The 225,436-nt window shown below is 48.9% G+C and overlaps 8 protein-coding genes and 2 long non-coding RNA genes across 19 annotated transcripts; 6 read left to right on the top strand and 4 right to left on the bottom strand.

Moving 5' to 3' along the window:
* Positions 1-2,959: 2,959 nt before the first annotated feature.
* Positions 2,960-17,811, top strand: LOC137164934 (apoptosis-inducing factor 3-like). 4 transcript variants are annotated; one of them, XR_010923239.1, is made up of 20 exons: positions 2,960-3,049; positions 6,715-6,780; positions 7,433-7,510; positions 8,045-8,154; positions 9,939-10,048; positions 10,557-10,601; positions 10,689-10,770; positions 10,937-11,049; positions 11,483-11,569; positions 11,982-12,073; positions 12,246-12,376; positions 13,664-13,779; positions 14,361-14,432; positions 14,761-14,824; positions 15,368-15,444; positions 15,603-15,649; positions 16,053-16,151; positions 16,629-16,704; positions 17,403-17,507; positions 17,626-17,659. XR_010923239.1 is itself a non-coding variant. In XM_067565989.1 (20 exons), exons 3-20 carry the CDS (start codon positions 7,449-7,451, stop codon positions 17,657-17,659), a joined length of 1,614 nt encoding a protein of 537 aa, XP_067422090.1. In that variant the 5' UTR covers positions 2,960-3,049; positions 6,715-6,780; positions 7,433-7,448; the 3' UTR covers positions 17,660-17,811. The 4 variants fall into 4 exon arrangements, 3 of the variants coding, with proteins under 3 accessions (XP_067422090.1, XP_067422091.1, XP_067422092.1); XM_067565989.1 differs by having other exon boundaries at positions 15,532-15,670; positions 17,626-17,811; XM_067565990.1 differs by having other exon boundaries at positions 2,967-3,049; positions 15,532-15,649; positions 17,626-17,811.
* A 2,863-nt stretch (positions 17,812-20,674) lies between these two features.
* Positions 20,675-24,194, bottom strand: LOC137164936 (uncharacterized). 4 transcript variants are annotated; one of them, XR_010923243.1, is made up of 4 exons: positions 24,161-24,194; positions 22,812-22,873; positions 22,113-22,415; positions 20,675-20,716 (listed from the first exon to the last, which is right to left on the bottom strand). It is a non-coding gene; the product is annotated as an uncharacterized lncRNA (long non-coding RNA). The 4 variants fall into 4 exon arrangements; XR_010923242.1 differs by having other exon boundaries at positions 22,812-23,136; positions 24,104-24,175; XR_010923241.1 differs by having other exon boundaries at positions 22,113-22,407; positions 22,812-23,136; positions 24,104-24,175.
* A 4,228-nt stretch (positions 24,195-28,422) lies between these two features.
* On the top strand, positions 28,423-29,715 carry LOC137164971 (uncharacterized). Its single transcript, XR_010923252.1, has 2 exons — positions 28,423-28,558; positions 29,086-29,715. It is a non-coding gene; the product is annotated as an uncharacterized lncRNA (long non-coding RNA).
* A 5,682-nt stretch (positions 29,716-35,397) lies between these two features.
* On the bottom strand, positions 35,398-43,454 carry LOC137164933 (protein ABHD15-like). The gene is made up of 4 exons (XM_067565988.1): positions 42,664-43,454; positions 40,059-41,922; positions 38,087-38,439; positions 35,398-37,602 (listed from the first exon to the last, which is right to left on the bottom strand). Exons 2-4 carry the CDS (start codon positions 40,503-40,505, stop codon positions 37,083-37,085), a joined length of 1,320 nt encoding a protein of 439 aa, XP_067422089.1. The 5' UTR covers positions 40,506-41,922; positions 42,664-43,454; the 3' UTR covers positions 35,398-37,082.
* Positions 43,455-44,408: 954 nt separating this feature from the next.
* Positions 44,409-57,845, top strand: WDR81 (WD repeat domain 81). Its single transcript, XM_067565985.1, has 11 exons — positions 44,409-44,610; positions 45,342-48,931; positions 49,328-49,435; positions 49,642-49,832; positions 51,818-52,008; positions 52,324-52,489; positions 52,617-52,782; positions 53,135-53,833; positions 54,403-54,548; positions 54,783-54,962; positions 56,086-57,845. Exons 2-11 carry the CDS (start codon positions 45,358-45,360, stop codon positions 56,410-56,412), a joined length of 5,748 nt encoding a protein of 1,915 aa, XP_067422086.1. The 5' UTR covers positions 44,409-44,610; positions 45,342-45,357; the 3' UTR covers positions 56,413-57,845.
* SMYD4 (SET and MYND domain containing 4) lies at positions 55,386-96,862 on the bottom strand. 2 transcript variants are annotated; one of them, XR_010923238.1, is made up of 14 exons: positions 96,771-96,862; positions 93,954-94,103; positions 93,694-93,838; positions 92,220-92,309; positions 89,422-90,592; positions 87,116-87,298; positions 86,476-86,645; positions 85,474-85,606; positions 84,866-84,982; positions 84,342-84,465; positions 79,535-83,531; positions 59,569-59,648; positions 58,629-58,654; positions 55,386-55,890 (listed from the first exon to the last, which is right to left on the bottom strand). XR_010923238.1 is itself a non-coding variant. In XM_067565986.1 (11 exons), the coding sequence occupies exons 2-11, from the start codon at positions 94,085-94,087 to the stop codon at positions 83,378-83,380; spliced, it is 2,421 nt and encodes an 806-aa protein (XP_067422087.1). In that variant the 5' UTR covers positions 94,088-94,103; positions 96,771-96,862; the 3' UTR covers positions 77,999-83,377. The 2 variants fall into 2 exon arrangements, 1 of the variants encoding a protein (XP_067422087.1); XM_067565986.1 differs by lacking the exons at positions 55,386-55,890; positions 58,629-58,654; positions 59,569-59,648 and having other exon boundaries at positions 77,999-83,531.
* On the top strand, positions 61,955-71,787 carry SERPINF2 (serpin family F member 2). 3 transcript variants are annotated; one of them, XM_067565983.1, is made up of 10 exons: positions 61,955-62,021; positions 63,210-63,325; positions 64,136-64,207; positions 65,060-65,131; positions 66,049-66,511; positions 66,866-67,009; positions 67,250-67,453; positions 68,267-68,409; positions 69,025-69,229; positions 70,318-71,787. In XM_067565983.1, exons 1-10 carry the CDS (start codon positions 61,955-61,957, stop codon positions 70,641-70,643), a joined length of 1,812 nt encoding a protein of 603 aa, XP_067422084.1. In that variant the 3' UTR covers positions 70,644-71,787. The 3 variants fall into 3 exon arrangements, with proteins under 3 accessions (XP_067422084.1, XP_067422082.1, XP_067422083.1); XM_067565981.1 differs by having other exon boundaries at positions 61,979-62,044; positions 63,262-63,325; XM_067565982.1 differs by lacking the exon at positions 61,955-62,021 and adding an exon at positions 62,604-62,703 and having other exon boundaries at positions 63,262-63,325.
* SERPINF1 (serpin family F member 1) lies at positions 74,822-82,624 on the top strand. Its single transcript, XM_067565987.1, has 8 exons — positions 74,822-74,922; positions 77,722-77,807; positions 78,251-78,452; positions 78,536-78,691; positions 79,623-79,826; positions 80,796-80,938; positions 81,810-82,020; positions 82,351-82,624. The coding sequence occupies exons 2-8, from the start codon at positions 77,730-77,732 to the stop codon at positions 82,608-82,610; spliced, it is 1,254 nt and encodes a 417-aa protein (XP_067422088.1). The 5' UTR covers positions 74,822-74,922; positions 77,722-77,729; the 3' UTR covers positions 82,611-82,624.
* A 93-nt stretch (positions 96,863-96,955) lies between the features above and the next one.
* RPA1 (replication protein A1) lies at positions 96,956-130,189 on the top strand. The gene is made up of 17 exons (XM_067565980.1): positions 96,956-97,093; positions 98,647-98,694; positions 99,062-99,140; positions 100,128-100,236; positions 101,138-101,226; positions 105,018-105,098; positions 106,299-106,431; positions 107,312-107,414; positions 108,674-108,742; positions 108,890-109,082; positions 110,197-110,336; positions 118,387-118,535; positions 121,940-122,072; positions 123,138-123,314; positions 125,000-125,107; positions 128,671-128,757; positions 129,118-130,189. Exons 1-17 carry the CDS (start codon positions 97,061-97,063, stop codon positions 129,226-129,228), a joined length of 1,842 nt encoding a protein of 613 aa, XP_067422081.1. The 5' UTR covers positions 96,956-97,060; the 3' UTR covers positions 129,229-130,189.
* Positions 130,190-155,696: 25,507 nt separating this feature from the next.
* On the bottom strand, positions 155,697-158,787 carry RTN4RL1 (reticulon 4 receptor like 1). Its single transcript, XM_067566046.1, has one exon. It carries the CDS (start codon positions 158,770-158,772, stop codon positions 157,432-157,434), a length of 1,341 nt encoding a protein of 446 aa, XP_067422147.1. The 5' UTR covers positions 158,773-158,787; the 3' UTR covers positions 155,697-157,431.
* Between the last annotated feature and the right edge of the window lie 66,649 nt (positions 158,788-225,436).

Here is a 225,436-nt window from a genome sequence, read left to right as displayed (position 1 = left end):
GGATTAGCTAAGCTACAACATAGCAAACAGCTTGGGAATGTACTTCTTAAATCACACTTGTACTAAAATGCAGAGAGCGTCTTGGAGAATGATGCATTGCAAAGTGACTTATTTAAGTTACTAACCAGTTGATCTACATTGTTCTTCAGACATATCCACATCTTCATCCACATCATTTTCTCCCAATAAGCAGTTTTCATTATGATGTTTCATTCTTGCAACTAGGACCTGCATCTCCTTCTTCTACTGCTTACACTTGACACATTTTCCTTTCGTACCCAGGGAAGGAATTTATTCAAAATATTCCCAGATAGGGTCTCTTACGCCCAGAAGCCATGACAGTTTTTCTGTGGCAAAAGTATGCGGGAATATAGGAAGCTGTGTGTGTACTGAATAATGTCTTCCCTTTTTCTTTCCAGTCCACTCCACTGTTCCTTTCTACTCTGCCTCCGTCCTTTGTCTCTGTCTTTAAGACAGTGTCTTAACTAACTCCTCTGCCTTGCTTGGCTCAGCTCCACCACCACATAAGCACAGAACAACAACAACAATCCTATCCAGCCTGTGTCTGTCTTTGCACATGGGACTTTAGTCTGCTCAGAAACTGAAAGCCCAGAACTTTTGAGAGGCAAGAAGGTTAGGTTGGAAGAAAGGAAACTCATACTGTTTCTTTGCTAAAAATGTTGATTTTCGTCCCTGCCTGCCCCCTTCTTTGCCAAAGAATAGCCACTTAGCAGCTTTACGTTCATAACTTTACATATAATGTTGCTATGTACATTTTGCCATGATATTATCACTCAGCAAGCTGAGTTTTTACATGATACCTCACAAGGCATAGCTTGTACAAACATTACTACAATAGTGCATAGGGTGTGAACACATTGTCAGTGTTGTAAGTGTTAATGAGTATACAGGGAACTAACAAGTTAGCCTATGAAAAATGGGGGACCCCAAATGTTGTGGGGTGTGAAGGTTCACATAAGAAAAGGGGGTTAAACCTTCATAGATGTGTGACCCCCAGTGGGCATCAGCATTATAAAAGCTGTCCTCCAATGCATGCAGGCTGGGATACACCACAATGACACCCACTGGTCGTGGTGATGATGATGACGATAATGACTGACACTTCATGAGTTAAATACATAATTATGTAAGGTGAAAACCCATCTGACCCAGCAGAGCTAGGCTGAGAGTCAGGTCAATCAGAACCCCTACCACAGACCTCGAGGTCCCGTCCATATATGCACTGAGACCACTGCTGAGGGCCTTGGGAGCTGAGGACTAGTGTCTCCTAGATCTGATTCTGGCACAAAGTCTGGAGCAGAGTAACTGGAGAAAGGACCCCTCCTAGAGAAAACAGTGAGCCGGTCTCAGTCTCAGGACCTGAGAAGGTGCTGATGTCATTTATGTCAGAGTTCGAGGTGCCTATCCCTGGGAACCTGTCCTGATCAACCTGGATGGATCTAGGGACCTCTGCGCTGCATATGCCAAAGCGCACCAGCTCTCTGGCAAGAGGGTCTTCGGTTAATTGGACTGGACCTCTGGCACCAGACTCCATAGGGTGGCTCCAGGAACGCCGATGTCATTTATGCTATAAAGCCAGCCCTTCTGCATAAGGCTTGGTGGACCCGGACAGATTTGGGGATCTTCATGCTGCTCTTGGTGAACATCAGCTCAAATTGCAAGTGGTTCTCCAGAGTCACTGGTGCAGGATGCTCAGCAGGCTCCATTAACAGACCTTACACTGTCACTAGGTAAAGAACCATCCTGAGTAAGAGTGCACTGGTTCCTAGTTGACGGTGCAGTATCCCTGTCCCAGGACTCTTGCCAAGCGATGAGCACGGGGGCCTGGATGACCCTTACACTGTGGATAGAGCCACTTTGGCAAACAATCCTTGAAAGTCGTTGCTGGACTGACACAGTAAGACAGCTGACTGAGCCCGAAAAGCCTCCCCTCTCAACAGGGATTTGAGGCTCTTTTGAGAGTCCAGACGATGCCTGTGATCAGGAAGAATGCCTGCGTTTCTTTCTTGCCATTTTGTTTTTTAAAGCCAGCTAACTAACTATAAACAAAAAACCCAAAAGGGCAGGGATGAGGGATGCGTCAAGGCCACTGAGTGATCTATGAGTTCACTGCAGCTTCCGCAGTCAGATGGAAGGGAGGTGTGAAAAGAACAGCATGCTGGGTCAGACCAATGTCCGTCTAGCCCACTGTCCCATCCTCTGCCAGTGGCCAGTGCCAGATGCTCCAGTGGGAATGAGCAGAACAGGGCAATTATCAAGTGCTCCATGCCCTGGCATCCATTCCCAGCTTCTGACAGTCAGAGGTTTAGTGACACCCAGAGCATGGGGTTGCATCTCGGACCCTCTTAACTAATTGCCATTGATGGACCTATCCTCCATGAGTTTGTCATTCTTTTTTTAAACCCAGTTATGCTTTTGGCCCTCACAACATCCTGTAGCAATGAGTTCCACAGGCTGAGTGTGTTGTGTGAAGAAGAACGTCTTTATGTTCGTTTCAAGCCTGCTGCTTATTAATTTCAGTGGGTGAAACTGGTTGGTGTGTTATGTGAAGGGGTAAATAACTGAATTTGCACAGTCTTGTTTTCTGAACTATTTTGCATATGATGAAATACCAGGTTTATGTCCCACCCCGCCCCAGCTAGCTGATCATCTTTTGTCCTTCAGTAAGCACTTTTCATCCTCAAGCAAATTAATTTAATTAGCTACAGAAGCAGAGTAATTATAGAAATTGGGCAAGAAATGCAAGCTCAGTCATCCCCCTCACTCATGACCCATGAAAGCAATGACACACTGCAGCCTTCCCACAGGGGGGAGGAGTGCAACGCCTGGTTGCCAGGATACAGACCTCCTGTGACTTGTGACTGACAGAGACATTGTGTAACTTGTTGAGAGCAGCAACCCAGCTGTGGGCTGGCTGCAGGAGGCAGGGAGGGACTTGTGAGAAGGGAGTGCCTCACTTCCACACACTGGTGCAACCCAGGAGGCTGCAAGGTCTGGGCTCTGGTGAGAAGCCCACGGCTGGGATCAGGTGAGCATGTCGGGTGCCTTGCTGTAGGAGCAATGGACGTGATAATGACGCTGTGTTGGAGGGGGGGGGTCCATTGCCAGCGGTTCGAGGCAGAAGTCACAGGGATGCAAGTGTTGGTCCTGGAAGAGTTAGCAGCGCTGCTTTTGGGGAGGACTCTCTCGGCTTCTGCTTACAGGTCAGCTGCCTGGAGGCACCATCCACAGACCTCACTGCAAAGCAGCTTTAGCTGCCTGCTCCAGAGACGTCTCACCAGCGGAAACAAACTGATTTAATTCCACAGGCCTCTGCTCCCTGCCCTGTCCCTACTTTCCTGTAAGCCCTGTGGGCTGGTAGGGACGGTTTGTGTGCGTTGTGCACAGCTAAGGTCACTGATGTGTGTCCCAGCTGCAACACTTGTCATTCAGACCAACTACTGCCACAATCTTGTGATTGTGGTGATTGTGCTGTGATCACTGCCTGCTGTGCTCCCTGCTTCCTCTCCCCCATCTCAGGACAATTCCACCCGTCTTCTCTGGCCACACTCCAGAGCCAGGCGAGTTCTTCCCTCAGTTATGAGAAGGGGTTTCCCAGTCAACTGGGCTTTGGGGACCTGAGTGGGCAGCCCCCCACTGTTCTCCTCTCTTCAGTTTCTTAGACTGAGCCCATCACCCTAGTGTCTGAGTGCCCCTTCCAGTCATGCATTAAACAACAGGCCAGCCATCTGTCACAGCTGTTCGTGTCTCCTCTCCCCATGGGGGAGAAATGGATACAGGGGAGTGACTCAGTTTGGTAGGTTTTTTTTTTTTATATATATATAATATCCATGTTGCTAAACTCTGTTTCTCCAAGCTGAGTCCCAGGCTCACAGTCCCAGCTGCCTTTTCACCTCCTTTGACTCATTCCTCGAACCCTCCCCTTCTCCTGCCTCCAGACAGGATCTCACCCATTTCTTTCAAGAGACAAATGACATGATGCAGTATGATCTTCCAGCTCCCCTAGGGGCTCGCCTCCCATCCTACACCCTCTCCTCCTTCATCTCTTCCCTAGATCCAGAAGTTTCTTGTTTGCTCTCCTCTATTTACTCCCGTGAGCCCATCCCACTTAGGAAGGAAGAATCCCATGCACAGCTATAGACTGGGGACCGACGAGCTGGGCAGCAGCTCTGCAGAAAAGGACCTGGGGGTAACGGTGGATAAAAAGCTGGATATGAGTCAGCAGTGTGCCCTGGTTGTCAAGGCTAATGGCATATTGGGCTGCATTAGGAGGGGCATTGCCAGCAGGTCACGGGAAGTGATTATTCCCCTCTATTCGGCATTGGTGAGGCCGCATTTAGAATATTGTGTCCAGTTTTGGGCCCCCCACTACAAAAAGGATGTGGACAAGTTGGAGAGAGTGCAGTGGAGGGCAACCAAAATGATTAGGGGGCTGGAGCACAGGACTTATGAGGAGAGGCTGAGGGAACTGGGCTTGTTTAGTCTGCAAAAGAGAAGAGTGAGGGGGGATTTGATAGCGGCCTTTAACTACCTGAAAGGGGGTTCCAGGGAAGATGGGGCTAGGCTGTTCTTGGTGGTGGCAGATGACCGAACAAGGAGCAACGGTCTCAAGTTGCAGGGCGGGAGGTCTAAGTTGGACATTAGGAAAAAGTTTTTTACTAGGAGGGTGGTGAAGCACTGGAATGTGTTACCTAGGGAGGTGGTGGAATCTCCATCCTTAGAGGTTTTTAAGGTGAGGTTTGACAAAGCCCTGGTTGGGATGATATAGCTGAGGTTAGTCCTGCTTTGAGCAGGGGGTTGGACTAGATGACCTCCTGAGGTCCCTTCCAACTCTAATATTCTATGATTCTATGATCCCAAACCACCCTATCTCTTGATCCCCCGCTCATCCCCTGCCTTACTCTTCTCTTCAACCCTTCACACTCCTCTGGCTCCTTCCCCTCAGTCCTATTCTTTCATACAGCTAGAAACAGCAATGCCAGATGGCCAGGTGTAGGCTGGCACCCTAGTTAACTGATTCAGATGCCGCAGAGTGGATGGCAGACATGCCACCATGATATGATCGTTCGGGACATTGATTGACCAGGTGGGCCATCCTTTGAAGTCTGTTTCCACTGTCACAGACAGCATTGTGTCTGGTTCATGGTGGAGACAGGCACAGCGAATGACCTCTTCCCAAGCCAAAGCTCAGAACCAATACTTCGTCTTCACCCTCATCCTCCGTGACCTACCAGCCACCTTTGACACAGTCAGCCCTGCTCGTCTTGAAATTTTCTCCTCCTTTGGCTTCCATGGCTTTGCCCTCTCTTGGGTCTCCCTCTATCGCGCTAATCACTCTTCCAGTGTGTGTCCGTCACAGGATCCTCCAGCTTTCTGTGGGGGCTTCACAAGGCTCCGTCCCTGGACCCTTCTCTCCTTCTACCCTTATTTCCCACTACACCTTAAGCCCATCTGCAAGCACAAATTCAGCTACCACCGGTATGCTGACAACTCAGAGCTACCTCTCTGCTTCCAAGCGGCTTCCTTCTGTTCAAATTAAAATCTCAGCCTCTCTCTGACAGCTCCTCATGACTGTCTAGACATCAGCTGAAGCTCAACCAGAATTCCTAATCTCTTCCCCCACCTCAGCTCTTCAAGCAGTCACCGCTACCTCTTTTTTGGATCACTCTGGGCAGCCTGGAAGCTGAATTTTCTAAATCCAGATTCTGCTGCTGCTCCCAGATTTCTGGAATTTTCTTTGAATGTTCTGTAGTCCCCACCTGCTCCCACCGTCCATACACTCCACATCTTGTTGCCCCTTTCCTCCTTCCAGCAGCCAGAAGGCGAGGAGAAGGCATACTAACCCTATGTTCTGCAGTAAGGCATGCTGATTTTTGCAGCAAACTGGAAATGCAGCAAAAGTTTAAAATAGGTGGAAAATCTTCTACACAGAAGCATTTAATAACACAATCAATGGCCTTATACATCTCATCAGGCAATGAAAATTAATTTTCTAGATGTTATTCTACAAACTTTTCACCATCACAGAATTTCTAGTTTGCTAAAGGACTGAGGAGGCCTTCTCAAAAATTTTAGTTTCCATGGGCCACAGAATTCAGTGATGTAAACTACATGGAGGCCGCATAAAACCCCCTACAAGCAACTCGGTAAACAGAGAAATTACATTATTCATCTTCAATCCGTATCACTTGCTTAAGCCAGAAGGATGTGCAGGAGCAGGCTGGCTAGGGCTGGATTTGCTGTCCCACTGCCATCCAACAGCTAACATAAGGCCATTCAGCCTGCTGTGGTAATACAGGACACATTCCCCCTGCAGTGGTTTGCAGATCCAGCTCCAGCAGAGCTCCAAATGGCACTAGCTGGCCCCACCCCATTCAGTAAATCAGCTACGCCCAGATAGGCATCAGTAGCTTGGTTTGCTAGATGCCCTCGCAGGGGCAGGTGCAAATCGTAGGAAATGATTCAACAGAATGGACCAGACAGTCACGGGCGGGGCGGGCCTGGCCGGTGTCAGGGCAGACAAGACAAGGGGCCTCTAGACGTAAGAAGGGTGGGATCTGGGCCCAGAGAAGCATTTCTGAGGCATCCTAGAGGCCTGGTCAAGTGTGATTGACCAAAGCTGCGTGGAAGCAGAGCACATGCAGAGCAGCAGCTGCTGCAGGGAGTTTCTTACCTGGAGTGATTATTCTGCAGCAAAGGCAGCACCAGATGCTTTCCTGCTGGCTGAACCTTGCTCTCCGGATGACAGCGTGAGGAGGGGTGAGTCCCCCTGCCCTGTCTCCCCGAGGCCCTCATTCCTGTCACCCAGAGGCTGGGCCCCACCCTGGCCTGCTCACAGAGGCCCGGCTTTCTCACAGGTCTCAGGAACCCAGCCCTCTCTCCTGTGCCATTACCTCAGGCTGCGACTCAGAGGAAGGGAGGCCCCACCCAGCCGTGCCCCTCCCAGTTGCCCTGAAACTCTCTGGGCCCAGGACTGGGGGCCTGCCTGCCCCCAGGCTGTCTACTCAAGCCCTCACTTTTGCTCAGAATGTCTTTGCCTGGCGTTCCGGCCCCTGTTTCCAGCGGAGTCACCCTGGGGCGGGGGAGCAGCTGGCGCTAGTAGACACAGCTGAGGAGACCCTCTGCAGGACTCTGGTGGAAGGTAGGAGGGCCTGGCTGCCAGCTCGGGCCTGGGGCAGCACTCCCAGGGTGCCCATGGGGCTGAGAAGGTCTGCGATCAGCCATGCGGCCTAGCGAATCAGTCCCAAAGGCACGGTGAGGCCAGTGTCCTCATACCACACCGGCTGTCACCTCAGCACCTGTCTGAGAACAAGGCGAGCGAGCAGCAGCTCTGGCATGTGCCTTCCCAGAATGCTGTGCTGCAGCACCCATGCCCCATCCCGGACTGACTCTGCCTCCTGTCTGTCTCCAGCCAGCCTGCCGCCAGCATGGATGCCGAAGACAGCATCACGCAGCAGGTCTGCCAGGAGTCGGAGGTCCAGGACGGCGAGTGAGTAGCAGCTCGTGGCAGGCTGGAGTAATGTGAAAGCAGGGGCAGCTAAGCCGCTAGGCCAGTTCCCATCCCCTGCATGCGCTGACAGACCTGTCCCAGGCCCACCTCTGTGTGACACTCTGCGCCTGGGCAGTGCCTGCCCCAGCCCCTGCCAGAACCCTGCAGTAGCAAGAGGGTGTCATGCCGCAGCAGGACTGCCAACAGAGCTGGGTGTGCTGCGGGCTTCCCCTCAGCAAGGCGGCTTTGTTTATTCCTGAGGCAGCTCGGCCTGGCCTTCCGTCACCTGGGAGAGGGAGGTGGGTTAGGAAGATGCTCAGCCCCCAAACGCCCCCTGGGAGGCTATAGAAACACCAGCCCCATAGCCGCGGTTATTGGATGCTCTCATCCGCTACGGCAGCCTTCTCCTCCAGCTGCCCCATTGTGGCTGGGTTCTGATCCAGCTGCCCCTCCTGCTGGCCCCACAGCCTGGACATTAGCTCCCCCGCCAGGGGCTCAGGCTCTCTGGTGTTGGTTTGTGCTTGTCTCCTGCAGGCTGCGGGAAGTGGAGGTGGCAGGCCACAAGGTGCTGCTGGTGAGGAATCAGACGGAGTTCAGTGCGGTGGGGAGCACATGCACGCACGCTGGAGCCCCTCTCAGCAAAGGTAACCCAGCTGTCTCCCCGTCCCCCGGCTGACAAAGCCCAGCCCTCGGGTCATGGGCAAACAGCAGGTCGAGGTGACAGTGTCAGAGGCAACGCGGAATGCAAAAGGCCGCGCCTGCACACAACAGGGAGCTTCAAGTGCTAGTTCAAGGTCTCTCCAGCAGCTCCCCACGCTGTGCTAATGCCTCTGCTTAGCAGGCCCCCTTCTCTTTCCCGGCTTGCTCCGCGCTGAAGGAAAGGGCCGGGGACTCCTAAGCCGTCACCCCCACGGATAGGCGTGCGTACGGGATGTGCTGGGTGTGCCCAGGCAGACCCTAGTGCAGGGGTTTCAAACATACGACCCACGGGCCAGATCCGGCCCGCGGCGCCCTCGCACTGTGTTTCAAGCAGATGCTGGAGGGTAGAGCTGCTGCCGAACGAGTGCAGGGCACGCGATTGCTCGGCGGATGGCAGACACAGCGAGCTGCTGCCCAAAAAGAAGGAGCTGCGCGATTCTGCGGCGGATGGGAACATGCCTCGGTCTGCCGCCGAAATACTGCTCCTCGCGGCAGTTCTCGGCGGAGGCTAGGCCGCGGGCAGGATTCCGCCAGCGGGTAATTCAAGTGTGGGCCGCCGGTGGGATTGAGTGCGACACCCTGATAAAGATCAGGAAGATTCCCTGGGCGCACAGCCGAATGAAATGTACTGTGCACACCCAGGCCCCCACGCCAGGGAGAGCCCAGCGCCCAGCGGGCCAGGTTTGCAGGGTGCTGCTTTGCAAAGCCTCAGCTCAGCACGTGTGCGATGGCGTCACCGGCCTCGTGTCTGGCTCGCTGCGCTCACCGAGCATCCCCTGCTGGGCACTCACCAGACTGCGCGTGTGTCTGTCTCTCTCTCTCACACACACACACACACCCTTCTTCTGAGTCTACTGCAGCACTGGCTCTTTGATTGGTCTCTCTGGCACGTGGCTTGGACACAGCATCTCTCTGATACCTCTTCACGGACGTGGGACCTCATGTCCAGCTGCCCTCCCCCAGGAAACCCTAGTAGCATAAGCATACGCTTTCCAGGAGCCCCCACCACATACAGGTTACCCTTTGAGAGATGTGTGCAATGGAAGCAAATACACAACTTGCAAAAGGATTTTTGAAAACACTCACTCTTTACTAGGTGAAACACTAACACCAGTATGCCATTCCCTGCCTCAGTTTCCTCACCATGCTCAACTATTCTTTGGGAATTGGTCACTCTTACGGAGGCCAGGATCTTGCCTCTCTCCAGTCTCTCCTGCACATGGCTTCTCCTCTAGAACATAGCTCAGTTGCCCTGTTACCAGCCCACCACGCAAACTGGTTCTTGTGGACAGTAGCCCGCTCATTGACCTAGGGTGCCTCCACTTGAATAGCAGACCGAGAGGTTTAACAACCTGCCATTGGTAATCCTGCGTCAACGCCGCTTGAAATTTCAGACCAAGCTGCAGGTACAAAGCTAGCAGAGGAAGCAGACCAGCCTTACACGCCAAATGGGGTTTGTTGTTTGGTATAGATACATGTAGAGTCCAGCGTTCATGTCGTACGTAGGACATCCTACTCCACACAGCACAGCTCAAGGTTAGCAACGTGCTGCACAGTGCTGCTTCAGAGCACCCGCTGGAGTGGGCAAGACTCATTAACCCAGTGTTCAGAAGTGAACAGCTCACCCCTGCTCCCGCATGTCAGTCAGAGCTGAACAGACTCTGGGAGTCTTGACAGCCAGTTCTGTTCTACTCACTAGCCAGCACTTTCCTTGGCCTGTGCATTGCAGGAGTCTTGGTGGGTAACAGACTGCGCTGTCCCTGGCATGGGGCCTGCTTCAATATCAGAACTGGAGACATTGAGGAGTACCCGACTCTGGACTGTCTTCCCTGCTTTAAGGTGACTTTAGCCTTCTTACTTTCCACTCTGCATCCCAGCTCGTTCTGGCTACTCGGTATTTGTTCCCTTTTAGGCACACCCATTCCAGTACCTGCCACGTCATACCAGCCTGGGCCATGAACAGCCCAAATGAGACCTGCCCAAATCCACCTGCAGAGGACAGGCACTAGGTGTCTTCAGAAGCATGCACCCCGAGACCACCCAGCACGCTTCCCCTTTCCCTGGGGCTGCTGTAACTTTTTGCCTTAGTCTGAAGCCCTGGGTCGATTCTCTGGCATCAGGATGCCATGTTAATTCCACATCCTCAGCATGCCTTCACTGACCAACCTGCCGTCAGTGGCCATCCTCCTCACAGCCGCTTGGGCACAGAGCAACACAGGCTTTGGCAGCAGCCAAGTCCTGCAGGACATACACATTCCGAATCCAACCCAAAGTCTCCTCAGTAACTTCCCAGCAGTCACAGCTATCGGCACGGCACTGAAATCCCCTTCTCCCTTGGTCTTTGCAGGTCAGCGTGGAAGACGGGACGGTGTTTATTACTGCAGAAAAGAAGGTACTGACCTCACCGAACGACCAGAGCAAAGGTGCGCCAGGCGCCAATTGCCACTGCCTGAATCATTTCTTCTCTGCTTTCTGCCAGGATCTTGAAAGTGCCCGAAGGCTGAAGGACATGAGCAAGCGATGCAGGATCAACGAGACCACGATGCTGCTCCTGGGTGGAGGTTAGTGACTCAGTAGACAAGGCCCTGCACACAAGCCCCTGCGCTTTGGTCATGTAGCCTGGAAGGCAGTCCTTCCTGCCCACGTGGGGCTCTTCTCCATGGGCGAAGGTGTGGCTTTCCTCCTGCCCAGGTGGTGAGTCACGCCAGACTCCTGTATCTCCCACAGGCACAGCCGCACTGGTCTGTGCAGAAACACTTCGTCAGGAAGGCTTTACCGGCAGGATCATCATGGTAACCAAAGAAAAGCACGTCCCTTATGACAGGACCCAACTAAGCAAGGTTTGTGCTTGGCCAGAACTTTTCTTAAGACCCTGTGACTGAGGGGATGGGCTGTAGGGGGGGGGGGGGGGGGGAAGGGCGTTGTCAGAACAGGCATTATTCAATTCCAGAGCGCCAGCTGCACCACAGAGCCCAGAGTTCCCCATAGCTGTCAGCAGAGCCAGTGACTCCTAATGAAGAGGTGTGGCCGGAAGCCAGTGATCTCACCCCAGTCCCTACGGCTCTTCCTGCTGCAGAGATGGCTGGGTTGGGGTGGAGGTGGGCAATGTGATTGATGTGTAAGAAAACACAGATTACCCATTGTGAACGTCTCCCGTGCGGACACTCCACAAACCCCCATCCAGTCAGCAGCTCATGTGCTGTTAACCTCTTGCATGGCGGGATTTGTTGTGTGGAGATGCTCCTCACTCCTGTTGCTTTGCTCGACTTCCAGGCGATGGATAAGACACTAGAGAGCATTTACCTCAGGCAGTGGGACTTTTTTGAGGCTCATGGCATAGAAGTCTGGACTGAAAAAGAGGTAAAGAAGCTGCAGCATCTCACCCTTATCAGAAGCTGTCCTTGTCCGTAACACTGGCCTGGGAGCGGTGGGCCCATTCCCGCAGATCACTGTAGTCCTGCGCGAGAACAGCAGCACCGTTAGTCACTCTGCCTGGGCACACCCCAAAGTCAGTTAGCTGTGCTTGTTGGGATGGCTTGGCGTGTGGGTGTAAGCTCCCTGGTGCGTGGGGGGAGCTTGGTGAGGCTGGGCTCAAACGGGGAAGTGTTGTGCTCCCTGCACCTAGCGCTCCCCCACCTTGTGCTTGGGTGTGGGGGTTTACAGAGGGGAGTGGGCTGTGGGGACACAGACACCTACCTGGCTGCGCACTACGTGGGCCCAGCCAGGCTGCGGACCGGAGCAGTGAGCCACCTGGTGCCGTTTCTTGCTGCAGGTGGTGTCAGTGGACACGCAGGGCCAGAAGGCCCACTTCCAGGATGGGTCCTTCCAGAGGTACGATCAGCTCCTCGTCGCCACGGGCAGCAGGTGAGTCAGCCAGGCAGCCGTGTGTTGCCGGCCTCAAGGGCCTGAGCGGGGAAGAGTGCTCCAGGACTTTGCGCCCTCAGCCACAGGAGTGCCCCCGTGCCCACGCAGGAAGAGGGGCTGTGGAGGCCTTTTATAAGCATAGCAACTTTAACTGGAGTCTCCTGTCCTGCAGCCCCAGGCAGCTGCAGTGCCCTGGCTCAGAGCTGGAGAACGTGTGCTGCCTGCAAACCCCGGAGGATGCGAACAGGATTCTCCACCTAGCAACCGGCAAAAGGGTGGTGCTGCTAGGCGCTTCGTTCATTGGTAGGAGACGGGCAACGGCTGCCGGCACACAGCGAGTCGGAACAGGGATGGGGTCAGCTCGCGGATTTTAGGCAGAGCCTTGAAATTCACGTTCACTGCATGCGCTGGTTAACTAAAGGCCCTGTGCTCAGTGCTGCAGGGATGCTCACTGGTGGGTGGCCACTCCCTGCTAGCCTGGGCTGTGCACGGGCGGCTGGTGAACCCCTTGTTAGAGGAGGCTAGCCCATTGCCCCACCCTTTCCACCTGAGGCCTTGCCCCTCACATCCCCCCCAGAGCTGAGCCCCCTTCCAGCCAGGCAACCAGGGCCCTGGGTGGGCGTGGCCCCAGCCACCGAGTCCCAGCCAGTGGGTGGCCCCAGTGACCCTGAGTCCCGGCCGCACGTGGCCCCAGCACTGGGTGGCCCGTTGCCCTCAATCCCAGCCGGGTGGCCCATGGCCCCATGATCAGACGGCCCCGAAGCACTAGCCGAGCGTGGCCCCAGCCCCCCCACAGTGCCAGCCACCCCAAGTCCCAGCTGGGCAGCAGGCAGCCCCAGCACCAGGCTGCCCCATAGCGCAACCTGGGCATGGCCCCAGCCGCCCCAAGTTCTAGCCGGGCAACCCCAGCACCGCTTGGCCTCAGCTGCCCCGAGACCCAGCCAGGCCGCACATGGCCCCAGCTGCTCCGGTGTGCAGCCCCGCCGGCTGCCCCAAGTTCTGGGCAGGTGCCCCCCCCGCACCAAGTCCCATCCCCACCCACTTCGGGGAGGCTGAACAGCAGTCTGTACGGCAGCACCCCCCAGCCTGGCAGTTGCAGCAGGAAGGTAGAGCATGGGTGGGGCCATGCCTGGCTAAGCCTTCCCCTGCTCATTATACCCACCCTCCATGGCTGTGCATTGCTCCATGTGGGGTCCCACCCTCAGCCCTCCGCTGGAAGCACTAAAAACAGCACACGGCCCTTGGAGCTAGAGGAAGGGGATTTACTCCATAGGGGTGTCACTTTATCGGTCAGGGGTGCCTCACTCTACAGCAGCTAGGGTGGGAAACAGGCCCAAAAATGCAGCTGGGGGATGGGGAACCAATCTGCCTTCCTACTACTTGGCTCCCTGAGGAACAGGAGAAAGGTTTGGGCTACAGAGGCTGGAGGAGCCTGGCTGGCTGTGTAAAAGCAGGGGCCAGCGTCGCTGCAGCACCTCCCACCCCCCTGAATAAAAGGTTGCCAGCATCAACCCTATTTCAAGGGAGGAGGTTGGTGCAGGCTGGTGCTTGGGTCAGTTTCACTGGGGCCGGGGTGTCTATGACTTGCAGGGATGGAGGTAGCTGCCTTTCTGTCGGACAAAGCCAGTGCCATCTGCGTGGTGGAGAGAGCGGAGTTCCCCTTCCAGGCAGTGCTGGGGCCTCAGGTTGGCAGAGTGGTCATGCAGGTTAGGAAAATCCTCCTTCTAGTTAATAGGGCTGCGAATGCAGACAAATCCCAGGACTATGAAAGCCCTACCCTGGCCTCACGCTCTGCACACGCAGGCACCCAGCGAGTACAACCCTCCTGCACACTGTGCCCAAGCCACGACACCAACACCTCACACCTAGCCCGCAGCTTGAAGCGTTGTGCCTGGTGCATGCACACACCAGCTGTGCCCAGCCACCCCTCTCCTCGCCTTACCACTCACCTCAGGCCCTCTGGATTCTGGCACAGCTGCACGCCTGGTGCTCCCCTCTTCGCCCCACCCCCACTAATAGTCACCTCATGTGCTATTGCACTCCTGTCTGGGCAGAGTGGGATCCCAGCAGGGGCCATGACTGTTCCTCCATCTCTCTCATCCATGGGACCAGCTTGAGGGGGTGGGGGGTATTTGGAGAACCCTCAGTGAGCAGAGCTGGCCCAGTAGCCCAGCTATCTGCCTGGGCTTCGGGAAGGGGACAAACCTTTAATTGTTGAATTAAGTCAGGGCTAGAACGTGGCTGAGGAGCTGTTTTAGGGCAGGGTAATTCCCCTTCCTTGTTTCAGATGCTGCAGAGTAAAGGAGTGAAATTCTACATGAAGGCTGAAATCTCTGAGCTGCGAGGAGAGACTGGAAAGGTTAGCACGTCCCTAACACCAACGCCACACCTGACCTGCTCCCAAATCTGTGCCTCAGCTTCCTTCTCCAATCAGCGCACAGGCCTTTCGCTCCCCTTCCCTTGTGTTCCTTCCACAGCGCACGTAGTCTCCCCTCTCCCAGGGCACAAAATACACACTTGTGTCACAGGCAGAGGCACTCGATTGCTCTCCACCACCCCAACAGCGTTTCCTGTGCCCAGAACGGTGGATTGGGTGGTGCAGGGTCTGTCCACATGAACTGGTGAAGCACCATGGGCAAAGGGGGCTCTCCAGCAGCAGCTTGGTGAATGGTGTTGCTCCTTTCTAGGTTACAGAGGCTGTTCTGGCCAGTGGAGAGAAGCTGCCTGCAGATGTGGTGGTGGTAGGAATAGGTAAGAGATTAAACAGATCACCTTTGCTTCATGCCTGTCTGTACCTTCCAGCCTGTGTATGCAGCACTGTGCTAACCCCCCAGCAACACGGCCACCCATAAACAGAGCCTGGCTGGCTCAGATCCCCAGACTAACCCCCAGCAGAATTACACCCTCTACCCCAGCTCCCAACAGGCCCCATCCCCCCAGATGCCCTGACAGGCTCGGGGCTTAATTGCCACATTCTCCCTTCCCGTACTGCTGCTCCAGGAGTCCCTCTCCCGGGCTCCATCCTTACACTTACTGCACTCCTCCTCCTCCCTGTACTGCTCAGAGCGGGGTTGGGGCACTTACCCTCTTCTAGCTCAACCAGCCGGAGTTGTGTGGCCCTCCTGCCACTCACCCAGACCTCCATGGCGCTGTTCGTTGTCACTGTGCTGTGCCGCGGACGTGTGTACTGCCTTGACAGCACACCACCTGGTAACGGCCTACAGGGGCTGTCCTCATGCCTGCCGCAGCCTTTCGCATGAAGCCCAGCTCCGTTTTCCTTGTCTTTCCCCACAGGCGTCACCTCCAACTCGGCTTTCCTGAAGGGCACGCCCATTGCTATGGACCACACCGGTGCCATCCTGGTGGATGTGGTGCGTAAGTTCCTGCGAGGCCTGCGTGCGCCACGTCTAAGGGGCACTCGTGCTAGGTCACTCATCACCCACCTTCTCCCCTCTTAGTTCATGCAAACCAACGTCCCACGAGTTTTCGCTGCTGGGGATGTGACTTCATTTCCTCTCGCCCTGTGCAGTGGGACGACCACCACCATCCGTCACTGGCAGATAGCGCAGGCTCATGGTGAGAGACCGAGCAGCAGCAGTAAGAGCACTGGGTCTGCCTCCCCCCCAACTGCTAGAAAACCAGGCGTGAGAAACGGGCACAAGGCTGGAAGGCCTGGGCCTTGGGACGTGCAGTGCCACTACTGACGCATGTTTAGCCCTTGCGACAGAAGGGGCTGCAGCTCCACTGAACAGCCCAGAGCCATGCGGCGGGATGGAGTGGGAGGGGTCATGCACATAGAGGTGGGCAGCTGCTTCAGCCAGACCAGCTGCCAGCAGGAGTCACTAGTGGGGAACGCCTTGAGCCAGGGCGGGCGCCAGGCTTCAGAAGGAAGCTGGTGAACTTGAAGTTTAAGAAGTTTCCCATGAAAGTATCAGGAAAAGAACATCCTCCCCTCTTGGGGTTTCCTGGGTCATTTCAGGTCACATTGCTGCTTTAAACATGCTGAAGAAGGGGAAGGAATTGCACACTGTTCCTTTCTTTTGGACCTCGCTGCTTGGAAAAAGCATCCGCTACGCAGGTAGGGTGGGAGCAGAAAAGCTGGGCCATCCCCCACACCGCTGCAGCCCACAGGTGCCCAGCTACTCCAGTGAGGGGGACCTTATAAGCACCTATACAGATGGCTGAACCATTCTCCAAGTCACTCAGGAAGAGAAGTCCCCACCCATCCCCACGTCACTTCTTTCATGGGGGGAAGCCACCCGTGAGAGCAGAAAACCCAGTGTCAAGCATCACAGCCCCACACATTAAGGTCAGAGCTGTGGGACAGGGCCCTGGGGACAAGGTCACTCTTCGCCCTTGGCCACAGCCAAAGCACTAATTGCACATGACACGCAGCCCAGCTCCAGGACCAAGGTCCCTCCAATAGTCTATGGAGCAGCCCCCATCCCCCGCAGTTATTTGGTTATTGCACTTCAGGGACAGCGTGGCATCGGCCCAGGCCTCACTGCACACACCATCACTGCATACACCATCACTGCACCATCTTTGCTTGCAGGCTACGGGAAAGGATACACGGAGACGGTTGTGAAGGGAAACCTGGAGCAGCTGAAGTTCTTGGTCTTTTACATCAAGTGAGTCAATTTGTAACCCAGTTAGCTGAGAACTCCTGGCACCTCAGAGCCAGAGCCGACCAGTATGTCAGCCAGAACTTACTCTTCCTGGGAGGAATCCAGCACAGGTGGGCAGTGGTGCTCTGGGGACCAGCTTGGATGCACTGCTTGGGGGTGGCACTGGGGAGTCCTGCAGCAGGACACCTTTTAGTGGGGGGCCACATTCCACACCATCCTTCCAGGGCTGTACACAACGGGGCTGCCAGTGGCACATGCAGGAGGGAGGAAAAACAATGGACAGCCCAACGAAGATTGACAGATCCTACAACCACCTCTGTGGTTTACAGAGACGCTTCCTTTTGAGGCTCAGCATTAAACCTGCAGAGGCTCAGGATTCAGGGACTGCGGCATGTTGGCACTGGAGAGAGGAAGGGGGGAGCAGCACAGCATCTGTTCTCACCCTACCTGACGCTTCACACATATAGTACCGACGCCCAGGGGCGCTGGGCCTTTTAGAGATAGAACTTGTATTGCACTCCGTTGGCCAGGGACGAGCCGCCCCATCACTGCACTTGGTGGGATATCACCTCCGCTCCGATCAGACGCGCTGGCCACGGCCCAGCTGTCACGGGAGCTCGAGGAGTCTAGTGCCCAGTCACAGGGGTGCACCTGGGGGAAGAGAACCTCTCATTTCCTGAGGCTTTTTTCCTCTCCTTCAGGGATGATTATGTGATTGCAGCTGCCAGCCTGAACTTTGACCCCATGGTGTCCTGGGTAGCCGAGGCCATGTACTCAGGAAGACAAATCTCAAAAGCCGAGGCCCAGTAAGTGACTGCGCCGAACCACTACGTTTATGCCCCATGAGGTTCCTGGTGCCTCCCTAGCACCAGCCCTGCCTGGGCTAGAGCACGCAGTGACAGGCAGTCCTTTCTTCTCATGCAGGTCATCGGACATAACCTGGATGAAGAAAACCTAGCCCGAGAACTCGGCCACATGGTAACACCCCCCAGCCTTACTCCTGCTGCTCCTCATTTCCACTACCCCATCTCCTTCCGCCTAGGAGAAATAAAACCAGAGTGAAACTAACCAGGAGCCCTGCTTTTCACATCTGCAATCTCACCTGCGGCAGCCGGTCTATCCACTCGGGAGCAGCATGCTAGAGACTGGATTTTTTTGGGGGGGGGGAGTGGGGGGAGGGAGGAGAGGGAAACACTGAATCAACTGGACATAACTTTTCCTCTCTCTGGAGAGTAGAACCATTGGGCTGAAGAACAGCTGGATACCAGAGTCCTGGAACTCAGCTGACTGGTGGAGGGGGCCTGGGTCTGAGCAAACAGGGAAGCTGGTACCCCCTAGGCAAAGACTGCACATGCCAGCTTGTTACAGACAGTAGGTCTGACCGCTCGGTTTTAAAAGATGCCCATGAATATCAGGCAATAAGACGGAAGAGGTTTCATAGAGATTGGCATAGCGTGGAACAGCAAAGCAGGAAGAGGCGACTTTTCTCCAGCCAGGGGCGTTATAGCCTCAATAAAAGCCTGTCTCACAGGTAGAATCTAGCCCCACACTGTGTGGGGCTAAGAACTACTGATCAATACATCATCACCGATCCCACACCCCCACTATAGTTAACTTGGGTATGCAGCGAGCACCTCAGCAATTCAGGGGCCATTAAATGGAGCAGACGTCAGCCTAGGAAACAGTAGCACCCCATTAATGCAGTCGTAAAGGTTCCTAAGGAAACACTGAGAAAATTAGCATTGCCCATGCCAGTGATTCAAGCCAGCCTCTCCAGTGTAAGAATCCCAGCCCGCATCCTAGGGGACAGGCCACTCTACCCCAGCATGGAATGTGATCAGATCTCTGACTGCATCTCTGCTCAGAGAGGAGACTTCACAGGAACAGCCAGATGGCACGGGACATGCTCTGATTGAAGGAAGAGTTACTGACTCTCCCATGCCGTAACTGGCTGGTAGGTGCTGCTTCCCACAGGAAATGTAATGAACAGGCTCATTAGTAATCACATGGCAGTTTGCAGAGTAGAGTTTAGCCATGTGAGCTGGTCAAGGTCCCCTTTGGGCAACCTAAAATCCCCCGGCTTTAATTGGATATAGCACTCTGCACTTCCTGGGCTAAGCTGACTCAGTGCTGGCTGTAGCTGTTGTGTTCCACCCCAGCTGTAGCCACATTTTAGCAGTAGGAAAAGCAGTTGTGTCATTTGCAGAGCACAATGGAATCCTGCAGGATGAGAGGGGCACTGAAAATGGTCAGATTTACCGGTGCTAACTCATGAGGGGGTGAGAGGCTGACAGGGACAAGGGAAAGTGGATGGAGTTTTCCCATGCTTGAGAACTACAGGCTTCATGGCACCTTAGCATTGTCAGTGCCAGCCATTTAAAGAGATGCCTGAGGAGGCCCCTTCCAAAGGCAGCAACAGCTGAGATGGAGGAAGTGGAAGCAGAGCAGGAAGGGTGGCCCGAAGGGAGAAAGCTGCTCAGGTGGTCCCACAGAGCAATTGCTTCTGCCTCCTTCAAACACACCTAAACCCACTCCAGCACAAGCAGAAGCCAGATGCCACCTGAACTCAACACACAAAACCCAGCCAGTTGCAGTAAAAGGGACTAACTATGGATCAAAGGCACAGAGGTTTCCCCCACTACCATGACCATCAAACAAATTCAAATTCAGCTCTGGCCTGACAAGCTCCAGCCCAAAACCAGCTGAGTAGTGACTAGCCTGCAACATGGACCCAGAGTCCAAGTAGCTCTGTATAAATGTAAGTTACTACTGAAATGTCTGCGAAGCACCTGCTGCTGTCTGTGCTAGTCCCAGACCCAAATGAGTAGCCCAGGTCACTGGAGGGGAGCCTGGCTTCCTTCCATCCCCTACTATTGCTGCCAAAGTTGCACTGCAGGAATAACCCTGTTGCCATGGACCGTGCCCTGGGCAGCTATGGCCTGATAGACTGGAGCATCACGTCTGTACAACAGCTCATCAGCATCAAGGCAAGTCACAAAGTGACAGCCTCCAAGCGCTCTGAACCCCACCCGGCTCAGCCTCTATCTTGACCCTTCAGAGGGTCTAGCTGGATGCTCAGTCTCATTAGAAATCTTATGTGCCACTGAAGCGTCTGTTGACCCTGATCAACAGCCACATAGCAGATTCCTTGGTGTGCATGCCTCAGAATTCATTAGTCTTCCAACAAACCGCTCTGGCCAACCCAAGTCCAGGCAGGGAGCAGGGCTGGGAATGCTTTTCTAAAGCAAGGGCCAGTTTCTCCTCCCCAACCACACAAGGAAGAACTGCGCTGGGCCCTTCTGCTTCTCTGACAGTGGAAGGGAAGCTTGGACATGTTGGAAACTCTTCCTGCATGTTTTAACATCAGGCAGCAAGAGCTCATCTACAGCAGAGGCCTATGGTGTCTAACAGCTCTCCAGCCAACACCTCCCCTCTCTGCACCGCAGGCGAGAGCTCACAGTCCAGTCCAGTCGCCACGTCCTCCAGTCAAACCAGACCAGTCTGGAGCTTCAATGGTTAAAACAGTCAATGTAAAGAGGACCTCTGTGCACCAAGGACCGTTGTTTAAGATTCTTTTGCAGATCTTCACATTACCAGGGTACAAGTGCTGCACCACTAGCATGGAGACATACTTACTCCCCTTTACGTTCTACCTATGCCCCCTCCCCATCCCCCGAGTACCCACTGGCAAGAGACGTTCTGGGAGTCCCACACAACCCAGGGACTCTGCTTCCAGACCCACTTTGGGACGAGGATGCAAGGAGCGCTCTTCACAGGCTGGCAAGGAGGCCACCCCATAGCCCATGGAGTGGGTAATCACATTAGCTGAAGACTCACGCATCCTGTTCTCCCCCACGTGCATGCAGCGGACATCGGGCAGCCCAGGTAACGAGACGAGAGTGGCTGCATTCAACAGTTCTTCAACTGGCAGCTTTAGCGACGAGACGGGACATAAAGCTTGCCACTGAAGAACTGGTGCTAGGTAGCCAGGACTGCAGGTAGCTGGGGGCAGCAGCTGAGAAGGAAGCAAACAAGTCAGAGCCAGAACACCACTTAGAAGCTGAAATCAAATCATCCAGGAACTAGAACTCCATTTCTCACACCAATGGATGGCAGTGCTGGGTGCTTCCCTTCCTGCCACACCCTCTAACTACACAGGCGCTTTCTCTCCTGCCATCATGGCACCTAGTGCGCGCTGCATTCACTGCCATTGTGACTGTAGACAGCTGCTCCGGGCACAGGGGCTCCTTGCTGAGTAGCAGCTCTCATGAGACCAAAAATTGGAGTGGCTAAGACGGAGCCATTCCTAAGATTGCCACAGATGGTGGTTGGCACATACTTACGGGAGAGATCTGCCAGGCAGACTGACTGCTGGCCGGCACAGCTGCGCTTTACTGGTCTCTACAGCACTAGGGAGCTCCTGGCTACATTGGACAGCTGGACCCGCAGCCAGGTGTGACCTAAGCTCCTCCCCAGGATTTGGCGCCAGCTGTTCCTCTCTCTGCCAAATCAGGTGGCGCATTTGCTCTTCGGCACAGAGTAAATCCAACAAGGCCGGCTGTGTGCATGCTAGTGCTGTGCAAAGACCCAAGCAGTTCCATCTGCGTGGCAGAGGAGATTTGTAAAGCTCTCATAGTAACGAGCCATATAAAGTGGGACTCAAATGATGGTTTGGTGTATTGACGAAGGGGGCAGCCTGCATCCCCAGCCAGAGGCACTGCAGGTTCAGGGTTATGTTACACCTGCAGCAGGGTCAGGCATTCCCCAGCTGCCCACCTAGACTGACGCCAGCAACTCCATGCCAAGGAAGATACTTCAACGCCCAGCACTCCTGCTGCCAAGTTACCACCAGGGGAGTGTAAAGACCATTGAGCTTTTGAGAACCTGAGCAATGCAGCACATTATAACCCACCCCACTCCCAGCTTCTTGTTCAGACCAGTCCTATCAGTGCTTCCAGTCCGAAGATGGAACTTGGCTTGTGTTTGATTCCTGGAAATCAAGCAACTAGACCTCCTGATGCGCTGGCACAGCCAGAGGGAAGATTGTCCTATTTGGCCAAAAGGTCCCAGACAGCAGATTTATGGGACATGATATAAAGTCTCCTGGAGACTCTCCTTTTCACCAGGTGTTCCTGTGGTGAAGGCAGCAGTGCAAACAAGGACACAGAGCACCATGACAAGCCGCTCACTCCCCAGGTCCAATGGCACTGGGATTTCAAGCAGCTACAGAGGAAGGCCAAAGAGAGTCTATGCACTGGCCATGACAGAATCTATCTAGGTTGTAGACTTGGTGAGCACAAGCCACTTCACCACACAGCTGCCATTTGGGACTAGATGGAGTCATAGACTGAACTCATTCTGAGGGGGTGGGAGGCAGGTATCCCAAAAGGAAGGCTTCTGCCAGCACTTACCAGAGCACAAGGAGACTATCCTGCAAGCTGCAGTAATCACGGAGCAAGGACCAAATCTTCTGCACAGGCTGTGCTGGCCCAGCCGAGATGCCAAACATTCCACTCATGCCTGGTACATATGGTATAAATTCCAACCCGTCTGCCGGCCCCTTCATGTCTGAACTTTGTTCCAAGTGCGGAGCTCCACCCCCTCCTTTCTTCCAGCATGGGGCCTGAATGCATGAATCAGCATGAAAGGAAAAGGCTCTCCCCGTGCCCCTGGCTCCAGCCAAAAGCAGAGTCCTTGAGATGGAGGCTGCCAGGCTGCCAAGCAGGAGATAGAAAAGGGACATAAATAGTGCACAAAGGATAATGACTCTATGCAGAGCCTCTGTCCACCTCAGGCATTCACCCTCCCCTGAACTCCTGCACAGGGGATGAAAACCCAGTGTCAGCCTGACAGTTACAGCCACGTCCCTGGAACCACCAAGCGGAGGATAAACTTCACTAGGGGCAAAGCCTTCATATACTTGTTTGTGATGTAGTGACAGAAAGAACCATCTCCCCTAGCGTGACCAGGACTGTTGTAGGACATCCCTTCAGTGTGATTCTGCAGCAGGGGGCACCCTGACAGTCCCCCAGTGCACTCCCTCCAGCGGTTCCTGTGGGTTCCCATTACAGCTTTGCTAGAAGGGGGCGTGGGGAGCAGGTAATGCCTACCTTCACTTCTAGTCCCAGGGAACCGCACCCCTGACCTGGGATCTTCACCACCTTCCCCTTCTCTGGAAGAGATCCACTTTCTAAATTAGCAATCAGCCTGGAGGAGTCTCACTCTTCTCCCTAGGGCCACCCACACACCACAAGCCACTAGTGTAACCTGGATGGCAGCAGCCAGTGAGATTAGCCATCAGGAGAGCAGACATGCAGTGACCGAAACGCCAAGAACAGCAGGAGAGACTGAACGCAGCCTGTTATCCCCTGGAACCCAGACTGCGCTGGGGGCACCTCCTCCAGGGCGGTTCTCCGGCCAGAGGGGGTTTCCAGGCTGCATCAAGACAGGGAAAGGTTTTCACTCAGCGGAGCCTTGACCCACACCACATCTCTGGCTGGGGTCAAGGCTCGGAGAAGGCGGGACTGAAAGGTTCTGTCTCCACAGCCCCTCAGGGCCCATGTGGCCCATGCTCGGAGCAAAAGCGGCAGGGAATGAGAAGAGCTCAGAACAGACCTCGCCTGAACCAAGGCCGAGCTCCTCAGGCAGCCACAGCCAGGAGAAACGCGCTGGTGACTAAGGCAACGTCTGCCCCACCCAGCCGGCTGCAGGGAAGCGGAGCTGCTGGCAGCCTGACGGCCTGTGGGGAGCCGCGGGACGCGCCTAGACACCGGGGGAAGGGGGTCAGGGCAGCCGGGAGCGCAGAGGGCTCAAGGGGCCTGGGCCGGCCCCGCCGCACGCCCCTCCAGAGCAGCCGCTCTCCCCGCACCGTCTCCAGCGCCAAGCCCGACGGTTCGCGCCGGGCCTGCGCGAGGCAGGAAGGTGACCTTCCTCGGCGGGCGGCCCAGCGCCCCGGGCGGCGGGGCGGGGGGGGCCGGGGGCGCAGCTGGAAGTTTCCACTTCATCCTCCCCCTCCCCCAGCGCTGAAACCCTAAACTGCAGCTTGCATAAGCAGGGCCGGCGGCCGCCCCACCCGCCCCCTTACATAACCCGCCGGGGGCAGGGGCTCCCGAGGGGGGGTTCCCGGGGAGGGGCGGGGGTTCCCGGGGGGGGGGGCGCGCCAGCCCCGCACTCACGCCCCCGCGCGCCCCAGAAGGGGGACGAGGCAGAAAGGCCCCGGCGCCCGGAGACTGCCCCGGACCGGGACCGGGACCCCGGGCCGCGCTCTCCCCGCGGTGCCCGCGCCCAGCGGCGGGGTGACGGGCCCGGCGGGTCGCCCGTGAGCGGGTCGCCCGTGAGCGGGTCCCTGGGCCCGAGCCCCGGCCCCGAGCGGCCCCCTCTGGCCGAGCCTGCCGAGACTCACCTGCGCCGCGGCCGGCACCTCAGTCCCGTCCCGCCCAGCCCAGCCGCCCGCACTCACCGGGCCCGGCTCCTGGCTCGCTCTCTGATCAGCTGGCGGCGCCGTGACGCAGCCACCCACCGGCTCCTCCCGCGGCCAATCACTGCCCGCCAATGACAGGAGCAACCCCGCCCCTCTGGGGCCACCCATTGGGCCGCAGCCGCCCCTTCCCCGCCCGGCCTGGCTGGCATTTTGGAGAGCCAGTCAGAGGCCAGAAGACCTGCCCGGCCCCGCCCCTCACCCAGCAGCTTGACCAATGGAGTAAGAACATCCCCCACCCGGCCCGCCCCGCAACCGAGCAGACCCTGGCACCAATCAACAGTGCGGAGTTAACTTAGAAACTGTGCGGGCACCACCCTGCCGCAGAGCATGCCGGGAAATGTAGTTTGACGCGGCAGACGCTCTCCCAGCACGCACCGCGCGCTGTGAGTTGGCATTTTCAGCTGAAGGAAATTGGGGGGATGGGGCGGGGCAGCCTCTTAAAGGGCCAGAGACGCCCATGGCATTCGCCCCCCGCCCCCTTCTACCCCCCCTACACAGGCCAGCCACACCCCACAGCCCCCGCGCTCTGGCCACCAGCACCGTAGCCCCTTCAAACACCAACCCCCCAGCACTGCTCCCCCGCCCACAGGCACCCCCACCCCAGCCACACCCCCGCTGCTCCCCAGGCCTGCCCCACTTCAGGCAACCCCAGCAGGCCCCCACCTCCACCAGTGCCCCTCCCCGGACACCACCCCCCACTGGGCCCCAGCACTGCCCTGTCTCCGGCACCTCCAGCTGCACCCCGCCCCGACCCCAGGACAGCAGCATCCCCGGGGGCACAGCTGGAGGTGAAGGCGCTTCTGGCCAGTCCGTCACTGTCTAGGCTGGGCTGGCGCAGGGAGCAAGGACCGACCGTAGGGGCAGAAGGAGTCAAGCCAGGCTCCTCTGCAACCGGCCCAGGGCTGGTCAGTGTCCCGAGAGCTGCGCAGACAGGGCCCGGCCCCTTCCCCCTGCGAGAAAAGGCCGCCAGGCAGCCCGGCAAGTGAACTCGGTCTGGGGGGGCGCGGCGCGGGGCACTGAGCAGCTGTTTAGAACAGTCCGAGCGGCCCCAGCCCAGCCCAGCCCTGCGCTGCGCGTGCCAGACAAAATATTCGCATGTGACCCATGAGCCGGGCCTGTCCCTCGTGACACCTCGGGCAGCAGTTGCGGTGGGACCGGGTTAGGCAGCTGCGCGGGGCCCAACACACCCGTCGCTGCGCCAGCCGCCAGCCAGCCAAGCGCAGCCTGTAGCTTTAAGAGCTCGCGTTAATGACGGAATGATTCCCAGAAATTGTTACAAGCGGAGGGCCAATCAGAAGTAGGCGCCCTCTGCAACGCACCAATCACAGCCTGCGAATGGGCTGGCCTAAAGAAACTCATCTGAACCCAATGACTTGGCAATACCAGAGCCGGTGCATGATGACTGAACAAGTTTTTTAAAGGGCCAGGCGCCGAGCGCCTGCTCTGCTCTCTTGGCCACAGCTTCAGGGAGTGGCTCAGGCTTAGTAAACAAGAAGGGCAAGAGAAGAGACCCGAAGCAGCTCCCACCACATGTCCAGGGGGGCAGGAGAGCGTAAAGATGGATTTGTGAGGAACAAATCCAACTTCTGCTAATATAGGATGGGGAACCACGTGGGGCAGAGGGTCTGACCCACCATCACCTGGACTACGCCAGCCGCTTCTTTCATGCCATAGTTTTGGGGCAGTTCGCTTAGTCTGGCTCTTCTTTGTCTTGCTGCAGGGTCCAACTCTGCTTTTCCTCTTTGCCCTCTCCTCAGGCTGGCTCATAATAGTAAGGGCTGGCTCTCACCTAGTGTGTGTCATCTTTCCATCTGAAAGCCCTTTACAAGAATCCGTATTATCATAAGGCTGATGCTCCTGTCAGCCTTGGAGGTTGCAGATGGCAGCATACAGAGTCCCTCACCAGAGCTGTGACGCACCCATTCCTCTGGAGGGGCACCCCAGGGCAGAAGATAAACATGCTGCTTTTTGCCCTGCATCCCCGAGGCCTAGACCCTGCCCTCCACCTTACACGGGCCTGAGCATGAGAATTAGATTATTTCTGTACCTCTCTCTCTCTCTCAGACGGGAGGTGAACTTGCTAACTGGAGTCTCACTGGGGATGGGGAGGGATTCTGGACTGGTTTCCCTCCCATGCTGCGGGCTGGCACATTAGGAGCTCACAGACTGTCTCTCACTCACCGTTTCACTCGATCGGGCACAAATGAGGACTTGAGGCAGTCAGTGAGGTGCTGCCTGTGAGGCACGCTGCAGACAGGAGAGCAAAGCACACACAGGCTTGGGATGAAACAGGCTGCTGCACACGGAGCGGTGGAGCCCGACATAAGTGCTAGTGCAGGCCAGGCCTAAATTGGTGTCGCAGGCGAGCAAAATCGGTCAGAGCTACAATGGAGTGTAGACACTTACAGAGCCAGAGCAACATGAGCGGCCTTACATCACCCTGCCGGTGTGGTGCAGGCCAGGCCACGCTCCCCTGGCTTCATGGCATTAGGGGATGCAGCGACTGATCATCTTGCAGCCTCACACGAGCTACTCGGGAACACTGGCCCTGCACAGAACGAGGCCTCCTGCCCTACGGGGCCGCCCAGCTAAGCAAAGCCCCTGAAAGGGCCCAGAGTGCTTGTCCAGGAACGCGCCCCACCCCACCGCTGGCCGGCGGGAGGCCTGTGTTCTCCTCCAGCCAGCCCACGCTCCCCGCAGACCGTCCCCCGTGGCCAGTCGGGCTGTGGCACATGCCTGTTCTCTGCTGGGGCCAGGTGCACCTGCTCGCCCTGTGGCCTGCTGGCCGCTGCTCGGTCGCTGGCCTGTGGCCCTGGGCAGGCTGGCAGGGCGGGGGAGGGGATGATGGTGGGCACCAGCTGTGCTCAGCTGCATCCCGGAGGCTTTGGGCCGGCGCTGGCGGCTGTGACCGGGGTGACCCCACCCCGTGGCCCTGAGGGGCGCCGGGGCGCTGCGGCGCCTTTAAGAACGTTTCCTGCCGTAGCCCAGTAACAGCTGATGGATGTAAAGTGGGTGCCTCAGGGGACCAATCAGCTGTTGCCACATCCAGACCACGTGACTCACACAGGCGCAGGAGCCGAGGCCGAGCCATGTGCGCGTCTCTGCTGGCGCGAGCGCAGCGTTCCCTTAAAGGGGCCGCCGCCGGCAGACAGCCAGGCCGTGCACCCTGGGGCGCCGCTGCCCCGCCCCGCCCCGCCCCGCCGGGCGCGCAGCAACATTCAGCATCCTCCCCTCCTCTTCCCTCCCCTCCGCTGCCTGCTGGGGCGGGACCGGAGAGGGGCAGCTGGGGAATAACTGCCCCCCCCCCGGGAGAACTGCCCCCCCGAGCCCCGGGGAGATGCCCACGCGCGGGGTGCTCGGCTGGCCGCGCTCAGCTCAGCGCCGTGCTGGGCCCCTGTGGGGGAGCGGGGCCGTGCCGGGCCGGGGTGTGAACGCGGGGGGCCGGTCCAGCCGTTCCCCGCTGCGACCGAGCACCGATGGCAGCGGCCGTGCAGTGCGCAGCCTCCTCCGGCAGCCCGGGGCCACGCGGGGTGGGCGTCACGCAGCCGCCTGCCCGGAGAACTTGGTACCAAGCCCTGCAGCCAGAGGCGGCTCCTGGAGGTGGAGCTGGGCCCGCTCTGCCCGTGCTGCTGGAAGGGCCCAGCCCAGGGCTCCCGCTGCTAGTCCCCGGCCCGTGGCAGATGAACGGGCCCACAGCCTGTAGCCCCAGCTAATGTAAGGGCCCCCTGAAAAAATGGGTGCCCCCCCAGCTGGGCACCCGGAGCTGTGGGGGTGGAAGCTGCTGGCTGGAAGTCCTGAGCCGGGACAGAAGCTGTGGGGCAGAAGGTCCCAGCCAGACTCTCCTCCCGGACAGGACTTGCTCTTCCCCAGCGTGGCTGTTCCTGAGGGGATCAGACCCGCACCGGGCTGTGGGAAGCTCCCCGACTGCTTCAGTGTAGAAAAAGCGAGGCACCCTCACTTCTGTGCTGCCTCCCGAGGTGGGTCTGATCTCCCCACCCAGAGCAACCATGCAGGGGAAGAGCAAATCCTGACCCGTCCCTCCCTAGTCCAGCCAGGACTAGCAGCTAGGAGCCCCGGGGGGACGCTCCCAGCAGTATGGGGGAGATGGATTTCAGGGGGAAGAGCTTGTTTCAGGGTCTGAGACAAGTGTTTCATGGCCTGAAATCGCTGGGGCCGTAATTATTAACAACAACAACATTGTTAAAACTTCCCCATAGATCACACCAGGTTGAAGATCACCAGTTACTGAAGGACTTCCTGGACAGAAGGGCAAAACCTTCAATGTCAATATGGAACATGATTCTTGAGCCAAAGACAACCCTGCCGTGGTTACACTAAGTAACACTAGAACAAGAGTGCCAGACAGTTACCACCCGTGTAAGTAAGTGGTAGGTAACCACTCCCCCGCTCACACCAGCGCCAGGTAGAGTTCAGGATAATAGATCTTGCTCTGTGCTGCACTAACTACTACATTTTAACTAACCCAATTTAAATGCAACTTTGCACTTAGGGTAGCTAGGGCAACGTGTTACCCTTTACGGTCACTCCTGCTGGGGAGCCAGCTTGCTAAGGGGGGCACTGGCACTGAGCCAAGAACACCTCCAGCGTCACTGCAAAACACCAAACACCAGGAGCAGCAAGCGGGCCCAGGCTGGGGCACCCAGCTCAGCAGCTGAATGTGTTTTATCAGCATTTGATTTTCCGAAACAAAAAGGGAAGCTAAGAGCTGCCCTTGGTTTAGCGGATCCTGGCTCCTGCCCTGTGACAAGGGGTTGACCTTTTGTAACTCTGATCCATGTCATCTGACTGGATGTCATTGCCGGGTATCAGTCAAACCTTTACACACCAAGGGAACTTTAATGGGACCTGGACTCATTGTCTCCTGGCTTCACATTTATTGGCAGAGGCAGCTGAGCACCTGACACGGATTTTCCTTCTGAAGCAGCTAATATCACCTGTGCAGGCTGCAGAGCCAAAGAACTGCCTGGCAGCTGCCGGTGGGGGGCTCTGAATTCACTGGCAGCAGCACCCTGCTGCTGTCTGAGCTTATAAAGGGTACGATGATGAGGCAGAACCTAGTGTGTCTAGCAAGGGATAGAGCCGGAGATTTTAAATGACTCATCGCTGTGTAATGAAGGTTCTTCTGTCTGGGGAAAAGGGCTTCGTTTTGTGGCCGTGTGGGAAGCTCTGGGGAACGAGCTCTTCATCAGCGCCAACTTGGGAAGGTTGGGTCCCATGCAGGGGAACTTGAAAGTGGGGAGTGAATCCCCCCTCCCCCAGGAGCAGAGTGAAACAGTTTGTCCCCATTTCCTCCCAGCTCTGTTTGCTTGTTCCTTTCCACCAGCACTTCCTCCATTACACAGTATTTCTGAGGGAGACCATGGAGGCCCTTACAGCTCAGGCAGGACTGGATGGGAGCCATCCAGCTAACCCAGCCATATGAGCTGAGCCTGCAAGAATGTCAGCTATTCGGCTACGCCCTTCCTGCAAGCGTGGGCTGTGATAATGGCTAATGCCTCCAGAGAGGTGCCAGACAGCAAGTACGCTGGGCCTGTGGCCTTGCTCCCGGGAAATGGAGCGAGCAACGAGAAAGGGCCACACTGCACCAGGATGCTGGGGGCAGGCAGCAGCCAGCCAGGGCACTGGGACCTCAGCAGGGAGCCGCTTTCTGGCAGAGGGAGGGTGTCTAGGGAGCCCTTTTCCAAGAAGGAAACATCATGTACTTTCTCTAGTTTTATGCTAATTCTGTTGGCTCAGGCATGGTGCAATGACCTCGCATGGGCAGCACAAGGGCCTCTGGCTGCCAAAGCCCCCAGAGAGGGTGGAGGCCTCACCAGACCAAGTCGTCTTTGCACATATGACCATGTTTGTTCAGGCTCAGAGAGTCACTGTGACTAAAGACACCCCATGAGATAGGAACGTCTGCGAACCAGCAGCCCACGGGAACAGCCAGCAGGGTCAAAAAGGCACTAGAGAAACTGGAACAAAACCACTAGGGAGTGCCAAGGGGCAGCCAGTCACAGCGCTCTGGATGAGGCGGTCGTGCCTGACGTAGCTCCCAGCTGAAATCTCCCCCCATTATTGAGTCACTGTGACCCTCCACTCCACCCCCAACAGCAACCCTGTAAACCACGTACCTCTGCATAGGAGCCCAGCGCAGTCCGCAGCATGCGGAAATCATAACCGTACAGCCATCTGGCCAGCACCAAGCCATTCCCAGACCTCCAGTCCTAGCTCTAAGGCCCAGCATCGGCCACGGCGTCTGACATTTGTAAGGCATTACATTGATTCTGTTTTTCAGCTAGAGAATAGTCTGACCTGGAACAGTGGAGCCAACTTTGAGGACATTGAGAGACAGATTCTCGTCCAAGTCAAAGGTCTGTGACTTGGGCCTGCATGAACATTGATGAAACCTGCCAACTGGAGACTGAGGCAGTTCGCACTTTGCTCAGTCTGTAGCTCTTAGGAGGATTCTGGCTTCTAAAACTGGTGCTAGATCTCTCCAGCAGGTGAGCCAGTAGAGGGCTGTAAGAGACTCTAAGAAGACAGCTCTCTGCTCCTGGGGACAGAGCGATCCCTGCTATGACAGAGGGACCCTGGCTTATGTGCTCTGACTTTCCCAGTCCCCTCACTCAGACCTAGTCAGGCATTTCTCTCAGATTTGTTCCTTTGCAAGTGCTAATGGGGAAGGCTTGTTTACATGGGGTCTATCTGCCCCTGGCAGTGTGCTGCCCAGCTCCAGGAGACAACCTCATTGTCCCAGGGTGCTCTACTCACCATTGGGGTACCTCCTGGTGGCCACATCCTGGGATTAGCTGAGCCAATCTGACGCCCTTCCTGTGGGTGCTCACTACATCGCTCTCTGGCCCAGGACTTGATGGCTCCCTCTTTGTGGCTCAGTCCTCAGACCAGCTCACTGTAGTTTTCTCCTTCGGGGGTGGTAGGTAGAGGGCGAGCTGTGTACCAGACAGTCATCCAATTCACTGCCCCTCAATGGTGCCATTTCCCCAATGGCAGGTAGGGGAACCTAGGCCCACCCTCTTCTCCAGGCTCCAGCCCAGAGACCCTACAATCAGCAGCTACAGTCTGCACTGTCCCACACCTTGCTGCTGTTTGCCTGGACTGCTTCATATGCTGCCTGCTGCAGGCTCCTCCTCTCGCTTCCTCTTAGTACACCCTTCCCTCTGGGCTAAGCTCCCTTCTCTCCCTAGTCTTAGAGCAGCCCCTTTCTGCCCTCAGCTACCTGGCTTTACACTAGCCTCACCTATTCCTGTCCAGGTGAGCATCAGCCTTTAATTCGTCTCCTTGCTCCCTCACTCCTCCTCCAGGTGCCACCTAGGTGGTTAATTGGCTCACCTGCCACCCTTCAGGGCTCCTGTGGACCCACACCTTATCACACTCATGCCAGCTGTCATCCAGCTGCAACTAGAAGTAGAGTGTAGCCCTGGCACATAGAATGTATGTGCTGCAGCGCCAGCACAGGAGGGACTAACTGCCCGGAGTTGTGCCTGGGGTGTCAGACAAGTGCAACGCAGGGCAGCCCGTCCCTCCCTCCCTCCCTCCCGCCCGCCACTGGCACTGGCACTGTCCTGGCTACAGTTAGCTCCCTAGCTTGATGCGAACTGGGTCTCCTTGGGCTGGGAATCACTCAAGTGCAGCCATATCCACAGACTGAGAGGCTCCGAACTGAACTGCTGGGGTAGTTCTGCGTTTCCTGGGGGGGATTTCCACTGGTTGGTAGCTGCCCATCCAGCTTTCATTGGAGAGGCCCATGTGACTCTGACTGTAGCCCTGCTCATGGTCACCGATTCGCAGGCCAGAAGGGCCCATGTTGGGCAGTGTGGAAGCCACTGAGACAGGTGGGCAGCCCGATGAGTCAGCTACGTGGGCAGCACCTGCTGTGGCGCTCTGTCACGCTCCGCTCTGCGGGTGTGACACAGCATGAGGGCTTCCAGCCTGGCGTGGTGGTGCCAGTGCAGCTGGCAGGGGTCAGCACTTCAGGGCACTGCCGTGCGAGGGATTCTGGCTCCAGAGTTCTCAGTGTGGCCAGCTGGAAAAAAGGGCTGTGTCCGCGGGGGGTGACGGCTCCACTGACCTTCTGCTCTGGCTGTCCAGGCTAGAGTCATGCCTTGCCCAGCCAAGAGGCAACGTCTGCTCTGCGACCTGGGAGCTGGGTGCCGTGGGGAATCGCAGGCGTGACGCCTGCCCACAGACAGCACCTGGCTGGCGGGAGGTGACTCAGGACTTGCCTCCCAACCCCATTACAGTTTAAACTCCAGAAATCTGGCTGGGATTAGGGCCTGGCAGACAGACCAGGACGCTCGTTGGTTAAAAATAGTCACTCCTCAAACTACCCAGCGCCAGGCCATGCAGCCCTTCCCTGGCCTCTCTGCCCAGGTTTGCAGACGAGCAGCTCCCCTGAGCCCTGCCTGCAGAGTCTTCTCTGGAAGGGAACTCACCTGTCTCAGTCAGGACTGTGGGGCCCACCTGTCCCCTCTGTCTGCTGCTAGGGCCCCTTTAAGGCTGGGTGCCTCATCAGTTTGGATTGCCAGATTCCAGCTGACAGCCTGGGGCTGCTTTGACGTCATTCTGACCTCAGCGGAGCCTGCCAGCTGATTGCAGTTCCCTGCCTTCCAGCACCAGGGCTGGAAATAGCCGCGCCTTGCCATGTATAGACACCCTGCCCTGGGCCCGACGCAGCTCGCGTCTGCTGCTGCAGGCTGCCTCCTCCCCAGACTGGCTCCTGCCGGGCACGGTGCCCACACCTGCCCCCCAGGGCCACGTCCGCATCCTGCCTCTGCCCACAGCCATGTACCCAGCCTGTCCAGCAGACCACCCGCCAGCCATGCCCACACCGCTCGCACCATCCAACCTGCACACGCCAGGCCCTGCCATGCGCACTGCGCCCCACGGCGTCCAGACCACCCAGGCCGTCCCTACCCACGCCCCTGCCAGGGGACTGTCCAAACCAGGCATGCCGTCTAAACCCGCACTGCACACGCTGGCCATACCTGTGCCCACCACCACGTGCACCATCCACACCTCTGCCTCTCCACCACGCATGTGTCCACACCTGTGCTCTGCTGCTGCGTGTGCCACGTTGTCCATACACACCCTGCACTCCTGCCACGTGCGCTGTCCATATTGCCACTGCCTGTGCTCCTCATGCTACGGTGTCCCACAGCAAACCTTCCCTGTACCCGTAGCCACCCCCCAGGCCTGTACCCTCATGCAGTGCAGGCTGCCTGTAGCTGCACATGGGAAGCAGAGATACCCACCCACACCCTAGGAGCTGCCACCAGCACTAGTGAGATCCTCTTTCCCTTTCTGGGCAGCTACATGACCCAGCGCTGTCTCCTTCTGCAGCGGGGGCTCCCTTGTTCTCATGCCCCCTGGTGTGGGTGCTGAGCTCCCCATGGGCTGGGGGGGGGGGAGGCTTCCTGGGCCCTCTCCCCTGTGGCACAGACATTTGTGCTGGGTGCCAAACGCCCCAAGGCATCTGGCCCTCGTTGAGGCTTCTGATCCTGTGGGGAATTTAACCCTTTTGTTCAGAATTGCCGCTTCTGACCCTTGGGGAGCCCTCAGCCTAGGGTTGCTCCCCAGAAGGGGTGGGGGCTATCCCCCATCACTGCACTGCCTCGCAAGGAAACCAGGCCTGTTTTATCGCTTGGCTCCATGCAACGGGGAAGTTGCCATGGGGACAGCCCTGTCTAGCCTCCCCTCTGCTCAGAGCCAAAGGTTGGTTGTTACCGTGTCAAGGTCTGTTGCCCAATCTCCAGCCTGGAGTCAGCAGGAAAGTTGGTGCCGGGCGAGAGCAGGCTGGGGCATTGGCAATGCCCCTGGTCACTGGCGTCCTCCCAAGAGGAAGGGGTTGGAGCAGGGGGCTCAGAGTCAGGGTGCATGAGTTCTGTGTCTGACCTTGCCACAGATTCACTGTGTGACCTTGGGCATATTCCCTGATCTCTCTGTGCTGTTCCCCTCTGACAATGGGGCTGTGGCTAAGGGAGGGAAGAAGGCAAGGGCAGGCCTCCTCTAGGAGCGGGCGCAGAGCTGGGGCTCGGCACGATTCCTGGCCTGTGTGTGCATCAAAACCACAACCAGAGCGTTGCACTGAACCACCACTCCCGGCACAAATCCCTCGGCTGGGCAAAGCACAGCCAGCCCTCACAGCTCCAGCTCCGGGAGCCACCTGCTGGCCATGGCGAGCTCCCACCGCGGAGACAACGATCGATCGATCGATCGGGCAGTGAGGGGTAGCCTCGGTAGCTGCTGGCGGCCAAGCACCCATGCCAGGGCCCTGTGGCTGAGGGGAAGTTGGACTGGGATGTTCTCTTGGCGCAGCAATTCTGGCAGCAGGGTGCAGCTCCTGGGAAGAGGAGACTCCACTGCCTGAGTTCTTGGGGCTCTGGAGGGCACAGAGGCCCCCTGCCCATGGCCCAGCCCCTCCTGCCTAGCTGCTGTGATGTCTGACTCCCAACTCAGAGTCCCCTAAGTGGAAGGGGGCAGCTGGGCCAGGGGCAGCCACGAGGGCTGCCTGTTTTGGTTGGACATATTCCTGGAGCTTTAATCACACGACAATCTTTAATTAAAGATGAATCTTTAAGTCCTGGAGATTCAGGACCATGCTGGAGGGCTGCCAACGCTAGCAGCCAGTCAGGATCAGCGTTAGAGGGATGGGGTTACTGTGGGAGAGTCTGGAAGAGAGATTATGATGGGTGGAGGGGGTGAGCCCGTGAGGGGACTGCTGCGCGGGCAGTAGGGAGCCAGGGAGGTTCCTGGGAACAGTGGGGAGCTGGGGGGCAGGGTTACTGGGGGGCAGTGGGGAGCCAGGGGGAAAGGCTGCTGGGAGGCAGTAAGAATCAGGGACAGTGAGTTGAAGTCTCCAGTGCCCAACTGGAGAAGAATAAATGCGGGTATCTGCCCTAGGCCAGGCCCTGCACCCTCTGGACACTACTCCCAGCAGAGCAGGTGAGCAGCTGTTTGCAGGGGCTTGCCCTGTCCTTTCTGGCATGCTTTGATCAGCAGGGAAGCAATGAACAATGGCACATTTAAAGCAAGGTCATTAGTTAGGTTTCAGCCTTCACACACTCGCCACAAACGAGTAGCTGGCCCCTCTCAGAGCTGCTGGCAGGCTCAGGCAGGCGTTGCTACACCATGTACTTACAGCACACGTGGAGGGTTTCCCTCACAACAATAAAGGCTAGAGCCTGGTGGGAAGTAACATGAAAGAACAGATTCTGGGGCACCACAGGCAGCCAGTTGGGAAGCACCAGCTTGCTGATCCTTGAGCCCATCTCTCTTTCCCAGACACCTTTTTCCCATTCACTGTGTTGCTGGAATGCTGGAAGACGCCGTCACCAGGGGGCATTCAGCAAAGCAGGAATCTAGGTGACGATGAAACACAAGGCCTGAAAGTGCAGCAAAAGGAGGGTAATTCACGGCCCCAGGCACCCATCCCTCAGGAAGCCGAGATGCAGCACTGACAGTCTATGGGAGGGCTCTACATCTGATTCTCCAGGCTTTACTGCTCCCGAAGCCAGGCTTCAGCGCAGTTGGCCTGGGAGTGGGCCTCAGTGAGAGTTTCTTGAGGTCAGGCAGTCAGATTCTTGGTTAGTTTTCCTCCTGCCACTGAATCTGTGTTATTGGCCCAGGCGGTCTTGTACTGGACCGCAAGTCCCTTGCTTTCCATGGCCCTGCTTGCTGATCCAAAAGACATCCCTTGCAGCTCTTGCTTTCCACACGACACACCCAGACAACCTTACCTCTACCCCCATGGGGATCCTGCTACATGGAAACATGGCAGCTCCATTTGCAACGGGAAACACCGCACCTGCCAGGGGTCATGCTGGACTTACAACATGCCAGTCTTCGTTACAGAGGAGGAAAGTGTCCTTGTGGCGTCTTGTGGCGATAGAGCTATGTTGGCTGGCGGCGCTGCGTGGTGAGCGTCACATTAGCTGAGCATTTGTGTGCATCTCTGGGCACGTGTGAATGTCTGCGTGTGCACGTGTCTGTGAATAAGTGACTCTACCAGTCTTTCAGCTTAAACTACATTGCAAGCATCTTTTCCTCTGATCACGTTTCATTCATGAAGAATGCCAGTTAGTGCTCCTGTGCACAGCGCTGTGGTACGACGACACCCCAGGGTGCATTACAGCTGAGGACCCAGGAGCCTTTAGCACCACATCACCCAGCCCTGTACCAGTTCGGAAATCAATGCCAGTTACTGACCTAGAACTTTATCAGCCTTACTTTTTATAGAGACGTGGCAAAAAGTAACAGTAACAGTAAAATCTGCACAGGCAATGACCCTGAGTGACCCCGATCATTCTGCCACAACCCCGGCCTTCCTCCCTACTCTCAGCTACCTCCATTTGCATTTGGAGACATGAAAACCCTAGAGATATGCTCACTGCAGCAGGGACTGTGTCTTTGTAGGTCTTCCATGAAGCCCCCGCACAACTTTGGGTGCTAGAAAATAAGTAATAATCATTCACCCCCCTCTGCTCTGCTGCAGCACAGCACCTGAGCCTCATCTGTCTAGCGCTGGACATCACCACAGAGCCTGCCAGATCACTGCACCTGGAAACCACCTCACACATTACAACAGCCAGGACACAACCCCCACTTCTGACATGACACACCTGGACTTGGACACCTGACCAGCATGTACCACCTCTCTGTCCGCTGCAGTTATTCGCTAGCAGGATCAGTTCACTGAAATAATGTTTTCTTGTTACAGTCTCAGCATTAAGTGTGCAAATCCTGGAGCCCCGTGAGCGCACGGGGGGTGGGTCCGGTGTAGCCCAGCTGTCATTGTTACTCAGACACCATGCAGGTGCTGCTGCTGATCCTGAGCTCTCTGGGAAGGTCAGCAGAACTTCCTCCAGATGAACAGCTGTCAGTGGGTGTAGGAGCGCTGCCAGCTGTAAATGTCAGGGATGCTGTGGGGGCAGGAGGACTCCTGCCTGCAGCCAGTTATGCCCTGGGTGACCTTCAGCACTGGCCTGGTCCTGCTCTTCTTGGCCTGGCCCTGCAATCTGTCCTCTGTGAGGAGGAAATCCATAGTGGCGTGGAAGAATTCCAGCAGTACCTCATGGCTCCAGAAGGCACCACACAGGCCATCCTTGAGGAAGCCACAGTGTCCGCCTCCCTGGGTGAGCAGCAGGAAGAAGTAGGGGTTTGTCTCAAACAGCTCAAAGGGCAACGTGTTCCTGGGGTCCCCACACACGGGGTCATCTCGGCTGCAGATGCACAGCACTGGAACTGCCACCTCATCCACATCCCGGAGGGGGTCGTTCCTCTCCCAGTACGAGTCCCAGGTCTGGGCCTGGCAGAACAAGGCCTCCTCCAGCTCCCTCAGAGACTGGCCCCCAAAGAATTCATCCAGGGGCAGCACCTCCCCTAGCACCGTGGCAAACCTGGAGAGACAGACGCTGGTTAGAGCCCTAGCAGAAGAACAGGGAGGGGGCAGCTGTCTGCACTGGGAAGGGCCAGGGCAGGGGCAGGTTCATTGATGGAGCATGGGGCAGCTAAGAGCTGAATGGCCCATTTCATGCTGGCTCTATCTGGGACAGAAAAGACCTTCTCCCTTCATCCACCTCCCCCAGGGGTACATTCATGCTAACCATGACTGTGCCCACGGCACCAAGGGCCACTAGCTCTGTCCCCTGCCTGCTGATCCTACAGGGTCTCACATGGGTCCATGAGACAAAGGCAAAGCCACTGGGACCCCTCACTGCACTGCAAGGCTGCACTCAAGAGAGCAGCAGCATGGTGGAGCTGGGGCACAGATGGCTAGAGTCTGATCGGAAGGGCTGTGATCATTGCTTCAGATCCTGCTGCACTTCATCACTACATGCTCTCCGTCTCCACCCCAGACAGCTCCCCAGACTAGTCACTCACCGGCTGAGCCACGTCTTCTGGTACATGAGCAAGAGCTGCTGCCATAGCCAGGGGCACCGAGCTTCAAACCATTCCCGAGGGCCAAAGATGGGGGAGATGCAGCCAGCAGCTGTCACGTGGCTAGAGGAACCACATTCTCCCAGGTATGAGAACAGGAGCCCTGCCCCGGTGCTCTCCCCCACCGCAAAGAGCAGGGCCCCTGGGTACCGGGAGCAGATGTACCGGACGGCTTCTTGCAGGTCAGCAGGATCCCCATAGGGCTGAAGCAGGGTGGTGCTCAGGGGGCAGCCGTTCTGGCCGCGGCGGTTAAAGACAACAGGATGGTATCCGTGACGGAGCGCCAAGTGACACAGCTAGAGCCAGAGAAGAGTCACTGAGAGCACCCAGGACACAGCAGGGAAGGGAACCTGTCTGTCCTGGGGGCCCCACCCCGAAGCTGCTCTACCAGCTGGTGGCTCAGAGATTCGGACACAGACGAAACCCAAGCTAACCCCTGACCAGTCCTCATGATCAGTGTCTATTAACCACGGCTCTAGGAAGGGTTATTTGAAAGGACCCAGGCCACGAGTCTCCCCTCTTCTCTTAGGAAGCTGTTCCTCAGCTCAGGACTGACAGCACTGCCTGGAACATTTCCCTAGTTCTCCCTTTCCTCAGCGTCCTTATCCCCGGCCACACTGGCTCAGCGCCCCATATTCAGGCCTAGCTTTCTGGCCGTGCTCACTAATTTGGGTTCCAGCTTTTGGGTGCCCATCTCTGCCCATCCCCCCAGAGCCACCTAGGGCTGATTCCCAGGGTCCCGGGGCACACCATGCCCACAGAACCCAACGGGAGCTGCAGGCTCTTGCCGGCGTCTCGGGCGGGATGTTCAGAGCACTTGGGGCTATCAGTGCCTCTGATCTCCGCGCCAGCACCTCACAGTCACGTTGCCGTCTCTAGCCCCTCTGACTGGGATAAATCCTCTGTTATGGGGTGAAGCTAACAGCCCGTACTGCACTGGGTGTGGTGCCACCACGGGGGCAACCTGGACTCTGCTGCACTGGACAGTGAAGGGAGTCCAAGGCTTCCCATTTTCCGACCCTGAGACTGGAGTGGCTGGGAACGTCTCTGGACTGGGGTTGAATGTGCTGGTCGAACGGCACTCAAAGACTGAGGGCTGAGAGCTGGCATCAGCGAGCCCGCGGTAAGGCTCATTTCTGGTAAGGTCAAGAGAGGTTAAGGAAGCCCAGAAAGACTCATGTCTCTCTGCCCAAAGCTCAAGAGAATCCAGTCTTCTCTGCAGATTCAGCGTCGGCGGCTGCAGCAGAGCAGAAGGGCGACTGGGCTCAGTAGGCTTGTGGGAGGACGGGGGATAAACCTGGTAGAGGAAGACATTTCCGTAGCACTAAATCAGATGTTCCCAGGGATCCCCAGGGGCCTCCTTCGGGGCGGGGTAAGGAACACACGGCTGGAAAGGAAGGGGGCATTTTAGAGTTTGTACACAGCTCCCGTTACAGAGCCCCTGCCTCAGGGCAGCGGCAAGACAGTCCGGAGCTGTGCAGCTCCTGCTGGGAACAGCCTGCCCCACTGGTGTGTGTGCGGAGAGGGCTAGGCAGCAATTCCCTAAGCAGCTTCCGAGCTGCAAACCCCACGTGACCCACTGTTCTCCAGCCAGGCACAGCACTGACCCTCCCGCAGCCCCCCAAACGGGACACAACGCTTCCCAAACAGCCACTTCTGCCCCACTGCTCTGCCCTTTGGGCAGGGACTGACTCCATCTCTGCGCCAGTCTAAGGAAATTCTCGGCTGTAGCTGTGAATCCTCGCCCCAGCCAGGAGGGGGTCAGGGCCATGGTTCCTGTCTCTATAAAGGGGAAAACTGAGGTGCAGGGAGGGGAAGTGGCCCAAGGTCCCTCGGCAAGTCAGTGGCAGAGCCAGGATTGGAGCTTGGGGGTGGTTCCCGTTGCTTATCGCTGACACAGCCCACCCCTTGTTACCTTGCTGATGTTGCGGGTGACCTTCCCGAAGGAGCTGGGGACAAGCAGCAGGACCGGTGCACTGCAGGAGCTGGATGTTTGCCTCCTCTTCTGTTGTGCTGGCCCCACTGCCCAGTCCAGTGCCACCAACCCCTCATCGCTCAGCTGCAGATAGGTCCTTACAAAATGCACCCCACTATCCAGGGGTCCCATCCCGCTGACCAGTGTCTGCAGGGAGGGGAGAGCCCTCCAGGGCCAGCTGGCTTCGCAGAAGCCTTTCAGGCTCTGGCACTGGGTCTCCAGGTAGGCAGCCAGTGCAGAGGGCTTGCAGAACAGCTGGGACCCAGGGCTGCTGGGCATTTTTGCCTTCCGAACCCACACCCGAACCCAAAGCAGGATGAGCAGCAGAAGAGAGCCCAGCACCCCGGTCCATGGCAGCATGGCCAGGACAGAGTCTTCTTGGGTCATGGGTCCCCACTCCACACAGCCACAGGGAGAGGAAGGAGCTGAGCCAAAGGGGTCCTGCTGGCCACACTTCCCCAGCAGACTTCCTTCCAGGCAGGGCAGGTTTCTAGCATGGCAAACTTCAATCTTCTGCTTTGGTAGAAAGAGGGTGGGGGGGGCTGGGTGTGTGAAAAAGCAGCGGGGAGGGAGGAGCTGCTGCAGTTTCCGTCAGTCCCAGAAGCAGAGAGAGAACCACAGAGCCCAGAGATGATGCATTAAAGACTAACCTTCGGGTGCGGGGCGGGGAATGAGGAATGGGTGTGTGTGTGTGTGAGGGCTGCTGTGGGGAGAAGCACTCAGCTTCTGGGGCAGGCTGGAGCTCACTGCTCTGCACCTACCCCTCTGGGCACAGTGGTGAGAACAACCCCCGCCCTCTGCGAGCGGGCAAGCACAAGGGAACCTGGGGAAAGAGCCCAGGTCGTCCAAAGCAAAGGACAGTTGCTGCTCTCTGTGGCATTTTCAGAGGCCTGAAGCAGGGCAGTCCTGGGCACAGGGTGGGAGAGAGACGTTGCAGGTGGGCAGGCTGTGGGGCAGCCCTGGGCAGGGGACAGAGGATGAGGCTGTCCAAGGGGCTCTGCAGCTCAGAGCAGTCTGTGCCTCGGAGGGAGGAACCTGGTTTTCTGATGGGAGCCGAGACAGAGGCTCAGTGATGCTGAGAGGACCTGCCCCATGTCCCCCGCCGGCTCAGCCCTCACACCACCTCGCAGAAGCGTGACAGCAGACGACTGGCCCCTGCTAGCACAGGCCCCACTGCCACTCCTCTCAGCAGCAACACGAGCCCTCTCTGCAGAGATGGGCCACATGGATGCCAGGAGAATGGTCTGTTCCTCCAGAAATTCTCTGCCGGATCCTGGCCCGAGCTGTGCGCTGGCGGATGAACCCTGACTGTCTCAGGCCAGTCCTGCCCGCAGCTCCACCGAGACAAGACAAGACTGTCTAGTGCGGACACAGGGCACAGCAAGAAGCAGTGTCTGCCCCACCATCCGCCAGGACCGCTCCTTACATTCCCCAGGAGAGCCCATCTGGCCTCACCTCCCAAGCATGTGATAGTCCGGCCAACAAACAAACCTAGACTGCTCCCAGCAATTAAAGCCCTTCACCCACAAGGCAAAGGCCTGACTCCAAGAGTACCTAACAGTCACTCACAGCCTGGAGCCCTCCCCGTCAGAGTCCAGGCCAGCCCACAGCACACAGATGGCTTTTGTAGCACTCACCGGTTAGGCTCTATTGTTTGGCCTGGGAATGTGTGCGAGCGCCCTACGGCAGACACACTCCAAGACTGAGTGAAGGGCGCATGTGGTCACTGGCTTTCCCTGGTCTGCGAGTGCTGTGCTAGGCGAGCTGAACGCAGCTTTGTGTGGAACGTGAATGAGAACAGCATCTGCAGTGAGGCGACAGGAATACAACCACCAAGAGCTACTGATCTCTTGCTGCAGGCCATACACTGATCACAAGCGGAACTGTCCCCAAGGAATAACACTGCAGGTGCAGGATGAGCTAAAGGGCCTCTCCAGTGCCTCCTACCCTGGTCACCATATAAGGCAGTCAGATACCCAAGGGCAGGTCATCCCACACCACTTCCTGCAGATGCCAATTGCCCTGGGGGTCTATACTGGTACATGGGCTTCCCCAGCATGACACATCATGCTGATTTACAGCCTGTTTTGTCCCTTGTTTCTTCACTGACCTTCCTGCTGCTTTGAAGTTTGTTTCACCCCCACAAATAATGTATTCAGCAGAAGCTGCACAAATCCCTTTATCAATATCCATGAGAACAGGTGCAGCCAGAGGAAAAGCTTGGGCGCCTGGGGCCACAGTGCCAGACCCAGCCGAGCAGGGCCTCGTACACTGGGAGGCTGCGTGGCAAAGAAAGGAAAACTGCATCCCGACCCTTAAGAGGCCTGGGAGAGGGAGTGTGATGGGACTGACGGACACAGAGGGCTGCAGTCTCAGCACCAGGAACTCAGCCCACCACAAATGAAAAGCCATTCACATCATGCAGTGTCTGACCCTCCCCCGCAGAGGGACCCTGCAGACTGCCTCCTCTGGGAGCCATCTGGGTTAATGAATGCTGCCTGTTTACCCTGGAATCTTTTCTTGCACTAACAACCCCAACACTTACCCATTAAAGCTGACGTAACAAGTGAATGGGAAGCGGTGAAGGTTGCAAGGCCCTGAGCAGGGAGCTGACAGGATATGCTGTGGGTGCAGGCAGCGGATTCGTGACAGTCACTCCCAGCTTCCGCTTTCTCTCTTCTTCTACTTCTTTCTCTGGGTCTCTAGACAGACCCCAGCACAGCTGCCACGCCACTTGGTCTGCCTCTGTCCCAGGTCCCACAGGGTCAGCTCCCAGCACTCCAAAAGTCCCTAGTGAAGGTGAGAGAAAATAAGCCATTGCTTCTCTGTGGAAACGACTGTTTGTGAAAAGGGCTCTGTGCACACAGCATGGCACGTGACCGTGCCACGCACAAGCAGCCTAGCTGAAAGCATGGCACTGCAGCTGTAGGAGTGTGTCACAGCCCTATGCTGCTTGTGCAAATGCCTGTGCATCAGACTGTCTGCCATTCGTCAACGCTTCCAAAAGGGGAAGCTAATAAAAAAACCTTTCTTTCATCAGAAGGTCTCAAAGCGCTAAGAGACAGATAGGATTCCTTCCCTTCCCTGCTCAGTGTCCACCTCGTATTCATTTGCCCTAAATTAAAGGCTTAGAAAGGCCTGAGGTGGGGAAGGCCCAGAGAAGGGAGAACATGGAAGACACAGATGGTTCAGTAGTCTGTATTTGGGGGGAGCTCAGCACTGAAACTGCAGGGCCTGGCTGCAAGACAGCCCCAGGTGCACTGCAGCGCTGCGTGGGCGACCTCTGGCTGTTTACTCTGATCTCACCTCCCCACTTCCTTGTTGTGGATGGAAAGGCAAGCCACAGTGTCCCCTGTTGCTTGTTTCTGTAGTCACTTGACCACTTCCGGCCCTGTTTGGCTCACAGCTGCGTAGCCCCAAGTGCCTGCACTGAGGCAACAATTTGCACAGCAGCATTCCTCTGCACAGCATCATCCTAACAGCTGTCCTGGCTGCTGCATCTCTCCCCTCCCCTCCCTCCCCTCCCCAGAGCAGGCTGGGGAATGAAAAGATTCTGACCCCCTTGAGGAAGGCCAGACATGCAGTGAACCCCATGCCTTGGAGACCTGTGCAGCAGCCCTCTGGTGATGTCCACAGACGCGGACCAAAGGAGGATGCCATGCACCTGCTGGGAGAGTGGGGCCTAGGCAGGCCGTTCACCCCCCTTTAAGCTGGCCAGCCCTGTTTCTGTCCAGTGCCAGAAACGAGTTTGTCGGGTATGACTGCGGAGGACAGCACGCTGCCTCACCCCCCTCAGCGTGACCCTGCCTGCAGGGGCGGCTGCCGGGATCTGCGGGCAGGGCAGGGCACGCCCATGGTCTGGGAAATGCTGGCATGTCTGTGAGCGTCCCAGGCCGCTGGGAACGGCCCGTGTGCATCACACAGTCGGGACTGGAACCTCAGGCCTGGGATGCTCGGCTCGGCTCGGCTCGGCTGACTCGTGGGCCAGGCCCGGAGCTGGGGGGGATGGGGGGACACGTTCCCCAGCAGCAGCCTGGCCCCCGAGAGCTAAGGACGAGCACAAACCTCCCCCCCCCTTCCGGCTCCCAGCGCGGGTGCGTTGCTGGGCCCTTCTCCCCCAGAAACACCGCGACAGGCAGCGGCAGCCACGGGCCCGGCCCCGGCCTCGGAGCCCTGCGGGCAGGGCTGGGACGGGACTCGGAGAGCCGCGGCCGGGGGGCTCGGCTCCCTCTGGGCACGGTGCGGGGCGACCCCCGCTCGGCGGCGCGGCCCGGCCCGGCCCGCTGCGTGGCTGCCCGGCAGAGGCGGAGGCGGAGCCGGGCCCGGAGCGGGGCCGCCGCCACGTGGAGTTTGTTTCCCGCAGAAGCCGCCTCATGTGACCGGCATCAGCTGACTCAACATGGCCGGGCCCCGGGCCGCCCCCGCCCGCCGCAGGGGCTAAGGGCTCGGACCCGGCCCGGCCCAGCCCGGGGAGCCCCTTGCCGCGCCCCAGGTAAGGGCAGCACCGGACCGGACCCGTGAGCCAGGCTGGCGCTCGAGCGGGGACCGGACGGCGGGGGTCTGCGCCGGGCACCCCCGGGCCGGCGCGGGGCCACGTCCCCCGGCCGCTGTTCTCCGCCCGCCCCCGCCTAGGGGCACCCCGCGGCGCGCTGCTCTCTGCCCCCGCCCGGCCCGGCCCGGCCCGGGGAGGAGAGGGGAGCTCCGCTCCGCACCGCACCGCACCGGGCTGTCCGAGCCCCGGCCGCGCTCCGGGTGTGGGGCTGGGCGGTGCCAGGTGTGCGGCTCCCTCCCTGCAGGTTCGCCGGGCAGTGAGCAGCTGGCCCGCGGGCTGCTCCGCTCCGCTCGGGGCTAACGGCGCTCTCCACGGGGCAGGCTCGCTCGCCCTGGGGCGCACATAGCGGAGCGGGGAGGCACCGGGTCAGGGCTGCCCGCTGCGCTCGGCCTCGGCATATGTCTGCACTGCAGCTGGGAGTCCGCCTCCCTGCCGGGTCGGGCGGGCAGGACTCGAACTAGCGTGCTAGAAACAGCAGTGTGGAGGCTGTGGCACGGGCAAAGGCCGGGCCAGCCGCCTCCGGCCTAGTTCCTGCTGGCATGAGACTGTCTGCCCGGGCTGGGGCGCATGCAGCCCTGCCCTGTGACTGAGGGCAGTCCAGAGCTCCAGGGGAGGGGTGGATTGGCAGCCCCAGAGCTGCAGGTCTCATTTCCAGTGTCTGTTTCCCGCAGAGACCTGCGCTGTGGAATGGGGCGGAACGCTGCCGGGGGCCCTACCAGCATGGAGCACTTCCTTAGGAGCGTGGAAAAAGACCTGAATATTGACCACAGGCAGCTGGCTGCTGCCATGGAGGGGACCCATCTCATTGCCTTTGTCCCTGTCAAGTGGCTAGCGAGCCTGAAGGAGCGCAGGGTGCTGCCCAGCCTATGCCCCCGACCAGAGGGGCTGAGCGAGGTGGAAGTGAGGACTTTCCTTCAGCACTCTGTGCAGAAGCTGCCTGCTGGCTGGACCAGAGTAGAAATCCATGGTCTGAGGAAAGAGAAGCTGGCATATCCGCTGACTCTGCACTCCAGTGCGCAGGACGATCGGACCAGGGGGTTGGAAACCCTCCATGGGTTCATGCAGGATGTTGCCTCCCAGAATTATAGAAACTTGTGGCATAGAGCTCACCGCCTGTATGTGCAACCGTACTGTCATTCTCACACACCGCGCACGGTGCAGGCCCTGGACGTGCTCAAAGTGGCTCTTCAGAAGCTCTATGGCTGCCCTCTTCTCCAGGTGGGTAGGAGTGTCCAGTGTGCCTCTCCTGCCAGAGAAGCTGCTGCAGCCACAAAGGGGATGTCCTCCTGCCCAAACACCCTCCAAGCAGAAGCTCTTCTGGAGTCAGCCAACCTGCTGTACATCATCTACCCATACGTGCAGTATTGCTTGCACGACATTGTGACCTTCAGCCCTGCAAAGCTCACCAACAGCCATGCCAAGGTCCTCTTCATCCTCTTCCATATTCTGCAGGCCATGAGGGCCTGTCACCAGGCGGGGCTGGCGTGTGGCCCCTTCTCCCTTTGCGATGTGGCTGTCGATGAGAAGCTGTGCAGCCGGCTCAGAATTAACTTCAGTGAGTATGAGAGAGAGGAAGAGAGGGATCGGAGAGCTGATGAAGAACAAATGGCTGAGAAAAGCAGGGCTGTGGAGTGGACTGGGAAGGAGGCTAGGTGCACAGCTTGCCAGAAAGAGCTCAGGGGCCTCGTGCTGGATTGGGTGCATGGGCGAGTCAGCAACTTCTACTACCTTATGCAGCTGAACCGCCTGGCTGGACGGAGAATGGGAGACCCCAACTACCACCCGGTTCTCCCCTGGGTGGTGGATTTCACAACCAAAAATGGCAAGTTCAGAGACCTAAGGAAATCCAAGTTCCGTCTCAATAAAGGAGACAAGCAGCTGGACTTCACATACGAGATGACCAAGCAGGCATTTGCAGCTGGAGGATCAAGTGGAGAACAGCTCCACGTGCCCCACCACATCTCCGACGTCCTCTCGGACATCACCTACTACGTCTACACGGCCCGGAGGACGCCCAAGGCTGTGCTCTGCTGTCATGTGAGATCCCAGTGGGAGCCAAATGAATATCCAGCCAGCATGGAGCGCATGCAGAGCTGGACTCCAGATGAGTGTATCCCTGAGTTCTACACAGACCCCACCATCTTTAAATCCATTCATTCTGACATGCCTGACCTGGATGTGCCATCCTGGTGCCACTCCTATGAGGAGTTCATTGAAATCCATCGTATGCTGCTGGAGAGCAGGGAAGTCTCTCAGGATCTTCACTACTGGATTGACCTCACTTTTGGTTACAAGCTGCTGGGGAAGGATGCGGTCAAGGAGAAAAATGTATGCCTCCATCTGGTGGACAACCACACCCATCTGACCAGCTATGGAGTGGTGCAGCTCTTTGACCAGCCCCATCCCAGACGCATGGTGGGACTTGCATACGTTCCTGCTGACGCTCCCGTCATTGCTCAGCCTCTTCTCCAGAATGCCAGAGAGACAGCGGCCCTGGAGGATGTCCCGGGTCAGATGGGTGATGGGGTCAATGGGCTGGTCTTGGAGGCCACTCCCTCTGAAACCAGCTGGTCTGGTGACAAATCCATCAGTGGTGAGGATGATCTGGAGCAAGGCACGGAAGCTCTGGATTCCATTCCTGCAGCTGGCGGAGCCTCCGACCAGCCCTGTCCCTGCACACCTTCAGCTCAGCCCTCCAACCTCCCTGCCTACCCTACAGAAGGCAAAGCCTCAAGTGTCCGGCCTAGTCGAAGGAGTAAGCCTGGTGTTGTGGATCAAGCTGAAAGGGACAAGATGAAGATCCTGCTTCCTGAGGGTTTTAATCCTGTCCTGGCCCTGGAGGAGCTGGAGAAACTGGACAACTTCATGGTTAAAGGCTTAAACAGTGAGATGGAGCTGATGGAGCAGCCACAGGCGGAATCAGCAATGGGCCTCTCAGACCTTTTCCAGAGAGACATGCAGGCCCTGGGAGTTCTGATAGCGGAGATTGTGTTTGCACCAAGGGTTCGCACTCTGAAGCCGGATGCATCCCTGCTGGAGCGGTTTCTGGCCGTTCGTAATCTTTGCCGATATCACGCAAAGGAGATCCCAGCCCCGCTCCAGCATGTGCTGGACACTTTGCTGCAGCTGAACATGCCTGAGAGGGGTCGTTTAAAGAACAAGAACAGAGTCCAGCTCTTTGAGTATAAACCTGTTTCCCAGGGTCTCCCGCCACCCAGCCCCTCGCAGTTCCTTAGCCCTTTCAGCTCAATCGTTCCTTTCCCTCCCTATTTCTCGTCTCTGCACAAGTTCATTTTCACCTACCAGTCAAAGAAAGTGGAGGACGAGAGTCAGGGCCGGGAGCTCGTTTTCCAGCTGTGGCAGCAGCTGGAGGGGATCCTATGTGAAATCACTCCTGAAGGCTTGGAGATCCTGCTGCCCTTCATCTTATCTTTGATGTCAGAGGAGAACACTGCCGTGTATACTGCATGGTACCTGTTTGAACCCATAGCTAAAGCCTTGGGCCCCAAGAATGCGAACAAGTACCTGCTCAAGCCCCTGATTGGTGCATATGAGAATCCCTGCTGCCTCCATGGCCGGTTTTACCTGTACACGGACTGCTTTGTGGCCCAGTTAATGGTGCGTCTGGGGCTTCAGTCCTTCCTCTCTAATCTGCTGGCTCACATCCTGCAGATCCTTGTTGGCGTTGAGAGCTCCCAGGAAGAAAGCAAGTCCCTTCTGGGAACGGCAGAAGATGATGAGAGTGGAGGAGGCAGCCCAGATTCCTGTGCGTTTGGGGAAGAGATCAAAATGGATGTGGATCATGGCTCCACGGCACTCGACCTTTTGGATTACACATCTGGAGTCAGCTTCCATGACCAGGCCGATCTGCCAGAAAACGAGGACTTCCAGAGCGGCTTCTACGTCAGCGACTCCCTGCAGCCTCAGGAGCAGGAGTTGCTTAGCCTGGGGCGGCTGAGTGACAAAAGCAGTGCCAGTGAAGCGTCGCTGGGAGAGGACAGGCCTGCCGATGGGGATTCCCAGAAGGACAAGAGTAGCCTGAAGTCTGTGGACAGCAGCCAGGACCTGAAGCAGAGCGAAGACTCTGAGGAGGAGGAAGAGGAGGATGCGGAGGCCACAGTTGTTACAGAGCTCACCCTGTCAGCGGACGCTGGCGCGCCCATGGACACCGCCCTGGCTGATGAGCACAGTGACCCAGAGGAGGGGGACGAGCAGGACCTGCAGGACCATTCTGAAGATAAAGAGCAGACGATTCTCCTGGGTAAGGGCTGCACTTCGATACTGTCTGGCTGTCAGACTTGTTGAGCATCCAATGCAGCAATGGGAGGGGGAGATGGGAAGCCAGTCCCGTTTAGAATCAGCTCTGGAGATGCTCCTGAATTGTCTAGGAAGGTGAGCAGAGCAAATCTGAGCCTATCCAATGTACACTTTAAAAGGGCGGTAGGCGGAGTTCTGATGTCGCTGCTTGGCTGATGCAGTTGGCAGGGTGCTTGACGGAAGCCCAGGGCATGCTGCGGGTCGGGAGCCAGCTATGTGGGGAGCTCTGGGGGAGGCTCCTGGCACAACTGAGGCTCTCGCTGGCTCACAGGCAGGGTCTGGAAAGCTTATGAACGTGATCAATTATTGCTCCATCTTGTACTCTGTGCTTGTTTTGCAGACACAGCCTGTAAGATGGTGAGGTGGCTGTCGGCCAAACTGGGCCCTACTGTGACATCCCGTTACATTGCCAGGAACCTGCTCCGTCTCCTCACATCCTGCTATATCGGTAATGTCTGTGCTCCTCTGGCTGTGCCCCAAAGCAATCTGCTGCGAATGCTGCCATCTGCCAGCCGGGGTGCAGCTCTACCTGCATGGTGTGCCTGGTGGGGGGTGGGTAGGCCCCACATCTGAGTGTTGGGGGGAAGGGGGGGAAGTGACCTTGGGGATTCAGTGCAGTATGTGTCTGAGCACACTGAGCCGTCTCTCTGGCAGGTCCTACCAGACAGCACTTTGTACCAAGTACTGAAGAGAACAGTCCCCTGAATGCAGGAAACATCTACCAAAAGCGACCAGTCCTGGGGGACCAGGTGTCCAAACCAGTCCTGGCCTGTCTCATGTACATGGCACACCTGTATGGAGAGCCTGTCCTCACCTATCAGTACCTGCCCTACATCAGCTACCTGGTCAGTATCCCTGCTCTCTCCTTTACTTGTAGCTGTTCACATGCCTGATGGAATGAGAGCTGAGCTGCATCAAATGCTGAGCTGCGGGCACACAGGAGGGATGATATATAGCACAGGCACTTATCCTACTGCTGAGAGAGGTGCTAATCTCCAGAGCACACGCGACAGCTGTGTTTAATCCTGGGCGTGGCAAACTGAGCCATGCCCAACTGTGCTGCTGCTTGTCTGGGTATTGGCAGGGGAGCATTTTGTTGATGCAGCCAGAGCAGGAACTTCCTCTTCCAGGAGTGAGTTTCCACTTTCTGTCTGATGCCCATGGGTGCATTGGAGGGTTTATTTGTTGGGGAAACCCTAGTTTAAGAGTTCTGCACCATGTACATATGGGACAGGCCCAGGAGGGGTTGAAGGAGTCTGCCTTTCAATTGCGTACTGAAATATTGGCAAGATTTATGGGCTTCTTTGTTTGAAATCTTTAGTTGCTCCTGTTGCTTATTTGGCAAAGTGTGCAGTAGAGCGGATCAAAAAATGGAAACTTATTTTAGAAAACATCAAAACTGGTTTTGTTTTGAAGTGTTTGAAACAGACAGAGTGGTTGCTCTTTTAAACAGTTATTGTTGCTTTTCTACATACAGATTCTTGCTACATGAAGAATTTCAGTAACTATTTTCCTAACACTTTTGATAAAAATTGTGGGTGGGGAAGGCACAACAGTCCATGGAAAAACTTTGACAATGCTGATCGTATTTTTGTGGAAAATATTTGTTTTTGAAAAAAGGCCATTTTTCAATAAAAACTTAGTGGAAACTTTCAAGAAGCTTTTGCATGCAGGTGGTCAGCATAGGAGCCTGGGAATCTCAGAGTTTAATCCTCTTCCCCAACCAGATCTCTCTGATCCATCTGCCCTGGGGGGGATTCTGCATTTCTCCACTCAGCAGCTGGAGTTCTGATTGCAACTGACAGCTGATTTGTTTTGGCTTATTGTTTTGGGGGGGGGGGAGGGGAGGGGAGAGAGAGAGAGTGTGTGTGTGTGTGTGTGTGTGGGAGGTGGGGGGACCATTTGCTGCCTTATTGTTGCAGAACGGTGTTTGGCAACTAGATATCAGAGGGATGAAACTCTGGGGCACTCCCACCAGCTGCTTTTGAAGGGGCTTGATAGAGCCCAGGTTAGTCTGAGAGGGGGAATGTGCCCAGTACTGGGTTAAGACATGGGACGTGAGCACAGAAACAGCTCGTGTGATCAGAAGCTGCCACTGAGAATTGTTCACCACCTTCAGTGACTTCTCTGCCCTGCATCTCCGATAAGAGCCTGGGTTAGCAGGGAGGACGCTCTCGAAAGGATGCCTTTGGTGTTAGCATTATTAAAAAGCTTTTCAACATAATTGTGGCCGGAGCTCTGCTGTAGTCTGCCTCAAGCCAGGTCTTCACAAGTGAAATGTTGCAAGCCTGACCTTTGAGGTTCTGGGTGTAGGCTGCTCTTCCAGCTCCAGAGCATGCGGGGCTGACCTCTTGGAATGAGGCCAGGAGCTGGCATTGAATCCTACAGGGGAGTCTGGTTCCCATTATGTTCTGCTAGGTCCAGGCATGGTCTGGTGGTGCTGAGGTCTGTGCTGTGGGCAAACTGAAGGCTGGGGCAGGTCGGGGATCCTGGCCTCTCTGTTTCCCCCACTGAGACTCCAGACTCTAAGTGTGTCCTGCAGGCAGAGACTGTCTGAATCGTGCTGGTCACTGGCATTGAAATGCCTCGTTTTCACCACTCTCCCCTCCTGCTTGGTTCAGTGTCTCTGGCAGATGAGGGCTTTGGGCTCCGTGCTTGAGCAGGGCTGGGAACCTCCTTCTGCAGGCTGTGAGAGGCACAAGGATGAATTTCCTGGGAGCTGCTCCAGTATGCAGTTTGTCCAACCTGCACAGGGAGGCTGGTAACCATGGGATGGGAGGTGGTAGTGGAGAGAGCTTAAGGCTGCTCAACTCTTCTTTCTGCCTTACAGGTTGCCCCTAGCAGTGGGGTTGGCGTTGGCCGGTTAAACAGCCGGAAGGAGGCTGGGCTCCTGGCAGCGGTGACTCTGACCCAGAAGATAATCGTGTGCCTTTCAGATACCACCCTGATGGACATTCTCCCCAAGATCAGCCAGGAGGTCCTGCTCCCAGTACTGGGTTTCCTGACCTCGCCCACCATTGGGTGCGTATAGAGAGCCACCTCCCTCAGGGGCCATCCCCACCCACCATTTCCTCTGACTGGTGCATTCTGAAGCGTGGGGATTGGAAAGTGAAGCTCTCTTGGGTGGGAATGGGCTCAGAACTGGGGGGGGGCTAATGCTGCCGTTCCACCCCATCCTCCTACTTGGTGCCAATACTTAGCGCATATACAGAGCTCATGTCTCCAAAGCTCCTGACAATGCGCTCTCTCCCCCATCTTCCTGCAGGGCAAGAACCACTAAGTGGATGCATGCTGTTGGTCTGTGGGGCGGGATGGTGACTGATGTGTTCTCTTCAGTTTCCCTAGTGGTGCCCAGGCCCGCATTGTCCTGTGTGTTAAGACCATTAGTTTAATTGCCTTGATCTGCCTGCGGATTGGGCAGGAGATGGTGCAGCAGCACTTGAGTGACATCGTAGGAACCTTCTTTGGGGCTTTCTCACTGCTACAGGAACTGCAGGAGCAGGTTAGTCATGCTCGATGGCTTCACTGGGGCTGTGGGCACATGGACATTGCAGCTCTTGGTGCTCAGGCTTGCCTACCTGCCCCAGCCCAGGATGCACCCTGGAAATCCTCTGTCGTCTTTTGTTCAGGGTCTGACGTCAGAGTCGCTGAGCCCCGGTGAGATGTCTGAGCTGGAGGTGCCCTTCTCAGATGGCAGAATGCTGCCTCTCGACCCAGTCGTGCTGGCAGAGTTACAGAAGGTCTTTAGCCCAGAAATGGCCTACAGCACCTATATCCCCTTCTCCTGTCTGCTAGGTATGCTTCAGCTCCCTTATCTCTGCGGCTGGGGCCTTGTGCTAACAGTCCCTGTCCTGCACTCTGTGCACATGCCTGGCCTGGGGTTGAAGTGCAGCATCTGCATTGCGTGTGAGCCTCGAACCATAATGCAGCATTGACAGCCAGGAATAAGTCCTCAGGATGACATGGGCCTTTCCCTGCCTGCAGGGGGTGGAAGCTGTCCTGCCTCTCTGACTGGGATGGGCATGTGAGTGATGGTGTCTGGAGGGGGCCCTGGCCCACAAGAAGGCTGGCTGCTCTGCTGCTGTTAAGGGAGAAGGGGATGCTGGGGAGAGGTTTGTTCTCTCAGAGCTGTGCTCTGTACTTTCAGGTGATGTTATCCGGATGATTGTCCCTAACCACTCGCTGGTTGGGAGACTAGCCAACTTGTACCTGGAGAATGTGAACCCCAAGAGCCTGCCTCTGGTCAGTCAGGAGCCGGCACTGAGCGCAGCCTGCTTGGACCAGGGTGCTCGAGGCACTGACCCCTTTTCCAGTCACCGTGAGGACAGTCACTCAGGCACCTTTGGGAGCGTGCTGGTGGGAAACCGCATTCAGGTCCCTGTAGATACCCAGCAGGAGAGTTCTGGCTCACTCTGCTTCAGCCCCAGAGCTGATGGCTTTTGCCCCAGTTCTGCCAGCGAGGAGAATGCCCTGAAGCAGGATCTGCCCCGCAGTGCCCACATGCTGTGTGGGAACTGGCTGGCCTACTGGCAGTATGAGATCGGAGTCAGCCAGCACGACCCCCGCTTCCACTTCCACCAGATCAAACTGCAGAGTTTCCTGGGGCACACGGGTGCCATCAAGTGTGTGGCGCCACTCAGCTGTGAGGACTTCTTCCTGAGCGGCAGCAAAGATAAAACTGTCCGCCTCTGGCCCCTCTACAACTGTGGTGATGGCACCTGTGAGACAGAGCCGCGGCTCACGTACGCTCAGCACAAGAAATCTGTCTTCTACGTGAGCCAGCTGGAGGCACCACAGCAGGTGGTGAGCTGCGACGGTACTGTGCATGTCTGGGACCAGTTCACAGGTGAGCCGGCATCTGCTGATGCAGTGTTTGAAGAAGGGGGAAGCCAAGAGAATGGGGAAATGCTGAGCTGTACCGGGCAGACTGGCTGACTCTCTTATCGAGAAGGACCAGACCAAATCTGTACATCTGCTCTCATAGGAAGCCCTGCCCTCCCCTCTCCACTGCAGGAGGAACAGCTGGCTGGGGCCTCTCTGCAGTCAGACAGTGGTTCAGTTCTCCTTCTCCCCCGGCAAAGTCTAACGTGTAGGACAGAGCGGGTCCCTTGCGCTGAAGCAGCAGGATCTGGGGTAGAAGTGTCCTGTGTTCCTGGGTCCAGCTGATTCCCTACAGTCTGTGCTCTAAATGGGGGTATGCAGGATGTGTCTCTTCCCTCTTGCCGGCATAGGTGTCCTTGCAGCTGTGCAGGGATGAGTTGCACACAAGGACTGGGATTGCATTTGGTTCCGGGAGCAGTGGCCCATGGCGCTCTGAGCTGTGGCACTTGCCAGCCCTGCCCTGCTGCCGTGAGGCAGGCAGGCTGCTCGGTCAGCCGGCCCCTTCCCACCGAGAGCTTCTTGTTCTTTTCAAAGGTAAACTCCTCCGGACCTTTGAGGCATTGGACAGCAAAGTTCCCATCACTGCTGTGACCACCATGCCCTCTCCCCACAGCAGCATCTCTGTGGCCAGCGCAGACTCTGTGCTGCGCTTCATTGACCACAGGAAGCCAGGATTACAGGTACCGGGGTCTTTGCTATCTCCAGTCATTGTGGGTCACCCTCTCTTTGATCCGTTCCATAGCTGCGCCTACCGCCAAGGTGCTTGTGTGGCCAGTGTCATTGCTACTCCAGTCCATGCATGACTGGGGACCCACAAGGCGGGGGCTGATGAGCCTGGTGTGGCGTCCAGGCCCTCCCTGCATCCTCTCCTGTCACTCAGTAACTGGGACTGCCGGTGCCTCTGTCTCCTATAGCACGAGTTCCGCCTGGCCAGTGGCGTGAGTGCTGGCCTCATCCGCTGCTTGGCTGTCAGTCCCAATGGGCGCAGCGTAATGGCTGGCTTCTCCTCGGGATTCATCGTGCTGTTGGACACCAGGACTGGGCTCATCTTGAGGGGGTGGCCGGCCCACGAGGGAGACATCCTGCAGATAAAGGTAAGAGGCTGGAATAGGACTGGAGCTACGGCTGCCCCTGCACGCTGGGGACCACAGATGGCTCTAAAGACTGAGCTGGCTGTGTGAGGCCTGATGTGTGCATGTGGGATGCAGGGCTGTGGTGGTGTATCCTGGGGCCGGTGGCTCCTGCAGCACTCCGAGGGTGGTGAGTAGATATGCCCATCATCCTCTCTCCTCCATTCCTTAGAAGTCTCTTCAGCTCTTGGCTGTTTTTTTAAAAGTCACCCCTCCCTTGCCCGGCCTTTGCCTTGGGACTGGGGCTGTTGCTAGCTCATGCTGTGCGTAAGCCGGCAGATCCCGGTCTGTGTGTGTGCTGCATTGCCAGGGGCAGGGCAAAGACACGTGATCTGGGGAAAATGGGAGGCTGCTACTCTCTCTCCGCTGAAGTTAGCAGCCCCTCCCTGCTCAGGACTTCATTCTAATGAGTAACTCTTGTCCATATTTACCTGCCCTCAGGGAGCAGCACTGGGGTTTGTGTGTCCTTGACCCAGTTCAGGTTAAACAAAGTTCACCTGCGTGGGTTGTTTACTCTCTCACCAGCCCCGCTAACCAGAGTGCAGCGGCCCCAGCCCTTTGCTCTCCTCAGCGCAGTGTGTCCTGCAGTCAGAGCTGAGCCCTCAGTTCTCCATCCCTGAACGGGGGTGTGCTTTGGGGACATTGGGGCTGGGGAAGAGAGAGTCTGGCAGTGCTGCCCACGCTGTAACGGTGACAGGCTGATAGAGCAAGGGGCAAGCTCCCTGATGTGCATGGAGGAGGCTGGCAGGGGAGGCAGAGATGCACACCGTAGATGATCCCAGGGGAGAGCACCACTTGCCAGCCTGCAAGCTCAGACTTTGATCACGCAAGTGAGGAATGTCTCGGGCCAGGCTACTCAGCTGTGGGGTAATGGCTGCATTGTCACAAGGGCCTGGAATAGAAAGAGATGGGTGGGTGTCTAGGACTGACAAGTTCTTGCCAGCAAGAGACGCTGTAGGTGTCCTGGCGAGGGAACGCGCTGCTACTTCTCTTTGCAGAGTCAGTTTCTTCTTATTTTTTGGGGGCAGGAGGGTTGGGCTGTCAGGCCAGGGGGGCTCTTGATTCCCTGGCACTTTCTCTCCCGCAGGCTGCAGAGAGCAGTGTGCTAATCAGCTCATCTTCTGATCACTCCCTGACTGTCTGGAAGGAACTGGAGCAGAAGCCTTTGCACCAGTATAAATCTGCTTCTGACCCCATCCATGCCTTTGACCTCTATGGCAGTGAAGTGGTGACCGGCACCGTGGCCAACAAGATTGGTGTCTACTCCATGCTGGAGTCATCTGCCTTGCCTACCAGTACCACCAAGTTGAGCTCAGAGAACTTCCGGGGCACCCTGACCAGCCTGGCTCTGCTGCCCACTAAATGCCATCTTCTCCTGGGTTCTGACAATGGTGTGATACGTCTCCTGGCATAGTGACCTCCACGGCCTGTCTGTCACGTGGCCAGTAGCCCTTGGTCTGCTAGTAACCTAAGGCCAAGATCTTCCCTCCTGGGGAAAAAGAGGTGAGGTATTTCTCCTGGATTCAAGATAGCGGGGGACATACTTGTTAAGCAGTTCTCAATAAAGCATCCCCAATCCCAGCTTGCATTCAGAAAGCCATAATAGAGGAACCTCCACTGCTGCTGGGAGAAATCTGGGCATTGCAGAGCAGCTGCACCCCCTACAGCGGCTTGGAGCCTGCCACACCATGTGTGCCTGACTCCCCAGGGGAGTGTGAGCTGCTCTCTAAAGCAATGTGATGCTGGGCACTGTCCTGCCTCCCTCCAGCACAGGGTGAGAAGCAGCTCTGGGTAAGAGGACGCTGCACACTCCAGCCCAGAATCACAAGAAAGTCACAGAGGGTGGTGCTGGCTGAGCCTGGGAATGGCAGGGTGCTGGACCTTCTTCCTTTTGGGGCCTCTAGGGCACTGGGCACCAGTCTCCTGGAAGTTGAGGGCCGAAGGGCCCCACTTGGCTTCTTTTTCTGTTTGCTTTACAGTCTGCTGCAGTCCTATTGCCTCCCTCCCAGGGCTTCCATCTGGGAACCCTTCCCAGCACCCCGAGACTTCTCCCTGATTCTAGGGCCGTGGCGGGAGCAGAGCCAGCCATTTATGGCAGCCATAAACACCACCAGCTGCCACCCCAGCTGGCACATACGTACATATGAATGCACAGACAGAGGGCGGGGCAGCCCCAGTTGTCAGGGGAGACCAGGAACTAGAACTAGCTGGGGTGTCAGACTCCCAGCCAGCCTCTGTCCCATCTTGCTGCATTGCCTCCCTGGGCAGGCAAGAGCTGTGTGTCTTTCCCTGCCTCCTGTCCCAGTTACCCACTGGGGGTGAAGGATATTTCTTGTGTGCTCTGGAACGAGGCTGTGTTGGCTGCTCCACGTGAAGGAGAGGCCCCTTCTGAGCTGGGTGGATTGAGTCCCCCTTTGCTGTCATGCCTCACGCTCTGCCCTACGGCTTTAGGGCAGGATGCCTTGCATCTGCAAACTGCTTCCCTCTGCCTCAGGACTCCACCTCCTGGTCCCACCTTCTGCCAGAGACGGGCTAGAAGAGCCCTCTGCAGACACCAGTGCTGGTGCTATGCCCAAGAGGAAGAGGGAGATCCCTGGCCCATCAGTGAGGGTACTGTCTGTCTGTCCATGCCCCAGGGCTTTGTCCTGCTGCAGAGTCCCTCATCCCATGTGTGGAACGCTGCTGAGAGGCTGGGAGTGGGGTGAGAGGGGCCTGTCCTGAGATCAGGGCCAGGCCTGCTGGACAGGGACGGGAGGAGCCTGCAAGGGGTGGGCAATTCCTGCTTGCTCTGGATGGAGTTTGAGCACTGTGGGGAAGGGCTGTCATCCTGCCAGTCTGCGAGTCCCTGGGCTGCCCACTGCTGGGGGGGTCTACTTCCCACTGCCCCGTGCTTGCGGGGGGGGGGGAGGAGGTGAGGACTTAGTCCCTTGCTGTCCCTCCATTCTGGGGTGGGTGGGGGGGTTCTGTCCCTTGCTGCCTATTAACCATTTGCAATAGATGTAAATATCTATTCTAATAAACCCTTTTGAAAGAGACCACGAGAAGAGTCTTTCTGTGTGCGGGGTGGCTGCATGTGCATGTTGGGGGAAGATGGGCAGTAGTTTTACTGACAGGCCCAGGCTGACTGCCTCCTTACACACCCATCTATAATGTAGGAAAATCCTGGGAGACTTCTGACTGAGTGATACATGCTGTTGTCATGCTGCCCCTGCTAAAACATCCTTGGACTTTCTAAACGTTATATATGGCAAATTCCTAACTCAAAAACTATTATAATCAACATGGGGCAATTCATATTAGACCTTGTCCGAACAGATAAAGAGGAACTGATCACAAAACTAAAAGTTAATGGTAGCTTAGGTAGCCGTGATCATGACTTGGTCACATTTATAATGTGCAAGGAGAATAAATTCCAGACCAGTAATACGTATTCTTGGTACTCTAACAGAGCCAATTTCAAAAATCTTAAAATAATTATGAGCCAAATCACCCTTAAGGAAGAATTTACTTTAAAAAAAAAAAAAAAAAAAAAAAAAGTGAATGATAGTGGGGAATTATTTAAGACCACCTTACTAGCTGCCTACAAAAGCTGCAATTGAGGAAGAAGGCTGTGCTTATTAAAAAACTTACCTGCCTTAGAGAGGAAGTGAAGGCAGCTGTAAAAATAAAATAATATTAAAATATATATATATAAAACAAAATGGAAGAAAGGGGAAGCTGTTAGTAATTAATATAAATTAGAAGGTAGGAATTTTAGAAATTTGATAAGGGATGCAAGGGGAAATCTATGATCAGCAGAGTTATGGACAAGGCGTTTTTAAAATGTATTAGGAAAAAAACTAATCCTTACAATGGTTTTGGTTCATTACTAGATGGAAATGGTAGAATTACCAATAATGCAGAAGTCTTCAGTAAATATTTCTATTCTGTATTTGGGGGAAAATATGATGCAGTCTCATCACAGAGTGATGACAGAACATTCTGTTAGTATCTTTGAAGGATGTTAAACAGAAGCTTGTACAGATAGACGTTTTTAAATCAGCAGGTCCAAATAACTTGCATCTAAGAGCTTTAACAGAGCTGGCTGAGGTGCTTGCTGGGCCATTAATGTTGATTTGCAATATGTCCTGGAGCACAGGGGAAGTTCCAGAAGATTGGAAGAACTCTAATGTTGTGCCAGTTGTAAAAAAGGGTAAATGGGATGACATGGGTCATTATAGGCCTGTCAGCCTGACATCGATCACAGGTAAGATAATGGAGTGGCTGATATGGGATGCGATTAATAAAAAACAAAATGAGGGTAATGTAATCAATGCAAATCAAAATGGGGTTAATGGGAAAAATAAAACATGTCAAACTAACTTGATTTTTTTTTTTTTTGAGACTACACGTTTGGTTGATAAAAGTAATGTTGATGGAGTATACTTTAGACTTCTTAAGGTGTTTGACTTGGTACTGCATGACATTTTGATTTAAAAAAGAACAATATAAAATTAACATGGCACACATTAAATGGATTAAAAACTGGCTAATTGATAGGTCTCAAGTAAAACTGTAAACAGGGAATTACCATTGAGCGAGTTTGTTTCTTGACGGATCCTCCAGGGATTGTTTCGTGGCCCAATGCTATTTAACATCCTTATCAGTGACCTGGAAAAAAACATAAAATAGTCTCTGATCAAGTTGCCAGAAGACACAAAAATTGGTAAAACTGGAGTGGTAAATAATGAAGACAGGTCACTAATTCAGAGTGATCTAGATCGCTTGGTAAACTGGGTGCAAATGATATATGTTTTAATATGCCTAAATGTAAACATACGTAAATGGGAACAAAGAATGTAAGCCATGCTTACAGAATGGGAGGCTTTATCCTGGGAAGTAGTAACTGAAAAAGATTTGGAGGTTGTGGTGGATAATCAGCTGGACATGAGCTCCCACTGTGATGTGATGGCCAAAGGAGCTAATGTGATCATGGGATGCATAAGAGTAAGAGTAGAGAGGTTATTTTACTTCTGTATTTGGCACTGGGGTGACTGCCACTTGAATGTTGTGTCCAGTTTTGTTGCCCACAATTCAAGAAGGATGTTGATAAATTGGAGAAGGTTCAGAGAAGAGCCATGAGAATGATTAAAGGATTAGAAAACATGCCTGATAGTGATTGATTCAAAGAGCTCAACCAATCAGCCAATAGAAGGTTCAGAGGGTCACTTGATCACAGTCTATAAGTACCTACATGAGGAACAAATGTTCAGCAAGGGGCTCTTCAATCTAGCAACGAAAGGTCTAACAGGATCCAATGGCTGGAAGTTGAAGATAGACAAATTCAGGCTGGAAATAAGGTGTACACTTTTAACGAGACTAATTAAGTATTGGAAGAACTTACCAAGGGTCATGGTAGATCACTGATTATTTTTCAATACAGACTGGCTGGTTTTCTAACAGCTTTGCTCTAGGAATTATTTGGGGGCTGTTCTCTGGCCTGTGCTATACAGGGAGTCAGAGTGGATGGCCACAAGGGTTCCCGCTGGCCTTGGAATCTAGCCGTCTATGGGTAGAAATGGGCCCAGCGTGTTGTGTGTGTCTGAGGGGACAGGCATGCGGTGCAGCTGGATGGTGGAGGTGCAGTGTGGCTCTCTGTGTTTGGGGGAAACAAGTGTGCAGCATTAGCAGGGTGGGGGTGTGGAAGAGGGTTGCAAAGTGACTACTCTGCAGCCAATAGTTTCTCTGCTCTAAGCAGTGACTTGAAGAGAAGCAAGCCAGCTCGCCTCAGTGAGGCTCCCCTGCTCTCCTAGGCCTGATGGAAGGAGGCCAGGAGCACCCTGTGCTGTGCCAAGTCAGGGAGAAGGTTGGGCTGCTGCTTCAGGATGTTCTAGACCTCCTTTCCCCTCCCTGGCCTTTCAAAGCAGCTTCCCAACATAACACTGACCCCTCCCACTCGTTTGCTGCTGAAAAATCAGCCTCCTCTAAAGCAGCTTGTGGTTCTCAGGCCTGTCTTGTTTCTGCCTGTTCTCCCCTCCCCAACTTCTTCAGGCTTCTCCCTGTAGTCACTGTGGGAACCAGGCCCTACTCTAGGGGTGTATGTGTGGGGGAAGAGGGCTCAGGCCCTATGGTCCCATTAAAATTCTCCACTCCTCCCTCGCACTCTATGCCAACAGTGATATTAACGCGGGAGGCTTCATCACCCCAGGAGACAGGTGAGGCTCATTATTGCCAGTGTACAGAGGTGCAAGCTCAGGCCAAGCCTGCAGCGGGTCAGTGACAGAGCTATGCTAGAACCCAGGGGTCCTGACCGCAAGAATCATGCCTGACCCACAGGACCAGCCTGCCCCATGAAAGCGGGGGCTTTGCTGGTGTGTGTGTCCAGGATTCACAACACTGTCTCTAGTGGGGAAACCCAACTCTTCCTGGTGTGGCTCTGCTGCTGCTTTCATGCTGTGTGGGATGGCCCAGAGGGTGTCAGCTCAGCCCAACTGAGACCACTTCGCTTTCTGCTGGGACACACCGCAGCCGCGTTAAAGGGCTCCAGTCCCATGTTTGCTGCAGCAGGAGAGGCGGGGCCAGAAAGCCTAGAAAGCTGCTGTTCCTTGGACAGAAAAGTCTAAGAATAGTGGAGGGGGAGGGGAACCCAAAAGCCATTAAATCCCAAACCTGTGGCTCTCCCATTTAGGCCCGAGTAAGGGGTCTGCATGCCTACACAGGCACAAAGAGGCTCTGGAAAGGGGGAGAGAGTCAGTTAGACAAAAGACTGCACTTGTTACTTCTGCTCTTGGCATTTCACGAATAACATATGCTGGCAAAATCAGGGTCACTGCTGTCCTGGGGGGGTGCAGCAACTTAGAACCCCACAGAAAAACATCAATTCGCTTCATCCCAGAACAAATGTTTAACCGGATGTACAAGGTCAATATTTGCTGCAAGGGAAAAATCTTCAAATAAGGGGGGTGGTGCTGAAGGTCATGCCTGTCGCTGCCTGGCAGGCGTGGGCTGGACAAGGGGCTGTGTCCGCCCCATGCAGAGCCAGCGGCAGAAATGCTTAGCAGACGGAGGTAAGGGGCAGAGGAAGTCAGGGGGGTGGGGGGTTGCTCCAATGGGGGGTGCTGTGTATGAGTGTGAGCCTGCCCCAATGGGGGGTAGGGGACAGAGAATTCAACAATGAGCTGAAGGCCAGGGGGCTTCAGGAATTGGAGTGGAGTTTGGGGTTGCATGTGGAGCCAGCTGTAGGATTGGGGGGGGAGGGTGTTTGCCCTCAAGCTCTTCATCTGTGATTGGCAGATGTGGGGAGAAGAGCTGCAGTCCAGTTGTTCAAGGTTTAGCTGGTGACTGCCTGGCAAACTGAATCTGCCCCCTCAGGAATTCAGCTGTTTTGGGGGTGGCGCTGGGTGTTTACACAATCAAGAAGTAGGAAAACTACCCCCACTAGACCAGGGTGAGTGCCTAGGCGTGGGTCCAGGTACCAGCGAGGTGCAGGACAGGGTGAGTGGGCAGGGCCAGACCTGGAGCACTGGCAGGGAGCACGGCCCCTCAAAAGACAGGCACAAGAGTGCTTTCCTGTAATGGGACTATGTGAGTGGTGGGAAGGGGAGGGCTCTGTGCTACAGGCCAGCTCTTGAGGGGGCAGTACTAGTGATCAGCTCTGACATTGCACTTCCCAGCCACAAAGCCCTTTCCAGGCAGCAACTGCCGAATCCTTGCAGCTCCCTATGAGGTAGGTCAATATCGCTGTCCCCCCTGGAGGCACAGAGCGGGGAAGGCCACAGACTGACACAACAGCAGTGCTGGGATGTCCCCTACTACCGGCTCTGTGTGCACGGGAGGGAAAACGGAGCAGCTGGTCCTCTCCTGGGCTGTGTGGACCAGATTTTGTTTGGGGATCATTAGGAAACTGCCATTTGTTCTCCAGCCAAGTGAGGATGTGAGGGGTCAGAAATGCAGGGAATAAACCCCTGAGCACAGCAACAGCACAGCATCAATGCTGGGTCCTGGGCAGCTTTCTGGCTGGGCTGCCTTGCTGCTGGGCCCAGACCCCAGTGCTGCTTCGGGGACTGGACTCTTCATCATCATTCACCTTGCCTGCTGCGGTCTCCCTGCGTTGGTTTCCCAGCAATTTATGTTTGTCCCTCCTGGATCCGTCTTTCCTTTCCTCCAGGCTATTGCTTTGCTGCTCTTCTCATTGTAGTAATGGGCAGGCCTGGCTCAGGTTCCCTGGTGCAGATTGGACCCAGGGTGTAGCCTGTGAGCGTCACTACTGTCTCTTGTATTCCAGAAATATAGCGATGCTGCTCTGGGGTCTGCTGCTCTGCCTGTCCACGCTGCATGGCTGCCCAGCGGTAAGTCACTGGCACGAAGCAGTCCCTTCACCCTCCTGTCGGGCATCTCCTCTGCCAGCACACTCAGCACCCCAACCAGCAGGGGCAGTGCAGGGAACAGGGCAGGCAATGCCATGCTGGATCAGAATGGGGCCAAGCTACGAATTGCTGGCACCAGATGCTTCTGAAGAAATCCCAAACAGACTACAGTGGAATAACCTGCCCCCTGAGGACGTTACTTTGGCGCCCTGTCAGTCCTTGGCTCCTGCCTGACACATGAGGTCTTATAGACCTCATTCTCTTTCCTGTCTGATGTGACTGATGTGATGTGCTCATGATCCAGATAATACCTAATGGTTTTGGCATCCTTCTGGGAGCTTAGCTTCAATGCTATCTAGTGGCTGTGAGTTCCAGGGGCTCACCAGGCACTGTGATTTCAGAAAACCTTTTTATCCATTTTAAATTTGCGTGCTTTCTCTTGTAGTATTAGAGGGGTATAGGATTGCTCAATCCATCTTCTATCCCAGCCACTACTTTGTGTCCTTCTCTAAGCGAAACAGTCCTAATCTTTCCAGTCTCTCTGCTAAGCATTTCCATCCCCATCCCTGGACTCTTCTACTTCTGTTATATCCATTCTACAAAGGGGTCAGAACCAACTCTGCTTCAGCCAGCCAAGGGCACCCCAGGGACTGAGCCAATAGGGGACATGCTTGTCTCTGGCCCAGCCTGGTGGCATGTGGCAAGAAGTGAGCCGGAGGTGAGTGATTTCCTCATCCAAACCAGGAGGAAGCTATTCTGTATCCAACTCTGACTCAGTTCATTTCCTTCCAGTTTCTTTTGGCACATGCCCTTGGGGTGGACATTCCCCCCAGTGATGAAGCTGCCCATCAGGAGAGCCCTGAGGTAAGAGGTGACAGACTCCCCTGTCTTGAGGTTATTCCAGGGTATTGGTAAAGGAACCCATCTTGGTCTGGGCCTGCCAGTGCCACCTTCTGACACATGCCAAGAATATGGGGAAGTCCAACTCCATTGTGTGTAGCGTCTGCCATACACACTGCATCCCAAAGACGTGCAGGCAGCCCAGCTCTAACTGACTTTCAGTGGGACTTAGACACTTCACTGCCTTAGACTGCTTTGAAAACTCCAGCCTGAAGTGAATGGCCAGCATGTGGTATAAGTGACGGAAACTGATGTGTAAAGAGATGGGCTAGTGAATGAATTATTCATTCTTAAAACGCATAAAGGAAATTACCAGCTGTAGGCAAGGAAGAATAGAGGCTTGTATCTGAGGTTGTCTGTCTTGGCTCTTACACTGTGCCCACCTCTGTGACACCTGACTGCCACATAGATCTGTTCAAGTACACACAAGGAAACATCTGTATCTCTCTCTCTCTCCTGCTGTTCTGTAGGAAGGGTTTTTGTCATTTAGGTGGAGTTGAGGGCAGGCTAGGCCCAAGAAGTGACCAGCATTGTAGACATAGAGGCTGTGATGCCCACAGAGAATGCTGCAGAGACGAAGAGGCGCAGATCTGCAGTCCTAGATGTGTGGGGAGGAGGAGAGTTCTCTTGGCAAAAGAAGCTGAGATGAAACCACATGTTCACTTGGCCAGGGCAGATCAAGAGAGTGGGCAGGGAGGAGTCATTGACTGTGCTACAAGACCCTGGCTGAGCCCATTTTCTTTGGAATAAGGCACTTTCTATTTTCCAAGTTTGTGCTAATGTGAAATCTTGACTAACTGTTTTTATCCTTCACAGCCTGTAGTGGAAAATGCCCCCAGCATAGAGACCCTGGAGGGGGATCCCTCAGCACAACTGCTGACCAGTCAGGTAACAGAGGGGGGAGATGCTGGCCAGAGCTGGGGCTGATCTGCTTCAAGCAGAGCAGTACAGGTGCAAGTGGTGGTGCTGTCACTAGCTCAGCATGTCCTGTCCTGGGAGGTACTGTGCCAACTCACACGCCACCTCTGCACTAATACGCCATAGTCAGAGAATGCACATAAGGTTTGAGAAGGGACTGGACCCTTATCCTCCTCCCCTTTAGTGGGGTCATCATCTGCTTGCTGTTATTGTCAGGGGACTTGGTCCCTCTGCTCCAGTGCAGCCCTTATAGCAGCTGCTGAGATGCCAGGATGGTGCTGATCACTTCCCTCCTGGTAGCCCTCCCTCTTATCCGCCATCTGTAACGTTTCATCACAGAATGTGGAGCCTGTGTGAGCTAACTCGGCACTGCTGCCCCCCGACTAGCATGAATTCCAGGACCTGCTCGTCAGCCTCCTCCTCGCCTTGGCCAGGTGGCCATCTACAACACCAGGGAACGGATGCTGGCTGAGGAGCTGCTCTGCGACTGTGGGGCCTATTTCCGTTCCTCTGTCCGATTACACATCCAGGCAGAGTTCTTCTGGGCCGTGTCCGCTGACTCCTTACCCACTCTTGAGGAGCAGTGGGCGCTGTCTGGGGTTCTCTGCTCAGTTTCCCCTTCAGGTTCCCTTCGTTTAGTCCTTTGACCTTCACGTCTGTTCCTGTTTTTTCATTTGTTGTCCCCCATAATCAGTTGAGTCCCGGGCTCAGTAGCAACTCCCCTTAGGCTGGAGGAGGGGCTTTTAGTCATGGGCTGGTGTCCCAGAACCCAAACAGTAGCATGAACTGGGGCCATTTGTCCCCTGCTTGTGACAAGCCCCCTGCAGTCCCAGTAAAAGGGTGAGGAATGCTTTCTCTCAACGTAACTTCCTGCTGTTTTGTTACAGGACTCGGAAGGGGCTGGAGCCTTAGGAGGAGATCCACAGTTTATTCCCATCACCACTCTTCTGCCAGTAGCTGATCCAACCCTGCCAAATGCTAGGGTGGCTGATTCCACCTCGGACACCTGGGAGGACATCCATGGACTTACACTACCACTTACAACCACTACCACCACCACCACCACAAGCCCCACGGATGGCCTCACAAGCTCAGAGGGGCAGCTTGTCACTGGGACAGTAGGAGGTCAGAAGCAGATGTTGGAGGGGCAAGAAGTTGGTTCCTCTGAAGAGGAAGAAGAAAGTGAAGAGAGATGCTCCGACATGTCTCGGGAGCACACGCACAGGCTAGCAGAAGGTCTGATGAAATTCACTATTGATCTCCTGACAGAGGTCCAGCTGGAGACCAGAAGACCCAATGTGATCTTGTCTCCTCTCAGCATCACTCTGGCATTGTCGCAACTGGCACTAGGTAACTTACTAGGTTCAAACAGCATAAGCTTTCACACCCCAGGATATTCCCTCTAGGAGAAGCACCCGCAGGCAATGTCCAAAATGCAAATGCTAAGCAGGGCACCCTCCTCCAAATATTAATCCTGTGGCTTTATTTATTAAGGGGAATGACACTACCCCCACTTAAAGCTGGTCTCAGTTTCACTTGCTGAGACAGCATGGACCCAGTCAGGAGTTGCTGTGGTGTTGCCACTAATGCTTTACGCTCAGACCACTCTGCGGAGAGATGAGGTCTGTCCATTCAGAGAGAGGTGGTCAGAGGGCCTGCCGCATAGCTCCAGGATATTAACATGAATCTGATGTTGCTTTTAAGGAGCAGCAAACCAGACGGAGAAACGCCTGCTGGAGGCACTGCACTTGGAGTCGGTGCCCTGTATCCACCACATGCTGAGCAACATTCGCAGGCAGCTCACAGAGTCCATGCTCAGTGTGGCATCACGTGTCTATCTGCAGAAAGGTGAGAGCCAGGCATGGGGAATTCCTATTGGGGTGGTGCTGCTGGAATAAAACTCTCGGGGATAGACACACAGAGGTCTAAGCAGCTGTGCTGATATAACAGTGACACTTGTTAGTTTCCTGAAGTATGATCCCTGGGAATGCGCCTGCTGAGCACAACTGGCTACACACTGTACTGTCTGACAGGCTGAGCGAGTTTCATCAAGACCAGATGACCTCATGTAGAGTTCCTTTCTTATAGGGCTGGAGGTTAAAGAGAAATTCTTGGAGAACTCAGAGAGATTCTATGGGGCAAAGCCTGTGACCCTGTCTGGGAACAATGAGAATGACCTCATAGCCATAAACAAGTGGGTAAAGGAGGCAACTGATGGGCAGATATCCACCTTCCTGTCTCAGCTTCCTGAAAGCACTGTGATGCTCCTGCTCAATGCAGTCCACTACCAAGGTGAGCTTCAGTGCATTCTACAGTCCCTACTTTCCAGGCCTCTCCCTCTCGGGGAACAGCTGGGGTTCTGGATACTTCCTCCAGTGAAGTGGCTGCATATATCTCAGTGGAATCTCCTTTAATTTCTTCCCCATTTTGCTAGATCCCTCTTTTCTCCACCCTGCATGCATGCAGCTCCTCTTGCTTAGTCTCATCCTCCAATCTCATTACAGTGCAGACCCCTGACTTCCTCCCCTGTGCAAAACATGTTAACTGACCCAGGAGCCAGAACTAAGCATTGTGGAACCCACGGTGTCCCTGTTGCCTCGCTGGTCCTTGGGAGGCAGCACCTCATCTTGCTCTTCTGAGCCAGGGCGCACATACTTCACTAGGTGCCCAACAGACAGGGTGCTCTGAGGTGCTACTGCTGATTCCTGGCCAGGTTACAGCTCAACCCAACCGTAGCTTGGTCTTCCTCTGAGTACCTCTGTACTCTGCAAGGCCTGTACTCCTGCCAGACACTGGCCTCCTTCCTCAACCCCTGAATTACTGGTTGCTCCTACTGTAGTCTGTCTCCTCCATCACTGATTTCAGCTTGCACCTCAGTAAGGGCAGGTCAGCCTTCTCTGCCGCTGGAAGGGGATGCACCACACAGCCTTTCCTGAGGATAAAGACATCCTGCCATCACACTTCTTTCTACCATGGCACTTGTTTCTCCCTGCTCCAGTCCTTTCTCACCTGTTCGCTGATATGTTGCCAGGCAGTTTCCATTGTTTTCTTTGTTTTTCATTCAAGTTTGGGTTTGATGAATTATAAGTTTATGGTTTTGGACAGGATTTTGGAGGCATAAGTTTGACTCCAGCCAGACTGGGCAAGATATATTCCACCTTGATGATCAGTTCATGGTTCCAGTAGAGATGATGAAAGCTCAGAAATATTCCCTGAGCTGGTTTACTCTGGATCCCCTGGAGGTTCAGGTAAGTGTCTATCTGGGGTCCTACAGTACTGCTATGGGAATATCCCTTTGTTATTGCAGTGCCCCCACTGCATCCATTCTCTGAGAAGAGATGCATAACACCTGTACACAGATGCAGGATACATATGTTATTTTTAAACATCCTTTGCCTTTGTTCACTGCAAGGCTGTAAAATCTTTACCCTCAAATTCATGGGATGATAGACTAGATGGGACCTACTGGGCCTCTTGGATCTCTAAATCTGAGAGTACTGAAGGAACATGAAGATTGAATTCCCCTATGAGAAGTGGGAGGATCCCTTCAGAACAGGGCCGCTGCCATGTAAATTCAGTTCATTTTACACTGGGGGCCTTTGTGTTTCTCATATCTTTGGTCTCCACCTGCCTTGTGGATAAATACTGGGATCCAAGCATTGGTATGGCCTGTTCCCGAGAAACACTCTCCCCCTGGGATAAACAGCCACTCTGCTGCCACCATGCTGCCTTCCTCCCTCTGGCTAATTGTTTTATTGATAAATCAGCAGTGAGAATAAAAAGGAAGTATCACTTTCTGGGCTCTCACAGGCTTTGCTTGGCTGTTTCCTGTTCCATCCGTTCTTCTGATGTTTTCTTTCCAGGTAGCCAGGTTTCCCTTCAAGGGCAACATGAGTTTTGTGGCCATTGTCCCAAACCAGTTTAAGTGGAACGTGTCCCAGGTGCTGGCGAACCTCAGCCATGACAAGCTGCACAGCCGCTTCCCCAAGGAGAAGCCCACCATGGTAAAGATGCCCAAACTGCACGTAGATTACCAGCTGGAGCTCAACCACGCCCTCAGCCGCCTAGGTAAGACTTAGGAAGAGGTTTGCAGAGCACCTATGGATTGGGCTGATTCCTGTTCTCTGTGCACTGAAGCTCAGAACTGCTCTCCCTCTCTGGACTTGCTCCATGCAATTTCAAAGACCTTGTAACGCTTTTCTCTTCTCCCTGTTCCTGCCCTTTGCTTTTTTAGCACCATCCTTTTCTCTGCCCACCCCCACAAAATGTGGCACTGTTGGGGTGAGAGTCTTCCTCACTGTAGTTCCTGCAGTTGCCTCTCCTTATTTCCCCCCTAATTCAGCTCCCCATCTCACTTCCAAAATCAGCTGCAACCAACTTTCCCCTGCCTCGGACCTCAATTTATTTTCCCTTGATGTTTAACTCAGCAGTTGGGATGTACAAACTGCTAAGACAACTGTGCTTCTCTGTGACAATGTAGATCACAAAGCCCAGAACAAAGTGTGTGAGCACTAAGGACAAAACAGTCTCTCTGTCAAGAGGATCCATATGAAATGGACTTCCACATGAGATTAGGCAAAAACAGTCTGTTTAGGAAATGCAGCAGAAACTGCCTTTTTGAAAAAGCATTTCCAGCATAGCAAGAATGACATTCACCACATGGCTCTTGATCTATCTGAACACCTCCCCAAAAACATCTACAACCAACCAACCAACCCGAAGCAGCAAACACAATATACCCCAACCCGAGCTTTTCCTCCCGATGGGGAGAAGTGCCAGAGACTCTGTGAATTCCACTAGGAACCTCACTGTTTCTTCTGATTTTATGGGTAAGGTGCTCAGATAACATGGTGTGGGCAGCAGTATAAAACCCTAGGGTAGATTGTCAGTCCATGTGAAAGCTGTGTTTGTTTGGCACTTGCAGCTCACCCATTCAGGGACTGGTATGTGGCCAGAGTGCACTTTTCCTTCCTCTGTCTGCCCATTCCCTAGTCTGGCCAGTCCCTGGTGTTGTATATGACATACAGAGATACAGTCTGGTCAGGCTGTTGCTTCCTTTGCAAGGATCAAATGAATGTCTGAGCCCATGGCATGCCATGGCACTGAATTAGTGAGTAGATGAGCTTCTGTTTGACCCTAATTTGATTTCTCTTTAGGCCTTGGGGAGTTGTTTTCAGCCCCAGACCTGCAGAAGATCACAGATGGGCCTCTCTTTGTATCCAGCATCCAGCACCAGTCCACCCTGGAGCTCGCAGAAGATGGTGTGGAGGCATCAGCTGCCACCAGTGTCATGATGTCTCGCTCACTCTCTACCTTCAACCTCAACCAACCCTTTCTCTTCATCATCTTTGAGGAGATAACAGGCATCCCACTCTTTGTCGGAAGCATCCAGAACCCCAATCCCAACGCTCCCCAACAGAGAAAAGAGCCCCAGGACTCGCCTAACCTGAAAAACCTCAACAAAGATGGTATCCCCAAATAAAGAAGGAGCAGTGCCTAGGCACCCAGGGACTGCTGCCTGTGGGACCTCTGTACCAGCTCTGGGAGGCAGCTCCTAGTTGTCCTCTTTTAGAGACCACTCTACACTTGCCCTTAAATACCCTTTCCAGCCATAACAAGCTTCTTCCAGCTGGGTTCCCTCTATGGAGTCTTCTGTATTAGCCATGAGATGCTTGTTCTGCTTGGATTCCCTTTCCAGAGCCCCCAGCACTGGAAGGAAGCTTCCTCCTGGCTGGGCTGACTAGATACTCATTAGCATTAGCCTCAGGGGACCACTCAGCATCTGCCCTGGGAGGCCTCTTCTGGTTAGGCTCCTAAATATCCCTTGGTGTTGACCCTAGGGTCTCTCCCTCTCTTCCATTAGAGGCTCTTCTGCCCTATCCCATTTGGTCTCCTCTGGCAGGGCTTTCTGTAGAGGGTCCTCAGCACCACTCTTGAGTAGCAGTGCTGGGTACCTGCATGGTCTAGAATACTTGCTAATTTCTGACAATGGCTCTAGACAGACAACGGCAAGAGGTGTAAAAGCTGCCCTTCCCTCTGAGCCCCTTGGTCCATGTTTCCCAGTTCGGACATTCAACAAACATCAGGACTTGCTTGTCAATAGATAGACAAATGGCAGCTAACTCAAAGTGATTAGCAGCCAGTTGTATTCCCTGAGTTGTGAGTCTCAGCCACATTTTCTGATAAAGGTTCTGCCTAGAACATTCCTGTCTCTGCCCTCCTGGATACTGGGATTTGGTGGGTATGTATGCAAGGGAGGGGTTCATTTCCATCCCTATTACTAGCCCTTCACCTGGGATTTTTGAGGCATCTTTTGTAAAATGTTTTTTAGTAATTTTTATGTTGGCAGAATAATAAAAGAGTGAAACAGATGTATGGCTGAGTTGTCACCTTGAGAGAGAGCCTGCAGAGATTGGAAAGGGGCAGAGCAGGGCAGCAAACAAGCTGAGTAACTGCAAAGACTGGGGGAAAAAAGAGTTATTGGGGCTTGACTGAAGGATGGAACATCCTAAAGGGTCTCATGAGAAGTGAGCAACCCCTACTCCTTATTCACAACAGCAGAACGAGGAGCCACACGATGAGATTAACGGCTAGTAAATATGGAACCACTAAAAGGACATTGCCTAGTCACCTTTGGAAATATTAACTGAAGCATCAGAGAATTGATGCAAAGAGAGGGGAGATCCACTTTGATGCCACAGGGTATGAGCTGAAGGCTGTAGAGGTCAGGAAGAAATTTTCCCCATTAGCAGCACAGTACAACTGGCTGGGTGTGTTTGAGCCCTTTGCCTTCCTCTGAGGCAGGAATTGGTATTGGAGATTGCCGGGAGGCAGTACTGGATTCAATGGATCAGTAGTGAAATCTGATCTGGCACAGGCCCGTGTAGTTTGTTTTCCTATGTAGGGTGAGCCTGAGCCTGTAGAACACTGCTACAGAAGTTTTTACCATCTTCCAGGAAATGATTGTGTCTCCTTGGTGTCAGAGTCACTACCTTCTGTCAGTGCAGGGATGGTGTTTACCTCAAGTTTCACTTCTGAGCTAGGGACAGATTATTAGATCCCTGCTCTAAAATAACTCTGCATGTCTAACCCAAGCAGCAGACAAAGATTGATATTCTCGGAAAAGCAATTTAAGATGTGATACATCAGCCTTACTAATGTCAGTGTTTCTATAGCAATTAACAATGAATGTCTACATGCTGACAAAGGAAATTTAGAACCATGAATTGCTGTCCAAGTAGATTCTGCTTTTCATTGCTTCTAGGAAGCCCTTCTAGGGTATGTCTACACTGCATCGAGAGTGAGCCTCCTGCCCTGGGCCCACAGACCCGTGTTAGTGGGGCTCATGGCAGTGTGTAGCTGTGTAGACGTGATGACTTTGAAGCCCACCACTCCACCAAAGCCTGAGCTGCAATCTCTCCACAGCTACTTTTAGCACAGGACCATGAACCCAGCTAACACACGTCTCTGCACCTGGGCTGGGAGGTTTAGTGGTTTTGTCTGGTAGTAGCTAAAGCACCTGTGTCACCTTCCCAACATCTCCCCCTTCGTGGAGTAGATTTGCCCCAGCCAGCGCACAAGCTATCTGCTGGAATCTCCCTCACTGACTGGCCTGCACTTTCTGTGGGGACTGGAGGGAGGGAGGATCGACTCACTGGCCACAAACTTCAGGAACACAAACTTTTTCAAAGCAAGCAACTGGCTCAAATCTGCCATTACCAATAGATACCACACATGGTTTGTAGACTCAGGGAACAGCAGCTAAGAATAATTCCCAGCCCTGTGACCCATGCAATGACATTTACTGATGAAGAAGTGGGTATAATTACTGTACTGTGTAATTAACAAGTAAACCAGCAGGCATCCATCTCTATTACCAGGGCCCTCAGGGAACACTTCAGCTTGCATTGCTCTCATAATTATTGCCTTAATTTAGAGATGCTGATCCATGCCTTAGTTAGGTCCTGCCTCAGCTACTGCAACCTCCTCCTCTTTAACTCTCATCTTGCTGTACTCCATTCTATCCAAAATCCTGGAGCTAAAGTCCCTGCTAGATTGAAGAGCCCTCTATTATCAAATTTCTGTTCCCCCCTGTTCAGATACAAGGTGTCTACCCTGAAAAACAAGTGCTCCTAGGGTGAAGCCATCACTAAATTAATATTTCTTGATAACTTTCATATTTGAAATGTTATTGAATTTCTTCACTATACCAAATCCATGTGAATATCAAACATACAACAACATGCCCACAACATAAAGCCTAATGCTGCTCAGAAAGCATGTGCCCTATTTTAAATAAAATAAGCAATTCAAACCCAAATAAAATGTCCCAGTGGGTTTGCACTGGTTTAACGAAGTTTGTTTAAACTCACAACTTTAGTTAAACCGATGCAACTCTCCATGTAGACAAGGACTAACTGACTTACGCTAAACCAAAATAAGTGTGTTCACACAGCCTTTGTTTGGTTTAAAATCACACCTTTAGTTAAACTGGTGCAACTGCCTTGTGTAGACAAGGCCTTAGTAAGAATCAGCCTGAGGCCTTCCACGAAGGGCATTTTAGTAATAAACACATAAATTAAAAAGAAGGGAGAAAAACATGGGCAACATCAACTGTTAATCTCCAAAAACCAGCGTCACTCAGCCTTGGGTGAACACAGAAGAGGTAACAGGGACAAGCTTATTGCCACAGATCTCTGCTCACAAATACAAGTCCAAAAGCAGTTTCCACATAAGGCCATAACTGTCCCTCTTATTACGGCTAAGGGAAAGGGTCTTTTCATGAATCATAGTCAGTGAAGAAGCACTGTGCCACAAGACCAGATAGGGTGTTGATTTGCTTTTCCAGCTCACACGTTTGCTGCTCCTGTGGTTCTCCAAAGTCATCCCTTCTTCCCATTAGCTGAGGGCCTGTAGGAGACAAGTGCCTGTATGAATAAGTCAATTTATGCTTCTCCTTGCCTGGAAAGTAAGGCCTGCAACCCACCAGGAAGCAATTCCAAATCATGAGGTTTGGTTCAGCTGCCTCCAATACACTTTCAGCATGTCCCTCTAGACAAACAGCTTGCATCAATGTTCAGAGGGCCAGACAGTCCCATCCCATGTCTCAGTCACTGAGCCTATTAGGTCATTCTTGTTAATACTGTCCATGCACCTTGGCTAAAGCCACTCCTGGGTTCTTTCCCCTTAGCTGCTTTCAACCAGAATTTGGCTCCTACTGCTGGGTCAAGGTTCTTGCTAAATTAAACGTTAAAGTTGCTGCTATATTAATGATGCTACCGCAGCTTCCACACAGAGATCGACAAGCATTTTATAACCAGGCTCACAACCCCCTGAGGTAGGGAAGGAATAGTCCCATTTTATAGATGGGGAAACCAGGACACTTAGAGGGGAGCTGACTTGCCCAAAATCACACAGCAGCTTGTGGCAGAGCAGAGAATAGAAGCCAGATAACGTGGTTCTGTCTTGTGCTTTAACCACTGACTGTCCTTCTCAAATAATGGGCATTTGCTTTGAAACCTGCTTAAAGTGCAGGGTTAAAACCAGCACAATGCAGTGACAATCACAGAATCAAAAAATGAGAGCAGATCACTTTAAGAGAGCCCTTGGAGGCTGTAACCTGAAGCCTGCTGAAGGCTGGGCTCAGGGGTAGTCTGCTGGCAGGCAGCAAAGAAAGCAGATGTGGCTGTTATAAACTCCATGCTGTCCAGACTCTCATCAAGAGTGGTAACATAGGACAGCACGGCTGAGAGGAGTCCAAGGTAAGGAGCAACTCACACTGCTTCCAGCCCCTCTGGCCCACAGCTAGTGGCAATGGGAGTATCCAGAATGATGGGAAGGGCACAGGTATGAGCTGGGGGGCCTCTCTTACGGAGCCTGGGAGATAGGAGTGAAGGTCCTTGCTATGGTATGGACTGGGGAGTGAAGAATTCATGGGGAACAGTAGTAGGCCAGAAGTGGGGCTAGATGGTGTCATGGAGCTCCTCCTGGAGGGATTGGGGGACAAACATGTGCATGGGACCAAGAGTTCCTCCTAGAGGTTCAAGCATGGATGGGTAGGGGGTTGCAATTCTGCATCAGTTAGCACTTGTGTTACAGCTAGATCTTTTTCTTTGCAATAGAAACTGAGTCTAGCAGGACAATTGAGAGGTGAGGTGCTCTGAGACACCCCCCAACAGAGAGAATCAGACCTCAGGAGTGGGGTAGCTGCAAGATACTCCAGACTCAAATATGCTTAAGGGAGATTAGAGACTCTCATGACTCCGTGGACTGGGAGAATGGTGTTCTATTTCACAGCTGCAGATTCAGGATGGGGCAATTCATGGTCTGAAAGTATCTTCTCAGCTTGTTTCCTAGTCTGCTCTTTCTGAGTCTAACATCACAGACTGCATGCTCTTGATCTTTTCCATTTTTTAAAACATAGCTATAGATTTTACAGTCATGCTAGAAACCACCCCAGCTCTGCTCCAAAAAGGACTTTTTCCTCTCTGCAGTTTTGGCTGGGTGCTTCATAATCACACAGATAGAATCCAGATGTTCAGGCCCATTCAAGCTCAGCAGAGCTTTGTCATTGTAAAATGGAAATCACTTTTTGGCAAAGTCTGAGAAATATGAGGCTGGTGACAATCTTGGCACAGATGATAAAATCTGTAAATGCAGTCTCCATTCTCATGCTCCCAGGAACACAGAGCGGTTGGGAGCTGAGGATATGTAGAGCCTTTTTTCAGAGAAAAGACCACACTTCATGGAAAACTCACATCTCAGGACTAGCCCAGGCCAAACCTCTCACACTCACACTGAGTGGGAAAGCCAGATGAAGACACTGCTTGCAGCAGGCCTCCTCAGACAACATCCAGCCAGAATCTCTCTGCTACGTTCCATGTGAGGCAGGCCACCTCAGAAATCCTCACAATAAAGCTCACTTACCTGAGACATTTTCTCTGGGGTTCTCTCTGCTGTCTCTGTTCTGGCACGTCCTTATCCATTCATTTTAAAATCTCTCAGAAACGAAAAGTCCCTGCATCACATCCACCTTCACACCACCTAACATTGCTTTGGTCCAGTACAGCAGCTCCACTCAGTGATATTTTCTTCACTGGAAAGAAATCCAGAATACCACACTCCTGGGTGGATGATGTCTGAGTGAACGTACATAGATGTTGGGAGAAAAATCTATGGGTCTTGTGAAATTGGACTGCATAGCCAGTTTGATGTCTGCTCTAAACTAAGACAATGCTACAGAGGAATCTCTTTTGGCAGGGGTGTTGTTGGGGCACACAGTGTCTCCTAATGCAGAACTGCTACCATGGAGAGGGGCTGGGGGAACTGTTTCTTTTGTAAGGGAATCCGCTGCCTGAACAGGCTGGTCCCTGAATTGTGGTTGCTGTGGACACGTGGCTTTAAGAGTTTGTAGTTCTACCAACAGCCATGTTTGCTTTAGAGCTGCATTTAATCTGAAACACATGTGCAGGCTCCTACTCCTCTGGCTGCACTGAATCATAGGGTTTAGTTAAACACAAGCGCCTTTCCTTTAATTTCTGGAATTTATATAAACACTGCTTCCACCCAGCCCCTGTGGTGTCTGACCTCAGGGGCAAGGCATCTCTGCAACAGTTCTAATTTACCTAGGATGAAAGTTTGGGTAACATACTACCCTTTGGACCAGACCCTTCACCATACAGAAACCTCTCATGCAGCCAGTCACTGGAGAGATTAAAACTGGATTTCTGAAAAAGAACAGTATTGACTCTAGGGATAATGGTGTTTTTTCTGATCAGGAAGCCTGAGCGAGCCCAGTCCTGTTCTTTACCTCCTCTCTGCTTTATCCTCTGTCATGCTATGCATTCAGAGTGAAGAAGAGTTAGTGGGACTCTCTGTGGAGCTCACCAATGTTGCTATTTAATCAGCTACTGAGCTAGAGTGGGTAATAAGGTGCTCATGCAGATAGTAATCCTCTAAACATATGGTTACTCAGGGAGCAAGACTGGGGCTAGGAACTAAATTGTGTATGTGTGTGTGGGGAGGAAGAGCGTTCAGGACACCAGCAGTAGCTAGTTAACTAGCTTTTATTTCATCCAGTATTAGTTGCACTTGCTGCTTTTTTAAAAAAAAAATTGACATTTTGAATGTATGTGATATAAAACTTAGTAAGAAGAGTCTCTTGTGTATCAATCTGATCTAGTACCTTTCAGGGCCTTGGAGTTTGGTGTCTTACCTAAGAGCCAGTGTGATTTACATCACACAACTATAGTATTTGCTTTTGGGCACAAGCACACCCTTGCCCACGTGTCTAACGTGCCTGCCACAATCTGGAAGCGCTCAAAGCAGTTGAAACTGAATTGGCTGAAGAAGCCAAAGGCTGAGGATTTGCAACTGATGAATTGTATATACCAGGCCCAGCTGCAGACAGAGATTTAAAGTTTTTTATTGAGAAAATATTTCAATTAAAAAAAAAAACAGTTCCTGTTTGGGTGAGGTGTAGCACACAGAGCAGTGACGGAGCAAATAAGGAGTCAGACTGGCTAGGGCAAACATAGCTCTACTGTGTTCGTCCCTTCTAGGTTCCATCATGCAGCCTCTGATCCTTCTCCTGTGGCTAGGGCTCCTAGCCGCCCCTAGCAGATCTCAGGACTCGGCTACTGAGCAGGTATGTGTGATACAAAACATCATGAGGAGAGTGAGAAACTTGGTGCATAAAAATTCCAAAATTAAAATTCTTACTGGGCATATTAAGCACCATCCTCCGAGCTGTCGGACACCCTAGGACAATAACTGGCGCTGAAATGGGAAAGGTAAGGCCTGCTCTGCCTAGGTAAAAGCATGATGGAATTTCTAGTAGGTACAGCTGGGAGGGCTGGGAGTCAGGGCTACTGGATTCTTTTGCCAGCTCTGCCTATGACATACTCCATCACCCTCAAGGGAGATCAGCCCGGCTCAGTTTTCCCAAGTGTAAGGTAAGGCCAGTACTTCCCCAGCTCACTGAAGAACATCGGTAAAGCACTTTGAAGGTGAACAGTCCTCTGGGTATCAGTACTGCTCCTGCCCCCTGATAAGCAGCAATTCTAAGCACGTGTTTCTTGTGCCTGCAAGGACTCCGCTCTCCCTGAAGGAGGGAACACAGAGGCAGCTGAGGAGGAAGATCCCTTCTACAAAAGCCCTGTAAACAAACTGGCAGCTGCAGTCTCCAACTTTGGCTATGATCTGTATCGGCAGCAGTCGAGCAAGACTCCCACAGCCAATGTGTTATTGTCTACCTTCAGTGTAGCTACTGCACTTTCTGGCCTTTTATTAGGTGAGTTCCTGCTCCTCCTTCTCCTCACACATACTGTTGCGTGGCTGGAGGGGACCTCACACTCCTTTACATATGGTTGGCAGGTGCTGGACAGCGAACAGAAGACCTGATTTCTCGTGCTCTCTTCTATGATCTGCTTAACAAGGCTGAGGTCCACAATACCTACAAGGAGCTTCTGGCAAGCGTCACTGCACCTGAAAAGGGCCTAAGAAGTGTCTCCCGCATTGTTATGGAGAGAAGTAAAAACCTTTCTTCTCCTGCCTCAGTAAATCTTGTCTCGGTCCCTGAGCAGCAGTCAGTAGAGCAGAGTGGATGGGTAACAATAACAGGCCCCGATGGCTTCAGTTACAGGACACAGCTGTGTATGGAGCTGGAGCAGCTGCCGTACTGAACTGCACTATGCAGTAACAATGTTGGGGGTCCCCATATAAAGTCTGGAAAACGTTTATTCAAATCAGAGAATCCCCAATAGGGCAGTTGGCAAGAAAGCAGCTGGCACAGAAGGGACCCAAGATCTTTCTTTGATAATGTCCTCTCCTCTCTAAACCTCACACCAGCTGCTCCTACTTCCCAGGAGCCATGTGATGTATTTTCAATTCCAGATAGTTTGATTAGATCCTTTGATTTATAATAGTGACCAATCCCATTGTGGAAGACAGATCACATAGGATGATATGAACTCCTCAGAGCCAGTTAAAATGCCATGTTTCAGTCTGATCTAGACCATCTGGATAAGAATGCTAAAATCTCCCATTTCCCCCAGTCAGCCTGGTGGCTTGAGGAAGATCCAGGCTTCTCAATAAGCTGTAATCACATAAACAAGTGTAGAGACAGGGCTAGAGCCAGACACCAATGTGCTTTCTGTTCCTATCTTCCAACTTTACCCATTAGCTGAAGGTTTTGCCAGACTACAGCATAGGATATGGCTGTGAGACAGATACATCAGTTCCCCACACAGCTTTAGACATATTCTCTAGGTGTTTGCACATTCCCATTATCGTGATTCACAAGCATTTAGATAGACAAATGGACTAGGGCTTACATATCTGTAAGCATTTCAGGGAAGGGCATGGGTTACTCACTGCTAGGCCTTCAGCTTTACCACACCGCCTTGGGATTTCTCTTCTGGTAGAGGGAGTAGCCTGCAGTAATGGTCTTTCTGCCCCTCAGAACTGAGAATGAAAATGGGGTTTGTGAGCCAGCTGGAGAAATCCTATGGAGCACGGCCCAGGCTGCTGACTGGCAATGCCCAATCAGACCTTCAAGAGATCAACAACTGGGTGCAACAGCAGACCAAGGGGAAGATTGTAAAATTCCTGAAAGAGATACCTAGAGGCATCAGCATCTTCCTCCTTGGGGCAGCTTATTTCAAAGGTAGGAGCTGACTGTCACTTAGAGGAGGTGTGTCTCTCTCTTAACTGCATGCCAGAAAACAGGGGAGGGAAGGTCTCATTCTGGGAAGGGCACCGTGAAGAGGTAGGCAAAAAAAGAGAGAGTGACGAGAGGAAACTTTTTTGAACACATGGACAGATTCTCTACTGAGAGTTCAATAAAGGAGCTGGGACAGATGCCCAATGAACATGGAAAGAACTTCCCCAGGGGAGGAGGCACTACTCACAGGAAGCTGAGTCTTCACCTGCTAGAAAAAAAGGGGTCAGGGAAGGAGGAAAGTAAAAGCCTGTAAGGATGAAAGACAGAATGTCCTGCCCAATGGAAGGAGACTCATCAAGAGTTCTGCAGCTGTGAGGACTGTGCCTGCCACAGCACCCCTTTACATGGACAGAAGGGAGATACTGGGGAGCTGATTTAGTGAATCCAGACATCAAACATTTATATTGCAAGAGTAGCTGCAAGGTTAATCAGGCTCAGGGCCATGTTGTGCTGGGTACTACCCAAACGGGTACAGCCACTATCCCTGACCTGGAAAGCTTACAGTTCAAGACAATGAGCAAAAACATGAAGGGTAGGTGGAGAGAAGCAGTACCATTTGTATTTATACATATAAAGTATAAAAGAGGCTTATAATTACATAAATAAAATATCAGCTCTCTGCAGCTGCTCCTCCACCCCACCAGCATATACTGGCTGACTTCATGTCCAATCTGGCCAAACCTCAGATGGAATGGAAGGGACTAAAGGAAGCAACAGTAACAATAAGAAAGTGGCAAGGTATAGCTGATCTCAGTAATTGGCTTTCTGGCACCTATCATCCTCCACTTACCAAGACTAATTCCCTAAAACGGCTATTTCATGTATGAACCATAATACCGTTCCATTGACTGCATCCCCAGGTTTTAGGTTTCCCATCATTCCTGAACACCCCTGTCTTATTTTTTAAAATAGGACAGTGGGGGACCAAGTTTGACCCCACAAAGACGACGCTGCAGGACTTCCACCTGGATGAAGACAGATCCGTGAAGGTGCCCATGATGTCGGACCCCAAAGCCATACTGCGGTATGGCTTCGACTCAGAACTCAACTGCAAGGTCAGGTGAAGGACTTAGCAAGAAAGAGAAGGTAGCCCCTGTGCAAAATCACCTAGCCTTAGACTAGGCAAAGATCCATCTTCACTCACTAGCTACCCTGCACTAGAGGGGGAGTTCTCCTCCTCCCACCAAACTCCTGTACCTCTTATGCTTTACATCAGGGCACAGAACTTGGGGTTCGCTCAGAGAACTTCCCAGTCCCAGTGATCCTATGACAAGCAGCCAGGGCTCTAGGGAGCACAAAGGTCACTCCAGTCTGTACAGCTATCCCCAGTTGGGCAGGAGGAAAGTGATAGGATCTGAGGGAAGGACAGAATCTGGCAGAAGCTTTTCTCTGACTCATTAACTTTCAAAGAGTGGCAAGTTATTCACTTTACCATGTGGTTCCTCTCTGGAGCTCCACCCTCCGGTAAGCATCCTCCTCCTCACGGCACAGGGAAAGTGCTACTTCTGGGAATTCATCAAGACTGTTCCTGAAATAGCTGGAGAGGTTGCTACTGAGCTAGGCAGGGCTGGCTGCAGTCAGACTCCCAGAACCGGGGGCCGTGCATAGCAGAGCATCAGTCTGAGGATAGACGCTCCAGCTGAGCATTCCCCCCAGCAACACTGCAATTCAGTACAGGTTCTGACAGGAAAGATGTTGCATTTTGCTTTCCCTTTCACAGTAGGAGGGACGGGTTTAGGGCAGAAGCCTGTGCTGCAGAAGGGTAAGGGGGACTTGTGGTATAGCAGGTAAGAAGGGTGGGAAGGAAGAACCTGGTAGGTGGAGTGGCTGGCTAGCTGGCCAGGTTTCAGAGACCACAGCTGGCACTGGGAGATTCTGCTGGTGTGTGTAGAGATAACTCCTTGTCTTTTATTACTATCCTTCCAGATTGCCCAGCTACCACTCACAGGGGGTGTCAGTGCCATGTTCTTCCTGCCCCAGAAGGTGATTCAGAACATGACCCTGATTGAGGAGAGCCTCACTTCGGAGTTCGTCCATGACATAGACAAGGAGCTGAAGACTGTCCCAGCTGTGCTAAGCATGCCCAGGCTGAAGCTGAGCTCTGAGGAGGCACTTAGCAGCACCCTGCAGGAGATGAGTATGTTCACAGCATGGCCCTCTGCAGGTGCTGGGGCTCAGACAGAGCAGCCAGAACTGCTCCTTCAGCTCCCTGAGAAGGAGCAGCCAGGCGTCAGCAGTGCCAGTTAGGATATATGGACTTCACTGACACCTGGAGCTTGTGCTCCCACCTCTCAAACAGGCTCTGCCTGGGGCCCACTCCTGCCATCCCCAATGAGTTCAGTCAATGGGCCCTATGACTCCTCCCCTGTGCAGCACTGGTAGTACTGCCCCAATCTGCAGCACTGTCTACTTACCCTCCCAGAAGGGCCCTTCTTCCAGCTAATGGAATCTTCCTCCTTTCCCACAGGGCTCCAGTCGCTCTTCACATCACCTGACTTCAGCAAGATTTCTCCCAAATCCACCAAGCTCTCTCATGTGCAGCACAAGGCAGTCCTGGAACTAAGTGAAGATGGGGCAAGATCCACACCAAACCCTGTAGCGAATGCTGCTCGCCTGACCTTCCCCCTTGACTACCATCTGGACAGACCTTTCCTATTTGTGCTGCGGGATGACATCACGGGAACCCTCCTCTTTATTGGCAAAGTCCTGGACCCCAGAAGCACTTAGCCCCCTGGACAGCAGCCTGCAATGTTAGAGTCCTGCAGAGAGGCTGGGTTAAGGGGGACAGATGCTGGGTCCCTGCTCTGCTGCACAGTCAAACCTGCAAATCTTACGCCTACATGATGCAATAAAAGAGCTTTTGCCTTTAATTTCTCGAAGTGCCATGTTCTCCCTAGAAACACAGACCCTGGTCCTGTTTGCATTGGGTCCCTCCATGGCAGTTTCCCAGAGTTCCTCCAGCATCACCTGTGTCCCCTCTGGTTAGCTCCACTGTTCTGGCCAGGTTCTACTGCATCTCCATCTTGTGGCTCATAAGGCTGCATTTCCCAGTCTGCTGCCTGCCTCATTCCAGACCTTTGTGTCTCATGTTTGCAGGAATAAGTGCTGAATGGCAGGCAAGCACTTCACAGTTTTTGAAAGCAAACAACAGTGTGGGCTGGGGGGTTGTGTTTACAGGGACAACATTCAACCCTCCAGGGAAGAATCACAGTTTCAGAAAAACTCATAAGACTCTCAAATGCTTGCCTCAAAAGTATGTTAAGAAATTCTGCAGCAGCATTCATCTCTCTGAGACAGCCCTTCAGTCAGTACCACATTGGTGTCCTCTCCCATTTCAGCAGCGATCACCTTCATTCCCTGGCCCTCACCAGGGGCATTTCAGAGCTCACCCAGCTTGCAGCCAGGCCTTGTTTGCCAGGGGTGCTGCATGGCCGCACTATCACATAGAGCTTAGCTCCCTGATGAGAGTTCAGCACTGCAGCTTCCTTTGTTAGTCACTCAACCCTGTGAAGGAGGCTTCTGGGCAGCTCCAGCAGACAGGCTCTCATCTCCTGCAGTTCCTGGACCTTGGCATTCTGAGGGCCACAGTGCACAGACAAAATCTTCTCAGCTCTTTGAATTGTGCACAGCGCTTCAGACACTGAAAACCTGAAGTAAAGGGCAGGAGGGTGAGAAAGATTTAAGGGACAGAAACTTCCTTCAGCACATGTGATAAAGCCATTCATTCAGCACCCTTCATCCTTTCCCTCATTTTTTTCCTAGGCCAGGACAGCTTAGGCACCTCTTCCTTCATTCACTGAGAGAGAATTTCCCTGACCACAGGGGTAGGACTCAGCCCTCACCTCCCATCACTACCAGGTAAATAACCTCTATTTTAGCTAGAAGAAAAGCTTCACCTTTGGATAAACAGCCATATCACCTTATTGCCACTCTTGCCAAGGTGGGGAGACAGTTAAACCAGAAATACTGATAAGAAAGGGGTCTACAAAAAGAGTAGTGGGATCTGCTGGCCAGTGGTTAGAAGAGAAAGTGCCTGGAGTGCTGTCACTTTAAAAGGAGGTGTCAGCAGCGCTGGGGCCTGAACACTCCATGATAACTGGGATGCACAGAAGCAGTAACAGAAAAGGAGACAAAAGGGAAAGATAGGACAGGAGTGGGATAGAGGAATGGGTGGGAAGGATGCCCAAAGGAACCTGAGATGGTTGTGGAGCCCCTAGCTAAATGAAGGACACTAGCTATTTGATCTAAATACTTGGTAGCCTCCACCTCATCCTGGATAAAGGGCAGACGCTCCCCCATTGCCAGAATATCCAGGACTCCTGGAAGACATCTTGAAAAGGGAATAATGATGCCAAGGACTTGCTGCCACATCCCAATCTCAGAGACACAAGGCACATGGACTAAAACAGGGAAGAAATGTAGCATGAAGGGTGAGATTGTGGGAATGGGGCTCTTTACCCATTAAAGAGGATCTGTGCCAGTTTAAAGAGTTCATGACCCATTTCCACACTGGACGGCCCATGGTGAACTTCCACAATTTGAATGCTGCGTCGCAGGTGCCCAGCTGCTTCCTGCCACTTCCCTGGCATTAAAAAAAAACAAAAAACAAAACCAAAAAAAAAAAAAAAAAGGATTAGAGCAGCTCTCTTTCTATAGCCCTTGCCATCCAAAGAACTCAAAGGACTTTACAAACTTAGTGAGCTGACAGCCCTTCTGGAGGGTAATGAAGGGATATTATCCTCATTGTACAGAGTGGGAAACTGAGGCACCCAAGGTCACACAGCCAGTCCCTGTTAGTTGGGAATAGAGCTTGAAGCTAAAACTAGATTCCTAAGAAGATTCTGCTGTGTCACATTTATTGGGCTGCAGTAAGAAAGGTGAGAACAGGAACAGACCAGTCAGGGACTCTCCTTCTAACAACGTTAGAATTAATAGGCCAGCCATACAGAAACAATCCCAGAGGTGTCAGGAAGACGTCTTACCAAGTGTGGCATAACCCTGTGCAAGGCAATCCTCAATCTCGCCCACCAGCACATGCTCTGCAGACAGGAAGTTCTCAGCATCCATCTGGCACCTCATCAGCAGCTCAACAGCCTGACCTGCAAATCCAGGGAACAAAAGCACTTTACCGTGATAAACGAATCTGTTTCAGGTGCCAGTCACCAGCTATCTGTGAAGCGAGATTGGGTTCAACCCTACACACACACCCCCCCCCCCCACAGCCTTGAGAGGTTGCAGGATTAGCTAGGGTCACCATTTCTATTTCAGTCTGAAGCCTGCCTAACTTAATGCAGTGTCTCCAGGGGCAGGAGGCTCTTCTAGAACATGGGATCTGGGATCCTGAACCTTTAACATTTCCCCTAATTCCCTCATATTCCAGTGTAGCAAATGTGTGGTTTAGCCTCCCAGTTGGATCAGCAGCATAAGCAGCCTAGTACTTGTGCTTCAGAGATACCAGCTTCAAATCAGAAGTACCTAAATACTTGGGCAAAACTGCCATCTGGTGGTGGGGACCAGGATCTTGCCATGAAGATCACATGTACTTGTGTAATGAACTGAACAAGGTCCAAGACAGATGGCTGGCTCTTACTGGGCTTGTTGTCTTTGAGAAGTCTCCGTGCTGTTCTAACTTGCAGCTGAAGGTCCCATAATCGGCGTAGGAGGCAATCCCTGACAACCAATAGTGTACAAGCACCACTGGAACAACGGAGCACGTCTTCCCCCTGTGGAAGTCACCTTTACAGTCATTTCTGCATATACACAATTCTATGCTTTCTATTGCCACACCCGTGTATTGTATTACAGGGGTACTACACTGTTTCCCAACCACACATTAAATAAAGGAGCCTGTCTGTGTGCTGGTGTTATATCTTCAGAGCTCTGGAAGAAAGCTGAAGGAGCAGCCCTGGCAATGGTGCTGGCCTAAGCCCACTTATATCAGGCCAAAATAGGACATGAGCCACTTCAGTAATCTTCACAGAAAATATGCACTTTTTCTTTTCTCTTTCTTGAAGACTCATGGCTCAACAGTTCCATTATTTTTACTTCTAAAACAACATGGCTGCGCAGAGTACTTTACAGAAACAGATGAAACAGAGTCTCGACCCTGAAGTGCACACAATCTAAAGACAAAGGCCAGAACAAAAGAAAAAGGAGGAGGACTAGGGCAAAGATCATATGATTTTGTGGTTGCTTGGGAGAGTAATGCACACATCCTGTTAGGGCTCTAGTAGTGCTGTTTTTAGTTTATAACCCTTCCTTGAGAAGTGGGTTTTGTGAAGGGACTTAAGGAGAACAAGGGCACAAGGCAGAGACAATGCCATTAAGGGGTTTCCAAACATCTGACAGTTTGGTGAGGGGTGGGGGAGAAAACAGTACTTGACTGGGACCCCTGGACTGTGGCAACCTTTTCCTCTGGACAGGCTGGAGAAGTAAAAGTCACTCTTCCAAGAGAGTTGCAGAGAACAACAAGACCACCCCAAAAGCACAGACTTGGATCCCCACCTTGCACTCACAGTACAATGCCAGAATGCACAGAACATTTAGTTTTATTAACATTTAAAAGTTATAATTGTGATTATGAAACAGTTACCTGCATTGAAGCATGGCAGCTGGAACAGGAGAATACATCCCTTGTGGCTGCTATGCCTTTGACATCAGACCCCAACTCATCCAGGCAGGCCTGGCACTGACACGCAAAGAAATACTGACAAAGGAGGCGTTGCTGCCTCTCAGCGGATCCCATTCTGCATCGGTGAGGCCCTACAAAGGAATGATAAAGAAAGAATTGCATTAAGCAAGCAGGAAAGCTGGGTGCCTGACTAAAGGCTAAAATCCACCAAGCTAAGGGTTGAGAGGGAAAATATAATCTGTGGCTTCATTACATTCTGGGTTTCCCATCCACATCTGAGGCCTTGCAGTGAAATCAATGGGACTGAAGAAGGCCGTGGGGGTGGGCTCAGTGCCTCTGTCTCAGAAGATATAGGCTGTGGGTCCCACAGCTTGAAATGTAACTAGAGAGTAACTGTAAGAGACAAACAGCAGGAGTAGTCATGCTTATGTCATTGACACTAGGTTGTGTGCACACGTATGTGGGGAAAGGACAGAGCCAAACTCCAGACACGTTTGGAAATGTGACCTGGTGGCCATGATACTGCAGGGATTGCAGAGGTGAATGGTCACTCATGTACCCTATTTCTGGAAGGGAGTGCCAAGGTGAGACTGCAACTTACCGTAGCAATGGAAAATCTCTTGCCCTCTTAGGATTGGCCGTGATGCTCTGACTGTGGCAGCTGTCCCACTGAAAGTCACACTAGTATTAGGGTCGCAGGAATGGTTCAGGAGGCTGGTGACAGGGAAAAGGGCTGTGGCCAGGCATACCTGCTCACTGTCTGCAACAGTGCTGTCTCCAGGCTCTAAAGACCACACAACATAAAGGGGGTCAAATACATCACAAAATTAGACCCCGTGATCCACTTTGCTCATATTCTAGGCACTGAATCTGATCAAAACCAAAACGTAGTTTTTGGTGTCTTAATGCAACGAGAAAAGAATAATTACTAAACAAATTTGAAAGCAGCCATGCTCACAGTCTGATCATATGGCCATGACTTTGGGTAATCAGCTCCCCATTTGAATTCATAGGGAAAGCAAAGACTTCCTAGACTGCTGAAGGTAAGTTCTATTTGTCTAGATGCTACTAAGTTTAAATATTTGGTTTAGCTGCTGTTTAACCTAAATATTTTAAAAAACAGAACTTAAAATGATAATAATTTAGAAATCTCTGCTTTCTCCATGCATCCAAATGAGGAACAGATTCCATCAGCTCTACTCTAGATGGTCATTATACTTGGCAGAATTAGACTTTTATCTTTTTGTGTCAAGCATTTTTTCCACATCATCAATTTAAATTTTCACATGTGCAAAATTATGGGTAATAAGCAATTTTTTCCATTGATATTGATTTAAATTTTCAGTTGTGGGAAATTATGGGGGAATCAGACAATAATTATTTAATGGCAGTAAACATTGAGATTCAAAAAGTTAAAGCTTTAAAGCAGTTAAAACACAAATCATCAACATCTCATGTGAAGATATACAAAGTAAATATCCTTAAATCAAACTCTAACTAGTTCTCAAGCAGCATTTTTATAACTTTGCCTATTTTTAATTTGGATTGAAGTATTTTTTCTGTTTGTGTATGTATGATGAAATTGATTTTTACTGACATTTGCTGAAAAAGATATAATCCTTGCAAGCCTAATTATCTATCAAACTAGGGAAATGTGGTGTACATTAAATCATAGACTGGGTGCACAATTGGTGAAAGACTGTCCTCAGAGTAGTTATCAGTGGCACACTGTCAGACTGGGAGGGCATATCCAGTGGGGTCCTGCAGTGGTCAGCATTGAGTCTAGTACTATTCAATATTTTCACTAATTACTTAGATAATGGAGCGAAGAGTGTGCTTAAAACATTTGCAGATGACACCAACCTGGGAGGGGTTGCAAGTACTTTGGAAGACAGGATTACATTCAAAACAACTGTGACAAATTGGAGAACTGGTCTGAATTCAACAAGATGAAATTCAATAAAGATAAGTGCAAAGTTCTCCACTTAGGAAGGAAAAATCAAATGCACATCTAAAAAATGGGGAATAACTGGCTAGTTGGTAGTACTACTAAATAGGATCCAGGGGTTATAAGGGATGACAAATTGAATATGAGTCAACAGTGTGATGCAGCTGTGAAAAAGGCTAATATCTTTCTGGGGTGTAAAAACTGGAGTGGTATATGTAAGACACAGGAGGTAACTGTCCTACTCTACTTGGCACCGCAGGCCTCACCTGGAATAACGTGTCCGTTTCTGGGTGCCACAGTTTAGGAAAGACGTGGACAAATTGGAGAGAGTCCAGAGGAGAGCAATAAAATGAAAGGTCAACCTTTTATGAGGAAAGGTTAAAAAAATTGGTGATGTTTAGTCTTGAAGAAGATTGAGAGGGGGAACTGATACCAGTCTCACGTATGTTAAGGGCTGCTTTAAAGAGGACATGATCAATTGTTCTTCATGTCCACTGAAGGCAAGACAGGAAGTAATGGGCTTAATTTTCAGCCCTGGAGATTTAGATTAGATATTAGGAAAAACTTTCAAACTATGATAACAGTTAAGCTCTGGAATGGACTTCTAAGGGAGGTTGTGGAATCCCCATCATTGCAAGTTTTTAAAAACAGGTTGCACAAATATCTGGCAGGGATGATCTAGGTTTACTTGGTCCTGTCACAGCACAGGAGGCTAGACTTGATTTCTTGAGGTCTCTTCCAGCCCTACATTTCTATGATTCTGTGCTGGGCCTATTGCTGGGAAAGAATAAGGAAGTTTCCATTGTAAGAGAGATTATGTGGTTTTAGGGAAGATACTTACAAAGTTTATCTAAATGCAGTGGGAGCTCTTTAAGAGTGCTCATCCATTTGCTATATCCCTCCCCCGAGAAAATCCAGTGAGGACAAGATGGAAGAAGAGTGCAGTTTTTCTTACTGACCTGACTCCCGGATTACAGTCACCGCTTGCGCATTACATTGCAGCTGCAACATATGTCTCAGCATTGCTTCTCCCAGAATCTTCAGCTCAGGAGACAATTCAGCAGACATCTTCATGTGCACTTTCAGTTTGGACTGGCTCTCACATGATCTCTCACTCAAAATGGTCAGATCTGTTTCTTGCAGTTTCTTGCATATGGCTACTATACTCAGGCTGCAAAGGAATTTATGTTCAGGGCTGTGCTTTGCAGCATGGGTCAAAAGGTTGAAGACAGCTTGGTAAGAACCCTGGTACTGTCCATCATCATCACAACCAGGAATCAGAGGCTCTGCTTTCTCAGAGAGTCCCTGCATGCCAGCTTTGGAATTTGATGTCTCACCCAGACTCTTACCCCTGGCTTCAGTCTTGTGAAGTTCCTTGTCATCTCCTTGAGACTGCTTCACTGAGCTGCTAACCTCTGCAAATCCAGCCACTAGAACTGTCCTTAAGGCAACATGGGAGAAGACCCCCAGTGTGAGCAGCAATGCCCCTAATGAGCACTCTGTTCTGTGATAGTGCTCCCATGCCAGCTGTGCACACGTCTTGCTGCAGTACTTGGCATAGCTACACCCCCTGCAGGGCACTGACGCCAAGAGCTGCTTCAAGCAGCGGTGACAGTGGAAGTCCCCATTAGTAACCCTAGTATCCCATTTTGTTTCAACACCGTCCTGGAGCAACAGGCTCTTCCCTGGGCTGAGCACACTTACAAAGGCCTCCTCTTTCACCAAGGTCTCTCCTGGTATAATATCCTTGGTGGCAACCAGGTGACGTCCTCTGCAGCAGTCAAACTTCAAGCTCACAGATGAAGATGCACTTGAAATTTTACCATTCTCTTCCCAAAATTCCAAGTCCTTTTGAGTTTTGCTGAGTGCTCCTGGTGCCGATATTAGGCTACCCTCCTTCTCACGAGCTTTCATTTTAAGTTGGCTGACTTTTCTTAGCAGAGTCTGGCGCGCAGTACTGGTCAGATTCTGATCCATAGCTATTTTACTCTCCACCTCGGTGATGGTCCCTGCTGCCTCCTGCACTCTCCCTAGAAGAAGCAGACACTCAGTTTTCCTCAGCAGGATCTTAGGCTGCAGTCTGTCTGGATAGCCCTGGGCTTGAGCCCTTTCAATGTCTTCTAGACAATCCTGGAAGTGAACATAAGAGGCCTTTTAAATGGACTTTGAAAAATGCCTGAAAGTGATATTTATTCTTCTGTTCCATCTGAGGTTGGGCATATTTAATTTATTTAGAACTGCATTAATTGATTAAGCTTCTGGTCCATGACTGACCCAAGGGTCAGAGTAAAGGTTTATACAGAGCTGCCACTTTAAAAGCGAGACTATCCCACAAAGAGAAAAAGTGCAGACTCCTGGAATTCAGAAAGGTGTCTGCAGTTTGCAGCATACTTTTAAAACCATATTGGACCATAGCCTCTAGTGCTGGTATTTAAACTTTGTTCTTTATTAATATTAATTTGGATTTAAATAAACACAAGAACAACTATTCTAGGCCTAGTGTACGAGCATTGGATAGAAAAGCTTTAATTAGTTAGTGAGCCCTCTACTGGCCTTCCCTCTCTTTTGTTTAACAAAAAAAAACTAGAACCCAGAACAGAAGTGCATAAATGTAGTTAGGCATTGCATGTTGTATCCAGTTAGCAAAAACAGTTATTTGGACTGGATTGTGCCAGCGTGGTTTGTTCATATTATGTTTTTGTGTAAAGAATAGAAGATACAACACCAAGCCCTAGGCTCCCTTATCATCCGTTAAAATCATACCATGAAAACCATTACAAAAATAGAACACATCACAAACCAGATTAAATCCCTCACCCCTCAGATTCCCAAAAGAAAAATCCTGCTCCAGCCCTTCCCAATGTCATCTTAGGCTATTTTGGACCAAAAGCACACAATGTTGCTACAGGTAAGCAGCACATGAGGAGTGTGCTGCCTGTCTGGAGCTAGAATTCAGGATGTGGTGAAGAGTCTGCCAAGATTCATCAAGCCTTCAGACCACTACCGTTTCTACTTCTCCATATGGGCACTATTGATAACGACAAGAATAAACTTGAGTGGATCATTGCAGACTATGTGGCTCAGGGAAGAAGGATAAAGGAGCCTGAGGTGCAAGTGGTGTTCTCATCCATCCTCCCAGTTGAAGGAAAAGGTCCACATCCTAGGATGGAACTAGGCTGTTCTCAATGGTGGCAGATGACAGAACTAGGAGCAATGGTCTCAAGTTGCAGTGGGGGAGGTCTAGGTTGGATATGAGGAAAAACTTTTTCACTAAGAGGGTGGTGAAGCATTGGAATGGGTTACCTAGGGAGGTGGTGGAATCTCCATCCTTAGAGGTTTTTAAGGCCTGGCTTGGCAAAGCCCTGGCTGGGATGATTTAGTTGGGGTTGGTCCTGCTCTGAGCAGGAGGTTGGACTAGATGACCTCCTGAGGTCCCTTCCATCCCTAATTTCTATGATTCTATATTGAGCAGTGGTCTCCCACTGAGGTATAGTCTTTTCCAACTTAGTGGCACTTCATTTTAACCCCTTCAACAAGCCCAATAGCTGCCACCTCTGGGGAAACATATAGTGGGATTACGCAGTGCTGGCATCTTCAGAAAACAGACAGCATGCCACTTTCTTGAAGTCTTGGCACTGCATATAAGACACAGTTGAATAGCTGCAAAACTTCACTGCCATTACTAGACTCTCTACACCTAGTTTTCAAAAGGAATAGCTGCTGGTTTGTCCAGGAATGTGTCTGATCTAGTACTTACCTCAAATTGACCCAAGTGAAAGAGGGCTGCAGAGCGATTAGCATAACACAGTGACATTTCTGGGCTGTCGAGTCTTATGTGGGCCACCGCCTGCAAACACCAAAAAGAGTAGAGAAAGAGGGATTGGTATATGTTCTCTGGACAGCTACATTTCTGGGACATGAGATGTGTGTGATCAGGGTTGGGAAAGGGAGAGTAGTGAGGTGAAGAGAGTCAGTTCAACCTGTGATGTGCCAACCAATGGACAATTGTACTGAAGATAAGCAAGACAGTATAATCTCGACCTCTTCCATCTTCATTCTGTACCATAATGGCTAGGAGGGCTAGTGCGATTCTTGGATGTGTAAAGAGAGGAATATAAAGGAGCAGGGAGGTAGTATTGTCTGTATATGACAATAGTGAAACCATTGCTGGAATACTGTTCCCAGTTTTGAGGCCTACTCTTCAAAGAGCGATGTTGATAAATTGGAGAGTGTTCAGAAAAGAGCTAAAATATTACTCAAGCTCTGAAAAACCTGCCTTACAGTAAAAGACTTAAGAAGCTCAATCTATTTAGTTACTATCTTAAAGAAGGTTAAAAGATGATTCAATCACAGTCTATAAGTACCTACATGAGAACATTTCATTATACCTTTTTCTGTTAGACTAAATTCAGACTAGAAATAAATTGCAAAATGTTAACAGAGAGATTAATCAACCACTGAAACAATTTACCTAAGGACATGATGGATTCTTCATCACTTGAAATCTTAAAGCCAAGATTGGAGGTCTTTTTAAAGACACGCTATAGCCTAACCACAAGGTCTGAGCTTTACTGTATGAAGTTCTATGACCTGTGTTCTGTAGGAGGTCAGATTAGATTATTAGAAAGGCACTTTCTGGCTTTAAAAATATATTAATCATAATTAGTTTCTCTCAAGTATTCCATCCAATGATCACAAGGCACTTTACAAAAGCCCATAAATTAAGCCTCAACACCCTTGTGAGGAAGATGTTTTTATTTTACAAATATAGGAACTAGAGAGCACAGAGATCATAGGTCCAACCCTGAATGGTGCTGAGTATTCTCAACTCCTGTGAAAATCACTGGGAGTTGAGACTGCTTAGCACCTTTCCAGACTGGGCAATAAGTGACTTGCCCAAGCCTATAGCGGAAATGGGAATAGCATAGTCAGCCTGTAACAGAAAAATGGTTACTAGGGAAGACTGACTGGCTACAAGGATGTCTACAGGGTACGTGCAGAATAAAACTTCTCATGACTGTTCTACCCAAGGACTACCCAGAATGCTGTTGCCTTGCTAATTTGACAACTGTATTGAACATCTGCTATAAGATTCAGAAACACCCCAGGATTCCTGTGGAGTTTGAGTAAAAGTTCCCGCATCAAACCCTCCTACTGGAAGACGAAACTAAGGCTGGAGTGCCCACAAAGCAACCATTTTTCCATTTGTGTGAACAGCTCTGAATCTTTACCTTGGAATATAGGGTTATTGCTGCTGTGTATTCCTTTTTTTGAAACCTCTTGTTCCCCTCCTCCTTGTAGAAAAGTGCAGCTTTCTGATCCTTTCCCACCCAATTACTGGCAGTCAGTCTGTGCAAAAATTCTTCATCTTTGGGTCTGTGAGAAAAGTTAGAAATCTCAGAATTGCAGGCCTGGTCCACAACACACTTAACACAGAGTGCCTGGCAGCCACCCGCATGCCCAGGTGCGAGGGAGAGCATTCAGTACTCACTGGAGGAGAGTGAAGCAGAGGAGGAAGGTGTCCCTAAGTGACACTGTCTGAGAAAGTGCCTCCTTCAAAGAGGAGTCCAGTGAGGCCCATTTCCGACGAGTGTAGGACTCCCACGCCTCCACAGGCAGCTCCATGGGCCCTGAGCCAAACCTTGGGAGGGAAGAAACTCTTAGGACAAAGCAACACAGCAAAGTCAGCAACAGCAGGCATCAGGCCAACAGAGGTGGTGTGGCTGTGACAGACCACAGAATCCACATTCCGGTCAAATGTCCCTGCTGCAGGCATCATGGTCTCTGGATGGGTGAGGGGCAATTACCATGGGGCCCAGGCTAGCCAACAGCCTGGGCCATGACATTTGCTGCTCCAAGCAGCCTAGGAGACAGAGGCTGGCTTGCCCGCCCGCAGCACGCACCAGACGCAATACTAAGAACATAAGAACGGCCACACTGGGTCAGACCAATGGTCCATCTAGCTCACTATCCGGTCTTCCCACAGTGGCCAATACCAGGTGCTTCCAGGTAATCATCAAGTGATCCATTCCATCGGCCATTCCCAGCCCCTGGCAAACAGCAATCCCTGCCTATCCTAGCTAATAACCATTGATGGACCTATCCTCCATGAACTTATCTAGTTCTTTTTTGAACCCTGTTACAGTCTTGGCCTTCACACAACATTCTCCGGCAAGAAGTTCCACAGGTTGACTCTGCGTTGTGTGAAGAAATACTTCCTTTTGTTCGTTTTAAGTATTCAAGATGTGAGCATACCATGGATTTATAAAGAGACAACACAATATTTTTTCGTCTTATCTATTCCTTTCCTAATGATTCCCAACATTGTGTTAGCTTTTTTGACTGCCACTGCACATTATGTGGATGTTTTCAGACCACTATCTACGGTGACTCCAAGATTTCTTTCTTGAGCAGTAACAGCTAATTTACATTTTATATGTATAGTTGGGATTATGTTTTCCAATGTGAATTACTTTGCATTTGCATTTATCAACGCTGAATTTAATGCCATTTTGTTGCCCAGTCACCCAGTTTTGTGTGATCCTTTGTAACTCTTTGCAGTCTGCTTTAGACATCTTGAGTAGTTTTGTATCATCTGCAAATTTTGCCACCTGTTTACCCCTTTTTCCAGATCATTTATGAACATGTTGAACAGTACTGGTCCCAGTACAAACCTTTGGGGGACATCACTATTTACCACTCTCCATTCTGAAAACTGATCATTTATGCCTACCCTTTGTTTCCTATCTTTTAACCTTGTACTGATCCAGAAGAGGACCTTCCCTCTTATCCTACAACAGCTTACTTTGCTTAAGAGCCTTTGGTGAGGGACCTTGTTAAAGGCTTTCTGAAAATCTAAGTACACTCCATCCACTGGATCACCCTTGTCCACATGCTTGTTGGGCCCCTCAAAGAATTCTAGTAGATTGGTGAGGTATGATTTCCCTTTACAAAAACCACATTGACTCTTCCCCAACAAATCGTATTCATTTATGTGTCTGATAATTCTATTCTTTCCTTAGTTTCAACCAATTTGCCTGGTACTGAAGTTAGGCTTACCAGCCTGTAATTGGATCGCCTCAGGAGCCTTTTTTAAACATTGGTGTCACATTAGCTATCCTCCAGTCATCTGGTACAGAAGTTGATTTAAATGATAGGTTACATACCACAGTTAGTAGTTCTGCAACTTCACATTTGAGTTCCTTCAAAATTCTTGGGTGGATTACTGTTTAATTTATCAATTTGTTCCAAAACTTCCTCTAATGACACCTCAATCTGGGACACTTCCTCAGATTTCTCATCTAAAAAGAATGGCTCAGGTTTGAGAATCTCCCTCACACACTCAGCCATGAAGACCGGTGCAAAGAAATCATGTAGTTTCTCTGTAATACCCTTATCTTCCTTGAGTGTTCCTTTAGCATTTCAATCATCCAGTTGCTCCACTGGTTATTTAGGGTTATTCCTGCTTCTGATGTACTTAAATTTTTTGCTGTTACTTTTTGAGTCTTGAGCTAGTTGTTCTTCAAATTCTTTTTTGGCCTTCCTAATTATATTTTTACACTTCACTTGCCAGCGTTTTTGCTTCTTCCTATTTGCCTCGATAGGATTTAACTTCCACTTTTTAAAGGATACCTTTTCGCCTGTAACTGCCTCTTTTACTTTGCTGTTTAGCTAGGGTGGCACTTTTTTGGTCCTCTTACTATGTTTTTAATTTGAGGTATACATTTAAATTGAGCCTCTGGTATGGTGTATCTAAAAAGTTTCCATGCATTTTGCAGAGATTTCACTTTTGTGGGTATCCCTTTTAACTGCTGTTTAACGAACATCCTCATTTTTAGGTAGCTCCCCGTTCTGAAAGTAAATGCTCTAGTGGTGGCTGCTTTGGTGCCCTCTCCACAGGGGCGGGGAACGTTATTGGGTTAGGTCACTACTACCAAGCGGCTCAGCTGTGTTCAGCCCTTGGCCCAGACCCGTGCTCCACCTAGGACCAGCTCACGACTTGCCTCGCCACTTGTGGCTCCAGGCCCAGCGGGTAGTGTGTAGTCAGGTAAGGTGTCCAGAAACCTTCTCTCTGCAGCCCGACCCGAGGTGCCACGTACCAGTCAATACGGGCAGGCAAACCCGCCGCGGGCTCCCCTGGCCAGGCTCGCAGAGCAGGGAACCCTCATGCGCCCGGAGACCCGGCGCTGAGCCAACGATCCCCCGGCCCCGGTGCCCAGGGGCTGCCTCACCCCGCCGAGAAAGCTACACGGCCCGGCCCGGCCTTCTCATCCCCGCCCGGCAGGGCCCCGGACAGACAGACACTCACACTCGGCAGCCGCCGGACTCGGACTCGACGACGGGATTCCTGTCACACGCTGAGAACCAGTCGGCGCCTCCACCTCAAGCGCACGCACCCCCACTCACGCGAGGATCACTTCCGCCGTACAAGCACGCCAGCCAATGGCGGGGGACGCACGGCTTACGTTGTACGTGGGAAGCGCAGAGAGCGTGCGCGCCGCGGGGAGGATTTGGCGCCTTTGGCGGCCGGCGGGCAGCGCGAGGGGCGGCGGAGTTGGTGGATGCTAGAGCGCGCCGAGGCCGAGCAGGCTACGCAGCATGAGCGCGCGGCTGAGTGAGGGGGCCATCGCGGTGAGGGGCTCGGCGGGGCGGCGCTCGGCTTGCCCTGAGCTGGCTGGCGGCGCTGCGGACGGGAGGGAGCGGGGTCCCGGGCTGAGCTGGGCCGGGCCGGGCCGGTCCCGTCCCCCGCAAGAGAGGAGCGGGCGGCGCGGTTGGGTATTGAGGCGGGTTTCCTCGCCTGAGGCTCGGGGAGGGGTGAGGGGGTGTTTAATCCCCCCCCCCCGGCCCGGCCCCTCTCTCCGAGCATGTGGGGAGGGGGCCGGGGGCTGCGTGGGGGGGGGCAGTGCGTCATCCCGCAGTTCCTAGGGCTGGGTGGTGGCTGCCGGTGCCCGTCCTCTTGCCTCATAGGGTAACTAGGGCAGGTGCTACGGACGTCGTTGTAACAGGTCCCCTGAGCTCTCTGGGAGCGCCCTGTCTGTGTGTGTGGGTCGGTCGGTCTGTCTGTCTGTGTGTGGGTCGGTCGGTCGGTCGGTCTGTCTGTGTGTGTCACTCCGGTTATTTCTGAGGTTTGTAACACTCCAAGGGCGGCCTGTCCTGTTCCTACACCCTTGGCCGTTGGTTAAAAGTACAATTCACATGAGCAAAAGAGCATCAGCAGCAACCCCACAAAGTGTAACGAAGATAGATTGACCACATTGGGACTGAATCTTCCTCGTTACCGTAGCAGCACTCTGTGCCCCAAGCTCTTGGATACTGTTTACAGCAGAGGTCCCCAAATTGTGGTGCAGTTGGGGGTGGGTGCAGCAAAGGCAGGAAAAGAGTGCCCTCCCCCAGCCCCGCTTTGTCCTGAACCCCGGCCCCTGACACCCTGCTTTGGCCCTGGGTTGCGGTGCCTGGCCCCCACCTTGGCCCATGGTGCCCAGCTGTGGTCTCTGCCCAGGGCCGCCCTGGACACAGGGGCCCTACTCCTAGCCTTGACCCTAACCGTGCCCCAAACCCAGCTGGGGAGAGGTGGGGGGACACGGCCGAGATGAGAGGGTGTGCGGTAAAAAATTTTCGAGACCACTGGTTTATGGTCTGTTTCTGTCCCTGCCTGTGTTTACTACTACTCCAGTTCTGGTGGTTATTGATTTGATTACACTTGAATACAAGACCAGAGAAATACACAACAAAGAGAGAAACACTTAGAAGGAGCAGAGATGGGCTTAAAAAAATAAAAGTTGACATTTCTGGGAACTCTAGGTTCTTGATTAATTTACAATTTGTAGGAAGCATAACTACTTGCAACAGCTCCATAGGCTGCCAGGAAGTGCTCAACAGGCCACAGTGTGAGAATTGATGAACTAGTAAATCAGCCTATCACTTCCCATAAAGTGCAGGGATTTCTGAGGTGGAAATGTTTCTCTCAATAATTGATCTGCCCTTTTCCTTGTATCAGGATGAGCTTGGACTATGGACAGAAATTTTGAGGGTGTTCACATTGTTGGCGCACTATCCAAGTTTGATTCCTCATTTTGGTAGCAGTTTATTATAATTAGTCCAGTTATTTGTTGGTTAATCTCAGTCACAAAGCTTTAAAAATGTTTTCCAATCAAAAAGACTAAATCCTCTATCTTCCTTTATAGGCCATAATGCAGGGAGAGAACCATTTAAGGCCTGTTCTCCAAGTCATTGTGAGTATTCCCTCAAGTGTCATTTTACTCCTATTATCTGTAACTTAGTGTACTTATAAGCATACATGCTGCTCTCCAAGCCCATAAAGACAAGATATCTGACCCCCAAGGGGTGAGTTTACAATATAATTCAAACATGAAGGGGTGGAAGCCTTGTAGGTGAATTGAGCAGCACCAAAATGCTCATTGACATGAATCTGAGCGAGCATGTTTTAGTCAATCTGAGGTAGGCTTTAATTCCTAGTAGTTTGTCTTAATTCTCTGGTTTATGAGTAAGCTTTCCCCAATAGATGTGATCTTTGACTTTGTCTCTTATGTGTTCCTGTAAAATCATCTAAGGGCTAAGAATTCAAGTTTTTCCTTCTAGAACACCCGTGCAATCGCCACAGGAAGTGGGCCACCTCGTTATCGTGTGCTGATGAGCGATGGGGTGAACACACTCTCCTGTAAGTAATGCATAGTGATGAGAATTTACAAGTGCATGGCTAATAATTGCACCCAATTGTCAGAATTAGTGACTGTTTTTTTTGCTGTTGAACTGAGTTTTAAAGGAGTGTGTGAAGAGTATAGAATGCATTTATGTAGATTCCGGGATCTGTAATTTCATTTTAATCTTACAAACAAAATCCAGCTTTTCTGAATTGTTGCAGAGCGTCCAAGAATTCATGTTAACTATCAAGAACAGCTCAGTTATACAGAACTGTGATTAGCAGACTATCCTAATAGTGGGTGGTGGTGGTGGGGTTCGAAGAATCATTTAACAGCACACCTTAACTCAGGGCTTGACAAATTTGTTTTGGAGCTAGGAGCCAGCCCAAAAATTAAGGAGCCAGACAACGTGGGCTCAGCGGCGGGGCGCCCTGGCCGGAACACAGCAGCTGCTCTCCCCTCCCGGCCCTACCCCTTCCCACCGCCCCCTCTCCCACAACGTGGGCCCAGCGGCAGGGCGCTCTGGCTGGAGCATGGCAGCCGCAGCGTTCTCCCCTCCTGGTCCTGCCACATGGGCGCAGTGGTGCCCTGGCCGGAGCACGGCAACTGCTTCCTCCCCCCCCTCCCCCCCCGGGGTAGAAATACTAGGTGCCAGACTTAAATTTCTAGGCGCCATGGCGACCTGGCGCCTCGGGTTTGTTGAGCCCTGTCTTAACCTATCTTTTTCTAACTCACTGCATATGTTTTACTTCAGTGGGTTGAGCTGCTAGGCAAAATATCATTGCAAGAATGCTGTATTCTGTTCTCAAACTTTAGAGAGTTAATATGTGATTTATGTTCCAGAGAGATATTCATACTTTTTCACTTGTGTTTGTGCTGGTTTGTGTGTGATGATTAACTAGGCAGGGCTTAGCTCTATGTGGTACCAGTAGTTAGCTATGACAGTCATCTTTTCAGGGCTGCATATGATGGTTGTTTCAGGGTTTTTATTTTGTTTTTTGCAGCTTTCATGTTGGCTACACAACTTAACTCTCTAATTGAAGAGGAGCGCTTGTCTGCCCACTGTATCTGCCAGGTTAACAGATACATTGTTAACAACCTGAAAGATGGAAGGTATTCATGTATATTTAGATATTTGTACACACAGGCCATCTGTACTAGTGGATGCTGCTACATCTCACATAAATGATGAGAGGTCAAGTGCTGCTGTTCTGAGATTAATAGGTGTATCCATTGGTGTGTATCGTGCATGAGGGAGGAGGCACCTGTTTCTCCTGACACCTCAAGTAATCGTGATGGCTATACAAGGCTGGCAGAGATAAAAATTGCTGTACCTGGTTGCAATGTGCTTAGTTTCAGATATTAATATCTGTGTAGTAATTAAATGGAAATAACTGGATAAAATGCATCCAACTGTATAATCATTAAATTTTGGTCACTTAAAATTACATGCTATTGGTGAGGCTGTGAATGAGGACATGTCCTGGTGGTGATTAATTTTGTATGGAGATGGTAAAGTACTTGAACTTTCTATTGCAGTTAAGGTAAAGTAACAAAACCTTTAAGATTGCATACTTGCCTGAATGCGTAACTGTGAACTTTTGCTGTAACTGTCCTCTTCTCTCCAGTCCACCCTTTCTATTTGACACTCACTTGCATTTAGTTTTATGCCATTTTGGGCAGGGTTGTAAGGAATCTAGCACATTTTATGTGCTCCAACAATAATGTTGAATGTGTCATTACATCTCAATCTCATGTGATGATGATCTCTTCCTGATTAAGTGCTGTATTGTTTCAATCTACACCACTTCTACCTGTGTTTACTAAATGGTTAAAACTCCTCTTACTGTTAATGAAGCTGTTTCTTCTTGACAGTGTCTCCCCAAGGAATCTGTGCTCTGTAGTGATCACAGTGCCTGTGTGTATGCAAAAGACTCATTTACAATGTAGGGCCTCTCGCAGGCATGCTGGGAGATGTCAGGAGTCTTTATTGTTGCTTGCTTTTTGTTTGTAGGAGAGTGATTATATTGATGGATTTAGATGTTCTGAAAACTGCTGATGTGGTTGGTGCAAATATTGGCAATCCAGTACCCTACAACGAAGGTAAGGCACTTTCTACAGATGATAGAATTATTTAAGAGACTCACTGTCATGCTGGTTTTTCAGCTGGTTACTCTGTTTTTGGTGAAAAAATGAGTCAATCATTTAATTATCTTGTGCCTGGAGTAATGATTTTCAGTTCTCCAGTGTTGCCTGTAGCTGTGTAGTTTTGTACAGTGCCTATCACCACAATATGTAAGACAAGGTCAAATAGGTTAGTTTCTGCCTCCATGTGGTATGGGGAAGTATCAGACCAGCTGATTCTCATACCTTAGTGATTTTCTGTATAGCACTGTAATATAATGTTGTCTAAATTATTCCATTCTGATTCTTTTTTATCTGCTTATAACTATCAACTTTCAGGCAGACATTTTCCAAGCCACTCTCTCTAAGTTGTGTTTGGAAAATGGATCAAAAAAAGTTCAGCTTTCTTAAGGAAAGTTGGGTGGTGAGTGGAAAATATATTTATAATATGTAGGGGTTTAAGCTAGGTTAAAATGGGTGGGATCAAAGGAGGCATATGACAGAATCCCACAGGCAGGTGTGAAAAAAGTGACCTTAAGAGAAGGCTAGCTGTTTGTAGGGGGAGACATAGAAACTTTTTCCATAGGATCATAGGAGCAACAAGAGGGAAATCAGTGGGGAAATCTTCTTCACAATTTAGTTGACTATACAAAAATATAAGGAGTATGGGGAATAAACATGAATAACTGGAATTTTTAGGCTATAAGCTAAATTATGACTTAATTGGTGTCATAGAGATTTGGTGAAAAGTCTCACGACCCACTGGAGTAGAACCAGCAATGTGCCACAGTATATATAAGTAATATATCCCTTGAGGTAAGTTGTGAAGCACAATACTGGGCAGATAACTACTGAGCCATGCCTTGGAGGTTCTTAACGCTCTTATAAAAACGCTATAACTTCTTAAAAAGTGCTTAAATATTTTCCTGTTAAAATGCAAGAGAAAATGTGGAAGGGCAAAAATAGTTTACAAAAATCTTATTTCTTATCCTATTTCTGAAGCCTCTTATTTTAACTCCTCTTCCATGGGCATCTAGGATTCTAGCTTTTACATTTCTCTTATACAGAATAAATTTCGAGCACTGAATAGAGTATCCTGTTGGGCATCTTTTCTCTTTTGAAGTTTGAGTACTTAAATCAGCTGAGCTTTGGTGGCAAAGGTGATTTTAGCCTAGCTTTTCTGTCTGGTGGATACTGGAGAAAGCACACAGTACTGGGTTGGATGTTAGTCTGTTGCTAGGAAAACAGCTGTCACCAGTTCAGCATTGACTTTACTGCAGCAGCCAATTAGAAGAGTAGATTGGCTTTGTGCGGAAACCTTGTTCAGATTAAAAATAAGCTAGAGGGTCACACACTTCATAGCGTCTCTTGGCTGAGTTCATTGCACACACCAGGGCTCCTTGTATTCTTCCAATCCCCATCCTCCCCCAAGCTCACTGTGTGCTACCCATTCATTCCCCTCTTCCAGGGACTCCCTGCAACATCCCTCCCCTCTGTGCCAGGGGCTCTGTATGCCCCTTTCCCCCACCATTGTTTTTTTCTTTCTGTCAGGAAGATGTTATTCAGGTTGTTGATATTTTAAACTCTTGTGCGGCAATACACAGAGTTGAGATGGGGGATTGTTATGCTAGAAGGTGTTAATGGCTGTGATCAAACCGGCTGTTTTATATAAACTACTGTAGATCTGGACTTTTTTTAATTGATTGTATGCATTGTTGTAAAAATTATCATATTATGCCCAGCCATACAGAAATGCCATCAGGTTGAGTGCAGAGCCTCATTTTGCTCAGTCTGTAAAAATCCAACAAAACCTGTGACCAGTGAAATTAATGTGGGGGATCTTTTACACCTGTAAGAGGATCTGGGTGTTCAAGCTATGGGGTAAATCTTCACTGCAAAAAAAAAAAAAAAAAAAAAAAAGGTGGGGGTGTTGGGAGGTGTTTTTATCTTGGGTCAAAATAGCAGTGAAGACACCACAATTTAGCTTTTAATTTGGGTTATCAGCTCAAGGTAAAGCCTATTGGAGAGTCTGAAGTTGAAGGTAGCGGCTTACCTGAGTTAAATTTACTTAATTGCAGTGTTTTCACTGGGTTTTTAAACTAACTTTTTTATTCCAGTTAAGACATAAGTGTAGAGTAGTTTTCTGTGATGTGAAGTCAGTCCCTTTTTTAGGGTGCTCCCAAATGGCCATTGTCAATATACTGACAACTCTGTCTCTAAGGTGATTAGATGCTGTGGGGATCCACCTTACTTCCTGTGAATTCCAACACTGTGGCTCAGGTTGGTCTGCAGTTGATTTAGGCTTGACTGTATTGGTTGTTGGGATGTGGAGCCCATCATCCCTCATTTAATGTCTCCATATTTTCTAAACGAAAAATTAAGGTATGAAGACTTATAGGTTTCTTTATGGCTAGTGTTGAATCTAGATTTATCTTCATCCAACACTTTATTCATGGAATTAGAGTTTTATTAAGTTGTTATATTTTAGCTCTTATGTTGTGCAAACCCTGCAAGGGAGGCATATAGATATTGCTGAGAGCTGTCAAAAGTTTAACCGCTTTACTAGTGTCCCTTTAAATAATTGTCAACCCTGAATTCTTCCAAAGTAGTAATGGAAAGCAGTTGCTTGTGAAAAGAGATCTGGTAGAGATGGCTATATGCTATGGCTCTTGTAACATATTTGAATGTTAGTGGGTGTTCTGTGCCATGGGGCTCTTGTGAAAACAAGATTACATCCTGTTGTGGAACTGCGGTTACATCTCTTCCTCAGTTTCCTTTGGTGGGCGTTCAGTAAGTTCAGTGATGCTTGTATACAGTGAACAATGCTCCTCCAGCGATCTAGTTTATTTTAATGAACCACCAGACATGCTATGTAAACAAGCCACCTTTTGCTGTAAGACCCAGCGCTTCTCCTCTGCCTGGAGCTGTGCAGTCTCACCCTGAGTTAGCAAGGGAATCTCCCATGCCTTTCTGCCTCGAGTCTTTCTCTGGAATTTTCTCTTTGTCTTCTAGGGCTGGCTCCTCTCCCTGGGAGCTTGTGTTCTTCATGAACACACCATTGTGAGTAGCTTTCCTATCGAGCTACCCTGAGGAATGTCCTCTCTGTTCTGGGCTCCTGTTTGAGCCCTCAAAGCCAAAGCCCAGGTGTTCCTTAACTAATTAACTAATGCCCAGCTATTTATCCAATTAACCATCTATAGGTGGATCTGGGTTGGCTCATTCTCCTCAGTGGAGCCCGTCTCAGCAAGGCTGGGTGCCTGACCTCTCAGAAGGCCAGCCCCTGTGATGCATCCTAAAGGGAGTTTTAATTACTTGGATTTCCAGAAAGCAGGTGCTTGTGAAAGGTCTTGTTGAGATCTGTATATACTATGGCAGTTCTCAGACTTGGTCTACACTTAAAAGTTAGATCAGCTATGGTGATGTAACCCCCAACGTGGGTGCAGCTACATTGGTGCAAGAATGCTTGACCTAGCTACCATAGCTTGGTGTTTTGGAGTTCCTACAGTGGTGGGGGGAAAAAACCCTTCCATTGCTGTAAGAAGCATTTGCACTACAGCGCCATAGCTGTGCTGCTGTAGTGCCCATAGTGTAGACATAGCCTGAGGGTAGCTTGCTATAGTCTTGTAACATTTTTAAATGTTAGAGGGTGTTCTGTGCCATGGGTCTCTGGTGAAAACAAGATTATATTTCAAAAAGGCACCCTAAGCCATGTTTAATTACTTTGATCTCCAGTCCAGTGCACTAAGTCGTCTTTCCCCTCTGATTAACAGGACAAGCGCAACGTTCCTTAGCTCCAGCAGTCAGCCCAACACAGAGCAAACCACAGCAACAGAATGGGAATTCAGCAGTAGGTAAGACCCTTCTCATTCAGGATGTTTAAATATTAGTTGGCAATATTGAATTGAATCATGAGTCTGAATTTGTTTAGGGCTGGAAAGTAAACCAGCTAGAGAACCTTATAACAGCAGCGAATGGGGACAGCTTCCAGGCATCACTTCAAAGTGCCTAGAAAAGAGAGGGCAAGAAGTTGTTCTAATCCAGAAAATGAAAAGCATAGCAACAGACAAACAGTAAATGACTTTTCATTCACTTACTGTCACTGAGAGAATGCTCTCCTAGAATCTTTGGAATCTGTTTCTGCAGTGAAAAAGAACTACTGCCTTTAAAATATTCATACTCTTCTGTGAGAGAAGAATGAAGAGTCCATTTTAAAATACACTTAGTAAAAAGTCTGGACCTCATTTGGAAAGTGGCATATGTTTGACGGCTTTTGGTTTAGATGAAACTACATGGTGCCCTGTAGACAACTAATTATGATTCCAAACTGACTGAAAGGGAATGTCAGTGCTGAGCCATTGAAACAGAATGGTTAGATGTTAAAGGAATAAGGTTACATTGAAACTGCCTCTATAAATATTAGTTCTTGGCAAAGGCTTTAAATTGGCACATAAATTGTCCGTCGAGTAACCCAGGGAAGCTAGCAGCTTTTCTGAAGCCAGAGCACGAAGCTGCTACTCCTAGGGTCCCTGGGTTGGGGCCTGGTGTCGAGGGTGGGACTGGGCCCCCCACATCACCTACTGGCCATTCACTGGGCGGGGCAAGAGTCCCAGCGAAGAGGCAAGGGCCTATGAGAACCAGAGATGGGATCTGGAGGCAGCACGGAGCGGCCATCTTAGAGAGGCTGTATTATTCTCCCCCACCACTAGAGGGTGGAAGAACACTAAAGGGTGAAACAGTTCCCTGACCTACTGCTTGAAGGAAGTGCTGGACGCACTGACGTAGCGAAAGAGCTTTGTCGCACTATATACAATGGTGACTGGAGTCTTATAAATGTCTACATGCCCTTTCTTCTACTTGCTTATGTGCGTCGACTTTCTGTAGCCTAATGAGAGAACTTCTTTTGCAGATGAATAGAGTGGTGCCCATCTTGGCAACTGCAACTTGAATTTAACTAACTTTAATCTTTGTCTATAAATAGAAAACAAAAGTGCAAGATCATTCTCAGTATTTTGTCCGAGTTCTATATAGCTGAACTTGTGTGTTTTTTCTAGGTCTCGCTACTACTAAGTACCATGGCCCCTCAAAGCAGTTTGGTAAAACAAGTGGTGCCAGCCTCTTGAGCACACCTGGTGGATCACAGTCTAAAGTGGTACCAATTACCAGTCTGAACCCATACCAATCCAAGTGAGTTTACAGCATCTCTACCAGCCAGGTTCAAAAACTATTGCAGGCATGAAGGAACAATGCTCAGAGTAAATTTCTGCTGTCTCAGAAACATCAGTCTTTTAAGTCTCTTAAAACATTCTTTAATTTCTGTTTGGACACAGTGTCCGTTACCTTTAGTACCAGCTGTGTTGAGGTATTTTTTTCATTACCCCATATGTTTGCAACTCTGACAATCGGAGATTAGGCTCTGGACCACCTTGTAAAGTTGGTAACAGAGTCTGTGGGATCTGGTGACTGTGGCCTGTTACTATTGTACATTGCGTGAAAATCAATTGGTGTGTTCCACCATAGGTTTCCTTTTGGTAGCCTGTTGATCTGCTCCGCCATAAACTTGTTCACCCTGGCTGCAGGAGAAATGACATTCTGTTACATCCACATGCTCTTAAAAATATTTTGGGAACATCAATAGTTAAATTATACGAACTGGTGTGCTTTACTCCATATTTTATCAACTGTTTGAGCCCTAAAATTAGACTCCTGCAAGGTTCTAACATATGGCATTTCAGTAAAGGCATATTGCTGTACTGGGAGTGCTCCATAGAGAAGAGTGAAGGATTAGAGGGTTACTTCTAAAGTAGGAGAATTGTTTGGTGCTTTCATGCCATACACCTTGCAACTGACTTCGTTTTCTTAAATTTTGTTGCTTCTATATAGTTTCTCTTTTAATGGTGCAGACAGTATACCCTTTACACAGACATGGAGAATCATTGAGATACCATGGAGAATCCTAGGTTTTAAATTAATGTCTTAAGAACTGAAAGTCTGTAAAATTTATAAGACTCCAGTCCATTCTAAAAAAGGACATTGGAGTACTAATTCTTACTCTCTTTTTTTCCAGGTGGACCATTTGTGCTCGTGTTACCCAAAAAGGCCAGGTTCGCACATGGAGCAACTCCCGTGGTGAAGGAAAGCTGTTCTCTATAGAGCTGGTTGATGAAAGTGTAAGTGCTGTGCTTCGTTGTGGTTTTGATCCCAACACAAAGCACATACTACCATGATGGGAGCCATGGAAGTACATAGATAGGAGCAGATGAGTTCTTGAGAAACAAAGTTCCTCTCTTCATGTAAATGTGAGAAGGAAGAACAAAGGAAATGGTGGCAGATTTGTTACAGAGAATGGCATTCTTTGAGGTGTTAATGTATTTTATGGTCCCACATTCATTCATTCAGAGTCTTTACAGCTATCTAAAATGAGACCCTAAATAAAGTTATTTGCCTCTTTTGTTAACCCCATCTAAAATGCGGTATGTGGCCAAAAATGGTGGTGGCATCAGAATCTGGTCTCTACAAGGACATACAATACTTCTGGTTTGTGGCGCTCCCCTTGGCAGATGAATCCCATTGCTGTTGCTTGGACTTAACATTGGTAATATAAGGAATAAGACATGGAATTTAAATGAGCAGCATCTCCCAGTAGAAACTCTCATTTTAATTGGGAAATTAGAATGTATAAAATGTAAAACAGAAATTCCATTTCTGGTTTGTTTTGAGGAGTGGAGTCTGGTCAATCTAACTCTGCTCTTGAGGTTTATCACCCAAATCTCCTGATTAAATTATTCTGTTGCATAGCAACTTGTTTGTTTGTATGAGATTATTTTTAGTACCAAATGTGTGTTTCATAATTCAACACATCTTCATCAGCCATTTATTTCACTTCTGTGTGCTTTCAGCATTTTGATTGACAGTTTTTATTTTAATTTTTGATATTTCTATTGCATAAATATCTTAACTAGTGGAATTCTAGCTCTGCCATTAATTGTCACTTAAGGAAGGGCTTGTCACAACACACATTGCTGTACTGATCAGGTGTGATGTCATCCCCTAATTTGTGGAGCTAAATATTATATCTAAAACAAGGTATTGCCTATTGTGTAAAATGACACGATTAATGTAAGGTTCGGGCATATCTGTTCAGAGCTACATTTCTTTACTACAATATGATGGCATACTACACTCACCACTGCATCTCATTCTGGAGTTTCTTATATGGGTTAAGACATGGAGATAGGTCAGATGGTCAAGCAAAGGATTTATCGTCCTAGTTATAACTAAATATGTATGGAGAATGGTGTTTGTTTCTTGTGTGCCTGGATCTTGCCTGACAGAGCATTCCACATCTGTAGAAATGGTACCACTTTATTTTGGAAAGATTTTTGCATGCTGAATTTTAGTTCTAACTGGCTCTTGCATTTTCCTGCAGGGTGAGATTAGAGCTACTGCTTTCAATGATCAAGTGGACAAGTTCTTTCCACTCATTGAATTGAACAAGGTACAGTATCATTGTTTATCTTATAGCCAGATATGAGCTAAAGACAGGTGTTCACAGAGTACAGAGGGTTGTTTAATGGTGAATGTAAGCCATTTGCAGCATTTCATTGCATGCGTATCCTATGTTTCATCACTTCTTTTCTTGTAGGTGTATTACTTCAGTAAAGGCCATCTGAAGACAGCTAACAAGCAGTACACAGCTGTGAAAAATGACTACGAGATTACATTCAATAATGAGACTTCAGTTATACCCTGTGATGATGGTCAGCATCTTCCTTCGGTTCAGTTCGAGTTTGTGCCCATCTCTGACTTGGAGAACACATCCAAAGACTCAATTGTCGGTGAGCTGTAAGGCTTAAAATCAATCGTCTTATACCAAATACTGGGGGAGCAGATGAAGAAACCTGAAGTGATATGTGACTGATAAGTTCTCTGTTAGACATTGATACTCAGTTACTGCAATGGTGGGTGCCCCTAGAAATGCCACATGTAGTTACTTTTACTAGTATTGCTGTTAGGGAGTTTTAGTTCTTTGTACTAACTGTGCACACTGATTTATCTGTCAGCTTGCAATATAAACTAGAGGATGAGTGGGGCCACAGATCTGATGTCTTCCAGTAACCAGCTTCCCAGGGAAGATGCAAAGAACAGTTTCCCCTCATTCTGAATGTATGCAGCTCTTCCTTAATTTGGCTTCTCTTTTCTATCAGATCATCTCTGCAGTGAATTTGGCATGACTTCTTGCATCTGAATCCAAATCATAGGACTGTCTTGCTTTGTTTCACTAGGAACTCTGAAACTAACTCAGTGGGTAGAGCATGCTGGAAAGATCTGGGGCTTGGGTGGTAGTTCTCAGCTGTATTGGCTCATCAGAAATACGTTGATTCAGAGGTGTTCAGATTGGAGTTTTAGAGATGGATGTCAGAGTTCAAAGCAATATAGAGATTAGAGCACATATTGCATGAATTTATCACTTCTAAAGTATCCAAACATGCTTGGGGTGCCAAATGAAAATGGCTTTGGTGTCCTCATCATAGTTCCTAACAGATGCTTGTCTGCATAATAGCCACTTTATAATCCCTTGCTCAAGAGAGCCTCATACTGGTACAGCAAGTGGTGCTGCAAGGTGAGAATTAAGGCCCTTTGGTATGGGAGAATATTGTGCAGAATCTTAATCTACCTGGTGTGATGAGTCCATTACTTTCATGAATGCTAAATTCATCAACAAAATAGTATTGCAAAGATATAATGGATTTTTCTTTCACTAACAGCCTTTCTACTTTAATACACCAGGGTGCTCAGGTTTTAGTCTTTGTAAAATTTTAATGGAGTTTTAGAATCTCACAAGATGTAATCTGATGCTACCTATGTGTGAGTTCTTCCCTTGCAGTCTTTGCTCATCTTCCCCAGCCATGACCTTCAAATAATTCTAACTGAATTATGCCTACTTTTCAGACATAATTGGAGTCTGTAAAAACTACGAAGATATCACTAAAATTACAGTGAAATCTAGCAATAGGGAGGTGTCCAAAAGGAATGTGTATTTGATGGATACATCTGGGAAGATGGTGACAGCTACTCTGTGGGGAGATGAGGTAAGTGCCCTGTTACCCATTCCTCTTTCTGTATATCTGAAAGCTAAGAACGGGTATGGTACATCACTTGAGGCAGGGGAAGATCAGGGTGACTTGTGTGATCTGTCTGGATTCCTTGAGTATAAGCATAAGCAGTCAGTCTTTAATCCTGGTCTTGTACTACAGTTGGTTTGCACTGCTGAATATTGGGGTTGGCAGGGTGGATTGATTTTTTGTTTTTTTTAAATCATCAATTTTAATAATGATTTAAATCAGCAAGCAGGAAATCTTGATTTAAATTGCCAGTTTTAGTCATATTTTGCATTTGTACTTTTTAGTTATTTTCCTAAAGAAGGGTTGATTCTGATTGATTGGTTGGTAACAGTTATAACATGTTGATTTGTAACTAAATATAGCCTCTATACCAAATTTTGTGCTTCTTTTTGCTAACCAGGAAGATGCACTTTATCGATATGCAATTCTATAGCTTAATTTACGTTTATTCAGGTTCTTATTTTTATATTTTTTATTATATTAGAAATAGTGAACGATGTATTTTTTACTAGACAAGGAAGAATTATAGAATCCTATAAATGTAGAGCTAGAAGGGACATCAATTTTTATAAGCATATTTTAAATTTATAAGCATACTCTCCACTCTATTATCCAAGTCACTAATGAAAATATTCAATAGTACATACTCAGGACAGATTTCTACAGGCTCCCACTAAGTACGTCTTCTCAATTTGACAGCAAACCATTGATAACTACTCTTTGACTATGGTCTTCCAACCTATTAGGTGCCCACTTTTTATTGATTTCATATAGACCACATTTCCCTAGTTTGCTTATGAAAATGTCATGTGGGACTGTCAAAAACCTTACTAAAATCAAGATCACATCTACGCCTTCCTCCCTATCCACTAGGCTAGTAATTCTGTCAAAGATGGTAACTAGATTGAGTTGGCATGATTTGTGCCCCTTATTGCCAAGAAGGCTAAGGCCTTTTTGGCTGCATTAGTAGGAGCATTGCCAGCAGATTGAGGGAAGTGATTATTCCCCTCTACTTGGCATTGGTTGAGGCCACATTTAGAGTATTGTGTCCAGTTTTGGGCCCCTCCTACAGAAAGGATGTGGACAAATTGGAGAGAGTCCAGCGGAGGGCAACAAAAATGATTAGGTGACTGGGGCAGATGGTTTATGAGCAGAGGCTGAGGGAACTAGGCTTGTTTAGTCTGCAGAAGAGAAGTATAAGGGGGGATTTGATAATGCCCTTCAGCTACTTGAAGGGGAGTTTCAGGGAGGATGGAGCTAGGCTGTTCTCAGTGGTGGCAGATGACAGAACAAGGAGCAGCAGCCTCAAGTTGCAGTGGGGAAGGTCTAGGTTGGATGTTAAGAAAAACTTTTTCATTAGGAGAGTGGTGAAGCACTGAACTGGGTTACCTAGGGAGATGGTGGAATCTCCATCCTTAGAGATTTTTAAGGTCTGGCTTGACAAAGCCCTGGCTGGGATGATTTAGTTGGGGTTGGTCCTGCTTTGAGCCAGGGTTTGGACCAGATGGCCTCCTGAGACCCCCTCCAGCCGTAATATTCTATGAGAGGTACCATTGGGAAGGAAGGAGTGCATAAGACCAATTCTAATGGCATCTTACTAATCAGCAAATGTGCAGAGCACGGCCTTATGATTACAAATACAGTCTTCAGACAATGCAACAAGCAAAAACTTGGCAACATCCCCTCTCAAAACAGTGGCACCCTTTGGACTAGGTCATTGTAAGAACATAGGAGAAAAGGGCTTGTCTTCACTTACCTCGGAGATTTGGCGGCAGTTGATCAGAGTTACGCAAACTTTGCAAAAACTTGCGTAATTCCGGTCGACTTCTGTTCTGCACGCCATTTTCACTGCAAGGTGCCACTTGAGAAGGTGGTCTTAATACGTCAATTTCTGGATCGACTGAGCGGGTCTTCAGTGACCACTCAGTCGATCCAGATAAGTCAATCTGATGGCAGCGAATTTGCCGCCGTCAGTGAAGACATAGCCTAAGAGACATCCAAATTACCAGTGTCATGAGAAGACCCCATGATTGCTGGAATTACCATCATCTGGTTAAGGCAGCCATGTCCATCATGATTGCACTAAAACATAGAAAGCAATCCAAATCACTTAAACGGAAATACAACATCCAATGACTTAAATCCTCAGAGCACCAAAATAATTTCCAAGTACATCTCAGTGGAAAAATCTCTGGAAATGACAACACAAGTGTCGAAGAAGACTGGGAAGCCCTAAAACAGATTATCTATGCAGCTTGTGAGGAATCTATTGGCCTTGCTACTCACCACCATGAGGACTGGTTTGACAATAATATCGTCGAGATCACAGCCCTCTCGGACCAGAAAAGAAAAGCTTTCTGCGACTGGCAAAACAACCCATTGTTTAGCCAGAAGCAGAGCTTTTTCCATCAGATCAAAGATGAGGCTCAACGGAGGATCTGAGAAATTTAAAAACACATGGTGGGAGGACAAAGCAAAATAAATTCAAGTATTTGCTGACAGCTATGATATGCAGAGCTTTTTTCTGTGAGACAAAGACCTTGTTTGGACCAAACTCATGTAGCCTTACACTGCTGATATCTGAAGATGGTAGTACCCTTCTTAAAGACAATGAATCTATCAAAGAGTGCTGGAAGGAACACTACCAAAAGCTTCTAAATAATCAACTGTGATCAATGATACCATCGATTTCTCAGCACCCAGTCTGAGAAACTCTTGCCAGTCCACCAACAACTTGTGGAGGTGTGTAATGCAATTGAGCAAATGAAGAACAATAAAGCATCAGGTCCTGGTGGCATACCAGCTGAAGTACTGAAAGTGGGAGGAGAAACATTGACAAACAAGCTCCACTAGCTGTGTCTTAAAATCTGGCACGCTGAAGAAATCCCCACTGACTTACGCAATGCTAACATCACCATTTTAGAAAAGGTGATAGGGCCAACTGGGGTAACAGCCAAGACGTTGCCCTTCTCTCCGTCGCTGGGAAGATTCTTGCTAGAATATTACTGAATTGTCTGCTTCCTCTCTCAGAGGAAGAACTCCTAGAGTCTCAGTGTGGCTTCAGCCCATCACAAGGCACCACTGATATAATTTTCTCAGCTAGGCAGATCCAGGAAAAATGTTAAGAGCAACATCAGGAGCTGTATATGGCTCTGTGGAAAATCACATCAAAGTTTGGTTGCCCAAGTAAATTTATCACCACTGTAAGACTCCTCCAGGACCAGATGACTGCTCCATCCTGTGAAGTGGTGCTATCTCTATGCCCTTTGTCATCCAAACTGGCATAAAGCAAGATTGTGTACTCATACCCTCTTCTCCATTTTCCTAGCAGCTATGAAAACATTAATCCAAGATCATCTGCCGCTGGGCATTGGCATCCAATATAGGACCAATGGCGGCCTTTTCAACCTCTCTTGTCTTGGTGCCTGAACTAAAGTAACATTGTCAATAATAACCAAACTCCAGTACGCAGATGATACTCTTTGGAGGATTTACAAACCGCCCTTAATTACTTCTCTGAAACTTACAGAAGCCTTGGGCTAACTCTGAAGATCGACAAAACAAAAGTCCTCCACTAGCCTGCTCCTGATCAATCATCAGACCAAACAAGGAAGATCTACGTTGACAGAGGAACTGGAAACTGTAGAACATTTTGCCTACCTTGGTAGCCTTCTCTCACAGAGGGAAAATATAGATATCGAAGTTCAGCACAGAATCTGCTGTGCCAGCCTTGACTTTGGCAGACTGTCTCACCAGGTGTTCAAAAAGCATGATATTAGAACATACACTAGACCAGTAGTTCCCAACCCGTGGCCGCAGGCTCTTTCAAAGTGGCCTGCCACTCCCCTCACACTGACTACAGAAGGGGACCACTGTCTAAGGACCCAGACAGCGCGCGTTGCCGCGCGGCTACAAGACCGGTGCAGGCTCCTTGCTGCAGCCAAGGGGATGGGAGATCAGCGCTCCCCTCCACCTGACCGTAGCAGGGAGCATGGCAAAGCACTTCGCCTGTGTCTATAGGCGCTGGGGTCCCTGCTGGAGCCAGAGGGAGGGGAGCACTGATCTCCCGTCCCCCTGGCTGCAGAAGGGAGCCACTGCCTAGGGACCCAGATGGCGTGCACAGGGTTACAGGATGCGTGTGGTTTCCCTGCTGCAGCTAGGGAGACGAGAGGTCAGCGAGGAGGCAGCATCCTTACTGAACTCCTGTCCCCCTGGCTGAGAGGGGAGGAAGGGAGAGGCTGCTGGCAGAGCAGCAGGATCCACCATACTTGGAGGGGCAGAACTCTAAAAATCAGTACCTTCCAGTTTGGTCTGCACTTAGCGGGCCACCCACCATGACTTAGCTGTCTGGCCATGTTCAGGCCATGCTTCAGTGTGTTGTGACAGTCACTCATCTACGCTAGTGCTTTGTCTGTGAGTGTATAACATACTGTGAATAATTTGTAGGTGTAAAATAGTGAATGTAAAAATGAGCACAGTAGCATCAAAATGTTCATTATATATTTAAAGTAATCTGTAGTCTTTAATGGTGTATACATCAATACATTTTTTATGAGTTGATAGACTGGTGGCCCTTCAGAGTTGTAAAAAAGGTATTTGTGGCCCTTGAGCCAAAAAGATTGGGAACCACTGCAGTAGACTTAGCTTACAAAGCGCTGGTAATTCCAACTCTCCTCTATGGCTGAGAGACATGGGTGACCTACAGAAAACATTTGCAAAACTTGGAATGCTAGCACCAGCACTTTCTCCGGAAGATTTTCAACATAAAGTGGGAAGATTGCCACACTAACATTAGTGTGCTCACGGAGGCCAACATCTTTAATGTTTGAGGCCCTGATTATTCAGCGCCAGCTAAGGTGGAGTGGGCACTGTGTGCATATGTCTGATGCACGCCTATTAAAACAACTGTTGTATGCCCAACTCACCAAAGGAGAAGGGAAACGGGAAAGCTAAAAGAAACGCTTTAAAGATACTCTCAAGACAAACATGAAAAGATGTGACCTCAACATCACACACTGGGAGATAGTCACCCAAGACAGGGCAAACTTGTGAAGACTTGTCAGAGAAGGAATGACCACTTTTGAGGAAAATTTCCTCACCTTGGTTTAAAAAAAAATGCCAGAAAAGAAAGGACCAACAACTGTCATGTAGCAATCACAGTCCACTCCACCTTCCAACACCATCTGCCAACGAGTCTGCAGCTCAAGGATAGGACTTTTCAGTCAAATGACCCACATAAAACACAACCTGTGAAAGAGATCACCCTCAACCACAAGGCATCGACAATTATCTTCCAGGACAGTGGTTCTCGACCTATTTACCTTTGTCGGCCACATATGCAGCTCTCTGTGTTATGTGGACCACATCCACACAATATATATACTATCGGTATGGCCCTGAAGATGTCACATGGACCTCAGCTGTGTGCTGATTGGGCCACAAGCAGCCCACGGGTAGAGAATCACTGCTTCAGGGGCTTACAGATTGTTTAATTTTGTTTCAGTGTTTCCAAGTATTGAAGTTAGGCTGACTGGCCTATATTCCCTGGTCCTCTTTGTTCCCCTTTTTAAAGATAGGTATTATATTTGTTCTTGTCCAGTCCTCTAGGACCTCACCCATCCTCTGAGTTCTTTAAGATAATCATTAAAGGTTCTGAGATGGCTTCAGCTAGTTTAAGTACCCTCGAATGAGTTTTTTGTCAGGCCTTGTTGATTCTAAATTATTTAAAGTCTTTAACCTGTTCTTTTCCTATTCTAACTTGTGTTCCTTCCCCTGGCTGTTTATATTGATTGTGTTAAGCATTCACTGTAGCTAGTGAACTGAAGTGATTGTTTCTGGTCACCATGACCTTCAAGATTTTGGAATTAGTGGATTTCATCCTCTGGCGCTTAGTTTTTATTCACAGATTTGAAGAAAAAATATTATCCTGCTTTTTCAGCTCGCAACTGGTTTCTTAACTTTTAATGAACTAGTAATTGAACTAAACTAACTGAACAAACTGATATGAAGAACATATTCCCTCTGCTCCTGAAAAAGAGGTTGCTGCTGTCAAAAGCCTTGTTTGCCACCAAGTTTTAAAGAAAGTCAAACAATTGAACTGGGGGAAGTCACTGGCTAAACACCAGGAACCAGAGTTTGTTGAAGTGGTAATCATGACTGCTTATTTTTTATATTTAACTTACATGATTTTACTTGATTGTAACATAGGGTGTCTGTTTTAAATAGGTTTTATTTTTAAGAATAAACCTGTATTTGATTTAAATAAAAAAATCTGATTTTTTTTTTTACTATTATTGAGGGGGTGGTTATGTGTAAGAATATTTCATGATCTCTTTGAGTGTGGCGGGTGTGACCAACACCATTGCCAACTGTAGTCTTAATCTTTCAGTTTCTCCACCCCACCACAGCATGATGGCAACACAGCTTGCTATGAGTGGTCCCTTGCCTGAGGGCTATGGGTTCCAGAAACTTCTTACCCTTCAGCACCTCCCTTTAGAGGTTATGGGGTTCTCTTCTCTTTGGGGATGTCTCTCTGAAAGGGCCCAGATAACAGCAATCTTAATACATCTTGTTTCAGTTAAACAGAAAATGGAATTACATTAAGCAAAAGCCTTTTTCCTTTCTCTAGATTTATGATTCTCATAAGCTAAACTAGGTAAGGCATTCTCAGTTTAGTTAGAGCAGTGTTTCTCAACCTTTTAAGTAACAAGTTACCCCCAACGTCTGAAAATTTTAATAAGTACCCCAACACTCAATATTCCATGGGATTTTATATTTACAGACTAATGTGAGCCATATGTTGGAAGAAGGGCTGAATATAAAAGGCTGTGATATGACAGATGTCAGATCTAGTGTGGGCAGCGTTACCACCTTTACATCAAGGGTGCACAACTCAAGTATATACCTGGGCTAGAGGTGATGTTGGCCAAAGCTAGGAGGCTTTGAGTGGCATGCCAATGCTGGAAAATATAAAGCACCACACTGAATTTTTGCATAGATTTGAGAGGAGGAAAGGGTGAGAGAGAGACAGGAAAAGAGGGTAACTGGTAAAATCTGGGGCTGTCGTAGTTGTCAATTTCACTGCTCAGCTAGTGAAGTTTTCTGGGCACTGGGCTGTGAGACAGGGAGAGGGGCTGCCACCTGGCTGCCAGCCCAGGAGGCGGGCAACTGCCACCCAATCCAAGCTGGGGAAGAGGAGGCTTCCATGCCGGCTGGGACCCGGGGATGTGGGCAGGTGGCTGCTGCCCATCTTCAAGCTAGGGCCCTGGAGGCTGTCCTTTGGCTTGGAGCTGGGGCGCAGGTGGCTGCTACCCCTCTGCGAGCCCAGCTCACAAGATGCAGGAGGCTGCCACTGGGCTCCCACCTGGGAGCTGGGACCCAGCGGGAAGTGGGGAGCTGCTGCCCGCCTCCCCCAGAAGCTAGCAGCTACTGCTCACCTCCCAGCTGGGACTGGGCGGGAAGCGGGGAGCTGCCACCTGGCTTTTCCAGAAGTTGGCAACTGCCCCCCCACCTCTCCTTCACTTTGTTTTTCCCCGGATACCCCCTGCCTGTGTCTCGCGTACCCCTGGGGGAACGCGCACCACAGGTTGAAAAACTATGAGTTAGAGGACAAAAGAAAATCAAGTAGCTTGCACCTCCTGAAAGCACTGGACCACTCAAGTCCTCCTGTCAGCATGTCACTGTCTAGAGAGCGATCACTTTCAGGTTAAGTCCCTTCTGATCGAGGGCAGCTACACTCCCTTTCCAAATCAGTTTTCTCCAGTTAAATACACACAATTAAATAGGGTTTGGGGACTTCCTGCGTCCTCTGAGATTGGCCACTGAGGATACAAAAACCATTTAATCAATGATTAATAGCCTCTTTTCAAAGGCTTAACAATCTAGTTTTGATACTGTACCTCTTAGATTTAGCCAAACAACTTGGTCTAGCTTTGGCCTGTTTTTAGTCATGATCTATGAATTAAGAATCGAGGTAAGCTGCCACATTGGGCCATTACTATTTTATGTGTTTTCACAGGCTGAAAGATTTGATGGTTCTAGACAACCTGTGGTAGCAATCAAAGGAGCCAGAGTGTCCGATTTTGGTGGCCGGAGTCTCTCTGTCCTGGCCTCGAGCACAGTCGTGGTGAACCCAGATAGTCCAGAGGCGTTTAAGCTCCGAGGATGGTAAGACTGTGTATTTGTGTTGAATAGAAGGGACTGCATAGTACTTGACTTTAACTTGTTGTGGTTTCTAGTCATTGTTTTAGCCCTCTAATCTATCTGTGAGCAGTCTACAGAGCATTAAGAAGGGGAGCAGAGGGTTTGGGTTCTAGGTAGAACAGTTTCTATTTCTCTTGGAGGCGTTATGGCCTCTGAGAGGTTGGTTTAAAAATTCTTAAACTGACAAACCTATAATCCTGTGACAAACCATGAAGAATTGGAGTAGAAGCAATTAGAGTGGAAATGGTGCATGCTGACCCAGAACTTTGGAAGGCAGCATGAAATCAGACTTTTAACAATTCTGCTTTTGTTGGTTTTACCTGAGACAGTGTTTTTCTTCCACAAGCTTTATTTACTCTGCAGGATCTTATGTGGATTCAGCTAGCGTGGGTGGGAGGAATAGTTTTGATTCTTGAAAGATTTTATTGTTGTATTACAGTCTCCTTTTCCTTGAGATGCCTTTTATGGTATAATAAAAGAACATCACATCTTTGTCAGCAAAGTAATGTAATTCCAGAGGTGCCCACTAGTGCTGCTAGATTACAAGCCCTGTTAATAGGGAACTAGAAGTGTAGGAAGAATGGTCTAGTGGATAAGGCACAGGACAGGCACTGAGGTCCTAATTCAGTGCTTGCCTCAGTCATAGACTCACTGTATGACCTTAATCACAGATCACTTCATCTGACCTGTGCTTCCATTTCTCACCTGTAAAATGAGGATAGTATTTCCATACCTCACAGGGCTGTTGAGGTTAAAATTATTAATGGTTGTGGGGTTTAGATACTACTGTGATTTTCATTAGATGCTGTTTTTTACGAAGTGCTTGTCAGCGTGCTCAGTCCTTGCCAAATACAAAAGTAGCCCTTCCTTCAAGGAGCTTACACTTTCAGTAGACAATGAGCATCAAATGAATTGGGAAATGTGGAAGAGGTTTCTATCTTAAGATACATGTTTTGTTTGTTTTAATGTAAGTGTAGGCTAATGTTTTTGAGCTCTGCAAAATAAGTGAGGTTTGAGGAGACATTTGAAAGGGGAGGGAGCCTGATGGAGGGCATACCATGGAAAAAAGTGTGAAAACAAGCATGACTGAAGATAAGAGGGGAGAGGAGAGGATAAGAAGTGAGATCTAAGATACAAGACAGAGCAGAGGCATGCATCCTGAAAGGTGGTGATGAGAAGCTTTATCCCACCCAGGTATTTGGAATTAAGTTGCAGAGAAAACACTCCAAACTATAATTCAATGGAATTGCTACCTTTAAATAAACAACCAGTGTTGAGCATCATAGCTTTATGGAAGGGAATAGTGTATTTCACATTGTACTTCAACTGCTTAAAAAGAATGTGGAGCAAGTTAGCCCATGACATGATCTACTAGACCTTCCTGATAGTTGGGCTTTTTCTCAAACTTCACTGGAATTAATATTTCATTGGTGGTTGCCTATGCACAATAACTTAGATTTCTTAAAATTACTTGGCCATGTTAGTGTAAAACTACCTGTGATGATTTAGTGCGATGCCTGCATTGCATTGTACTGAGAATCATAAAACCTTACAGTGCAGATGAGAGCACATGGCCTCCCTCCCAGGTGAACTGGAGACCCTTTCCTCCCTACGGAAAGCTAAACAAACACTGCATTAAAATAACAATGCCTTTCAATTCTTCAGTGATGTGAGAGAGAGACACCAATAATTACTTCAACTGTTGGGTTTCTTGGTTCTGGCATGTCAGAATCCTAAATAGTATCATTCTCTCTTTTTGAGAGTTATAGATTTTTGTTTGTTCAAGATCATGATGTCCTTCCGTCCATCAGAGGATACCTGGGATAGCTACCTTTCAAGTCTATCAGTGTCACTTGTCACCTAACTGAAGTTGCTGGAGTGTGAAGTGATGAGCTTTCACCACCCTGCTCCAAGCCTCTTCTGACCTTGAGGGGAGGGACAGATGGTTATACTTCAACCTCTGATTCTCCCACTTTGCACCATCTGCCTGCTTTTAGGCTTACTTTAATATTTGAGGGAAGTTTGGAGAAGATGTGCCTTTGGAAAGGGTCTGGAGTAAGGACTTGGGAACCTTTTAAATTGATACCAGTTACCTTGGGGGAAAAAAACTTTGGTTCCATTTCAGTGGTTCCCAGGCTTTCAAGTCTCCTCTCCCCAAGACCTCTGTTTCCTCCTTATGGGGCTTCCCTTCAACCCCATTCAAAGTGTACATAGGTTGAGGCAATGCTTCCTAAGAAGCCATTACCTCAGCCTTGCATGATTTCTGTTCAGTTTTCAATACGCAACTAAGTTAGCCAGGCACATGTAGGTGCTGCATCCTCCATACTTCATATGCTCAGCAAGATAATTGTATGCCAAGTGCAGTTGTCAGCAATTATAATTTGGTCAAATGCAAACCAGTTTTCACCAAAACACTCAAAGGGACTTCTCAGTGAGGTCTGTCTTCTTGACAGGTTTCAACTTTCACTCCCTAATCATTTGGGCTGTAAAGCTGTGCCCAAAAATGTTGCAAGAATTTGTAGTACAGCGGGTAAAGTGGTGGTCGCGCTCCTGAAAAATAGTTGAACTGTTTATTGCTCAAAATTTCCAGAAAAAAATCCCTTTTGGGCAAAGACTGAGCATGAGAAACTTCTGCCTCAGAGTGACTGAAAATGTTATTAGAATCAAAATCTTGCACAGTTTTACTTATAGTGGGGACTTCTACTGTTTCTTTGTGATGGATATAAAACTAGTAGGGTTTTTGAGAGCTTCTGCTACCCAAATCAGATATGCTATAATTCAATTACTGGTCATGGTCATGTTGATGCAAGAGTCTACTCTTTTGTGGATAGTGGTCTCTAGGAGGTTGAAGCAATTGAAATGAGCTTTCTGCTGAAATAGGTTTGCCACTTTGCCTCGTTGAAATTGCAAAATCACTTGAAAAGGGATTGTAGCACCAGCTTCACTGACAGATGTATTTGCTTATTTTAAGTCAGGAAATATGATCTATTAAACTCTGTTTGCTTTTCTTTCAGAGCAGCAGGAAAGATAATGGCACTTCGTAATTTAATTCTAATTATGCAAATATTATCTGGCTGCTTCTAAAATGCATGCAGTTCCTAGTTTGGCCACTAGCTGGCATCAAAGCTATGGACATGTAAAGCAGAATTTGTCCATCTTTGAGATTATAAAATACTATGCTAATTAAAACAGTACTAACTTATCCTGAAATGCTATTTTAGTGTAATATACACATGCTACTGTAATTGTTTCCTGTGCAAATCACTGATAAAATCTCATCTAAATTAAGTATATGCAACTAAATAAAAGCTTTTGGATAAGTGGGGCTGGTTTGTGTTCCAAAACTGGAAGAATCTCTGTGCTTTCAGGTTTGACTCTGAAGGGCAGCATTTGGAATGTACCTCAATCTCTGATATGAGAGGTGGACCAACACCTGGGGGAAATACCAACTGGAAAACTTTGTATGAGGCCAAATCTGAAAATTTGGGGCAAGGAGATAAGGTAAAATAGGGCTATTAAATGCGAATTGGGTATGATGCATAGAAAATAAGCTAGGTTTTACCCAGGTGTAGTGTTCGAAGTTTCCAGTTATTGAGGGATACCTGTGGAGTCTGTTAGAACTTTTGCTCTGACTGAGTTTGTCCAAAGGTTAATCAAGGTTAATCCTGAAGTTCATGGGATCATTTTTATTTATTTTTCATACTATAATAGCACCTAGAATCCCCAGCAGAGTGGGTCCTGAACAGAAAAAGAGAGACACATTCCATGACCCAAAAAGCTTTCAACTAAATAAACAAGACTAAATGTGGAAGGAAAACAAGCATAGAGAGGTGAAGTGACTTCCCCAAGGTCACCCTGCAGATCAATAGAAGAGTTGGAAGAGTGGGGTTAGAACCCATGTTTGAGTCCTGGTCTAGTGCTCTGTCCACTTGTTTACACTACCTCTTTAAATTTAAATTTAAATGCTAAGCTTCATGGCATAACCAGCCAGTATCTAAGGGTTAGGAAGAGACTTTCTAGATAGGCTATTCCATAATTGTCTGTTATGAAGTTTTTTGTGCCTTCCTCTGAAGCTTCTGGTGTTGGCCACTGTCAAACAGACTGGACTTGATGAATCATTGGCATGGCAGTTCTTTTGTTCTGCAGGCTTTGGTTTTATCCAGGGTTAGTCTGCAGGGCACTCTATTGTATAGATTCTCTGCCTTTTGTAACTTCACTCTCAGAAGTGAAAGGGGGGAAGTTCAAAATTTTGTTGTTGCGAATGAACAACAGAACATGAATCTCCAGTCTTGACTAGAGATGATGGGACAGCAAAAGTGCTTATTCGAATTAACTAGTGATTGTGAACATGGTTCAGTGAAGATTATGGGGCTGCATTTAACTTAATGGAGCCAAAGAACAGTAGTGACCACAGATTTGAGTTGCAAGTTGCAGTGACCCATAAATGTGAGGTCTGTTAGTCATAAAAATCCACCTATGGCCTTTCATGTTTTCCAATTAGTTTAGAACTCAGATTCAGAAAACAATCCCAGTGTTTTATGGCTAATGTTGCTCTCATTCTCTCAGGCAGATTATTTTAGCTGTGTGGGCACAGTGGTATTCCTTCGCAAAGATAACTGCATGTATCAGGCATGTCCCTCTCAGGACTGCAATAAGAAAGTGATAGACCAACAAAATGGACTGTATCGCTGTGAGAAATGCGATCGTGAGTTCCCCAACTTCAAGTATCGCATGATCCTTGCGGTAAGTAAAAGGATTAGGTGAAATACTGTTGCTCTTTGACCATGTGCCTAGTACAAACATAATTATACTCCTTTGTCTAAAAAAATGGGGCAGCAGAGCAGTGTGGTTCAATGTACGGTTCCTGTGGATAAATGACATTAAACAGTTTGTATGCTGTAACCAAGCAGGTAAGGAATATTTAATTGAGCTGATTAGCAGTTTGTTTCCTTGTGCTTCAATGAAAAAATTTTCTTTATTCCAAAAAGTTTCTGGCTAACCCAGTTGATTGTGGTTTTCAAATGTGGCATGCAGTGCAAAACATAGATGGCTCACACCTCTTCACTTCTGAAGATAAACTAATGTCAAATGGCATTTATGGAGAGCAGCAATTGCACTTTTACAGCTGATACCTATACTTAGTTTATCCTTCTGTAGGTAATGTTCTGTGTCTCATGCATTAATGGAGCCTGTTTTAGGATAGTGTGTCTGAGAATTGTTACCGTGACACCTGCTTGCACCGCTCACATTGAGATTCTGTTCAGCCTTTACATTTATAAAATGCTTGAAAAATAGTGGGTTGTGCCTGCCTTTAGAAGTGCTGTGCTCAGGGGTCTGCTTGGGAGGAGATCTCTCGCTGCAGTTCCACTTTGAGTAACACAAAGACTAAATGAAACAGTGCTTCCAAATGGAAATTCTCATCTCATTAGAAAATCTAAAAATGTGTACACTACCCTATAGATTAGTATTTCTTCTGTGGAGTGTAGGGGGATGTGGGAGGTATGCTCATGAGTTTCACACCACTTTAGTCTCCTGTTTTTTACACTCAATCATCACAGAAGCCAGAGTATTCACTTAAGGATTTTGTTTGGTCTTTAATTTGTACGACATTGTTCCTGGGTATTGTGTGAGTCTCAAAGTAGTGTGATCTTGCAGCTGTTCTTTGCTGAAAGGCCTAGATGAAGACGTTCAAGTTAAATTAGGACACAAATTGATTTCTTAAACTGATTGATTGGGTGATAGAGATTGCAGGCTCAGGTAAAGCTCCAGCCATGTCCCTTCCTAAAAGTGTATTGGCATCTGAGTTAGTGAAGACACCTACTGTTCTGTTGAAAGCACTATGCATCTGACACAACAAACAAAATCTTTGAAGTTTGTCATAGTCTGTGCATCCAGTCCTGGTTTCCAAATGAGATATGTATACAAGGCTTCTGCACAGCAGACCTTCCTGCCTGAGTGTAGTGTGACTGTTATCAATCTGCATGCAGCTGCTGCTCCTGTTCACTGGCATGAAAAAACATGTACTGCTGCTTTCAGCTAACTTCACTCATTGCTGTGTTGCACTGAAGATAATGGTCTGTGTTCTGCTGTCACTTACACTAGTACTTCAGGGTGATGGCAGCATACAGCCATTGTGTACCTTATTTCCCCGTATGTTTAAATTGCCAGCTTGTTGGCCTCTCCCTGTGACTGTGTGCAATTTAACACAAGCTAAGATTGAAGCATGTTGCTAGAGAGTTTCTGCAGATATGAAAAAGATTATTCATTGGGTGATGAAATGCAACACACATAGTTACAAAAGCCATGGGATTTGGGGCTGCAGTAGTCACACTCAAAGTTTAAAACTCTCCAGCTGTAAAATAAAACTTTGTTCTTGAGTTTTTTTGATTGGGAGGCAGTTGGATTAAATGGCTGTGTACTCTTTTTAGGTGAACATTGCAGACTGTCAGGAGAATCAATGGGTGACTTGTTTTCAGGAATCAGCAGAGGTCATTCTTGGGCAAAATGCTGCTTTCCTTGGAGAACTGAAAGAAAAGGTGAGTCAACCAGCTAGTTCTGTGGGGTTTTTTTGTTTTTGTTTTTAAATAAAGTAACTATCTAGATTATACAAGATTCTTTTTCCATGTGTTTTGTAAATTGAGATATTGGAAACCACCAGTGGTAGCTGTAGCATAGTGGCTCTGCCCTCAGAAAGGTCTCTTGTCCCTTCTGATCCTAAAGTTAGAAAGACTTCTGTGGTAATTCACTAATTCTAAAGGGCACTTGATGGGTGTATAGTGAGTTCTGTGTGGACAGACCCCCCCCATGCGCACACAACACCTTTGAAGGTAGTGGGGATTTGCAGGGGCTTAGGGTTCCACTCATGTGGCTCTTATTGCAAGATCAACTTTGTCTATTGAGATGAGTATGTGAGAGATGGAATTTGATTTTAGCCACAGAAGTAAGCAGGTGGACTCGCTCACTGGCGTGTATGCCAAAAAACACTCTCCAGCCTCAAGATTTCAGTCCCTTTCTCTTCAGGACTATAGCTTTATTTCTTCAAAATAACCCAAGCTTAACACATCAGTCATGTCCATTGCCTCTGATCAAGGTCTTCTCAAGGAGTGTGTCTATTAATACAGGCATATGCTCCACAGACCCTGCTCCCTTCTTCTTAGTTGTCTCTCTGCAGGATTACATTCTTCAGGCCATCTGCCTGAGAACCATACATAAACCAGGTTCTTTCCCCTGACCCAAGAACTCTTGTAGGTGCCTACTACTCTCTGCAGCTCTCCCCAGCAGCTGACTTGCTGGTTTTTGTGAGAACCAGATAATCTTGAAGCTGTCACCTGATCCTGGCCTCATAGCCTCTGCTGGGAGGCAGTTGACTAGTCACAGGTGCGGTTGGGGCCCAACTTCCCCTTAAAATGCTAACCATCCAGTGACACACATGGAGTGCAATGAAAGGAATAGTCTGTTTTTATTTCACTGTATTGAATCAGGTATTCAGAATGGTTTGAAAAATCTTATCAGCATTTCTCAGTCTAGAATGTATATTTCTAACGTGTATATTTCAATGTATATTTCTAATGTGCTTGTTTAAAACAAAACAAAAAATCCAGAACACTTCACAAATAATTCTCTTGACAATAACTGAGACAGAAGCACGGCTTCCTGCTTTCTTGGTCACACTAGCATAATCTCTTATCAGCTCACTTCTGAGGCTAATTTTACTGGTTCTGCTTAGTGGAATTCAGTTTTGTAGGCCTGACAAAAATTATGGCTTTTTAAATAGTGTTTACAGAGATGTTTTAGACCTTTGTCTCACCAGATTAGAATAGTTTTAAAATTAATAATAAACCACTTAAACTTTAATAAAAATGACTCTTTTCTTCTCTTTATGTATATATGCCTCTCCTCTACCAGAATTTCATTCCCTTCTCAAAAACCAAAACCAAAAAAAACCCCAAAAAAACCTTTTTTCTAGCTTTTTCTCTTGAAAATGGTCATTTAGTGTCAAAGCTCATATCAGAGATGAAGCAGGTCATTCAGAAATACTTGGCTTATTAAACTGAAGTGTAATAGCTGTTACTGGATCCGAAGTCTTAGAGGAACGCTGCTGCACAGAAGGGCAACATATTTTTTCCCCCGTCAGCTATATAACGTAACCTGACTTTATTTTGGAAGGATAGTGGTATGTGGCTCAGCTGTCCACCATTGAGGTGTGAAGCTGGTCATGACCATAGTCACGTTTTGTATAAATTTTCATTTTGCATGCCTAACTTACTGAAACTTTTATCTTTCAGACATGGTTAGTGTCTGCCTGATTCTGAACAAAAATAGTTCAGTCAGTTCTGAGTCAGAGGAGGGTTGGGGGGAAAATACTTTCTGAATTACGAAAAACAGAACAAACAAACAAAAACTTCTTTTGTTTTTTAAGAGCTCTATAAGGGAAATGGCTCAGGATAGAAAGTTGAAATAGTATGGAGTGAGCCCTTGTGGAGAAGAGGTGCAGTTGAGTGTTTCAGACAAAATTGGTTTTGATTTGACAGTTTTATGAGCCTTTAAAAACAGTGTTCTGTGTATTCACAGTACACTTTTCCTGAATTTTTTCACTAAAGGCCTGATCCAGTGCTCTCTGAAGGGGAATTCTTTCGTTGACTTCAATGGGCATTGGATCAGAGATTGTGTGTGGCAAAGGCCATGATGCATGTGTAAGTGTAAGTAAACTCTTTCATCTCCCTTGCTCAGAGCTGCCCCGGGCCTATTGCCAAAGTTTTCAGGGAAATGTGGGGCACTGGTAAAAGGATGGTGCTTCTGTAAGAGCAACATTCCCCACCTGTCCAAGATAACAATAAGTTTGTGACAGAACTGGAAATAGACCCAAGTCCCTAGTGTAATGAGATCTGGGTATTGGCCGCTGTCAGAAGACAGAATACTGGGCTACACATTAGTCTGACCCAGCATAACTGTTCTTATGTTCTTATGGTGTCTTGGTCACTAATCCTGGTGACACTCTGAAAAAAATCACTTAAGAATGGATGTGTGTAGAACTGTGTTGCTCCTGCTCACCTACCTTTGTCATGCCTTTTGAGATTGACAGATGAAACCACTATGAAGGTACAAAATAGTATTTCTCACAGAAAAAGTAAGACACACAGTGAGTAACTTGCTAGAGCAGCACTTGGGGGCAACAGACTTGACTTTGGCTTGTGAATCATAAGAGCTGGGTTCAACTCTTGGGTCTGACAGTTATCTGCTCCTTGACTTTGGACTGTCCCACTATAGCCCAATTGTATAATAGAGACATAATTACAGATTTATTTGCCTGTATCACTCAGGGAATGTCTGAACAGTTTTTAAAATGTAAAACTTTGTTTAAAAAAAACCAAATCCTGCCCCCACAGCTTGTTTGATAGTGTACTGTACTTGAGAAATGGTATGTGATCATGTAAGCAAAGTCTGTGTTATAATAGACACATGGATAGTTACCATTGCATGTGTAAACTTAACTTTTTCTGCCCTTTGGTTGCTTTTCCGTGCAACTTGAACAGTCTTTGTATGGTTATGGGAAAAAAAAATCAGATCATTCATCCTTTTTCTTATATGGTATCCTTTCAAATGGAGTGTCAGGATGGCCGGGATACATGCAGCTTCACTAGATAAGCACGGAAGCTGAATAAGTCTGATAAGACGGTTGGCAGTGAAATGGCTAACCATCATGGCATGTAAGTGACTGTAATTAAGGATCAGCATTAATCCCAGTTAAGAAGCATGAGGAGACTTCACAGTTGATGGTAATATCTCAATTTAGTTCTCTGCGAACTCAAGACAACTGTGCATTGTTTCAGATGGCCAAGCGTCTTCAACATGGACTAGAAACTTCATCTTTTACAAAATTTAATTTAAACAATGACTGTGGAGACTAAACAATTGGTCGGAAGACCAGTCCTCCAAACGCCTAGATTTTACTATGCCCACACACATCCATTGACCCAGCTGGTCTATATTTTAACAAATCCCCTCAAACTTTACAATGACTGAGCTATTCTGAGACTTTAAGGTGCAGCTGGATGCTTGGAGTGTCATCGTCTCACGTCTGTCTTTGTCCTCCTCACAGAATGAGCAGGCATTTGAGGAAGTCTTCCAAAATGCCAACTTCAGCTCATATGAGTTCAGGATCAGAGTCAAGCTGGAGACTTACAATGTAAGTACCCCCACCAGAAGGATAGCAGGCATATAGCTTTGCTATATTTATCCTAGATTGACAGGAAGCTTCCTTCTTTCATGCTGTGTGTGTGGGGGGGAAGCAGCTTTGAAAGGTGAATGGTGTCCATCCTAACTAAAATAGCATGGAATGAGAGAAGGATCAGTGTCATTCTGTGATTATTGCTTCTCTTACTCAGCAAAATCTAGCTTTTCATTTTGTTTTCACTGGAACTATTAGCTCTGGAAGCCAGAACTTCACAATGCTGAGTAAACTTAGCAAAGGGAGATTAGAACTCATGTGTCTGGAGCACTGAGCCCCAGCTCTCCCTCTCTTATATACCACTTTTCTCTCTCAAAGGATGAATCTCGTATTAAGGCTACAGCGTTGGATGTGAAGCCTGTGAATCACAAAGAATACAGCAAGAGGCTGATCATGAACATCAGGAAAAATGCAGTACAACTAGGATGAGAAGGATGACGATGATTGAGCTGAAGCTAGAACTTCTGCAGAGAATAACTAAAGAGCTGAAGTTAAATTGATTTCTTCCCACTCCCGTGTGACAATTTGGCATTAGTTACACAGTGCATGGTAGCCCTTTATAGTGGGTACATGATTTCGTGGAATCCTGTGTACAGATACCCAGTGGTAGATAAAAGAGTGCACTCAGGTGGCCTTGGTATTGTAGACTATCTTGGTCAATTAAACTATAGCAGAGCTAAAAAGCAATCTCTAGACAAACTGATACTAGTCACTCATGCAGGCCTGCAACCTGTGTTAAGATTTCATTGCCTTTGCTAAAATAACTTTGCTCTTTTTAGAGATTTAAAGCTAAATTACCTAGAGTTTTTTTTATTTGAAGAGACTGGTGACACCTTGGCACTCTGACTTTTTCTGAAGAGGGTGGGAGGGAAGGAAGGAGAGACTGTCATGTGGCTTTCTGATGTGGACTAAGGAAAAAGGACTTATTAGCATGAGTCAGTCCTCCTTCCTCAGAATTCAAAGGTTTTCTCTTTCCACAGGTGCCAGGCAGTTGTTAATGCTTGGAATAGCAATATGGTAGAATTATTAATCAAAGACATATCTCATATCTGAAGAATATCATTCCTTCAGGGTTTATCAGACTGAGTCAAATGGGTCTGATATTAATCAAAATTGTCTCTTCTGAGAGAGACTGATAAGCATTGACTCTCTATCCCCCAGGGAAATCTAAGCAACTACAAAGCATTGCTTTAGTTTTCACTTCAATTAATATTGTGGGTTTTGGCTGATTGCACATATTTCCTACCTTATACATATTTCTTGTTGGTGTTGAATTTCTTTGGTTTTGTTAGTAACAATGTTAATCAGAAACAAGTTTTTCTATTGAGGGGCACTTTGTTAAAGCTGTGTTTCAGTAAACAAAACCAATAAACAACAGAGCTTTGTCCTGTGTTGTGAATTCTGCTTTCTTTGAACACTGAAGATCTCATTACTGGAAAACAATTAATTAGCTTTCATAAGTGTTCACTTGGGGAGACATTACCTTATTACAAACTCTAAGGTTAGACTGAGTAATGGAGATTTCTCTGCCTGATGTTGGCAACATGGAAATGCAATGATTTTTTTACCGTTTCTGCACCAGCAAATGCTGGTGATTTGGCACTTTTGGGAGTTATATTGATGTTTACACAGCAGTCTAAAGCTAACTAGGCTTTGAGATTTGTACAGACAGTGAGCTGGTGCAGAAAACAGGTAATTATGCTACTGGACTTTACAGTCAGCAGAGCATGCTTGCTGTGTGTGCTCCTAATCACATTAATTATGTGTTCCCTAGCTGCAGCTCACAGCTTGGCGTTTGCTGCATAGCTCCAAACATCCAGGCAGTATTGTGGTCAGTTTATGGTAGCAGAACTGAATTTTGTTATACAACTGTAGTTTGTGTGCTTGATTGGTGCACTCTTTACTTCTTGATGTCCTGTTTGTGTCCTTCAGTTGGTGGATCCTTTTGTGGTTAGGAGCGCTTAATGCCATTGCTGATAATGGGCATGAATTGCATTTTCCCAGGCCCATTAACCGCATGGACAACTTTTCCCCTTTTTGGACTCTGAAGGTAGTGAGTAGATTGTACTTGGTGCTTTTGCTGATGCCTCTGAATTTTTATGGAAGTACTTGTTCACTTTGACCTTGCTTGTAAAGCGTTGACTAGAAAAGTACAGTCTTCAACACTGTTCTGGATTGACAAATTGTGTTAGACGTGATGATCTCTTTCCACTCTGCTAACCAGTCTTTTAGTTCTGCTCCTCCCTTATGCTTCCCCTCCCTCCCAATTTGGGAGCACTGAAAACAAGATGTTCACATGAAATGTTCCTGTGTGGTGAGCCCGTTAGTCTATTTCTCTTGCTTTTAGGTTGGGGGAAGAGGAGACAAATAGCTATTCCACAACTGTTGTGTGGACATGTTTTTATTAGGATGTTCCTGTGAGGAAGCAATTCCAAAGCTGCACTTTAGATTTCTCTTTGGAGACGCACCATAAACAAATACCAGTGTTTGTTTTTAAGAGTTTGTTCCCAGAGGATCTACTAAATAGATTCTGGTTCTTGGACCTTTTTTTTTTTTTTTTTTTTTAAGCATAACAGCAATAAAGGCCAATTATGTTGTTCTACATAATATCTTTCACTTATGGATCAATGTTTGTCATATCCACTTTGATATCACTGATACACAATTAAGAAAAAAGTTAATATTCTTGACTTTATTTTAAATAGTCCTAGAACTCCCCTCGTGTCTTATTGTGCAAGAGGCTGAAAAAAAAGACTAATCTGATTTCTGTCTTGTTTCCATTGTTTTATGCTTTCCATTAAAACCCTACTAGTCTTTGGTGTGTTTCACTAACTTTTTGAACTACCTGGTCAAAAATCCTCCCCCCCACCTCTTTTTTAAAGGACTGTTTCTGAAAGGTAAAAATATTGATTGAGGTATTTAATACACTAATGAAAACCACAGTTATTGATTATATAATTAATATACTGTCTAAAAGCGAAGTTTGGCAGCACGTATGGAAAAGCAATATTGACTTTTGCTGCTTTGGCAATGTGCCTTGCAGGTTTTATTTATAGAAAATGATACAGGTTCCTCTTCAGGTAATGATTCGATCCTGCTTTTTACTTGCCACAAACTAGAAAGCTACTGTTCCCCTTATTGACTCTCTAAGGTTTTCATTTATCTTTGTGGGACTAAAATTTTCATCATTTAGCTTTTCCACCCCTTTGTACTAGCTCTTAATACCAAGCTATTCTGCTAGTATATAGGTCCATTTTTTCAATTTTTTTCAGATCTGAGCTCTCCAAACAGCTTTCCGTTTCCTATAAACTGGTATGTGCAGAAGGAACTTTGCATTATGTAAACTCTTAAGAGAAATTAGTACAGTATTACAGCAGTGAAACCACTCCTGTCCTTTTTAAAGCAGATCTGTTGTGAAAAAAACACACAACAAATATTCTGATTTAGGCTCAATCAGAGCAGTGGTCAGTGTTGCCTGGTTTTGGTTCAGGCCAAGGTGGCCTTAATATAATACAGAAATGTAGGCTTGGAGTCTTGCCACTAAGGAACAGAACCATCTTACCTACATGTGTATACCTGCCTTGTTTCATGGGCTCAGTGGCACTGCCCATGCAACTGAAGGGTGATGGGAGTGTCACTGCCTTGACTGACTTTTTAAACCAGACCCTGCTAATGCTTTGAGCCACTTTCAGCCTCGCTTCTCTCTTTGTGGCAATATTTCCCTCCAAGTTTAGGTTTACATGTCCTCCTTGGTGTTGTCATAAAGCCTGTGTAAAATTTTGCAGGAAATTGAAGCTAAATTTTAAAAATTGTTTTAACCTGTTCAAGTGTCATGTGAAATGGCTACATTTCTTAGGATCAGGTGAAGTTATTTACATCCAGTTCAGAAGCTGATAACAAAGTTTTTTTTAGATTTCAAGCAATTTAAAAAAAATTCTTCCAACTCCCAAGTGTATCAACTTCCTGGTAATTGGAGCTTGTGCTGTCATTAAAAATGACAGCTTTCTCCGGTAACATTCCTAGTGCTTATAAAATGCAGCTAACGTAACCTATATTTAACTTGTATTAGCTAGAATTTCCTTTCAGTTGTCGTTTATTCCAGAATCCTGGGGTGAATAGCTGGATACTTTTCTCTTTGTGAACCTAGCACCCTCTAAGCTAGTTAAGAGTTAAAGATTTTAACCAAGGACAGACACTCTTATATCTCCTTGTCATAGCTTTCCCTGTAAAGTGCATTTGTGTTTTCAGCAAGTCATGGAGCAAAGACCATCCTTTTTCGAGAGAGAGAATGCCCTGCATTAATGCCTGTTGTAAGAAGGGCCAGCTCTTGCTTGTTTCCTATTAAAAGCTTTTGACAAGACTTTATACTTCCATATTCCTCTAACCAAACAAAGCCCCTTTTCTCTTTGTGATTGGTTGAAAATGTTTGCACATTTGAAACATTAAGGTGCTGTCCCAATAATGGAGATGCTGTATCACAATCTGATCCTCTCCTTTGCCTGGAAGTGTTCCACACAGAGCTCGCTAATTAAACAGAAAATAGTTTGTCACGTGTAACTGCCTCTTCTGAATTTAACCAACTCATTTCAAAAGACGCCAACACTATCCTTAGCTGTTTTTAATAATTTTCTCTTGAATTGGAGAGTGTTCTAACCTCATATTTTGCTCCACAGCTGTTTGTTTTTGCTGGTTTTTTTATATTGGGAATGTTTGTATAGTTTTTGGTGTGGAAATACTCATTAGAGTAACTCTTAAGGGTATAACTTTGTGCAATATTCTGTTAGGGCTGCTCTGAAACATTGCTATTTACAGTAGGCACACTTGCAGGCTCTTAGCACAGAGCCCTGTCAATCACATGGCTGTCACATTGGGAGGGTGCTTGAAAAGTACCACTGCCATCCCCATTTGCTCAGGAATGAAGGTGTTTAGGCATCTTCCCAGCCTAACATCTATTTCACAGACAGATGTGCGTGCTGCAGCCACCCTCTGCACATGCCTATAATAGAAACCATTAGCTCTTGTGTGTTATCAAAGAGCTAGAGCGAATAGGAAGAATGTAGGGTACTCTTAATGCATGAGGCATGATCCAGATAGGACACAAATAGCATAGCAGATTACCAGGTAAAATTGGCTTTTACCTCTTCCTCATCCTTCTTGCAGTCTCCTGCCAAACTTTAGCTTTTAAATCTGTACTCAGAGAAATTCTCTCTCATTGTAAAGAGGCCTCTTGTTACCAGTTAAGTCAGTGACAGCTTGGCAGAAAATCTGAGTAGCTAGTATCATTATTTATTACCTACATTACCTACTGCCTTGAGTGTTTGTGTGATATTAGTGGCTTCTGTTAACCCAACTAAGCACTGCAAAGATATTCTGTATTCCAGTGGTTCTGTCTGCCTTCATCCAACTGGATGTAGAGATCCTGCAGGGGATAATACTGGAATGACCCACATTCAGTTCCTTACAAGGCTCTTAACTCTCCTCCTTTGGACAATGGGGAATGAAGAATGTTTTTCCAACTACTATTGCTATCAAACTTCGTCTGGGTTGTGGAAATCCTTCCTAGGTTTGTGTCTGTAAACGTTGCGAGCCTGATGCCACCATCTTCAAACAGTGAAGGGGTAGCAAACTGACAGTTTGTTGGAGCATATTTATAACTTAGATGCTAATTCCTCCTCTTGACTCATCATAGCTTCTGAATTCTGAATCTTTAAATTCTGGATCTCAAGTCTGAGCTTAATCCATCCAGATAGATTGGAAAATAGAATTTATAATTTGGAGAAGTAATGTCAGTCTTTTCTACCCAGTTGAGTTATAGGCATATTGGCTGAAGGTCCCACTAGGATCCCAGTGCACAACACTTGTTCTGTAAACTCTGGCCAGAGGCAGATTGTGTTTAACTTTCATGCGGATAGCAAGGAGTTTGCCTTTCTCCTATCCATGTCCTGACATCGGTTTAGGAGCCGTAGTAATTGGCAGCGTATATACCTGCCTGGTTCTCTTTACTCATTCAGGTCACTGTGGGTCACTGTTGTCTACTTTTTATTAATCCCATTAGGGAAGTTGTAAACTTGGAGAAAATAGACTGCAAAATAACCAGGCATTTCAAGTTTCTTCTTCCACAAATACTGAAAAATTAAGGGACTGAGGAGAGAGATGAGATCTCTCAGGATTAAAAGTCCAGAGGTAACGGTGGTGCAATATCGCAATCTAGATTTTAAACCATAGAAATGAGGAGTAAGAACGGTGAAGAAAACAATAATTCTGTGTAAGCAGAACTACATGAACACATTGTGGTTTTGTACAGAGCTGGATTGAAATCCAAGCAGGCTCTACTTCTGAAAGTAAGGGAAATGGGTTTCTGCATCAGTCCACGACAGGAGACAGAAACGACTTGAATTAGGCTGGATGTTAAATTTACTGAAGCAGTTTATAGACACACTAGAGTGCAGTAGCAGAGCACAATCAATAGACAGGATTCAGAGATGATGGCATAAATGTTTCAAATGTGCTCAGGGTAATTAGTTCTGAATTACCATGTGCATATTTTAAACATTTAAATTATCACCCTAAGATTTAGTAAACCGTTTCATGCAGCTTAGTTTGATTTTTTTCCGTGAAGCAGTTAGTGACCAGTCTGGATAAGCAGCTCCATCCTGCACTGTTGCTGAAGGTAATCAGCAGTGCAGCCACTGGAATAACTGCTGGAAAATGGGGTTTAGGTTATAAACCCTCCCTGTCTCAGCTGTCTCATACAAGCTGCCTCTCCTGGGAAGTAATATTCATTTTGTACCAATTTTCAGAAATGATTGGCTCAGCTCTTACACCTAAATAAAAAATCCTTTCAGTTTATGTTGCATTTTCTTATACCTCAAACAGCGATAGAACAAAAACCAAGTCAGTAAGTGGTTAATGTGCAAAATGTTATTTGTTATGCAGTAAATTGAGATTCCTCCTTCCGTCCTGATGCTCTGTCTGGGGTGCTGTGTTCACACGGTATCTTTCCCCCTGTTGTCTTAATTGGGCCCTCGAATCATGTGGACTTACAGGCATGTGTGGCAGCCCATAGAGCTTCCCTGCTTAAAAACTGTCATCACAATTCAGGGTCTAACTAAGCAGTTGAACAAGCCTAAATCAACTACAATATTGGTAGAAATCTGGGATAAAATTCATTTTCTTCCATTTGGTATTTTATTATTTTTTTTTTTAAATCTATGTCCAGTCTCAGGATTTTCTTTCTTCTGGCCTTTTTTGGTCACTGCCTTAACTTTTAGGATGAAAGTGTTTCAATTTAATATGTTTAGGATAACAACAACTGGTTAATGTGAGCTTTCTCTGAATTAATGGTGTATAACCTAGAGCCAGCAGGTGGCGCTTTAAGAATAGAAACCATTTCCAAACCCCCTTTCTGCTAGGGACCACTGAGTGGGAGCTATCTGTGCTGAAATCCTGATTGAATAAAAATTGTTCATTATGCAAACTGTCTGGTTCAGTACGCAGAGGCAGCCCCCAGGCACAAACCCCAAGTAGCTACTTTTTCTTTTCCCCAGATTAAAACATATGAACTGCTTTGATGTAATCTTATAACAAAGCCTAATGGAAATTTTATTTCCTCTGAAGTTGACTGTCATTTCTTATTGCCCCTCTTCCTCTGTCCTCTTAATACTCTCTGATTCTGAGATCTGCAGTTAAATTTGCACTGTTCTTGTTCCCAAATACCATATACTTCCCCTTCCATGTGCAGGTTTATTTAAATTTAAATACTGTTCTGTTGCATTACAATATATTTAATCTCTTGTTTTTCTGTGGCTATTTATCATTTTAATGGAATGCTGCAGAATATCACATTATGCAATGTGTTTAAATTGATAAATTACATTAAAAAATATTGGATGGGATTTTTTAATGGTAAGTGGTTTTAGTAGATAGTCTACTAATGAGAAAATATAACTGCACACAGATGGCGTGAGGCTGGAATGTTAAGGATTTTGGGATAAGCTATATTTATGACTTATTTGACTTTTAAGGCATAATTTTATTGTAAAGTTTTCAGGGACTTTGCTGTGCAGAATGGATGAAGAAAACTTGTCCCGATGTAGTTACTTTTACAACATCAGTTGCCATAACAACTTCATGCAATACTATATTTTTACTCGGAAATTCCTTTTAAGACTCAGTTGCTGTAATTTGTTTCAGCGCTTAAAAGGCATGTTTCTTTGTGTTTTCAAGGCTCTCATTACTGTAACGAAAAAGTAGCTGTGCTAATATACTCTTTTCATTGCAACATATGCAAAAGTTCCATACTTTCCAAAAATAGAATTGAAGGGTAGAGGTGATAAATCTGCTATAGGATCTCTTCAAGACTCCAGGAAAGAGGAATAGGCTTAGCTGGCAAAGGTTAACTTTATTAACTGCCTTAAGTGGAGAGATGCTGCTGTTCTGTATCAATGATTACTAGACCCAATGGGAGTCTAAAAAAGTGCAACTTCAGTTCAGTGTATCCTGCTGTTTTGCATCGGGGAAATGCCAGTTGGCCTTTCATGGTGGAAGGACGTATTTGTGTATTCTGAAGAACAGGATTCAGCCAGATGTCATTCCAATTGTACTAACAGTATTTGACTAATAAGACTTGTCCCTGAAGTATTTGCTTAAGAATAAGCAACAGAGTAAAGTTTGCTGCCCTTTCTTACATGGTTTAGCTGTTACTTTAATTCATTAGATGATGACTTCACAGGCCATATATGTATGTTTAGGTTTTGTCCACAATCAGAGGCACTCTTTAGGCCTCTTGGCTCTGCAAAGGGAGGCTAGACATCTCTTTAATAGGCTGCTGTGAGTTTTCTGGTACTTCTGGAGGCCTCAGAGTTCAGGCCTGGTTGGAGTTGAGTTTGTTTTTTCACCTGCATGGCTGTGTCCTTCCTCTCTTCCTTTTCTCAGGCTCTTAGTCTTAGCTTCTTCGAAGGTGCCTATAGCCCTGGTGTTCAAACCCCTTAGAAATGTTGAACAATCTTTATTGTGTCCTGTAAGCCTGTTTGAGGGGTGTGAAGCGTGCAATTCAGGGGCAAAGTTCATGTTGCAGTGTAAAATTAAATGTTGAATATACTATCTTCAGGGCAAATGATGCAATCAGTCTTAGAGCAGGCCCTTGCTCTCCAGTCCATTGTACCGGGATATGTCTGACTCCCAACCCCAAAGTACTGTGGGACGTGCTACGCTACTGAAAGGAAAAGATTCCAAACCCCTTCAGGTCTTTCAAATATCATGACGGCATGCCTTTCCTTGAGTCTCTGTGTTGGATTTTCATGCTGCCATTCTGCAATTTGAAGCTTGTGTAAAGTCTTTATTTAATAGTATGAAAATTCTGATTTCATTGTTCCCTGCAATGTGTATGTTCTCGGCTTTTTAAATCCTTGTGTGTGGAGTTGAAAGGGTTAAAATGGTTTTATTAGACACACCTGCTCCCTCAGGTCTGCTCCAGCCACAGCTCCTAGATTGTTTAATAAAAGCAAAGATGAGGGTCATCTAATTCAGGCCCCTTTGTAGAGCAGCATTTTTCTATTGCCCCCAGGCAGCTCATCTCAAGTACTTAATTTTCTTTATGCTTTTTTACAGCTTTCAACCTTAACTGTATTTCTCCGATAAACCATAACTGTATTTTGGTTGTGGCTGCCATGGAAATGACCATCTTACCACTTGGTTTCTGTCGGCCTCTGGCTGTGCGATTTAAACTGGGCAAATCATTTTGGGTGAGCAGTGATTATAGAAAAGGGCATGTCTCGATGATTCATCTTTCATTCTTCCTCCCTTTGCTCCTTATTGTAGTAAATTTATTCCTGAGGAATTTTGTTACTTATATGAATGTCAAATGTGATTCCATCAGAATTACAATGGAATTCAGCATACATTAGTGACCACTTAGTGTTACAGAAAGCTGCAGTGTATGTTCGCTCCGATCTCACCACAACTCATTCCTTAGCAGATACTTCAGGATGGATTTCCTCCTCTTCCCCCCTTCCCCCCCGAAAGTGGTCATAAATTGCAACGTCACTGGACTCCCTCCAGTCCTAGAGCAATTATTGGGCCAGTTCAACTGAAGAGTTTGATCATGTGTTTTACTTGCAGGATTTTATTTCACTAAATGAATTATTCTAAAGGACCGGGAATGTAATGTTTACATATTAAAGTGCTGCTATAATGGCTCTGCGTTTAAGTTCACTAGGAGACCAAGAATCCTGAGGTAAAATGTGTGATAACTCCTTCATTTACTAGGGAAATAAATTTATAGCAGTAGAATTCCTCCACCAGAACAAAGGCCCGTATTATAAAAGCATCTTTACTTTATGAAAAATGGTTTGAGCCATTCTCACTTCATGCCCTGGCCTAGATGGTTGCATAGAGTTCCTATGCACTGTGGCTATTGCATTCCACATTAGTTAAGGTGGTGTACCAGTGGGTGGGGGATGGTTCTGATCTTTCCATCTGTACAACATGACTGTGAGATAAGGTTTAACATAATTAATGCTTGGAAAGTCTTATGAGAACCTCATGAAAAGGGTTATAGAAGTGAAAATTGTTAATGTGCTATTTCAGAACTCTGAGCAGTAATGTACACAAAGCCAGATTCTCCTCACACCAGCCTGGGTGTGCCAGGGGGAAGAGTGCAGTGTCCTTCTCCCAGCCACTTGCTTATGTGTGCAGGAGTCAGCCTCCTTCATGGAATACAAGCAGCGGGAATGTAAGCTGTAAAACACTTTTAGTTGTGTATCATTCATGACAGACTGCTCAAGAGTGTTTGGGCATGGGGCTCTTTCCCCGCTATCCTTCTCCCCTTGTGGGCTTAGGATGATGTAAGGGGGAGAAAATGCTGCACCTCATGCACAATATAGTCTGTTGTGTTTACTGTGGACATTGGTACACTCCTGAGGAAGTTGGGTAGATAGCTGTCTGCACTCTTCACACCCCTCTGTCTCTTCATCGTTATTACTGCTCTCCTTAGCCACTGACTGCTTGTACTCTGCTAGGTCATGAGTTGTAAGCAGGCCTCATGCACTGTACATCTCCATGCTCACTGTGCACATGTGTTAATGTCTAGATGCTTCATCTTAACACACAGCTCAACTAATCAGGGACTAACACTCTATTACTTAACTTTCTTATTTATTGGGATAATCTCTTTCAAACTCGCAGAATTTTAATATATTTTGTACTACATGGTCTGTTTAATAATAATAATAAAAAAATTCTTCCTGTACCAACCCAGCCCCATAACAGAACAAATCTGGGCAATTACCTGTGAAAACCTGTGAAAAGCCCCTCCTTCCTGCTATTCCTCACCTGCAGCCCAGAGAATTAGGCGGGCCTGGCACTATTCACTGAAACTCCACATTCCGGCTTTTTTTGGGGTGGGGAGTAAATCTTGTAGAAGGTCCTCTTCGGGAAAACACCCAGCCAGTAGTCTCGTCTTGTTTAAACCAGATGCTAATTGTGAGTAACATAACTTGCTACTCCTCTACATAGAAGGCTGCATTGCTGACAGCCTGGCCTCTTTTTAAGTGGCATTAAATGGCATTTCCTATTGATGTATATAAACCATAATCTTCCTGATTTTCTTCTTTACTCTATCCTGCAGCAGCTGACTGTCAATTCTCCTTGACAATGTTTTTCCCAAATGAAAGAGTTTGATGGAGTTAGCTCCATGCTCAGTATCTTGAGGTGAATGAGTCCCTCAGCAACAAGTTTCAGGTCTTTGACCCTAAAAGCACTTGAGGTATACTGTGAGTGTAACGTCAAAGTAGTCTAGTGGGTTGTATGTGCCCTGGGGATTCCCAAACCACACAGTGACTGTGGAAGGCTCCCAGGTGTGATGCTAGAGCTGATCTCACCTTTCTTTCTCTATGCCTTCCAGCTGGGAGATGAGCCAGAGCACAAAGCCCACTTTGCCTTTTGCAAGGAGATCGTCTCCTTTATATCAATCCACTGACAGCTCCAAAAGAAATGTACACATTACTTTTTATGGGACTTCTAACTTCTTGCTTTCAGATCAATTTCGTGAAAACCAAGTGCTTTGTGGATAAATGTGTTCACTTCATCAGCACCTGCCTGACTACAGTATAACCAAGGTGTATTAGTTTAGCTGTATTACTGGAGTACAGCTAATACCATGATCTATACTTTTCCAGGCAGAACAGAACATATGTGAAGTTGCCTTTTAATTCTTCTGAGTAGCATTAGAACTGATAACCTTTCAGGGTTTTTGATGTGAAAGGAGTTAATGCTACATGCTTCAAAAATGAAGGGTGTTGTCAAAAAATAAAAAGGGAAGAGAAATTAAATGCCACCCCTAGCAGTAGGAGTGGTGAAAGAGAGCATGTGACCTTAGTCCACAGCAGGTGGCGCTGTGCTTTCCCTGGCTAATTACAGTGAGTCTGCATACCTGTATGCTAATAAAGGACTTAACATCAGGATACTCTTTAAATAACACAACATTTAAGCACCATTGCTTTCCCTTTCATGTATGTTTTGGTCTCATTATTTCTAATTATTGAAGGCATTTGACTTTAGAGAATAGGCCATTTATCCTTCTTCCTGCTGTGGTGCCATCACCCTTTGTTTATGCCGAGCCAGGCCAGTTTTTTTTTTTGTAACAGACTGTGATGTTAAACAGAAGGTTATGAACAGTGAAGCAAGAGTAACTCAGAGAGACAAGTTCTTTCAAAACAAACCTCTTGCCATTTAGGAAGGGCTGGGGCAAAAGGCAGAACAACATCCCAAGAAGGTTAACTAGAATTAGTGTGTATCTTTAGGGATGTGTGTAGCTATATTACAGAGCAATTAGTTTCCAAGCCCACCTACAAAATGATGCACTTTTGGCTCCAAGAATGTTCAAAATGACTCTCTCCTGCGAGCTCTGAGAGTCGGATCACTCCCTCCGTCAGAAAAGGCTACATGACTGACATAGTTAGATAGAAAACTCTATGGCATTGGGTGGATGAAAATTCTGTGTTTATGGAGCAAGGGCGATGGCCCCTCTAGCCCATGAATAGCCTGAAATGTGTGGGGAAATCCCACAGCATGCAGGAGATTCAGGAAGGGGCACACGTCCTTTGTGGTACAGTCTTAGTCTCAGCATCCATGTCAGAAGGGCTTCCGCAAGAGCAGTTGCCACTGGTGCCCAACTGTGCATGCTCCAGAAGAAGGGACTGTTGATTTAGTGGCTTGATATAGGGCTTGGAGGCAGCAGCCATGTATTCTGTTCACACTTCTGCTACTGACTTGGTGTGTGGCCTTGGGTAATTCGCTTTGTCTCTCTACCTCCCCATCTCTGAAAGGGGATAATACAGCTATCTTCATAAAACAGTTTATAAGTCTAAAGTATTCTTATGTAGGCACATTGCCGTGAGTTTGTAGGGAGGGTTGTTGCAGAGCATGATTTTCACAATTTCACCACTTCCCAGTTATATCCCTGCCCCAGTCAGGCAAAGAATCTTTGTAGCACAATGGGGAGGAATGAGACCGTCGTCTGCGCTCAAGTCAGGAAGATGCAGTAGGCTGCCTGCTGCTGTAAATGTCATCCTGAGGATGCAGTTTTCACATACACCAGCACAGATATTTAAAATAAAAGTGAGGCTCTCTAAAACTAAACCATCTGCTTTATTGTGTGAGAGGAAGGGCAGCTCACCTGGGCTACAGTGCCATGTAGCCTGTCCAAGGACATCCACATCTCTGGCTGTGACTTGGTGGTAGAAGTTGCTAAATTAACAAGCTGTAGTTCTGTTCGGGTTTTTTTCAGAATGCCACTGTTCACTTTTGTCAGTGTCTCTTTCCCTGTCCCATCCTCTGTTTCTTCATGCTTGGCAGCCACATGGAAGCAAAGCAAGGTTAAAGATACAAAGTAGGATAGAGAAAATGTTGCTGTCCCCAAAACAGACAAGCTTCTAGACCAGATCTGACTATGGGGCATCTGGTCCTGTTGCCAAAGGTGGCCAGTTCCTGCTGCCTCAATGGACCATGCGAGGTTGTGATCTTACTGATAGCCCTGCTTGTCCAGCTGCTACAGGCCATGCTGTGCTCTGTCGATCTCTCTGAAGCTGCCGTTCCATGCTCTAGTGTCAGTGTGGTGGTGGAAGCTTTTCCCCATCCTTCTGGAACATCTCATGAGACAGCAACGGTGTTGGTTATTTGTATTCGTCTTCAGCAAATGCCAGCAGCTGCTATTTGGTGTTGGACTGAATACTACACTGGAAAAATGCTAGAAAATATGCACTGACAAGGAGCTGGACTGGGGATTGAAGTGTGCTACCTCTGACTTCTGAATCTGATAGCCCTGTTTTAACGTAGATTGGGTTGTCTTATTGGACAATTAATTACTTAGATCCCTTTTTAATTTCATAGATATACAGTTTGAGATTGTTGGGGGTTTTTTCATCTTCAGAGGCATTTTATCCTTTCCCCAGTAGACTGATGTTGCTGCCAAATTGAAAGGATTATTTTCTTGGTGGCCAGACTTGTATGTGCTGTTAAGCCTGCTCTAGGAATTGGGGTGAAAATGAAGACTATCAAACTTTTCTTTGCCCCACTGGATTTAGTCCCCTGGCAGACTTCGGTTAAAGTCCTGGAAGGGGAAATTCATTAGATGTACCTTAGCAAGATTTCCCATGGCTTTGATTTTAATGAAAATGTGGATTTGAAATTGTTTTATCATTAGAATCTGTTGACTGAATGTCAATGAAAAGCAATTCCACCCACCAGCCATGTGCAGATACATCCCCACAGTGAGAGTGTGAAACAGCAAAAAGGGCAGAAATTAGCCTGCGAGGTTTACAAATGCACAGCAGGCTAATGTTTTTCTGCATTTCAAGGACCTAAATTCAGTTCCAACAATGTTGTTCCACGTATAATCCGCAATGGGAAAACTAATCAATTAAAATGGCCCATTCTTAAACCATTGCAAAAGGAAAGTGATGCTTAGAATAACTGCTTTATGTAGCATGAAGGATGTAAGCTACAGATAAAAGGAGATTATCCCCAAATCTGCAAATCCAGGCGATCTCTTTTACCATGGTACCCGAGAAGACAGGAGGAGAAATTCTGGTGAGGCTCTTTAGTGGGTTACCAAGGAGTGTTTATGCATAAGGCAACTGACTTCTTTTTCTCTGAAGACCAATTTATACCAGCCCAGTGACTGCCATGAGCCTTTAACTCCCAAGTCTCAGGGTTGCAGCTCAGCATTCTAACATAGTATACCACTGGGACTGGCAAAGATTGCTGTAGGGTTTTGGCTGCACACCATTGTACCTACTTTAGCTGTAAAAGGAGCAGGAGTGCTTCTGAAAGCTTGCCTGTGTTGTTTATACAATATGTGCATTTGAAATCCACCACAGAAGTATGCATTTTGAATCCATTAGACAGCCTTGCTTTTTTAGGTCAATGCAGTGACTAACCCAGACCTGTGTGATTGCCTTGTGAATGAAAACAAAAATGTAATGTAACGTCTTCTCAAGTGTTTTCCTTTGTCTTAAGCCACTAAGGCATGCTGACCACAGTATTTCCAGTGCATCCTCTGGATAAAAGATAGTATCTGAAGGGTTGCAGTGTGTGGCAAATCTCCTTTATGGCAGCACGGTGCTCTGTTACACCAGTGCAATCTCTTTGCCTCCCAGAAACACTGGGTCTGATTTTTCTTATTACTTAGATGGGTGTAAATCAGAAGTAACTGCTCACATCAGTAGTTACACTGATGTAAAAACTGGTGGAAGAGAGGAGAATCGGCCCCTTCTCGCTATCTCTGCCTTGTTCTCTGCTGAATTCTGCATAGAGAACAGCACTTCCAACAACAAAAGAAAGTAGGTCACTGGCAGGTCCCCCGAATTCGCCCTCTACTGCCTCACCAGAAGCACATGTGTTGAATTACGCGCCTGCATTTTGAAGGAAGAATATGCACAATATTTTTCCCATAGGAAGCTGTATGTAAAGAATGGTTTGATGTTTACATCTCACTAGGTAAAGGTGTGCCAGTGTTCACTTCTTCCCCACCCATCCTTACTGTAGCTGCCGGACACGTGATGCCTGGAAAGTCAGGAGACCTGTTCGAATGTAAATATTGCAGAGGAAAGCTGCCCTAGTTTTTGCTGTAGTGCAGCAGTGCTTCTGGGAGCCTGTGAAGCAGACACTGGCACCTGCATGTGTGCACGCTCCCTCTCTCCCTTCCCTGCTATTCTGTTGCTGTATATTTCCTTTGCTCACTATGACCATGAAACTCCAGTTCTACTTGAAAGATTACCCAACACGCTAATTGGGACTCCTGCTATGATTAAAAAAGAATTTCAGATTAAAACCGCCATGCTGTATAGCTCAGGAAGAAAACATCTCTATAAACACAGCATGAATTAAAAAAAAATTTGGTAACTTTGAAGAAATGGGCTCTTGCTGCTGTTTTTGCCCGTGAGGAGTCAAGTACGGACAATCAGTATGCAGTGGTAAGAATTACAACAGAAAGGATATTTGCAGGGAGGTAAAATTGCAGGGCTTTTTCTTTTTTTTTATGTGATAATCATAATAGTTTTATCTCTGTAGACCTCAGATCCTATCCACTTGGGTGGTGACAAGTTCCACTGCTCCGAGGTAGAGCATCCACATGCTTTTGTGACGTGTCTCATATGAATCCATGAACAGGCTAAGTGCTGTTGCAGCTTTGGCGGGTAGGATAAGGTGTTTAGCACATTTCATGTGTTACAGAGCCTCTGCAGCTGCATAATGGAGCTGCTTTCAGAGATGGCCTTAGCTTGCTGGAAGTCCCCCGAGAGAGCTGACTGGTGAGCTTTGCTTAGTTCTTGGTCACAACTTGCTATCTGAATAAGAGCAAACTCTTATCAATGAATAGAACATTTGAGATCATAATAGGGATGTTCTGGACTTTCCAAATTTTTGCCTTATTTTATTGATTTTTTTTTTTTTTTAAATTTAGGAGACTGTGTAACATAATTTGTCCAAAATGTGACCCACCTTTACAAATTCTTGCAGTTTTGTGGGGAATGTCCCCTGGATATAAACAATCAACTTCTCAATTGAGGTTTTTTTAAAAAAAGGTCTGCAGTTTATATAGGGTACTGTTTGGCTCAATTCCCTGTGCAGTGATAATCAGCAGTGATGCTGCCACACAGGCAAAGTTAACAGAATGGGTCAGGTTAATGTCAGGATTGTGAGCCTGCTCCTGTTTACGCTGAAGCCAATGGGAGTTTTGCCATTAACTTCATTGGGAGCAAATTTGGACTGTGTAACACACACGAAAATAAAACTGGACTCTGCCAACAGAAAAGATGTGAAAAGGCAGTCTTTCTAGCATTTCGTGTGTGTGTGTGTGTGTGTGTGTGTGTGTGTGTGTGTGTGTGTGTGTGTTTGTTTCATGGGGCTTGTTTGTTTTTTGCAAGAGCCAGAGGGTGCAACACAGGCCTGGGAGCACTATTTTTAAATAATCTGTCTCTGCTCTAGCTTGTGCGGGGGTGTGTTAGTAGCCCAGAGGAACTGGTTCTGAGCTGACTTAGCTGCCCTTTTTTCCCTGCTTTCTTTGGTGTCTAAAGCTGCCTTTGATGGTTTTCAGTTTGTGGTTAATTTGAACAAAGTTGCATAGCTGGAAAAACTCTGCTAAAGGAATCTGGTTTCTAGCACCTCAATTAAATGATGAAAACCAGCGCTGACAATGGAATTACCTTTATTTCCAAAGATTTAAAAAATGAGAGAAGGCAAATAAAAAATAAACTGATTGGTGTAGGTCACACACATTCACACAAGGGGATAGTGTATTGTATCTTGTTAGAAAACGTCGTTCCATTGGAACACTGAAAAGAGAATAACATTTCATGTTAGTAATAATTGTATTAATATTTGCACTGGAATTTGTGCAGACTCTTGGGGCAAATCTCTGTTCCAAACACTGTACAGTACATACATGTGCATGACATGCGAACATTGACCAGAGAATGTCACGTGCCACCAGTGGAGAGTGCTTTACATATTCAGTGGACATTCTATGGCCTTTGTCATACAGGAGCTGTCGGAATAGATCTGTGGATCGCAACTAGTGGCCCATGGGCCACTTGCGGCCCAATCAGCACACAGCTGTGGCCCACGTGACATCCTCAGGGCCATACCAATAGTATATATATTTTGTGGATGTGGCCCACATAACACAGAAAGCTGCATCTGTGGGCCAGGGCCCAAGCATAATTTTTCCGGGCCCAGTACAAATTTGTAACATGGGCCCCTCTCACACACAGCACAATCCCTCACCCCACACATACACTCTCATGAGCCATGGAAAAAGTCTGAGTTCTGAAATTACTGTTACATATTACATATCATTTCTGAAAAATGCACCACCCTCCCCCCTTTGCTATTTTTGTTTAACAGAACACCCAGCCTGAGAGTCCTACAAGTTTGCTGACTATTTTGTACTTTTTGGTCATTATAAAGATACTATATCCTGTCAATGATTTTGTTCATCTGCTTCCCTAGTTAGTCTATTGCCTGACTGCAGAAAGGCCTGTCTGATTTGAAAACTGGAGGATAGACTGGCGTCTTTTAGCTTCTTTTAGTGCCCTTTCTGTTACCTCTACATTTCTGCTGCTAACCACCAACAGACATGGCAGCATGGGGTGTGTGTGTGTGTGTGTGTGACTGTGAGTGAATTAGACACTTACTCACATATGTTTTGGGCCCGCAGATCCTACCAGAAGAAGCAGCAGCACTGGCTCCCAATGTCTTATGGTGCTTTGCTTTGCCCCTCCGCCAGCTGTCCCTCCCTCCTGCTTATGCACAAGAAACTCTGGGACTGGTAGTTCTTGATCTTGAGATGATAGACCAGAGAGGAGCACAGAGAGGAGCACAAATCTCTGTCTCTGTCTCAAACTACAAGACCTGGTTTAACTGCACAAGCACACACACTGTTCTACAGAAGGGCCTGGGCTGGGCCAGCAGGCCCAGCAACTCACTGTTCACAATGTTGCTTGAGACTGCTCGAACACTACTTCCAATTGGCTCCAGCAAATCTAACAAGATCCGGACGATAGATAGATACAGGGAAATAAGTTTTTATAAATATCCTCAGGCATGATGTACAGTTTAGCCTCAATTTTTTCCTCATGGTTATGGGGGTTGCAGCCTAGGCTGAGCCCTGGTAAAGTTTACCCTTTTTCCCCCCCAATGGTAAATGGGTTAAGAATCACTGGACTAGATGATGACAATGGTCCCTTCTGCCTTTGGAATCTCTGAATATTAGCTGCATGGAATGCTGTTCTATCTCTGCATCTGAGCAGAAAGAAATGGATCTCTAAACCAGGGAATTGTTACTTTTGCATCCTCCTCTCAGGCTTCCCTGAATCTCATCTTGGTCCCCTCTAATCCATTCAGAACACAGCAGCTGAGTTCATCTTCCAGACCCACAGCTCAGATCATAGTCTCCCCTATTGGAAACCCTTCTTGGGTTTTTTCCCCTCAACCTCTGAATCAGGTATCACCTTCTTTCTTTCAAGACTTTGCATGATTCCACCCCAGCCTATATGTCTGTCCTTGTTTCTGACCAGTCCCTTGTCTGCTATGCTCTTGCTTCACCTGTCCTGCCTCACTCTCTCATGATGGTCCTTGCATCTGGAAGGAACCCCTCTTCTCATGCTAGGCTCCCTTCTTAACTCACTTTAATGCCTACCCAATGCTCACTTCTGCCATGTAGCCCCTTAACGCTGCTATCCTCTATCATAGAAGTGCTGCCACCCACCTCTGGTGCTCAGACTCTACAGTGAGAGGAGCTATGTAAGTTCCTAGTGCTGTACCACTGGTTAGACCATCAGCGTCTCAGTGCGGGTGTAGGTCGGGTCTTCTCTGGGATTCACATAGCACTTAGCAAAATGACAGCACTGAACAATAGTGACAAAGAGGGGATTGCTGAATCTTCCTATGCTTGCTCTGCGGCGAACCTATGTCAGTTGTTCAGTAACCTTGAATGTCTCAGGCCCTGCTGAGCCAACCTGAAAACCCAGATAGTGGAGCCAAGATGCCAGCTCTTAACTTTCTGTTTATCATTTTTAGAGACAGGCCCAGCACATGGATGTTCTGATTTTCATTGCTTTATCCATGTGAGGCTGGTCCAATAATGAGCCTGGCAGCTGAGGAGTCTTCGTGCTGCTATTGGGGGCCTATGGCCACTGTTGCCTGGCTAAGCGTTGCTGTTTGGCCCCCACTGTAATGCATTCTCTGCTCTCTCATGGAGTCATTTTCCTGGGGTGTGTTTTGAAACAGCATTTTTGTAAAAGCTGGCAACTGGTGCGTGCCCAGGGTCTCTTCATAGCAGAAATCCGATGAAAACATGCTACCAGTGTCTCATCCAATAGGCATATTTCCAGTGGATGGAGAACACAGAGTTGATTGCTTTGAGTTGGGGCAGTCTGCAGGAAGCAAACTGAGGTTTTTGAAGGCTGCTTGGTCCTTCCCAGTTGTATTACACTATACACTGCATAACATACACATGACCTTACTCAAAAAGTGGGATTCTCAATGTCATAGTGCCACTCTGTTTTTCTCCATGTTTAGGATGATGGTTAAGAAGATAAGAACAATGGGGGTAATTAGGTAGTTCCTAAATGTTCTAGACTTCAGACCTGAAGGACAGTTGTGATAAAGTAGATCCAAAAATTCTTTCATAGATGAGACCTATAAAGAAGCCAAGGATTTTGATCATTGGATATTTTAATCACTGAGGTATTGATTGAGAGAACATCTGCACCAAACCGTTTGTGGAAAGAGTGTAGAATTGTCTCAGACAGTTCGTTGAAACAGTCAGGTTACTCTGTACCGAATCCTGTAAAAAATTATCCGTGTGTGTGATAAATGGGGTTACATTGTCAGGTTTGAAGTACAGGTGCTGGACTCCTCAGGATAAATATTAGGGGCAGCCATACAAGTTCTTTAAGAAAAGTGATTTTGTACGAATGCAAAATCCCCTCTGGAATTCTGCTTGGATTTCTGTATCAGGGAGACCTACTGTGGTAAAGTAAGAAATGTGTGATGTACAGCTGAAGTGCATGCTGCATCAATCTAAACAAAGTTACTCTGTGGAATGGAAAGAGCAACATTGACTGGCCAGAAGAGGCATCTACCTTTCTGGAAAGCAAAAGTATGAAGCTGAGGAAGAAATCACAATCTGTTCTCCAAGCAAGTCAGAGAATGACTGATAGATATTTTATTTTCTGTGGCAGCCTCAGAGATCTATAGTCTGTTTGAGAATGACAGTTTGCTCTTGAATGAAATTCTGATTCCTTTTTCTTTAACCCTTGACTGAAGGGTTTGGGATGTTCTAGTTAATGACTTTTTCTATCTGCAGCTCTTTCTCTTAATTTTCTCTTCTTTAATACCTCTCTCCAGGAAGATAGGTTTGTACTAGATAAAGTCAGGTCTATTGCTCTCTCTACAGAAGCATATAGAGTTGTAATCTGATAAGGTAGAGTGAGGCTCTGGTGTGTGTGGCTGTGTAGCTGTGTCTTCTGGAGGTTTGGCTTGCTGTGTTGACAGGCTGCTGACTCTGCAGAGCCAGAAGCCACACCCTGACTATATGCCAGTGGGTAGGGTATCATTTGCTGGGGAGGGACATGGCTTCATTATGGTTAATTGCTATTTCCTATTAATTAACCAGTGACAAATTTGCTTAGCTCAGTACAAGACAAACATAGAGAGACCATTCCTGTGACAAGGATCTTACAGTCCAGCAGGAGACTGCTTAGTTGATGATCCAGACTGAGGGCCAAACCGCAAAGCACTTATTCAGTCTTCACTTAGGCAAAACTCCCACTGACCTCAGGAAGAGCTTTGTCTTCAGAATCTGTGCATGACGTTTTTTTACTCTAAATAATATGCATAGTAATCTAAACTTCCTGTTTTGGGTTCATACTTCATAAGGGAAAACATACAATTCTGGATTTGTAAAAGTTACTGCAATACTTGGGTAGAACACTTTCTGAAGCAGGGAGGACGAGACCACAATAAACGAACTGGGTGAAGAAATGGGAGGGGGGGAGGAGGTTCTGAGTAATTCTAGCAAGTCCTTTAGAAAGCTGTGTGGTGAACAATGCAACTCATATGTTACCTTGCAGTTGACAATAGCACAAGGGCTCTGTGGGTGTGAAGAGCAAGGTAAGTTGTTCACAATTCTAAAAGTGTTAGGTCATGAGAGCTCCTGTTTGCTGTTGACTGTTATTCAGGTTAGGCCCCGTCTCTCTTTGGTATAGCTATATTGTTTTGTTTCCCCTGCTCATGGCCCAGAAAAAGCTAGACAGGAACATTACTGTACAATCCCCTTTATCCCGCTAATTTTTCAGAAGACGGATCTTTAGCAAAGCTGGAATTAGTCATGTTAATATTTCACAACCGAAAACACTCGTGAGTTGCAGTAAGAGCAAGTAGGCCATGTGCTAATCAAGAGGGCTAAAATGGGACTTGTTGGGTAAAGAGGGTAATCAGAGCTAACATGCAGCTGTTACATTCTGCCATGTGATTTAAACAACAATTGGTTAGTAAATACAAATTCTAAACTATATATTAACCATCTGCAGAGGACGAGGATTGGAAGATTTATACAAAAATTTAGAAGCAAGTTAAAAGAGCAATTAGAGGAGCAGAAAGAGATACTGAGCAGTGAATTGCAGAGGGTATTTTCATGCACAGCCAAAGCTTCTTGAGATATATTCAGAGCAGACAGAAGGTAAGAGAAAATTGGTCCATTACAAAATGATAGCAGGGAATTGGTGACATGGGAGAAGGTAATGGCTGATTCGTTAAACAGTTATTTTGATTCTGTTTTTACAGAGGAGGAAGAGGAAGGGGAGCTGCCTGAGACAGGGATCAAATTTCTTGATAAGGTAGGGGAAGAGCTCAAGATAATGTAGAGAAATATGCAGATTGTTATGGAATGACTGGACACACTCAAAATCTCAGCCACATTCGGGAAAATAGTCAAAATAGATTTTATCTAGTGACTCCAAAGTGCAGTGAGTGTGGTGCATCTCAATCTTGTTCCCAGGATCCAGGTGTTTAGGTTACAGTGAATGCAGCTTCAATGAGGACTAACTGGCCCCCTTTTGGCACTTTGGGTAAAGAGGCTAGGCATGGAACTGGCCTCCAAGATTGAAGGGCCTTTTTGCCCTTATGGATGGTCTCTCAGGACGGAGAAAGGTTGAACACATTGCAAGAGAGAGATGTGGGGGAATCTAGAACTACTGTTGCTCGTGCTGTGTCTCTTGTGTGTATAAAGAGATGGTGTCTCTCTCTATGGCTCTCAGTCTGACACCTGCATGAGAACTAAAGTCACGTACAAGGTGGTCTTTCATCAGAACCACATGAAAGATTCCTGAGTTGTCTCCACTCCTTTTCATGTTACTTATCACCCAGATATTTATGGGGGCAGAAGCTACCTTCTGTCTAACCTGCCAATTCCAATCAATATCTTCATAATCCAGTATTTAGGATATATTAGAATTCATCAACACGGAAGCGGTTGTATTGCCACAACCGGGATTATGGTGTCACTTGAATAAACTGAGCAGGAGAAGGAGGCTGAGAGAAGCAGGAAAATTCTACCAACATACAAAATCCTGGGGAGTTAGTAAACTATAGAAATAAGGAAATGTTGTTGGTAGTGCAATGGAAAATGTGATCTTGGAAACATTCCCATGTGCATGGCTGAGGTTCTTTAAAACAGATGAAACACCAGTGACAGAAAGCACACCACAGATTCAAAGACAGAGAGGTTAGGAATGACTGAATTCTGACAGCCACAGTTTCTTGCGTTGGCTTATGTGAGTCTTAAGTGGTGCATAGATAGGCCTTGAGTTGGCCCTCCGCAGGGGGTGGACATCACTGCCAAAGTAGATCTAATTTCTCAGGACCAGAAAATTGGACACAACAATTTTTATCTTAAACAAGGGGCCACAAAGTGCATGAAGCAGTTACTGGCCAAGAAGCCCCATGTTAGCCATGAGGGAAAAACTAGAAATAGTTTAATTTGATGAGGGGAAGGGTTTGTTTTAACTAACTTCTTTGAGTACTTTGAATTCCTGCCTGGGAAGATGAGAGATGCAGAAGGTGTCGTATGCTTGGGTTTTCAAAGCACATATGATAAGTCCTCATGAAAACAATTGACTAAAATGTGAAATCCTGGGAAGGAAGGAAGTAAAGTGATTAGAAAATTGGCTCAAACTCAGGAAACAGCAAGTGGCTGGAAATGGGACTCTGTACTTGTGAATGAATTTCCAGAGGCATAATCTAGGCTCTGTTTTGGGTTCTCTTGTTTCTATACTCTGTGCAAAGGTTTTGGATGAGAAAACCGGAAGCTAAGGTAGTAGTTTGCTGAAGCAACCAAGTAATGAGGAGCAAGGCAACCAGACTGGGAAGGATTTGGATCTTGTGTGTGAGTAACACAGTGAGTAGAAAACGCAGCTTAACCTAGAAAACTGTGAAGATGGTAAACCAAAGTAGAGAATAAATAAATATTAAATGGACATGCTGCCCAAGGAAGGGTTTTGGCTTCCCACAGTCTGACTGCAACCACTATTAGCCCAATGTTGGGCCACAGTAACAGTAGGCTAACTGCCTGCTGAGATCCATCACCAGGAGGATTGAATACTGATCCAGAGGTGAGCTTGATATTGTACCTTGTGTGGGTAGGTGCTCAGTTCTACTCATCACTCGAGTGGGGCGATATTCTTGCCCTGTTGAGGGAGCAGCAGCAGGGAGCAAGGTTATCTGTTATGCATGAGCAGCACAATCAACTGCTTGGAGCCCGGAGAAGGCTCTTATGTCAAGGACTGACCTGCTCCTCTCCCTCAACCATGGGAACCAAAAGGGTAGGGGACTTGAGTTATTCCCCTTGAGTTATTCCACCATCCCCCTGCACTTTTGGATCAGGTCCTGGTTGAATGAGTGAAGAGACTCGTCAAAGGAGCATTACAATAATCTAGTCTGACCTGCATAACACAGGTCGTAGCATTTCGCCCAATAAGTCTGTGTCAAGCCTGTAACTTCTGGTAGAGCCAAAGCAATCCTTTTAGAAAGAGACCTCCCATCTTTATTTAAAGTCTCCAAGTGATGGAGAACCCACCACATCCCTTGGTAAGTTGTTCCAATGCTTAGTTACCTTCACAGCAAAAAAATGTGTACCTTATTTCTAGCCTGAATTTGTCTGGCTTCAGCTTCCAGCTATTGGGTCTTGTTATGTCTTTATCTGCTAGATTGACAAGCCCTCTACTATGAGATGTGGTGGTGGTTCTTCAGGGGAAGAGATGGTGCTGAACTGGCCCCGAAACATTCAGAGAGTATGAAGATGTTTGACAATATGAAACCAGATACAAACTCTTAATATAGGAGAGGGGATAGAAGGTGTGTGGGGAACCGTCTCAAAAGAGCAAACAAGGGGCTGTGGCAGTACTGCCTCACTCAAAGAGCTGTGAATGTGGAATTGGTTACTGAGGGCAGACAGTGAACCAACCAGTATAAAAGAGATTATACTCAAGCAGATGTGGCCATAGAGGAAGAGTGGGTAAAGAGGCATACAGTAATAAAGGGAGGGTGAGAGAATCCTACAGGCCACAATGGACCAAGTGTTTTTTCCTGTCTAGCGATTTTTTTTATGTCTTACTTTTGGTTTTTAAAAAGCATCCTTGATTGCTAGGAGTCAGAGCACAAGGGATGTAACACACAACGGAGTTGTCTTTTAGAGGCAACATCTACATCTTGGAGGAAAAAGATACTAAAAATACAATTAGGGTTTTGGGCCCGGCATAGTCTGTTCTAATATAATTAATTTAAAGAGAATCCTAGGTGCCTGCTGCACCCAAATCATTGATAAATCATTAGCATCTCCTGCGCTGACATTTCTCTTCTATATTATAGAAGTTACATGGAGACTTTAAAAAAAAATTAATAAAGTGCTTCTCTTCTTCATTCTCCCATTGAGAGCTTTGATTTCCAGAGTATGAAACGAAACAGCCAACATAACAACATTCTGAGACTTCTAAGGGACAGTGCCAGACGCATTCAGCTACTATTGGTTATACTGTGTAGGACATGAGGGAGCTATTTCAGATCACAGATTATTTGTTCTGGCTGAATTAGACATCCCTTTAGTGGAGGTTTAGAGCCCTATAGACAGAAAAGTTTGTTTAGAAGCTGGAACAAAGAGGACTAGATGAGTAGCCTATTCCTCCTCCTTTCTAGGACTGTTCCTGTCGTTACCCAGGAACTCTGTTTTGAAAAATACATGATCAAGCCCCTGTCTCTCCCTCTTTGAAAGGCATCCCAGCTCCTGTGTCTCTTCAAGTTTGTGTGGCAAGCAGGAGACATTACATTTGTTTCTTATTACATCTCTAGATGCCTGACTCCAGGACTGAATGGTGTCCCCAGAATCCTCGAAACTACAGAGACAGTTTTTGTCCACAGAACAATATGATTAAGGGGTTTCTCTTTCCAGTTCCAGGGGCTTCTATGAACTTTTCTACCCAACAGGGGCCTATATTTACTAGGAAGTTCCCACAGCTGAAGTTTAAAGAGCTCCCTTTTCCTCCCTCCTGGACTGGCAAAAATACCTTAGGTGGAAGGCAGATTGATGATAACTTGGCACCTTGCAATAAAATGCTCCATGAAGGATAGATATAGAACATGAGCTGTCCCCTGTGAGAACAGAGATTTGAAGAACAGGAATTTTCCTGAGGTTTCAGTGAGTCAGCGCATCCTTATTAAGCTAGTTGGTTACATGCTAGAAAACAGAGCCATTTCCTTAGGACTGTTGTCTGGCTCCAAACATCAGCTACAGGCCAGAAATGTGTCACTGCAGTAGGAGTAAAGTTAGGAAATGAAAAACAGGCTTTGCTTGTCCAAGATAATTTTTATTTCCCTCTTTTCATTAACTTCAGTGTTTTGTTTCTTCTCACATATCCAGTCTGACAGGGAATTAACGTTTACTGTTTGTGTTAAATCTAGACATCATCTCTAATAGCCCTTGGGCTCTGGTCAATAACACTGCCATCTCCACCATACACCAGCCTGAACCAGATCAGAACACATGACCCCCTTCCCCAGCACTCCAGCTTCAGGGTTACTGCCAGTGGGTCAGGATAGAGATTAGATAGAGCAGGTCTGACTGTCTTTCTACCCCTCCCTTCCACAACTCCCTTTGTATTGCTGCCTTATGTCTTTTCTATCATGGTTGGAAGTCCTGGGCATTCTGTTCCTTACAGGCTCTTACAAGATTCCCAGTTAATCATTTACAGCCCCTTTCTGAATCTTCCATGCCACCTGTTCCTTTTTAAGGAGCACCACTTCCCATGCAGTCAGGACTATCTCTGGGGTCCCTGCACTACTTCCACCACTTGAGTGAAAACCTTAGACCAGCTATAAAGGTCCTCACATAGCTAACACTGTCAGGAACTGCTTCTCACTTTAGCTAGAAAGGTCTGCCCTGGCCTCATGGTGTTTTCTAGGAGATGGTGTTCTTTAGCTGTGTGTGTTTGGTCTGGACATTTCTAATTAATCCCTTTCTCCCTGGCATGTGACAGGTTAGCTATTAGGTTGTAAGAGTGAGTTTTGGCTCTTCAGATATGGACTTTGTTGCATTGCATACAAAAAAATCCCAAAAAATCTAGTGCTCTAAGTTGCTAAGAACATTGGTCCACTGTGGTTCCCCCTGGCGCACGCTGAGCCTGATGGATGGCTGCCCTGCATCTGTGGGCACTGCTGCCAATTGTTTTCTAGAGAAAATGATATCCTGTTCTTCTGCTATAAATTCAACAATACAATCCTTAAGTCTGAAGATATAGTTTCCATATAGTTTATAAACACTATAAGACATACATATGGATAGCTGAGGGGAAGGAACCTGTGCATTTGTTTATTTTATATGTGAACACAGTTACAAAAACGCACCTTCTGTAGGAATCTCATTCCTTTTAAGTTTTTAATTTCCACCTCTAATCAGTCTTTCCTTTGGTAGTTGGCTACTCCTAGCCTAGCAGGCAAGCCCTGTTCTGCTATGTGCCTGAGATATACATTTGAGATTGTCTTCCAAGAAATTCTGGCCAGCTTTGGCCTGTGGGTTGGGAGCCAAAAGGGCTACAATGTGGGACAACCAATGTCCTTATTATACATTTTGTAAGTGTCTTTGCACACAGTTTCAGATAAATGGTGTAGGCTTAATTGGTGATCATTTTTACAGCAATTATGTTCCCTTCAGTAATCACAGGGTCTTTCAGCGCTCTCTCAAATTAACAGGATTTCACATAGAGCACAACTACTGTCCGTGTTTGTCCAGTTGTTGTTAATGAAGGATTAGCTCCTTTTTCGTTACGTTGGCTTTTCTGTAGGTGCTCAGTTGGGGCTGTTTGTGACAAGCATGTGATAATGCCTTTAATCCACTCCTGCTGTGCTCGTTCTGTACAGTTCATGTTTATAATCCACTCGTCCATGTATGGAGACCATCAAAAGCCTAAACAACATTCTTTCCTTCACAAGGCCAAATCCTCCATGTACGAAAAAAGAAGAAGAAAAGAAACTCTGGTCCTTTGTAGATTGGTGGCAGTACAGACACTATCAGTCACAGCCAGCTCAGCGTATTATGACCACTAACACCATTATAAAAACTAGAAGAGAGGCCCTGATCGCCGAGCTCCCAGCTGCCTGCTGTACTCCGCTGGGAGATCTGATGGGTGTCCGCCGGGTGCACTTACCCTTCCGCTTGGGTGGTACTGTGGGCATCATGCCAAAGCTGAATTTGTGCTGGTAGTCAGGCACATAGTCCTGAGCCTCATGAATGCTCTTCCGTGGCCCCAGAGACACTGGTTTAGAGGTTCGGTTGCGGCTTTTGTGGCTGGTGCAGTTCTTGCTGGGCTTTCTGTATCCTGAACGTGAACCAGGAAGTGCTGCTGGTTGACTACTGTATAAACTGTGCTCAACCCCTCTCTCTCTACCCTTTTCCTTGGAGGAGTGGTGTGGATGGTGATCTTTGGAGGCTCCTTTGTCTACTGTGGGGAAAGTGTGTGTTTTAATCTGATGGAGGGACTCAGACCCAGAACAGTTCCTGTAGTCCTCTGCTTTTAGCACCTTTAAGTCCTTGCCATGCATCTGCTCAGGAGACTCACAGATCACGCTGGAACTTGAACCTTTGAATCTGCGCAACCAATCCCAGAGGGACCTGGATTTGCAGTCACAGCTCCAAGGATTGCCATTCAGCCTGAGAAACTCCAGGGCTCCCAGGTGGGCTAAGCATTCCCCCTGAAGTTCAGAGAGGCTGTTATTGAACAGGAAAAGGGTGGTCAATCTTCGGAGATCATGAAAAGCCCGTCTGTGGATCCACTGGAGTTGATTTTGATGGATGAGTAACCTATCCAAGTTTATTAGTCCCCTGAATGTGTTCTGATGAAGGCTCCACAGTTTGTTTCCATGGAGAAAAAGATGGCTGAGGTTGACCAGGTCAACAAAAATATCATCCTGAAGGAACTCTATGTGGTTATCTTGTAGATAAAGGTATTGTAGATTGTGGAGGCCACCAAATATCCCACTGGGTAAAGAGCTCAACCCACATTTGTACAAATACAAGGCATGGAGCTTCACCAGTCCTTGGAAGGTCTCAGCTGCTAACGCCCTTAAATAGCGATTATCCCCCAAATCTAGCTCTTCTAGATTGACAAACTCATCAAAGGTGTCTGGGTCTATGAAGGTAATGTTGTTGGAATAGATCCACAAGGTGACCAGGGATGGGCTAAAGTGACCTCGCAGAAGCAATGTGATCTGGTTGTTCTGAAGGAAAATCCTCTCACTGTTTTCTGGTATCCCCTCTGGAACTGATGCAAAGTTGTGGGCTTGGCAGCTGACTGTCATAGGTGATGGGTAACATACACAGTCAATGGGGCAGCATGCAGTGAAGTGAATCTCCAGTCCAAACAGCATCAGGAGCAGCTCCACATAGCCCCCTGTTCAAAGAAGGGAGAGATCAAGGTGAGTTGAATTACGATGTATTGTAAATCATTCAAAACCACCTGCCTAGTAATTATAGCTGTGAGGATTATGCCTAGTGAAAAATGTATCCCATTAACTCAGCCATTTTTTCTGTCCATAAATTATCCACAAACAGACTTAGATTGTGATGAGTAGGTTAGTTACTTGTACAAATGTATTTCAGCCTATAGGGTGTTTGCCAACTGTTTGTTTTGATTATTCTCTGGTTATCGTTTGTGGGATGTGACTGGTAACCTTAATCACATTGTGTGTGGCCGCCTTCTGATTGGTCAACTGAAACTGTGTAAATGGGATCCACACTTGCGGTACGAAGGGTGAGTGCCTTGCTTTGCGTCAAAATGCAGTGTTCACCTGCAGCACAATCATTCAAAACGTTCGTATGCTTGAAGCCCTCTCAGAAGTTTGTGGAAAAGCAAACAAAGGTTAGCAATTGTGACAAAAGTGCTCACAAATAACTGTTTGCACTATTCATTGAGCTCTGCTAGTCATAATAAGAGACAACACCAGTCCGAGCCCCCTTCAGTTATAACAAGGGGGATGAGGTATTTCCCCAATTCACGCCGCTTTGCACACACACGGCATCTGCTTTACAGAGGCACTGAGTGTTTGCATCTCCCACTGATTCAGCTGGAATTTGGGTGCTCAGCATCTTTGGAAACCAGGCCCTAAATCTCTTGAAAGGAAGGGACGCTCTAATTAGTATAATCCTTACTGAATTGTAACACTCAAGGTCTTTTAAACAGCAATTTACAGATTCAAAGAAGAGGCTGACAGGAAATATGATTTTGTCAGCAGTTGGTGGAGAAGGTGCTGAGTTGAAAACTAAATTTGGAAGTGGGAGCTCAAACACTTCTAAATGATTCTCCTGTGATAGAACACATTACTACTTCTAATGCCACACAAATGACTTCTGATCAGGGCTTTATTACAGCAGAGAATGAAGGATTAATAAAAAGGGGCAGTAACTATCATTCCCTGTGGTCTACCTTTGTATTGCCAGCCTCACCACCTTGTGCATGTTCTTCTCACACTCCTATATTGCTGCTTTCTTTCAGGCTGTCCCCTCTTCATGGAATGACCTCTCAAACTCATTACACCAGGCTCTCATTTCTTATTCAAATCCCTTTTGAAGACACATTTCTTCTGTTCCATACACAAATGCCCACCCACATCTAATGCATTCTGCACCTGGATGTAACAGGAAAAGAGCATCAGATCAGAGTAACACCTGTCAATTGCACCCTGGCACGCCAGCTAGATTACAATATTCCTAAAAAGATTGGAAGGAGAAGATCACTAGTGCCTGTGCCAGGCTGTCACAAGACATCCTGTGTCATTCTGGGCCCCTGGGCTTTTCCAGCACTGAGAGCTGAGTGGAGAGTTCAGTATTTAGACTACATGTCGAGAAAAGAATAGAAACTTTACTGTTTTGTATTTTAGTTCTTTAAAAGTACAATTCTGCAGTTGGATTCTTATGTAGTGTAGTGTGAGATCTCACTACATAGCTAACTGTCCATCTGGTTCCATTCTTTGAATTTAAAGTCGTCATATTTTTAAAATGATTGAAGACTCAGTAAATCACCATCAAAGGGCAGTTATCTCAGTAAGTGCTGTTCATAAAAATTAGTATGCCTTAGACAAAGTAGTTTGGCCAAATAGTCAGATGCCTGTATAATGGGGGTAGCAGAACTTCTGTCAAGTCATGCGCTTCAAAAGTTACAGGTTTGCATTTGCAGATATGGGTGGTTTCCCATTTTTGCACCTCTACCAGAAAAGGGCCTTCAATCAGGAATACCTAATACATAAAAATGTTATGATTATTGCTGTTTGTTAATAGAAGCATGTTCAAGTCACTAACATGCCATTGTATGTTTTTGAATTCATTGTAGACCTGCTCATTATAAGTGACATCATACTGGCCCTGACCTCTTCGTGTTCCTAGCCCATCAAGGAACCATTTCCACAATCAGCAGTGGCAGCTATGGCCTCAAAACCAATGATATCCAAAAGAGCCAGTTGCCAAGCGCTTCCTATTCCCAACTGTGAACATGTAAGAAAAGCAGCACTTTGCACATGGTTATAAAAATAGATTTTAGCACTTTTCATCCATGGATCTCAAAGCACTTACACAGGTGTGTCAGTATCAATAAACCCATTTTACAGACAGGGAAGCTAAAGTACAGAGATCGATGCTTTTTAGCACAATCTCCCCAGGCACAGATCACTGTGATGTTCTCTCTCTCATGAAGCCTATTATCACAAATGCCTAAACAGAAGGGTCTGAATCAATAACACATCTCCCACTTCTGGGCAGCACCGAGGAAAACAGTTTAACATATTGTTCCATGACACATTAGTCACCATGCTAACGTCATAGCTGGCAAGAATGTGTAGACTGGGAGAGGATTTCTGCTTTGAGTGATTGACATGTGATAATGGTGGCCTGTGTCATTATCAGCACACACTGACGATGGACACTGAACCTGCTTCTGCCCTGCCCTGCCCTGCACAGAGCAGGTGTGAAACACGACTAATACTGAATGACTGTGTTTCACACCCACACGGCACAGGGATGAATGACTACACAAGCTGCAGGGCATAGGAGAATCAGGCCCGTCCTTTTAATTAACAGATACATGTGCTCTAATGTTGTCTGACATTACTCTCTAAAGAGGAAACTTGGGTGTCAGTCTAAAATGGAAGGTGGTTATTATGATATTGAGTATTGCTGATGTGTTGCCAGTTCAGCTTCCCAGGAATACAATGGTGAAATTGCCACAGCAAGGACTCTCTCTCTTTTCTGATAGCCAGGCATGAATGGAGCTGTGTGAGGTCACAGCATAAATGCCTACATACATAGGCATACATTTTCTGGGCGCGGGGACTGGTAAAGCAAAGGAAAGCAGGCAGCTCGCCAGTGACAAAAATTAGACACCAGAAGATACTATAGTCAAGGATGTCAGTAACTTCTGCCCAGAACATTTGCTGAGTATCTACCACTTGGAGATGTTCTGTTGAGGGATAGTCTCAGTTTTGATCAGAGATGTGGATGGTCCAATACCAGTGAAGTTGAAATTTAGAACAGAAGCCACTGTTAGGTCCTGACCCTGATCAATGTTGCCAGACTGGTGGCCTGCAGTATGGCTCTCCTTGTATCATGTCATTCTGAGTATTTTAGTCTTCCTTGAGTTTGAAGGGGCATACACTAAAGCTGTGCCCACCAGCCTTCCAAGAGCTTCTAATTGGGCATTAATTAGGCATTTGTTAATGCCTGCTTGCAATAATTTATCTTTGGATGTGTTCAGCGTCCAGTGGTACTCATAACAGCATTATCCTCGTTATTAGACTAGCATCGTTATAAATGTTCTTCATTATCTGCTAGTTTCCAATGTATTAGCCTTATTAGTGGAAGTGAAAATCACTCTTCCTGCATGCATTATTAGTGAATAAGGACTGTCTGTATGCGGCATTGGATTGCTGTTATACACTGGTACATGTTTAGTGTTGGAGCTGAAGGGTTTGGGTTCCAGGGGACAGAGTCTGTGCACTTACCCAGACTAAATGGAACTTTTCCTTCCTGTCCATTTTTGGACCAATTCTCCCCGTGTTGGCAGAAGGGAGGGAGATTGGGCCTCTCCTATTCAGGGCTGCAGAGGTCTGTGTGCCCCTGTGCAAGCAAAAGCAGCCCTGAAGGTTGCCCTAATTTGCACCCCTGCTTCAGTGGCCTTCCTGGGGCTTTGTAGGGATCAGGTCTGCCTGCAGCTTACCCTGGGTGTCCCTTGGGCTTGGGGCTGTTGTAGAAGGTAGGGGAAGATCAGGGCTGCACCGGGCAGTGGGGGGCTCCTGTGCACAGGGTTTCCTTGCGGATGAAGTAAGATACTTTAACTCTGTGTCAGATACTGAGTACCATTCTATGGATTACTGTGGGGATGTGTATTACTGTTGGTTAGATGCATGAGACAGGTTGAGACCTGGAATTGAATTTAGGGGAAATGTAGCTTGTGCTAAAAGAATGAATGCCCTTCTCAGTTGCTATGCAGTGTTGCTGTAGCCATCTCCATGGCAGGCTCGTAGGGAGACAAGGTGGGTGAGGTAATATCTTCTGTTGGACCAACTTCTTTGGGGAAGAGTGCAAGCTTGAAAGCTGGTCTTTCTCCCCGACAGAAGTGGGTCCAATAAAAGATATTCGCTCCAATTGAGGAGAGACAAGGTAGGGTATCTGCCTGGCTGTTCTGCTTGTGCCTCCTGTTTTCCTTCTTTGACCCAAATTATTTCCCATGGTTGGGTTTGGGAGGTAGAGAGCTAGACCTGAGCAGGCTGGATTACCTGGACTAATTCCAGTATCAGATGGAATCCACTTGGTACCTCTCTGCCTTATCCACTGAACCTCCATAAACACAGCCCAGCTGAGCTCCATGTCCGCACGCCTTACTGTGCATTCCTAGATTTACACATCTGTCCTCCCAGGCCAGGCAACCTCGGGGGCTGATGGCCTTGCTGGGCTTAACCCTTAACTCTAGGTCAAGATCCATCTCTAAGATTTGTCAAGCACCTTCCTTCTCCTTCAGAGTGCTGCTTGAACTCCACTTGCTCTGCCAGACCTAGTTGTGTTAGGAGCCATGTGCACCTCCATTGATCACTTACCGTGTTTGGTATGGGCCCTGCTCATGCTGTTAGATTTACACATTCTTAGGTCAATGACCTAGATTTCTTTTTCTCGATGTATGTATTTTTACTGCTATAAAACCCCATATGTAGCTACTACAGAATAGAACAATACGTACTCAGAGCAGATTATAAGTGGGGCAAAGCCCCTGGCCTCCGTTCACAGTCGCAGTTATCAGACTTGGTCATCACTCCCTCCTGAAGCTAAATTCGCACCTGTTGCGACTCCAGAGCCGGCTTGTAATGGAGCTGCACGGGCACATTTTCCTGCCCCACTAACACCCTGTTTCTATCAACCAAAGCTTTCTGTATCAAGCCCAAGTGACACAGAGGCAAAAAGACAAGGCTGCAATGCCCAGGGGCATTTACTTTGAAGGTTGGGAACTAACTCAGGATGGCACATTTGCACACGGATAGGCGGAAGCTGCTTTTTAGCAGGAAGAAAAAAATCTGTTGCAGAATGTTACAATTCCATGTGCTATCTGAGAGGCAGTAAAGGCAGGGCCTGAGCAGCAACGTCACATTGTCTTTGGAAAGGAGTTAAATTTCAGATCAGAGTTGGGATGTTTCAGGCAGTCAGGATCTGAGAGCTGGGGTTCGTGGACCTATCTTGGCAGTGCAGAGGAGAAAACAGACAAGTCTATGCTAGATCTCCAAAGACTACATTTCCCAGCAACCACCACTTCGTGTTTGGCCTCCACAGAGCAGCGCCAGGAACAGGCTCTCACCGTGCCCCACACAGCCCCTTTGCTCAGGGGGTGTGAGGCCTGTAGCTGCTGCTGGAAATCCAGCCCTAGCTCATTCACTGCCTGCAGCCATCTGTTTTCAGCTCCTGCAGGCTGGAGCCAATTCTGGGAGTGTGCTTTGTGTGAGGGGAGCCTGCTGCTGCTACTGCGTGTGTTTCGATTCAGCCAGGGAGTGCCAGCCACCCATCCACCTTCATCATTTCCTACAAACGGTGTCATAAATAACTGACAGATCCCAGCTGTTTAGAATTATGGGTTCTGATAGCGTGACAGCTGCTTCCAATCTCCCAGTAATCACTGCGGCAGTTCTGGAACATTTCAGGAACATAAAAATCATTGGAGATCATTTTGTTTGTGCCTAATTTGGTTAGGCAAGCTGTGATTTAATAGCTATTATGACCTCAAAGAGGATGAGCCGGGAGGCCACTGTCTCCACAGTGTGAGCAGGGCAGGGAATGTCAAAGTTATTGTGCGGGAAAGATGAACAAGAGGAAACCCGTTTTACCAACTACAGTATTTCAGCACTACTCTAACTGATGTTCATCATCCATCTGCACCTGAGACTTCTCTTCCCAGTGGCAGTAGCTCACAAAGGGATGCAGAAGGAATGTCGTCATGGAAACCTTGGGGAAGAAATGGTACAGAATGATGCAGGTGGAAGTTCCTTCTACAGAAGTCAGGAGAGGGACTGGGGCCGTGACAACAGTTGTAGGCTAGTAACCGCCAGGATCCCCTCAGCAGTCCCCCTGTTCCATTCTGATAACACCTGGGAGTCTCCCTCCAGGAGCCCTGATGCTGCTTCAGTAACACAATTAAATATATAAAAAATAAAACTCCCCAGCGGTAACAAGCCCAAGAGTGAATTGGTGCCTGGGATCATTAGTGCCTCCCCACACACATACATGCTCCCTTCCTCTGTAGTGTTGTCCTCTGCCTTTCCACTCCACCATGCAGTTCCTCTTGCTCTAAAGTGAAATGCCTCCCACCCTCTGTTCCTGCAACACTGTAGCCGTCTCATACACTCCCAAAATTCCTGAGCCTGTTTATTTTCTTGCTTGCTTGCAGAAGTACTGTGAATGCTTCTCCTGCTGTAAGTGACAGCAGCTAAGCCTTCTGGGGTGCATTACTGTGAGTCCAGGCATGCAGTAAATGAAAAAGAAGCAGGTTCAGGAACTCTGAGGACATTAGTGCTGCTTCTGGCAGGAGGCACTAACAGGAAAGAAATTTTGCTGAACAGCAGGAAAGAAATTGACTTTCCTTATGGATGTGGGGTAGCTCAGGCTGTGTTGGGTAGATACCCCACTGCATATGCACTCCCTTTGGGAATAGCCTGCTTGGAGTTTGCCTGAAGGTAAAACCATTTTCTCTGCGAAACGTAATGTGGATAGCTCCTGTGATCAGCAGCATGCCCGGGACATGAGATCTAGGCATAGTCACAGGGTCCCCATTAAGTTTACTCATCATGCATTTACCTACTCTCCCCCTCCTCAAAGTCAAACCCAAGGTCATTGGGAAGTTTTTGGAACTTATACATTGTCTTATTGCAGTTTTAAAGTAGACCATACATTTCTTAGTGTAATAATGCAAAAATCAATAGCTCTGTTTGAAACAATAGCTTTATCTTTCATTTCAGCAGGGCCCAGTGCCTTCCCCCAGACTCTGTCCCTCTGAATCAGACAAATTAATAACCAGGGGGAGTGTGGGCTGCCTTCCGCCCTACCCCCCAGGTGTGTGGGCTCCTCAGGGCCATGGAGTTCATTTACTTATTCATTCCCATTGCTGTGAAATTCAAGGACAATGGGCTCCTGTGAAGGGAGCTGTCTCTGTCTGACAGGCAGCCCAAACGTGAATCCTTCAGGCTTTCTGTGCCAGCAAAGGGGCTCCTGATATCCGGGATCCCAGAGTCTCTACTCTCTGAGTAGCCTGCCTTTGAAAAAACACCAGTTTCATGTTTCTGTGCTCCTCCAAGTAGCTTTGAGAAGTAGAGGAGATAGTTGCTGGGAGGGTAGGCTGCACATTTAGTACCCAGGAAAATGCCTTTTTGCCCTCCCAATTCAAGCTCCCTGAACACCAACAGTTTTCGAAATGAGATAGAAGTTCCTATTTATATGAATGTTAGTAGCACCTAGAGCGCAGAGCTCCACGGTGCTAGTGGAGCTAACACAGACAGATAACAAGGAGATGGTCCCTGCCCCAGTATTGCTTACCATTTAAGTGTAAGACTAGAGATGGCAGGTGAACATGACAGACAGTGGCACACGCTATCAGTGAGACAATTTCAATCAATGTGATAAGCAGGCGTCACAGCAAAAGTGTAGCTCGAGCTTTTTACTGCACGATTTTACTGTACACTCCGAGTGCAGCTGGAATACAATCCTAATTGTATACGGCTAAAGCCCTTTGAGCAGAGAGACGCTGCTGGGAGGAAGCTCACAGCTGTTATTCTGCTTGACATGATTGCCAAGGTGCTAACATAAAGAGTCCACTGCCTCTAGCTCCATGGCCAAGAAGCGCAGATCAAGCATTGCTGGACTGTATATGAGATGTCCGTTAAAGTCCAGGGGTGGCTCTGACTCTCCAGAGCTGGCATACCGGACAAGGAAAGTCTCACTTGTTTATTTTCCATTGTTTGCCCTAACACTGACTTGAAATATGCATTGAAAGGCAGGATTGTCTTTCACATGTTCCTGGATGTGTGATCCTCAGAAACAAATTAGCACCGATTCACTTCTATATAGAGTGCAGCCATCAGGGAATCACTCCCAAATTCACAGTGAAAGAAAGCAATAATGCTTCCAGCTCCCTGATCCACTTGGAGAGCAGCTCCTGACCCTTTGCCTCATGCTGAGGGCTCCATTAGGAACAACAAACTGTACTGAAAAATAATAAATAACTACAGAAATTGACAAGGCAGCTGGAGATTCAAAGGATTTGTACCCTAATGTGAAACACCCTGTTTAATTAGCACTCCTCTCTGCCTGGGTCTCTCTCTCTCTGTTCAAGCTAAAGTAAATAGAACACAATAAGCCCAGTGGCAGCAGTGGCTGTGGGATTGGAAACTGAGATATGGAAACTTGTTTAATTTAAATCCTTGTTTCAGTAGTAATGTATGGAGGGAATGCAGACGTCTTTTTCTTCAGCTAATCTGCTCTCTTCATTTAACCCCATTTTTAATACACCTTCTGCTACAAGAGGACCCTTGGAGAGAACAGAGAAACCGCTTCCGCCCATGCTGAGTACCACTAGTCACTGGTGCCTCCCAGCCCCCGGGCTTCACTAGCAGGGCTCACAGCCCTAGGCTGCAGCGTGCAGGCTGAACGTTGGTGCATGCCAATAAGACTCTTCATCTAAATGAGAAGCTGGCCTGCTGGTTGGGTGCAAACTGGGACTGGAAGGCCAATCTCTGAACATCTTGCCCCGGAAGAGTTGCAGGGGAGCTCACTGCAGCTCTCAGACTCATCCCAGCAGAGCTGAAGGTCTGCCTGGTTACATGCTGTTTGGGCTGTCTCGGGACAAAAGCCCAGTAGAGGGATATGCAGAGTGTTTGGGGTTATGAGCAGGCAGATCATTCCATCCTGTGTGCTGGTGTGGACAAAGCTGCTTCCACATCGCTTGCCCTGCTGTCTCTGGTGAGGATGGCATTGCCAAGAGAATGCCCTGGGTCTTTCTCTGCCTGTTCTTCCTTCACATTGCCCTTAGCTCCATCTCCCTCTCCTGTAGGGTGAGGGTTCCACATGGAAGCAGAGAGGTAGCTAGGAGAGAGGCAGTGAGCAGTGGAGGGCACGGTGACACTCAGATTGGGCTTGGTGACACCAGCGTGAATTGCAATCTGCTTCCATCCAGTTAAAGGAAAGCTCTTGATTCTTAGTGACTTGTGAGTCAAAGCAGAAGCCAATCCACAACTGGGACAGCATCCAACTAGCAGATCAAACTGCAATTCAAATATCTTTCTCTACCTACTAACTTAAGGAGATCTGTAAAGTGCAGAGAGCAGGCAATAAGGTTTTCCTTAATGGCATGAATAAGGGACGCATCCAGAGATATGGTCAACAGGAGACAATCACAGCTCAAAGGGAAAACAAACATTCCATAGTAAGCTACTGCTGGGCTCGAGTTAGTCTTCACCTGAGCACAACTGCGTAAGAGGAATTGACAACAAACAAACATATTGCCTTTCTCCAGCTGGCACCTGCTGTGCAGAGCTATCCAAATGCTGTGCAGACTCTACTGACACTGTACACACCCCCTAGGAGGGGGCAGTTATTATCATCCCTATTTGACATATGGGAGAAACTGAGGCACAGAGTAGAGACTCAAACAGCGAGTCTGTGATAGAACCCAGGAGTCCGGACTCCTAGTCTACTGCTTTAAGCACGAGCACACATACCAGTGTTTAAGATGGTGGCCTCCCCAGCAACTGGTGTTTGGGAGTCCTTGGCAATCAGGGCTGGGAAGGCTGAGGTGGACCAAGGCAGTCTGCCCTAAGAGGAGGCAATGTCCCAGTCTTTAGTAGCCCAGCTAGCCATCTGAGGAGCAGAACAGATGGGCCCCAGGAGGATGTGTTCATCCCTCAGCAGAAGGAAGTTCATCACAGTACTATGTTAAGAATGAAGTAAAGGGAAATGGCAAAAGGAGGGGAGATCCTCAGGTCCTTAAGGAAGGGACTGGAAATTATGATCCCTCTACATAGGAGAGAAATGTACTAAGAAGATATAAGTGTATTTGGTCATCTGTGTCTCCTGGGGAAATTATCAGATACTTTGACTGAAGTGACAAGCTCTTCTTATTCACAGAAATGCAAAGAAGTTCATTCATAATAGCAATAATGATTGTTTTCTTTATAAAGCAACCATCTACCAAAGTCTCCCAGGCACTTTGCAGTAAACAATTACAGATGAAATGAAAAAAATTATCCAAGATGAACACAAGTCAGGTCAGTATCAAGTGCTGAATAAGCTAAGGTGTGGCGAAAGCAGAGATTCTCCAGCCTGTTTCCTGGACCAGACGCTAGCTGGGGACTCCCAAGTCTTCTGTTTGGTTAGAAATATTTTCAGAGTGGAGGAAAGTGAAAGGTTGGAGAGAAAAGCTCCAGTCTCCTGTGTTTAGGATTCGCATACACTACTGTATTCCTTGCACTATGAGCGTAGGAATTACCTTTGTAACTCAAACCATTAGTCCACTGATTCTAGTATCCCATCTCAGACTGGCAACTTCCAGATGCTTCAGAAAACTGGACAAGTGTGGAATAACCTGCCCTCAAATGAAGATTTTCCTTGTCCCATCTGTTAGTGATTGGCTCATGCTCTGAAGCAGGAGGTTTTTAGCCTGTTTAATCTAACTAATAATGAGAACGTTATTGCTATATATGTCTGATTCTGCAAAGGTCCTGGCCTCAACAGTGTCTCGTATCAGGGAGTTCCACAGGCTAATTATATGCTGGGTAAATATATACTTCCTTGGATCAGTTTTTGTTTTTTTCTGCCTTTCAGTTTTATTAAATGTCCTTTTGTTTGTATGATAAAGCAAATAGGAGTGCACAATCTACCTTCTCCACCATTCAGCAGCGTCCAATTCTAGCTACAATGGGGTGAAGCAGTGATGTGCTGGGCATCAGAACATCAATCTTTGTTACATCTTCCTTCCTCAGAAAGAGTTTGTGTCATTTAGAGCGAATCTGTTAAGCTGTTAGCTCTGTCTGGAATCCCCAGTCTCTGTCTCATCCAGGCCCTGAATGGATGGCATATTCTTTCCCCCATTCCTTTGGTCTCCTTTGAATGCTGTGTATGATGCCATAACAGTGTGAAACATGAGTCCTCCTGGTTAATGAGAACAGCCAGGCCAGCACTGTACTGCAGGTTAGCAAATCCCATGGCAGAGAAGCGACAGTCTCAGACATCAGCAAAAGACCAGGCTGCAGCAGAGGGATGTTCACTCAGAGAATTTTATGTTAGAATTGTGAGGATAGTGGGACTACTCCTGATCCTGACACAAGCTTTGGAGAAGGCGACAGGGAGTCCATCTGCATTTATATGGCACTTATCACCATAGTATCTAAGCATGTCTGAGGGCTCCATTTGCATTGTACTCAACCCTTTCAAAGTAAAAGGAAGCCTTAGAAAACTGTTATGTTACAAAGCAAAGGGATGCAAACAGCTGTCACCTATGCTCTTTTTGTGACCTATGGAACAGGGATAATACTCCTGTAGCTCACAGGGCTGTTGTGAGGTATAATTAACTAGAGTACGGATGTAACGTGTTAGACGAGTGCTAAGCATCATTAGGATTACTTGGTGAGTGAGAAATGGACACAGGGAGAGATGTCTGGTAGAAAAGGACATGTGTATTGCGCAGCAAGTGGGATGTAAATTCTGTGCAAAATCCCTGAATTCTGTTGTAGGCTGGAAATTCTGCAGCGGCTTTAGGTACATTTAAAAAATGGAGGAGTGTAGTGAGTTAAATACAAAAATGATTAAAATAATCAGTACAGAAATGCCTGTGTTAATCTTAAATTCAGTGTATTTTTTGTAGTTACTGATAGCTGCATCATAGTAGTTAAGGAGAAGCTGGAGATTTGGCATCTGGAACTTTTGGTACCTGGGATCAGAGGAGGCAGCTTGGGATAAGCACATTAGGAGACTGTTTCTGTTAAACTGATCAGCAGCAAAATGGTTAATAAGATTGAAATTTGCATTGGTGGTATTAGGTTTCAGAATGAGCAATCCATTGAGATAAATAGGACACTTTATCCCGGCAGAGCTTTGGGTCAGGCTGTCTGCAGACTCACTATAGATATAGATAGATATAGTGACACTCTAGTCTCATTTTCAAGATTTTCTCCACAGCCATGTGGGCCTGAAATTTCTTGTTTTAAATGGAAGCTTAGATTCTGGAGTACAGTTGTGTAGGGTGGGGATTTCACAGCAAACTCTACGGACAGGGAATCTTGGAACACAAGGGCCCTGCCTGTAGATCAGGGCTCGACAAACCCTGGGCGCCAGGTCACCAGGTGCCTAGACATTTAAATCTGGAGCCTAGTTTTTTTCCGGGGGGGAGTGGCTGCCACACTCTGGTCAGAGCGCCCCGCGCTGGGCCCAGGTTTTGGGAGAGGGGTGGGGGGAAGGGGCGGGGCAGGACTGGGAGGGGAGAGGGCTGCTGTGCTCCGGCCAGGGCCCCCCCACTGCTGGGCCCACATTGTCTGGCTCCTTAATTTTTGGGCTGGCTCCTAGCTCCGAAGCCCTGCTGTAGACGTTTAGGGCATGGTGCAGGGGTTCAACCCCAAGTAAATCTGCAGCTGGATGTACACAGTAATGGGAGATGGCTCACTTTACAGCTGGAATTGCCCTTATCCTCCTGCCTCTCCAAGAGTCCCAGAGCCTGGCCCTTAGAATCATAGAATCATAGAATATTAGAGTTGGAAGGGACCTCAGGAGGTCATCTAGTCCAACCCCCTGCTCAAAGCAGGACTAACCTCAGCTATATCATCCTTCTCACGGCCCAGTTGTACAATGGTGTATCTCCTCTGCTTGCAATGGAGATGCTGCTACCTGAGGCTGGTGGAAATGAGAGGAGAATCAAGCCCCCTCCATACAGAGCTTTGGGAGGGCAGAGTGTGCCAGGCAGTCTGTTACACAACGAGAATTGGCACTTTTTATGGCTACATTAGAACTTTCTGAATTTCCCACCTAATGCTTCTCGTCATGTGACTATCATAAAACATCCCAGAAACTGTTGCTTGCTTCTAGCGCTGCACAAGGGTCTATGGGACAGACTCACAGTGACACTAGGCCTATGTCTTCACTGCCAGAAAAGTGACTTTTAACTGCAGGATAGCTAGCTCGTGCATGTTGGTTCACTGCAAAATCCTAGTGGCACCAAAGCACAGGTAGCTTTTACCATGATGTAAGTAGGTGAGCTCAGTTGCCGGTGAGAGGTATGGTGTTGACCTTGCCTAGCTAAATCATGGTAAAAGCTACCTGTGCCTTGTCTCCAGCATGGGCTAGATACCCGGGTAATTCCCAGGGTCCTGTGTAGTCTAGTGCAGCCCACAGCTTCACTGGCCTGGTACTTGATCTAGTTAGATTAATCCTAGCGGGAGCACATCTACACGGGCTACAATCACGCTCCGTGATTGCTCTGTGCACATGCCCTGCGTCTCATTTATACTACTCAGGCTGTGTAATGAGGCTGTAAAGTGGATGTGTGGCATAAATGAGACTCAGCCCTGTGTTAGAAAAAAGAAAACGGCATTATCATTACAACTCCTCTGCCTATGGAGCTTCTGCCTATGACCTGCCCCCAGCCCCCTCTTGTCTGACTTCCTGTTACTGTTCTAAAGAAGCCCCATGCATAGGCCTTATCTTTATTAGGAGTCAGGTTGCCCTCTTCCAGAGGGGTGCCCTTCCTGGAGATGCTGTGTATCCTCCAGGTTTTCAACACACACACTCTCTTATGGCAGTACACAGATTTGTAAAGAGGTAATAAAACCAGCCTCGTTATTGAGTTTCAGAATCTGCCCCTGTCTCAGGAGCTGCTTACTGCTGTGAACACCCCTTCCCTGTGCCTAGGAGGATGGAAGAGTGTATGGTAAGGCACAGGCCTAACCGTTAGGAGACCTGGGCTCTGTTCTCAGCTCTATTTAAAAGCTTCCTGTGTGGCCCTGGGCAAATTACTTCTTTCTGTGTCTGTTTTCTCAGCCATAAAATGGGAATGTCACTTCCCTGACTCAGTGGGGCATTGAGGCTAAATTAATGAATGTCTCCAAATGAGGTAGAGATCCTGGAACTGCACTGTGAAGCGTTGTTAGTTATTATTATATTATATTATATTATTGCTGGTAGTGATACAGTGGTATAGTGACACGGATTATCAGGCTGTTCTGAATTGCCTCACTGATACTTAATGCTCTCCTCTCTCTGTTGCACCCACCTGTTGTCTCTCATCTCAGACTGTAAACTCTTTGGGGCAGGGACTGTCTCTTTATGTGCTTATACAGTACTCAGTACAATGGGGCCTCAGTCCCTGACCTCAGTGGGGGCAAAACTGGGCTCATAAACAAGGGCCTGCACTGAGACATCAGTGACGCAGGGTGGTAACCTCCTGGGTGATGGGGATGGCATCAAAATGTGGATATGGGATCTTGTTGGCATGCTAGGAGTGCCTACTCACTGTAACCCATCTAGGAACCCGTCACACTAGTGAAGGGAGACGTGATATGATCAAGAATAATTTCAGGGATCTGGGAAGAGAATTGAAAATGGGATTGACACAAATGCCAAAGCGCTAAAACAACAATTTGATTCTGGAGACCGGTTGATGGTGTAGTGGGAAACGGTGGATTCATGGAGCATTGACTTAACCTCTGTGCAACAGCTGCGTTGGATTTGTAGTTGGCACTTAAGGGATATTGACCCCATTAATTGAAACCTGTGGGAGCATTTTAGGCAGTTTTTAACTCGGTAGAAAAGAGGGAGAAGGGGAACTTTTCCTTAACTCTCACAATCTGGCATGCACTCCACAAAAAGAAGATGGAATTACTCCGAAACAAAAGCAGAAGGTTCAGAAAAGTATTAATGTACTGAAGGGTTTGTATAAAAATGAAGGTGGTACTAAAAATGACTGACTTATTGGGCACCACCAAAGCCTGGGCTGATTATTCTTATAACTTCACGGTTGGTGTAGTTGGGAAGAATGACAGGAGAAACTGAAAGGGAGTAGGAGGGGGAAGGTGGAGCTGTACGTGCAATGTAAAGCTCTGCTCGACAAAGTACAGGTTTATGCACAATAGAGAACAATCCTTCACTGCGCCGAGGGGTGGGGAGGGGCTGGGCAGGACCCAATAGCCTTTCCTCATCTCTGGGTTCTATGATTTTGCTTTTAATCTTAATCTGGAAATCAAAAAATAGTCCCATCTTTTCCAGGAACCGTCAAACTCCCCATTTAATGCCCCTCAGAATGTAACATCTCAGCGGCCTCTGACTCACCCCAACTTTGCTCCTTTGCCCCTTAGCTTTCTTTAGAGCACTGCCCCTGATTCCTGAGGCAGATCCTGTGATGCTGGATGCTGCAGTACCCTCCAGTGCTCAGCACACAGCTCACATGACTTCAGCCTCTTTCCTTCAAGCTAGTCAGTTTATTTCTCACTAGGCCATTATAAATTCTGTTCTGATCCCTTTTTCACCAGGTAATAAGTTAGTACAAGACACACACAGACTTGGGATTGGTGTAAAACTAAACTCACCAGTGTTCAGCTACTACAGCAACATGGCGCTGAAGTCACACATCAGACCCTCCCAAATCAATTTCCCTTGAGACTGATATTTAGGAAATCAGGGATACAGTACGAGTTCACAACTGCAGCCAGTGAACAAAAGGCAGATGTATACCTCTGTCTGTGTGTGTGTACATGCACAAAAGGATTCCCATCATGAAACACCTGCGTGCTGTACGTGTTCCTGCTGTGCACAGACAAGCTGGGGGATCAGACCCAACATATCGACAGTGTTTAGTCTCCCCTGTCTATTTCCTCAATAGAAATGTCACTCTGAGGAGATACAGGGACACATGGTCACTTTGCTCTGTGAAGACATACAACCAGACATGCACTTTCTCACCCAGAAAGGGAGCCTTCCCTGCAGCGAAGGGGAGAATCATAGAATCGTAGAACTGGAGGGGATGTTGAGAGATCATCTAGTCCAGTACCCTGCACTTACGGCAGGACCAAGCTTTATCTAGACCAGTGTTTCTCAATTGGTGTTCCGTGGAACCCTGGGGTTCCGCGAGATGAATTTCAGGGTTCCGCGAAAAATTGAAATCGCGCCACCGAAAACAGCTGACATCACCGCTGAACAGCTGACAGCGAGCGCTGCCAAAAACAGCCGATACCCTCTGCTGAAAAATCCGGGACATCTTCCCCTTTTCAGCGGCGCGGTATCGCAAGGCCCCGCAGAAGTTAAAAAGGGTTCCGCGGCCAAATTTAATTGAGAAACACTGATCTAGACCATCCCTGACAGGTGTTCGTCTAACCTGCTCTTAAAAATCTCCAATGATGGAGATTCCACAGCCTCTCTCGGCAACTTATTGCAGTGCTTACCTAGCCTAACAGTTAGAAGTTTTTCCTAATGTTCATCCTAAACCACCCTTTCTGTGATTTAAGCCCATTGCTTCTTGTCCTAGCCTCAGAGGTTAAGGAGAACAATTTTTCTCAGTCCTCCTTGTAACAACCTTTTATGAACTTGAAAACTGTTATCCTGTCCCCCCTCAGTCTGCTCTTCTCCAGACTAAACCAATCCAATTTTTTCAATCTTCCCTCACAGGTCATGTTTTCTAGACCTTTAATCATTTTTGTTGCTCTTCTCTGGACTTTCTCCAATTGTCCATATCTTTGCTGAAAGGTGGAGCCCAGAACTCCACACAATCCTCCAGTTGAGGCCTGATCAGCACAGAGTACAGCAGAAGAATTACTTCTGGTGTCTTGCTTACAACACGCCTGCTAACACATCTGGGAACGAGGTTTGCTTTTTGTGCAGCAGCGTTACACTGTTGACTCATACTTAACTTGTGACCACGATGACCCCAGACCTCTCTGCAGCACTCCTTCCTAGGCAGTCATTTCCCATTTTGTGTGTGTGCAACTGATTGGTTCTTCCTAAGTGCAGCGCGTTGCATTTGTGCTTACTGAATTTCATCCTCTTTACTTCAGACCATTTCTCCAGTTTGTCCAGATCATTTTGAATTTTAATCCTTTTGGCCAAAGCACTTACAACCCCTCCCAATTTGGCATTGTCCGCAAACTTTATAAATGTACTCTCTGTGCCATTATCTAAATCACTGATGAAGATATTGAACAGAACCGGACCCAGAACTGATCCCTGCAGGACCCTACTTCATATGCCCTTCCTATTTGACTGTGAACCACTGGTAAATACTCTCTGGGAACAGTTTTCCAACCAGTTCTGCACCCGCCTTATAGTAGCTCCATCTAGCTTGTATTTCCCTAGTTTGTTTATGAGACGGTCATGTGAAACAATATCACAAGCCTTACTAAAGTCAAGATATGCCACATCTACCGCTTCCCTGCATCCACAAGGCTTGTTACTGTGTCAGAGAAAGCCATCAGGTTAGTCTGACACGACTTGTTCTTCACGAATCCATGCTGCCTGTTAGTTATCACTTTTATTATTTTCTAGGTGTTTGTAAATTGATTGCTTAATTATCTGCTCCATTATATTTCCGGGTACTGAAGTTAAACTGACCGGTCTGTAATTCCATAGGTTGTCCGTATTCCCCTCTTTATAGACTGGCACTATATTTGCCCTTTTCCAGTCCTCTTGAATCTCTCTCATCTTCCATGACTTTTCAGAGATAATCGCTAAAGGCTCAGATATCTCCTCAGTCTCCTTGAGTATTGTAGGATGTATTTCATAGGCCCTGGTGATTTAAAGACATCTAACTTGTGTAAATAATTTTTAACATGTTCTTTCCCTGTTTTAGCCTCATATCATACCTCATTTTCACTGCCATTCGCTATGTTAGACGTCCAATCGCTACTAACCTTTTCAGTGAAAACTGAAACAAAAAAGTCATTGAGCACTTCTGCCATTTCCACATTTTTTGTTTTTCCCACTTCATTGAGAATTGGGCTTACCCTGTCCTTCGTCTTCCTCTTGCTTCTGATGTTTTTGTAGAATGTTTCCTGGTTACCCTTTGTGTGCCTAGCTGGTTTAATCTCATTTTGTGCCTTGGCCTTTCTAATCTTGTCCCTACAGACTTGTGTTCTCTGTTTAAATTCATCCTTTGTCATTTGACCTCGTTCCCATTTTTCGTAGGACTCTTTTGAGTTTTAGATCATTGAATATCTCCTGGTGAAGCCAGGGTGATCTGTGCAATTGGACTATGGTTCTGCTGTCACATCAACTCATTTGGATTTATGTCCACACTGTATGTCAGTGCAAAGAGCAGTTGTGGCCATGTGATTAGGAACCTAGGAATTACCGTACTGGATCAGACCTGAAGGCCATCTAGAGGAAATTGTCAGACCCCTGCTATAGCAGATGTGGAGTAATCCGCCCCACACATTAGGTCTCCTCCTGATCTCTGACACTTAAAAACTGGCTGAAGCCCTGAAATAGAAGATTCTGTGTCCTTTCCAAAATGGTACTAGCATTAACTATTATAACTCTGGATGCTTGTGTTATCCATATAAATCTCCACTCCCTGTTTGAATAGCACTACGTTGAACTTCTTGGCCTCAGTGTCTTCCTATGGCAATGAGTTCCACAGTCTAATTACACGTTGTGTGAAAAAGTATTTTCTTTTTTTAGATTTGAATGTACCACCTTTCAATTGCATTGAATGTCCCCTTGTTCTTGTGTCATGAGAGAGGGAGAATAGAAGCTCCTGATCTACCTTCTCTATCCCATTCATTATTTTATATATTTTTTTCATGTTCCCTCTTATTTATCATCTTTCTAAGGCGGCAATCCCAGCCTTTTCAATCTCTCTTTATATTAGAGCTTTCCAGGGTCTGGGTCATTCTTGTTGCCCTTCTCTGTATCCCCTCCAGTTCTACAGGACCCTTTTGGTGATGAGGTGACCTTCCCCCTGGGAAAGGAGCTCTTCATTTCAGAAGTAATTCATTTCCCAATGAAATGTAAGTGGCTGGGAAATGATTTTCAGCCTGTCTTCTCCCTAAAATAGCTGCCTAGCACTGGACTCTGTGATTCCCATTCAGTCCCCTAGTACCTCTGTTCTGCTGTGGGACTGTCTGTGGACTAGATGGCTGAGGACAGTCCTCTTCCTTCCTTTTCCCCAGCCCTGCTGTCTTTTTGCAGGACTGTGTGTGACTGAGAGCTAATGCCAGCCAACTTGATGTGCTGTCTGCCATGACTGTGTCTGTCAGAGGTTTGTGGTGCAGATTACAGAGTAGACCGAACAGCCCTGCACTCCCCATCTAGCACCAACTGCAGCAAAAATAGATTTATGGCAACCAGCAACATCAAGCAACAGGAACATTTCACCCTCCAACCTCCTAACATCCTGTTGCTTAAATACACATTTTACAAAGTTAAAACAAATTATAAACAGCAGAAATAGTTTTATTTTAAAAAAAGAAAGGGAAAAACCTTGGCAAAAGTAAACAGGAAAGAAACTTAAATACTCATTAAACTAAGGGGCTCTGTTTTCCTGTCCAAGAGGCCACATCATCTCCAGAGGCTCTTGAGAAGCTTTGAAATGCCTTGTCAGACAAGCCTTTCATCCTACCTGATGTTGGCTGAATTCACAGACCCAGACATTTTTGCTGGAACTGGGAAAGAGGGAGCAGCTCCATTCTAACTTTTCACTTTCCATCTGATCACTGTTGATACAATTTATTCTTACGACAGCATCTGTTGCTTTCATGGTTTTTTATTCTGAAGTATAACTTGTGTTTGTTAGTCCCATTTTCAGGACTTTCATCATTTGAGTAACCACATAAAAGGCATTTAAACACTACGGCTTATAAACAGCCTTGGTGAGAGAAGCTGGGAGCTCTTCTTTAGCCAGTGTTCGCACACTATTCCCCAGAGTGTCTCCAGATAAGGGAGGCTGGGAACAGAGTAGCTGGGAGCTCTGTCAAAGCCCATTCCCTTTAGCATCTGCTGTTGGTGATGGACATGGTTGATACTGGAGGAGCTAGCATGTCCCTCATGACATTCCCTGCAGAGATGTGTGGCAGATTGTTTACACTACAAAGATCCAATGAAAAACCATTGTTTTTTGTCAAGGAAAGCAGTCGGCAAGACCTCCCCTTCACTCACAAATACACAGCGCTCCCCTGGAGCGGCCCTGCATGCTTCTCCCCTGATTCAGGTGCAGACTCTGTAAATTTGCTAGCCGATTCTTCTGACACACTGGGAAGTGCAGAATCACTCAGTCGTGCTGATTTGTGTTTGCTCACCTTTCCCAAGAACTCACTTACAGGCTTTTTATCAATAGCTTTTCTTATAGGGGCTTCATTACTTCCTAATTAGCCAAGCCTCCTTCCTTCCTTTAGAAAATAAATCATATTTTGTTGCTGCTATTCAAACTTCCAGGATGTTGTTAAACATACAGGTCCATTAACCCCCACAGCTTATCTTTGGGTCTGCCTCTGGCTGGAGAGGCATCTCAGCTTATTGGTACCAATCAGACCTGGAAATTAATCAGTGCTTTATCCCCAATCGGTGCTAATAGATCCCACATGAAATATTATCTGCTAATTTACCAACGGCACTTGGTGGTTTACAGCTACCCACAGAGAGCAACTGGAGTCTAATAATAGCACCATAGTATCGCTCCAGCCGGGGAGGAAATGCATTTTCATTCGTGTGGAGACATCCAGTGACATCACTAGTGACCAAATCCACCTGCTAAAGCTTCGGTTCATCGTTTGAAAAAGAAATGTCTTTCTGAGGCTGTTTTCCTCCTGCGACCAGGGGTCCCTGGTGTGCCTCTGCTGGGAGAGGCTAGCAGGGGCATAGCTGAGCATTCCTCACTACCAGCTTTCCTACCCCTTCTGCCTAGAGAGGCTGGGACTGGAAGAGCTGTGAACTTCCTCCTAGAACTTCCTGCTCTGACTCATGACAGATTCTCTACCACTATGAGACGCCATTAAAAAATCTGAGTAGTTTTCAGAAAATAAGGTTTTGCGAAGTCTCCGTGCACAAACCTGCTGCCTGATTTGCAGAGTAAATGTTTTTTTAAGTCATCCTGTGGACAGTGTGAGAACCACTGGAGTTCACGTATGCCACAGAACTCATTTCACATTTTATAATCCACAGGATTACTTTGCTGGGGCCTGTGTCATGCTAACAGCCTGGGAGTGCAGCGGTGACTGATTCCCATGGAAAGCAGTGGAGTGCACTGGTTGCCCATTTACTCTCAATGCTTTTGTGCTTGTGTAAACATCCTTCCATGCTCACAGTCAGTTGTGGTGCTGTGCACAAGCAGATTAAGCAATTGCTTAGGGCTGTGACCAGTTCACTGTGGCCCTGATTTAGTATTATTCTCAAAACACCGTTCATCTTATTTAACATGGATTTTTTAACAAGGTATTAGCATGTGTTATGCTGGTATTTTCTGGTTCGCGAAAAGACTGTAATTAATATTTTTAGGAGGTGGGTGAAGGGTAGGAGGGGCCTTAACAATATTCTTTCTTAGGGCCCCTAATAGGACAGCACCTCCTTTGCACAGAATCAGGGCTTTAAATCCCCTGTGATATTCCTCACTAAGTAAATACTGAGTTTCTGTTATTATCAGATGTGTGATTCTGGTGCAGTCACAAAGAAATTGTTACAAAAGTCTCTGACACTGCCAGTTTCCCAGGAAAGGCACAGAAGAGCTTTTTTTCTGTGTAAACACTATAGATCATCAGCATAAAGGTTGCCTTTAAAACATGTAACCTCCTATTTCTAGTGCACTGTCTCCAATTTCTCTTTTGTCTCCCTCCCTTTCTTCACATGCTGAGTTGTGTGATCACCCAAGTCTCACACAGCAAACTCCCAAAGAACTGATCTCCTCTGGAAAATGTGCTGCCTCTCATTGGAAAAACCTTTCAGGTTTCATTTAGAGCCTCTTTTTTCCCACTGCACATTCTCATCCGTGAGCACTTTACTAATTGCAACTTTTAATACATTGGACTGAGAGACCACAAGATCAAACACAGCTGCTGCCATGTTGCATGTCCTTTCACTCTCAGCCTCAACTGAAAAAGCAGAGAGGATGTACTGACTAGGACAAAGAGTTCCCTTCTGCTCCTTTTCTCTGCTCTTTGCTCATCGAAACCCAAAGGCAGAAATGACACTGTAGTTTAAGACTTTTATGGGCCATAATAAACACTGCATCAGGAGTAACTAATGTAAATCTATACATTCTGGTCAGCTGCAGCTAATGCAAACATGAGGTCACTCCAAGAGCATGTTGTGGGGGGCATGTCAAAAAGCCGGTGATGAAGTCTTTCCGAAAGGAGTGAGCAGAGCACCAATGCAGATGCTACAGCAGGACAGCGTGCACAAGCAAGGATGTCACGGTTATCCTCACAGCACCCACACTTACATCAGACATTGCCAGGGGGAGAGAGAGACGAGATCCCACTGGCTATCTGAGTGTGTGGCCTGCCTAGGGCTTATTAAATTACCGTAGCGCGGACCAAACAGCGTGGACCAAAACTGCATAATTGGACAAGACAGACAGGGAGGTAGATTATAAACTGTAATTCAGTCAAGGTGGTTCTATGATGTCACAGACAGTGGGAGTAACTGTCATTATCAATACATAGATACTGGCTATACTGTAGCTTTTCCAATCAATTATCTCCTTCCAGCCACTCTTACTGATAATAAAGAGAGAGAGTTTAATGGAGCTGAACACTGAGCTGATGCCTTACTAATAATGCCAGGAAATGGCTGCATTTTGTCCATCAGTGTCCCTAGGAAACACAAAGGATGCGCCAACCTAGAGGGGAGAGGTGGAGCAGGAATGGAGGAGAAGTCACAGACTGGAAGTGGAGACCAAACAGTGGGTGCAGCTGGGAGGAGGGTCTGGAATTATGGAGCATTAGAGTGCTCTCTGTGGTTTACGTGAGATGGTCTCCTCTTAAACTGAAGGGGTCCTGATCTCCTACATTCAAAACTGACAGACTACATAAGGGAGATTCAAACTGCATGGGAAAAGGAGCTTTCAGTTAACACAAATAATCTGGTGTGTACTTCCAGTGTTCAAAATAAACAGAAGACGGGCTCCGGAGGACACAAGCTGAAGATTATGAAGAGTCTTAATGTATCCAAGTGTTTTTAGTTAAATCCACGGAGCACAGGATACAAGCAACAAGAACATGAAGTGCTATTTAATAATTGACATTATGATCTAGTGAGCAGGACTAAAACTTGGGAGGATTCTCATAATGGGAATCTTCTTTTTTATTCTCGTAAGGTGTTCAGATACCATGGTGATGAGCACAGCATAAAAACTTAGACAGCTGTTTAGATAGATAAGTATGGATGGATACAATCAGTTCAGAGAAAGAGAGAAGGAAAATGGAAGCCTAGTGCTATTTATAAAACCATTTACAAGGCCAACAGTCCAACAATGAAGAGTCTGGTAGTGAAACATTCTGCTTAAGAACATGAAGGGGGGGAAAATAAGGAAGGATTGTGGCTAACTGCTACAGATTTCCAGGAGAGGAGGAGATTGAGAACAGAAAATCCCACAGCTACTATGCACTATCCAGGAGAGGCCTAAATTTGACACTCAGCCCACTTTGTGATCCGGACAGTAGACTCGTAGCAGCGGAGAAGCCTGACAAAAAGGAATGGGGCTAGTCTGGCTGGTGCCACAATGGCAACAAATTCAATAGTTCCAAGGAACGAAAAATGGCAAAGGAGTAAAAGTGTTAGAGTTTTTGAATTTTAAATGGAGTGAGTCAAAATATATGGGCTTTTAAGCAGGACACAACACAGCCTCTTACATCAGCCTAACCTCACCTGGAAAACACCAGCCTGAGAATTAACTTGGAAAAATGATATAACATTTTGCATACTTTCAGGAGCCCTCCTCACCCAGCCAATCAGCTGAAACATGACCCTGTTGGCCACCCTCAATCTACGCCAAGGCTGGCCTGCTCCTGCGGGGCTGGAGGGCTGGGGTTAGCTAACCCTGATTGCAGAATGCGCCACCGCTTGAAGAGGGATGGGTAACCGCCCTGTAAAGAGCAGCAGGAGGCAGCGGACACGTTTCACATGGAACCCCTCGAGTCAGCACTACCTTTGCTGACGAGGAGGACAAGGAACAATATGCATGAGCCATGCAGGACATCAGCAGCAAAGTATCCACTCATGACATCCTCATTATGCCACGTGATGCCAGTGCTGCGCTGGGAGCCGAGGGGATGACAGTTTGGCTGGAAAGCTTTGGGCACTTTGGATGTAACCACAAACGATTACAGTGAGCAACTGCTCAATCTTTGTGCTACACCCAGATCCATGTTTCTGACGCTGATTTCCAAGAGAAGAACATGTGCACGTGGATTTGGTATTCGGATGAGGCATGAACCTGCAAAGCACTGGATCATCCATTTCCAGAAAGCCTGGCTGCCCAGCCTTAGTATAGACCAGTTTGCAACAGGGGGCCGTGCTGCATGACTTCTGCATAGCAGACCCAGACTATGCGGATGATATGGCTGTATTCACTGTATTCACAGCCTCACAAACTCATCTCGTCAATGCCCTGAATATGTTCACAGAAACAGCAAGTAAGCTTGGACTTCAAGTCAACTGGATTAAAACTAAAGTGATGCAAGTGGCTAATGGGCCTCTACCCCTGCACATTGTACCTGATGGACAAGAAGTTAAATTAATCAACTCATCTGAAGATCTTGGCTCTATTATCCCCAAGGAAGGAGGTTGCGTTGCTGACATGAAACATTGAATCAGCAAGGCTCTGGGTGTTAGGCATGCTCTTTGGAAACTCTGGGGCGTCAAGGCCAACGTATCAGCATGGACTAAGATGCGTATTTATCCGAAGTATGTTCTCTGCGCTCCGCAAGCCAGAGAATGAATGAATGAGAATGAAGAGACTACAATGAAGGAAAGGGAAGCTCAGGAAATCATAGCGAAACTGCAGAGAGGGTGAAGGTCTGCGTGGAAGGCCCTGACACCAGGGGAGCAGGAAGCTCCTGTGGGGAAACCCAGATGGGGTTTGGGCCTAGACGTTTGAGGGCCTACAGGCCAGTTCCAGAAGGCTGAGCTCCAGCTAGGAAGAGCTGGGAGGACAGGCTGTGAGAACAGACTGGGACAGAAAGAGAGCCTCTGGCTGTGAGGGAAGCCAACAGAGCTAAGTATGGACTTCTGTGTGGTGATAGACATTATGTTGGAACCCCGAGGAGTGTTAAGAACTGTTTCTGTTATTAAACTGTCCCCGGCAGGTGTGGTGTTAATCCAAAGAGCAGTCTGTGCAGTTCTTAGGGGGCTCTGAAGAGGGGGAAGCAGAAGCAGGGTGCCACACAGGCACCCCTGGCTGGTAGGGGTATTCAGGAGGCAGCCAACCCTGTTACATTCCCTAAAGGGGAAGAGGAAGTGGGGAAAGAGGCTGTCTTTGTCATTAATTTACAATGATGGGTCTGGACCTCTGCAAAGGGAAGGGGCCTTCATGGGCCAAACTGACTTTGCCTGGTTCACCAAATGCTATTTTTTCTTCTGGTCTTTCCTATCCCTAGGCCTGTCCTCCAATTCCTTATTTTCCCAATGAACTAAAAGCCCCAGTGTGTGGCTACACTGACAAGCTGTGGAATGGAGTCAGAAGCACAGGCAGAATATCGGTGTACCTGACAAGCTGGAGACTCCATTGTACAGCTCTTATGCAATTGGTTATGGAAATGTTGCTCCCTATGATGAACTGAGTCTTGAAGCCACCTGACCACCCTCTGCTCAGAGAGTTCCATTCTGAGCTTCTGAACAAGAGAGATGCTGATCTCTGAAGAAACAAGGTAAAGAAGGAAAAATCCGGTTGTGCATCATACGGCTGCTGCAGCTGCCATTAACCTGTCTATGAACTTCTGTAGCTGTCTATTCCTTTCCCTTTGACAGCTGGGCTGCCCTGAGCGTGCTTTGGCCAGAGCATAAAGGGATTTGTTTCTTCTTGTTGCAGTGGCACACCATGGAGTGACTGAAATTTTGCTGCAGGCATTTCTCTGATACTTTGCCGTGCATCCAAAATGGAGAGCTAGCTAAACATACACCTTGGTGAGCTGGATCTTCACAGCATGGCTTCGCTTAGCAGGATAAACTGTCACTGCTGGAAAACAGCAAGAAGCAGCAGGCTTCAGGCTCCTTCAAGAGTAACTGTATTAGCAAACAAACATGCTGGAAGCTCCATTCCATCACAGCTTCAAGCTCCAAACTTCTCAGCATATTCCAGACTAATTCAGGAGACTCACAGCTCTCCACCTACACCTTCTAGATCAGAAAGACTTTAAAGTGAGGAGAGAAGACAATGTAAGGAGCACATCAGGCTTTTTTGGGAAGGTTATACAGGCTGATCCTTGCCAGAACCAGAATACAGAGGAAGTTCCAGTGCAGATGGAATTCAATGCATAGCACCGTTTCCAACAGAGGATCAGGGGGACGGAACAGCAGAGCAGAAAGTGGATTTTACATTTCATGACAGACCTTTAAATGCTCTTTTAAAGGCATTTTTCCATTCCTGGTACTACTTTGTTTCTAAAGATCACATGGATATGTCTCAGAACTTCTTTGACAGACATCAGAGCAGTTGTTCTTGGATGCCAGTTTAACTTGAGTTAGAAGGTCAGATTCTACTAGTCAGATAAAAGTGACCTAAAGGTGTTACCCTCCATCTGCAGGAGGAAAAAGGTGGAGTTTAGGTAGGGCTTAGATAGCATGTGTTAGCTAAACCTGACCTAACTTTGACCACTTGTCTGAGTCCTGATCCACACTTAAAAATTAGATCAACCTAGCTCTGTTGCTCAGGGCTGTAAAAGATTTTGTACCCTAACTAACCCCTGCTCTAGATGCTGGAAGGTTGATGGAAGGATTCTGCCATCAACCTAGCTACTGCTTCTCAGGAAGGTGGATTAACTACATTGGTGGAAAAACCCCTTCTGTGGATGTAAGAAGTGTCTACACTCCCGTGCACAGCAGCATACCTGCAGCACTACAGCTGTGCCGCTGTAGTACTTGTAATCTAAACCAGCAGCTCTCAACCTTCCCAAACTACTGTACCCTTTTCAGGAGTCGGATTTGTCTTATATGGTCTGAGTGTGTTGGTACCAAGGTAGGTTCCCATACATACTAGGTCTGATTCGCCACTGTCTGGCACCCTTATGCCATCATTTATACCTGCGCAAAGTGAGTGTGACATTTTACCAACTCAGACTTCTCCGTTGGCTCACACAGGTGATGGCATTCTACACCCACTTGCACAGGTGTAAATGATGACACAAGGTACAAGGAAGGGGAGAATCAGAGCTTTTCACTTTCGCCAGTTGAAAGAAGTGCTGTAGGATGAGGGTGCAGGAGAAGGGCTTTCCCTGCACTCCCAGTGCTAGTTAGTCTCTGGACCTGGTGCTGGCCACTACAATGGGGGAGAGGTATGGCTGCCAGCTCCTGGTCCCCCAGGCCATGCTTGCATAGCATGGTGTCTTTTATTGTTGCCTAATGGTTACTTTCAATCTTTATAAAGCACTAAGTAAAAATCAAAGGCTTAAACGTTTCCTAATTTAGACAGATTAAGAAAGCCAGAAAAGATGCTCCTAAGTCTCCATCTGCAGCTTCGTCTAAAGCAAATAGCCCCCCCAGAAGAAACAAAACAATTCTCAGCATCTGCCAGTGGGGTCACAGTCACACATTTGGTCTTTTATGGGGCTTTTTAACCAACCTTGGAGCTATTGTGGGGGTGGGGCTTCCCCCCTCAACTACAGAGTAATTCTTTTACCTTCTCCCACAAGTGGACAGGATCTCTTATACAGACTGGCTTTAGGGGATGTATGCCAATCCCTTATCTGAACCTCAGCTGGTATAGGGAACCTGAGCCATCTCCTTTTATAATAACGTTTCACTCCTACATAATGGTTTTCCTCCAAGGATCTCTCCAAGCACTTACAGAGGGGTGGATGTTGTCATCCCTGCTTTACCGATAGGAAATCTACAGCCCCGAGAGGGTAAGGCCACTGTTTTCAAAAGTGACCATTGATTGTGAATGACTGAATTTTTGGGTGCTCAACCTGAGACCCCAAGACCCAGATTGCCAAAGTGCTGATCACCCAGAGCTTCCAAAGTGAGGCCCGGGGCCAGGCTTTCAAAAGTGCTCAGCACCCATTGTACATCTAGTGCATTGAGCTCTTTAGAAAGTCTGATCCTTGGAGTCTGGTTTTCAGAGGGGTTGAGCTCATGGGGGCTTCAGGTGCTCAGCTTTCTGGAGATCAGGTCTGAGGTGTTTCAGGGGGGACAGGGCTCTCAGAAAGGGAGCTGCCCAAAATTAGAGACTACATTTTAAAGCAATTGCATGTGACTGGGCTAGTGAATCAGTGTCTGAGCCAGGATCATAAGCAAGACCTCCTGATACCCAGGCGTATACAGCGGTGGGACCACACTGCTTCCCTTAGCTGAGGCCTATGTCTATCCCTTACATTGCTGGGCTAATGCAAGCCAGGAAAAGTTCAAAAGCAACTCTGTGAAAATTAAAAAGACTAGATTGCAAAGCCTGATACCTGGGAGCATTTGGAGACTTTCTCGGTTAGACTGAGATAGGCAGTCCCAAAGGGGAATATTTGATTCCTGAAGCAATCCTAAACTCAGAGTTGTCAAAGGGCAGGTGACTGTATAATCACAGCTGGTGCTGTTCGGCCTGCAGCCTCAAACACACTGCTTCTTGGGACAGGAAGTGAGGAGGGGAAATCTGAGAAATCCATGCCTTGAGAGAAAGATAGCTGTGGGTCTGCCAGGGTTATTGCTTGACTTCTGCAGAAGTCACCTAGCACCAGAGATCCCTCATTGCTGGGGGAGAGGATTAAACTGAATTAATCTGACAGGGAAAGGAGAATGGAAGAGGAATGGGAGGAAGAGGAAAGGAAGAATAACAAGCAACATCAGTCACATCGTTTCTCTGTATTCTAGCTCCATTTGCAGATTTATTAAATCGAGAGCCAATTTCAACATCATTTCTTTCAAGCAGCTCCACCTCACAGGTGTGTGGAATTTATTTGAGATAAAGAAAACCATTACAGAGAGACCGCAATCTTCAAAGACCACCTCGGAGACCTGAGAGAAATAAAAACACTAGCCCGTGCAAATGTGCAATTAAGTTTCAAAATACTTGTGCTCCATGAAAAATGCTTTCCCTGCAGAGAACAGGCCTTTCAGGCAATTTTCCCAAACCCCGTTCAGCATTCACTCAAAATGCCTTTTAAAAGTAACATATGATTTTCCTCCCTGTGCGTCCAATACTCTCTCTCTGGCTCGCTCGTTCGCTTCCTTCTAGATAGGAGATGGCTCCAGTGCAAGAAATTTATTCTCTCATTTTGGTAGAAGATAGACTGTGCTTCTAGGGAAAAAACACAGGCCACTTAAAGGAGCCAGTGTGAATCGGACTCAATTCAGGATTCGATTTCGGCTTTCCCAGGCAAGAGTGCCAGCTCCAAAGACTCTCTGAGCACAAAAGCCTGGGACTGTCTTGAGAATGGGTAGGGGGAACAATTCACATCTAATAGTTATTCAACTAATGTAGTCCCTTTTCTGTTCATGGATTATCCACAGACTAGGGTTTCTATGAGTGTGTTTGTTATTCACTGAATGACTTGTGCCAATATCGGCCTGGCTGTGGACTGCTCACCCACTCTTCATAGTAATTGTAGCTTTGAATGTGTTCATTACTCACTATTTGTGCTGTGCAACTAAACGCAATGCATAATTAACCTGTGGAACACCCTGCCACTGGCTATCATTGGGGCCAAGAGTTTAGCAGGAGTCAAGAAAGGATTAACCCTAACCCCAATCTACCCCATCCTCCAGATCATTAGTGAGGATGTTGAACAAATCTGGCCCCAGGACCAACCCCTGGGGCACTCTGCTTGTGACCAGCTGCCAACTAGACATCAAGCCATTGATCACTACCCATTGAGCCCGATGATCTAGCCAGTTTTTTATCCACCTTATAGTCCATTCATCCAATCCATACTTCTATAACTTGCTGTCAAGATTACTGTGGGAGACCATATCAAAAGCTTTGCTAAAGTCAAGGTATATCATGCCCACTGGTTTCCCCATATCCACACAGTCAGTCATCTCATCATAGAAGGCAATCAGCTTGGTCAGGCATGACTTGCCCTTGGTGAATCTATGCTGACTGTTCCAGATCACCTTCCGCTCTTCCAACTGCCTCAAAATGGATTCCTTGAGGACCTGCTCCATGATTTTTCTGGGGACTGAGGTGAGGCTGACTGGTCTGTAGTTCCCCTGTTCCGCCTTCTTCCCCTTGAAGATGGGCACTATATTTGCCTTTTTCCAATCATCCAGGACCTCCCCCAGTTGCCACGAATTTTCAGAGATAATGGCCAATGGCTCTGCAATCACATCAGCAAACTCCATGCATCCGACCCATGGACTTGTGCATGTCCAGCTTTTCTAAATAGTCCTGAACCTGTTCTTTCAGCACCAAGGGCAGCTCACCTCCTTCCCATTCTGTGCTGCCCAATGCAGTAGTCTGGGAGCTAAATATGTCTGTGAAGACAGGCAAAAAAAGCATTGAGTCCTTCAGCTTTTTCCACATCATCTGTCACTAGGTTGCCTCCCCCATTCTGTAAGGGGCCCACACTTTCCCTGACCACCTTCTTGTTGCTCACATACCTATAGAAACCCTTCTTGTTACCCTTCACGTCCCTTGTTAGCTGCAACTCCAGTGGTGCTTTGGCCTTCTGATTTCATTCCTGCATGCTCAAGCAGTATTTTTATACTCCTCCCAAGTCATCTGACCAAGCTTCCATTTCTTGTAAGCTTCCTTTTTGTGTTTAAGCTCACCAAAGATTTCTTTGTTAAACCAAGCTGGTTGCCTGCTATATTTGCTAATCTTTCTGCGTATCAGGATGGTTTGTTCCTGCACCAAATATAAGGTTTCTTTGAAATGCAGCCAGTTGTTTTGGACTCCTTTCCCCCTCATATTAGCCTCCTAGGGGATCCTGCCCATCAGCTCCCGGAGGGAGTCAAAGTCTGCTTTTCTGAAGTCCAGGGTCTGTATCCTGCTGTTCTCTTTTCTTCGTTTTGTCAGGATCCTGAACTCGACCATCTCTACCACCTCATTCAGTTACTATCGGTTACTATAGGGGGATATTTTGGGCATGTGCTGTCTAAAGATCACCTAGCGTGTCTAGAGTAATGAAGATAAGCACGCTTTACAACTAGCATTCACCACGCTGCTGGCTTGGGAGGGCCCAGAAGCCGGCTCTTGCCCTTCTAGACATGCGCTAGCTTCTAAGTAGCTAAGACTGCAGGACTGAGTGGACCATGTCATACCAGTGTGGGAGCCATGGGGTTAGCAGTGCTATGGGATCACTCTCACACACACACACACACACACACACACACACACACCCTCTCCGGGTTCTGACCACCACCACCTCGTCACTAGCGTTAACCAACGTTTGTGCAATGCTTTGAAAATACCATGTGCCAGGGTGCAGAAGGGTAGAGGATTATCACCATCATTTCCAAGACATTTTAAAAGTCTCCAGCCCTCATTCTGCTCTGACCCACAGGGACCCAATGCTGGAGCCCCCCCGCTGCTTAGCATCAGCCCCTTGTTCCCGGACACTGGTCCCCGGGGTGGGCCATGGGGCTCCAGGAGGCCAATGAGTTCCTTCAGCATTAGGAACCAGCTCGCAGGCTGGGGAGAGTCACGGGAAGAGACGTCCTGTTGCTGAGCATTGGAGGGGGCAGCCCCAAGAGGGGTGAGACCTTACAGCCCTTGGCTACAACACTGTCACCGTTGCCTGGCAACTGGCAGGAGGGCTGTCTGTGGCGGAAAAGGGGCCCTAAGTGAGCCAGCCGAAGCGACAAGTGGGTGACTCGAGGCGTCTCACCAAACTGGCCAGCTTGGCTTATTCCACTTCTCCAACCGCCACCTCCCTCCCTGCCCTGCTCCCTATGTGATTAATCTCTGCTGCCCTGGCCTGCTCCCCAGAGTGAGAGGCTGTGCTGATGGGGCCTGCCGGGCCGCGCTGAATCACTGTCACACTTCTCCTCCTCCTGCTAACTCTGCATGCTTTGACCTGCTGTGAAATCATGGCCAACAGCACTGAATATTTTAAGAGCAGCAGTGCAGTCATGGCTGTGCAGCAGGGAGCAGCTTGCGAGCAGCAATGGAGGCTGGGTTTTGGGCTGCTTCCCCCACCCCGAAACAGCCCATTAGCACAGTTCAGGGAAGCCTAAAAAATTCAAGAGACACTGAAATATGCAGCATTTTGCTCTCTCTGGCAATGCCGCGCTCTGCTTCCCAGATGTTCTGGAGCAGGGGTTGTAAATCCACGGCCCTATGCCACAGGAGGAGCTGCTCATAAGGCTGCAGGTTTCTGCATAATGAAGATTTACTCAGGACTCCCAGTCCTGCCGTCTGATGCGTTCGCTGCCCAGACCTCTCCCAGGACGGTTCAAACAGTAGAGCGCTTGGGGGCACCCCAGTGTCAGTCTGCCCTCACATCACCCCCCATCCAGCCCATTAGCACATTTGAAAGATACGAGCGTGTCAAATGAAGCTGAGAGAGGCAGTGTGACCTTCCTCCTTCTCTTCCCATTGGCCCCAGCTCATTTTCCCTGCTCCCCCTTCCTCCCCCCTGCATCCCTTTGCCCAGCCCTTTCTCCCCATCTCCCCTTTCCGCCTTTCTACTCCCCCTGTCCTTGGAAGCCACGCAGCTGCTGTGTGTTCATGTACTGCGAGACTTGGTACAGAAGTCCCTCTTCAGCACTTTTGGTATCTGGGGCACAGCAGACCGGAGCAAAAAGGAAGTCAAAATCCTCATCTGCATAAACCTCCGGAAAGTTCCAAGAGGCTGGCTGATGCGTGGCAGCCCGGGCTCAGTGTTGTCGCAAGGAGCACACCCAGCTCCCTGCAGGCCCCGCACGGCAGGGCAGCACCGTGTGAGAGGGAAGTGCCCTTGTGTTTGCTGTCGTCTAGACCCAGACACTCACTCTGGAAGGACAGTGACATTTACAGCAGTTCCTCCCAAGGAGAAAGGGCAGCGATAGTGCCTGGGAGGTCCCTCACTGTGTCAGCCAAATCTACCAGCCGTTGTGTGTCTCTCTGGAGGGGACCCAATGCAAGACACATCTGAGCACCCTGACCTTGGAAAGCCTGTGCCAAGGTTTCTGTCTTTCCCACTGGAATAATTACTCAGTTGCAGTATAGTGGGACACAGAACAACGCTCCCCCCGCCCCCTTAGCTATGTCAGCATTGCACACTCAAATGACAGACAGAGGGGAAACTATCAAAGCCTACATCCGCTCTAGCTAAATTCAATTATCAGCTGCTGGGGTTACAGGTACATCAGTGTTCTCCATACCCAGGGGTTCCAGCTATTGGTGTGAAATCTCCTTTGGGATTTCATGGGACTTCCCTGCCAAAGTAGGAGCATGGAATTGTGCTGCTCTCCCATTCATTCATCCCTCCTTTTCCTCTCTCCTTTACCACTGTATGTGACCAAACCACAAATGTCCCTGCCAAGGAAGTACTGTGCACAGGCTGCTAGGAGATCTAAGGGCCTGCTTGTGGAACTCTTACCAGGCTGCAGAGCAGTTACTCAGACCAGGTTTCCTGTGAAGTCAGTGGGACACTCACGTGAGCATGTGCTCACTAGTGTGAGTAAGGGTTCCAGAGTCCAGCCTTACGTTATCTCACGCACAGATGGACTACAACAACTACTCTCAGTGCAGCATGTGGAGGTGTTAATACTGAGGAAGGAGAGGAATATTTGAAGGTGGTGCATGGGGACGGAACTGGAGTAACGGGATGAAAATAAGAAAGGGAAAACTGGCTGAGAGCCAGGAGAACCTACCTGACAATGAGAAGAATTGGGCTATGCCACTGTCTCCCCAAGGAAGCAATGGAAGCCCATTGCTGGAGACAACTAGACTGGACAAGACAGCAATGAACAGTCCTGCCATGGTGCCTATGGTGGTGAGTGAGAAGAGGTGGTTGGTGGAACGTCCTGGCTTGGGAGTGGAACACTGGAATAGTTATATCAACAGAAGGCGTGCGGCACTGGCCACTGAGCCACATTTGCATCCTCCCAACACTGGGGCCATCCAGCCACTGGGCCAGTCTTTGACATAAAGGAGAACAGCCTCAGGGCTGATCTGTTTTACACCTAGTTTCCTAGAGCCAAAAAGGTCCATTCTAACAGCCAGAGGTCACTGGCGCATAGTGATGTGCTGGCCATGTCATTTTCCCCTGGTAGCACTCCCTACACTGGGGCAGCAGCAAAGGCGATGATGAGTTGTTTCCACCCCAGAGGAATTCGTAAGAAGTTGTCTAAACCTGATTCATGACTGCTTTATGCTGGTACAGCAGGCCTGAGGATCAGCCCATCATCTTCTGGAGACTGTCCATTGTCTGAGTGGTCCTATGCATCTCCTGCAGATCTGCCTGGATCTCTGTCTCTACCAGCTGTAGCACAGAGGATGTTCACTGTGTTGCTCACATCTATCTCAGGCTTTAGACCCAAGAGAAGCATAAAATGACTGAAATTCAGGGCCAAATTTGCTCTTAGTGTAAAATCTGGAGTAACTGCTGAAGTCAGTGGATTTACACTGGTGTAACTGAGTGTACAATTTGTCCCATTGAGTGCAAGGCCCTCAGCTGCCAAGCTGATTGCTTTACTCCAGATTCTAAGAGTGACATTGCGCAGGTTTGCATTCCAGTCTAAAAGGGCAGATTAATCGTCTTGTGCTGGTTCTGTCACATGCAGGGATACATTTTCTACTTGGAATTTACAAGTAGTTCCATCTGAGAAATAAACAACCAGAGATAAAAATTATATTGTCACAGTGCAGATGTGATAGATGTAAGCGACACACCATCCTGGGTGCCAAGGAGGCGCCCGGCTGACAGACTCCACTAAATGAGACCTGGAGAAGCTCCAGGTCAGGAGAGTGAGATGCTGATGGGATCTGCACCACAGGGAGAGCATGGAAGCTTGCAATTGTCATTTAATCACTCTACATCACTGGGTACTCTGCCTGCCTCACCCAACCCAGGGGAACCACACAGACCAGCACTGAGCCCAGGGCCAGGGATGAACAGGGAGACACACTCCCCTCCAGACAGGGCAGAGTGAATTAGCAGAAGAGGAAACCGGTGTGAGCAGAGACAGCCCCATCTGTACCCCCTGAGAACAGTGCCCTTCCGCAGCCTTCAGTGGAAAGCTGGCATCTCCTCAGAGTTCATTGAGACTCACATCCTGGAGATGTGTGCTTGGGTTATTGTGTGACTGTTACATCATGGCTGCATGCTAGATCTCCGTTCAGACCTCTGACCTGGCTGGAGACTGACCCATTGAGGAGAGATCTACAGGCTGTGGTGGTGTCACTACATTTCCTATAATGAAGCTCCATTGCACAGGCAAGCTGACTTTATGATGTGGGATGGGCCAGGAAGTAGAGAAATGCCATCTGAGCCTCCCAGCCAGGACCCAAGAGCAAGCAGTTCACAGAGAAAACTCTGCCTTCACTTGTCACTCACTGTAGGGAGGAGAAGCCTGATCCCCCTGCAATCTGGAAAGACAATGTCAAAGGAGCAGCGATTATCTCCCCTTCCTCTTAAGAAGCCCCTGCAGCTGGTGTTGGAAAACAAGAGCATGGAAACAAGGAAATAGACCCAATCCAGCTAATCTTTCCATAAGGCTCTATGCTGCCGTGAAGGGTTCTCTTGCTCCCTGGCCAGGCAAAGGCTGCGCGCACACTCTGGGAGAGGAAAGAATTCCCACTGATCTGGAGAGGCCAGGGACCCTCTGCCCTGGGACAGCAGGTTCTAATCTCTTATAAAACAGTGTTTCTGGGTTCTGAGAGCTTGAAGGCACAAACAGTTTTGATCAACCTCTGTCTTCTCATTCCATATTTTCTTCTCTTGGTGGGACACTCAAGTTCCACTGTCATGGCTGAGTGCAGCATGCAACAGCCTGGCTAAGTCTTTTCAGGGCCTGGTGTGTCTCTAGCAAGCCTTGTACGCAAAGCTGTAAGAAGGATTAATGTTATTTACCCTGGGCTCCTTCTCAGTTAGTTCCCTTCTTTATCTGGTTCCCATGACTGCGTTTTCACTGAGCAGATCTACAGACTGGGTCGCTACTGTTCATTGTGGAGGGACAGAAATCGAAATCTGTATTGAAACCTGCAAATAAAAAAAGGATCTAAAATGGCTGAATGGATTGTTCCACCTGCCCTCTGGATCCTGACAGCAGGATGTGGGTCGACAGCTCCTGGCCACCTGTGCCGTGCCTCACTGAGGGTCACGTGAGGCCCCACACCAGGCAGGTCTCGTTACTCCACACTTAGAGTCTGACAGCATCACCCCCAAATTACTGTCAGTCTATTATTAAACCTGGAAGCTGCTGCTGGAGTCCCTTCCATGCTGGTCAGGATTTATCCACATTGCTCTGCCTTATCAGCTCTACTTTTCACAAGCACTTAAATTCATGGGGAAAGGAAAAAGTGAAATCAGATAGAAATGCAGGTCTGTTTGCTGTTTTCTCCAATGAAATGGTTCTGGGTAAACAGCAGACGCCTTTGATGAAATCCCAGCAGGCTTAAACAATAAAGCTGGTTACAAACTCAATCTGGTGCAGATATCAGATCTGAAATTGTTTCAGAAAACATGTCAACATTTTCTAATGCTGCTGCAAAACTTCCTCGGCGCCCTGCCACAACCTGCTGCTATGACACTAGGCCCGCACTGCCACCTCCTGCCACATCCCTCAGCTGGTGTCCAGAATGAATTCCCTCTAGAAACTCATCTGCTCTAGCTGCAGTGCAAGACAGTGGCTAATATCATTTGGGAGAGTCAAAGCAACCTCTTGAAGTCAGCAAGGATGACTTTGCCAAAACTGTGACCAATACATGGGGCCTCAGAAAGCAGCTATTCCTTTCCCAGCATGTTCTGCACTTAGAATCATAGAAGATTAGGGTTGGAAGGGACCTCAGGAGGCCATCTAGTCCAACCTCCTGCTCAAAGCAGGGCCAACCCCGACTACATCATCCCAGCCACGGCTTTATCAAGCCAGTCCTTAAAAACCTCTAAGGATGGAGATTCCACCACCTCCCTAGGTAACCCATTCCTGTGCTTCACCACCCTCCTAGGGGAAAAGATTTTCCTATTGTCCAATCTAGACCTTTCCCACTGCAACTTGAGACCATTGCTCCTTCTGCCATCTACTACCACTGAAAACAGCCTTTCAGGTAGTTAAAGACTGCTATCAAATCCCCCCTCATTCTTCTCTTTTGAAGACTAAATAAGCCTAGTTTCCTCAACCTCTTCTCATAAGTCATGTGCTCCAGCCCCCTAATCATTTCTGTTGCCCTCCACTGGACTCTCTCTAATTTGTCCACATCTTTTCTGGAGTGGGGGGCCCAAAACTGGACACAATACTCCAAATGAGGCCTCACCAATGCTCAATAGAGGGGAATAATCACTTCCCACGATCTGCTGGCAGTGCTCCTACTAATGCAGCCCAATATGCCTTTAGCCTTCTTGGCAACCAGGGCACACTGCTGACTCATATCCAGCTTCTTATCCACTGTAACCCCCAGGTCCTTTTCTGCAGAATTGCTGCCTAGCTCGTCGGTCCCCAGCCTGTAGCAGTGCATGGGATTTTTCTGTCCTAAGTGCAGGACTCTGCACCTGTCCTTGTTGAACCTCATCAGATTTCTTTTGGCCCTATCCTCCAATTTGTCTAGGTCCCTCTATATCCTATCCCTATCTTCCAGCCTATCTACCACTCCCCCCAGCTTAGTGTCATCTGCAAACTTGCTGAGGGTGCAATCTACCCCATCCTCCAGATCATTAAAGATGTTGAATAAAACCAGCCCCAGGACCGACCCCTGGGGCACTCCGCTTGTGACCAACTGCCAGCTAGACATGGAGCTGTTGATCACTGCCCGTTGAGTCCGAGGATCTAGCCAGCTTCTATCCACCTTATAGTCCTCCCTCCACTTCCTCACCTCTCATCTTAACGCCCTTTACTTCCATTTTTAATCATCTCAAAATAAAGCTGACTTGCATGCACCTGCCAGGGGGGTAGTACTGCTGCAGAGGTCTGGAGCACTGCTCCAGAACCTGAAATGCAGGATGGAGCAGTGCTCTGACACTTCACATGGTGCATGAGGTTGCAGTGCCACTCAAATTTGGCCCCGCCACCCTCAGTCATGACCAAGGGGTGGCTGCCTGGGCCAAACTCGAGTGGCATTGCAACCTGTGTGCCAGGTCACAGTGCCACTCATTACTCAAATTTGGCCCATGCCGGGTCTGTGCAGGATGGGTGGTGGTAGTGAGTGGAGTTGCTAGATGGCTGAGATCAGGAGGAGCTGCCCTAGCTCAGGATGGGAGTGGAGTGTTGAGCTGGGGTGGGTACGGGTAAATGGCCAGGAAGATCCCAGAGGTGCTGAGTGAGGGGTTTGTGGTGAGTTGCTGATGGGCTATGGGGTGAGTGGAGAGTGTTGGTAGGCATAGGGTGAGGGGTTGGGAGATACTGGGGGGAGGTAGGGTTGGAGGGCCAAGATATTGGAGGTTATTATCATCATAGCTTATCCCTCTAAAACCACAGCCACAATCTGGTGTTATCATTTATCTCGAATACTTTCTTGGGAGTATAGGATGTTGACAAGGGGTACCATCTCAGGCAATGTTCAAGTGTCTTCTTAGGCTCTCCACATTCACATTTGGGGTCATTCCTCAGTTTCTACTTGGTCATTTTGTCAACAGTCTTGGCCACCCCAGCTCTTGCTCAATCTAGAGTGCACTAGTGTTTTCATTTGAGGGCAGTACCTAGCGGGAGTTGTTCTGAAGGAACCAGGTTTTCCAAGATCATTGGCATTTCCCACCATTTTGTTACACGGTAGCCTTCTACAGTGGTATTTTGGGGTAAGGGATTTTCAGAGGCAAATCTCTTTCTGGACTTCAGTGCCTTGGGTGGTGGAATGTGTCCATGCTGTGGGTGTCTTGGATCATATACCTGTTTTTTTTGTCATTTTTACTGAAAGCATCCTAGCTCAGAAAGGGCAATGCAATCCTGGCCAGGCAATATAGTGACAGGCTGGGAGTCAGTTTCAAGGTCCCTGTGATGATCCTTCAGGAGTGATTAAATTCAGTATCAATGCTGTGTGCATGGTTCGAGTGTGACCATATGGGGGCACAGTACTCCATAGTTGAGTATAAGGCAAGACTGGTTGCTTGGAGTGGTTTGGAGTCAGCTTTCCATTTTGAGTTGGCCAGTTTCCTGAGTACACAATTAGAGGAGTTCGCTTTCTTTTTCAGCTTCTTGATGTGCTCTCTGAATGTCAGTGTTCAATCTAATGTGACCCCAGGGTACATCGGATGTTTTTAGTGCTCAAGGATTGTACCATCCCACAATATCTGGGGTTTTTGCTTGGCCTGACAGTGTTCCAGATGGAAGGGGCAAACTTGTATCTCACTAGGGTTGGCATTTAGAAACCACGTGCGATAGTATTCTCCAAGTATAGTGAGGGAGCCAGTTAAAATGTGCTCAATGTCCTCAGATCTTTCTGACTGGGTGGCAATGCCAGGATCATCTGCATAAATGAGTTTTTGCATGTTGGTGAATTCTAGTAGGTCATTTGCATAGACATTAAACAGTGACGGTGATAGCACTGAACCTTGGAGTGATGTATTCCGTTGAAGAGGCCATCAACTTTTCTGACCATTTATCTCAACAAAGAAATGTTGATTTTCAAGCAGGTATTAGATGACTTGGGCCAGCTTGCTATTTCCCAAAATTCATGTGTTTCAGAAAAAGCGCATGGTGGTTCACAGTAACATAAGCAGCAGACTGATCAACAAACATCTCTCTTGTCATTTAGCAGGTTTCAAAGCTGTCTTGGATGTATTGGGTTCGGTTTACAACTTGACCACATCAGGAGTGCTCTGGGCGGAAACCAGGCTGGTCATTAGTCAGCTGCCCTTCCACTATTGGTGCTATTTTACCTGTTAGCATCCCCTCATGTAGCTTGTCGCTTGAGCAGAGTAAGGATATTGGCTGTTGGCTCTTTTCAGAGTTACGGTATTTATGTGGTTTGAACAGTGCAACCACTTTGGCCTGTCTACACAGCCTGGGTGTCTGAATTGTCTCCATGCAAGAATTCAAGAAGTTAAGTAGCCACTTCTGTGTTCTTGGCCAGAAGAGTAGCAATAGTTCCTTAGATATGCCTTCAAATCCAGCTGCCTTTCCATTTTTCAGGGTTTTCATGCCTATTGTCAGCTCCTCCATGTTGAGCTGCTCATTGTGGACTTTGTTGCCCTAGGTGAGTGAGCAAAGTTCCTGCTTACCTTGTTTTGTTTTGCACTTTGCTTTGTGGACTGATTTGCCATTTAGGATGAGTAGGTGTACAGCTTGGTTGGCACAGATCTTGGCGATGTGCTTTGGTTGCTGTGCATCAGGGCTCAGCTTACGAATGGTGGCCCTAGCTTTTTTGCTGTTATGGCACAGGTCTGTTGTTTCAATCAGCTCCCTCCTGTGGTCACACTGCTCCTTTCCGAGCTCTCTCATAAGCATTTCCCTGACCCAGTGGTTCCTTCATCGAAGGGACCCAGGTTGAGCAGTTCTGTATATCTTTTATATTGTTGGCTTATCTCTTCTGAAAGCCCAAGTACGTATAAGGTCTAACATCCCCTAGGGAATGCGCTTTTGGGCCGTCTTCCAGACCACAGAGACAAATTCTCCATAATGCTTGTGTCAGAGTAATATTACAGATGGATTCATCCAATTCAGATGTAAGGCCTTCCCAGTCAGCCTTTCTGAAGTTGGATGTTGACAGGTACTGTGTATTCTTGGGTTGTATCGCAGCCTGTATTGTCATGTGCACTGCTCTGTCCTGCAATCCTTGGATTGCTGCCATGACCTCTCTTTTGAAGTTGCCTGCATTTTCAGAGGTGAGAGAGGCTAAATCAGGATTGTCCCCCTTGTTCACTTTGGAAGATACATTTATCCTTGAAGAGGCCGAGCAAGGTCATGGTGTTTGTTGCCACCCACTTCTCAACTTCTTCTTCCCCATTGTTGTCATTGGTGCAGTATCCCCAGACAATGTTGTGATTGTTGAAGTCACAAGGCATGTTTTTTTCTTGCCATGCAAACTGTTCACCTGGTGGTTTGTAAACAGAAATGACTGCTATTTGATCAAGTTCAGGCATGATAAGTTCCATTGTACCATTGTGTTTCACATCAGTGTTTCTAACCAATGGTTCATTAAGCACAAGTATCATGCTACCACAGGTGTTGTTTTTCAACATGCACAACACTTTGCATGCCTGAGGTGTTTGGTGCTGTTGTCTCTCTGTGTGTTTCTCACAGGCACATGGCATCTGCTTTTACACTAGATAGAAAGTCAGCCTTCTCTGCAGAGAATCCTTTGACTGAGGATTTCAAGTTTTGTCTTTGGCTGAGGCCCTAAAAGGAGCCATGTGTGTCAATGTCTGTGTCTAGATCTTCTATTGTGGTCATTGTGCATGTGTTGGGGGTGAGAGGGGGATGTTGGAGGCTGTGGCCAGTGGGACTGAGGTGTTGGGGGCTGTGCTGAGTGGCATGTATGGGTTGCTAGGATGTCGTGGGGACTGTCAGGATAAGTGGGAGTGTCTGATCAGCCAGTTTAACTGGGTTTATGGAATGGTCCAAAAGTAGTTGGAGCATCTCAGTGAATCTTGGCCTTATTTGAAGTTTGCCAAGAATATTAATGCTGTAAAACCCATGTTACATGTGCTGCGAATGGGCCTTTTGACTAACTACACATGTGCTTTGGATGTGCCTTCCGACTCTGTTTAACGTTTGGCAGCAGGGGCACGTGCAGGAATTTAAACTCCAGCGCTTTTGGAGGGGCACATGTTGTGCCTCATGCAGGGCCCCGGGAGCCGGAGGAGCTGTCAGTTTCTGCTGGGACCCCAGAGGAGTGTGAGCCCTCTCAGCCGGGGCCCCAGGGGCTGGAGGAGCTCTATGCCTCCCCACTGATTATTGTGGGGATCGGAGCCCCTGCTTGCCCCCCCTTCTGCACGCCCCATGGCATATAAAAGCTGAGTTATGCTTGTTTTCTGTTGTCTCAGTGATACAATGTGTGTATTTATTACTAGTGTGCAAAGTCTCATCAGTGCAAATGTGCAGATTTTCAGTTCGATCGACTGCAATGGTGACGTGTTCGCTGGGTTTGAATACGGATGCTTTATCTGATGGCAACATCACACAAAAGGTAGATTTTGGCGACTATCTCATGTGTGACAGAATTACCAACTTGAGATCACTTCTACAGGGCTCCTGCACTATAACATTTAGTGCTACACCACTGGTAGCTATGTCCACCCTCACACATTCTAACACAAGCTCACATCCACACACCTCTCCTTGCGAGGCTCACCGCAGTGCAATGACAGGAAACGATGGAGGCATCAGTAGCATCTTCCTAGTTAACGTTATGTTGAGATTTACACGTAAAGCAGGACTAAAATCCCTCTATTTCACACTCACTTATTGTAGGTGTTCTCCATATTTGGCACAATCATTTCAGAGAACAATTGACTTTTCCATGTACATTTTTGAAAAAATATTTACTAACTTTTTCAGAAGAAACATTTATAAATGCTCCTTTAGGAAATTTCGCTTTGACAGTATCACAGTTTGGAGTTCCTCCAGGAAACAGACACAATTCTTATAAACTCCATACCTCACAACCACCCACTTGCGGTGTTATACCTGGCCATCAGGACAATGCACTGTCACGCACACAGACGGAGAGTTCAGTTCTGTAACTTCCACATAGAAATTAATGACAGATAAAGAACCATCACTAACAATATAGCTAACCCATTCACATGATGTTTCCTAAATATTGGAGAAATACTTCTTGCAGTGGCACTATCTCACTTATTTACATGCACCAACACACAACCATGCAGAGAACTATGTGCCTATAGAAACCACACCAATCTATGTTCATTACCAAAACATGGAAAGATGTCCCGAGTGCTCATGCTGGAGTTCAAGCGTGCTTGCTGGTTCATCAGGAGGGGGGTGACAATACTTGGGCTGTGGCTGGTGGAAGGGATTTGGTTGAGCACAAGAAGAAGAATTGTTGTGTGGAACACAGATGGGGTGAGAACAGGCTTGGGCTTTGTCTTGACTAGGAAAAGTGGGTGAAGATAAGTCAGGGTTAGCTAAAATGTACTAGCTGAGCCCCGCCTAAACTCTGCCTTTTCCCTAGTGCAGAGGCAGGGTAAATCCATTAGTCAAATTTCAGCTGCTCAAGTTGCAGCCTAGGGCATGCCCAGGCTAGGACACAACTAGCTAAAATGGAACTAGAAGTGTTACCCTGCCTCTGCAATTGGGAGACAGTGGGGCTTAGCCAGCATGTGTTAGCTAACCCTGACCTACCCCCACCCACCCTTCCTAGTCAAGACAAAGTTATAGTGACCATTTCCTTGCTTGCGGCTCTGTACGTTAGGGGGACATGCAGTCTGGCAACTGCCAGTTAACAATGCTCTTTGTGTGAGCAGATAGATCAGCGATGAGCCAGTGCCCCGGTATTTGGGTGGGGAGGCTGGAGGTGGAGCTATTTGCATTTAGAAAAAAATAGTTTGGAAATAGGATAAGATTGCAACTAGAAATAAGTGAGCAGATTCTGACCGGGTGCGGGCTGGTCTCTGAATGTCTGGAGAGGGGTGTTTTCACTTACTGCTTGGGAACATTCAGGTTCCCAAATGAGGCTGGTCCTCAGGCTTTTTGGGACACTTATTATTTGTGTTGCACATCCCTAATGTGGATACCGTACTCTCTGTGTGTGTGTGTGTGTGTGTGTGTGTGTGTGTGTGTGTGTGTGTGTGTGTGTGTGTGTGTGTGTGTGTGTGTGTGTGTGTGTGTGTGTGTGTGTGTGTGTGTGTGTGTGTGTAGAGATGCAACTGGAAGGGCTTTAATGCTTAACTCAGAGGCATGATTTTCCATGTTTTAATATTTTACATGCACCATATGCCACTCTGGGTGCATGCACAGGAATTAGATGATGACACAGATTGCTCATCCAAGGGTCACAGCCTGGTCCAATTCTGCTCTCTGGACAGACACAAGTCTGTCATGAGTGTCTGCAGGCACCAGATCCACCTGCTTCTAAGTCTCTTGTGTCTGGGTAGTGGCTGGTCCCTGTGCCTAGCTCATGGTCTCTTAGATACACACCCAGGTGCAGACCAGGTGTCTGACACCATTCTTAGGCAGTGGGATGCCACAATCCAGCTGCCTCATCTCCAGATCCAATCCCTTTGCCATCCCAAGCCCCCTGTCACTTAAGCATATTTCCCCAGAATCTAGGAGCTCTGGTTTCTCATTAACCCCTTCAGGGACAACGTGTCAGGAAAACAAGGACTGCAGGCTTATCAAGGGGTTTTCCTAACCACAGACACTTTACTCTTGAAAGAATTAGTTACAGATATATGACAAATAAAATCCTGGATACAGCCCCCCTAAATCTAATCTCACTCCTTCTGTGAGTCCTGGGGTTGGCTAGCATCCACAGGCTAGGACCCTTTCTGCTTTCACTTGGTTTGCTTCTATGTGGCAGTGATCTGTCCTCCTTCAAAGAGAGCGTTCCCCCAGAAATATAGTCTCAGATCCCCTTTCTGCCCATGTGCTTCAGCCAGGAGAATGCCAGGCTCCAATCCCACCCCCATCAGCTTCTGTGCAGAAAGACATTCAAAGTCAATGGCCCTACCAGTCAAAACCTCATTGTTCCAGTAGCAACGGGTCATTCAATGTTTGATGGCTCTGCCACAGCTTCTAAGACACAATCTTTCCACTAAGTGTCCAGCCCCTGTTACAAAATGGATGTTCTATTCACAAAGGAGGTTACAATACAAACAAAATGGAGTTCACCATTAGAGCCAGGCATATCCCCAGCCTGTCACATCTCACTCCTATCCAAGATGAGAGGAAATGGTCCATGGAGCCCCGTGTCCTGTCTTCCGACAGTGGCCTGTGCCAGAAGCATCGGAGGGAATGAGCAGAACAGGCTGATTATCGAATGTTGTCCACTCCCAGTTTCTGGTAGCCAAAGGCTTCGGGACACCCAGAGCGCGGGGTTGCATCTCTTACCATCTAAAAGCCATTGATGAACTTATCCTCCAGGAACTTATCTAATTCCCAGTTATACTTTTGACCTTTACAACATCCCATGGCAACAAGTTCCACAGGTTGATTGCATAATGTGTGAAGAAAGATTTCCTTTTGTTTGTTTTAAACCTGCTGCCTGTTAATTTAATTGGGTGACCCCCGGTTCTTATTTTACATGAAGGAGTAAATAACACTTCCCTATTCACTTTCTCCTACTCATTCACGATTTTTAGACCTCTATCATATTTCCACTTAGTCGTCTCTTTTCTAATCTGAACAGTCCCAGTCTTTTTCATCTCTCCTCGTACGGAAGCTGTTCCATACCCCCAATCATGTTTGTTTCCCTTCTCTGTACCTTTTCCAATTCCAATAGGTCTTTTTTGAGGTGGAGCGACCAGAACTGCCAACAATATTCAAGCTGTGGATTTATAGAGAGGCATTATGATATTTTCTGTTTTATTATCTATCCCTTTCCTAACAGTTCCGAACATTCTCTTAGCGTTTTTGACTGATGCTGCACACTGAGCGATACTTTCAAAGAACTAGCCATGAAAAGAAGATAGAAAGGAAGAGCGTGAATGAAGGGAGAAGGGAGCCAGACCCTGAGGGGAGAGACCCCAGGCCTTGTTCCCTGCTGGCATATGCTGGTATAATTAGCTCCACTGACAGCTGGTGGGCACTGGTGTTACGTGGACAAGGCAGACCTAGGGGAAGGGAGAGCGACTGTGCCGGCCATAAGCAGCGAGTGGAAGTGGGTGGCGATCCCAGACTCCATCAGCAGAGCCGGTGCTGAGGAAGTGGCAGAAGCTGACCCCTTCACTGAGGTTGGCTTTGCCATTGATTCCTGCTGCACTCGGCCTTGTTATCGCTGATGAGCTGCTGCGAGTGGCTGGCAGAGAATGGACGGGGAAACGGGGGCGTGTTCTGCTTGGCTCCCTGGGTCATATTAAATATTAACGGTGTTGTGTTTTGTCCCTGGTATATTGATCACAGAGCTGGGGAGGAGATGCGGGGTAGGTCTGCGGGACAGGAAGAGAAGAAAGAAGATGGCGAGTAGCAACACACAGCTGCAGCTTTACGGCTTTCCCAACCGCTGCTGCTCACAGGCGTTCATGGCCCGGCTTGTGTGTGAGGGCAGCAGCCTCCCTGGCCCGTTCTCTGACTCCCCTGGGAGCAGCACAGGGATGGATGTCATTGGCGCAGGGACTGAACTGGCCTGTGTCCAGTTTCATTAGAACAAACGACTCATGGTGGGGCAATCAGGAGCCTCCTTCCATCTCTGTTTGGCTCAGACAGGGCTCCCCATCCCCAAGTGCATTGGGCCCCCAGACCCATGGGAAGGGCCACGTGCACAGGGTCATTTACACCCCACCCGAAGGGGCTGACTGGGGGGAGTGCTCCTCACCAGGGACAGGCTGGGCACAGGGGAGACGGGTGCAGGCAGCACTGTTTCTATTTAAAGAGACGCTCCACTGGAAAGGGAACAAAAGCTGCAAGAAGCTATAAATAGCATCCTCCTTCACACTGGCTCCTCTCACACTAATACGCTGGCTCTGCTGCTGCCACTCCAGGCTGAGCAGCCGCACTCCCCTAGGAAGAGGCAGAGGCTCCTGCACTGGCTGGGGCTGCCCCCCATGTTGCTATCAAAAACCTCTGCCTTATCAGACAGCTTCGAGGGTGTCTGTCAGACAGCAGCAAGCAGCTCCAGTCTGTGTCAGAGAACACCTGATAGCAAAGAGCTGTTCGGACAGATCCGGCTTCAGGAGGCGAGTGCGCAGCAAGAGCACATGAGACTCTTAGGAACAATGATCCTGTTTTCATGCAAATGTCCCCAAGAATAAAGAACAAGGGAACAGAAAGCCCAGGAGTGTGTGCAGCCCAAGCAGAATTGTCTCTAAACAGAATGTTTTCCCCCCAAGAACATTTCCTCTGGGCACCAGCAGCTTTGATGGTGTGCAGCCTGCAGCGCACGCAGTTCCCTCGCTATACAGCTGCTGTACAACAGGGACGGGTCACCAGAATGTGGCAGCTTTAATCTTCCAGCTTGTGGAGCCTGTACCAATTCTCAGTTCTGGCCTCTCTTCAAAGGCCAGATGGTGCTGGGGACATTTGGCGCTCCCCCCACACTGCTTGTCAGCAAGGCTACCATTCTGGCACAGAAATGTGTAGTACATTCTACGGCAGGGGTGCAGGAATAAAACGATAAATCATGGGAAGAAGAGCAAGCCCACCCCTCACTTCCCAGGCAGTGGTGGCTCCTGCCACTTGGGGCTGGGCCTGGCTTCTGCGCTCCTGGCATTGCGACCTAGCACATGGTTGCAGCAGCATTCAGGTCAGACCTGTCTGCCCCTATGGAGATGGAGGGGTGGACGGACCAAACCTGTGTGCTGCTGCAACCATGGGCCAGGTCACAAAGCTACTTGGTCTCACTGGCTTTACTCAAAAGCCCTTCTCATCGGCAACAAAAGCTCCACTCACTCGCGGAGAGCACCCTCCATGTCTCTGCGGGACGTTTCTAGTGCACAGGTTGTGTTGACACCATACTGAACTCACAACAGCTGGGCCAGGGTTTCCCTAGACCTGGCCAGACTCAGAGCACAGCGATTTGATGAACTAATTTCATACCCTCCTCTTCTGCCTCCAGCTATTACCAGATTCTATGAGGCAGTCCCTGCCCCTTTCCAGTGTTGATTCAATGTGTTCTCAACAAGTTGGGAGGGTGGCAGTGCATGGAAGAAAGAGGGAGTTCCACTACGTAACCCCCTCACCTAGTGTGTGTGTTTGGGCCTTTAAATGCTTCTCTCCCACTTCAGGGGCTAGACTCAGATCTCATACTGATGTGAATCAGGAGTGAAGTCAGTGCTGCACTACTTCTGTAAAACTGGGCTGGGGGTGAATTGGGTCCAGATCTCTTCTCTCCCCCCATCTCTCCCTCTCTGTCTCCCCTCTCCTTTCTCGCTGTCTTCCCATTTCTCTCCCCTCCTTCATTCTCTGCAGTGGTTCCCCGGTTTCTGACACTTTGTGTGGCCCCTCCCTTGCTCTGGAAGAGGATCACTGAATGCAAGAGGGGGTGAGCAGAGCAGTCTCAGGCAGACCTACTTTCAAGGCTTTAATCCTTTTTGCTTAAAGGATTTTTTTTTTGCTCAGCAAAGATGCGGTCTGATCAGAGGAGAGACGCAGAGAGCTGACAAGCTGCAGAAGGCAGAAAAAAAAGGAGAAGGAAATACATATTTATTACCCTCAATTATTAAAACTAGATAGCAGCAGATATTAGGAGCTGGCAGAGGCACTGCAGAGTCATTTGTGTGAGGACTATTTTGTTTTTTAAATTCCATTGACATTATAATATGCTGGGTTTGTTAGCAAAAACACCCAGCAAATTCTTGCAGAAAGAGGGACCATGATGGAATAAGTGTATCACCCTGATACCAGAGAATTACTGATCCCTCCGAATCCCTGCTTTAGACAGTGGTGAGGAACATCCCCAGTGTGAGGGAGTGGACAACTGAAAGTACCATCCTGAATCCAGCAGGGCTGTGAAACACACTCCTGCCCTGCTTAGCCAAACAGAGAGGGGGACTGTTCTGGAGAAGGAACTGATTTAGTGCATCACAAAAGGGCAAAGACTGAGAGCCCCAGACTCCAGGTGTGCTAACTCGTACTGCACTCAGGCTGCTCAGACAGGACTGACAGGGATATGCTCTGCAAAGTCCCTGGAGTTACTCTGGATTTACACCAGGGATACTGAGCAGGTGCCCACAAGTAAATAAATCTCCAGACCTTGCTGCTGATTTGTATCCTGCTATGAGAAGGTCTCACATTGCCAGGCTGCCTCCTGCAGAAGGAAGCTCAAGCTGTTGTTACCCAACTGATCGTACAAGTCGCCTTTTTCACTGCCTCCGGGAGTTGCCGTGGCAAAGGACAAAGGGAATTCCTAGCCTCTCATGCAGAGAGACCAGAAACCACTTCCTGTTGTGATGAGGTAAGGCTAACACCTGCCAAGGAGATTGGTGCCAATGGCTAATGCTGCATGGCTGTGGCAGAGTGGATACAAGGGTTCCACACTCATCACTGCCATCCCTGGAGCCATCCAGGAGAGCAGAAGAAAGCTGGACCCAGTCTGCATAAAGAGGGTGAGGGGAGAGTGACTAGAGACTGAAGCTCAGACCTTCCACCTCCAGAGACCTGGGCTGACGTCTAAAACACTCAGATCAGAGGCAACTGTATGGACTCAGCTACTCCCTAGTGCAGGGGCTGTTCATGTTCTCCTGGCGTGGGCCAGTTCTTAAGACAGAGACTTCCAGTTTCTGTAACTTCCCTGTGGCACATCTAATGCATGGTTACAGAAAGTCATGTTAGGACAGCTCGGAATAAACAGCCTGGCCGTGCTGCGTGCAGCTGGTTGGCTACATGCCCGTGATCTGGGTTTAGACTCTTTATTTCTGCTCCCTGGCTGCAGGTCCAAGTCTCCACTCAGTACTCGCAGCCCCCTCCACTCTTGTCTCTCTGGCTCCTTTGGTAGCCTGGTTCTGGCATTTGTGTGTTTGCTACCTCCTCCATTGTGCTGTCGTCAGCAAATCTGATCCGTTAAATTTACACCAAAGAGATGCCCAATAAAGAAAGAAACTCATTAACAGACTTCGGCGCCTGTTCAGCCACCCAAACCAGCCAGGAGCTCTGCCTGAAGACTAGCACATGCACAACTGAAATGTTCTAGCAGGGCGGGACTGTCTCTCAGTTCCACTGCGCATGCTTCACCACTGTGACCAAGACAGCTTGATGCACCCCCCGCCCCCAAGGTCTGCTCCACAGACATTGAGAACCCACTGCCTGGTTGTATTCATCACAGAAGGACTGCACAGTTCAGCCAGAGCTGCTGCTCAGAGCGGGCCAGGTGCTTACAGCCAGGGTGCTGCAGTACAGACCTGGGGTGTTCTTCCCACAGGTGGCACAGCGGTGAAGGGGAGTCAAAGGGGAGCTGCTCCGAGCTGTGCGAGGCACTTTCCCTTGGGATGAGTGCACCTGGTAAGCCTGGGTGCAAGTTCTCATTTTGCTTGGGACCAAAAGGTAGATGTATCTAGTGTTCTGACCACACGTATCACCATGGTATCCAAGTGCTCACTCCCAGATAAGTGAGAAATGACTACAAGGTCCACAATACTGCCTGAGACTTTCACCTTCCACTGGGTCAATGAAGTGAACTGGATTCTATAAAAATCAGACCAGCAAAACCAAAACTCCAACCAACTTGCTATCTAATGCAATCCTGGCCTGCTAGGGTATCTAAGAGTGCAGAAGTTCTCACGCTGCAGTCCGTGGCAGCCCATGCAGCATGTCATGTTTACCCACAGAAAGTAAGCAGATCACATGGTTCTGGCTCCTCCTTGTTTCCAAATGCTACTTCACAGTAAAAGAAGCTAAAACACTTTAAATACTGCCCTAACTTTAACTTCCCTTGTAAACAGTTGCTGCAGTTGCCACAGGGATGTTGTGAGATCATGAATGGAGGAAAGCGCTCCATACTATTTCACGGCTTGAGAACCCCCAACTAGAGGCTGAAATACAGCGTTAACACACAAACTGGCTGGGTCAAGGGGGCAAACTTCCCTGCAGTTGCTTTACATTGTACCAAATGAGCAGGCAGGAGCAGGACTCGGTCGGTATCACTGCTCTCTAAACACAAACAGGTGCTGTTCTTCATCGAGTCCTTTCTTCATAAAGCCATTGCTGGCTGTGACAATGCCTGCCCTCCACACACTCTTCTATGAACACCATCAGTGCCTCTGCACAGATAAACCTCCACTCCAGCACACGTAGGAGCAGCCAGGATCTGCTAGCTGAGCACGTGAGACAAACACCCCCTGCAGTCCTGTGTCAGGTCCCAAGCAGGCCTCAGGGGTTTGTCTGCTCCATTTCAAAGCCAACAAACCTCTCAACTCACCAGCAGCAAAACCTGCTCACTTACCATCCATCTCACCACTGCCAGCCCAGCCCCATGCGTACCCTCCCTGTCAGTGCTGGGATCCGAGGGGAGGAGAACAGCCCTCGTGGCTCTGTCTGCAAGAGTCATAAAAAGCTGTTTGTGAAGCCCAGGCAAGCTCCAAAACCTCAGCTAGGCCAAACAAACCATTTCCAGGGCTGATGATGCAGGCACCAACAGGGAAGCAGACAGGAAACAGCTGTAGGTACTTCAAAATACAGGGAGCAAAAAAGAGGCTTTCTGCACCAAATGGAGCATTTTCTGTCTAATAACATTTCAATCCTGCTCTTCACAAGGAAGATTCTCTTTTAATATCTCCCTGCCATGGCTGCTCTGCAGCTGCCACTCATGTAACACCCTTCCTTAAGCATTCAGCAGCAAGAACACCCGTGCTGCGGGCTGCCCAGAGCAGTATTCCACTGGCCTGGCCCCAGCCCTGCTGTCCACATGGGCAAGCCGGCTCACGAACAGAACATTACAGAGAGACACTTTTAAAATGAGAACCAGCTGCTTGGTAGAGCTATGCATACGCAGAGCCAGGCTCCTGGCCTGTACCAGCAATGGAACCTCAGCATCTGAGTCCCTTGTGATCAGTGAATACAATATTCCTGAAAATATCCATCTGACCCTGGAGCCATCAGGCACAGGATGTTGTGAGTTTCCACAGGGATGTCGTTACCTGGGAACGGTGCAGGGGTGGTTTCTTTGGAGGTACAATCCAGCGTGAAAATCACATTTAGGCATCTTTCCAGCATGCACTGTGAGGTCATGGCTACTCAGAGGCTCCCTTTCAGAGTCATGTATGGGACAAACAGAGCTGTTAGACGAAGTGGTGCTAACCTGTTCTCTGTGCTTACCGTGGTGTTGTGGGCTCACCAATACCACTGGGTTTGCTCTTGCTGTGATATGTCAGTCTGCCTATTGTACATGCATATGAAATCCCGCTGCCAGTGCTCCAGCTGTGTACGCATGCCCTTCTGCACACACGCTCAGTACATTGCACCAGCTATGTTCACCGTGGGGGTGTTACACTAATATACCACTTTACGTGCAGACCTATCCCATGGGCACCAAGGCACATGCACGCTCACACACGCGATGCCGAAATCCTTACTCAGGAGCTGGTTTTCTAAACAAACTATCATTTGGATGTTTCAGTTTCACTTCACTGCATATTCAGCGTGATCATTAGACAATAAGATCACCAGGTTGTGCACAGTTTGCCTGTAGCTATGCTTAGGACTGCTGCCCTCCTTGTCCCACCCACGCAGTTACAGCCACTTGTTGCATCTTGTCTTAAATTCAATTGTAAACTCAGCAGGGCAGGGACTGTTTGTGTTTATGTGTTTGCCTAGCACCTAGCGCACCAGAGCCCCCATCCACAGTAATAATGAACTGTGCACTATATCACAGACCTGTCACTGCCCCGGTGTCATCCACAGCTGTAGAGAACAAATCTGTCGTTGAGAACTGTCTCTAGTCTCTAAATCTCTAGTTGACAACCATAGTTGATTTATGTATTTAATAATATTAAGCGCTTGTACCACCTTCGCAAACACTGACTAATTCTCAACTCCTTTGTGTGTCCGGTAAAGTACTTTTTCTTATCCCTATTTCACAGAGGTGGCAAATGGAAGGTTAAATGGCTTATCCAAGGCCATAGGTCAGAGCTGGACCTAGAATTTAGGAGTTGCTGGCTCCCAGTCTGGTGCTCAGACCAATGGCATTCATACCTTGTGCCTCAGACAAGGTGCTCAGACCACAGTGCCTCTTTACACTGGTATAAATCAGATCTGGTCAAACCAGTTGGTGCTCCCGTAGGGCAATAACCCTAACCAGCTAGCGTGTTATAAACTCTGAGCAGAAACGAACTCATAATCCTGGGAAGGTAAAACAGAATTATTACTACCCCCATTTTACAGACTCAGAGACAGGTATTAAGCTATTTGCCAAGGTCACAGAGCAAGTGGCAGCACAAGAACTCAGGTACCCCGACTTCCAGCAAAGTGCTCGTTCCTGCACCGCTTCCCGGGTGCGCCATTGCTCAGGTTTTATTTCATGCCCTTCTTCTGAAGGATGTTTTTTTTCACAGTGCTATTCATGAGCAGGCTGATTACACAGGGATGAGTCAAGTAACCTTGGGACACCAAATGTGTAATCTAGGCTGACAGCATCTTCCCAAATTTCGGCTGAATGAGTGTCTTTGGTGGGCACCTATAGCTGGTTAGGCAGTGAAGGAGCATATCTAACAATCAAATATACACACAAGGTGGCTCCGGAGATTGATAATGGGATACAGTGCTTTTCAAATCCAGTTTTCTGCTTCAGATGTTGCTCAAGTTCTTAGCTGCCAAAAGCTATTATCATTCAAAGGCTGTTCAGTAGCTTGTGTAAGAGGGAGTCCCAATACAGTTCCTAGTGGACAAATGTCCACCTCAAAACTGGCAGACGTCAGAGAAACATAGCAATGTAGGAAGGGACCTCAAAGCTCCTCAAGTCCAGAACCTTGCTCTGAGGCAGGATCAAATAAACCCAGACAATCCCTGAGGGGAGTTTGTCCAGCCTTATCCAATGATGGAGATTCCACAACCTCTCTTGGTAGCCAGTCCCAGTATTTAACTAGCTGTGTGTTGGAAGCTTTGCCTAATAGCTCATTTAACACTCCCTTGCTGAAGATTAAGCCCGTTCTTTCTTGCTCTGCTTTCAGTGGACATGAACAATTAAGCCTCCTCCTCTTTATAACAGCCCTTAACATATTGGAAGACTGTTATCAGGTCCCCCCTCTATCTTCTTTTCTCAAGACTAAACACATCCCAGTTTTTTTTAACCTTTCCTCATATGTCAGATTTTTTAAATCTTGATCATGTGTTGCTCTCCTTTGGACTCTCTCCAATTTGTCCACCTCTTTCCTTAAGGGTGGCACCCAGAACTGGACACAGCACTCAGCCGAGGGCTGACCAGTGCTGAGTAGAGCAGAACAATTACCTCCCCTGTCTTATGTGTGACATTCCTGTTAATACACCCGAAAATAATATTAGCCTTTTTTGCGGCTTATATTCAATTTGTGATCCACTATATTCCCGATCCTTTTCAGCACATTACCACCTAGCCAGTTATTCCCAACTGTGTAATTGTGCATTTCATTTGCCCTTCCTAAGTGAAGTACCCTGCACTTGTCTTTATTGAATTTCATCGCTGATTTCAGACTAATTCTCTCATTTTTCAACATCATTTTGAATTCTAATTCTGACCTCTAAAGAGCTTGCAACCCCTCCTAGCTTGGTGTCATCCTCCGATTGTATAAGAATACTCTCCATGCCATTACCCAGTCATTAATGAAAATACGGAATAGCACTGGACCCAGGATTGACCTCTCCCTGACCCCACCAGAATGCCTCCTGGTCTGACTGCGAACCGTTGTAAGTACTATTTGAGTACGGTCTTTCAGACAGTTGTGCATCGACCTATAGAGACCGCTGCAGAAGAGCTAGCCAGTGAGTGGGTGGGATGGAGACTGTACTCCCTGCTGCCCCTGGCAGGGCCATGAGGGAGCTTTGCTCCTTCAATGCCCATGCTGTACCTGCTGCATGGCGAATAGGAGTTCATTCTCCACGACTCGCATGTTAGGGAAAGGTGTATTGAAAATCACCTAGAAGTAACTAGCAAAGCATATCTCTGAAAGAGGGAAGCATTTCTCTGGCATGGGGTGGTTTTTATTTGTATGTCTTTATTGTTTAATGGTAGCTCTTTAATGCCACTTAGAAGTTTGGAATGTAATGGCTTAGTGAGCAGAGTGCAGGTCAGATGGCCATGGGTACATGCTCTGCTTAATCTAGCAAGTGGATCGTGCTGCAAAATAGGTGATATGTACATTGGATCTGCAGGACAGTGTGCCTTTCTGCCAAGCAGCCTGAACTCTGCAGGGCAAATGGCTGTAGATGCTTCTCAGTGTAAGGGCTGTGGTGGGAACCAGCTGGTGTCACTTGCCACATCTAGGGAGGGACACAAAATGCAGCTGAGGCACTATTTGTAAAATACAGATCTGCCTAGAAATGTCTGAGCAGAGAGCGCTGCTGCTGCCCTGTAGACACTGGACATGAACTAGCTATCCACATGCCCAAGGGCCATATATCTCTGTTCTCCCTCACGCTCACCCGAGCTCTTCTGTTGAACTTAGTGGCCACTTCACAGTGATGACCCTCCACTCAGCACAGTCTGACACCTCTAATGATCTCTTGCCCCCTCCTTGAGGAAATCTGCTCAGGGTTATTCCTTTTTCTTCAGCATCTGGCTGTAAAGAGAAACTGACTAAAATGGCTAGACCCGTCCCTTCTGCAGCCTGGCCCTCTGATGCAGAATGAACAAGAATTGATCCTAGTCAGTTTCTCTCTGCAAGTTATTAACAAAAAGAGCTTTCTGCAAAGGGAAATGGGCAGAAGCTCAGCGTGGGCCCCTTAGCTCTTTCCCTACCCCAACAACTCCAGCCCGCTTGTCTTCCTGGCTCCTTTCCATGCACCAGCTGAGCAACAACATGAAATCAACTTCACGTCATTTTGCTGCTCATCTGGCGCACGAAGCTTTCAGCGAGGCAGGAGAGGAGCTAAAAGACACGTCAATGAATTGAAATGAGCCACGTGGACAACGTCAACCCCTGGACTCTGTTGTCCATGATCCTGGCATCATGCTTGACCTTGAACTCATCTTGTCCCCAAGCTCCTGGTCTGCACATCTGACACGGCCACCACGGGAAGAAGGCATGGGTACAGCATGGCGTTGGCTCCACTGCTGCTGAAGCCCTCACCCAGGCCATCATTGTCGGCTGCTATGATTTATTCCTACAGTACAAATGATGTGCCTAGCCCTTTACAGACTGATAAAGCTGCCAGTGCCCCTACCCCAAAGGGCTTGCAGGCATTTGGACCCCATGGCAAAGCGTGCCGAGGAGAAGCTTAGTCAGAGGAGCTCTCCTCTTGCCATGACAATGTAACTCCCTGCTCTGCAGCGTCCCCACAGCCCAGCTCTCCAGGTTCTGGTCTGTGCAGAATGCTGCCACCCACCAGGGGCGCTGGATCTTGAGGCAGCACCCCCTGGCTTGAGGTGGTTTCCAGCATATCCAGGGTTTACCGTTTGGCTCAGTGGCTCTCAGCACCCCCACTATAAAAGTTGTTCCATTGCCACTGCCACCTGCCTACTCACGTGTGCAGTCACATGACACAGCATCCCTTCCTCAGACCTCTCCTTTGTAAGAGCCGGCTGAAAATCTCACTGTGATTTTTTAAAACCCTAGGCTTGTGTCAGCCCATTCGCTCACCCACCTCTCCCCTAGCATTGGCCTCTTCAATGTCCCTGCCCACAGCCTGGCCAGGCGGGGAGAGCCTTCTCTCTTCAGCTGGGAACATTTGTCTCCCCACTTATGCCAGTCAAACGCTTAGCCCCAGGCTGTTCTCAGCAAAGCATCCGGGAGGTACAGTTTGTAACACGACTGTGCACAGCTGTGTTCGACTGGGGGACATTGACATCGCCTGGAATAAAATCCCCGCCAGGGATTTCCATCCTGGATTCTCCATGGGAGCTAAGGTGGAGACCTGGCAGTGACAAACAGCAGCACCGGGTCTGTCATGGGTGAGGCAAGACACAAAGCTGCTCTTTCATCCTGTTTGCTCGCAAGGGGAAGCAGCCCAGTATCATGTCTCCTGGCCCTGGAATGGCCTCCAGAAACCACTCTGCCGCTGGCCACAGCCTGCTGGCTGCGCCCTGAGAGAACGGCATGGAGTGGGTGTGGGGAACCCAGAGGAGGCCTTACAGCCTATACCAGTAGGAATTGCTTTAAGCTCCAAGTTGCCACGTTCCTCTGAGGTGGAGCACGACCACGCAGAGCTGCAGTTAATCTCTAGCCCAGGCAGCTCGGCTCTGGCACTCTGCAGAATGTTCCCTGCTTCCCTCGTCATCCCCCAGGAGGAGGCAGTGCCTTGGAGCCTGCCTCTCACACCTGCCCGTGGAGAGTCAGCACCGCGCATGCGCGTGCTTCGAGCCTGTCTCCTGGTCCAGTTTGTTCTCATTCCCTTCCCAGCAGAATTGCATGGCCTCATCAGGGAGTCACTTGGGATTGTACCCAGGTACCAGCCTGACAGTGCCCCGACACTGCAGACTGTCCATGGAACTGGGCCTAGTCAAGCAGCCATACAGGGCCCATCTGGCTACAGAAACCCAGCGAATGGTATGCGTCTTGCAGGAATGCAGGCCTTCATCTAGCTGCTTGTTGAATTATTCAGCGATGGCATTAACTTATAAATGAGTGTGTTTGACTGTTTTTGTGGTTGATGTACAGATAAATTCTAATGAAAGACAGCTACAAGATTTTAAATTATTAATTAGACTGCCACTTAACAAAGCCTATTTGGCACTCTCTTGCCTTGCTTAACAAGACAAAAACTTTAAGAATAGGCTCTGTCTTAGCCCAGAGGCTGTTGATTTGCATTTTGTTTTTCTAGCTCTGAAAATGAGAGCTGTAGATCTTGACCTTAACAGGCTACTCCTGGTGAAATGAAAGGCTTTTAACAGACCTTCCTTCCTGCGTGTGGGGAGCAGCTCCACCTAGTCTCTGCCGCTCATTTCCTCTTCATTTTTTCAGACCAGGCAGTGCCTTTGCTATCCCCAGAAGTGCCTGGGTGATGGAGGGGCTGGAAACCAGGGCAGCTGCTGCTTCTCTCTGCTCTGAGCATTGTCAGCAGCTCTGGCACAGTTGGGATTCTGGGCAAGTTTTGTTTTCTGACGGGTCTGTTTGCGGGGATGGTGCTGGCCAGATGACACAGCACGTAGTTCAGGCACACTGACCCCTAGCACCAGGGGCAACAACCAGCTTGTTTGGACTAATACGCTGCTCAAAGATCACATGGAAGTCAGAGAAATAAGACAGAACCCAAGGCCCTGCAGCTGCAAGGTGACTTTACTCCCCAGCAGAGGAACTTCTTCCAGTGCTGCAGCTCTCCAAGCAGGAGCCCTAGTCTCACCCCTGCGTATTCCAGGCAGTCCTAGCTTGAGTGCTGGGTGCCACCAGCTGTGTATGGAGTGACAGGCCTAGTCTCCTTTACCCCTGATGCCCTGGGCCTATAAATCAGGTCCTGGGCTCCTGGCCCTGGGGGAGAAAGAAGTGAATTCAGCACCTCTCGGGGCTGGTACAGACCATCCCCCGGCGTGAGCCTATGGAGGATGCACCAGACCTATCTGGAGAGCCTCCTGGAGCCAGTTCCCTGGCCTGTCCTACGCTCTCATTGCATGGGACGGCCAGCGCGAGGGCCTGGCGCACAGTGGAAGGGCTCAGTCTGCCTGCCTGGGGCTCTGGGCCATGGGTCCAGCTGCAGCTGGGAACCTCCAGAAGAGGGGACCAATAGAGCTGCAGCTACTGCAAACCTCTCCAGGTCCCCAGGATGCCGCAGTGGCAACTCGTGGCCTGGTTCAGAGCCTCAGGGCTCGGTGCAGATCTTGGCCAGCTACTGGCCTGGCAGGCAAGCCTTGGTCTCCCCCAACAGGGGTCTAGAGAGTGTGGCAGCCTGCCCCGCCATTGCTTCCCGCAGGCCGGGCCGGCACAGCCAGGGCTGGCATTGGTGCCCCTGTCAGGAGGGAGAGGACCCAGACATTTGGCTTCTTCCTTTGTAGTGATGTCAGAAATCTTGGCCCATGATGTCCTAGTCTGTTGCCACGGAAATAGTTGTGATGTCACCTGCCCAGAACAGTGACAACTGCAGGATTAAACAGGCCTGGGGGGCGCCGCTGGGGGGGCTCAGAGGAGAGGCACCCGTGGGACCTGTGAGCGGTTAGACTTTTCCCTTGAATACAGCCAAACTTTAGCGTAAGCTGGAAGGTCCCCGCGGAGGGCCGCAGCTCGCTGCCAGTCCCAGAGCCCCTTTCTTGCCACACAGCGCCGCTGGCCCCTCTCCCTGGGCTGGCTCGCCCCCCTTAGGGCCGGGCATTGGGATACAAAGCCCAGCCTGCGCCAAGGAACCCCGCGCGCCTTCCACTCCCAGCCGGGCGCCCCAGAGCCCTCCCCTCTGCTGCCCCGGGCCCCGGAGGCACCGCCTGCACCAAGCGGAGGAGAGCGCGGGAGAAGCAAAGGCTCCGACGCCGTCCCCAGCGCTCGGGGAATTGCGTCTCCAGCGGCTTGCTGCGCCGGGGGAAGGCGCTTCTTCGGCAGCGGGAGCGCAGCCCGGCGCTGCGGGGGTTAACCATAAAAGACCCGACTCTCCAGCCTTTGGAAAATTAATGAGCTACCTTGGCAAGTCCTATAATCCCCGAGTCGGGCTGTGAAATATTGATTCTGCTCCTCGGCGTCCCAGGGGAGTTGAATCAGAACATCCAGCCTCGGGCAGGGCGGGCGGGGGCGGGGCGGGGGCAGGGGCAGGAGCCGGGCTTAGAGGGGCGGGGGGGGCAGGAGCCGGGCTTAGAGGGGCGGGGGGGGCAGGAGCCGGGCTTAGAGGGGCGGGGGGGGGGGGGGCAGGAGCCGGGCTGCGGGGGGGACAGAGCGCGCGGAGGAACAAAGGCGAAGAGAAACAAAGCCAGTTTCCAGGCCCCCCCCCCCCGCCTCCCCAGCTCGGACCCCGCCGTCCCCGCGAACTCTTCCTCGCATTGAAGTTTGCGGCTGGGGAGATGCCCCCGCCCCAGGCCAGGCGTTTCTGCGCCCCGGGGGGTCTGAGCACAGGGCCGGGGTCGCAGGAGCCCGGGTCCGTGCCTGGCTCAGCCCCTGGACAGCGCAGCCGAGCCGAGCCGAGCCGAGCCCGGGCGCCGCCGGCTCCCAAGTTTGGTGGCGCTGCCCGCTGCCAAGCGCAAAGTTGCGGGCACCGCGGGGGGCGGGCGCGGGTCCGGCCCCTCGGAGCGGCGGCTCCGCGCACCCAGCCCGGCAGCGCCCGTGCCCGGACTCACCTTTGCGCAGCATCTTGGAGCCGGTGCCCGGGGGAAGGACGCGGCGAAATCTCCCGGCGCGGCGCGGCGCGGCGCGGCTCAGAGCCCGGAGCCGGCGCTAATCCGAGAGCGCGGAGCCGGATCTCGGGCCAGCTGCCCCTGCAGAGCACCGCGCGGCGGGAGCCGAGCCGGAGTCCGGGCTAAGGAGCGCGCAGGGCGGCGGCGCTTCGCTGGCTCCCTCGTCCCCAGTGACTCGCGATCGCTCCCCTCGGCGGCTTTTAGGGGGGGAGCCGCCCCCTCGGCGGGAGCCTGCCGCCCTTCCACCCCCTCGGGCTGCGCCTATAAAGGGCTGCTCGGCGCGCCGGGTCCCTCTCCCAGCTCTGCCTGCAGCGGCGGCGGGCTGGGCTGGGCTGGGCGAGCCCGGCCGGGTCCCCTCCTTCCCCGCCCCGCCCCGCTCCGCCCGCCGCCCGCCTCCCATCCGACATGTATGAAAGTGCCTCGCTGCCGAGCTCCGAACATCAGCCCGGCCCCGGGCTCTGCCCCGACCCGGGCTCCTGCCCTGCCCGGGTATCCCCGGCCCCTGCCCCGGCCCCGGGCTCTGCCCCTGCCCTGCCCGGGTATCCCCGGACCCTGCCCCGGGCTCTGCCCCTGCCCTGCCCGGGTATCCCCGGCCCCTGCCCCGGCCCCGGGCTCTGCCCCTGCCCTGCCTGGGTATCCCCGGCCCCTGCCCCGGCCCCGGGCTCTGCCCCTGCCCTGCCCGGGTATCCCCGGACCCTGCCCCGGGCTCTGCCCCTGACCTGCCCGGGTATCCCCGGCCCCTGCCCCGGCCCCGGGCTCTGCCCCTGCCCTGCCCGGGTATCCCCGGCCCCTGCCCCGGCCCCGGGCTGTGCCCCTGCCCTGCCCGGGTATCCCCGGACCCTGCCCCGGGCTCTCCCCGCCCTGCCCGGGTATCCCCGGGCCCTGCCCCGGCCCCGGGCTCTGCCCCTGCCCGGGTATCCCCGGACCCTGCCCCGGCCCCGGGCTCTGCCCCTGCCCTGCCCGGGTATCCCCGGACCCTGCCCCGGGCTCTGCCCCTGCCCTGCCCGGGTATCCCCGGACCCTGCCCCGGCCCCGGGCTCTGCCCCTGCCCTGCCCGGGTATCCCCGGACCCTGCCCCGGGCTCTGCCCCTGCCCTGCCCGGGTATCCCCGGCCCCGGGCTCTGCCCCTGCCCCGAGTGGGGCCCGGCACCCCGTGCCCGATGGGGCAGCGCTGCCCCGACCTGCCGTGGGCTCTGCGGCTAACTGCCCCCCTGGGGAGCGGCGGGCGCCAGCTGCGCCTCGGCCCGTGACCCGGCCCCGAACTCCTGCGGCGTGTGACTCGCCCCTCTGCGGCCTGGCGCCGCTCCCCGGCCGGGGTCCCCGAGCTGAGCGTCCCCCGGGGCCCGGCTCCCTGGCCCGCTGCCGGCGGGCTGGGCTGGGCTGGGCTGGCGGCCAGGGGGCCCCGGGCGGGGCTGCTCCAAGCCGGGCGCTGGAGGAGGCCGCGGCTGGTACTGACAGACAGATGCTGTAACCATGGCAACGGGCCCGGGAGACCCTCTCCCACTATTGCCATGGCAACGGGAGGAGCCAACTCCCCTGTCAGGCAGGATTCAGGGGCCGGGGCCCTCCGCTGGCTGGAGCCGCGTCAGGGGCAGGGAGCGCGGGGCCCCGGGGCCCTCATTGCTTCGGGTCCGGCTCCAGCCCCACTCGGCCCGGGCCAGGCGCGTTCCCCGAGGTCCCGCAGGCTGCTCTGGGCCTGGCCCTGGCCCTGGTGGGGCGCCAGTAGCTGCTCCGGGCACGAGCCAGGCCGAGCGGGGCCGAGAAGCCAAGGCCCGGGCAGGTAACGGGGCCCTATCGGAACTGCTGAGGGACGAGGGGACGGAGCGCGCCCTTCCACCCCGTGTCTGGCATTTCCACGGATCGGGCCCGGAGCCTGTCCCCGCCGGCAGCACCTGCAGCCCGGTGCAGGCGGCCAGGCTTGCAGGGAGGCGTCGGGCTCCGGGTCAAGGGGGTGTCACATGGGGAGCTCGGTGCCTCCCCCCTTCCTAGCGCTTCTCTCAGCCTGGGTTCCTCCTTTTCCTCTCTTTATCTCTTCCCCACCGCTCTGTCTGCGGCTCCCTGCCCCTCCCTTCTCCCCAGGGCTTTCTGTCACATGTGCGAGCCAAACAGACCAGCCATGGGGCTGCCCAGGCAGACCACGGGCACATCCCACTGCGTGCCCCGCAGCTCTTACTCGGGGAGGCGTTTTGGCACTTGAGTATTGGAGTAAATTCAGTCTGGACGCCAAGGGAGCGGCGAGCCTGGCAGAGCCTCTCTCTGTTGGCCTCTGGGAACTGGCCTCCTCCTGCCCATGCAGGCCCAGGCCTCTCAGAAGGGATGTTTGAGCCCAGGGATGCCAAGGGATGAAAGATGGATTTGGGCTCCGGGTCGCTGATAATTTGCTCCACCGAGGGCCTGGTGTAGGGGGTGTGTGTGGGAGGCAGGAGCCAGCAGATTAGAGTTTGGGCGCTTCATAAAGTCTCTGCCAACTCAAAAGCTAAGAGTTTTTGGCTTAGTCGTTGTGGAATTCGTCTTCTCTACAGCTTTGGTGGTGGACAAATGGGAAAGAGTCCGGACAAGAGCAAAAAAAATGACCAAGCATGTAGAAAACCTGACCTATGAGGAAAGGTTACAAACTGAGCATATTTATTCTTGAGAAAAGAAGACGGAGGGGGGACCTGATACCAGTCTTCAAACATGTAAAGGGCTGTTTTAAAGAGGACGGTGGTCATTTTTTCTTCATGTCCAGGGAAGTAATGGGCTCAATCAGTCCCCAAAGCTCCTGGCCGATGGACCTGTGTTTTCTCTCCCCTGCCCCATCCCTGCTGAGTCCAGGAGATCCATTTGTAAATAAGAAGGTTAGACATCAGGAGAAGCTGTCTGACTCCAGGTAGCTGAGCACGGGCTAGGTTATCGGGGCGCTGTGCTAATCACTGGCAGTTTTTAAGAACAAGTTGGACAAACTTCTGCCAGGGAGGGGCTAGGTTTCCTTGGTCCTGCCGGAACACAGGGGCTGCACTAGATGATTTCTCCAGGTCCCTTCCAGCATTGCATTTCTATGATGTGAACATCCCGAGTGTGGTTACTTTTCTTTCCACACACACTGGGAATGCTTCCAAATGCAGCGCAACCCAGTGACTGTACTCTCGTGGAATGTCTAAACCCCTCCGCAGCCCAGGGAGCATGCGGGGACTGGGCACACTGGTGGGCCGGTGTGAAATGGGGGCGTGAAATGAGCCCACTATTGGACAAGTCTGTCCAGCGTGAGGCAGGCACTGATTACTCAAGCACTGAGTAAGACAGAGTGTAAAAGGAAGGGGAGTGTGTGGTGCAGCTGTCACTCAACTGCGTGGGGGGGGGGTCTAATTTAATTAGTTGGTAATAAAATGTCAGCAGGGAGGGTGTCCGTGTGTGCTGCCAGCAAGAGGCTCCAGGGCAGTCGACCCCCTGAGACAGCTGCACTCCTCTGGTACTCAGGCTGCAAGAAGGCCGGCCCTCCATGGGCAGAGTGACCGGGCAGGGGAGAGGCAGCTGAGCCTGAGCAGGAAGCCTCAGCACATGGGACAAGGCACCCGCCGTGAGTGAAGCTGATTTGCTGGGGAGGAGAGAGGGGTCTCTGGACCTGGCTGCGGCAAAAAGCAGAGCCCACTAGGGCACCTTTCTGTGAATCTTAATGCCTGTTCCTGTGCTCAGAGACTTCATGGAGGGTGCCTTAGAGTTAGCTCATGTATGGCGGGGGCAAGCAGGGCCCAGGGAGCAGAACCCTGAGCAGTAGCCAGGTGTTGGATGTAACAGGGGTCCCGATGCGCTTAAGCAATCTCTGTTCTGCCCCCAAAGCTCCTGGCCGATGGGCCAGTGTTTCCTCTCTCCTGCCCCGTCCCTGCTGAGTCCAGGAGATCCATTAGTAAATGACTCTCTCTTGTCCAGCCCAAGGCTGCCTCCTGCTTGATTGGCTCAGTGACATTGCATCACAGCGTTGTGCTGAGGTCGGGCTCCAGGGAGCCCCTTCTTCCTGCCCTTCCCCCTTCCTAAATCACAGCCTCATTTGTGCGGTTACAGCTGGACATTGGTGTCACCGACGTGGATGGATTAACTGACTCCAGCCAATCTGTGGATCAGGGTCCCATAGTCCGAGGGGTCCCTGGCATCCGCTTGGTTTTGTCAGACTCGCAGGGCTCCTGCTGCTCTGCGAGCTCATCCTGGCCCTGGAGTGGTCATTGAGGCCAGACAGAGCTCGCTGAGTGCCTGTCAGTGTGCTGTGTTGAAACAACACCCGCCTCCTAGCCATGGGAGCGGCATGGGGCCTGCAGCCGCAGCGTGGTCAGAGCTCGTCCTGAAGCCCTTGCTTGCTGGGCTTGTGGTCCGTCTCCTCCCCGTGCGTGAGGCAGGGATTTATCGATCAGAACAGTCCCAGAAAGCTGTGCCAGCAGAGCTCTGTGGCTGAGCGGGGGTCCTGTGCATTGCTCAGGGCTGCCAGGCTTCTGGCTGATGTGTGAGGGAAGGTGTTTGAGTTTGTTTCGGGCCGTGTGACGTGCTGTCTCAAAGCTCACCTGTCTCTAGCAGGAGGACATGAGACGTGTTACTTTGGGCTCTGGTAAAAGCAGGACGTTAATCTGGCCAAGTGTACGACAGGCCACACAATGAGATTCTTCTCAAGCCAGGAGAGTGGTCAGCGTGCTGCTCCCCTTCAGACAGAGATGGGACTGAGGACAGACCGTGAGGACTTTCCGTGCTGTGGAGAGATCTAAAGGAACAAGCAATCTTGTAGATGCAGCTTACGTAACTTGTTTTGAAAACACAAGAGCCCGGGGAGCAACTAGATCCTGGCACATGCTTTCGGGGTCATGGCACAAGGGCAGGTTAGATGAGAGACCTGTGTGGTGAAAGCAAGCTGCAGCCCCATGTAGGAAGGGGGCATCTTTCGGTAGTATTTGGTCACCCCTTCCACCCCATCCTTGGGTGCTAGTGAACAGGCAGGTCAGGGTGAGTCACTGATTCGAGGTGGTCCCTTCAGGTAACCTGCCATGTGGCCCAGCTGTGGAGAGAGGATTGGCAGAGGGAAATCCATTCACCACGAGCCACTATAAAAGCCGTTGCTTTTTGCTGAGAGGGGAGGCCCACTCCAGAATGGAGCGTGCAGGAGAGGGGCTGTTGGAGTTGTTATGCCTGTGGGCAGGGAACCCTTTCTGGCAAACAACTCAACCAGGGCTGGAGTGATGACTGGAGGCAAATCTCCGAGCAGGGCCTTGATAATCAGACCCTATAAAGGTGTTGTCATGGTCATCCCTGTGAACATGGTTCCTTTGCCCTCAGGGAGTGGGAAGAAAGCCATGCAACCCAAATGGGTCCCAGCACCTTCCTAAAGCAGCTGAGGAAATCACCGGCCTGACTACACCTCCAACAAATCATTGGCCATGTTTGCTACCACGTTTCTGGAGTCACTGCAGCAAATGTTAGCAGCAAAGACTTGGGCACCTTCCGCTAGGGAAGGCAGGGTGACCTGTGGCTTCGGACGTCTCTGCAGTCTGACTCGTGTGAGAAATTATTAACAGCTCCATTGAGATGATCAACTGTGAAATGCCGCACAAACCTGACTTTGTGCCACACCCCTGTGAAAATGCCCCGGGTCAGTGTCACCTGGGCCTCCCTGCTGCCCCCCCAGATTCTGGCCCATGCCAGTGTCACCTAGGTCACCTTGCTGGCCCCTTCCCCCCCAGACTCTGCCCCATGTCAGCATCACCTGGGTGGGCTGCCCATCCAGACAGACACTCTATCTTCTTAGCAAGAACCCAGCTGATTGTTGCTCTCTCTTTCACGCTTTGAAGCCATTTCACCTTCTTTACCTTTCGGAGGGGGAATGTGGTGCCAGTCCTGTCCGGGGGGGGAGGAAGGGAACTGAGGGATAAGTCTCTAGGTTGGTAGCTAATCTGCTTTTCCCTTCAGGGATGGAAACCCAATCAGTGCCCCCCCCCCCCCCCGACATGCCCAGAGTGCTCCTGTTATGTGCAACTGGATTCGTTTGTGGTGCATGCAGGACACCCTGGCGTTGGACACGAGACCCAGAACTTACCCAGGCTTGGCTATTTTAGGAGAGTGACTTTTGAATAAGTTTGTGTGGCCAAGTCCCATTTGTGCAAGCATCTGAGCAGTTGCGGAGGGGTCACATTCCAGACACCTGCCAAGTGGATGCTAGGGTTTGCTGCCTGGTTGTGGCATTTCCAGTGCAGCGAGGACTGTCAGGGCAGAGCAAGCTGAGAAATGTTCCCTCTTCAAAGTCACTAAGGGGAGAAAGTCTAGCAGTTTTCTTGAGATTCCCCATGATATTTGGAATGGCCCAGATTCAGGTTTCCAGCTCTGCACGTTCTGCATACAGC

This window comes from Emydura macquarii, unplaced genomic scaffold, assembly GCF_026122565.2.
Source record: "Emydura macquarii macquarii isolate MOO-44397 ecotype Brisbane River unplaced genomic scaffold, CSIRO-AGI_Emac_v2 contig_2699, whole genome shotgun sequence".
Lineage (NCBI taxonomy): Eukaryota > Metazoa > Chordata > Testudines > Chelidae > Emydura > Emydura macquarii.
The sequence above is the reverse complement of the archived record's forward strand: the minus strand, read 5'-3'. Positions and strand labels throughout refer to the sequence as shown.

What these genes read in the sequence shown, in the direction of transcription:
- LOC137164934 (XM_067565989.1), top strand. Translation starts at nt 7,449, where the DNA reads ATGGATGCCGAAGACAGCATCACGCAGCAGGTCTGCCAGGAGTCGGAG. An exon ending in TGCGAGGAGAGACTGGAAAG is followed by an intron (nt 14,433 to 14,760) that starts GTTAGCACGTCC and finishes GCTCCTTTCTAG; the next exon opens with GTTACAGAGGCTGTTCTGGC. An exon ending in TGTGGTGGTGGTAGGAATAG is followed by an intron (nt 14,825 to 15,367) that starts GTAAGAGATTAA and finishes CTTTCCCCACAG; the next exon opens with GCGTCACCTCCAACTCGGCT.
- LOC137164933 (XM_067565988.1), bottom strand. Translation starts at nt 40,505, where the DNA reads ATGACCCAAGAAGACTCTGTCCTGGCCATGCTGCCATGGACCGGGGTG. An exon ending in TCACCCGCAACATCAGCAAG is followed by an intron (nt 38,440 to 40,058) that starts GTAACAAGGGGT and finishes CTCTGGCTCTAG; the next exon opens with CTGTGTCACTTGGCGCTCCG. An exon ending in CAGAAGACGTGGCTCAGCCG is followed by an intron (nt 37,603 to 38,086) that starts GTGAGTGACTAG and finishes CTGTCTCTCCAG; the next exon opens with GTTTGCCACGGTGCTAGGGG.
- WDR81 (XM_067565985.1), top strand. Translation starts at nt 45,358, where the DNA reads ATGGGGCGGAACGCTGCCGGGGGCCCTACCAGCATGGAGCACTTCCTT. An exon ending in TGCCCTACATCAGCTACCTG is followed by an intron (nt 49,833 to 51,817) that starts GTCAGTATCCCT and finishes TCTGCCTTACAG; the next exon opens with GTTGCCCCTAGCAGTGGGGT. An exon ending in CCCCTTCTCCTGTCTGCTAG is followed by an intron (nt 52,783 to 53,134) that starts GTATGCTTCAGC and finishes CTGTACTTTCAG; the next exon opens with GTGATGTTATCCGGATGATT.
- SERPINF2 (XM_067565983.1), top strand. Translation starts at nt 61,955, where the DNA reads ATGCCTGTCGCTGCCTGGCAGGCGTGGGCTGGACAAGGGGCTGTGTCC. An exon ending in CCCATCAGGAGAGCCCTGAG is followed by an intron (nt 64,208 to 65,059) that starts GTAAGAGGTGAC and finishes TATCCTTCACAG; the next exon opens with CCTGTAGTGGAAAATGCCCC. An exon ending in ACGTGTCTATCTGCAGAAAG is followed by an intron (nt 67,010 to 67,249) that starts GTGAGAGCCAGG and finishes CCTTTCTTATAG; the next exon opens with GGCTGGAGGTTAAAGAGAAA.
- SERPINF1 (XM_067565987.1), top strand. Translation starts at nt 77,730, where the DNA reads ATGCAGCCTCTGATCCTTCTCCTGTGGCTAGGGCTCCTAGCCGCCCCT. An exon ending in AGGACTCGGCTACTGAGCAG is followed by an intron (nt 77,808 to 78,250) that starts GTATGTGTGATA and finishes TGTGCCTGCAAG; the next exon opens with GACTCCGCTCTCCCTGAAGG. An exon ending in CAGCACCCTGCAGGAGATGA is followed by an intron (nt 82,021 to 82,350) that starts GTATGTTCACAG and finishes CCTTTCCCACAG; the next exon opens with GGCTCCAGTCGCTCTTCACA.
- SMYD4 (XM_067565986.1), bottom strand. Translation starts at nt 94,087, where the DNA reads ATGGAGCTGCCTGTGGAGGCGTGGGAGTCCTACACTCGTCGGAAATGG. An exon ending in GCTGCCATGCTTCAATGCAG is followed by an intron (nt 85,607 to 86,475) that starts GTAACTGTTTCA and finishes TGACTTCCACAG; the next exon opens with GGGGAAGACGTGCTCCGTTG. An exon ending in TCTCAAAGACAACAAGCCCA is followed by an intron (nt 84,983 to 85,473) that starts GTAAGAGCCAGC and finishes CTGGATTTGCAG; the next exon opens with GTCAGGCTGTTGAGCTGCTG.
- RPA1 (XM_067565980.1), top strand. Translation starts at nt 97,061, where the DNA reads ATGAGCGCGCGGCTGAGTGAGGGGGCCATCGCG. An exon ending in TGAGTGAGGGGGCCATCGCG is followed by an intron (nt 97,094 to 98,646) that starts GTGAGGGGCTCG and finishes CTTCCTTTATAG; the next exon opens with GCCATAATGCAGGGAGAGAA. An exon ending in AGTATCGCATGATCCTTGCG is followed by an intron (nt 123,315 to 124,999) that starts GTAAGTAAAAGG and finishes TACTCTTTTTAG; the next exon opens with GTGAACATTGCAGACTGTCA.
- RTN4RL1 (XM_067566046.1), bottom strand. Translation starts at nt 158,772, where the DNA reads ATGCTGTTTGGACTGGAGATTCACTTCACTGCATGCTGCCCCATTGAC.